The sequence below is a fragment of the Rattus norvegicus genome, chromosome 1, assembly GCF_021556685.1.
Source record: "Rattus norvegicus strain SHRSP/BbbUtx chromosome 1, alternate assembly SHRSP_T2T, whole genome shotgun sequence".
In the NCBI taxonomy this organism is placed as follows: Eukaryota; Metazoa; Chordata; class Mammalia; order Rodentia; family Muridae; genus Rattus; species Rattus norvegicus.
In genome coordinates this window covers 189143879-189414976 of record NC_141534.1, presented here as the reverse complement: position 1 = coordinate 189414976, position 271098 = coordinate 189143879, and the positions used below count along the sequence as shown (strand labels likewise).

The window sequence follows — 271098 nt, the reverse complement described above, 5'->3', positions numbered from 1 at the left end:
ATAGATAGATAGATAGATAGATAGATAGATAGATAGATAGATAGATAGGCGGCAGGCAGGGAGACAGACAGACAGACAGACAGACAGACAGGCACAGCAGCCTGGGTCTATAACTACAGCATAAGGTTGGCGACTGGCAGATTTCTGGAACTCATCGGCTGGTCATCCTAGCCAGTCTTTAAGGACCAGATTCAGTGAGATGTCTTGTCTCAAAACAAAAACAAAACTCTAAGGTGGAGTGCAATCTTGGGAGAGTCCTGCCAGTAGCCCCTGGCTTTTATATGTTTGTGCACTCACAAGACCATGAACATGTGTACGCCCCTTCCCCTGCCCCCACCCCCAATTCTACTATTAAAGTGATAAAATGCTCAGCGTGGGGTCTGGAGCACGGCGTTCGGCACTTGATGTACTGTAGCTGTTGTTTAGTAATGACAGTCGATGGGGACGGTGAGTGTGTTGAGGGCTGCTGATAATAGAAGCTGTAGTCATAGCAAGGATGGAAACCCACCAGGTGACTCCAGCCTGCAGCTGGGCCCAGTGTCCCCTATTCAGCCTCTAGCTGGACCCAGGTGGGACTGCCTCCCCCATCGGTGTGGCAGTGAGTCCTTGATGGCAGACCAATGAGCACAGCTGATCTCCACCCACCAGGCTAGACCCTCAGATAGCCCGGATCAGCCGCCAGCCTTCTCTATGGGGAGTTATCGGACTTGCCGGATTGGACAGCGAAAGGTCCAGGCCATCATTTGTCCTTTCCACTCTGCTCCCCGACCAGTAACAGTATGATGCCCAAGATTTCACTATGGCTTGAGAGGGGAATGTAGGTGGGGACCGCCGGGGGTGATGAGACCTCAAATAGTCTCTCCAGAGGCAGGCTTCAGTGAGACAGCTTGTTTAATGGGGGGAGGGGTCAAAGGCTATTTAAACCTTTGGGGAAGGGGACAGGATGCCTGGGGAGAGGGTGCATCCTTGGCATTGGCCAGCGCTGGAGATGCCTCGTTTGCCTGTGGGAGAATTACAAGTGCTGCTGGGCACGACCTTGTAAGAGGGAAGGGGGGGGTAAAGATGGAGGGGGAGACTCCATGCCCGAACATGCAGGCCCCAGTCAGGTCCCACGCCTACTGCTCTGAGACAAGATTTCCAGGGCTGGACAAGGCTCGATGACCCCGCTCTGAGCTGGACCCATAATTATTCACTTAAGTTTGAATGTGAGAGAAACGAGTGTGTGTGTGTGTGTGTGTGTGTGTGTGTGTGTGTGTGTATGTGTGTGTGTGTGTATGTATTATACATGTATATGTATACACACACACATATATTATATATATATCTCCCTATTGCATGGGTGAAATTATACTACAAAACCAATTTGTTGTCTCCCTGAAATTGGTTTACCTGAGTGACTTGAATTTTGTCTGACAACCCCAGGCACTAGTCCACACTCCCCTCAGACTCAGTGATTTGCTGGGTGCTATAGTGGCTTCAGGTCTGGGCAGGTAGACTTGGGTCTGCCAATCTGAGCAGTTTATCCAGTCTGTCACTGACCATACCGACTGACTCAGAGATAGGCACAGACCCAGTCAGGGACCAGTGCATGTCAGCCTGGAGCCTGGAGCAGGCCTGAAGAGGCCTCCAGAAGCATAGACTTAATTATTTGGGTGTGCTTGAGAACATTTATTTGCTTCGTGGGGTTTGGTTTCTTGAGACAGTCTCACTGTGTACTACCAGCTGGCCTTGAACTTGGGTCTTCCTGCCTGGGATTACAGGCATCTGCCCCCCATCCCCATGCCTGGTTTTGCTGAAGGCAGTTTAGGACCTTGGGCCAAGACGTTGAGAACAGCATGGAAGGAAGTGCGTGGTTTCCAAGATAGTCTAGGATTTCTGGCCTGCTTGAATGCACTTGGCTCTCAAGGCAGCATGCTTGCCCATCCTACACCCCAGACATGCTCCAGGGCACCCTAGCTACTTAGGGGAATAAAGAACAAACCTTCACCCAGTGTTTTCTCTCTTTATTTTCTAACAAAGCATGTGCTCCCCTGTCAAGCCTTCTTACCTGATGCTCCCTCCCTATGGTCTGCACACCCCCAAGTCTATTAACAGGGTTCAGCCAATGCCAACTAGGGCAAGGTCACTGATTCTGGGAGACTGAGGTTGTAACAAGACAGAGAAGTGGCCTATCACCAGGAGAGGGACTCTATGGGTCTCTGGAGCCTGTCTGCTAGGTCAACAGAGAGCAAAGACTGGGCTAGGGTGGGCAAGAGCTAGAAAAGGATACAAGTTCAATATTCTGGTACCAGCATCTTGACCCTATGAACCCCTCAGCCTGGGGCTGACCAGAGGGACATGGGCTCTGTGCCCTGGCTCTTTGGACAAGGGCTAATGAAATGAGGCACTGACAATGGTTGTGACTCCTCAGTTTCGAGTTCACTAGTTGCCGGGTGGGGATGCGGATCTAGATGGCCTCCACCTCGCTGTCAGACTCCATGGTGTCCAGCGGCTGCAGCCTCAGGGAGTCATAGTTGGGAGGTGGAGTGCCCGGAATGGGCAGAGTCTGTTGGTCAGGGTAGACCTCGGCATTGGGCCTGCAGCTGGTTGTGTCAGGCTGGAAGCCAAAGTTGGTGTGGGCCTCCACCAGCTCGGCCACAGTGGGCGGCGGGCCAGTGTAGGGTGCCTGTGGCCGCCTCCTGCGCAGGCCTTTACAGGAGGCCACTAGCTTGATGACAGTGATCCAAATGAAGTCGATAATGATCTCCCCAAACTCAATGAGGCACAGCACCGAGCCCCCCATCCAGAAGCCAAACTGGCCACCCAGGTTAGAGAGCAGCCACACGATCTGTAGGAAACGGGGAGATGAGTGCACAGTCCTGCCCAGCACTGGAACCATAACCCCCACCTAGGGTCTCAGGGATCCACAAGACAGGCACACCCACACTTACATTGTTGGCTGGCGATTCCTCGATGGTACGGTAGTTGAACTCTTGGAAGTAGATATTGAGCTTGACAATACCCTTCCTATAGGAGGCAGCAAGGCAGGCTGTCATCCTTCCCAGGATGGGTGCCATGCATGCACCCATGGGAAGGGCACTGCATGGCGCCCTGCTCATCTCCAGTCTGAGTTGCTCCCAGGAGTGGGGGAGATTCAAACCAGACCTGGAATTACTGCCCTTCCCATTTGTTTTGGGCCTCAGTCCCATAAAGGGCATCTATGCTCAGCACCTGTCCTGTGGGTCTCTTCTTTATCCCCCCGTGTCTGCCATTTTCCTAAAGGGCCTTCGGGCCTGAGATAGTCCCAGAGGTCACCCTGCAGCCACTCTCTGGGCCTAGGGCAGCCCGGTCCATACACTACACACCCAGAACGTGGCAGCTGAAAGGCTGCTTCGCATCTCAGCTTGAGGCCCCTGGTGGTATAGCCCTTGCCTTTCCTGCACTCAGAGCATTTGTACTGAATGGATGGAGGGGAGCTGGGTGGATGGGGAAAAACGGAAGGCCGGGAGTTGGGGAAGACGGCTCAGCATGTAAGGTGCTTGCCACATGAGCCTGGTGGCCGGAGTCAATCTCAGGGCCCCATATAAAGATGGAAGGAGAGAGCTGATTCCACAAAATTGTCACTGACCTTCACAAGCACAGCATGGTATGGTGTGCCTGCACATATTCATAACACACACACACAATAATGGTTTTTTTTAAGAATGGAGGACTGGGGTGACTGACAGGTGCAGACACACGGAGCAGGGAGCCTGTCTGTAAACGCTGAGCCCTCTGGTGCCTTTCTTTCCCTCTTCCTCCCTCTTCCTCCTCTAATCTTGCACTGGGTTTGAACAGCAAGAGCAGTTTGGACAGCCATGCCACGTGCAAAGCCTGCCCAGGGCACTGGCTCCTCCCTTTTCTACCTTCGCCAGCCCTGGCCACACTCCAGCCTCACCTGCTCAGGGTGATATTTGAGCTCTGGTCCCGCTCCTGAGACAGGACATGTAGGATCCAATCCTAGAACCCAAGAAGGCAGCTGAGAGAACAGGACAAGTGCAGGCATGCGCATGGTGTGTGGATACACACGCACACACATGCTTGCACACCCTCGCATACGTGCACATGCGCACACACACGACATAGCCCCCCACCCCCACTCTGCTGGGCCAGGACAGAAAGTGGCCTCTTACCTTCCAGAAACCTGAGCCTTGAGTTGAGAGCAGAGGACACTCACAGAAAGCCTGGCTGTGGTCAGAGGAAGGAGGGGCTCCACTCTCCAGCTGTCTTGTCCCCAGGCAGGTAATGTCTCGGGCTCATTCCCTTCTCTAGCCAGAGCACTTGCTGTTCCTTCTTCCCAGAATCCTCCCTGCCCTGCCAGCTCGCTTCTGGCTATGGCTCCTTAGAGAGGCCTTCCCTGACCTGCTCTCTAAAATGCTTTCCCTTACTGTTTGCTCCCATTGTTTCTGTCCCTACTGCCTCGACTTTGAAATGATCTTCTTTCCACGTATTTGTTGTCCCTCACTGACTGGGCTGTGGACTTGGTAAAGGGAAGGCTATGCCTAGCATGGAACCTGGGAGAGCATTGGTGGGGTGGAGGGAAGGGAGGGTGGGAAGGAGAGAGGAATCGAAGCGAATAGGAAAAGAAAGATGGAGGGAAGAGGGGGAGAAGACCCTCTTTCAAGTCCCAGACTAGTTCTCAACCCAAAGATCGGAGAACAGGGGCTAGGCCTTTCAACATCTCACCTCAGAGGCCTCGGATGGCCAGTCAGCCATGGAGATGGTCATCTTATACTGGGTGTCGCTGGAAGAGAAGACAGCTTTGTTGCTGCCCCATAGCCCAGTGCCCTCCTCGCTGGCACCCGCAGGCCCCCTGGGACACACTCACTTGCAGGACTCCTTGCACATGCTGAGGCAGGTCTCTCTCTGGACCACACTCATCTGTAGGCTTAGGTAGCAGTAGGCTTCATGGGAGAGAGGGGGGTGATCAGGTGCCAGAAGGGCTGCTTCCAGGGGTCTTCCCTCCCCCAGGGAAGGCTCCCATTGACTCAATCTAAGTTACTAAAATCATTGCTCCATACCCCTCCCTCCTCCTGGACATCTTGCCCCAGTCCAGCATTGGGTGCTATCCCTAAACATCCTAGATACAGCTCAGTAGGTTAGAGTGTCTTCTCCTTTGTCCCTCCTGATCCTAGCCCAGAAGATGGCTTCTGGGGTCATATACAGAAGAGTAAGTGACTAAAACCAACCAGACAAATAAACAAGCAAATAAATATGTTTTCTCATTTGTATATTATATTGGTGGTAGGACCTAAGTAAATCTCTGGACTCACTCCAACCCCCCAGGACTCAGTCCCAGGCTCTGTCTCTGGGGAAACCCATTGTGAATTTGTCCTGTGGTGAAGCCACCTCCACAGGGCCAGCTTCTTCAGTGTTTCCTTCCAGCCCAGTTCCCACCATGCACGGATGCACTTGCTGAGGATGGATCCATGGTTTTGTGTGCATGTGCACACGTGCACACACAGGAAGCAAGGTGCCTGCTTATGAGCACACACAGGTACTGCTGTGGCACCGTGTTCTGTGTGTGGAGACACAGCAATACCTTTCCTGTGTGCATCTGAAGATACATGCTGCACCCTCTCCCATTTCGTGGCTCGTGTGTGTGTGTGTGTGTGTGTGTGTGTGTGTGTGTGTGTGTGTGTGTGTGTTTGTGTACAGGGATGTACATGGCACACATATGCCTGGAGGGACAGGTCATCCCCATGCCCATATATGTGTCTCAAGCAGGTACTTCATGGAGTCAAGATGAGAAGGAAGGTTCTTTGGGAAGGAAGGGTAGGGGAGGGCTTGTGGACTGGGGAGAGGCCCCCTTGCCTAACGGCTTTCCCCTCACTGTTGTCTGACTTCCTGTGCTGTACTCACCCCAGTCTGGGAAGTCTCTGTTGTTGCAGTATTTCTCCCCAGCAGGCAAAGGGTACAAGTAGTGACCACAGCTGCAGTTATGGATCATGTGGTCTTGGAAACAGGAATGAAGGCAGGCCTGCGGATGCGGAACAGATCTCAGACATGGTGGAATGGTCCCTTGGAGCCCAGAGACTTTAAGCCAGGAGAGAGCTGGGGACTAGGAGGTGTGGCCTGCAGACAGCTGCAGCTAAAGTCTCTCCTGACAGGTCACAGTTGCTCTCACATGGGGACCCCATGGCAGCTTCTTGGCCCCTGAACAGGGACTCAGGCCAAATCCCAGAAGCCCCAGTCTCTCCATCCAAAGCTGGGTCCTGTAGATGGCATGGGCAGGGGTGGCCTGCCTCAAATGAGAGAGCTTACAGCTCATCCGGTGAGGTGTCAGCACCCTTCTGAGGTCTGTCACACAGAGACCTGAAGAGATGGCAAGCAAGCTGGCTCAGACGTGCTCTCCTATGGCTGGGGGGTGGGGATGGGGGTGAGATACCCAAAGGAGGCAGAGGGGGGACCTTTAATGGATCAGAGCTGAGGGGAGATGGAGTCGCGGGGACACAAGTGTCTCCAGCCCTGAGAACTGATATGTAATGAGGACACTTTCAAAGCCCCAATGTCTATGGGGTTCAGGCCATTCTGATCTGGTTCCAGCCCACTCATGGAGCAGCAATGTGTCCTGAAGCAAATGATTAACTTGTGAGCCTCGGTTTACTCATGGAGAAACAGGATACTAGTCAAACCTGCCTTCCAAGGTTGGAGGACTCAGGACAGTGTCAGGCGCTTGGTAAGCAGTTATTACGCCCGACCTTCCCTCCTGCGCATGTCCCAAGTGTTGACTACAATGGACTCCTAGTCCAGCCCATGCCTGCTCCTTTCCTTCTTCCCTGCGCTCTCTCCTCCAGGTCAATACATCTGACTTCTTCTCCCAGAGGGACCACTGTGGTCCCTACTGGCTAGCCCATTCAGAGGAGTGGTCAGGAGGAGACAGAGTGGGGGTCAGAGGAGGTATGGAGTTAGGATGGCTCTGGCTTGGGTGAGTGGTTCACACAGACCTCAGCCTCTCATCTGGAAAACAGATGTCACCCCGGACCCTGTGCCTGAAACACATTCAGTTCAGGGTCTGTGAAACCCAGTTTTCCTCCCTCCTACGCAAGAGGCATGTGTATAAATCTGTGTGTATCCCAGAGACATAGCACATGTAAATTACTTGCTAACGTATATGACCGACCAGCTGTAGTTAGTACATTTATAAATGCTGCTGTCGCTGGCATATTGCTATCACAGAGGAGGGACTGAAGAGATCAAATGAGGAAAGGCATGCAGACCATCAGCACTAAGTCTCACACATAATGACAGTCCCATCCTGGCCATTTCCCCTCTTCCCCCAGAGACACCAGCCAATGGGAAGTAAGAGTGGCTGGCCCTGGGCCCCAGGTGAGAACCCAGAGCCCTTGCCTCTGTAGCACCATGGTCCCATGCACTACTTCCGAAAATGCAGCCCTGTCTACCTGGTGCTGCATGCCTGTGATCCCCCTACCGAAAAGACTGAGGAAAGAGTATTTAGAATTTCAGGTCAGCCTGGGCTCCATGGGGAAACCTTGTCTCAAGTAAGTAGATAAATAAGAAAGACAAGATTTGGGCTGGAGAGATGGCTCAGTGGTTAAGAGCACTGACTGCTCTTCCAGAGGTCCTGAGTTCAAATCCCAGCAACCACATGGTGGCTCACAACCATCTGTAATGAGATCTGATGCCCTCTTCTGGTGTGTCTGAAAACAGCTACAAGTGTATTTATATAATAAATAAATATTTAAAAAAAAAAAAAGAAAGAAAGACAAGATTCGGCAGAGCCAGTCCGGCCCTCATAGGTAAGGGAATAGGGCCCCATGGTCACCAGGCCTGCACAACTTCCCACCTGGATGGAATAGGTCGTGTTGTAGTCACTGTAGAGGTTCTGAATGGCAACGTCGGAGCCGTTCATGGTGCAGGGACTGTATGGCTCCCCCTTGCGCTGCAGCTTGTCCTGTGGAGAGAGGCGGCTCATGGAGACCCCTGGCAGCCCCTTCTGTATGTATGTACCTCCCCATGGAGCCAACTGGATGCTACAAAGGGCTGGGGAGTCGCAAGTCCTGGAAGGCACAGGAGAGGTCAGCACCTTGCCAGGTACTGAGGTGTGTACAGAGCAAGGGTGGGCTGACATCATGAATGCTGTTTTCAGGGCATAGGAAGGCAGCCTGAACACAAGAGCTTCTCCCCTCAGACCTCCCCCTCAAGCTGCCCCGGGGGCCCTATCTTTACCACCAGCACCCCAATAGAAGTCTCAGTTCCTGCCATGGCATAGATGCCCTCTTCTCTAATGAAGGGGTATGTCCTCTGCTCGTGGAGCATCAGCCTAGCCCCTGCTGTGGACGCAAGGAAGGGGACATAGTCCTCCTGACCAATGTCCAGGATCAACTTGAGACCTGTCGAGGAAGGACAGCGAGGGTTATTTATTATATATACCGTAGATAGAAGGGAGGCCATCACCCAAGTGTCCAAGCCTTGTTCAGCCAAGGCATTCTCTGGGGCCCATAACCTCCTCCTGGGCTTGTGTGCCCCACCTGTAGTCTCTTGTCTGCACAGCAGGACCTGCCCACTCATGCTGCCCTTCCCTTCTCACACCACATGACGTGTGACCTCATCCTCCCCATCCAGTGACATTGCTCCTTCCTGCTGCACCTCTGAAGATGCTTTCCCCTTGCCCTGGAATGCTGTTCCCGCCCTCTCCTTTCTTCTGGAATGCCCCACTCGTTCTTCCTCCGCAGCTTTCCTGGTTGTTCAAAGCCTTTGGTGTGCCCTCTCCTAGCTCTGGAACATCCATTCTCTCCCAGTGCCTGCCTTACCTCAGTCTTATTCTCAGACACCACCCCCCCGCTAGACTGCCTGGTTTAGAAGCTAAGACTTGCCCCCTTACACCTAACCCTGAACCTGGGATCCTGGGGTGACAGCTCTGCCTGAGACAATCTGAGACATCACTCACTGGGCACTTGCTACATACTATGTACTAGTGAGGTGCTTATTTATTTAAGATGGGATCTGGCTAGGTAGCCCAGGCTGGCCTCAAACAAGTGATACTCCTGTCTCAGCCTCTCTTTTTTTTTTTTTTCTTTTCTTTTTTTCGCAGCTGGGGACCGAACCCAGAGCCTTGTGCTTGATAGGCAAGCGCTCTACCGCTGAGCTAAATCACCAACCCCTGTCTCAGCTTCTTGATTGCTGAGATCACAGGCTTATGGCTTTATATCTGGCTATAAAGTGCTTTATTATAAAATATAGTATTGGATGCTCACAAAAGCCCATGAGGTACTATATTTATCCCTATTTTACAGGTAAGCAAACTGATACACAAGGAGGTAAGGGACCTCTGTCAGGTCACACTGGATTTGCTGGGGTTCTAACCAGGCCCACTGTGTCTCTCAAGTGAATGGCCCAGCAGTTTGTTGACTGTTTTTCACTAACAAGGACTGGGTGAAGATGGTCAGCTCCGTGAGCCCCTCTTGGCCAGTGGCCCATTAGTCAATGAAGGCCATCCTGCCTTTTGATGGCTAGGAGTGTTATAGCCTGAGACTGTGTGCTACCCTCCTCCCCGATGTGGAAGTTTGGGTGTCTCTGTCTCTCCAAGGTCTCTCTTTGCAGCTGAGGCTGGTCTTAAACTTGTGATCATCTTACTTCAGCCACTCAAGTGTTGAGATTACAGGAGTATATACCATGGCAGCCAGCTTCTCACCAGCCTTCCTCTAGAGGATAGCACAGTGGAATGGGTATCTGTCTTGTCCTGTTGAACAGGGGACAGGCCACCGCTGCCGGTCATCCACTTCAGAGAGGAAGCAGGAGTGAGAGGCTAAGTCCTAGCTCTTACCTTTTGGTCCACCCCCTGTCGAAGAAGCTAGCCTCCACCCCAGGGTCCTTGGCTGAGAGAGCACCCACCAGGCTTCTCTTGGCACATAGATGAGGACCCATGAAGGCCTTGGCACCTCCAGGTTTACAGTGGAGGCTCAGCAGTGACCCAGAGTCTCAGTGCTGACCTTAGGTTAGCCCTCAGTCTCATACCTCAGAGGGTCTTTCCGCCCTGTGTGGTAGCCCCTCATAGAGCTCCTTGGCAAACCAAAACTCACCAAATTCAGTCCCAGGGTTGGCAGAAGGAAGTGCCTTCTCTGTCATGCCCCAGTTGAAGATGTAGCAGTTGCCATAATCAGGGTAGAAGATAGGTGTGAAGTTCCTAAAGAAATAGGGAAGGCAGGAGGCTGGGGATCTTCTGCTGGGAAGAAGGCTCCCCCAGGGCATTGTCCTGCTCTGCTGGAGAGGGGACTGGGCGGCCTTTCATACACTTCAGAGAGGAGGCAGGAGGGAGAGGCTAAGTCAGAGCTCAGCTCCTTCCTTCTTGTCGCTGACAAGGAGATCCCTGGAAGACTGAGAGGAAGAAGGGAGGGAGTTGCTCCTGGTTGGAGCTGGTTTAGCCTTTGTGGCTTGTGAAGAAATGTTCCCAGATGCTTGTCTCAGTCACTGAACCTTCAAAAGAATGTGGTCTCGTCTTGACCCTTCCTGCTTTTGGCTTTGAGGCTTCCTCACTGTGCAGCCCAGGCTGACCTGGGACTAGGGATCCTCTGGCTTCTGGCAATCCTGGGGTTCTAGATGTGTGCTACTCTGCCTGGATTTGAGAAGGCTTCCTAAATCTCTCTAAAGGTAAGAGCTCTCTAAAATGATGCTGTTGCCATGTTCAAACTATCAGAAAAACCTCTCAATGCTATTGATTAAATATGCAGTTCCAATGCCCATTGTCTCACAAATAGTAAATCTGTTTTATTCAATTTGCTTATTTAAATTAAGACCCAGATAATTTTAGTAGTTGTTTAATCATATTTGGTTAGCAAGTCCTCTGTGTCTCATTTGACTATGCTTCTCTGTTTAATAAGAAAAGCTCACACCACACAAGCCTGACAACCTGAGACTGATTCCCAGGACCCATGGTGGGAAGGAGAAAACCAAGTCCCAAAAGTTGTCTTCTGACCTCCAAGGATATACTACGGAAGTAATGCATGCCTGTGTATATGCACATACAAATAGTAATAAAATTAAATTAAAATACAGTTCCAATGTAGGCTAGGTAATAATTAAAGGCAAGGTAGCCTTATACAAACCCCATATCTCGGGGTTGGGGATTTAGCTCAGTGGTAGAGTGCTTGCCTAGGAAGCGCAAGGCCCTGGGTTCGGTCCCCAGCTCCGAAAAAAAGAACAACAACAACAAAAAAAAAAAAACCCATATCTCATAGGACAGATTCTTCACTGTTAACAAGAACCAGAGTCTGGAGGACATGTTAAACAACGCCACAGACAGTCATCAAAACTGTAGACAGTGGGGACCTTGGCAGTGTTAGTAACCCTGTTCCTTTGGAAAATACATTGTGGGAGAAACGGAAATCATCTATGGATGAACGGAAACTCAAAAGTCACAGTGCATAAGATCATTGCACGATCACTTCATGTGTGCAAGCTACAGAGTGGATTTCCTAGATGGGTGAAGGGCTGGAAAGGAGGAACAGCAGGGGCTGGGAGTGGGCACAGAGGGAGGGTGGGTGAGAGTCCCCAGAGGCTGGCAAGTGCCCTGTGGGATGAGTGATGGCAGAACCATCCCTCAGGGACAGAGAGGTCAGCTGCTGGGCAGCACAGCAGGGTGATGGCAGCTCCTGACAACTTATGACACATTCACATAAAGCTAGAAAACAGGGCTGGCTGGCGTGGTGGGGTATGCCCGTCATCCAGCCACTAGGGATGCCGAGGAAGGAGAGTCGTGAGTTTGAGACCAGCCTGGGTTATGTAGTGAGCCTTTGTTTCAAAACACAGAACAAAACAAAGTAAAAAACAAACAAAACAGTCCTACAACAAAAACTGGAAGTGAGGTTTCCAAACTTCAGGGTAAATATTTTGGAAGGCGGAGGGGCCTTGATTTGTTCACTGCATGTAGCAGCAGCAGGACATGGTCACATTGATCCCTCACAATCAGTACATGTGGGCACACGTAAGTACACACAGCATGCATGTATATACACTCCTATCCATTTTTTAAAAGATTATTGATTAAAAGGAAAGCCACAAGCTGGCTGTAGTGGCTCACGCCTGTCACCCTGGTGGGGGTGGGGGTTGAGCATTTCCGTCACCTCTGCTCTGTGGTGTGGACATTCTCATGTCCCTCAGAAGTAGCATTGAAAGTTTCAAGAGGTTTGGAGATGGCTTCTCCAGGAAGAGTGCTTGCTAACAAGACTGACCGCCTGAGTTCAGTCCCCAGGACCCACAATGTGGAGTGAGAACTGGCTCCCATAAGCTGCTTCCTGACCTTTACATGTAGGCTGTGGCTCAAACCATAAATAAATAAATAAATAAATAAATAAATAAATAAATAAATAAATGCAGTGTTTTTAAAGTTTTTTTTCAAAATAAAAACAAAAAGAACCCTCCCTCCCCAAGCAAAACCATCAACTGCCTATGATCTACACTGTTCTTTTATATTTATTGAAAACAAGAAGGAACAGGGTAAGTCCATCAAATGTGAGAAATTTAAATTTCAACTGATGTTCTGGTTTTAAACCTTCTGGTCCATGATGTTTACTGAGCAGTTTCCAGGCCCAGGCCTGGACTGTTTCTGAGGACATTGTCTCATTGGTCCTAGGTTAACCAAGTGTACTCTCCCGGTCTCTCATGAGAAGGTCCTCTCAGCCTCTGCCTCAGCCTCAGCCCTGAGCCGTAAGGAGACTGACATGGCCCAGAGTGGATACGGAAATCCTACCTAGGCGCTGTCCCCGACTTCCCCAGAAAACATCAGATGGGGCTGTGCTGCTCAGCCTCTGGGCTTTGGTTGTCCTAAACAGTAAGGAGGGTGAGTAATTGGCTTTTCTTGGCCCTACAAATATTTCTAGAGGTGGGCACTGAGCTGGAGCAGCGTGGAAAACGGGATAGGGCTGCTCACTGCAGCTTACGCCACAGCACAGGCAAGGGATAGCTCTATGTCCCATCTGTTCTCAAACATGGCTCCAGCCTATGCACTTTAAAAAGAAATTACACTTTTTTTTTTTTTTTTTGAGGAGAGGCAAACGTGGAGAGGCCACAGGACAACAAATAGACGTCATTTATCTTCCACCGTGTGGGTCTTAGGCTTGAACTCAGATTATCAGGCTTGGGGTAAGCATTTACCCATTGAGTCATCTCGCTGGCTTGTCCTAGTCTATTCTAAGGCTCAGTCTCTGGTCTAAGCTCCTCAGGACTCCTGTCCCACCTGTTCCCTGACAGCCATCTCACACTAGAATCCCTGCAGAAGCCCGTCTTCACCTTTGCTCTTCAACAGTCATCTTATGCCAAGGTCCTCACAGAAACCCTGTCCCCACCTTTGCTTCTCCTGTCCTGCTGTGCAGTGTCAGGGCCATTGTCCCCACCTGTGAATGAGGCAAGGCACACCCTTCTCATACCCTCAGGAGGGTCTGTGATGCTCACAGACTCCTTTATCTAGGCTCTGCCCCCTCATTCAGTACACTTGAGCTCTGCTGCAGATGGTTGCAAACACAGACCTCTGCACACCGCTGAGCCTTGTGTCTAGAACCTTATTTACCCAGCCCATCAAACAGCTGGTTTCTTCATGTCCTTCAGTTTCCTCAGTCTCCACCCCTGCACCAAGCAAAGCAATGGAGCTTAGTTGACTTGACTATAGCGAGGAGTTAGGAATGGACGCCCCCTCTCAGATTTCCACTTCTTTATTACCTTCAATTCTGCACAAGACTGGGACGTCACCCCACTTTATCTGCTTTCCCATCCGCTTCTCCTGTTGTGGACCATGACCCCAAGGAGAGCCATGACCTTGATCTGTGACAACCAGAGGTCGAGAACACTGGCTTGGAGTAGTCTGTCCTTACCTGACTTCTGGCTTTGTCCTTTCCAGCCCAGTGAGCTTGATGATATCCCCTGTGCCTCTGGGCATCACTTTCCCCAGATGTTAGTACACCCCAAGGACAATAGCAGCAGCTGCTTCCTTCCAGGACTTAGCTGAGGGCAAGACGCCTAGCATACTGTGGTATGAGATACCTAGCATACCCTGTGGTGTGTCCCCTTGGCTAGCAATGTCCACAGCTCTGTTTCCAGGGCCTGGCACAGAATGCAGCAGCATACAGACATTTGGTAAATATTTGTTGAATAAATAATGTGATAAGGACATTGAAGAGATAGACTGGGGCGGGGTGGGGATTAAGGTGGTCAAGGAAGGTGTCTGGGCCAAGGGGAGGCCTGAGAGGAGACTATGAAGGATGAGGAAGAGGTGGTGGTGTCTAGTAGATGGGAAAGGAAAGGGTATACCCTGCTGGGGGCACAGCACTGGCAAAGGCTTGAGCAGGCACCAAGCACCTGTATACTGTGTGGGTCACAGCTAAGACTACAGGCAGAGAGCAGAGCAAACAGGCTGCAGCCAGGCCCTGCTCTGAAGGGAGAGACCTCGCCCCAGATCATGAGGACATAGTGTTCCCAAGTGACTGTCTTGGGTAGATGCAGCCCAGAAGGGAGCAGGAGGCTGCCAGGGTGTGGCCAGTCCCCTTCTTCAGGCTGAGGGTTGTCACCTATGCCAACTCTTCATTTGTTGGTAATGCCTGTCACCCAGTGAGGCCGTGCCCATCTCCGATACTCTCTAGATATTAAGGAGGGTCCCCTCTATAAATATTTTCTGGGACATGAGCCTTGAATGCAAGTAAAGGCCAGCAAGCTTTCAGAAATGACTGGGGAGAGATCCAGGGACACCCTTGCTCACTTGTGGTGCCAGATACTCTGGAGACTTGAGCTTAGGAGTTCCACACCAGACTGTACAACATATCTAGGAGAGGAGGGGGAAGGGAAGTGGGGCAGAGGTGGGAAAAATGGCTCAGTAGGTAAAGTGTAGGACCCAAGTTTAGATTTCTAACATCTATGAATCTACTTCCCCACATCATGTGACCACTTGAGTAAGTGTGGAGCTCACTTCCAGCATAAGGGAAGGCAATGCCCAAGCAAGGAAGATGATGTCATGGGTGCTACAACCTGGCCACCACGGGCCACCAGCTCTGATTCCTTAAAGGTGTCAGCTGGCCTCTCAGCAGGCTTGCCTGAGGCCATCACTCCTGCTAAGATCAAACAGGCCCACCCACATCCAGGGCTTCCGCTGAGGCATCGAACCAGTGCTCTGAAACACTCAAGGTCACTCCCAACAAAGAAGCCTGAGAAAATGTCCTACCAAGGAAAATCCAGGGTCAATGCCACCTGTGCTCCTGGATAGAGTCCTTGACAGGAAAATGTCACGTGGGAACACGGATGCAATCAGAACAAATTGTCTGACTGACAATTGCATATGAATTGATGAAAGGACAGGAATGGGAGAGGAAGAGGGAGAGGGAGAGGGGGAGGGAGAGGGAGAGGGAGAGAGAGAGAAGCCAAGGAATTCTTGGTCTTCCTGTCTCTGCCTCCTGAGCGCTAGGACCACAGGCTTGAACCATCACATTTGGTTTGATTGACAACTCCTTGACACCATGTACGAAATGCCTGCCCAGCACACCTGTGCATAGGGAGGACAGAGTGCAGCCCTCAGCCTATTCTCCACAGAGCCTTTGGAAGGTTCAGGGTGTAGGCTACAGTCCCTACGAGATGAATCTGGAAGCATGTCCTATGTCCTTAGGAGGAGCCCCCGCTCAGCAGCGGAGTTGAGAATTGAAGTGTGGGAGTTCAGACCAGGAGATGCACAAGTCATCATGCCCAGACGACAGAGTTGGGACTCTGTGGACAAGCTGGAAGGTAACCCAGACTTTCTGGGTCCCCATCACCCTTGCTCTGCCACTCTCAACATGAAAAGGCATTGTGGGGAAGAAGACTTCAAGCCCCCATAAGCCTCACTCTACATGCTAGTGTAGACCTAACATATGCCCTTCACAGCAACTGGCAAAGGTGGGTAAATGCTTGTCTTGTTTTAGAAAATAAAAACCAGGCAATGCCAGGTGCCCACCCATATATGCCACCAGGTGGCTGTGCCTGTGTAACCAAGAATTTCTTGCTCTCCCTCTCTATCTCCCCCTCCCTCCCCCCTCCCTCCCTCCCTCCCTCCTTCTCTCTCTCTCTCTCTCTTTCACACACACACACACACACACACACACACACACACACACACACACACACCACCACCACCACCACCACCACCACCACCACCACCACCACAGCCAAGTCTGATTGATGGAGACATTATAAAAGGCCTGGCCCCTCTATTCATGCACCACAGCACGTCTTCCCACGAATCAGGTCCTGCCCAGGTTTCGCCCACAGTCATCGAATCCTTACAGATCCTTCCTTCCTCATCTGCCTTCCTTGCTGACTTCTCCCAAAGCAATTCCCTCCATGAGCTGTCTCAGACGTGCCTCCAGCAAGCTGCCACAAGACACTGAGGCATAGATCAGCCTGTGTGCTGTAGATAGCTACTCTAGATCCAGGTGGGTCTGCACCCTGGCGGGTCAGGCTGCTAACTCATCCCATCTTGTCAGGGCAGAGGACAGTAGTTGCTCTCACCGATGACTGCAGGGCTCCGTTCCAAACAGACAGGCTAGGATTATGCGATCAGGAGCATAGCCCATCCCCACCAGGTCCTGGGGGAGCACTTGTGAGAAGATGTTGGTGGCCTGCAGGATGTACCACTCAGTCACGGCCTGGGTGGCACTGGTGAAGTTTCGGAAGGTACACACGGTCCCATTGGCACTGCACTGTGAAATAGAAGAGGTTCCTGAAGACACGAAGGCCACTGCCCTGGGGAACCCAGGAAGGAATGGCAGCACCGTATTATCTACCCAGTGGCTTCACCCTGGTAGTGGGAAATGTGTTAGAATCCTAGCTCATGCATGCTCAGAGACATCATCTCAGACAACTCAAGGCTAGTCATACACAGCCCCCATTAGAACTCTTCAGCGTGAACACAGTACACATGTGCAGATACATAGCTCCTCTCTGACACATACACAAACACATTACACATGCAGAGATCACAGACATACAAACATATATATATATATATATACACACAAACACACATATATGACATGGGGAAACACACATGCACACACATGCATGTGCATATATATAAACATACATGGGCACAAACATGGGCACACAAGCACACATTCAGATGCACAGACACATACAGGCATAGATACAAACACACATGGGTACATATACACAGACACACACGGACACAGGGCTCACCCCGAGAGGTAGTGGACAGACAGGCTTGGGCTGAATTTTCAGGTAGGTAATCCATGGCCACACCCTAAGCGTGGCTCCTAGGCAGCAGGCTATTTGCTGGTTTGAGTGGGAGTGAGGCGGGTTTTGGAGGCTGGCACCATGTGCCAATGGAAGGCAGACATTTGCTGCTCTGGAGACTGCACATCCCATTCTCACCTTTGTCTGAAGCTGACCCTCAGGTAACCAGGGAAGCTGCTGACAATGGAGGCCTCTAGGACCAGCCCCTGAACTACATCCATGGGGTCTCCAGAGATGATGCTTGGTCTGGATAGTATTCATGATATGGATAGAGCTCTGGGAGACGGACTTTCTCCCATGGGACTATATGAGCCGACAGCACCTTGGCCTCAGTGTGGGTGTTGGTTTCTTGGCCTTTGACTGTGTCCCCCCCCCATCCCCTCTCAGGTCCTTGTGAAAATGACATCTCCGCCAGCTCTAGAACACGTGATCCAGGACTGGGCAATCACTGAGGCTGTCCTGTAGCCCACCATGACTATTTTAAGGGTGAGATAATCCAGGGCATTTATGACTGTGGTGAGAGATTGCTGAGATGAGATGGCGGGAGCGAAGTCCTCACAAAAGCACCCCAGCACCTGGATCGACCTGTGCCTGAACCTAGTGATTCCCGGACCGACGGACGGCTCCTTATTGTGCGCCAATGGCTCCCTGCTTTGCATAAGCTAGTTTAAGCTGGGTCCTGACTAAAACATCAGCTGTTTGCAAAGAGCATTTTAAAAAGCCTTTTTCTGAGGCTCAAGGATTGGTCCAGTTGGTTAAATGCCTGTAGCACAATCTGAGAATCTTGGATCCTCAGAACTCACATAAAAATTCCAAGTGAGGGCTTGAGAGACGGCTCAGTGCCTCAGAGCACTTGTTCTACCCTTATAGAAGGGGAGAAGGAGGGGTTAGGGGGATGTTGGCCTGGAAACCTGGAAAGGGAATAACATTTGAAATGTAAATAAGAAATACCCAACTTAATAAAGGTGGAATAAAAACACTATGAAGATAAAATCTGAAACGAAGTACATACAAACATAAATAACAAGAATAATTCAAAAAAAAAAAAGCACTTGTTCTTCCAGAGGACTCAGGTTTGAGTCTCAGCACCGTACGGCAGCTCACGACCACCCATACTTCCAGTTTGAGGGGATCCAGTGTCCTCTTCAGACCCTCATAAGGCACCAAGCACACACGTGGTGCACAGACACACATCCAAGTAAAATCACTCACACATAACATAAAGTAAATCTAAGAATGATTAACAATCCAGGGGAAGCTGTCATCTCAGAGCTGCGGAGGTAGAAACGGGCAGATCCCTTGGGCTTGCTGGTCAGCCAGCCTCGCATAAAGAGAAATGACATCTGAGATTGTTCTCTGACCCACCTCTGACAGGTATACATGCAAATACACCCACATCCCCCACAACCTTTGCAGATATATAAAACAGGCGCTGGGCCCTCAGCAAGTCTCAGGTTATTAACAAAAATCGATTGCTACCAGGCTGTCTGGATGGTCATGTCCTGGCATGTGCTTGGGGAACTTACCAGCCTCATGGCCACTTTGCACCCTTGGGCATTACAGGTGCTTCCTGGGGCTGGGTTGCTGCTGTTGTGGCTGTCCCCAAACAAGTTGAGGACCACTGGATGGTCAGGGTTCCGCTCATCAATAAGGACCAGGGGCGTGTGGTTCCAGATGGTAAAGTTCAGGGTACTGGTGGTGTTGGTGTGGCTGGACTCCGGAGCCAGAATCTTGTCCAGGACAGCCTCCATCAGCTTGTCCAAGTCCTTCAGCAAGTGCTTGACCTTGGAGTACCTAAGTGGGGAGAGGTTGGCTCAGGTGGGCAGGGAGCCACTACAGAAAGAGTGTGGAACGTGGGGTCTTCTTACACCCAGCGTATTAAGAACTTGCCACCAAAGCAGGGCCTGGCGATGTACCCCTTAATCCCAGTTATTCTGGAGGCTGAAGCAGGAGGAGCATAAATTCAAGCCCATGGGCAACTTAGAGACATCCTGCCTCATTCTTTCTTTAAGAGCTAAAGATGTATCCTAGCGAAAGAGTGCTTGCCAGCTGTGTGGTACCCTGGGCACCCCTGAGTTACCACCTCCTTCCCCTTGCATCCACATATGTCTCCACCGTCCATTCAGTTCATTTAGTCACCAAATACTCATTCAGTGTCTACCATATACCAGGCGACGGTGGCTGGGACAGCCATGAAAACCAGTTGTAGTGAGGAATTGGCGTTGATCATGTGCCATGAGTCCGATGTAAGGGGCTTTCTTTTGGTTTGCCCTTTGTCACAATTATGTCATCACCTCCTCATCCTGACAAAGCAACTGACTCTTGGGAGCCACTTGGACTTCTTGGATGAGCCCAGGGATAAGGGTCAGGGCTGATATTGGAGTTCAGGTTTGGTGGGGTCCAGTAGCAGCAGGGAAGTCATACTGAAAAATCCCCCAGGAAGCCCTCTCTCAGCAGAGATAAAGGGAAAAGAGAGAAAGGGCAGGTCTGTGACCTGTGGACCAGGACTAATTTTAGGATGGAGAGGGGGTGGAACTGGGAGGGTGGCTTCTCTGTTTTCTCTCTTCTCCAGGGACTCCATGTTGCAAGTGTGGCTAGTTCTTGTAAAAAGACTGAGAACTACCCATGCCAGGGATACATGTGTCAGGATCAGAGAGGCCAGCCTTTGTGAAAGGGCTTCCTGCACCACACACATGCAGCATACATATGCACTACACACATGCAGCATACATATGCACTACACACATGCAGCATACATATGCACCACACACATGTACCACACACACACGAATAAACTCGTTACACAAATACAAAAGCCAAAGGGACTTTTGGTGATCGTGAAAGAGACCACAAGGTGTGAACTGCCTTCTAGAACTTTCCTTCAGACAAGAGTATCTTCTGTCATGCAGGTCTTGAATTTGTCAGGCTGTTTTACCCCAGTCCCTTTGTGCACACTGTATTTACAACTGAAATCAGGCTAACTTTTGCTAGCGCCTTGAGACAGTTTTTACTGGGTCTACTTATCTTTACTCCCTGAAACCTTCCCATTGTGTGAGGAAGAGGCAGCATGGAAGGATGATTACGAAGTAGCTCTTTTGGAGTTAGGCCAGGCCTGGGGACAAATTCTAGGCTTCTTACCCTGTGTGGTTGAACAGGTGTGCTTATCCCTTGAACCTGTATTTCCTGTGTGTGGTGCATGTGTGTGGTGCATGTGTGTGGTGCATGTGTGTGGTACATGTGTGTGGTGCATGTGTGTGGTGCATGTGTGTGGTGAACTGGGGCTGTTATAAGAATGCTTGCCTCTGGGAGGGCTGTACATCTGAGAATTACACCTGTTCCCCAAAGCACAACCAGTACAAGCATGGTGTGTGTGTGTGTGTGTGTGTGTGTGTGTGTGTGTGTGTGTGTGTGAGAGAGAGAGAGAGAGAGAGGAAAGAGAGAGAGAGAGTTTTTAACCACCAAAGTAATAACTCAATATTTTTGAAAAATCTTTTAAAATGTAGGTCTTAAAATTTAAAGAAAATTATTATTTATGCATATGTATTATTTGCCTGTATATGTGTGTACACTGCACACTTGCTAGTGACTGCGGAAGTTAGAAGACCATTTCATGTTCTCTGGAACTGGGGTTATAGACTGTGAACTGCATGTGGTTGCTGAAAACCAAACCCGTGTCCTCTGGAAAACTGACAACTGCCCTTAACCACTGAGCCACCCCTCCAGCTTCCAACACCCTTTTTAAAAGAATAAATTGGTTTATGTCTATGGGCGTTCTGCCTGCATGTATGTCTGTTCACCATGTGCACACCTGGTGCCCGAAGAGGGTAGAAGAGGGAACAGAGTTCCCTGAGGCTGGAGTTACAGACCTCTGTGAGCTGTCATGTGGGTGCTGGGATTTGAACCTAGGTCCTCTGGAAGAGTAGCTGGTGCTCTTAACTGGAAAAAAAATCCTAATGGTTGTTTCCTCTGGCGGGTTATGTAGAGGGCAGGGACTCGGTTCTGTTCGTTGATAAAATTTCCACCATGGAAACAGTCTGGCAGAGAGTAGATGCTCCATGAACACCAATGCAATGTATAAATGCAGTAATGCCACACCAGGAGCTGCTGCGTGTATCTGGATGTACAACCCAGGCTGGCCTGGAACCATCCTGCCTCAGACTCTGAATGCTGGGGTTCTAGGTGTATGTCATGCATGCAGCTTATAGACATAGATATAGCTAAAATATGTGCAGGGCTGGAGAGATGGCTTGGTTGGAAAACTGCTTCATACACAGGCATGAGGACCTGAGTTTAGTCCTCAGCACCTATACAGAAAGGTGTGGTAGAGCAAATTTGTAACCCCAGGACTGGAGATCTGGAGAGAGATGGATCCCGGAAATTGGTAGCCAACAAGTCTATCCTAATTAGTGAGCCCAGATCAAAATTGATAAACCCTGTACCTCTTCCCACCGAGGCCCAGGGCACTAAGGCACAGAAGAGGGGGTGGAGAGATTATAAGAGCCAGAGGGAGTCAATGTCGGTAACCAAACAATATCTGCTATGATACGACATGCACAATTGCACTCATGGACTCCCAGCAAGAGATACATAAGATCAAACTGAGATCCCAGCCTGGGGTGGGGAGGGGCTTGTGCAGCCTCACTCCCAGCTGAGGAACTATCAGATACTAATGGCTACTCGGGGGGAAGGAGGTCGGTTTTCTTCAGGAATTTGGAACCTAAGAGTCTGCCGGTTGTCTGTGCTCCAGTTGATGCGTGCTCGTACATCTATGCACACAAGGCAGCACTAAGTGTACTCAGTGCACCAGAGGATGAGAGGGGAGTGGGGAGTGAGGGAGGGAGAGGGAGAGGGAGGTAAGAAGGGGAGGGGAAGGGGAGGGGGGAGAGAGGGAGAGAGAGGGGGAAAGGGAGAGAGAGAGTGGGGAGAGGGAGGGAGGGAGGGGGGAGAGAGAGAGAGAGAGAGAGAGAGAGAGAGAGAGAGAGAGAGAGAGAGAGAGAAGAGAGAGAGCCAGAGCGCCAGAGAGTACAGTGAAGTTGGGAGGGAAAAGAGGCGGGGTGGGGCGATAAGGAAGAGGGGAGGTAATGGGGAATGGATTTTATCCAAATGAATTTTATATTATCCAAATTATATAGGTATATATATATGGAAATCAAATACAATATTTTTAAAAAGAAGGTGAACAGTGCCGAGGCACAGAGCCGAGGCTGGCCTCTCTCCTCCGTTCCAAAACTATATAGATGTAGCTGTATTGTGGCTTTCTTTAAGTTCAGGAAGCTTAGGACTTTTAAATTCTTACATGTTGGAAAGGACGAGAGCAAAAAGGGAAAGAAACGAAAGGAAGAAAAAGGAAGAAAGGAACAGAATAGAAGGACTGTGGGGAGGGGGGGACGAGGACAAAGGGGAGACAGAAAAGAGGGGAGAGATGAGCCAGCTTTGTTCCGGGGACCACCTACTGGAAGGGGCTGGAATTGCAGACGGTGACTGCTGGGAAGTTCATGGTCTTGAAGCCCATGGAGAGCGAGACGCTGACCTCCCAGCTCAGGTAGGTCTGGATGAAGACGCCCCACTGCCAGCACACCAGGCAGGCGAAGAGCAGCGTGAGCAGGAACCACATGGCCTTCTTCTTGGGCCCCTCGCAGATGATGCGTTTGGGGCCGTGTGTGTTGGTGTTGTTGCAGTACCACACTAGCAGCTCCTTGTAGGTGTAGCCTGGGCCCTTCTGCAGCCTGTGCAGGCACTTCAGCAGGTACTTCTTCACTGGCATGGTGGCACCTGCTGGGACATGGGACACCATCACACAGGACCCTGTTGAGGAGGTCATGGGCCTGGAGACTAGTCACATAGACCAGCCCTCTCTCCCTCTGTCCTTTGCCCACCTCAGTCAACTTTCCACCTGTTTATCGTCTATCCACCCAACAGAAAAGCACTTAATGAGTGACCATAGTGTAATTGAACTAGTGTCTCTGGATTCAACAATGAGAAAATCAAACACACTCCCTCTCCTCTCCTCTCCTCTCCTCTCCTCTCCTCTCCTCTCCTCTCCTCTCCTCTCCTCTCCTCTCCTCTCCTCTCCTCTCCTCTCTCTTCTGCTCTGGGATTCCAGCCAAGCACCACCATACCCATCCTAGTGACTGAAGTTTTTGAATGCCCAGCATAATGGGCCAGTTACTAGATTTCTCAGCCCAGGTTTACCTCATATAAAATGTTGGCATACCTAATTCTCCCATTTCATTAAAAATTTGAAATCAACACTTAAAAATTTTATCTATCATCTATCTTATCTATCTATCTATCTATCATCTATCTTTTCTATCTGTCTATCTATCATCTATCTATCTATCATCTATCTATCTATCCATCTATCATCTATCTATCTATCTATCTATCTATCTATCTATCTATCATCTATCTATCCATCTATCATCTATCTATCTATCTATCATCTACCTATCATCTATCTATAATCTATCTATCATCTATCATCTATCTATCTATCTATCTATCTATCATCTATCTATCATCTACCTATCATCTATCTATCTATCTATCATCTATCTATCTATCATCTATCTATCTATCTATCTATCTATCTATCTATCTATCTATCTATCTATCATCGCTTGCCTGAGTGTGTCAGTGCATGCATGCATATGGACAACTTTCGGAATGTATTTTCTCCTTCCACCATGTGAGTCTGAGATTGAACTGAGGTCGTCAGGTTCAGGAGCAAGTGCCTTACCTGCTGAGCTGTTTTCCCAGCCCCCACACCCTCTTCTCCTTTCAGAGGAGCAGAATTTGGAGCCCTATGAATGCTAGACAAATACTCTGTCACAGACTTCCATATCAAGCCCTGTCACAGCTAATTTATGGAATTGCCTAGAAGGTTAAAAAATAATGTGCAAAGTCCACAGCTTGCCCTCCCAAAGTGAGGCAGGTGCTGGTGGCATTCTGACTCGCCGTGGACTAGTGCTGATAAAATAACCCAGCAGAAATGCTGACCTTCTGAATGGGAGCAGCACAAAGGCTGGGGCTCTGCACCCTGAGGTCCTAGAGGTATGAGAGGGCGATGGCTAAAAATGAGGTCTCTGAGTAGGCATGGTGGTGCCTGCTTGTAATCTCATCATTTGGGAAGCTGAGGCAGGTGGTTTGTCATGAATTCCAGGCCACCTTGGGCTACTGAGTGAGACCCTGTCTCATAAAATGCAAGGGTTCGGGGTCTAGGGCAGTAGGGGAGCACTTGTCTAACCTGTGGGAGGCTTTGGGCTCCATAATCAGAAAGAGAGGGGTGGGACAGAGAAGGAGGAGGAAGAGGAGGAGAAAGGGGAAGAGGAAGAGAAGAAGAGGAATGAAGAAGAGAATATGAGTATGAATATGAATTGATATCCTGAACTCTCATCCCCAACACTACAAAAAACATAAATAATAAAAGAAAAGAACTAGGCCAGGATGCAGTCAGCTGGCAGAGTGCTTACCCAGCTCACACAAAGCCCCGGGTTTGGGACCCAGCAGCACACAGACTGAGTGTGTGAGATGCTCATCTATAACCCCAGTAGAAGGATCAAGGTCATTCCCAGTTACGTAGTGAGTGCAAAGGTAAGGAAGCTTGTTCATTTTGCTAATCATTGGGTCCAGAGGGACAAACCCAATGCTGGCTGTACGCATGGAGTGTGTGTGTGTGTGTGTGTGTGTGTGTGTGTGTGTGTGTGTGTGTGTGTGGTATTACGTCTTGGATTTGGAAAGAATACTCCGGCAGCTCCATAGGTCAGGTTGGAATGGGGTGGGTGGGCTTAGAGCATCGGGTGGTAGCTGTAGGTCAGGAAAGACTCTCAGACCTTTCTGGATCTGTCTCCCAGAGACACAGGAGACAGGGCTCATGCCAAGCATGTGAGCACCACCTTACTACACCTGCCATAAGTCCTCCAGCCCTTGGCTCCTCCTGTCCTGCCTGCTTAGTCCACCTTAGGTCAGCAGCAGAGGCTCTCTCTTCCTCGAAGCTGTCCTGACTCTGAGCTGGAATGACACCACTCACTTCTCTGTGAGGGCTGCTTCCTCCTGGGGATGCTGTGGTGGGACATGCTGACCCCATACTGACCCAAACAAGGAGTTTGTCATTTACAACTGTTCTAAGACTAACAGAAGGAGTTCATCTCTCTTTACCCTGTGTTAGAGTTATTCACACGATGGCTCCTCCCTTAACAGGTCAAGCTCTATTGGGGAGGGGTGAAAGGCAGTAGCTTTAGAATCTTTAACAGCACCCAGCATTGCACCCAGCTCTCCACGGAACAGCCAAATGTAACAAGCCAGGCATCCCCACCTGCACTGTCCAAGTGTGTTCATGCCCAGTCTGCATACAGTAGCACTCTCGTCTTTCCTTCTGTAACAGGAAGGGACCAGAGCACTAGGGACCTTGCCACCTCTGTGGCCTTTCTTCTCTGTGGGAATCAAATCCCATGGCCTCCCAAACCATCATGGCTATAAGGTGAGTGTTCAAACATTCCCGCAACCCCAGTGTTCCTCAGCTGGCCAATTCTCTGCTCTTCTAACAGATACAATAGCGACTGTAGAACGCAGTGACCAAAAGCAAGCAGGGGAGGAAAGGGCGCAGGAGCCTGGAGCCGATGCAGAGGCCATGGAGGGTGCTGCTTACCAGCTTGCTCTCCATGGCTTGCTCAGCCTGCTCTATTATAGAACCCAGGATTACCAGATCAGGGATGGCCACATCCACAACGGGCTGTCCCTCCCATATCAATCACTAATTAAGAAACCCTATAGGCTTGCCTACAGCTACAGCCAGATCTATGAAGACTTTTTTTTTGAGACTCTGTCTTACTGTGTAGCTCTGGTTGTCTTAGAAATCACTATGTAGACAGGCTGGCTTAGAACTCACAGAGATCTGCCTGCCCCTGCCTCCTGAGTGCCAGGATTAAAGGCACACACCACCACTGTGTCTGGCTGGAGGCAGTTTCATAATTAGGGTTCCTTCTTCTTATGTTGTTTCAAGTTGACATAAAACTAGCTAGCAGAGAGACTTATACATTTGAATGGCTAGGGAGATGGTTTAGTGGGTAAAGGTGACTGTTGTGAAACCTGAAAACCTGAGTTTAGTCCCTGGAACCCATATGGTAAACCCCACATACACAACATGTTGCCCCAAAACAAAAAGATAGAAATTCAAATAAATAATTTCCTTAAGAAATAAAGTTGAATGACATCTCACATGACTCAGCAACTCTAATTTTATTTATCTCAGAGAGCCTACTGTGTGCGCATACACAAAGGCATCTGTGCCCCTTCGTAGCAGCCTTATTGATGATGGTCTCAAAGAGGAAACTACTTAGTTTTCCATCTATCCATAAAGGAAAATTTGCAATATCCACAGTGGAATACTATTCAGCAATAAACAGGAATCAATGATTAATGCACATTACAACATGGATGGTTATGCACAATCACCATGCTGAATAAAGGTCAGAAAAAAGAACACCCTGTAAAATTCCCTCTCAGAAAGCCCTGGCCAAACTGAGAGCAGACTGGAGACTACTGTGCCTTTGAGAGGAGAGGGCTGGCTAGAAAAGTTTCACTGAAGAATCTTCAGGAGATGATGGACCGGTTTAGATTGTCCCTGAGATGGTGACTAATTTGGATGCATTAATCTATATATTTATAAGGACTACTTTTTAAAAGTTATAAAATTACCTACATGTGTGCATGAATGTCTGCATGAATATAGATGTCAGATCCCCCAGAAGTGGAGTTGCTGATAGTTGTAAGCTGCCATGTGGGTTCTGGGAATCCAGTCTAGGTTGTCTGGAGGAGCAGCAAAGGCTCTTAGCCTCTGGGCCATCTCTCTAGCTTTTTTTATTGTATGTAAACTATAGTTCAGTAAACTTTGGACAAAATGCCATTGTCATTTCACTTGTGTGAGATTCTGCATTAAATAAAAATATAGTTTTTTTAACTTTGCAAAAGAAAACCCAGCAAGGCAGTAGCTGCTGTAAGTGTCCCCCATTTCCCCTAACTCATTCCATTTGCAGATGTTTTATACCCAGCCCACATTTGCTGATGTTTTATACCCAGCCCATAGTACTTAGCTTCCTTACTGGCTGCTTTCCTTACACTGGCTGACTTTGTGATTGCTGTAAATTTCAGAAATTTTTCCATGTAAGTCCCCTGTATTTATTTTTGTGTTGTCAGATAACTTGAGGAATTAAATATAAGAGGCTTGGGTTTGATACTTAATTGACAATTAACCTGAGCAGGTTTAACTCTGGTTATTGAGAAAGTTTCCATGGTTGTGTCTTTGCTGGGATGCCACAGAACATGACTGAGGCTTTGTTCTCAAGAACCAGGCAATCTCATTGTCAGGGGTGGGGTTGACTGTGCTAGACAAGAGAAGCTGAAGGTGAGGCTTTGTTTCTAACAGGTGAAGTCTCACTCTGCTCCCCAGGCCGGTCCGGGACTCCTGGGCTCATGGGATCTTCCCACCTCAGCCAGCTGAGCACTGTGATTATGGTGTGTAGCACCACACTTGGCTTAAAGGACAGTTTGAGGGAGCCATCAGAATCTTTGAGCATCACTCTGATTCCTCAAGTATTATGTGCATCCCAGCACCTGCCTCTTGGTGTCTGTGTACCACAACTGACTAAAGCAACCAGGTCTTCCTAGACAAACGATTGATACTGGCTTTGTTGTAGGAACTACAAAGTAATCATGAGTTACCATCACACTAGAAAGAAAGGGAAATATCAAAGTCTGTTGGTGTCTGTCAGAAGGTTGTCTGGGAAAAGTCGTCCATCACCAACAGTGGGGCACTTTTAGCGCCTCTACAAGGTGGGGGGAAAGATTTGCACTGAATGGAGATACATACATTGTGTATTAAAATTCTATGGGTTCATGAAGACATCAAAAATGGGAGGGGTGAGTAAATCAACAAAGCCATTAGTAAATAAATTCAATCGATTAATGGGGCCCTGGCATCTAGTACACGCTATAAATTCCCCACTTTTTGCGAATTACAGCTCAAAGTGTACTTCATGGCCTGTTTCACTGAGCGAATTCTCCATTCTTGTATGTGTGTTGTGTATGTTTGTGGGTACGAGCACCCATGTTTGTACCTGTGGTTGGTTGACATCTGGGATCTTCCTCGATTGCTCCACAATAATTTTTGAGACATGGTCTTTCACTGAACCTAGAGCTTGCTGGTTTTGGCTTAGGCTGGTCACCAGGGCCTTCCTACATATCTCTGTACCCCTAAGTCCTGGGGTTAAGCACTCCAGTTTGGATTCTGAGACCCGTGCAAATAAAAGCTGACCATGATGATGCACTTGAATCATTTATGGGGGGGGCAGGGTTTCACTATGTACTGCACCCGGAACTCACAGAGATCCACCTGCCTCTGTCTTTCAGTGCTGGAATTTAAAGGCAAAAACCACAACACCTGGCATGATGCTAATTTTACAGTCTTACAAGGAAAAGATTGAGATGTATATAGTTCACAAAACTCAAGATACTAACTATTTAACCCTTTACAGAAAAACGTTGCCATGACCTTACTTTGTGGTTTAGCTACTTGACAGCTGCATCTTAAGGGAGGAAAGGTTTGTTTGAGCTCAGTTTCAGAGGGCTCCAGTCCATCACAGTGGTCCTTTCTATCCGGTCCACAGCATCATGAGGCAGCTGGAGAGTGCAGCTCAGCTTCTTGCAGCACGGTGGACCAAAGAGCGGGGAGGGAAGCTGGGAGGGGGTAGCTGGCTGGAGCCCATTGAGAGCTGCTTGTACCAGTAGGCGCCACATCACCAGGGTTCCATCCTCCCCAGTAGCATTACCAGCAGCAGGGCAAGCATTCAGAGCTTCAGAGTGTGGGCCTGTGGGACCTCTCAGAGTCATGCCAGAACACCGTGTCATGTGTATACGCTCACAGCAAATAAAACAGAACCTCTAATAGGAGGGTTTTCTGTAAATGCTTTACATTTGATACTACAAGTAGCAGTCCAATGGTTTCTGAGTCACCTGTCACCCATAGGTCACCACCATGTCTACTGAGCCCCTGAAGCATTTCTGACTGATTTGTGTAACATGTAAGAATACACCAACTGGGGGCTGGGGATTTAGCTCAGTGGTAGAGCGCTTACCTAGGAAGCGCAAGGCCCTGGGTTCGGTCCCCAGCTCCGAAAAAAAAAAAAAAAAAAAAAAAAAAGAATACACCAACTGAACTGACTTTTGTCACTGAAATCAATGTAGCCTCAGCCTGAGAGGTGCTGTGGACACTAAGTGGGCATTGTATGTGTGAAATAACAAGTTTGAAGCACAACCATTCAAAAAATAGGTTATTTTGGGAGCCATTCAAAAATCCTCTTGGCAAGTATGGTTGTGTGTACTCTTAACCTCTGCACTTGGGAGGCACAGGCAGGCAGATTTCTGTGAGTCCAAGGTCTACACAGCAAATTTCAGAGCAGGCTCAGTGAGAACACGACTCAAAATAAAAATGTAAAAAGCCAGAGGCCACGCATGTGGCTCAGTGGTGGAATACTTGCCTAACATGTGGGATGCTCTGGGTTTAACTTCCAAGAGTTAAGATAAGCTTAAGGTAAGAGAAGCTCACCTTCCCGTTGCTTCTGATTGGCTGACGCGCCTGCTGTTCAAGGACACGAGACGTGTCCAGAGGCCTCCAAGGCATTTCTCTTCTGTGTTAGTGTGTGTTTGCATGCCATCCTTTTGAGCATCCTGGCCCAGATAATAATTAGGCCCATTTCTCAGAGAAGGTAATGAGAATGCAGAGGGGCGTGTGCAATGGTCTCGGTGAGTCAGAGCAGATCTGGAAATAGAAACCAGCCATTGCTCACTCACAGGCTCAAAGGACACCTGACACCTTGCACCTGTTCCCGTGGGTGTTGGGGAAGTAACAAATGTAGCAATGGGCGGCTGCCTTGGTGTGCACACATGTGCCTCCTTCACCCAAGCCTGCAGTGTGCCAATGTCTAGGTGTTCTCTCAGACAGCCAAGCTCAGCACTTACAGGTGGAGATGGTAGCAAAGGTGGCTTCTGGCATTGCCTTCTGGGAGGGGAGACTCACTGGCAGCAGTTGAGCTGATGTATAGTGTACAGGAGGGAGAGGGGGAGCTCTGGCATGTCAGCCAGTAGTAATCCCAGTGTTCCAGAAGCAGAGGCAGGAGGATTACTACTTGGAGGTGGATTACTAGTTTGAGGTCAGTTGTAGTGTACTTGTCTACCATGTATGAGGCTGTGGTTTTGATGCTTAGCAGGAAGAGGAGGGGGGAGCACTAGCATCTATTGGCTTGTGCTCATTTATTTATTTTTGTTTATATGTTTATCTTTATTTATTTACCTTTTTGCTCAGGATTTAACCCAACAAAAGAGGTACATTGCCTCTTTTGGTTCCCACTCTCACTTTCTCTCTCCCTGTCTCTCTGCCGTGGAGGGTATGGAGCCCTCAGCCTTGGGCATGCCAGGCAAGCCGTGTAGCCCTGAGCCCTGCCCCTACCCTTCCCTGTGTAGTTACTGTGGCTCGTGCTGCTGCTACTTCATTCTTTGTGTACTATGATGGGGAGAAACCATCAAGTGCTGTCATAGGAGCACTTTAACGGATACTCATCCCAGCTCTGGAATTCTAACATGTGTGGCAATGACATGCTGATGTCACCCTGTCCTCTGTGGCAGGTCACAGACAGACCCCTTTCCTCTCGGGACATACAGGAGCAATGGCAATGAGTAATATGGGATGTCCTTTGGGCCCAATGCTCTGGGTGGCATTGCTCCTGAGGAGCATGTCATTGGTGCTCTCTGGTCTCATCCAGTGATGGGGTGATAGTGGAGTCACCTTATCCTTCATGACAGGGGGCGCCGTCAGAGGGCATCACATATTTCCATTCATAGCATAGATACACTCACATTATGACCACTGTCTATATCTAGAGGCAGGTGGTACAATTGGAACCCAGTTATGGGTGATTTTGCTGCACCCTTAGAGAAGGGCTCAGTCCGTGATAAAAATGGGTTTAGATCTCGGATGCACCCTAAAAGTCACATATTGAAGGCCTGGTCTCCAGTCTGTGGCGTTATGGAGAAATGACAGCACCTTGAGGAGCTGGGGCTCAGTGGAAGGAAGTTAGGTCACTGGGGCCGCATTAAAGAGATACCAGGACTCTGGTCCCTCCCTTTTCCTCTCTTTGTTCCTGGACACTGAGCAGGCCTTCTCCATCATACCTTACTGTCAGACTGGACTATACCAGGCTGAAAGCCGAGGGGCCAAGCAGCCGTGGACTGAACGCTCTGAAGCAATGAGTCTAACAAATTCTTCCTTTGTTAATTGTCTCAGAGATTTTATCAGTGGCTGAGAGCTAACCCGGACTCTCTTGGTCTTAACTTCCTTTGCAAGTGGGGATAACAGTCTTTCTGCCTTTGGGGTTGTTGTCAGGGCCCAGTGAGCCACCCCATGGGAACTCTTGCACACAGTGTCTTTGACAGGCAGATGTCAGGGATGCTAGCTGATATGGTTCTTATCATTCACACCAGGAACTGAATTAGTCAGAGTGATGGTCCCTGATAACCCTGGGGTGTTGAGGAAGGCATTCATGTAAGGATGTTAGGCAAGAAGGAAGACTCCTGTGAACCACGGAGGAGACCCTCCCCAGACAGGATGCGCCGACCCATGGATCTTACATTCCCAAATTCCAGAACTGTAATAACCCCCTGCTGCTTGTATGCCACCAATACTGGCATTTTATTCCAGCAGCCTGGGTAGAACAGTGCAGTTGGCAAAGCAGTGTGTGTTTCCTGTAAAAGGCTGGTTACAATACGTTGAGGGTCAGAGAACCTTCACACTCTCCCCTCTCCAAACTCCAGAACATCCTGCACTTTCCCTTCCTCCCAGTCAAATCAAAACTGTCTTCCTTGGACTAGGGAGATGGCTCAGTGGTTAAGTGATGGCTGTGTAAACTGAGGATTGAGATTTGGATTTCCAGAACCTACAAAAATACCAACTGAGCAGGGCAGCCCCAGAAGGCAGAATCAGGAGATTCCTAGAGCAAGCTGTCTATGGAAAGTAGCCATATCCATGAGCTCTGGGCTTGACTAAGAGGCATCATTGAGTAAGGTGGAAGAGTGATTTGAGGATGATTCCTGATGTCAACCTCAGGCTTCTACATGCATGCGCCCACCCTGGCACCACACAGAGAGTAGACACCTCAGGATCCAGTGGTTTTACATCCTCTCTCCTTGCAAGGTTTGGTCAATACTGTATGTACCATGCAATACCTCTAGGGATGGGTGCTTCTACCTGTTTTCCTCCCTAACCATCTGAGTACCATAAGTGCCCACACAGAGTGCATGCTGAGCTACAAGGGGAGAGGGAGGTGATGGCAACTCAGCACCAGCACACGCTTTCCAGGCCCAGTTGTGAGCCCTCAGCTATGACTGAAGGTGACTTCCTCTTGCCTGCTCTATGACACTGTGTAGAACCTGAATGTTGTTGCTAAATACTGGCTTCTGGCAAGAGACACAGTCAGTACTCCTCGAATGAGAAGGGCCATATTTTCAAAAAAGAAAGAGTCCCATCCCTTAGTTCCAAGAAGAAGGAGGAGGAGGAGGGAGAGGAAGAGGAGGAGGAGGAGGAGGAGGAGGAGGAGGAAGAGGAGAAAGATAATACAACAAAGACAGAACTTTCAAGAAAGGCTTATCCAAAGTCTCTTCCTGGAGCCAAGCTTCAGGTGTGAATACAGGAAAGCTGTGCAACCCTGGGAAGCTACATGGTGTCTCTGTGCCTCTCCATCCCTTTATCTGAGCTATGGAGACAATAGTATGTCTTCATTCAAGGGTGTTTGGAACTGTATGTGGCTCACAACATCCTATGCATATCGGTTCCTGTTGGCTTTTATCCACTCAAGAATTTAGGTAAGTGAAAGGCCATACTGGCTTACAAACAAACAAACAAAAGGAGAAGGAGGAGGGGGAGGGGGAGGAGGGGGATGAGGTGGAAGGGGAAGAAGAGGAAGAGGAAGAGAAGAGGAGAAGGAAGAAGAGGAAGAGGAAGAGGAAGAGGAAGAGGAAGAGGAAGAAGAAGAAGAAGAAGAAGAAGAAGAAGAAGAAGAAGAAGAAGAAGAAGAAGAAGAAGAAGAAGAAGAAGAAGAAGAAGAAGAAGAAGACGACGACGATGACGACGGCATCTGTTTAAAGTGGACACGAGAGTCAGGTGTGGTGGTTTGTGCAAAATTCCACAACCAATCAGGAGTTGACGGTCACCCTCATCCATATGACAATTTAAAGACCATTCTGAGCTACTTGGGATCCTTTCTCAAAAAACCCAAACTAAATAGACAAATTTTACAAATGGACAATGGCTTTGTGGATTTGTCAATTGGCATCGTGCCAATGAGACAAATGGAATGCAAGTCTGTAGTTGCTGTAGGTAAATGATGTTGGATGAAGAGCAAGAGAGAATTTTGGTGTTTGACAGGATGTGGCGCCTGGCCTACAGGCACAAGCTCAGTCCAGCTCCAAGTGCAGCGAGGGGTTGTCCTCGGTGCAAAGGCCCCAGTCACTGCAGGAGCAGGGGATGAAGTCACTCATGTCTATTTCCTGATTTCAAAGTTTGACACAGTCTTTTAAAATACTTTTCATTCAAGGGCCAGATTGGCTCTAAATATTTTAAATGCATTAAGCTTTTATTGGGAAATCATTCCCAAGTCAACACCACACCCATGTCTGGCCCCCAAATCCAACCCTTTTGCCCTCTCCACATTCCTGTTTTCCTTTGCCCTCTTTCTCTCCCTTCGTCTTCCTTCCCTCCCCTTTAAAACAACTTCCTCCTGTCGTGTTATCTCACCGTGTCCTTCCTTAGTTATGGCTAAGAGTGCCAGCCGGCTGCCTTCCTAATTGCAGCATTACTAGAGAGTAGCATTAATTATAATGGGAGCTCGCTTTGCTCAACAGTGAAAGTCATGACAAGAGAAGTGACCAGGATTGACAAGCTGCACTTTCTGCAGATGAAGGACATTCTGGGCCCCAGATCTTGTGACCCTCCTTTCTGGTGGCCATGTACCATCTGTTTTCTGAGTTAGTTTTTACTAGTTCTAGCCAAGAGCTCAGAGTCCAAAGCTCAGGGGCATTAGAATATTATGAGACCAATGTCACCATCAACAGTGGGGAGCCAACATGACAGTCCAACTCTACATAAACTCTTAAATATATAGCTCCACCTGAGAAGTAATGACAGGCATGGAGGTATAGACTTGTGACTCCAGCACCTGGGAGGTGAAGATAGGAGGGCCAGCCTCAGCTACTTAGTGAGTTCCAACAAACCAAACAAATTCCCAACTTCGAATGGATGTGGTGCCAGCAGATGTATACAGTTCTAGCACTCGGGAGGCTGAGGCAGAAGAATTGTGTTTGACCTTATTTCAAAACAAAACAAACCCCCAACCCAACCAACCAACCAACCAACCAACCAACCAACCAACCAAACAAACAAACAAACGAAAAACAAAACTCTGCCAGAGCCAGAGTGTGTACAGGGAGAGCCCAGCTCCCAGCTCAGAGGCATTTGGCACAAGTTGTGAGGCAGGAGTTCTGCGTTCACAAAACTAGGCCCCTTTGAGCTGCACATCTGTGATGACTACTCATTTCTAGAATCTTCTGGCTTCTGGAGTTTAGCTCACAGAATGGTTAAAAAATTCCGTAAGGTTATCTCGCAGACAGAAGTGGTCCAGAGGGTCTTCAACAACAACCTCCTCTCTTCCTGTCCCTGGCTGCTTCGTGTACTAGGATGCCTTTGAGACCAGTCATCATGATATGACATGAGCTGCCTTTGGGAACCAATTATACTGTCATTTACTTAATATCTTTCTTTCAGTTGACTCACTCCTGGTTTTGCTTAAATACCCACTTTAGCTTCGTCCTAAGCAACAATATCCACTAAATCACAGGTTGGATGTTACTAATTATATATGTGTTCTAATCCACCTCAACATAAACAATTATGAAGGAGATGAGAAACAGTGCCATGTGTGCTACCTGAAAGCCACCAGTACCCTCTCCCAGGCAGACACATTCGTCAGGAGCCTTCTCCTCTCTTCACTCCCCAGATAAGAGGCCTTGCTGCCTGACAGCTTGATGTGCTGTTCCCGCCCCCTGAGTGGTCACGCCTGGTGGATCTGAGCCTGACCTGTTTTGTAGGTTTCTCTGCTACCCAGCCTAGGATTACATAGGCCTCCATTCCAGGAACAGCCTGACACGTGCCTAGCCAACCCAGACTGAAATTTCTAATCTCTAAGACCTCAGCTGGCCAGAGCTGTCAGAAAGACTAACTGGTTGCCCTGTCCAGACCAGGACTAGAGCTTGAACCCAGGGCCTTGTGTCATGCTAGACAAGTATTTTACCACTGGGCTACATCTTTATCTCTTTAATAACCTCCCCCCATCCCCAGGGACTGGCATGGGATATGCCATATTCCTGTGCCTCAGACTCTGAAGTACTAGGATTATGGTCATACATCACCATCTCAAACTTAGGAAACTTAGTTTTCTGGAGGCGCTGTGAGGCAACCCAGGGCCTTCAGCATGCTGTAGAAGCACTCCATCACCGTGCCATGTCCCAGCCCTTCCTTGAATGGCCATTCAAGGAAGCACCTGTCATTTCCTTGGGCACCTGGTGATTAAGTTCCACAACTGGCTCTAGAAAGGTAACCACACCCATGGCAGTCCCATCCTCTCTGTCAAGCCTTTCTATAGCAATGTAGATCCTCACAGAGAGGAAATCTAAATATGTGATAGGTAGGAATAAAGTTCCTGGCATGCTATGCACGGACCAGGCACCCAGGAATTCTGGAGGGCATTAGGAAGGGTGGTTATGTATTATGTAAAATAATCTGTGGGGTCTGGGGAGGTGGCTTAGTTGGGCAAGCACTTCCTTTGCAAGTGTGAGGACTGGGGTTTGATCCCTAAACTCAAATAAAAGCTAGATATGGAGGACAGTGCTTGTCACCCCCATTGAGATCTTGCAACAGGAGCTGGATCTCTAGAAACGCTACAGCCAGGTAGTCAAGTCTGCTTGGCAAAGTTCCATGTAACAAAAGGTAGAGGCACCTGAGGAGTGATAGCCAAGGTTGTCCTCTTATGAGCATGTCATGCATGCAAGCACACGCACGCACACACACACACACACATTTGCACACATACTCACACACACTCACTCACACTCATACTCACACACTCATATACAAACATACTCATACACACTCACATGCACACATGCACACACACTCATACACACATACTCACACACACGTGCACACGTACATGCATACATATCTGTAGAGTTGGTCCTGGTGACACACACTTGTAATTGTAGTTCTCTGGAGGCTGATGGAGAGTTTTAAGCCAGCCTGGGCTACATGGTGAGACCCAGTACCTCCCATCCCCGTATTAAAACAACCTGTAGGATTGCATACAGCTATGTACATAGGAGAAAGATCATCTGGGAATTACCCGGGGTGTTTATTGTGATTACGTCTTGGAAGCAAGAGCTTGGGTGACTAAGGATAATATTTTTAAACATTTTTATCTATGTTTTATATTTATCAATATTTATAGGTCAGGGAGGTCCTTCCCTAAAATATTGATAATATTTTAACATTTATCTGTGTTTTACAATGTTCTCATGGTGAACATATATTGTTTATATCCCAAAAATATAGTAAGCGCGTTTTAGTCTTACAGCAGTGTAGGAGAGGGCTCTAGGCAGCATTTCTACTTGGAAAATTGAGATTATGAGGTAGGGCTAGCAAGATGGGTCAGGAATAAGAACACTTGCCACACCAACCTGATGACTAGAACCCATGTCAAAAAGCCACAAGTAGTGGCTCATGCCCACAACTCTAGCACCCCCACCACAAAACGGATGGCTCAGAGACCAAAGAAAGCCTCTGGAAGCTTGGGCTGCTTAGCCTAGGATATACATGGACGCACAGCAGGGGGAACAAGAGGTGCCTTTCTCAGAGAAGGTAGAGGTGAGAACAGGCTCCCAGAGGTTGCCCTCTGACAGCCATGGGCATGTAATGGCTCTCTCTCCCTCCCCCCACCAACATAAATAAAAATACAATTGGCTTCTTGTATCATCTGTGGAGTCAAGCAAGCTCAGATCAGATTTGTTTTTAAAAGTAGTGTCTGTCTTGAACATGTACAGCGACCTCATCATCATTTCTTAAGCAATACAGTAGACACCTATAGCATAGTGGTCATGATAGGTAATCTAGAAATGACCAAGCCTGCAGGGGGATGTACAGAGGTAGTATGTGCCCCCTGAATCACTTTATAAGAGGGGTTGAACAGCAAGGATTTAGGTCCTGGATATAGTCTCTGTAGATTTGAAAGAATATGCAAAAAAATTGACTGTTAGTGGGAAATGGTGGGAGGACAGCAGGAAATATAGTTGGATTGTTGTTAATGGTGTTGTTTTTAAGAAAAAACATCTAACAATATAGCCCAGGTTGTTCTAGAACTCACTATGTAGCCCATGCTAGCCTCAATCTCATGGCAATCCTTCTGCCTCTTTGATGCTGGCTGGAATTCTAGCATGTATCATCAAGCTGAGAAAACTTATTTTATTATTATTATTTTTTTAACATTGTCTTCCTAGAATTGAGAGGCGGTCGGGAGTGGTTTAACGAGCGACTCAGTTGCTTGAGATCAAGTTTCTATTACTTGGCCAAACAGGTTTACAAAAGAACATACAATCAGGCATACACTTATGTTCTAATATCTGTCCCCGTTTACTTCAATTTTTGTTACTTTATAATTTTATTTTCAATTAAAGAGAAACCAAACAAACAAAAGAAGTGGTCATCCAACTTGCAGAGCCTACCCAGGACCTCCTGCCAGCTCACACACTTACTTACTCCTACAGTTTCTGGAGGTGACTCTGGCCATGCCTGAGGACAGGGAGAGCCAAAGATGGCTTTCAGAAGAGGTGGCTGTGGTGGCCCTCTCCACTCTGATGTCTTTCATCTCCTGTTGTTTATTCTCTTCTATCTCCAGAGCACCCTATCCTGGGCCTTTCCCAGTCTGTGGGAGAACACCTCTTTACCAGGACCAGGGCCAGGAGCCTTGTCATCTGGTTCCAATGGATGGATGACTTGGGGGCACCCATGGCAAGCAACCAACTCATTCAAGTGCCCTCACTCATTCAAGTGGCCACCTGTCCAGGTGGGAGGAGTGTCATGTGCTGGTGGCAGGCTGGGAGGGAAGAATGTGGCTGCTTTGATCTGCTGCTGCCTCCCTTCCTGTCCAGTCTGGAGGCAACTGCAGAGGATAAGATCAGCTAAGCCTGAAAGAGGTGTGTGTGTGTGTGTGTGTGTGTGTGTGTGTGTGTGTGTGTGTGGTGTGTGTGTGTGTGTGTGTGTGTGTGTGTAAGTCGAGGAAGGGGGTTGGCTAATCCATGGAATAGTGTCAGGAAAATCAAGCTCATTTGCTAATAGTTCAAGGCCCCATGGTGGTAGGTCCAACTTTTCAGCCTCTCTCTGCCCCAGACACTCATGGATGACTGTGTTATTAAAAGTGGAGGTGAAAATGTAGATTCATACTTATAATCTTGAACTGGACTGACTGAGGCAGAGGGATGGAAAGTCCAAAGCCAATCTGATCTCCATAGTGAGACCCTGTCTCAAATAACAATAAAAAGTCAGATGTACTTAGGTGGAACCTGTGTCCATCTGTCTTGAAAAAAAATTTGTGTGTGTGTGTGTGTGTGTGTGTGTGTGTGTGTGTGTGTGTGTGTGTGCGCGAGCGTCACAATGTGCTTGCAGATGTTACAGGACAACTTGCAAGAGTTGATTCTCTCCTCCTACCATGTGGGCCCCGGGGGATTGAACTCAGGTTGTCATGCTTAGCTGCAAGTGTCTTTAGCCACTGAGGCATCCTCCCAGTCCCAGTTGGTTTTTTTGAGCTATGGCCTCACTATGCAGACCCTGGATCACTATGTTACACAGACTGGATTTCAAACTCATGGCAATTTTTGTGCTTCTACCTTCCAAGTTCTGGTTTCATAGATGGGCATCGCCACTCCCAGCTACATTTTTGCCTTTAATTTCTTCTTACATTTAATTAATTGATTAATTAATTATTGTATGGAGTGAGGAGAGTATATGCATGCCACAGAAGGGTCATCAGCCTTGGCAGCAAGCACCACTGAGCCACCTGCCCTCTCCCATTTTGCCTTTAAACAAATAATGAGGAAGGATTCCTAAAGTAGATGGCTTTTTTTTCTTTTTTCTTTTTTTTGGAGCTGGGGACTGAACCCAGGGCCTTGCGCTTGCTAGGCAAGCGCTCTACCACTGAGCTAAATCCCCAACCCCTAAAGTAGATGGTTTAATATAGGAGTGCATCTGTAGAGAGTTTGGGAAACCTTTGTTTGGAATAAAATAATATATCAGCCCTAGCAGAAGTCATTCATTCCCATTGGGTGGGAAGAATAGGCCCCTGTTCCCCTCATCGCAATCCTGGAAGGGCTCTTCAGCTCTCTACCCATCTTCCCCACACTCCTCTGCCTGCTGGTCCCTTCTTCTTCATTTCCTTCAGTCAGGTAGCCAGGGCTGCCCTAACAAGGTGCCAAGCTTCATAGTTCAAATAGTGGAATGCATTTTCTCACTGGAGGCTAGAAGACCATGGGCAATGTTTCAGCATTGAGTTGGTTCTACTGAGGTTGCCCTTGGGCTGGCAAGTGGCTGCTGTGCTCTTCCTGCCTGTCCTTTGCCTGTGAGCAGGACACCCTGTTCTCTCTCCCTGCTTCCTCCTTTACAAGGACAGCTTTCATGGGGGAGGTAAGCTTTCTCACTTTTTAAGTTTCATCACCACTTTAAAAGCTCCATGGCAAATATAGACATACCGTGGGGGTTAGACGTTCAACCTAGGAATTTGAAAGGACTTAACTCACCCCATAACACAGCTGCAAGTGGCAGGTGGCTGGAGGGAAAGTAGGTAAGCTTCTCCCTTTCTCTTTTTCACACCCAGCTCCACACACAAGTGCTGGGAACTTGCAGAATGTTAAGAGAAAAGACACCATGCCGTGCATACTGTGAACCCAGCACTCGGGAAATAGAAACAGGAAGATTGGAAGTTCAAGGTCATTCTTGGGTACTCAGTGAGTTTAAGGCCATCTTGCACTACCTGAAAGCCTCTCTCAAGAAAACATAGGAGAGAGGGAAGGAGGAAGGAAAGGTTGGGAGTGGGGGTGGCTCAGAAGCTAAAGGCATTTGCCACCAAACCTGATGATTAGTATGGTCCTTGCGTCTCACATAATGGAAAGAGAGGAGAGAACCAACTCCCACAAGTTGTCCTCTGATATTCACATGTAGCACAGGCACAAATACACGCACACACACACACACACACACACACACACACACACACACACATAGAGAGAGAGAGAGAGAGAGAGAGAGAGAGAGAGAGAGAGAGAGAGAGAGAGAATACCTTCTATATTAAACCCAGCACCTCTCACCTCTCTCCCACTAGGATAGGGGCAGCCAGACAGTCATGCTATGGATGGAGAAAGTGACAAGAGGAGAGGCTGGTCCTCAGAAAGGTCATGGCACCAAGGAGGGAAGGTGACCAACCAGTTATTTGTGAGAGACTTCTTGGAAGGGCTGGCATAGAAAGCTGAATCTGGATGGATGTCAAGAATTCCTCAGAGGGAGACATTCAAGAAAAGAAGCAAGAAAGGGCAATCAGAATTCCCTAGAATGCTCTCCCTCACCCACCCCCACCTCTCTGTCTCTCTCCCACGTATGCCATGTTATGTACCTTCATACGCAGAAGCTGAAATTCCTACCAGCTCAACGGCATGGTTATTTCTTCCACCTCATTTTATGGGTGGGAAAGCAAACTACACAAAAGAAAGGATTAGCGAGCTGCACGAGGTGGCGACCAGCAAGTGGCAGAGCTGGGACTTGAACCCAAGTTCCTCACTGGCTCATTCTGAAAAGAAGTGAAGGGGACAGAAAATGCGTGTTTGGAGGAAAGCCTGTGAGAATTTGGCCTTCGCTCTGCAGCCAATGGGAGCTGTAGGAAGCTTTCTGAGGTGTTTGTGGAGGAAGGAGCACATTCCTTGGCAGTCAAGTCTCAGAAGAGTTATTCTGACACCCAACTACTCTGTTATAGAGCTGAGAAAATCCATTTGTAACAGTCTTCTTTTCTTTTTTCTTTTCTTTCCTTTCTTCCCTCCCTCTATCCCTCCCCCTCCCTCTCCCACCCCTCCTTCCTTCCTCCCTCCCTCCCTTCCTTCCTTCCTTCCTTCCTTTCTTTCTTTCTTTCTTTCTTTCTTTCATTCATTTTTCAGACATGGTTTCTCTTTGTAAACAGTCCTGTCCCATCCTGGAACTCGCTTTCCAAGGCAACCTTGTAGCTAAGAGTGCAAACTTAGCAGTTACTGCTTTTGCCTTCCTTTCCCTGCAGTAATTACAAAAGCCAACATTTGCTCAGCACAGTGCCAAGGGCTCTCTGCATGCATTACCTCATGAAAATAAAGGCAGTGAAACCGAGAGAGAGCCTACCGCTGCCCTATCTGGTGAAGAGTCTACTGATGTCAGAGAGATGGTGGGATTTTGCCAAAACCACCACAATACAAGATGGAGGGAAGGTCCACCTCCTTATAACATCTTCTTATAGTACCTCAGGGCTCTGTGCCAAGGCCTCCTCTCAGACAAGCCTTCCCTGACTCTGGTCTGCTCTCTTATTGCCTGTTTCTATTCACTCCCTAAGGTGGCCAGCAGGCAGGGCCCAGCTCCCTCTCAGTCTTGCTCCATGAGCAGGGGACTTACAAGTCATGTTGATAGTCCCTGTCACACAGCAGCTACTGGGAAGTAGAAACAGCCTCTGAAGAGCAGAATGATGCCATGGATATAAGACACAATCCAGTCTCCAAGGACACGAGGTGAAAATGAATGACAAGACACTGAGAGTTCTGGACTGCAGTGTGAACATACCTCACACTGCAGAACTGTGTGCTCAAAAGCGGGTTAAAGTGGCTGGCAAGGGCTCAGCAGGTGAGAGCACTCGATGCCAAACCTTGCAGCCTGTTGGATTCAGTGCGGTGGAAGGAGAGCGCCAACTCCCCTAAGGTGTCCTCTGACATAGGCTGGGGCACATGTGTGCCCGCTTCAAAACAAAGAATGCAATTTGGAAATTAATTTTTGAAAGCGGTCTGCTGGGGATGACAGAAATGCTTTCAATTCTAGCGTGTGGGAGACAGAGGCAGGTGGATTTCTGTGAGTTTAGGGCCAGCCAAGACTACATAGTGAAGTCCTGTCTCAAAAAGATTAAAAAAAAAAAAGGATATAATGAGTTGGGGTTAAATGGAGCCTGGCTCTGTATACCCGAGACCCTGGTTCCATTCTCAGCACTAAAAATAAAAGAGGTGACCATTTGTGTGTTACAGAACTTTTGTTTTTTTTTCTTTAAATCACAACCGAGAATAAAATACGTTTCTGGGTGTGGTAACATATACTTTTAACCCCAGCACTTGAAGGCTGAAGCAAGAGGATTTTGAGTTCACAGCTAACCTGGGTTCCTACAGTTAGACCCTGTTTCAAAAATCAAGTCCCAGCATTGCAAGTGCACCTTGTTAGTATGTCCAAGGTCTTGGACTCTATCCTCAGGGTCACATCACTGGGCGTTTAATTGTTCCTCTGTTTCATGGATCCTATTATATCAATATCAGACAACATTGAGCTTACCCAATGAATAAGTGCTTAAATATGGGTTGGTTACTACAGTGAACTCATGTTTGGGGCCAAATGGGTGCTTTTTGATTAGAAGCCAACTCTTGTGAGCAGAAGGCCACAGAGGCTTGAAGGAGGTGGGGTGGGGGTGTGAGGTCAGGGTGTAGGGAGGCGGTGTAGGGAAGTGGTGTTTAGGTTGTTTGCAGAGTGAAATCATAGTTCCTATCTGTCCTCCTGAGATGGTAACAGCAACATTTGCTGAGCACGGAGTATGCACAGGAACATGACACCGTCTCATTTAACCCCTGAGTCAAGCCTGTAAGGAATTGTCACCTCTCTAGCACAGAAGGCCATTCAGGGTCACCCAGCTGTGACCAGAGAAGTCGAGTGAAAGGTCCCCCTGCACCTGCCTTCTCAAGTGAACTGTGGTGCACTTCGACTGACAGCCTGACCCATGGACTGGTTGGTCCTTCTGCTTAACATAGCAACAGGACTCATCCCCACCCTCACACAAAGATAGTCCATTCCCTCATCTAGGAAGAAAAAAAATCGGCACTTCTACTCTCTGATCTCCAATAACTCACTCACTCGTTCAGACCTGCCTGTCAAGCTTCTCAAGTTCAAGGCCTCAGGGAACCAGTCGGGGGCTGGGTGGCCAATCTTGATCAAGGCAGTTGTGGAGTGTGGCACTGGGCCCAGGCCTCTCCCTCCATGGCTCTAGGCCTGAAGCTGAGGCCCCCGGAGGTGAGAATGAAGTGCCCTTTGACAGGCTCATCTGTGATTTTCTGCAAGACCCCCTCTGTGGTGAGCTGCACACAGCAGACGTCCTGGAATGGGGAAGAAGGTTGCATGACCACAAAAGGTCTGTCTTCTGAGTGGCAATTATGTCTTTAAATTGTGGGCTTGAGCTTGAAGAAACCGCTCAGGTCTGGTCAAAGACACAGCTTAGCCACAGAAGCAAACCAAGACCTGAAACTTCTGTAAGATCAGAGTGCCTTATACAGAATAAAGTTGTCTTCTGGGGGTCTCTGGGGAACCCATCTCAGTGACCGAGAGAGGTCGTTTTCAAAGTCTGGTTCTCCTCATGGCAGGAGCTGCAGCCCCTGGGAGCACTGTTGTTAAGGCCAATTTTCAGGTGCCGCCCACCCCTCCTGAATCAGAAACTCCAAGTTCAACCACCTTCTGGAGTTCTGGGTCACACTCAAGCTTAGGAACCACTGGCCCAACGTCTCTCTGCTTAAAGGATGGCACCAGAGTGGGCTGTAGTAGCACATGCCCATAAATTCCAGCCTCTCCAGAGTCTGAGGCAGGAGGATGGAGAGTTCAGCCTGAGGCTCAAGTAAGTTGGAAGTCATTCTTGTGAGACTCCCTGTCAGAAAACAAAACAAAACAAACAAAACAAGAAAAAAGGGAAAGCAGCCATAGTGCCTGGCAATGGGACAACTTCACACAGAGACAAAACCCAAGCCTGATGTTACCCAACAACATGGAGACTTTTTCTTCCAATTCTTTGCATGCTGGAAATACCCAGGCCCTTGAACATGCCAGGAAGTGTCCCACCACAGAGATGTACCCCAGCCAGAACATGCATTGCAACCAGATTCCAGGAGACTTGTGTGCTTGTTAGAATTAGAGCCACCGGGTGGGCTTTAGTTCCTTTCCCTTTCTCGTGGTTCTCAAGCTCTCACGGAAGTTGATGTCACAAAACAAAGCCACATCAGACTTAGGAGATTGGGACTATTGGAGTCTGGGAATTAGATGTTTAGAGAGAATCTGAAAGCCAGATGTGAGTGAAATTCAATGAAAACCAAAATGACTGTAGCTGAGGACACAGTTTGGTGGTAGGGTATATGCTTAGCATGCTCAGAGACCTTCAGCCCCTTCTCCAACATCCTCCATCCCAGGGACAAATGCTATGTGAATCACAGTCAGGCCTCTGGAAACATCAGTTTTTGATCCTGTCCACAAGGATGTGTCAAAGCCAGAGACAGTGATAGAGGCCTTAAGGGACAAGAACGCTGTGACTGCTCTGCTCTCTCTCTCTCTCTCTCTCTCTCTCTCTCACTCTCATTTTTCTCTCTCAATGCATGTGTGTATGTATCTATGTGTATGTGTGTGTGTATGTGTGTGTATGTGTATATGTGTATATATGTGTGTATGTGTATGTGTGTATATGTGTGTGTATGTGTGTATATGTGTGTATGTGTGTGTATGTATGTGTATGTGTATGTGTGTATGTATGTGTGTGTGGTGTGGTGTTGGAGTGTGCATTTTCTTGTGTGTGTAGGTACATGTGGATGTAGGTGTGTGCATGTGGAGGTCAACCTGGGTTGTCAGCCTTAGGGACATCAACCACCCGCTTTGAGACAGGCTCTATCATTGACCAGGAACTTAGTAGTTAAGCTAACTTTGGTAGCCAATCTGCTTCAGGAGATCCTCCTGTCTTTGCCTCCCCAGAGCTGGGACTGTAATCATGTGGCACTACGCCTGGGACTCTTTCATGGACTCTGGGGATCGAACTTAGATTCTCGCACTCGATCACTCAGCCAGTGCTTCACTGGCCACAATATCTCCCCAGCCCCTGGGGTGGCTTTCTGACTGTGGAAATGGATATTGCTTCTGGGCAGAAGAGCCAGGGACAGAACTTTCCAGTCACCTGCAGGTGTTTAAACAACACCGATGTCTGGCTCTGCCCTCAGAGCTCCCGATTTGCTTGTCTGGAGTGTGGTGTTAGCCTGCAGTTGACAAAATTCCCCAGACAATAAGAACCTGAAGCAGGGTTTGTGCAAACAGATAGAAACAAGGATGATGCACTTTTAGTAAAGGTCCAGGCAGCATATTATCATTATTATTATTAATTATGATCGTTATTGTTATTATTATATGTGTGTGAGATGCTAAGGACTGAACCTAGGAATTTGTGTTTTACTAGGTAAGCATTTTTTAAACTTTGAGACTGAGTCTCATTGAGACTGGCCTTGAGCTCTGTCTTTCCTGGATTAGCCTCCTGTGCTGGGATGACAGGCCTAGGCTACCGTGTAGGGCTCTTGATGTCATTTCTACCATGTACTGGCCATGCTTGGCTCACATGCTACACACAGTTAGAGGGGAGACCCAGCTGGGCTGGAGAGCCCTTGTTCACATACTGCTGGGCTCGGGTGCTGACCTGCATGCAGTCCAGGGAACTTTCGGCTCAGCCTGCTGGCTGGCTCCTCCTTCGGGCAGTCGCCTGCCCAGGCTCCCTCTGCTGCACCTCAGCTCTCCTGGAAGCTCCGAATTATGACCAAATCACATTGAAAAGACAATCTAATATTGGCTGACTCTGTTGGGTTCTGGGCCATAGGTACCAAGGCTGGGCCTGGTTCTTTTGTCTACTTTAAGACTTTCCTGCCTCCTCCACTAGTTGACTAAAGCCTTACCTCTCTCTCTGGGACATAGCCAAATCTTGAAGTAAATGTTCTGTGCAGCAAACATGGTCATTGGAGGTTCACTGTCAAACACGCTCCTTTCCTTTTTTAGCTCACCTCCATGAGAATTATTATAACAATATATCTATAATAATAATAACAACATAATATCTTAGATGAAAACAGGCACAGAGAGGTGAAGTGATTTGCCCTAAGTCATACAGAAAGCCTAGAAGGGTTTTCCTTTTGGCAGTGCTGGATATTCAACCCGGGGACTTGAACCCACACCTAACTGCAGAGCCTGTTTTGTGACCGCTCTGTTCAGTGCTTCCTCGATATCTATCTTAATGACCATCTGTATGTATCCTGCCAGCACCCCAGTCACCACAACGCCCACGCACCAACTTCTCAAGGTCAGCTGCAAACCTGCTTGGTCTGCTTGAGCAGCAAACCTGGGCTCTTTGGGTCTTGATTGGCATCTAGACCTTCCCCCAACCTTCCTCTGCTTCGAGCCTGTATTGGGAACTGATATGATCAATTCTATACAACTCAGAAGAAGGAGGCTGGCAGACCTGCCCTGCTCTGTTTGTTTGTGCAGGTTGTGTACCTAATAACTCCAGGGCCACCGTCCGTAATGGAGTTGATCCAATGACATCCTGAAGTTGTGCGGTGCAGCAGCCCCGGACGCTGGAGGTAAGATAGTCAGGATACACAGGTGTAGGAGCCGCCCTGGGTGTCTGTCTTTATTGCTGTTCAGAAATAAACCATCAAAAGGAGAACAGCCCAGAAGGAAATGCCTCCGTGTGTGATGGGGGATGGGGGATGTGCTCATGCTTTAGAGACCTGCTTGCATTGGGAGCAGGAAGTACTCGACTCTTCCTGGGATCTCTGCCTCCAGCTGGAGATGCGCCCTTCCCGCCCTACCCTGCTTGTCTCAAACTGAGCAGATTGCAACTTCAGTGTGAATCTCCGCCCCAGTCTGGGCAGGAGCTCTCTCCTCTCCCTCTTAGCCCTGAGTGGTCTCTGCTGGGCTGCCTTCAAGCCAACCTATTCCAGGCAAGTTTTTCCCTTGGGCTCCACCTGCCTCAGGAAATCCAGAGCTGATGGGAACTGACTCATGGCCGGAGCCTCGAGCTATGCCCTTAACTACTGTTCCCCTGGCCTGTGTGTTTTCCTGTATTTGTTTTACTTTTACAATCCAAGTCAGGCCCCGTGCCAGGGCTGCACCTGAATGGGCTTATGTGTCCCTTCCCCTGAGCCCAAGAGGCAGGAATTGCAATTATTCCGTCTTATAGATCAGATCTCTGAAGTTCAGAGAGACTGGGTCAATTCCCCGAAGCCACACCGTTAGAAAGTGAAAGAGCTAGGGATTGAACCAGTGTCATTTGTACCGCTGAGGCCCAAATTCTTCCTTATCTTTCCTGGGAACGAGAAGCATCACGCCCTCTGAGTAGGTCTGCTTGTAGTCTCTGCCCTCCTTGACCTTGGGTCTGAGAATCCATGTGGGTCATGCTGCTGTTGCTGAAGAGGGTGACGGTGGTGATGATGGGCATAATAAAGATGGTAATATGTAGGAGTGACGCTTAGGGGTGACGATGATGGGGGGTTGGAGGTGCTGAGGGGGGAGGTACTGGTGGTTTACATCTCCCTGAATGGTTATTGTGAGCAAACTCAACAGAGGAAATGCAGACAACCCATACTGTCTGTCAGCTCTGTGTGTGTTCCCTGACTCCTCTGGGAAGACCTCCAGAGCTGGTCCTGTTGCATCAGGGTTTACTAGATACCTCCACCCTCCAGCCTGAGATCAGAGACAAGAAGGAGAAAGAAGGAAGGGCTGGAAGTGTGGCTCAGTGTCAGAGCGCTTGCCTAGCATGTGCACAGTCCCAGGTTCTGGTCCTAGTGCTGCAGAAAACAACGACGACCCAGAAAAGACAGCACCATTGTCCCCTCTGTGGACTTTCGAGCATCCTACTAGAGTCTAGCTTCTCTTTCCCTGTGTTGAGTCTAGGCCATACATTCCCTACCTTGTGCCAGGGGCAGGCTGGCCCAGTGGCTGACTTCTTGGGAGGTCGGCCCAGCTGCTCGTCTTTTGCCTGCCTCTCTGTTGGAGCCATTATTTCAGAGGAAGTTGCTACGGTTGGGAAGTTTGGAGGCTGATGCTGGTGCCTCAGATTAGAGGGACTCTAGAATGGCGGTCACATGCTAATACTTGCCAGTCTCTTTGTTAGGTGATACCAAGATCTTAACCCACACAATGACACGGTTGATTCCTAGCTGAGCCGGAAGCTGAAACCTTTCATTTGGCTGTGGGTGGCCCAAAGGCATCAAGAGCCACATCCCAGGGGGAGACACTCCACTTTTCATCCACTCTGGTTGCTTAAGTGACACCCAGAGGGCAGGCCGGGCAAATAGTGCACCCTGCAGCCAAACTGCCCAGGTCACTGTCCCAACTTTGTCATGTTGCCATCAGTGACCTTCGGTAAGTGACTTAACCTCTCTGATTCCATTTATTATCTGCCAAAAAATGTACAACTCTGCCATCCCTTTCACAGGACTACCCTGAAGTGGCAATTCATTCTTGCAGGGAGAAAACTCACTTTCCCTGTGAGTAAATGGGGACAGTTACACTACCTACCTTTATGGTGGCTAAAAGAATTCAGTGAGATAAAGTAAGTGCTTGCAAATAGTAGATAGCACTGCCCTGGGGATGGGGGTGGGGCACATGCTTCAGTGAGTGCAAAATCCAGGGTCCTATTCCCGGTATTCAAAACAAGAAAGAGTAAAACCTCTTGCTGTTGCATTGATGGGAGAAAGTCACGGGGCTGCATTTGTATCATTGTTGAAAGTATCAGTGACAGTCAGTAGAACAACCCTTTCCAGAGCAGCAAGGTACGGGCTCTGGGAGGAACTGAGAAGCCTCTTGGAGGGGTCTTCAGAGAAGAGCTTTGGGCTATTACACTGCCAGCTCCACCAGGAGCAATACTGCCCACACCTCAGGCTAGCCCTACTGGAAGGCCCTATTTTTGGGAGTTATAGGATTGGGATGAGGATGGGTTGGGGATCTCCAGGTGAGGGCCGAGGAGGCTCCTGGGAGCTGAGCCATGGCTTACATCCCAGCTGTATTTTCAGTGTCTACTCTAACCTGGGCAGGTGCCCGTCTCCCTCCACACCTCCTTCCCTTCCTTCCATCATTCTTACTCCTCAGATGCTCGCTGAGTATCAGCTTGGAAGCTCGAACTCAGCTCCTCCAGTGAACCAAACACTACCACTTCACCCTGGTTTAAATTTCTACGAAGTAGGTTATAACGCCCAGCCTGTGAGGAATCCCTGCTTCCTGCTTGGGATGCCTCCAGCTTCTGAGTGCCTCTTCCCACAGAGACCCAGGTTCTGCCACTGGCTCCTGTGCAATCCTGTGAACCCCCAGCTGTCCTCTGTACCTGGTGGACCAGAGCCAGGGTGGGGTGGGGATGGGGTGGGGGTGGGGGTGGGGTGGGGAATTGGCACCCTCCCCAGCACACATAGCCCTAACTTGATCTTTCAGCATTCCAGGAAAAGGTGACATGTTTTGGTTTTGTCCCATCCTCATGCTCTCCCTGAGAAGCCAATGTCAGCCCCAGGACAATCTGGAAGGCGTGCTCTGCACAAACCTGTTCACATAGGCATCATGGTCCTGATCCCCAGGTGGGAAACCCCACGGTGCCTCTGGGCCTTACACAAACTGCCTGGCTCCAGAGGCAGGAGTAAGGAGCTGGGCAAGTTTTACTAGGCCTTAGCCTGTGTCTCACACTTCTGGCTTTCCCCTTTGCCTCCCTTCTTTTCTGTCTCCTCCTCTTCCTCCTCACTGATCCCCCTCCTGTCCTTTTCTCCTTTGCCCCCCTTGAATGAGCAGTCATTACCAGGTGCCAGGCATGCTCTTTCTGTGTGACACATGCCTCCCCCAGTCTCTAAACAGTTCTTCAAAGGCTGCCCCTAAATTTACAGTCTCAGACCTAACAGGTTTCTGTAGTTTCTTTTTCTAACACAATCCTCCAAGGCCAAGACCACAGGCTTCTCACTATGGTGTGAATAGAGGGTAGAGGTGTTCCCCACTGTGTGTGAGGACACACACACACACACACACACACACACACACACGAACACACACACATGCACAGACACACTCACCAGTCTAGAAATGGCAGCAATCCCAAGCAATATGAGACCGTTTGCACGAGGTGCATCTCTGCTGGAAGTGTTAAGAGGAACCAGATCAACACGAGTTCCAGAGAAAGTTCCAGAGAAGTTCCAGAGAAAGTGCCTTCACTTGGGAGTGAGCTCCCCCCCACACAGAGGGAAAGCAAACAAGCCTGCTTGGCTTTGTCCTTGAGGTCCGCATCCCAAGGTCAGCCAGGAAGGAAACATCCACTCTTGCCCAGGTATTTCCAACTCCCCACACCCACTACGACTAAGATTTTCCTAGTCCGGGGGTGCTGGGGTAAGGGAAGGAGAAGCTTGGACTCAGGTTGTTTTTTACTGTATGGCCTTGGGCAGTTTGGGGACCTCTCAGAGCCTCCAAGGTTCTGCAAACTGGTCGCAAATGACCTTCTAGAAAACTCAGTCATGGCTAGACAAGGATCTTTAGTGTCAAAATAAATAAAATAATCTCTCTGTGGTAGCTTTCGCCTTCGATCCCAGGGCTCAGGCTAGTCTGAATAGCACAGTGAGAGTTTGCTTCATAAACTCAAACAAAGAAGGGCCTGAGTCCGTACCCAGGACTCACACGGCAGGAGACAGCTGACTCCTGCAACTTGTCCTCTGACCTCTACACACCCGTGATGGCGTATTTGTACCTGTACACACACCGCCAAAGCAAATGCAGAGCTGCAATAAACGGAAACAAACAATAACACCTCTCAACACACAGCTTAGGCTTTCTGTTCATTCCAAATCTAGTTACATAACACCCGTGCATTCAGGGTTTACTGTGGGCCGAGCACTGCAGCAAACACTTCGTTCCTTAACTCCCAGAGTGTTCATCTGGAGGGGAGAATCATTATTTCTGAATTACCGACAGGAAAACTGAGGCCAAGACAGGTTAAAAGGGACTTGCTGGATTTGAATCTCCATTATCTGTGGGGATAACAAACCAGGCTTGAGAAGCACAGCATCTTTCTGTGTTTCTTACCAGCTGGCCAGAGTTTATCTGACTCCACGGATTGCATTTTGCATTATAAAATAATAATTTCTAATTTGTTCAGAGTCAGTAATGGAAAATACAGACTTGATCCCCACTACCACTGTATGTGCATGCATGTACATGCATGCATGTGTGCATGCGTGAGCGAGTGCGTGGTGCGTGTGTATGTGTGTGTGTGTGTGTGCAAATGTGTACTGCTGAGGATCAAATCTAGGGTCTTGCACATGCCAGGCAAGTGTTCTACCATGGAGCTACATATACCTAGTTCCCTAAGTGCGTTTCCTTCCTTCCTTCCTTCCTTCCTTCCTTCCTTCCTTCCTTCCTCCCTCCCTCCCTCCCTCCCTCCCTTCCTTCCTTCCTTCCTTCCCTTCTTCCTTCCTTTTTTCTTTCTTTTTCTTTTTTGTGGCAAAGATAAATTATAAGCCATTTTAAAGCGCACAGTTTAGTGTGACTTGGCCCGCTTTTGCCATCCCATAGCTGCCACTGCTGTCCATTCCCAGTCTTTCACCACTAACGCGATGACGGGACCATGAAACACAGCCCACACCCCTTTCCCGCCCTCCCGTTGATGACCTCATCTATGTGACCTCATACAGTTTTTGCTCTTTTGTCATCACGGCCCCTGCTTTGAAAACCAAATTCTCATTTAAAATTTAATCCATAGGACCAGAGAGGTAGCTCAGTGGGCTAAGTGCTTTCTGCACAAGCTCGAGGTTCTGATCTCAGATCCTCTGTGTCTGTAAAAGCTGGCCCGGAACTCACTAAATGGACCAGACTGGTCTCAAACTCACAGAGATTCTCCTGCCTCTGCTTCCAGAGTTCTGGGATTAAAGGCCTGAGCCACCATGCTGGGCTGCCTCCTGGCTTTTTAAAGGCCATTTCCTAAGTGTGGACTTCCTTTCTCATTGTGTCCCCAGAAGAACTGTACATCCTTCAGAATCGACCATAGAGCTTTCCCTCCTCTTTGAACCTTTTCTTGAAGTGTTGTAACAGGGTCTGGGCAGTTAACACTGCCATTACCAGAATACCGAGATCCTGTTTACGGTCATCCAGGCTGTAGTGGAACGCTTCAAGTGGATTGACTCATTTAATACCTGAAATAACCCTTCAAGGCAGGCACTGTGTATCACTTGTTTCCCCCACAAGGAAATCATCACAACAGAGCCAAAGTAGAGACCTGAAACATCACACCTGGGAGACAGAAATAGCTTTGGAGTCTGGCTGTTACTTTCCATGGTATTGTGCTTGGAGAATAAGGGTGGCCTCCGGGGAACTATGGGGTCTTAGAGGTTCCTGCCTGGTCTAAGGGGAAGCTACCACTGTTTAAAATCTCAGAACTAACCTACAATGTTGAAGATTTATATTTTAAAATTATGTGTGTCTGTGTCCATGTAGGGTATGTGCATGTGAATACAGATGCCCAAAGAGACCAGAGGTGTCAGATCAAAGTCAGGTACTCTGAAAGGACAACACATGCCTTTAGCAGCTGAGCCATATCCAGACCAGCTAACCCACACTTTTAAAACGAAGTGTAGGGCTGGGGAGATGATTAAGTGGATAAAGCACTTGCTGTGCAAGGGGGAGGCCGGAGGTTACAACGTCAGAGTCTTACATACAAAGTAGGAGGGTGTGGAGGCCATGGGTAATCCCCATGCTCAGGGAAGGAGCAGAATCCAGGGGCAAGTTCACGACCTAAACTAGCCAGATCAACGAGAGATCCAGGTTCAGTGAGAGATGCAAAGGCTGGTGGAAGATGTGTGATACCAGCCTCTGGCTTCACACACAAACATAAGCATACAAACCACACAGAAAAGCATGTTAACAGGCAGAGAGAGAGAGAGAGAGAGAGAGAGAGAGAGAGAGAGAGAGGGAGGGAGGGAGGGGGGGTGCATGCCTCATAAAGGCGCCCCAAAGCTTGTTCTATCTATCATCTATCTATCTATCTATCTATCTATCTATCTATCTATCTATCTATCTATCTATCTATCTATCTATCATCTATCTATAAGACACTGTGGAGCCCTGGCTGTCCTGGAACTCACTCTGTACACTAGCTCAGCCTCAAACTCACAGAGATCTCTCTGTCTCCTGAGTGCTGAAACTAAAGAATGTGCACCACCACTGCCTGGCTCTTTTTACATTAATTTCTTTCTATTTATTTAATTTTAGGTGCATGTACCAGATGTGTGCCTGGTGTTCACAGAGACCAGAAGAGGGCGTCGAATCCCCTGGAACTGGAGTTAGAGATGGGTGTGAGCCACCACGTAGGTGATGGAAATTGAGTCTTAACCGCTGGACCGTCCTTCCTCAGCCCTCTTACCCTGGGCTTCTGCCGTTTCAGCTGTCTCCTGTATTCCAGAGATATACACCAGAAACCATTTCTGCATCTTAGCTCAGGGCCTCTCTAACTACCACACTAGGTCCTTTTTAGTACCACGGCGTGCTTAGACTCTGATGTGAGCTGGCCTTGGCTCCTTCCACTGCTCGGGACTTTGGTTGTCCTGGAGGTGTGGAAGAGTTCCCAAGTGGTAGCTCGGCATTGCCTCCACCACAGGGCCATCTTAGTGTCTCCCCTCAGTTGTATTTGCATCATCCTAGTGGGCACTCAACAGTTTGGAAAGGCTATTGTCTTTAAGCCCATTCCACAACTGTGAAATTGTGGCTCAGAGACAGGACTCTGTCTGACCTGAGAAGGGACGAAGCCGGATTGAACTGGAATCTCTCTGACTTTGGCATTTTGCTAGCCTGGCTGTGATCAAGCATTCTAACACACTTATTTATTTGTTTCGGGCTTTTGAAACAAGGTCTCACTATGAAGCTCCGTGGCTTAGCATTTGCTATGCAGCCGTGACTGGCCTTGAACCTGCAGTCCACCTGTGCCTCTTGAGTACTGGGATTACTGGCATGTGCCACCCTGCCATGCTCCAGCTAACTCCGATGGTCCTATTAGACCTTTGAGGATGGTCATAATCTTCTTGAACTATTATCTGGACACAGAGGTGCAGGGCACACACGGAAACTTGGCACTCAGGTTTGTCTGCCCATGGTTCTTAAATTTATGTGTCTCTCTCTGTGTTTGCATCCTGTGTGGTGGTCTTCTCAGAGGTTGGAAGAGGGCGTCAGATCTCCTTAAACTAGAGTTATAGGTGGTCGTGAGCTGGTTGGCATGGGTGCTGGGAACCGGACTGGGGTCCTCTGGAAGAGCAGTAACCACTGCTAGCTCCCCAGTTCTCCACCCCAGCCCACAGTTCTTAATCATCCTGTCTCCTATTGGATGGTGAGAAGGACACTGCCTACTGTCACAGACAGCCCCTCAGTGAGGCTTTTGGTGTCATCTCCGCCCGCTGGGCACAGACAGGCTTGAGGACTGGCTCATTCCTGACCCTTGAGCGCAGTGGAAATTGGAGGTAGAGGGGAAATGAATTTGTCCTTGACCACAGATAGTTAGCACAGAGGTGGGCTTGCCTGTCCGTGTGGTTTGGAGCCTGTCTTTTGTCAGTGTGTACTTGTATTTACTGTCTATACATATATGCACATATATATCTTCTGTGTGTGCAATGAAAAAGAAGGGACCTTTGTTCCCAAAATTCATATCCTGTGAAGTTAATTTTCATCAAAGAACAAGAATCTGGAACCTGACCCTGAAATGGTAATTTATAAGTCAGTTCCATGACCATGCAGCAACATAGATGGTTCTAGAAGGAGTAAGTGGAGTTGAGGGTAAGCCACCATTGCCCAACGGTGTGGATGGATTAAACAAATAGCATTTGTATCTGCCCCAACTTTACATTTTTACATACTTCCTATGGATTTGTACATGTACAGGTGTTGGGAAAGGTCTAGAAGAAATATTTTATTTGAAGATGATGGTTACTTTTAGGGAACAGGGACATCAGATTCGGAAAGTTTGAGAGGACCCTTCTATTTGCTTGCTGGCAGATGGCCCATTATGGGACTTTCCAGGTGCTCATCCAGGGACCACGTCAGAGCAGGATGGACTGAGCTGTTCCAAGACCCTCCCTGATGGAGATTTCTGGTGTGTGGGGAAAACTCTGCAGCTTCCTTGCTGAATCCCATGTCTCTTCCCCTTTGTTCTGTTCTCTGTCCTTTATGTCCTGTGTTCAGCGCATCTATGCTATGTGACATTCTCTAGACATTAACTTTGTGCTAAAACTCCCGGAATGGTGGAGAAACAGCACAGGTTGGGGCTTGGATCTGGGCTCCTCCCCGTACTGCCTCTTACAATGGTGCTCCCCAGAGATGACTGGCTTGTGCGCATCCACCCCCCCCCTCACTGATCCTCAGTTTCTTTACTGTGAAAGGGGACCCCGAGACAACATTCGGCAGGCATTGCTTCGCGGCGACGCATGATACTCCCAAGTTTTGCTATTGTCACCTTTGAACTACAGCTTGCCCCGCCCACTCCGCATGAGGACTTGACCACAGCCCTTCCCTCTAGCAGCGACAAAAGTGCGACCCTCGCTGGATCTCTTGCTGAGCGAGTCTTTCCCCTGTCTTCCTGCGTTCTCCGCAGGTCCAGTCCCACTGTCCCCACAGTAGCGAGTTTGATGATGGCCAGGCACCCTACGTCCTCCTGTGGGAAACTGAGGCTGGGTAGCCGGCTCTCAGACGCTGTCAGGGACGGAACTGCGGTCATTGCCCGGGTGCGAGCGCGCGCGCGGAGGTCGCTGTCATACCTGTTTAGAAAGCTGCTCCAATGTGCAGTGATGGCAGCTAAGGTGGTGGCGTCCGTCCGAGTGGCTGTGGAGCTGGGTCACCTGTAGAGCCAGGGACGCTGTAGGCGGAGGGAGCGCGGGGGGCGGGGACCAACCGGGAGGGCCTGCGGGAGGAGCCTGCCTTCCTGGGTTAGTCGGGCTACCTGCACCGTCAGGCTCCCAGGCCACTTTGTTCCAGTTGACAGGCTCCAGGTCAGTATCCTCTGTAGTCCCCACAGGCCACTTCTCACCTCCCAGCCCCATTCTCTATACACAGGGTGGGGGTGGGGGTGGGGGTTGGGGGAAAGCAACGACAGGGGACTCCATGCCCTACATTGGTGCAGAAAAGCCTTCCTCCGTGTATCCTCACTCCATAACCAGCATAAGACACGCATGCTTCAGCGCATCACATACACGGTGACACATCACCTCACAGCCCCGTTCTATTTTTTTTTCTTTTTTTCGGAGCTGGGAACCGAACCCAGGGCCTTGCGCTTGCTAGGCAAGCGCTCTACCACTGAGCTAAATCCCCAACCCCGAGCCTCCGTTTTAAGAGGAGAAGAGGTGGCACTTGAAGGGGTGATTAGGAGACCCCTTAGGAGTGGGATAGCTCATCTACTCAGTTAACAGATTAACTCATCTATTTGGGTAATGGATCAATGGTAATCTCGTCTTTGCAGCCAACTTGACTAGATCTCCCAGGAGCACCCAACTTGACTCTGGGGCTCTGCCAACAAGAAGGGTATCACCAGGTGCAGGACCTAGTGACCTTGGTCCAGAGCTGGGAGCCCAAGCAAACTTTTCTTTTGAACGTATCCATATCGTGGTATTTACCACAGAATAGATTAAGGGCACCTGTACTCGTCACTCCCTCCCCTCCCCTCTGCTGTCTCCTCTCCTCAGATCAAAGCTACTCTCTGTCCATTCAGCTTTCTTTCCTGTAACCATGGTTCCATTTCCTGTGTATCTTTCCACAGATGCTTCTAATATATGAGTTCTTGAAGACTGCATCACAGGTACCTATAATACTTTTAAAAATCTTTGAAGACTCCAGAGTCTTCATGTGCATGGCTGTCCTAGTTTGTTTTCTATGCTGTGATAAATACCAGAAAGGGTGTCAAGGTAGGAACATAAGCAGCTCTGGAAGTCAGAGCTGAAGCAGAGGCCGTGGTACACTAGTGCTTACTGGCTTGTGCCCCATGATTTGCTCAGCCCGCTTTCTTATACAACCCAGGACCACCTGCCAGGGGGTGGCAGCTCCCACAGTGGGCTGGGTCCTCCCACATCAATAATTGATCAAGAATGCCCACAAAATTTGCTGACAGGCCAATTTGATGGAGACGTTTTCTCAATTGAGTTTTGCTCTTCCCAGAAGACCCAAGCTTGTGACATGTTGACAAAAACAAACAAACAAACAAACAAACAAACAACAACAAAAACCCAAAACCCAAAACCCAAAACCCAAAAAAACACAAAAAACAAAAACAAACAAACAAACAAACAAAAAATCAGGCAGCACCAAGAGTTATACCCCATTGCTATTTTCTAGGTGAGAAAAGTAACACACTGGTGCATGCCCTCAGTCTTAGCATTTAGGCAGAAAGGCAGAAGACCCAGAGTCTGAGGTTAGCCTGGGCTACATAGTAAAGATGAGGTAAGCCTGGTCTGCACAGTGAGACCTTGTCAAAATAAAATAAAATAAAATAAAATAAGTGAATAAATGATAAATGAATGACTAAAAGTTAAATCAACACTGATATTATAAAAGTATTTTCAAAGGTGATATGGCTCAGGGGGTAAAGTGCTTGGTATGTAATCATGGAAACTGTTTGTATCCCCAGCATCCATCTATGTGGAATGGTAGCATGTGTTTGTGGTCTCAGTAATGGAAAGCTTGACAGCTGGATCCTGGGGGCTTCCTGCCTAGCCAGTTTAGCTAAAATGGCAACTTCCAGATTCAGTAAGAGACCCTGTCTTAAAAAAGATGGTGGCAACTGATAGAAGAAATACCTGGAGCCCTGAAGTCTACCTCTGACCTCCAGATATGCATTCTAAGTCAAGTACACCAGCATGCTCATTCCTGCACACACACACACACACACACACACACACACACACACACACACACACCCTTTCTCCCCCACAAAATAAAATATTTTTCCATCACACAGTAGCAATAAATTACTTATGCCCTGACATAAATATAATGCTCTTACAAAATATATCTTTCTGGAATGGAGGCTTCTGGGAGGGCACTGTTAGCATTTCACTGACTCTCTTTTTTTTTTTTTTTTTTTGCCTGGCTCTCTAACAGGCCCTCAGACTGTCCTGTGTGCTTCTGCATCTGGTCTATTGCCCTGTGTTATTTCAGTGCAAAACGATGAGAGAATCCCAGCTTTGGCATGCCTTAAAGACAGCCTGTCCCTATATGAGATTCACGCTGGATTTGGATCCCCATTGTAAGGTGTGGACAGGATGCTGTTCCAACTTTTTAATCCAACCATTGCGTTTAGAGGTGGGGCCTTTGGGAGGTGACTGGCACTAAGTCATCAGGGTGGAGCACTATGATTGAGTACTGGTGGCTTTATGAGAAAGAGAAAGGGCTGGGCTTAGTGATCATACCTGTAATCCTGGCACCCAGATGCTGAGGCAAGAAGAGTATGAGTTTGAGGCCAGCCTGGGCTATTAGTGATATCCTGTCTCAAAAGCAAGCAAGCAGGCAGGCAGGCAGGCAGGCAGGCAGGCAGGCAGGCAGCCAGCCAGCCAGCCAGCCAGTCAGTCAGCCAGCCAGCCAGTCAGCCAGCCAGCCCACAGGAGAGAGACCATAGTATCTGGGTACACAGAGTCTGTCCTTCCTTTGCTGTGATACCCTGGATCACCTTGGGATTCTGTCAGCAAGAAGGCCAGTTGCAGCGCCTAGACCCTGGTCTAGAACTGTATCATAGCAACAGAAAACAAATTAAGGCACTGACTATTGCTTTTGCACTTTGTTTCTAAATTGTATTTATTCATTTGTGTATTTATGTATCCATTTATTTAGTGTGTGTGTGTGTGTGTGTGTGTGTGTGTGTGTATTGTGGGTACATACATGCATGCATGCACATGTAGAACAACTTGCAGGAGTCTGTTCTGTCCTTTCACCACCAGTGTCCTGGGGATGGAACGCTAGTCATCAGGTTTGGTGTCAAGCATGATCGCCAGCAGAATCAGCTCAACGGCTTTGCACTTTGAATGCAGCCATTTGCTTGGTTGAAAAGACACGTGATGTCCTGGTGTCATTATGAAAGTGAAGTTGGACTTTTTATTCTCTTTGGAAGGGTCTTTAAAAATGACTGCTCCAGCATCTTCAGGAGGGAAACCGTTATTAGTTGGCTGTCACATGCCTACAACAATGGCCATTTCATATGGTTCAACCCAACGTGTGCTATTGTGAAGACTTCTTTTGGCCGGGCTGTGTTATAGATGTTGTTATAGGTGTTAGAATGAGCTCCGTGGGTTAGAATGAGTGGGCCTGGGCTGTTGTGCACAGATCTGTACAGCTCACTTTCCTTTGCTGTCATGATTTCTCATGAGGGGGAATGGGAGATATCAAAAAACTCTGGATTGCCTGATGGCGGATTGACAAGTGTGTGTGTGTGTGTGTGTGTGTGTGTGTGTGTGTGTGTGTGTGTGATCGTGCAGATGTACATGTGAACGAATGTGTATGGAAGCCAGAGATTGGCACCAGGTGTCTGCCTCTCACTCTTGACCTTAGTTTTTGAAACAGGATCTCTCACTGAACCTGGAGTCCAGCGACTGAGCTTGCTGGCTAGCCAGTGGCCTCTAGGGATTCCTCACTGAGCTGCTTACTTTTTTTTTTCTTTTTTCTTTTTGACAACCTGATGCAAGCTAGGGTCATCCAGGAAGTGGGAACCTCAATTGCGAAAATGCCTCCATCAGATTAGCCTGTAGGCAAGCCTGTAGGGGCATTTTCTTGTTTAATGATTGATGTGACAGGACACAGCCCACTGTAGGCAGTGCACCCTTGGGCAGGTGGTCCTGGGTGATGTAAGAAAGCTGACTGAACGTGAGCCTGGAGAGCAAGCCGGCAGCATTTTTTTTCTCTGTGCTCTCTGTTTCAGTTCCTGCCTCCTGGTTCCTGCTTGAGCTCCTATCCTGGCTTCCTTTGATGAGGGACTCTAACTTGTAAGATGCAATAAATCCATTCCTTCCCAAATTTCATTTTGATGGTAGTGCTTATCATTAGTGACAGGAAGCAAACAAAAACACTCACTTGTCTCCATCTCCCCAGTTCCAGAATGAAGGATGGATGCTGTCAAGCATGCGCTTTTGCATAGGTGCATAAGGGCTAAGAATCCAAACTCAAGTCTTCATGATTGCATGACAGTCACTTTGCTGACTTAACCATTTCTCAGTCATCTGGGCTGACATTTTGTTGTTGTTGATGATGCTTTTTAAAATTTTCTTTTTGAGACAGGGTATCATGTAGCCCAGGCTGGCCTCAAAACCACTACACATCCAGGCTGACTTTGAACTACCGATCCTCCTGCCTTCCCATCTCTAGTGTGGGATTACAATAGCAGCAAGCCCAATAGAATTTAAGGCTGTGGTTTAAACCACTGAGAACAAAGAGCACTGTGTTCTCAAAGACAGCTTGACCAAACCTGCCTCCCTCCGCTTCTCTGATAGGGATGCTGCTCTGAGGACAGAGCACCGCCTACACTGTAAGATTGGAGTCAGGTATTTATGGATCTAGTGGCCAGTCTTTGTTTGTTTAGAATACCTTTTTTTTTCCTCTAGAGGAATGTCTGTGGGTTGAATTGTGGAGTGACTTCACTTCTGGATGGAACCATGACAGGTTCTGGAAGGTGGATTTCTGCCAGTAGAAGTTCAAGTGAACACTTGATACTATTGTAGAGGCTAGCCCTCCTGCTTTAAAAGGGTTAGCATAATTCACGGAGATGATTGTAATAGGAACGGAACCAAGATTAACTAAGTCGATCATGGTAATCACTGCAGTGTTCAGTACTGAATCCCTGGTTCCCTCATCAGACACAATTTGTTTTGCCTCGGAGACAAGGTAAATATTCTTTCTGTCGGGGGAGGTGGCTCTAGAATCCGCTCATTCAGCTTTAGATAACAGCACCTGATTTAGCTCAGCTGGGGCTCACAAGATGGATTAGTACGTAAAGGCACTTGCTACCAAGCCTGATGACCCAAGTTCATTCCCCGGAACCCACGTGACAGAAGGAGAGAACTGACGCACATTAGTTGTCCTCAGACCTCTAAGCACATGCTGGGATGTGGGTGCCTCACTCACAAATATATAAATCATATATATACATATATATATGAGATATAAGAATAAATGGGGGGTTGGAGTGTGACTCAGCCCTAGAACACTTGTCCAGCAAGCACAAAGCCTGGGGTTCAAATCCTCAAAACAAAACCCCAGACAAAAGGGAAATCCTAACCAGAAAGGAGCAAAGGGAAGCAAGGTTGCGGTATTAACGTTCGATTCATGGCCATATCACAAGTTAACTCTGCCCTCTGGGCATTTCAAACCCATGAAGCCATGTACCTTTGGGTCGGGATACCTTGGAAATTCTGTTGCTTGCAACCCAAAACCTCCTGATTATGATGTTAGATATTTTATTTATTTGTTTGTTTGCTTGTTTTTTTTTCAAACTACAGAAAAAGAAAGGCAGAAGTGCAGCTAAGATTTTATTTCATTTTTTAAAGACACAAATTTGTAGAATCGTGACAAACTTTAAGGTTTGGCCCCAAATAATGGTGCTGGTGATGGCCAGAGCATGGAGTTTCAAGACCTGACTTTGGAGAAGGGCCTCCCAGTGATACAGCGCCACCTGCAGGTCTGGAGGCTCCATCGCGGTGTCTGCAGCGGGGCACTCTCATACTACTGGCTGCAGGCGGGTCCCTGGGTAATGCCAGGACAATCTTTAGTTTCCCTTGCCTCTGACCTTATTACACAGCAGATGCTATGTGTTACCATGTGTTACCCACATTCCTTTATTATCCTTCTTCACCCTCTCTATCCCCTAGGCCCTCTGCTCATGAGCCCATTCCTACCAGCATTGGCATGCAGTGCCGTGTTCTAAGTCTCCTTTATCCAAAGAATCTTCTGAGGTTGCGTTATATTTTGGTTTTTATTTCCAGATGAAGAAGTGGACTCGAAAGTGTAAAGAACTCCACTTCATCCCCCACCCTACCCTCCACACAATGACAAAACCCCCAGAATAGAACTGAAGTCAAAGAGTTCGGTACTGAGTGGAGACGCAGCCTGAAGTCCTAAGGAGCATGGGGTTGAGAGAGGTCCAGGTTTCAGGTATTTTGTCAGATCGCCTGTCGTCATTGTTGCTTTAGAACCACTGTTTAAAACTCAAGAAATATGATACAAAAGCTTGGCATGCGCTCAGTGTCCTCTTAACCCAGGATAATCTCTTGTTAGTGCCCCGGGGGCGTTTGAATGCTCAGCTTCCTCTGATTTTTTTTCTTTCTCTTTCCTAGCAATGGCCTCGAAAGCCTCCAGTCCCTGCCAAGTCCAGCAGTCCTCCCCCGTCCCTGGTTCTCAGAAATGCAACCAGAAGCCCCAAGATCACACAGGCCATAGCCAGACTGGCGCTGGTGCTTACCTGACCACTCAGCACATAGCATCCCTTTTCTCTCTGGCCACTGGCGGGGCTCCCAGACCTTGGCCTAGGAAAGAGGACGCTCTGAGCACAAGGCTCAGCAATGTCACTCTGGAAGGCTTTGGTTGCTTCTGGGAACCTCGAGAAAGACCAGGCTGGGCTTTGGAGACCTTGAAAAGACTCTGGGACAGTACAGAGATGGTTTTACCTGAGGTCTTACGTCGAGGGTGGGGGTGGGGGTGGGGTATGGGGTATGGAGTGGGGGTGTGGGGTGTGGGGTGAGGGTGGGGATGAGACAAAAGGAACAATATATTCTTTGGTTTTCTTTTTACAATTTCTTGTGTATTTATTATTTATGGAGGACCACGTGTACCATAAGTCAGAAGACCACATAGGTAGAGGAACTTGTTCTCTCCTTCTGCCAGGTGAGATCTAATTCAGATAGGCAGGCTTGGTAGCAAGCACCTTTTCTAGCTGAGCCATCTTGCCTGCCTGGTTCTGTGGTTTCCAACCTAATGAACACCGTGTGTGGGATGAAAGGAGCTGGAGCCACAGTTCAGCTGTGTTGGAAACGCAGGTGACACGGGGCTGATTCAGTCAACAGTTGAGCACCCATTAGATACACACAAGAGAGTAAGATAAGGAAGCTTCCAGAAAGTAGAAACCGATAAGGAGAAAAATGAATACAGGCCAGAAGAGACAGTGGGAGGGCTGGCTTTAAATTCAGAGGAGATCCTGGGGTAAGGTGCTAATGGGTGGAAGGAAGCTGGTCCTGCAGAAGTCCGGGAGAAGAGTGGCCCGGGCTGAGAGGAGCAAGCACAATAACTTTGCAATGGGGCAGTGCTTGAGCCTGAACAGGAGGAGGAGACCAGTGTGCTTGGAGAGGGTCAGAGGAGAGGAGCTGTTTCATGTCTCAGTGGCTCGAGATCACCAGGCTGGGTATGCTGCAATAACAAAAAACCCCGGACAGCTAAAACTATCCTCAACAATAAAAGGACTTCAGGGGGAATCACTATCCCTGAACTCAAGCAGTATCACAGAGCAATAGTGATAAAAACTGCATGGTATTGGTACAGAGACAGACAGATAGACCAATGGAACAGAATTGAAGACCCAGAAATGAACCCACACACCTATGGTCACTTGATTTTTGACAAAGGAGCCAAAACCATCCAATGGAAAAAAGATAGCATTTTCAGCAAATGGTGCTGGTTCAACTGGAGGGCAACATGTAGAAGAATGCAGGTCGATCCATGCTTATCACCCTGTACAAAGCTTAAGTCCAAGTGGATCAAGGACCTCCACATCAAACCAGATACACTCAAACTAATAGAAGAAAAACTAGGGCAGCATCTGGAACACATGGGCACTGGAAAAAATTTCCTGAACAAAACACCAATGGCTTATGCTTTAAGATCAAGAATCGACAAATGGGATCTCATAAAACTGCAAAGCTCCTGTAAGGCAAAGGACACTGGTTAGGACAAAACGGCAACCAACAGTTTGGGAAAAGATCTTTACCAATCCTACAACAGATAGAGGCCTTATATCCAAAATATACAAAGGACTCAAGAAGTTAGACCACAGGGAGACAAATAACCCTATTAAAAAATGGGGTTCAGAGCTAAACAAAGAATTCACAGCTGAGGAATGCCGAATGGCTGAGAAACACCTAAAGAAATGTTCAACATCTTTAGTCATAAGGGAAATGCAAATCAAAACAACCCTGAGATTTCACCTCACACCAGTCAGAATGGCTAAGATCAAAAACTCAGGTGACAGCAGATGCTGTCGAGGATGTGGAGAAAGAGGAACACTCCTCCATTGTTGGTGGGATTGCAGACTGGTACAACCATTCTGGAAATCAGCCTGGAGGTTCCTCATAAAATTGGACATTGAACTGCCTGAGGATCCAGCTATACCTCTCTTGGGTATATACCCAAAAGATGCCTCAACATATAAAAAAGACACGTGCTCCACTATGTTCATTGCAGCCTTATTTATAATAGCCAGAAGCTGGAAAGAACCCAGATGCCCTTCAACAGAGGAATGGATACAGAAAATGTGGTACATCTACACAATGGAATATTACTCAGCTATCAAAAACAATAACTTTATGAAATTCGTAGGCAAATGGTTGGAACTGGAAAATATCATCCTGAGTGAGGTAACCCAATCACAGAAAAACACACATGGTATGCACTCATTGATAAGTGGCTATTAGCCCAAATGCTTGAATTACCCTAGATGCCTAGAACAAATGAAACTCAAGACAGATGATCAAAATGTGAATGCTTCACTCCTTCTTTAAAAGGGGAACAAGAATACCCTTGGCAGGGAATAGAGAGGCAAAGATTAAAACAGACACAGAAGGAACACCCATTCAGAGCCTGCCCCACATGTGGCCCATACATATACAGCCATCCAATTAGACAAGATGGATGAAGCAAAGAAGTGCAGGCTGACAGGAGCCGGATGTAGATCGCTCCTGAGAGACACAGCCAGAATACAGCAAACACAGAGGCGAATGCCAGCAGCAAACCACTGAACCGAGAATAGGACCCCCGTTGAAGGAATCAGAGAAAGAACTGGAAGAACTTGAAGGGGCTCGAGACCCCTTATGAACAACAATGCCAAGAAACCAGAGCTTCCAGGGACTAAGCCACTACCTAAAGACTATCCATGGACTGACCCTGGACTCTGACCTCATAGGTAGCAATGAATATCCTAGTAAGAGCACCAGTGGAAGGGGAAGACCTGGGTCCTGCTAAGACTGAACCCTTAGTGAACTAGATTGTTGGGGGGAGGGCGGCAATGGGGGGAGGATGGGGAGGGGAACACCGATAAGAAAGGGGAGGGGGAGGGGGATGTTTGCCCGGAAACTGGGAAAGGGAATAACACTCGAAATGTATATAAGAAATACTCAAGTTAATAAAAAGAGAGAGAGAGAGAGAGAGAGAGAGAGAGAGAGAGAGAGAGAGAGAGAGAGAGATTTTCTAGTGGGCTGAGGACTCAGAGCTCATGCTAGGCCACACAGCCTTGGAGAAGTCTGCATAGATGGGAGTCACAGAAGCATTACTGCCACTGGGTTTTGTTTTTTTTTTTTTTTTTTTTTTTTGGTTCTTTTTTTTTCCCCCGGAGGAGCTGGGGACCGAACCCAGGGCCTTGCGCTTCCTAGGCAAGTGCTCTACCACTGAGCTAAATCCCCAACCCCTGCCACTGGGTTTAAAGGGTAGCTTTGACTGCCTACAGGGAGAGAGAACAATGCTTCCTGTACCAGCTGCTACCGCTAGGCCTTCTGGATGTGCTGTGTGCGTGTCTCCTTAGCCCAGGGTGTAGATGGGAGCATTCTAATTTCAGTGGAGAGGGCATGGAGGGAAGAGTCCTGCTGGTGGCATTCTCTGGAGGGCCAGTGAATTGCCCTTTGTCGTTCAGACCTCTTCAAGGCTTTGTTTGTGAGATCTGGGTCAAGTTGAAATGTTCATTGTGGAATGACAGTTCAAACAGCTCAGCTGGTTTCACTTTTGCTCCCTGGCCTATAGGATATAGTCGATAGTAACAGTAAGGACAACTTAAAAACATGTTTTAATGTTTGCTTTCTCTCTCTCTCTCTCTCTCTCTCTCTCTCTCTCTCTCTCTCTCTCTGTGTGTGTGTGTGTGTGTGTTTGTGTACACGTATTCGTGTGTCATGGCTTGTATATGGCCATCAAAGGACAACTTTTGAGAATTGGTTTTCTCCTTTCATGATGCAGGGTCCTGGAGAATTGAACCCAGGCCATCAGGAGTTGGCCACAGGCATCTTTACCAGCTTAGCCATCCTACTGGTCCCAAGAACAACTTTTATTGTCCTAAGAAATAATAAAAAGATCTTCCGAAATAAGTCTCATTGGTCATCTTTGGAGGCACCAAATGGCTGCCTGGCACTCTACCTTCCATTGTTAGCAACCAAGTGAGGTCCTCCCCTCAGGTGGATGGCCTCAATGGTTTGCTCCTGGCCTTCTCTGGCTTTGAATGAACAAGTTGCCAAGTTGGGAGGGTCATCTAGCAAGGAACTGTGTAACTTTGGGCTTTTCTCAGTTCTCAAATAATGACTCAGAGGCTTATTATATATTTTTTAAATGCCTAGGCCATAAACTTTGGCTTGTTCTCTGACTAGCTTGTAACTTATATTAACCCATTTCTAGTATTCCATGTCTGTCACATGACTGGTTAGGTTACCTCTCCTCAGTTTCACACGTCCGTCTTCTTCCAACTCTGAATGTCAAATCTTCCCACCAGACTCTTTCCCAGAGTGTTTCTCTCTCTCTCTCTCTCTCTCTCTCTCTCTCTCTCTCTCTCTCTCTCTCTCTCTCTCCTGGATGTCACTCCTAATTTACCTTTTCCTGTAGACCATAGGCTTTTTATTGACAGATGATGCTCCCACACAGCACACAAGCGATTATCTCTACAGAACTGACAGTGGCTTCCAGGCAACAAGCATAGGAATTGAGATCCTCTAGTCAAACACTTTTTAACTGAAGCCTGACCACTGACCAGCACTACCCATTCCTGAACTCCTGGTCAGGACCTCAGGAAGCCTGATGCTGTGAAAATCTAGAGCCAAATCTGAGTGGGAACCTTTTTTTTTTTCTTTCCTGACTTGTGCTGGGATAAAATCCAGGGCTCTGTATACTCTACACATGGGTTCCGCCCCTAAGCCATATCCCAGCCCCCTTGCTGGGATTTATGACTCATAGAATCTATCATGTAACACACACTCATTTTGAGACACTAAGTATGACTCTTTGTCATGCATTAGTAGGTGACAGATACAATGCAGGGCCGAACTCAGAGGGCCCAACATGTAGACAAAGGGAAAGAGTCAAATGTCTGTACCACGGGAATCAGGGAGTTTCCTTTAGAGATAGAGCTCACCCAGTACAAGACCAACCTCACATCTCAATCCTGTGCAACCTCCAGTGACTTGACGGACCTGGGCAGTGATCAGGTCTGTTGATTCGTTCTAAAGAGCAAGCAGACACGGTGCTTGTGGAGCTCTCCTGTGGAGGTGCTCTCATCCTCTGAGGGTGTTCTTGGCAGAAAGGAAATCGTAATCCCAAGGAAAACTCCCAAATCAAAATCCTCAAGCAAAATGTCCACCTGAATCAGATGGGGTGTCTAGATGTAACCGAACATTCACAGTAAGTTCAGGACCTTTGTTTTTGTACGTGTATGTGTGCATGCTTGTGTGTGTGTGTGTGTGTGTGTGTGTGTGTGTCTGGAACTGGAGGTTGATATCAGGATTCCTCTTTTATGACTTTCCATCTAATTTTATGAGACAGGATCTCTCACTGAATTCAGCACTCACTGATTGACTAGACTGGCTGGTTCACAAGCTTCAGGGATCTTCCTGTCTCCTCCTAAGTGCTAAGGTTATAGACATGCTGATATTCCTGGCTTTAAAAAAATAATTTTTAAAAAATTTTTAAAAATGCTTTCATTGATTCTTTGTTTCACGTTGTGCACCCCAGTCTCACTTACCTTCCTGTCCCTACACATTTGTCCTTCATTCTTGCAACCTCCCCCTACAAATAACACACACACACACACACACACACACACACACACACACACACACATTCAGCGCTAAAAAAAATCTCATTGTGGAAGCTGTAGTCTGTCACAGTGTGTCCCACAGTGCATCCCTCTGTCCACACATCTTCACTTGCAAATGTTCATTGTAGTGATCACTGGTCTGGTTCTGGATCTCTGGCTTCTGTTACACTATCAATATTGGGTTCACTGGGCCTCCTTCAGCTTATCCTGTTGTTGCCCTGTGGATCAGCAGGACCAACCTGCTGCAGGATCGATCGCTCCAACAGTTCACAGATGGTGTAGATTTTTGGGGTGGGGCCAACTCAGAGCCCTGGATCTGGGCCTGGGTGGGTAGCTGAGCCAGCCAGTTGGTCGGCCGTCAGAGCAAGCTCTCCAGCACTGCTCTGGCTAGGCCACACAATGCACAAGGTAGGGCGAGCTCTCCTATTCTCATGGCCTTGGGCCAGCTCATCTGCACCCATGCCTCCAGACCCAGTCTCACTGTGCAGCCCAGTCGAGGTGCCAGGGCCCACTCTCCCAAGTACTGCAACTAGGGAGGCCAACACCCTCACAGAAGGCCAGTTCTCTCAATCTTATGACCCCTGGAGTCAACTCTCCCAACTGCGGCAGGTGGGGAGGAGAGAGGGGGAGGGGGAAGGAGGGCATCACCTCAGCTGTGCCACCTCCTGGCAGAGGAGTGGTGGTGCCAGCACTTCCACTTTCATGCCCTCAGGGCTGACTTACTTGTCCACCACATACTTGCACACTGTAGTAGCTCCTGCTGCAGGTGATCCTCAGCTGTGGGGCCTCCTGCGTCCTTCCTTCACCAGAGCTTGTGGCAAGTGTGCCTCTAGGTGTCTACAGCCCACCCGTGTGGATGAGAAGGGCAGGTCTCTGGGTGTCGCTCCATTATTTTCTATGCCTGGGTATAGTATTGAGTGCTAGAAGAAGCCAGAAGAGGGCATTGTATTTCCTGGGACTGGAGTTATAGGTGACTGTGAGCTGACATGTGAGGGCTGGGAACTGAACCCAGGTCTCCTAGAAGCACACAGCAAGTCATCTCTCCAGCACCCAGGCCTAGCTTTTCCCCAGTATTTTCTTGGTGTTTTCACAGTGTATATCTCAAAGAACTTATAACACACACACACATACACACACACACACACACACACACACACTCAGAGAGAGAGAGAGAGAGAGAGAGAGAGAGAGAGAGAGAGAGAGAGAGAATTTTAGTCAGGCTCTCACTATGTAGTGTAGCACTGGCCTAGAACTCACTATGTAGACTGGGCTGGCCTTGAACTCATGGAGAGATTCCTTTCTCTGCTTCCCAGTGCTGGGATTAAAGGGGAGTGCCATCACTCTCAGCTCAAATAATGTATTTTCAGCCTGGTCTCCCCATAGCTCCTCCCAGATCCTCCTCCCTTCCCTTCTTAGGGTTTACTGCTATGGACAGACACCATGACCACGGCAACTCTTTTTTTTTTTTTGGTTCTTTTTTTTCGGAGCTGGGGACTGAACCCAGGGCCTTGCGCTTCCTAGGTAAGCACTCTACCACTGAGCTAAATCCCCAGCCCCGACCACAGCAACTCTTATAAGGACAGCATTTAATTGGGGCTGGCTTACAGGTTCAGTCCACTATCATCAAAGTAAGAGTATGGCAGCATCCAGGCAGGCATGATGCTGGCAGAGCTGAGAGTTCTACATCTTTTTCTGGAGTCAGGTAGGAGAAGACTGACGTCCAGGCAGCTACGATGAGTGTCTTAAAGCCCACACCCACAGTTACACACCTACTCCAACAAGGCCATACCTCCAAATAGTGCTATTCCCTGGGCCAAGCATTTTCAAACCATGACACCTTCCTATACAACTTTATTCTCTCTCTCTCTCTCTCTCTCTCTCTCTCTCTCTCTCTCTCTCTCTCTCTCTCTCTCTCTGTGTGTGTGTGTGTGTGTGTGTGTGTGTATCTGTCTGTCTGTCATACACAGGCACAACAAACAAATAAACCCCAAGAAACACACATACAAAATCCACATAAAAATGACAATCAAAACACCCAAAAGATCAATAAGGAAAAAAAAAAAACCCCAAAAGAGAATAACCCAAAACCCCAACAAAACCAAAACAAGCACCACAAAACCCATGGAGTTCGTTTTGCATTGGGAAATGATTCCTAGGAACGGGGCCTACTGTTCAGTGAGGTTGACGTGCCCAGCGATATGTCATTAGAGAAACTGATTTTCCCTTTCCCAGTGAGACAGCTTCTCAATTAGGAGTGGGAGTCTGTGTCTAATTTCCACTATCAATGTGGTTTTTACAATTCACAATCTTTCTGCCCCCTCCTTTACTCAGATCCCTGAGCCTGGAGGGAAGATGTTTGATGAAGACCATCCCATTTAGGACGGAGTGTTCCAGAATCTCTCACTCTCTCAAGCTGGGCTTTTAAACACGGTTCTCATTCTCGCATGGCAAGCACGTACCACTTCCCCAGCTCCACCATCGGCTGTTACAAACCAATGCTCAGCTCAGTGTCTGGTCCATAGTAGGGACCTGTAAAATAGTCTTACAATAGGCGAGTGCTTGTTTGTCTACACAAATTCCATCTCCCTTGTGGATACTCCAAAGACGCAGAGAAGCAGAGTGACTTGTCTTACTGATATGTATGCTGCTAGCACCCATCTCCTCGTTTCTATAATCGACAAAATCAACTTAAAGAAAGGGTTTATTTTGCTTCTTGGCTTGAGGACACAGCACACCGGGGTGAGTGAGACATTGTGGCAGAAACAGGAGGTGGCTGGTCGCATTGTATCCAAAGCCGGGAAGCAGAGAGAGATGGATGCTGGTGTTCAGTTTGCCTTCTTCCACTTCCCGATTTATTCAGTCTGGGACCCTAGCCCTCGGGATGGAGCTGCCCACATTCAAGGTGTGTCTTTCCACCTCAGTGGAACTCTGAAAACACAGTCAGAGGTGCATGTCCTAGGGGCTTCCAAACGCAGTTATGGTGTCAGTAGAAGTTAACCATCACAGTCCCTACCTACCAACCACCGGCAGCCACTGGGACATTTTGCTATACTGGTTTCATTTACTTTGGCTTTGGCTCAATTACTTTATAGTACTTATAGTCACCAGTGTATCCTTAACCAAGAGAGACACTTTATTCAGTTACCATGTCACTGTAACCCCTAACATGCAGAACCCCAAATCTTTATTAATATCTAATACCTCCATTTTCATGTTTTCCCAACAGCTCCTAAAAGGTCTTTAAGGGTTGTTGGTTGCTTGATTAATTGGTTGGTCGTGTATGGCTATACTTGTAGAGGTCTGAAAGCTCCCAGGTCATTAAGTTGTTACAGCCACCAGGGACATTGTCTTGATGGTAGAATAAACTTTATTTTTCTTCTCTTCCGGGGTGGGGGTCTATTTCTTTTTCCATTTTCAAAATATATTTATTTACTCATTCATTCATCCATTCATTCATTTTATATCCCAATCAATGCTTCCGCTCCCATCCCTCCTCATACAGTTCCTCTCCCTCCCCTTCTCTGAGGTGGTGGGCCACCCACCCTGAGTATCTCCCCACCCTGGCTCATCAAGTCTTTTCAGGGTTAGGTGCATCCTTTCCCACTGAGGCCAGATGAGGCAGCTCGGTTAGGGGAATGGATTCCATAGACAGGCAACAGCTTTAGGGACAGCCCTGGTCTAGTTGTTGGGGGATCCACATGAAGGTTGAGCTGCACATCTGCTTCATGTGTGCTGAGGGCCTCCGTCCAGACCATGTATGCTCTTTGGTTGGTGGCTCTGGTCCCCCTCTTAGCTGTGCTTCCTGTAAGTGAGATTCATCCCATGGTTTGATCACATCTAACGAAATGCTGCTAGTCATAATTCTTCCCAGGGAGCATTGTGAATTGCATCCTACGCCAGGGTAGAGTAAGTGGCTGTTACACAAGGCAGCTGAGATTAATCTGTGAGTTCCTGTGGTGACAACCTGATCCCTCTGTTGTCAGGCCATTGCTTTTCTTATAACCAGTCAGTCCTCTGGGAGCCAATCATTTGGCAGTGGTGACTACCCAGCCAGCCTTTCCTGAACCTTTCACCTTGTGTCTCCACAGCCATCTGTGATCCTTGCCTGACTCAGTTGTTTCATTCCTGGTTGCAAAATCTTTATGCTTGTCTTCCTCCAACTTCATAGGTAATCATTTAGCAGAGAACCTTTCCCTTCGTTGACTGGAGTGGAATTCCGTTCAATTCCTACTATGTTCTGAGCCAGGACTGGATGCAATGGCTGCTAACATCGGTGAAAAGTTTATTCTTTATCTCTTACTGGTCTTTGTCATGATTATGCACTGATGTTTAAAAATAGTTCAGAGAAGTCTTTCAGTGCTTAGGAGTCCTGACTGTTTTCTCAGAGGATCAAAGTTTGAGCTCCTAGCACTCATATCAGGCTGCCCACAACCACCTGTAACTCTAGCTTCAAGGCAAGGGATCCATGCTGGACTCCATGGGCTCCCATGTACACACACACACACACACACACACACACACACACACACACACACACCCGAAAGAGAGCAATAAAAGTAAAAACAACTAAGCTTAAAACAAAACACAATCTCTTAAGAGGGACAAACAGAAAAAAAGAGTTTGCCTGCCTTTGTCAAATTACTGTCATGTTTACGTCTTGTAGTAACATGCATGTTTGACAAAACTGAGGGCATGGCATTGGTCTTACTATCAGCCTTCACTTTTTTCTGGGGTGCTTGGGATCAAACCCAGAGCCTGTTGCATGCTTGGAAAGCACCTGTACTACAGAGATATGCCCACAGCCTCTTCCTTTACTTTTGATACGCAAGTGAGGTCCGTCTTCTGCCAGTGGGACTGTCAGACCAGCTATGTGCTGTTGACACGGCCATGGACCCCAGTCAGCTCTGGTAAGTTTCTTTGCTCTCTAGCCCAATGAGATGTCCTACATCCCTCTGGATTTGACTTTCGAATGTTTCCAGTTAGACCCACCACTTCACCAACATTTAAAAGGTGGTGGAGGTCATCGGACAATCAAGGTTTTCTTTCTTGTGTGTATGTGACCTATGAACATGTCTGAGTGCCTGTGTGTGTACATGTATGTACATGTGTGTAAATGTATGTACAAGGGTGTGGAGGCCAGAGTTCCTCCCAATCATTCTCCACCTTATTTGTGTGTGTGTGTGTGTGTGTGTGTGTGTGTGTGTGTGTGTGTGTGTGTACACATGCCATAGTGCGTGCCACAGGAGAACTTGAGGAAGTCAGTTCTCTCCTTCCACCATGTTGATCCAGGGATAGAACTCATGTTATCAGGCTTCTTGACAGCAAGCCCCTTTATACTCTGAGCCATCTTGTAGGCCCTCCACCTTAGTGTTTGAGATAACAGGGTTCCTTGCTGAACCTGGAGCTTATCAGCTCAGCTAGACTGACCTGGCAAGTAAACCCCAGGGATCCTCCTGTTGCTACCATCACTGCTCCAGAATCCAGGATTGTGCTCCAGACTCTGATTCTTATGTGGTGCTGGGGATCCCAACTCAGGTCCTCACGTTTGCCTAGACAAGGGTTTTACTGACCAAACCATCTCCCAAACCCCTGTCAATCAAGCTTTTCCAGGTCTCCTGAGAAGTCAGGGCTCTTGACCGGCTTTATTTTATTTTATTTTATTTCATGTTATTTTTTTAGGCAAGGTCTCACAGTATAGACCAGGCTGGCCTTGAACTTGTATCCCTCCTGCTTGTGCCTCTCAAGTGCTGGGATTTCAAACAGCGTCCACCAGGACAACCAGATAGCTTTGAACTCTATGCCTTCTGGCTGACTCTCACTGCTGCTTTGCAAGGTTGCCCCAGTTGCACAGATGGGGTTCCTTGTTCCTCCTTATAACCAGTTTGCTCCAGGCATTAGTAGAAATGGTCTGGATTCTCAAGTCATCTGACCCTATTGTTTCTGGGCTAAGAACAGAGACCTCGGTGTGTGTGTGTGTGTGTGTGTGTGTGTGTGTGTGTGTGTGTGTGTGTGTGTGTGCCCTGTTCTTTCCTTTCCATCTTTCCCTCCCTGCCCCCACCTGCTGCCTTAGCTCCATTCTTTTCTCTTCCTCAGCAGACTATATTTCCCTGCGTTTCTGCAAGCTGGCCAAACTGAACTCCAAAGTACCAACAGGAGATTGGCTGGAAGGCCCAGGAAGAGACCAGGCTCCCTTCTACATCCTCACCATGGCCGCCATCCCCTCTCCGCATACACGCCCAACAGGCTGCATCTCCTCTGTCCTGCAGCTCCCTCCAGGACAGCCATATCCTAGTTCTAGCTCCTTCTGCATGGATATGCTCTGGGTACCCAGACACCCTACACCCTAGCAGCAGGAGTGGCTTCTGGCTGTGGCTAGCTCTGAGTTGCTTCTCTGTTTCTTATTGGCTCCCAAGCTGCTGTATTCTTTGCATAGTCAATCCTCCCCTTTTAAGTTGAATGCCTCCTGCTTAAAATGCCTAGAGCATTTTCATCTTCCTGGCCTAACAGTCAGGACTCTGACTGAATACAATATACCCCTGATCATTTGCCTCAGTTTCCTCTTCAGGGAAATAGCTCAGATAGGCTATTCTAGCTGCAAGGACAAACCGTCTCTGATACTACCAGGGGCAGAAGGGCTTTTGTTTAGGTTGCTCCGCAGAAACACAGCTACTTTCTGTCTATTGCCCATGGTGTGGCTCAGTCTTGTTTACTTTAATTTTGAGAAACATCTTTGATGAGTGTACTAATTCTTCTAGTTTTCAAATAAAATGTCAGAGCCCAGAGAGGTCAAATGATTTGTTCAAAATCACACAGCCAGTGGATAAGAGAAGGCGTGATTTGGAACCCCAGATTCCATGTATCTTAACCACTATTCTGGACATTTTTCAATGGTAAACTTCATTGTTAAAGTGTATTATGTAAATGTCTTCCCCTCTGTTAACTCATAGCAGGAGAGAAAGGCTGGCTGGTTACTAAGCATGATACCACGTGGTCTATGTGAAACGTCCCTTTGCGTGCTTTTTCATTCATTCAATTCTGCCCTTCAGCAAACTCTGGGCACCAATTATGTATCAATTACATACCAACCCCAGGAGTACGGACTGGTCAGGAAATGCCTGGCCATTTGAAGGGTCCTGGATCACAAGTTCTTTTTTTTTTCCTTTTTCTTTTTTTCTGGAGCTGGGGACCGAACCCAGGGCCTTGCGCTTCCTAGGCAAGCGCTCTACCACTGAGCTAAATCCCCAACCCCTTGGATCACAAGTTCTTAAGCTACAAAGTATAGAGTGACCTGAGGGGAAGTGTCTGTGTTTACTCCTCTAAAACAGAAGGCTTTCCATTAGGACCTATTTGAACCTGCTTCTTGCTTCATTATTTTCTTGCTGTGTGTCCTTTGGCAGATCACTTAACCCCTCTGTGCTTGTTCAGATGGGTTCATAGTGCCTACATAAAATCTTCACGTGAGAGCAGACTTGGATGTGGAATGTCAACGCCCTGGCAGGAGATCAGGGCTCATTAACTGTTATTTGTTGACGGAGGATATGGATTCTCCATGAACACCAGCAGCACAGGATTGTTCTAAATACCGAGGTCCTCTTTGGCAAGTTCTGCTCGCCAACTAGTTGTGGTGCTTCAAGCCAACAAGTCTCAGCAGATCAAATCGGCACTAAGGGACCCAGACAACAGATCTGTTAGAAGACCAAAGAGAGCTCAGAGCTCTGGCTTCCAGGGGCTTGGGTTTGGGCGGGGGGAGGCAGAGGGAGCCCTGGTTACCCTGCTCTTGTCAACCCTCTGGCCTTCTGATGTGCCCAGCCCTGCCTGGCTCCAGGTCTGTCATGCCTGGATAGTTTTAAAGAGCTGCAGCACTTTCTAATGTACAAAGTGTTATCTGTCAGTCCACAAATTCCGCCGAGCCTCACGTAAAACTGTTTGTTTCTCTCTAACGATGTCATTCTATTTCTGTCCATTTCCCCCAGGAAGTATAAAGATGAGCTTCTGAGGAGCCCTGATGTTTTCCTTGAAATCCCTGCGTATCCGTATGTGGCTGGCTGCTGGGATGCTTGCCCGCGGTCCTTGCTGATGACCTGGCACCTCTCCAGAATTTTCTCCCAAGCCTGCTGCTCTTTCCATCCTCCTTTCATCCTTCCCTCTGCACCACACTAGAGAATTAATTCCAGTCTTACTGTCCACACCAAAGTGTAAAAAAGAAGGCTGTGGTGCTACACAGCTGTAATCCCAGCACGAGGGAGCCTGAGGCAAGGAGATCTGAGTTCGAGACCAGACTGGGCTACGTAGAGAGAGACCCTGTTTCAAAAAAGCGAAAGTAAAGGAAGTGAAAGTCAGAACGTGAAACCAACAAATTTTTATGTGCGCCTGCCTGCACGTGTGTATGATGTGTATGTGTGCTTGCGTGTGCACAGTGTAAGCACGCATGTGTGTACGTAGGTTGGAAACTGACTTCAGGTCATTTCCTCAACCACTCTCCTCCTTTAAAAAACATTTTCAAAGTTATTTTGTTTTACTATTCTGTGTTCATGAGTGTTTTTCCTGCGTGTATGTCTGCATACCATGCGTGTGTTTTGTGCTTGAGGAAACCAGAAGAGCCTATCAGATCCCCTGGGACTGGAGTTATAAACTGTTTTGAGCTGTCATGTGGGTGCTGGGAATTGAACACAGATCTTCTGCAAGAGCATCCAGTGCTCTTAATCATGGAGCTAATGCTTCAGCCTGTACACCCTCCTCACCCCCCCCTCCTCCTCTTCATCTTCCTCTTCCTCTTCCTCTTCTTCTTTCTTCTTCTTCTTCTTCTTCTTCTTCTTCTTCTTCTTCTTCTTCTTCTTCTTCTTCTTCTTCTTCTTCTTCTTCTTCTTCTTCTTCTTCTTCTTCTTCTTCTTCTTCTTCTTCTTCTTCTTCTTCTTCTTCTTCTTCTTCTTCTTCTTCTTCTTCTTCGAGACAGGGTCTCTTGTTGAACTCGAAGTTAGCTGGTTCAGCCTGGCTGGCCACACAAGTCTAGGGATTTACCTGTGCCTGCCCTGCTTTGTCCCTAGCGCTGGGTTACAGATGTTCACCACGCCCGGCTTTTACATGGGTGCTGTGGATCCCAGTTCAGGTCTTCCCGCTTACACAACAAGTAAGCACTTCGCCCAGTGAGCCATCTCCTCAGCACTCAACCACTTCAAAGGCGACAGTTCAGTGGCACTGCATGCGGCCACCATCTTGCATAAACATGACCTCTAGCATTTTCCTGTCACCTGATGCATTTGCCCTCTGTGTAGCTCATAGGCTCCTGGTGACCCATAACTGTGCAATCTGTCTCTGTCTGAGTGTTTCACTGAGGAGAGGCTCTTCTGTGTGGCCTTCTGCATCTGACTTCTACTTGGCAAGATGTTTTGAGGTGCGAGCGTGCTGTGGCACGTCCAGCGCTTTGTTCTATGTTAGTTGAATCACTCTGGAGGCAAGCCGGATGCCTGTCTTTTATATCTCACAGCCAACAGCCAGCTATTCCAGCTGGCTCTGTCTTCAAGGTATTTTCACAATGGAGTCACTTCCCTCCCTCTCTGCTGCTGATACCTGGTCGTTATTTATCCACTCTCATCTGGATTATTACATTTGTGTACGTGTGCATTTGTGTGTGCCCTTGCATGTGATCTGTGTACACACGTGTGGGAGTACATGTCTCTGTGCCCCAGCGCTGGGGTGACAGGTGTGTGTTGTTGCACGCAGCTTGTGACACGGGTGCTGAGGATGGAATGCAGGTCCCCGTGCTCCCACAGCAATGCTCCATGTTCAGAGTTCTCCCTCAGACAGTGTGCCTTGCACCTTCTGTCCCTCATCTGCCTCCAAGACTTTCTGCATTAATTCTGCCTCCACCCAGAATCCAGACGGAGGAACCCAAGCCACGCCCTCGCCTTCCCTGCTGGAACTGCTCCAGTGCCCACAAACATCTCACCCACCATCAAACATACCCCATGGTGTCTCCAGGACTCCAGCCCTGTCCTTTCATGGTCCCTTTATCCTGTGTCATCTGGCTACTTAGGCTGGCATCTTTAATATCAAAATCCATGAATATTTTAACAATTTATTTTATGTGTATGAGTGTTTTGCTTGCATGAATAGATGTATAACATGTGGGTTCCAGGTGCCAGCGTAGGTCACAAGAATTCTCCGAAATCCCCTGGAACTGGAGTTATGGATGGTGTGAACACTGTGTTCCTCCTGTAAATAGAACCTGGGTCCTTTGAAAGAGTAATGGGTGCTCTTAACTGCTGAGCCATCTCTCCAGTCCACACCTCCTTTAAATTTTTGTTCTCATGTTCTTTCTGGAACATTTTTGCACAGAGATAGCTAAGTGGTTTGCTTAGCTTCATTCAAGTCTTTGACTAAATGCCCCCTAACCAGGTGAACCTTTTCAGTTGCACCTCCCTCCCCCCATATGCTTCTTTGTCTGCTTCTCCAATAGCTTTTCACTGTTATCCCTATTCAACATGCTTCCAGTGCACTTCCCTGCCACCTCCCCTCCTAGAATTTAAGTCACTATGTGAGGACTTCCTGATATCTGGAGGCACTACTGTGTCCTCACTTGCCTTAGCCAGGGTAGGTGTTTGCCTGCTGTGTAGGGAGTGATTGATAAGCATTTGATAAAGTCTTGGATTTGGATCTCCCATTCTTTAGCTTAGTGGTGGTGCAGGTCTGTAAATTCCAGCATTTGAGAGGCTAAGACAGGAGGAACATGAGTTTGAGGCTGGTTTGGGTTACGCAGAAAGAACCTGTCTCAAAACCTCAAATCAGGAACTGCGGAGATGGTTCAGTTGGTAAGGCGAATGTTGTGTAATCCCGAGAACCCGAGTTTGAATCTCTAGCACCCACACAAAAAACTGGGTGGGGTGACGTGCACCTGGAACCCCAGTGCTGGTGAAGTGGAGACAGGGGGATCCCTAGGGTTTGCTGGCCAACTAACTTGCTGAAACAGTGAGCTAAGGTCCAGTGAGACACCCTGTCTCAAAAAAAAAAATGGGGAAGGCGACTGAGGAAGAATTCAGACATTGACCTCTGGTCTCCACACATGTATGTATATGCCTGCCCATAGATGCACACCTACATGGACACACATGCACGTGCTCATGCATGCGTGTGCACACACACACACACACACACACACACACACACACACACACACACACATGAATATTTCCTCTTACACACATCAAAGCAAACTGGAGAAGCTCCTCAGATCCCAACCGTCCTTTGACATCCTCCATGCCCAGCGACTGTCCTGAATGGCGCCACATGTCATAGAGCCACACTTTCAATTAGGCTGCTCGTGCTTCTGTCCTCGCCTCCCCTTTCTGTCCTGACTTTGAGGTCAGCTCTTGACTTCCTTGATACCAAAAGTGACAGGTAATTTACAGTCCTGCGTTTTCTTTGCCTCTCTGTTTTACACAGTTGAACTTCCGTGATGCTGTGTGGTCAGAATGTTCATCCCTCAGAGCTCATGAATTAGAAATGGAACCCCCAGATCATATGTCAATGGTATTTAGAGGTGGGGCTTTGGGGAGGTAATTAGGATTAGATGAGGTCATGAAGGTGGGGCTGTGGTGGCGTGGACAAAGAGGAAGGGAGGCCCAAGTTACAGTTCTTGTCCTGTCTGTCACCAAACAATACTTCTGCCAGGTTCTGATGCAGCAAAGAGTCCTTCCCCAGATGTTGGCAGATGCCAGAGCCATGACTTTGACTTCCGAGCCTCCAGTCACGCACGAAACAGATAAACTTCTGGTCTTTACAAATTACCCAGTGTCTGGCATTTTGCTGTAACACCAGAAAGTGAGTTGACACGTGTTTCTATGACGTCACAGCCCCATTTGCTTCTGTCCTTAAGTGCTGGCACTGTGTGTTAGGTACCTGCCGCCTACCCTCTTTCCCTACCTCAATGACCACCACACGGGCATTCCATGGTGATCTGTTCTTGACCCTCTTCTATCCTTCCTCCTCTCCCTGCAGTGAGCTCATGGGCTCTCACGACTGTCACCAGGCTAAACCTTCATTTGATTCCAGACCCGTTCGTAACTGTGTGCTTTCTCCAACTGTTCAGGAGGTTGTACAAACTCATCCAGCGCAAAGGGAAACTCTATGTGCCCGTAAGTAGCGAATGATCAAGGACTCAGGTGACTCCTTCAGGATATCTCCATGTTACTGGGCATCCAATTCAGCTGGGATTCTACATATTCTATTTCCTGGTGTCTGCCACTCTTGTGGTTCAGACTATAATTTTTCTCAACAGCCAGTTGCCTGACATCTTCTCCAGCTCCCCTTATTTCTTTTCAATACAGCAGATTGGATTCCCCCTCCCCCTCTTTTCCTCCAAGATATGGTCTCTCTACTGAGCCCTTGTTGTCTATGAACTTACAGAGATCTGCCTCTGCCTCCCTAGTGCTGGGATTAAAGGCCTGTGCCAATCACCTCATGCTACCCGGCCTCAGAATTCTATTGAAAAGACAAATTTGGTCCTAATTTTGAAGTTTCTGTGGCTTTGGATCTATCTATCTATCTATCTATCTATCTATCTATCTATCTATCTATCTATCTATCTATCTATCTTGAGACAAAATCACATTGTATAGCTCAGACTGGCCTGGAACTCACTTATGTAGCTCATACTGAACTTGAAATCATGGCAATTCTCCTGCCTCAGCCTCCCAATGGCTGGTATTACATTCTGCTGAGATAAATCCTTTAGCCCAGTTGACTGTTGCCTTCCAGAGGCAGCCCTGGGGTTGTACTGGTATCCTGGTTTGCTTCTGCCCTCTAGAAAAAGGTAGAACTCCCCTTCTTTTCAGCACCCCAAGATTGTGGATGGTTGTGTCCTTCCTGTAGCTGTCCAGTCTGCCAGCTCTTCCTCTCCCACCCTGCAACTACCTCCCACATGACCTCCAGTGAAGTCTCTCTCCTACAAAAGGCATTTCCCTTCTTCCCAGGTCTCATGCAACCCAGGCTACTGTGAATTTACCAATGCTTGCTTCTTTGACTTTTGGGTGCACAGCAGGACTCTCCTTTCTCACACATGGTGCATGAAGCTGAGTTCTGGCTGATGGGAAGCCAGCAAACTCTGACTCCAGGTCCCTCATCTATGCGACCCTCTCCTGCCATCCTTCACAGTTACCCTTGAGAAGGACACTGCAGCCAATGGACACATAGGATAAGCCTGGGTCCCTGTGTGATGATATGAAGCCAAATCCCATCTGCCTGTTTCCCAACCAGCAGCATGAGATTAATGTCTTTTTCTTTAGATAGAAGGCATGTCATAGCCCATGGGTACAGGTCAGAAGACAACTTATAGGAGTTTTTTCTTCCACCATTCGAGTTCTGGGGATCGAAGACAGGTGGTCAAGCTTGGTAGCAACTGCCTTCACCTACTGAGCCCAGAAGATGAGGGTGAATCCTCCTCTTCCCTTCTTCCTCCTCCTCTTTCGTTCGTTTGTTCCTTCCTTCCTTCCCTTCTCATCCCCTCACCCTCCTCTCTTTAAGACAGGGACTTATGTATCTCTGGCTAGCCCCAAACTCACCATAGTCCTCCTAACTCAGCCTCTTGAGCACTGAGATTACATGAATGTGCCACCATGCCCAGTCTGGCACGAGATTTTAATGTAAGAAACTTTGTGGTATTAAATATTGTGAGATTTGAAGGTTGTCCCAGCAATCAGCCTACCTTGAAAAATACATCTAGATTCATTCCCACTCTTTCTTACCTCTTTTCCTTTCCTGTGTTTACTCAGTTTTATGTATGTATGTATGTATGTATGTATGTATGTATGTATGTATGTATGCATGTATGTATGTATGTATGACTATATATATATGTATGTATGAATGTATGTTGTTTGTTTTTGTTTTTTCTTAAAGAGAGGGTATCTCTATGTTGTCTTGACTGGTCTGGAACTTGCTATGCACATCAGGTAGTCTTCAAACTCACAGAAAGACCCCTGCCTTTGCCTCCTGAGTATTGGCATTAAAGGCATGTGCAACACTTGGCACCATCACCCTATTCTTGTAATGAAGCCCTTCCTCCCCACCACGGTGGGGACTGTATAGCAAGAGCCTCTCCAGTTGACGACTCACCTGACTGAGCTGTGGAAGGCTAAGGCTCAGGGCTGCTTCACCTCAACAGCATTCACTCACACCTGGCCTGTAGCAGCCGCTGAGCAAATATTTGTGGAATTGTTTTTGTGGTTGCTGTACTCTCTGGTTCTGAGTGCCTGTTTTGGTAACCTGCCCAGGACTGAATTCCTCTTACCGCTCAGCAATGGTCCCTTTCTCTCTGAACACCCAGTCCCGCCTGTGAAGCCCGGGAGCTGATGACACAGTTCCTGCAGTCAGCCGATCCACCTGCTGGAATTCCCAGTGTTGCCGGTGTTCCCAGTCTGGGCCTCCACCCACCTGCCAGGATCCCAGTTGCTTCCCAGTGGCTGGGTGGGCTGTCTGCTGTTTGTAAGTCACATCTCTACCTGTAGATCAGGGTGCTGGGGTAACGGATGCATGAGTCTGACTTTATGTGGGTTCTGGGAATCCAGACTCAAGTCCACATGCTTGCACAAGTGCTGTGGACTGAGCCTCTCTCTGCTCTTAAAAACCAGCTTTAGACGAACACGTGAGAGACAGGAAGTGAGAGTGTGGCATAGAGTTCTGGGAGTAGTCAGTGTGAGGGATGTATTTCTTACACCTTTGAACGGTATCGCCAACAAATAATGTTCCTCTCCCCAAGGTATCCGTTTTCTAGCTCCTCTAAAGGGACGAGGCAGACGTAACTAAACCAAGGAGCCAGGAACGAGATCAGCCTGGATTATCTAGATGACACGTGGTGTGGAGAGTCCGAGAAGCGAAGAGGCAGAGGACCAGAGGAGGGAGGCGGATGCTGCATTGGAAGCAGGATGCAGGGACTGAAGCGTCACTAAGGATGGATGGATGTGTGCTGGAGGCTAAGGACCTCAGGCAGCTAGAGGAGTTTCAAATGGAAGGAAACAGAGGTTCCCCGAGGAGAGACTCCAGAAGACACAGAGTGGTTCTCACACCTCACTTGCAGGACTTGTGATTTACAAAACCATAATGGAAAAAGCTTGTGCTGATTCAAACCACCAAGGCCTAGAGGGCTCGTCCTGATTTGTCCCAGCAGGGGTAAGAAGCTAAAATTTGGAACGGAGATATTGATACTTATGCTTGGATCTCTTTTCCATAGCCACATTTCAAAAGCACCAATTAAAGCCCATATGAGTCGAGACACTCCAGTCTTTAGACTCTGCCGCATAGGTAACTATGCACTAGTTGGTAACCAGGGGTGTGTTGGTGTCTAAGGTAGTCCTTGTCACCTGAGCATGACAACTGAGATGGCAACTGCCCACCAGTGCAGGATGGCAGAGTCTCCACAAATAGTAAGCTAAAGTCACGGAAGATGAGACAATTGATTTTCAAAGGTTTCATTGACTGACGCAAGGAAACGTTCTGGACCGGGTATGCGGCTGAGCTGTAGACAGAACATGCCCAACTGTGTGCGGCCTCGGCTCTGAGCCCTGCCCTAAAGCAGAAGATGATGATAGAGACAAAGTGGGGTTGCAGAGATGGTTCAGCAGTTAAGAGTGCTTCCTACGCTCCCAGAGGAGCTGGGTTCAGTTCCTTGCACCCACATGGGATGGCTTACAACTGCCTGCCTGCATATCCAGCTCCAGGGCATCTGACGCCCTCTTCTGTCCACTGGAGACACTGCACTCACACACATGCAAATGCTCACATGCAAACACTCGTGCCCCCACCTACACATAATTTTAAATTAAGAATATTTAAAAATGAAAAGACAAAGTTACAAATAACTTGCATATGTGTAAGTAATGAGAGAGGGGATTTTGGGGGAATGGGTAATAATATGATTATATTAAAATGGAGGAAAATATTCAAAGGCCACTCATCAGATTTGTGCCGTAGGTTCCAGGGAGAGACACAGGAAAGAGAAAAGAGGCAGAGGGCAGCAGGCCAAGTCACCGAGAAGTCATCTCTCTAGAGCACACAGGCGACTCCACTTGTATGTACAATTCCTCACGAATGTCTACACAGCAGGGAGAAAGTTTCCACGCCAGAGGGCCTACAAAACAAGGCGGGAGCCCAGCCTTCATCGAAGTGTTTACCTTGGGTGGTGGATGAGGAAAAACACAAGCAAACCATAGCAATTTGGAAAGCCAGGCTCCAGAAGGCTGGCCAGATGGTTATCTCCCCACTGTGGGATAACCCCTTGCCCTAACTTCTTCCTCTTCTGTGCAAGGTGGACAGCAATGCCTTCCTCAGAGCTTGCCATGGGGGCATAAAGAGGAGCGAGGCTGAGTCTGCAAAGAGTTTAGCTCCACACTGGGAGCCAGGAGTACTCGTGGAACATGAGACGGCTGAGGCTTGCAGCTCACAAACTCCATGGGCTTGGTTTTATTCTTTTTCTGACTTCCACTTCTGTACCGACCTGGAAGTTCCTCATCTACATTTACGTTTTACGAGTCTACATCCACATTACTAGTCTACATCTACATTACTAGTCTACATCCACATTACTAGTCTACATCTACATTACTAGTCTACATCCACATTACTAGTCTACATCCACATTACTAGTCTACATCTACATTACGAGTCTACATCTACATTACTAGTCTACATCTACATTACTAGTCTACATCTACATTACTAGTCTACATCATCTACATTACTAGTCTACATCTACATTACTAGTCTACATCTACATTACGAGTCTACATCTACATTACTAGTCTACATCCACATTACTAGTCTACATCCACATTACGAGTCTACATCTACATTACTAGTCTACATCTACATTACTAGTCTACATCCACATTACTAGTCTACATCTACATTACGAGTCTACATCTACATTACTAGTCTACATCTACATTACTAGTCTACATCTACATTACTAGTCTACATCATCTACATTACTAGTCTACATCTACATTACTAGTCTACATCTACATTACTAGTCTACATCCACATTACGAGTCTACATCTACATTACGAGTCTACATCTACATTACTAGTCTACATCTACATTACTAGTCTACATCTACATTACTAGTCTACATCTACATTACGAGTCTACATCTACATTACTAGTCTACTAGTCTACATCTACATTACTAGTCTACATCTACATTACTAGTCTACATCTACATTACTAGTCTACATCTACATTACTAGTCTACATCTACATTACGAGTCTACATCTACATTACGAGTCTACATCTACATTACTAGTCTACATCTACATTACGAGTCTACATCTACATTACTAGTCTACATCTACATTACTAGTCTACATCTACATTACTAGTCTACATCTACATTACTAGTTTACATCCACATTTAATTTTTACTCTAATGGCTATAGATAATAACAGTAACTGCTTTATTTGTTTGCTTGTTTGTTTGTTTAGAAAGTTTGGGGATTGAACCCAGGTCCTTACACTATGCAAGTGCTCTACCACTAGGCCACATCTGCAGCCCTTTTTAATTTCTATTTTGAGACAGGGTCTCACTAGGTGGCCAGGTTGGCACTAGACTTACTAAGAAGCCAAGGCAAGCTTTGAGAATACGGTATGATCCTCCTGCCTCAGCTCCTCAAATAGGACTGCAGGCTTGTGCCACCAGGCCTAGCTGACCTTAAAGTTGTAATGCATCTTGGGGAAAATGATATGGCTTAGTAAGTCAAGGTGCTTGCAACCAAGCCTGATGACCTGAGTTCAATCCTCAACATCCATACCATGGAAGGAGAGAACTGACTTTCAAAAGTTGTCCTCTGGCCTCCACAAGATGCATGTGCCCAAACACCCCCACACCAAAAATGTAAATACAATTTTTAACAATCTTTTTATTTCAATGTTAAGGAGAAAACCTGGTCTATATACATGTAGGTGGGAACTCTACTACTGAGTGTCAGCATTCAACAAACTATCTGAACTCAGACCAACTGGGCAATTGTTATTTATCAGACACTTTCCATTACTTTCCATAATGCGTTTATTTTCTCCAGTGATCCAAGGAAGTAGATGCTATTTTTGTTCCCATTTTATAGATGAGAAAACTGAGGCTCAGAAAGACAAGTTAATGGCATGGAAGGTTCATCACGGGATAGATGTGAAGCCACACTCTAAATCCTGTCAGTTTGATTCTAGAGTCTACAAACGTAGCTGTGTTGAGTAACATTTTTTCCCTCAATGTTACCAAATACCCATTAAGAAGCAATTCTGAGAGCAGGGATTTATTCTGGGCCACAGTTCAGGGGATTCAGGCTGGCATGGCCCAGTGTGAGGGGCTGGTCCATCACATCTGTAGTCAGGGAGAGATGTATGTGGCGCTCTGTTCATTTTCTCCCCCTTCTCCCAAGGGCTCCAGCCTAAGGACTGCACCACTCACACTCAGGACAGCTCTTCACACCCTCATAGTCGTGCCCACAGGGGAGTTTCCACGGTGGCTATAAATCCATTCAAGTTGATGATGAAAACCCACCACCACAGAGCCACTCTACCATGCCATCATCTCTGTTTCTCTACTGATGACAATTCTCTACACACAGTGATCTCTCTCTCTCTCTCTCTCTCTCTCTCTCTCTCTCTCTCTCTCTCTCTCTCTCTTTCTGTCTCTCTCTCTCTTTTTTTGTCACAACCCAAGTCTGGGACTTCCAGAGTCAGGATCTCTCCACATGAACCCACCCCACCTCTCTCTCAGCTGAAGGTCTCACCTCTCCGCCTACCCCTCTCTCCACTCTGGCTTGACTTGGCTCACACATATAGACGTCCATCTTAATCTCTACTGGTTCTTTAGTTCTTTGTGGCCCTGGCTGGCCCCCAGTGAAAGCCTTTCCGAGGACCCCTGCAGTAGGAAATCTGGCCAAGTGCGCAGAGATCTTAGATCCACCCAGCATGTCAGAAGTGCTATACCACCGATCGCTAGCTGTGGGGATGTGGGAGGCGCCCTACACCTCTCTGGGTCTCAGATTCTTCAGTTATACAAACAGATAATCAAGCTCACGACCTCACACGAGAGTTGGGCGCATGTAGCACTTAGCACAAAGCCCAATAATTACTAACGACTACTACTTCATATTGTTACAGCAGGTGCTGTGTGGATCCCTGGATCAGGTTTGTTCTTTTGTCAGGGTCCGTTGTCATGGAAACGATCCACTCCGGGAGTCCAGCCGTCTGGTTATCGTGGACAGTTTATCTGTGCCTTGGTTTCTCCTCTGCGTTGGTGGACTCACCCCAGCTACAGATCTAGGGACTAAGGCAGTGCAGGACGCTCAGTATATCCCATGCTCAGACACCCATGATCACATAGGCTTCCTCGGATTCTCCAGGGTTCTAAACTGGAAGGAGTTTAGATTGGCCAAAACCCACATGCAAGTTGCCACATCCTGATGCCAGCCCAGAAGTTCCGTCTGTGTTTAAGTGGCATTTGCATTTTCTGACAGTGATAGACAAATATTGTTGCACAAACTACAGCCTCTGAAAACATTTGAAAGTAGATAATCACAGAAAATCATGACACTCACTGTCTAGTATATTTCTAGTCCCCGTTTGTACTATTAGACCCTTAAAAAAATAAGGCTTTTTACGGCAAACCCATGTTTCTTGTAGACAACTGCAGATACAGAAAACGGCACAGAAGAAATGAAAACCACCTGCCTCGCCCTTTCCAGAGGCAACTGTGAATGTTTTGGTGCGCGTACCAAACTTTTCTTTTTCCGTGTTTATAGTTTTCTTTACAAATGTCTATTGACTCTCTGTGAGCCAAAAACTTAGTGACAGTATTTTATGAGTGTTCCTTGAGTTGATGCATTTCTAAAACCCAGTTCATTGGGCGTTCTGTCATCTTTGTCTCGGTCTGTAGCCTAGACTGTCCTCAAATTCATGATCAGCCTACCCCCTGATGTCTAAAACCTACGTGAAAAAGGATTTAGATTTTGTTCATTGTTTCTTTAGAATTCTTCACGCCCTTATAGAATGTTTGCTAATGTGTAGCCTATAGTTCCCATCTATGATAATTATATATCAATATGATGCCTAAGTTGTAAAAATACAAGTACTATGATAGAATGTCTTGGTACAAAAACATTAAATAAAAATTTGCTTAATTTTTCCAAATATTTGCCAGAAAGATGGAAATGTGTACTACCACTATATGAGGATTTTGTGGCTCGTGGGGCTCAGTAAATGTTAACTACTTTTTTTACTAATTTGCTCCCCTGAAGTTGTGCCAATGTTTGCTATTCAAGTTGAAAATACTTTATTTTTTTAATTTGTATTTCTTGTGGTTGAACATTTTGTAATTAAGTTAATACTCCTTTTCATCTTGTGTGCTTGATGCTTCCTTTAAATTTCTAATAGATTATTTTTCTTTTCCTTATTGGTGTTTATATTTTTATATTTGTGTGTTTATTTATCTGTTCATTTGTTTGTGTTCATGTGTGTGCCATGTTACAAGTCCTACCTACCTGCTCCCAAAGCAGCATAAGAGTTTTTAAAACATGCATTTATCTCGGTGGGCACATTCATGACAAGAGACACATGTGAAGGTCAGGGGACCATTTGCAAGAGTTGGATCTCTTTTTCCATCATGTGATGGAAATCACAGAAATCACGTTCCGGTGGCAAGTGATCTTTTTGTTTTTTTCGCCCACTGAACCATCTTGCTGACCCCCTTATTAGCTTTTTATTAGCCTTTATAGAACAAATATGAAAACCCCTTGCTCTCATATACCCGGAAAACATCTGCCATGTATTTATGTATCAGTACATTTCTGTGTTATTACAAAACGTCCCAGGCCAGGTACTTTACAAAGAAAGAGGTTTACTTAGCTCACACCTCTGCCAGTCCAAGAGCATGGTGCTGACCTCTACTCTGTCCACCATGGTGAAAGTCTCCTGGTGGATGGTGTCAAGATGGTGGGAACACAAAAAGAAGAATCCAAATGGCAAGCCAGAGAGATGGCTAAGTCAGGCCGGCTCTTTTGCCTTGATCCATTCTCATGACAATGACTCACCTCAGATGACAGTGTTAGTCCTGCCCTAGGATACTGTTCCCAAGGACCTATCACCTCACACTAAGCACCACCTCTGCAAGAACCAAAAAAAACAAAACAAAACAAAACAAAACAAAACAAAACAAAACAAAACTTGATTTTGTTTTGTTTTGTTTTGTTTTTTCCTTTTCTTTTTTTCGGAGCTGGGGACTGAACCCAGGGTCTTGCACTTGCTAGGCAAGTGCTCTACCACTGAGCTAAATCCCCAACCCCTTGATTTTGTTTTGAAGTTACATGCACATATATGTCTGTGTGTAGCTATGTGCATGTGAGAACAGGTGCCTTCAGAAGGCAGAAGAAGGCGTTCCCTTGGAACTGGAGTTTGAATGACAGGTGGTTTTGAGCCTCCAGCCATGGGCGCTGGAAGCCAAACACTGGTCCTCTGCAAGAGCAGTATGCTGTCTTAACATTGAGCCATCTCTCCAGCATAAGCCCCACCCCTTAAAGGTTCCAGCATGTTACATTGAGCTGTCTGGGAGACATGTTCAAATCACATGCCAGTCAGAACAGCTCGTGATGTGTTTTGCTTGCACTTTTTTTTTAGGTTACTTGAGTATAGATGTGTGTGTGTGTATGCATGCATGTGCATGTAGTATGTATATGTATGTGTGTTTGTTTGTCTGTGTGTATATATGTGTTTGTGTATGTATGTGTGTGCCTGTATATTTGCATGTCTGTGTATATGTATGTATGCACGTGCTTGTATGCATGTGTGTGTATGTGTGTACGTGTATGTGTGTGCCTGTGTATTTGTGTATTTGTGTGTGTGTCTGTATCTCTCTCTGTGTGTGTGTGTCTGTGTCTGTGTGTGTGTGTGTGTGTGTGTGTGTGTGTGCTGTCATGCATATACACCATGTGGAAATCAAAGGGCAATACTAGGCATTGTTCTTCAGGTTCTATCCACCTTCTGTCTTTGTTCTATCTTGTGGACTCACTGTGATGCAGGACTCACTGACTAGGCTAGGGTCACCGTTTTGTCTGCACCTCCCCAGTGCTAGGCTTGCAAGGCTAAGCTACCATGCCTCGCTATTGTTTGACATGGGTTTGAGCTCAGGTAGTCAAGGCAAGCATGTCAGTGACTGAGCTATTTCTCCAGTCCCCATCCTTACAGCAGAATCCACCAATCTCCCCTTTGCTGATATTTTTAGAAAGATTTCCCTCAGTTTAAGATGAAATATATTTCCCTATACTTTTTGGAAGTTGTTTTGTGGTTTTATTTACTCAGTCTGGGACTTATTTTATAAAAGGTACTGTTTTCTTTTGAATGACCAGCTTATCCAATATAACATATTAAGTGAGTCCTACTTTCCTCTGGTCATTAATGCCAGCTTTATAAAAAGTATGATGAGTTTTCGGGAGGATTGTGTCTATTTCTGAGATGTCTTTACACAGCATTTATTCACTGTCTGCCAATGTCACATTACTTAACTGCTACAGCTAATAACATCTGGCAAAGAAAAGCCCTGTAAATAACTTTCTAAACTAAGTAACAGCAACAAAAAACCATTTAATTATTTTGTTTGTATGTTCCTGAAGACCCGAGTTCAATTCCGAACACCCCATGTGGTGGAAAGAATCAACCCAAAAATAGTGGTGCATGTGTGCTCGTGTGTAAAAATTTTGGGGCTTGAGATCATTGGTAGAGTACTCACATCATGCACAAAGCCCTAGGTTAGAGCCCTAGCAAGGCATGACAATAGGCACGGAGGCATCTGCATGTAACTCTAGCAGGCAGGGGATCCAGAATTCTAGGTTGTCCTTGGTTACCAACTGAGTTGGAGGTTAGCCTTGAGACAGTCTCAAAAAGGAAAGGAAAGGAAAGGAAAGGAAAGGAAAGGAAAGGAAAGGAAAGGAAAGGAAAGGAAAGGAAAGGAAAGGAAAACCTATGGGAAATCCTTACCTCATACAGAACAGAGTGAACCTCCTTTACTGAGTCTTTGAAAGCACTCTTAGAGGAAAAAAGCCCACACTGTTAGAAAGTTGGGAATGTTATATAAATTCACCGAGAAGTAAATACAAGTAGCCAATTCACACATGGGGAAAAAAACCTCTCTCAAAAATGTAAACCAAAGCATGAAAGAGAAAAATTCATCCACAAAACTGGCATAGACATTCGGCATGATGCTGGCTTCCAGTATCCTGTGTTGGGGAAACAATACACAGGAACTGCTGGGATTGCCCAACCTTCTCCAGTGCCAGCTTGGCACGATAGATTGAGAACCTCAAACATATTCATGCTCTAATAAAGGATATAATGATAGATGTGTCCAAACATTAATCTTGAAGTATATTTATTTATAACTGCAGTACACTGAAAACAACTTGTCAAATAGTAGGGCATTGTTTAAATGGATCCTGGCGCACTCAAATGCTGAAATGTGACACTGCCACTGAAAACCGTGGGGCAGAATTATTTGACCTGGGAAAATATTGATCATGTGTTGCTTAGTCAGTGATTCTCAGTACATGAGAATCCCGTGGGGGAACCTTTTGCAATGCTGATTCCCAAGGCCCAGGGCTAAAGATTCTAATTATATTGGTCTGATCTGGGACCCAGGCGCTTGAATCCTTTCAAGTTAAATTAAAATTTGACTTGGAGACAATTATAGATCCACATGCAGTTGTATAAAATGATACAGACTTGGTTACTTTTCTCATAGCCATGATAAAAGGCTCACAGATCCAGGATGCCGTCTATCAGGGTGAGAATCAGGGCAGATGAGCTTGAGGTGACTGGCCACATTGTATCCACAGTCAGGTAGCAGGGTGAGATGAAGGCTGTGCTCACCCAGATTCTTCCTTCCTTTTTACTCAGTCCAACATCTGGTCCACAGAATGATGCCACCCACATTTAGGGAGGGTCTTCCCACCTCAGTTAACTAATAAGACCACCTCTCACAGCTGTGTCTGAAGACTCATCTCCTAGGTGATTCCAGGTCCTGTCAAACTGACAGTTAACACTAAGCATCACAAAAATTCCAGTATTCCCCCCCAGTAGTAACATCTTGAAAAACTGCAATGCAATGTCTTCAACAGGATAATGACCTGGGTTCAGTCACGATGAGAAGCACTAGCACCAGGAAGAAGATTCCTTGTGTTATCTTTACGGTGTCTGTTCCATCTCAAGTCAATGCCCCAACTCCTGTCATTTACCCTTGGGGGGGGACCACTAATTTGTTCTCACTAATTATGTACATGTTGAAGTGAACTGACCTATTTTCTTATGACCTCTGTAGGGCTTTTCCTCTGTTTTATGGCGTTGAAGATGGAACACAGGTCCTCATATATACTAGACAGGTTCTCTGCTTCTGAGCTCCCCTCTCATCTCTCAGAGGGGATAATTTTCATGCTGTCTTCCACTTAGGTGACCCTGTCCTCTGACCGCCAGCTGCTGAGCCCATCATTTCAGTTGCTGTATATTTTTTAGTTGTAATACAGTATCAGTCAGGGTTACTGTTCCTGTGATGAAACACTGTAACCAAAAACAAGTTGGGGAGGAGAGGGTTTGTTTGTTTGTTTGTTTTACATAACCAATCACAGTGCATTGAGGAAAGCTACAACAGGAACTCAAACTGGGTGGGAACATGGAGGCAGGAGCTGAGGCAAAGGCCTTGGAGGGGCTCTGCTAACTGGCTCTCTCCCTGTGGCTTCCTCAGTCTGCTTTCTTAGAGAATGCTCGACCACCAGCCCAGGGGTGGCCCCGCCCACCATGGGCTAGGTATTCCCCCATCCATCACTATTAAGGAAATACCTCACAGGCTCGCCTACAGCCAGACCTTACAGAGGTATTTTCTCAGTTGAGGTTCCTTCCCCTCAGTTGACTTTAGCTTGTGCCAAGTTGACATAAAACTAGCTAGCGCAAACATGACCCTGAAGGTACCCTTCGTGTCTTTTAATTCCTTGGCAAGAATTTTTATTCCTTTGTTTCAACTATGCACATAATAATTATTCAAACACCTTTTTATTATAGCTGCTTTAAAATATCAGAAGATTTTGACATCTTGTCAAAATTGATAATCCTTGTCAATCATCTTGTCAATTGATTTTCCTTTTAGATATCCTCTTGATTATGGATGAAGGGCAAGTTTGACTATATGCATATTTTCACATATTATATTATGAGGCTTTGAGCCTCTAGTGTGGTCGAATGAGGCAAAAGCAAAGCCAGGTGTGCTGTACTGGGATTCTGTGCGTCCGATGGCTCCAGCCTGCCTGCTCTTCTCTCGACAGAGATTTCCAACCTTCACATTTGCCTGGTTACTTTTTGTCACCTTGACTTAAACTAGAACCACCTGGAAAAAGCAAACCTCAATTGAGGAATCACCTTTATCGGGCTGGACTGTGGGTCCATTTTCTTGACTGATGATTGCGTTGGAAGGGCCTAGCCCTGGGCAAGTGGGCCTACATTATATAAGAAAGCAAGCTGGGCTAGCCATGGAACATGCCTGTAAGGAACACTCCATGATGTTTGCTTCAATCCTGCCTTGGCTTCCCTTGATGATGAACTGTAGCCTGTAAGCCAAATAAACTCCCAAGTTACTTTGGGTCATGGTGTTTAGCACAGCAACAGAAAGCGAACTAGAATGGTGTTATACACAGTGTCTTAGATTGTGAACTGTGCTTAGGAACAGAAAGAATTTCTACTCCACTTTTCTGGAAGTAAATGTTACCAGTGTATGTTTTTAAAGGCTCGCCAAGTGGAATATATATATATATATATATGATTATATATTATATATTATATGTTACACATGTGTATGTTAGCTTATATATAAATCGATATATAATATGAAAATATAGTACAAGTATATATTTATATATAAACATATTGCATTTAATATAGATAATGTATTATATATTATGTTTCATATATATAATATGTACTGAGTTAAGAATCACTGGGATGTAGGCTTATATGTTTGTTAACCTTTACTGACAACTTGTTGGGATTTAGAATCACAATGGAAACAAATCTCTGGGTGAGACTGTGAGATTAGGTTAACAGATAGGCGATCATCCTAAGTATGTATGGTAGCATTTCATGGATTGGTGTCTTAGACTAAATAAAAGGGGGGAAAGAAGCTGAGCCCAAGAATTCCTTGCTTTCTGCCTCATGACTGGATGCAATGGGACCAGCAGGAGTAGTGCATGTCCCATCACGATGGGCTGTGTTCCTTGGAACTGTGAGCCACAGTAAAGCCTCCCTTCAAAGCTTAAGTCGTTCCGGTTAGTTATTTTGCCACAGCAAGGATACAAACAGCTAATATAGCATATAACCATCTTTATTATAAGTTATTACTGTGGAATAGTTAGGGCTCAGGGGAAGTTAGTGGAAAATTCCCCATGCCACCTCCCCAGAATCCCCCTGTGACATCTCACAGCCTGTTTTAGCACTGTTAATTCTAATGCACTAGTTTGACTCCTACTTTAATTGTGCCCATGAATTCTATCTTTTTTTTCTTATTTTTGCTTCACAGCTCCACTCACATTATAAGTACCCTCTACAGGACAGCCACTAAAACGCAGGAACATTGAGAAGTCTTTTACTGTCCCTGAAAACCATTAGTGTGACACCTTCATTGTATGCTCCCATGGAGGCCGAATCCTTGTGCAGCATTGCATGGGATGTGTGTTCTTATGTGTTCTGATGTTTTGGCCTCTTGGACACCTGGCTCAGGAGTTCCTCTCTGGGGCTTCAGGTGCATGAGCATCTTTGACTTGCAAACCATCTAACCTAGAACCACACTCTTCCCTCTGGACTAACCCTAGGATGCAAAATTCCTTTGCCGTAAGCATCTCAGGGCCAAGCACCTGGCATGTAGAGCCCGCTATTTTGAAACTGCTGAAACCATCCAACCCAACATACCCTACTACAGAATGGCAACATTTGTGGCACTTTGGAGACCCCGAAGGTCCTTAGAGTGAGTTCTTCAGAGGCAGACCCTGAAAAGGTCTTTACTGTTATGGGAGTTAACCAGTAGGAGGTAGGAAATTATACAGGGAAGAGAAAGGAGTGGATAAATGATGCCATCTTGTAAGTGAGAAACAGAATCTGAAGGATACAGTGTATACAGTCACCCGTGATTTCACAATGCTCAGTCACTGGACTTTAAGATGTTATTGCTTAGCAATATTGTAGCATCTCCATTGTGTAGGTGCTTTCTGCAAAGCTCAAAACATAAGGCTGGCTACTGATATAAGCCATCTCTATGGCTTAGTTAGTTTTTACCCATCTTTACCTTTGCATGCTTGAAAGAATCTATTATCTATAATTATTGGCCCTTGTATGAAAAGAGATGGGCATAGTCATATTTATGTATATTAGAGAGTTAGCCCATATGAGATGATTCAGGTGACTGGCAAGCCCACTATGTATGGAGCAGCCTAGCAAGATTATAAACTGGGGCAGGAGAGCAGGCAATCCCAATCAGCTATTCTTCTTAAGGGGACCTCAGGTTTTGCCTTTAACGGGCTGAAGCTCCCAAGCTGAAGAGAGCAGTTTCCTTTCACTAAGTCAGTGGTTTGTAGATGTGATCTGCATCCATCCCATACCTTCACGGTCACACCCAGCGTTTGATTGAACAACTGGGTGCTACAGCCTAACCCAGCAGACACATAAAATTAACTGTCACAGCTGTCAAAACAGTGACCACTGTGGGCTACTGGGTTTCAATGCCGTGGGAGCCTTGGACACACATTGGGATGATCCACCCATGGGAGGTTATGGAGCCAGCATATAATACATCTACCCTTCTTAGCCTTTGTTTCCAGAGTAGGGAAAAGAGGAGGGCTAGATAAGCAGCTTAAAATGCTAGAGGAATCTCCACAACTAAATAAAGCAAGTGCTGGTGGTTAGGAGTTGGCAGACAAGTGTCCAGAGCAGTTGGGGTGAGAGACGGGCAGATATTTTGCTGTAGGATACCTCTGTGGATGAAGTGCAGAGAAAGGAGCAGAAAGAGGCCAAGATATAAAGGGTCATGTGAGGGTTTGAGTCTCTGCACTGAATGTAGTAGAAAGGTCTACAGTCATTTTTCATTACACAAATGGGATGGATATTAGTAACCCAGTCCGGATACCAAACTCCCAGGGTTGTTTAATTCCTTTATATAAAATGGTGTGACATTTGCATATAACCTACAGACATTCTTTTGTACACTTAAACCATTCCATGGTGCTTATAATACTACAGTGTAAATGGTTGTTTAGGGACCAGTGACAAGAAAAAGAAGTTGTCATGGATTCAGATGCTATCTTAACTTTCCATTCAATGTTGTACAGGTTTCCAGATTCAGAGACTGAGGGTCCAGAGGCCATGATGATCAGCTCTGTGTGCCTAAAAGTGTTGGGCCAAGCCAGAGGAGTATGGGGCCACTTATAAGAGGATGATTAATTCAAGTTGCAGATGGCACTGTTAAGGAGTACAGAAGCAAAACAGACACTGGGGATGTTCAGGTCCCTAAAGCAGGAGATCTTGGTGTTGACCTGGGGTGGTGGTTTGAATGTGCTTGGCCCAGGAAGTGGCACTATTAGATGTGGCCTTGTTGGAGTAGGTGTGGCCTTGTTGGAGTAGGTGTGGCCTTGTTGGAACTGCCTTGGTGGGGTGGGGGGTGGGCTTTGAGACTCTCCTCCTAGCTGCCTGGACCAGTCTCTCTTCAAGATGCAGAACTCTAGGCTCCTCTAGCATCCTGTCTGTCTGCACGCTGCCATGTTTCCTTCCAGGAAGATAATGGACTCAACCTCTGAACCTGTGAGCCAGCCCCAATTAAATGTCTTTTGTAAGAGTTGCCTTGGTCAGGTTATCTCTTCACAGCAATGGAAACCCTAGCTGAGACACAGGCATACTGTGGAGCACCGAGCCTGGTATGGTGGGGCATATAACCCAAGTACTGAGGTGTGGAGACAAGTGGATCCAGGGTATTTCCTAGGCAGACAGTCTGGCCAAAGGTTCAGAGAGATGCCGTCTGAAAAAAACAAGGTAGAGAGTAATCGAGAGAGATAACAAGCATTGAGTTCAAGTCTCTGCATACATACATATGAGCTTTTTTCTACACACACTATACACATACACACACACAATATACACACATACTACATACACACATACCACACACACACACACAATACACATACTATACACATACACACACACTATACATATACTATATACAAACACACTATACACATACTATACACACACATACACACACACCACACCACACACCACACACCACATACCACACACACATACACAAGTAAAATAATAAAATAAATTCTTTAAAGAGACTCAACTGTTAAGAAGATGTATTGTTCTTACAGAGGACCCAAGTTCAATTCTCAGCACCCAAATCAGGTGGCTCACAACCTCCTGAAATTCCATTTCCAGAGGATCTGACACTTCTGGTCTCCATAGGTACCCCATCCTCTAATGACATACATACATACATACATACATACATACATACATACATACACATGATTAAAAATAAGTCTTTTAAGCACCCTCATTTTTAAATTTCTGGTGCTCCAGTGTGGACCAGACAGCTCGGGAAGTCGCCTACAACCTGTCTGACCGTGAAGATGACCTCACGATGACTTTGGCTGATGCCTGATCTGTTTCCACATCCTGGGATGCTTATTGCATAACCAGAAACCTCCTATTGAAAATACAGCTGGAAGATGTAGTCAGTGGAGGGTAACGGTGGAAAACACTCAGACCTCTCAGTACCACAGTGAGACCTGGAGAGCAAGGGACTGAGACGTCATTCTCCTGAAGCCTGTCACCTTGAAACCGATGCTTTTAACCCTCAGGATTTCGTTGTCCCCAACATAGGATGTTTCTTAAGCTTCCACCTGCTTTTTGTGTTATATGTTGTTTTGTCCACTGTGGGAGACAAAGGATAGATTTGCCCGGTAGGGGAGGGAAGAGGTGGTGTTGGGAAGAGGAAGGTCACACTAGGACTTTGGTCACCATCCTTGCTTTTAGGAAGGCAGGTGTGGTGGGAAAGTACCAGGTGGGTTCCATGACATTTTATGAAACCAGAACTTTTGCACCTCTTCCTCCTCCCCAACCCTAACTCCATGAGTATCTGCCTCCGGCCCAGGTGCAGAACCAGAAGATGGGAGTAGATCATTGCGACCAGACCTGCTAGGCTCCCTTTGCTATTGATATGCCAGAGCCCAGGCTGCATGCTGGGCATCCCTCGGGATGTACAGCCTTTTTCTCAACCTAAAAGCTTAGGATAGAGAAGGAGAATTTGTACTTGACTCTTGATGATGAACACCATGTGGTATTCATGTCCCACTCTGTACAACAATTGGTTTGTGTGGTAGGCAGAATGACAGTGCCCCAAAACATCTAGATGCCAATCCTTGGGGTTTAGAAACTTGTCGTATTACATGTAAGAATGAAGGCTGTAGCGGGGACTCAATCAATTATCCTTGAGATAGAGAATTATCCAGGTGGAGCCAATCCAGTCACAGGTGTTCTCAGTGAGGAAGAGGGAGGAAGAAGAGTTAGAATCCAATAGAATCAAGGGGCTGGCATCATTAGAAAGAGCAACCAGGGGCTGGGGGGGGTGGCTCAGTTGTTAAGAGCAGACCAAAGTTCAATTCATAGCAGCCATGTTAGACATCTCTCCATCCTCTCCGGAGCATCTGTGATGATTTTTATATGCTTGGCCCAGGGAGTGGCACTATTAGGAAGTGTAGTCATGTTGGAGTAGGTGTGTCACTGTGGGTGTGAGCTTTAAGACCCTTGTCCTAGCTTCCTGGAATTAGCTTCTCCTAGCTGCCTTCAGAATAAGAGGTGGGACTTTCAGCCTCTCCAGCTCCAAGCCGGCCTGGATGCTGCCATGCTATATCACCTTGATAATAGTGGACTGAACCTCTGAACTTGTAAGCGAGCCCCAGTTAAATGCTCTCTAAGAGTCTCCCTGGTCATGGTGTCTATTCACAGCAGTAAAACCCTAACAAAGACAGCTTCCAATGCCTCTAGCCTCTGTGGCACCCGGATTCATGAGCAAAGACCCATGCTTATGCAGACACATGTCATCCTTTCCCAAACCCTGGGCTTTTAATCAACTCCCCTGGGCTAGGTGATTCATTGTTTCAAAACCCTCACAACTATCAGATCAGCCCTGCAGTCTTACGTGCACCTACTCAGAGAGGAGTCAATTGGACACCCCCTTCCCCCCCGCTGACTATGTCCTTCAGGTGGGTGTCTTCCTATGAGTGTTCTCTTACCGGACTCTCCGGTTCCCCATCTAGTGAATTATGAGATTCAGCTCTGTTGTCCCCGTGGCACACTTTCTTGAGGTCTCAGGTCAGAAAGGTGCCTACTGTAGTTGTCAATAGAAACCTAAATCCTGACATATATACACAGGCATGCACATACACATGTACTCAAATGCGTGGGCAAGCACAAACACACACATTTGCATGCATGAGTTATATTAACTAGTCCTTTCAATACATAGATTGCATTTAAGATTTTTCTATTTCTCACTTTCCCTTTCTTGGTGTCTATTTGTACTTTTATGTTTTTCTCTTTTTGCTTACTGTGTGTGTGTGTATGTGTGTGTGTGTGTGTGTGTGTGTGTGTGTGTGTGTGTGTGAGATATGGCCTTATATGCACATGTATGTGTGGGTATGAATGCCAGTGCATACCTAGGCCTTGGAGCAGAACAGACTTCCAGTGTCCTGCTCTATCTCTCTCCACTTCTTTTTTTTAAAATTATTTTTGTTTTATGTGCATTGGTGTTTTGCCTGTATGTATGTCTGTGTGAAGATGTCCAGTCCCCTGGAAATGAGTTACAGACCATTGTGAGCCACCATGGAGATGCTGGGAATTGAACCTGGATCCTTTGGCAGAGCAGTCAGTGCTCTCTTAACTACAGAGTCATCTCGAAGTGCTCATCTTGTCCTCTTAAGAAGGCCTCTCACTGAGCCTGGAGCTTGAATGTTTGGTTAGGGCTGCTGGCCAGCAAGCCCCATGCATCTTCCAACCTCCTGCCTCTCACCCCAACTGGGGATCTAAATTCAGGACCCCCTGCTTATACAGGAAGCTCCCTTCCCATGGGGCATCTGCTTCCCTTTGATTTGCTTTTGTGTCCCCTTTTCCTTGAGTTGAATGAACAGTCTGTTTCCTTCAGAACTTGCTTGCTTAACACGGTTGCTTAAGGGTTAGCATTTTTCTCTGACACATGGCTGGTAAGGTCTTCTTTCCCAGACAACCTGCTGTGTCCAGGGCCAACTCTGACTTTGCAGGCTTTACTGACTCATGTTCCCAAAGCCCCTGGGGTTCCAGACACCGTGTCTTAATGGAGGTACATGGAGTTCAGAATAGCTTTTCTGGGACCTTCTCTTCTCCAAACATTCTTGATAGACTTCAGTGAGAGAGAGCACCAAAGCTCCCCTTCTTTCCCCAAAGCTTAGCTGTGCTCCAGCTCCTGATCCAGAGAGGGGAATGGTCCTCCCTGTACAGGGTGATTTACATGGAGCAGAGAAAGGGGTATATGTGGTAACAGACATTGTTTTTCCACTTGCTGTGAATTGCCGATGTTCTTCAGAACTTTGTGTTGCTGGTGTGTGCTATTGAGATCTTTTAACCATAGATGTAATTTACCCTCTACTGTGAAGTGCTGTACTTGCATATCTGGAAGGCTCCTTTTGCATTTGGGTTGAAAACATTTGTCAGCTTGTTGTTGTTTTGGTTTGGTTTTTGAGACAGCATCATACCATGTAGCCCAGGCTGGCCCTAGGGATCCTCCACCACCTTCTGGATGCTGGGACTATAACCTTAAGTCGCCACACTAAGCAAGACTTGCACTCAGCCATACTGCAGGACTCGCTCTCTTTAAAATAATAGGATGTGAGTTAAAGCGACGGTGCATAACTAGGTATGCTACTAGAATTAACTCATTCAGAGTCACATAAGGAACACGGATGCTGCTGTGTCCCGATGGACTCAGTACTGAACTCGGGTCCCAAGAGGCTACACTTCATGCCTCCATATTCTCAGCCTCTGTCTGTCTGTCTCTGTCTTTCTATCTCTGTCTCTCTCTTTCTGTGTCTCTGTGTCTCTCTGTCTCCTCCTTCTCCTCTCTCTCTCTCTCCCTTCCTCTCCCTCCCTCCCTCTCCTCCTCCTCCTTCTCCTTTCCCTTTCCCCCTCCCCTCCCCCCTCTCTCTGTTTCGCATAGCCCAGACAATGTGTTATAAAGCCTATGCTGACTTTAGATTTCTGAGCCTCCCCTTCCTGAGTGCCGTGCTAACAGTACCATGCCACTACATCTGGTTTTATGCAGTGCTGGGGATGGAACCCAGGGCTTGCACACTAGGCAAGCGCGCTACCATTTGAGTCTTATCCCCATCCCTCACACATTAAAAAAAAAAATTGTTTCAGGCTTCTCCACTGAATGTGTGCATTTATCAGACTTCTCCTGAAGTCCAACAGGCCAAACCCAATTTTCCTTCCTCTATCTTGGTAACCTGCTTATCTGGGAACCAATCATGGGTGCTGGGCTTTCAGAACACCTGGTACCCAGTACACGATTTATATGGTCACCCCATTCCTAAAATAGTCCTTTAATCATAGCTAGACTCCTTTCGAAGTGTTGCTATCTCTTCGCAGGTGTCAAAGGCTCTTCCCCATCCCAGACTGAGTTTATGACCTCAGTCCCAGTTCACCTCCTCTCTCCCACACCCTGTGTTCTGTTTACAGCAAGCTACTCCCCAACTCCAAACAAATGTGTACTTCTGTCTCTCTGCCCACGTACATGCTGTTCTTTAGCTAGGAATTCCCTCTTCCCCTTACTCATCCTTTAAAAGCCCACGTCACACTCAGGAGGCACGTGGTGCAGTTGATTCTAGTCTTCTCTGGGCTCCCACCCATCACTGCTGCTGGACCTCTCACCATGGATAGGACATAATCCTATGCAGTTGTCTCTTTCAAGACATCAGGACTGGATCCTGGAAGGCTAAGCTATATCAGCAAGTTCCATGGTGTGTCTGCAGTGTAAGACACTGAGTTAATGTTACTGAAATGAGATGGACTGGTTGGATCCACTCCATCTATTCTCTTGAATTTTGCCTTTTTGTTAGTGTGGGCTTTTGTATCCTAAATGTAGTATGCCCTTCCCTTCCCTGAAGGGTTGTCCTCAGGCTGCTAGGACCTGCTTTTTCTGCTTGTCCCAGAAATACAATACCTAGAGGCTCCTGTGTTCTTAGGGACATCCTTCAGTCAGTGACTGATTCTCAGTGGCTATGAAACTCCTGGTCCTAGTGGGACAACACTAGGGTCTGATCTATGCTGTTTCTACAATTCACCTGGAGGGTTGGGTCCCCAGTGTCCTCTAAGGATGGATATTTGTGTATCAATGTATAGTTCCAAGTGGGTGTAGTTCATGGTAGAAATATGCCTAGGATACAGAAGGCACTGGGTTCCATACCCAGCACAAGATCGCACACCAGTTGCTCCCTGTAATTTATGCTGCCTTCGTGACCACATCCAGTTTCATCTTCTTGCCTTCCACACCCTCTTGCCACTCTTCCATCAATTTTCCTTAGGGGTGCTCTCATATCCCTTCACACAAATCTATCTCTCTAGATATGTATCTGAGGAACCAAGCCCAAGACAGAGTTTAATAGATGATTCCTGAACAGAAGGGAAAGGATATTGAAATTAGAAATCAATACATATTTATGGATTACCAGTTACAAAGAAATGAGCTGAAGCTGGGCTCTCATACGCAGCACTCACGCACATCCATGTACAAAAATTCATTGGCTTTGTTTTTTGTTCATTTATTTGCTTTTTAAGAAAAAGAACTAAAGGGGTTGGGGATTTAGCTCAGTGGTAGAGCGCTTGCCTAGCAAGCCCAAGGCCCTGGGTTCGGTCCCCAGCTCCGAAAAAAAGAAAAGAAAAAAAAAAGAAAGAAAAAAAAGAAAAGAAAAAGAACTAAAGTATAAAATGAGATGGGGTAAAGAGTGAGCAGGGAGAAGGCCCAGAGGAGAAGCCAGTGTCATCTCAGGCAGGCCAGAGACTGGTTCCTCTCACTGGTGAAAAGGGGAAAGAAGAGATGGTGAATTCAAAGACCCAGAGAGTATATCAGCTTGACTAGCGGGAATGATGGCTTTAACACTAGACACAGAGACTTGGAGTCCATTCAAATGCTCTGGGACTTTATCTCCTACGGTGATGGGGGAACAACATTAATTTATTCATTCTACAAACATTTAATGAGTGCCTATAACATGTGGCACACCCAGAAAGGAACAAGATGTACTCCAGGATGGGTGTTCCTTCCTTGGCTTGCTTGTTCTGAGCACCAGAGCTCAGACTGTTAGTTGGATCCACCTAACATTATTGGACAGATCCCCCTCCAATAGCTTTAGCATGTGTATATGTCACTTTTCTGATCACAAGGCAGGACATCATCATCATAAAGATACAGACATTGGACTGTGCACTCTGGCAAGACGTGTCCTCTACACAGGTCAATATCTGCGAGTCTTTAGTGTTCTGGGCTTTCACCACCCTGTGAGACTTGTTGGGAGGCAGAAGGTCCCTGAGTTTGGAGTTCAGCTTGTTCCCCAGGCACAAGAGGAACATTGCCAACCAACTTCTGTGCTGGATTTCTTTCCCTCAAGTGTTCAGATGTCTTGATAGTCACCATCAAGTTCGATATGTCTTGATAGTCAAGGTCAAGTTCACTATGTCTTGATAGTCAAGGTCAAGGTCAGACTTAGGCTGGGGTCTGGGGTTAGCATATTGAGAAGACTTCAGGAGAGTGCTGAGTGTAGCAGTTCTGAACAAGATATGCCCCTGGCACTGGCTGGTGACATCTTTTGGAGAGCCAGAGGGGCACAGGGAAGACTGGTCTGCCAGTTCCCTGAGAAAGTTCCAGACTGTTGTTCTTATACGTTGAGTATTTTCAGAAATAACTTTAAGCTGGATGTGGTGGGCTCATACTTATAACCTCAGCCTGTAGGAAGCCTTGACAGGAGGATTTTGAGTTCACGGCCATTCCGAACCCCATCCTGTCCCCCCAAAAGCACAGTCTGGGGATGACACCTGGAAAGCCTCTTGTTGGGTATATCATACTTTAAAATAAAGGCAGTGTGGATCACAGCACACAGGTTGAACCCTTTTATAGACACACCAACAGCCCATTAGAGAGCTTCCCCTTCATTCTCTCCACACCAGATATTATTAGGTTGTCTTCTGTACTCCAATGGATGAATAACCCTGCCGTCAATATGTATGTATATATTATTTGTATATTATATATTATTGGTATAATAAATTATTGGTTAGTTAAATACGTATGCTAAGTAAATGCGTTTCTTGGAGTGGCTGTTCATGGCTTTGCAGGTTTTTTTACATGTGTCTGCCCATCTCGGTGATCACTGGCTGCTGGGATGTAGGTGATTTGCCTATTTTGTTAAATCCTCTCTTACTTGGTGTTCCAGAAGGAAGCGGCAGTCAGTATTATGAGGATTTTTTTCGGTATTTGTTATAATTTATTCCCTTTATTGTATAAGTAATTCTTGGGGGGGATGTTTCTATGCCCCCGTGTTCTCAAACAACTGCCAGCATGTCTACATTGGCTCTAGCCCCTTTTAACTCCTGAGTGGAGCTAAAGTTAAGCTGGACAAGCTCTGAGCTATTCTAACCCTCTATGGCTGCCTATTTCCCAGCCACATGGTCTTTTCCTTCAGTCCGAGTCTTGCCCTGGCTCACTCTGGCTCATGTGTGTTCTCATGGAGACTCCCTTGGCAACCTGCTCGGGAGACTCCTCACGGTCTCGCCACACCTTCCTCTCCTCGTGGTCTCCCCAGTCTCTTTATCTTTCTTTTGGCCTCTGTAGTTATCAAGCACATCCTTCCTTTGCTGGGGCACAGAAGTCCTGTCGTGTCAGGTCTTCTCTGTTCACTGTCTCTCCACGTGCGTTCACTTACCAGATGGCTATGTTATGTCCGAAAGCGGATTTTCCCAGAATGCGTGGCAGCACTCTGGTAAATGAGTCCTTCCATGTTCGAGAATGTCTTTCAGTTCTCTTTATGTGTGAATCATATTATATCCCATGTAGAATCCAGTAACACACGGACACGCCTCCTGGCATTCCTGGCAGGGAGGTAAGCAGGCTAAGGAGGAGTAGAGGGACGAATGACGTGACTCAGAAGTAAATGGAATTTTAAATGTTCAGAATGTGAGAACGGAGTTTCAAAGTTCTTACAACAGAGAAATGGTTAAATGTTTGGGGTGATGGATGTGTTAGGCACATCCACTTCCTGGCAATGCCACTGACAGCTCATGCCAAATAAAATAGAACTGTTGTTTATGTCCAACAGCTGATGGGCCGTGGTTAGAACACTTGCCAGTGTAAGCACAAGGACCAGAGTTCACATCCCCAGAACCCACTAAATGCTGGATGGGTGTGGAGGCCTACCTGTGATTCCAACCACAGAAGGCAGGGAGAAGGGATCCTCAGAGCAAGCTAGCTATCTAGACTAGCCGTGTCGGTGAGCCCTGGGTTGGGTTGAGTGCATTATTCAATAAGGTGGTAGAGCAATCACACACACACACACACACACACACACACACACACACACACACACACGCACGCACGCACACACACACACACACACACACACACACACACACACACACACCACAAAGGGAAAAACAACTTATATGCAAACATTACACAATGCATATATATGTATGTATATATATATATTGCATCTCACTGTACTTGAAACATATTACATACAATAAATATGTGGCTAATATGTATCAGTGCAAATTTTAAAGAAATGAATGGAGACAGAAGCTCTGCTCACATTTTGGAGGCTCTAAAAACTAGGAGAGAAGGGCTGGAGAGATGGCTCATTGGCCAAGCACTGCTATCCTTGCAGAAAACCCAGGTTCAGCTCCCAGCACCCACATGGTAGCTCACGACCATCTGTAACTCCAAGTCCCGAGGCTCTGATGGCCTTTTCTGACCTCTGTGGGTGTCAGGCATGCATGCAGTGCATAGACAGATATGCAAGCAAACACCACATACCCAAGATAGAACATATAAATCTAAGAAAGAAATGCTCTGTTAAAAAGCCAGGACAGAAGGTGTCATTAAGCATCCAGTAGGGGGGCCCGTGTGTCTACTTAGGTCACAGGAAGATGAACCCAGCAAATGTAATGAGGAGAATTATAGGAGGGAAGAAGAAAATGACTCCAAGTCATAGAAAGTCACACGCAGGAAGTCATTATTGTCACACAGCAACAAGTCGAGAACTAGTGGGCACTGGTATGGAGGAGCTGCTCGCTGTTGCTTAAGACATTGTGTCGGTCTTGGACTGTGCCTCATGGTTGCTGCAGCTCCATACAGCCAACTTGCATAGACACAAAGAGAGGAAAGACAAGGACCAGTTGCAAGCCAATCATTTTAGCTGGAAATTAAAATTACCCCGGCAGATCAAAACACAAGCATGGGACGCATTGGAATATCTTAAAGTGAAGAACTTCTGGCTGTCCACCAAGCAGCATCACAGAGAGGGAGACAGCCTCGCCAGGTCTGGGCGGCTCCCCTCGCCGCCATAGGCTCACACTGCCCTCTGTACCAGCTCACAAATGCTCTCTTCAGATGCATTGCTGTGTGCAGGAAGGCCACAGCACCATCCAGCGCTGCTCCTCCGCTCACCAGATGGGCTCACAACTTAGAGAAAAGAGCAGCCACACACGACAGTCACCCCATCCTTATTCATCCAGTGATCTCACAGTGGAATGCCACAGAGGCAGCAAGGGTGATGGGTAGACAGCAGGTCTTCCAGAAGATGGGAAAGTGGTTTCCACTAAAGGCAGCCACGTGCTGGTTTTGGCTGGTGACTGCCCAAGAGGGATGAAGGCCAGTGAAGTCAGATTTAATAATTTTTTAAAAGGCTATGGGGCTAGGAAGTCTGTTAGTTTTTTGTTTTGGGCATTTTATTCAAACGAGCTGGCTGCGGCCTTGAGAGATGACCCAGCGGTTGCAACCTCTGTTTAGTTGGTTGTGGCTGCTCATTCTTGAGTCTCGACTGTGACTTATCTAATGTTCTTTCCTCAGCTCCAAGATACCATGCACACCACCATGTGCTTCCCAGAAAAAGAAGAAAAAAACTGGAAAAACCCAAAAAACAAAACCCAGTAATTACCATGGTTGATACACTCATCAGTTAAATACTGAATTTCAAAAATGGTAAAACGTAAAAACAAACCAGGGCCCGGGGCTGGGAGGTGGCTCAGTCTTTAGAATGTATGTCGTAAGGAGCAGGAGACCCGAATCTGACCCCCTGAAATCCATGCAAAGATAGCAATCACAGTGGTGTACCTGGAGCCCCATTACTGGGGAGGAGACAGGCAGACTCCTTGCCTGCCCTGGCCAGTCTTCCTTTCCAAACTGGCAAGCTCCAAGCCAATGAGAAACTTTATCTCAAGCAACAAAGAACAGAAAACCAGGATGGCACCTGAGGAGGAACACCTGAGGTTATCCTTTAATTTCTATATGAGGCACACATATATGAACCTACACACACACACATGCATGCACCTGTACACATACACATGTAAACACACACACATGCACACATATGCACCTGCACACACATGCATACACATGCACACATGCATTGCACACACCTAACATGCATACACACAGTTACACACTCACACACGAGCATGTACACACCTGCACACACTAACATGCACATTTAACACTCACAGTATCGTGAACTAAACCAAGACAGTACAAATCCTTGCCTGAGCCATGAGTTAAATATGTAGCACGTTTCTCATCGAACTTTCACACCGTCTGTTTGAGTGCATGGGGGTGAGGCCCACTGTAGCAAGGCTCAGAAAGGGTCATCAATCACCCCACGTTTATACTTACAGCAGTTGGCAAAGCCGGGGCTTGCAGCCAGATCTCTTGACTCTGGATCCCTGCTATTATTATAAACCCTGCAAGCAGAACTGAGTATCACTGGGAGAAAAGTATGTTACAGCAGGTTGAGCAGTTGTAACAAATGCAGGCCCAGGCATGCAATGGTGAAATGAAAGTGCATTCGTGGTTAATCTCCTTAGCTGTTTGGGGGTGGGGGCAGCTGTCCATGCTGTTCATCAGCACGTGGGCTATTCTACTTCGCCAGCATGTGAATTTCAAGAGGACCTGTTTTTTTTTAAGTTAAATTATTTTATTTATTCATATTCCGAAAGTTGCTCCCTTCCTGGTCCTCCCTCCCTGAGTTCTTCACCTCCTACCCACTTCTTCCCCACCTCTGAGAGGGTGCTCCTCCACCTGACCACCCATCCCCACCTCACCCTCACCAGCATTCCCCTTCCCTGGGGCATCAATTTTCCACAGGATTAAGTTCATCCTCTCTCACTGAGGCCGGACAAGGCAGTCCTCTGCTACACATGTGCCAGAGGCCACAAACCAGCCCATTTATTCTCCTGGGTTTTTGACTTAGTCACTGGTAGCTCTGAGGGGTCCGCATTAGTTGACACTGTTGTTCTTCCTATGGGGTTGCCATCCTCTTCAGATCCTTCAGTCCTTCCTCTAACTCCTCCATATTGATCCCTGACCTCAATCCAATGGTTGGCTGTAAGCATCTGCATTTGTCTCAGCCAGTTGCTGGCAGAGCGTCTCTGAGGACAGCCGTGCCAGGCTCCTGTCTGCACACACAATATGGCCTCAGCAATAGTGTCAGGATTTGGTGTGCACGCATGGGATGGATCCCAAGTTGGGGCCAGTCACTGGTGGCCTTTCTTCCAGTCTCTGCTCCATTTTTGTCCCTGCACTTCCTGTGTCCCTGGTTACAGCAGATCTCCTGGAGACCTGCAGACTGTGGGGTGGGAGAGGTGCAAACCTGCCACAAATCTGCCCTGGCAGAGACAGGAAGCAGGGCCTGGTGTTTTGGAGCTCTAGCTACAAAGTAACAGGCATTCACATTCTTTTCAGAACAACCTCAGTCATGCTAACCCACCATGGGGGCTGAGAATGAGGTCCCACTCACGGTACAGCTGTTACTGTGGCTATGAAAAATGAGAATAGATTTTGGAGAAAAGCTACTGACTTCATTCATGCAGGAGCTATCATCACAGAACAATATTGGACCAGAGAGAAACTGGGTTAGGTGCTGAAGAGGCCTCTGACACATCTACACTCTGGCTGCTGTTCCTCCTCCTTCCACGGAAAGATGGCGGCATTGAACATCGCTTACTAACGCTGTTCATTTTTATCCTAATCTACGTCTCTTTTTGTTTTTTTGACAACTGATGCTGGGTGGTGATGAAATAGTTTTGTTTTTATAAATTTGCAATTGTGTTGAAAATGAGAAATATCTTTCAGTAGATGTTTACAGCATTAAGGAATTCTGTCCAAGCCTGTGGATATGACAGAATCGGGTGAAGGGGCTTTGCTCATTAAAAAAACACTGATAAACACTGTACCACACAAGTCTGAGGCCCTATCCCCAAGAGTGTTTGCCTTGTGGAACTGTGACAAGACAGCTAGGAAGATCAGCTTAAAAGAGGAAAAATGCATTTGGCTCAAGGCGTCCACGGTCTCCGCAGTCAGCTGTTCTGGTGCTCTTAGACCTGTGGTCAGGCAGAACGTTATGGTGGAAACCTGCTTAGCTTGTGACAACCAGGAAGAAGAAAGAGAAAGGGTCAGATCAGGTTATGACTCTTAGGGAAATTCCCCTCCTCCCCCACCTACTTTTTCTAATCAGGCCCCACACTCTAGGAACCCATTCATCAATGGAGTCCCCATTGATGAGTTAAATGTCCTTCTGATCCAGTCACCTCTGACCACTGCTGCAGGAGAGAGTCTTCAACACTCGAGCCTTTGGGAACCGTTGGCTTCCAGCCCATAATGCTGCATGATGGCACAGCGCTGTGTAGTTTAGGCTGACAGCAGATATTTCCTGCTTAGGCCTCAGCTGAGCCCAGGGCCTTTGAGGGAAGCCCAGCTCTGAGGGAAACCCAGGCTAGTCCCTGTCCCTCTGTTTCTACTGGCTGTGAACAGGGTGTGTGGGTCCTGCCCAGGGCCTGAAGCTGGTCCAAGGCTGAGTCTATCTCTTCTGCCTTGTTCCCCTTTGTCCCATTGGGCCTTTCTCCAAAGGGCTGGATTCTTAGATGCCCTTAGTGGAAGGTTCTGTACTCTGGCTAAGCTCCCTATTGGCTGTCTGTCACACTTCCTGAAGGCAGGGGGAGAGAGAGGGAAGGTGAGGGCAGCATGCTCTCTGGAGCCCACATTCTTCCAGGAAGCAGCTGGTTGACAGAGGCCTTTCTAGGTATTCCATCTGGCGAGTGACGGAAAATTGAATTTGCTTAGGGGGGAAGGTCATGGGAAACCCCTTGGGAGAGGAAAGACCTGGGTGGTGAGCCAAGGTGTTTGTGCTCAGAGTCGCTGAGGGCCCTGGATGTCTGGTGACAGAAAAATACTCATGACATGTCACAAATAAAGTTCACATGAAGTACCCTCCATGCTTCAGAAGTCCGGGATGAAAGTCTGACAGTGTGGATGCTTTCAGAGATGTGGGAGACCCTGCCAAGCAGGGCTCATGGGCTGTCTTTCAGTGTTTGACCTAAGGGACAAGGTATCACTATCCGGAAAAACGTTAGTGTGTACTGCATACATCTCATATGCACATAGGGACATGTACATGCTACACGCTTGCTCATTTCAGCACAGCCTCGTAATCAAAGCAGAGTTGGAGTGCTACCATTTGGATATGAAGTGTTCCCAGAGAAGGCTTATGTTTGGAAGGCTTGGTCTCTAGATTGGTGACATTACTGAAAGACTTCAGATCAGAGGGCTCTGACTTAATCAATGGATGTATCCATTGATGGGTTCTTAATTTACTGGCATTATTGGGATGTGGTGGAAATTGGTAGTGTGGTCTGGCTCTAGGAAGCAGGTGACTCAGGACATGATTTTGAAACCTTCACCTTCCATTGTCTCAATCAAGCACTTTGTAATAACATCAGAAACCCACATAGGGAGACAGCCTAGTTATCTAGCAATAAGGGTAAATTGATAGGCTGATTGTGGAAGGCAGAGTAAATGACCTCACTTACCCGGTCAATATGAGAGAGTTAAGATCCATAACACTGAAAGGGAGAAGCATGATACAAAACACAGGCCTGCGGGATGCATAACAAAGGACCCTCAAAGTTAGTGGCAGCAATAAGTGTTTATCTTCTTCAGAGTCTGTGTGAGTTGGGAGACAGCTGGGAGGTTCAGGCTCATGAAGTAACAATGTGGTCATTGAAGATGAGCCTGAGGCTGGAGGAACCATTTCCAAAGGGTCCTGTTCATGTGCAGCCATGTTGGAGCTCTGAGTTCATTCCTTTATCAAAGTCCTCAGGGCCAGTTGAGAGTCCTCAGGATCCTGGCCCAGCACCCTCAGAGTGAGCACTCCCCGAGAGTGCAAAACAGAGGTGAGAATGTCTTTTATGATATAAATGTAGACTTAGAAGCTGCACCCCTGACACTTCTTCCACATCTGATTGGTTATGAATGAGTTTTTAAGCTTGGTCCATGGCTAGGAAAGAGGAAGACATACCCAGCTTTCAAAGGAAGGAGGATCAAAGAACTGGCGGACTGTTTTAAAATATGTATATACATTGGTGATACCAGGTGATACCATTTCTATAGTTAAAATGTTCACACAGAGACGTCGGAAATCGGGTGGAGCTTCCTACCTCCCTGCTGTGGGAATGGTTTTAGAGCTGAATGAATGCTTAGCTGTGGAGGAGTCAGTTTTCAGGCTTTCTGAACTATGAGAGAGAGAGAGAGAGTCAGCCCCTGGATCAAGATGTACCTGGACCTCTTTCTCTGGCCTTTTCAGGTACATAAAATGCACCCCACATATACACCCCAACACAATATACCACATACATACCACACATACCACATATACACACCATATATACCATCACACAATGCACATATCAACACATGTACATTACATACCACATGTAACACATGAACATCACACATACCACATACACCATACTCCTACCAACATATACCATACACTAACACACCACACATACCACCATGTACTACAAGCACACTAAAACACACCACACACATATACTAACAGTCACACCACACAGATTCAAACACACAAACACGTTCATACACTTCTTTTCTTCATTAGATAGATGTAGCCCTAGGGGTAGGGTTAAGGCTAGGTTTGGGTCTGTTACAATTAGCCTCAAAAATGGCCCCTGTAGAGTCTTGTCTTCCTATGTTCATGCTCTGGTGTAATTCTACTGCGTTCTTTCATGTGGATAGGTTCAATCTACAGCCCCAATCAGCCACTGAAAATGAGGGCACGTGTGCCATGTTTTATTCATGCATCAGCTTCCTGGGCCATGGGATGCCCAGATATTGGTGAAATATTATTTTTGGATATGTTTATGTGGATGGGAGAGATTCCAGATGAGGTTAACATTTAGATGGTGGGCCCCAGAGAGCACAGTGCCCACCCTCACACGTGTTTGTTGCTGCAAGCTACTCCACTAAGGACCCTGGTACAGAAAGCTGAGAGGAGAGAAAAGGGAGACTTTGGCCTCTCTGCCTTTTTGAGATGAGCTGTTGCTCTTCCCTTGTCCTTGGACCAGATTCACAGGGTGAATGTGCTGGTTCTGAGTCTTCAGACGTAGAGTAGAACCTATAGTATCGGTTCTTCATGGGCTTGGACTGAAACTGTAGCCCCGGCTGTCCCCCAGCGCAGACGGACGATCAGGGTTTCCCAGCGTGCAGTCATGTGGAATCACGTAAGCCATTACTAAGCTCCTGCTCTGGTCTTTTAGGGACAAATGATGCACATTTCCTCCTCCAATCTGTTTCTATTTTTCTCTCCTTTATCTTTTTCATCTAGACTTTAGGAAAAATTTAAATCTATCCATTAAGCTTGCCAACTTGCCTGTATTGTATAGTTAATATTCTACTAACGATCCCTGTGGCTTCTGGGGCTTCTCAAGCTACATTTCCAGAATGTTCTCATGCTCTGTGGACTGTTTTTGAGACAGGGTCTCACCGTGTAGCTCTGTCTGGTCTGAAACCTGCTTTGTAGACTATGTTGACCTCATATTCACAGAGACCCATCTGCTGCTGTCTCCTGAGTGCTGGGGTTGAAGGCATACACCACAACTAGCTGGGTCTTTTCTTGTTAAGAATGGCTTTAGGGATTCAGTGGCCTCCAATCTGTGAAGACTACAATTTAGATAACCTCCCTTAAATGCTGTCTCCTGGGCAGTGGGATGATGTTCCAAGTACATTTGCTCTAATTCTTTTGTCCTGTGTCCTTTGGCCTGCTCTATAAATTATCTGATCCTCCTTTTCTGTTTGCTCGTCTTTACAGAAGGAGGCCCGTGTTTGTTCAATGCTGGCTGTTAAGATGGGTTAAACTCTGTTTAAATATTTTTTTGCCCTGCAAAGGAATGAGGGAAAGGTTCATACTCTACACTTTCGCTCTGCCCTATTAAAGAGTCAGCAAGCTGTGAAGGGAGGGAGCTCCGGGTAGACACGGTGAGGCCTTTCCCTTTGTGACAAATGTTCTTTTTTTTTATCTTCGTTATTGTTGAAGGACTCAGATTTAGCTGGAACAAGGACACCCTCCTTAACACACCCAGCTGTCCTTATTGGAACCATGCTTCTGCTGGTCTTACTTGCCTCCCTTGACTCCTGGCTTGAAAAGGCCTAAGCTTTATTTTCCCCATAGGCTGCACCAGCAATCTGTTCCCCCGGGAGAGGAGATCTCATCGATTGCTCCTCCTCCTCCTCCTCCTCCTCCTCCTCCTCCTCCTCCTCCTCCTCCTCCTCTTCCTCCTCTTCCTCCCTCTCCTCCTCCTCCTCCCTCTCCTCCTCCTCTTCTCCCTCTCTCTTCTCTCTCTCTCTCTCTCTCTCTCTCTCTCTCTCTCTGTATGTTTGTGTGTGTGTTTGTGCACATGCGTGCACACTCTCATGCCTGTGTAGTGTAGTGATCAACCTTGGTGTCTTCCTCTGTGGCTTTTCATGACACTCTGTATGTAGATGTATAGTATATTTTCACAGTTGTGTGCAAATGTATGCACGCATATACTGGAGAAGGAAATAGAATCTATTCTTCCACCACTCTCTGTCTTATTGTTTGAGAGGGGACACTTGCTGGGTCAGCAGGCCATCAAGCCCCAGGGATCCTTCTGCCTTCCTCCCATGTTACAAGTGTTCACACCACACCCAGCTTTTTATGTGGGTGCTGGGGATTTGAACTCATGAACTCAGAGCCTGACTGAACCATATTCCCAGGCTCTCATAGTCCTTCCCTTCTCCTTTACTTTCTTCTTTGCCTCCCTTCTTTTTATTTATTTCTTTTTTGTAACTATATAAACCAGGCTGGCCTTGACCTCACATCTCCTGCCCCCATTCCCTCAGCACTGGGATTACAAGCATGAACTCCTATGCCCAGCCTTTACTTCTGATACTGGATTTATTTGCTACAGTAAATCATGGCTTGACAGCCTCTGCTCCCAGTCTGAGCTAAGTTTGTGTGCCTTGTAGGGACTCCTGTGTTTTCTAGACTGTTGTAAGCCCTGTTAACCCCATTGCAATGTGGAGGCCTTCCTCTCTTCAGAATCCTGCTGTTGCTGTGTCCTCATTTTTCCTTTCTTAGCCTCAGGCTCCAGCTCTAGCCTTCTTCCTCCAGGAAATGTTCCAGGAAGATTCCCCTTATTATAAAACCCAATGATGTCCTCTTAGAGGTATGCATTGGCTGATGCTGGAGTTCATCATCTGGATTTCTCCTGACTTGTCTTCTAGACTGTAAACTACAGAGCACATGCAGTATCCACCCACCCATCCATCATCCATCCATCTATCTATCCATCCATCCATCCATCCATCATCCATCCATCTATCATCTATCATCTATCCAACCATCATCCATCCATCCATCCATCCATCCATCCATCCATCCATCCATTCATCCATCCATTTATTCATCTACTCATTCACAATATAGGTATGGAGAGTCAAGCACAGTGCTGAGTGTTTTTACTTCCTGCCCAGGGCTGGCCTTGAACTCACTATGTAGTGAAGGATGACCTTGAGCTTCTGACACTCTTGTTTCCACCTCCCCAGTGCTGGGATTATAAGCATGTACCACCCTGGTTTATGAGGTGCCAACAACTGAACTCAGGGCTTCATGCATGCTAGGTAAGTACTCTATAACTAAGCTACCTCTCCAGTCCTGTCATAGACTATTAGTGAATACATACAGCCAACTTCAGGACACCACCCTTGCAGAGGTAGCTGATGAAGAGAAAAGGATATTGGGACCCCAGGGGAATGGGACATTGCCACAGGCCCAGGGAATGATACAGTAACATGAATTTCCTATGCTTTCTTCTTCTTTTTTTTTTTAAATCTTTATTAACTTGGGTATTTCTTATTTACATTTCGATTGTTATTTCCTTTCCCGGTTTCTGGGCCAACGTCCCCCTAACCCCTCTTCCCCCCTTCTATATGGGTGTGCCCCTCCCCGCCCTCCCCCCATCACCGCCCTCCCCCCAACAATCGAGTTCACTGGGGGTTCAGTCTTGGCAGGACCAAGGGCTTCCCCTTCCACTGGTGCTCTTACTAGGCTATTCATTGCTACCCATGAGGTTGGAGCCCAGGGTCAGTCCATGTACAGTCTTTGGGTAGTGGCTTAGTCCCTGGAAGCTCTGGTTGGTTGGCATTGTTGTTCATATGGGTCTCGAGCCCCTTCAAGCTCTTCCAGTTCTTTCTCTGATTCCTTCAACGGGGGTCCGTTCTCAGTTCAGTGGTTTGCTGCTGGCATTCGCCTATGTATTTGCTGTTTTCTGGCTGTGTCTCTCAGGAGAGATCCACATCCAGTTCCTATGCTTTCTTAATTAGAGCTGGTGTCCTGGAGCTGGCCACTGGGAGCCACCAGGAGTCACTGGGAGTCACCAGGGAGTCACTCCTGCATACAAGGCCAAGGGCAAGGAGTGAGCCAGAGATAGGTAATGGCCAAACTATTGGTTTTTGTCTTTATTTGTTTTTGTTTTTCTGAAACAAGATTTCTCTGTGTAACAACCCTGGCTGTCCTAGAACTTTCTTGGTAGGCAAGGCTGGCCTTGAACTCATGGAGGTCCACCTGGCTGTGCCTCCTGAGTGTTGGGATTAAACCCAGCAGACTCTCTGATTTTTGTTTTTGTTGTTTCTGAGATATGATCTTGCCATGCAACTCTGGAGGGCCTGGAGTTCTCTGTGTAGACCAAGCTCATCTAGAATGAATGGACATGCCTATCTCTGGGTCCTGAGTGCCACCATGCCTGGTGTGATTTTTGCTTATGCTGAGAAATCTCAGTTGGGCACTGGAAAGCACTTTGTCTATGGCTGGATTCTCTATGCCTGGAGCTTTGCACAGATGAGTCACTGCCAAGTGTACTGGAGTGATAAGTCTCCATATTTTGTAGTTGGTCTGCAGCACATAAAGGTACTGAAGTCGTTAGAGACCCTTCCTTCCTTCCTCCCTCCCTCCCTTCCTTCCTTCTTTCCTTCCTCCTTTCCTTCCTTCCTTTCTTTTTTTCCAGTACAATGGTATTAAGATCAGTACCTACATGACAGAACCAAGGTGAGGACTGAGTGTGGTACTGAGTATAGCTGACATGTCCTGCACTACAGTCAAGTTTTTTTTTTTTTTTCGGAGCTGGGGACCGAACCCAGGGCCTTGCGCTTGCTAGGCAAGCGCTCTACCGCTGAGCTAAATCCCCAACCCCTACAGTCAAGTTTTAATGAATGCTGACACTAACTCATCTCAGAACTGAGAAGAGCAAAACTTCTGCTCTACTTTGGAGGTACATACACAGTCATTCTCCCAGCCCCTGGCATGTACCAGCCAATAACAGCACATTGCAAGCTTCTTCCAATTCTTTCCCAGATATCCCTGTGCCTCATTGCAGCTGTATCTTCTCCAGCATGTCATGACTGGAGATGAGGCTCAAGGGTGCTATTCCAGTGAAAAATGAAAGAAACTTAAGTGGCAATGAGTCTTTTCTAATTGCAAAAATTACCCCAAAGTAACAGGTGGTTCCTGGATAGTTTTGCTCGTTCACAAATGCTTTTATTAAATGCACCATAAGACTGAATATACACATGCCTATTGTGAATCTAAGGCCAGCTTGTATTACCTTGTGGGAAACACCGTTCCAAAACAACACCCCAAGACCAACAAACCTACCATCATCAAACCTGCAACACATGACAAGTAATTTCACTGCTGTTTGTCTTCAAAAACAATAACTACTTACAAATTATTTTGGTTTGAGTTCTTTGTTGTTTGTTCCTGTTGTTTTTCCAAAGCAATCGATCTCATTCTCCAGACCTGAATGTCATGGGAAACAGACAGGGAATTGGTTCCTGTCTGACAACAAAAAAAAAGGACTTGATTTACTCAAAGACTAAGGCTTGGTTTACTCGTAAAATCCAAGTCACTTTTCTTTCTTACGATCTGCAGAAGACATCTTTTGGATATCCTTCTAAACATAAACCTAGGCTTAGCTAATAAGTAGCTATCCTTGGGGACCAAGTTGAGCAGACTCTAACGCAAAAGAGGGGCTAGAGTTCTTTCAAATCACTTACAAGCAATTTGAGGCATCTTTCTCTAGACCTGGTGTTTAGCTAGGGCCTTTGTTCAATTGATCAGGGTCTAGCTAGGGCCTTTGTTCAATTGATCAGAGTCTAGCTAGGGCCTTTGTCCAATTGACTGGGCCAACTCTTTTAGAAGCTGTTCGGTTTTCAGGGGTTGGCAACTATGTTGCCCAACTTTCTATTACTATATTGAAACACCTGGAGCAATCAACTTATAAAGAAAAAAAAGAATTATTTCGGCTCATGGTTTTGGAGGCAAAACTACACGATCTGATGGTCTCACTGTTTTTGGTTTGCAGTGAGACAGCCCATCGCAGCAGGAGCTCATGGCCGAGGAACGCCATTCACTTTAGGGCCAGGAGAAAAAAAAGAATGAAGTGGGGTCCCACAATCCCCTTCAATGATATACCATCAAAGATCTTCCCAAAGCCTCACTTCCAAAGGCTCTGTCACCAACTAGGAACATCCTTGTGGGGATCAAGCTTTTAGCATGTTGATCTTTTGTGGGGAACAGAGAAATCTAAATTATAACAACGAGGCTAGAATGACTCACAGGTTTTCTGCTTTACTCACTGGGAGAATGGGGGGTGGCAACCGGCTGATAGGGAGGCTGTCAGATAGCAGTGGTGAGCAGTAGGAGATATCAAGTCAAGCGTAGAGAGTAGTTTAAGACATCTGCAGAAGAGATGTGGAGCTGAGGCTCCCTAAGAGTTACTTAAAGATGCAGAATGAGAATTGAGTCAGGAATGCCGAGTGCAGGGCACTGAAGATCAAACCACAGAATTATTGCCTTTGGGGGCAGGCATAGAGGGGAAAGCAGGAAAGACGTGGAGAAGGAAACATAACCAGAAAAAGATGAGCGAGATCAGGAAGCTGCCCCAAGGAAGCTCTCAATGCACTGGAAATTCCACTGCATTTTAAATACTGAAACTGTGCCCAGCCTCATCCATAACAGACAAAATAAAGAGATCAATAAAGAGGTACTTCCTCTGGGTTTTAGGGGGAATGTGTTCAAAATACATGATACACGTGGGTAAAAATGTCCCGATGCAGACCAGCAGAGTGAGTTTTTAAGATAAGTTTGTAAAATAAGCTTTAAGTGAATGGAAAGATGGGGCTGTTTTCAATATTTCCCTTTTAATAATTTTAGTGGAGAAAAATAAAACAAACAGTAAAAAAACAAATATTCAGAGAACAGCAGCAAACAAATCAAAGAAGTACCAGTATCTTGCTTTGGTTCTTTTGTTTGTGTTTTGTTTTGCTTGTTTGTGGGGTTTTTTTTTTTTTTTTTTTTTTTTTTTTTTTTTTTTTTTTTGCTTGTTAGTTTTGTTGTTTCTGTGACACGGTTTCTCTTGGTAGCTGTGGCTTCCCTGGAATTCAATCAATAAACCAGGCTAGCCTTGAATTTAGAGATTCAGACTCTGCCTCCTGAGACTGGGAATAAAGATGTGTGCCACCACCTCCTGGCCTAAGAGGTACCACTTTTTGAAAATAATTTTTAGCTTTGAGTTCGCAAAGAAGTGGAGGGGACATGGATTTGTCACACGCATCCTGTCCCCCACACATGTACTGACCCCCTCACTCCATTGCCTCATCCACTGGCACGGTTGCTGCGGTTGGTGAAGTACGCTGGTCATCATTACCACCCAAAGCCTACAGTCAGCCTTGGACTCTCGCCTGTCTGTTTCCACTGGCAGAACAACAGTTGTCTTCTCACTACTGTTAAAGCCTCTGTGCTCCGGTATCCCTCCCATCCCCTTCCCCAAGGCTCCCTGGCAACATCTATCTCTTCCTGTTGACATAGTTTTGCCATTTCCAGCAAGCACAGTTGCAGTGTTGAGTGGCTGCCTCTTTCACTTAGCTGTAGGCAACCGAGTTTCCTCTATGTCTTTCCGTGGCTCGAAAGTGCATTCCTTTCCAGCTCCGAACACTGCTCCATTGTGTGGCTTATTTATCCTCTCAACTAGGGAAGGGTATCTTGATTGTTTTCAATTTTGCTTCCAGCTTGGCAATTATGAATAAAGCTATTATAAATATCCTTGTGTTGCTTTTTTGTGCAGATGTAAGCTCTCAACACACTCAGGCCACTTTTCCAAAAGACCTACCAAGTTGGCAAGAGTGGAAAAGTTTAGCACAGTGTAGGAGAAGATATGGGGAAGTGGGTTTTCTACAAGGGTAAAGGCATACACCCCTTGGCCCCAGAACTCCCCTTCTAGGAATCTACTGAGCAGAAATGCTTACACATGTGTATAAAGAGTTTGTTCTGGGCTGGAGAGATGGCTCAGAGATTAAGGGTACTGACTGCTCTTCCAGAGGTCCTGAGTTCAATTCCCAGCAACCACATGGTGGCTCACAACTATCTGTATCTGGATGCCTTCTCCTGATGTGTCTAAAGACAGCTACAGTGTATTCATTAAAAAAGAAAAAGAAAAAAAAAGAGTTTGTTCAAGGATACTGTCAGGACCAGAGACTGGAAACAAATGTCCTCCACTAGGGGACTGGAATGGTGGCACAGGCCTCTCATCTCAGCTACCTGGGAGGCAGAAGCAGGAGGATTGCAAGCTGAGACTGCCTGGGTTGCAGAGTGAATTCAAGTCCAGCCTGTACAACTCATGGAGACCCTTCAATATATCATACTAGGTTAAAGAAAAAAGCCATTGATTTAAAAATTGCCCACATTATTTCATTTATAAATAGTTTAGGAAGGGCAGAATTGCAGGCTTAAAATAAATTAATGCTTTCCCAGGATAGAAGGCAGGAAGAAGACTCCTGAGGCTGCAGAGCGGAAGAGACCACCAACACTGCCCACCCCTGCCCACATCCCTGGCCCAAGAGGAAACTGTATACGGCCTCTGGGTTCCCGTAGAGGAGGGCCCAGGAGCAGCAGGACTGCTGCGTCTGAGACACCGCCAGAACCTGAAGGGACCTACCGGATAAACAGTTCTCTGCACCCAAATCCCATGGGAGGGAGAGCTAAACCTTTAGAGAGGCAGACACGCCTGGGAAACCAGAAGAGACTGCACTCTGCACACATCTCTGACGCCATCTGGAACCCTGGTGCACGGAAGCTCCCGGAAAGGGCGGCACAGATCTTCCTGGTTGCTGCCGCCATGGAGAGCTCATAGGCAGCACCCCACGAGCAAACTTGAGCCTCGGAACCACAGGTAAGACCAACTTTTCTGCTGCAAGTGACCTGCCTGGTGAACTCAAGACACAGGCCCACAGGAACAGCTGAAGACCTGTAGATAGGAAAAACTACACGCCCGAAAGCAGAACACTCTGTCCCCATAACTGGCTGAAAGAAAACAGGAAAACAGGTCTACAGCACTCCTGACACACAGGTTTATAGGACAGTCTAGCCACTGTCAGAAATAGCAGAACAAAGTAACACAAGAGATAATCTGATGGCGAGAGGCAAGCGCAGGTACCCAAGCAACAGAAACCAAGACTACATGGCATCATCGGAGCCCAATTCTCCCACCAAAACAAACATGGAATATCCAAACACACCGGAAAAGCAAGATCTAGTTTCAAAATCATATTTGATCATGATGCTGGAGGACTTCAAGAAAGACGTGAAGAACTCCCTTAGGGAAACACAGGAAAACATTAATAAACAAGTAGAAGCCTACAGAGAGGAATTGCAAAAATCCCTGAAAGAATTCCAGGAAAACACAATCAAACAGTTGAAGGAATTAAAAATAGAAATAGAAGCAATCAAGAAAGAACACATGGAAACAACCCTGGATATAGAAAACCAAAAGAAGAGACAAGGAGCTGTAGATACAAGCTTCACCAACAGAATACAAGAGATGGAAGAGAGAATCTCAGGAGCAGAAGATTCCATAGAAGTCATTGACTCAACTGTCAAAGATAATGTAAAGTGGAAAAAGCTACTGGTCCAAAACATACAGGAAATCCAGAACTCAATGAGAAGATCAAACCTAAGGATAATAGGTATAGAAGAGAGTGAAGACTCCCAGCTCAAAGGACCAGTAAATATCTTCAACAAAATCATAGAAGAAAACTTCCCTAACCTAAAAAAAGAGATACCCATAGGCATATAAGAAGCCTACAGAACTCCAAATAGATTGGACCAGAAAAGAAACACCTCCCGTCACATAATAGTCAAAACACCAAACGCACAAAATAAAGAAAGAATATTAAAAGCAGTAAGGGAAAATGGTCAAGTAACATATAAAGGCAGACCTATCAGAATCACACCAGACTTTTCGCCAGAAACTATGAAAGCCAGAAGATCCTGGACAGATGTCATACAGACCCTAAGAGAACAGAAATGCCAGCCCAGGTTACTGTATCCTGCACAACTCTCAATTAACATAGATGGAGAAACCAAGATATTCCATGACAAAACCAAATTTACACAATATCTTTCTACAAATCCAGCACTACAAAGGATAATAAATGGTAAAGCCCAACATAAGGAGGCAAGCTATACCCTAGAAGAAGCAAGAAACTAATCGTCTTGGCAACAAAACAGAAGAAAAGCACACAAACATAACCTCATATCCAAATATGAATATAACAGGAAGCAATAATCACTATTCCTTAATATCTCTCAACATCAATGGCCTCAACTCCCCAATAAAAAGACATAAATTAACAAACTGGATACGCAACGAGGACGCTGCATTCTGCTGCCTACAGGAAACACCTCAGAGACAAAGACAGACACTACCTCAGAGTGAAAGGCTAGAAAACAACTTTCTAAGCAAATGGTCGGAAGAAGCAAGCTGGAGTAGCCATTCTAATATCAAATAAAATCAATTTTCAACTAAAATTCATCAAAAAAGATAAGGAAGGACACTTCATATTCATCAAAGGAAAAATCCACCAAAATGAACTCTCAATCCTAAATATCTATGCCCCAAATACAAGGGCACCTACATATGTAAAAGAAACCTTACTAAAGCTCAAAACACACATTGCACCTCACACAATAATAGTAGGAGATTTCAACACCCCACTCTCATCAATGGACAGATCATGGAAACAGAAATTAAATAGAGACGTAGACAGACTAAGAGAAGTCATGAGCCAAATGGACTTAACAGATATTTATAGAACATTCTATCCTAAAGCAAAAGGATATACCTTCTTCTCAGCTCCTCATGGTACTTTCTCCAAAATTGACCATATAATTGGTCAAAAACTGGGCCTCAACAGGTACAGAAAGATAGAAATAATCCCATGCCTGCTATCAGACCACCACGGCCTAAAACTGGTCTTCAATAACAATAAGGGAAGAATGCCCACATATACGTGGAAATTGAACAATGCTCTATTCAATGATAACCTGGTCAAGGAAGAAATAAAGAAAGAAATTAAAGACTTTTTAGAATTTAATGAAAATGAAGGTACAACATACCCAAACTTATGGGACACAATGAAAGCTGTGCTAAGAAGAAAACTCATAGCGCTGAGTGCCTGCAGAAAGAAACAAGAAAGAGCATATGTCAGCAGCTTGACAGCACACCTAAAAGCTCTAGAACAAAAAGAAGCAAATACACCGAGGAGGAGTAGAAGGCAGGAAATAATCAAACTCAGAGCTGAAATCAACCAAGTAGAAACAAAAAGGACCATAGAAAGAATCAACAGAACCAAAAGTTGGTTCTTTGAGAAAATCAACAAGATAGATAAACCCTTAGCCAGACTAACGAGAGGACACAGAGAGTGTGTCCAAATTAACAAAATCAGAAATGAAAAGGGAGACATAACTACAGATTCAGAGGAAATTCAAAAAATCATCAGATCTTACTATAAAAGCCTATATTCAACAAAACTTAAAAATCTGCAGGAAATGGACAATTCCTAGACAGATACCAGGTACCGAAGTTAAATCAGGAACAGATAAACCAGTTAAACAACCCCATAACTCCTAAGGAAATCGAAGCAGTCATTAAAGGTCTCCCAACCAAAAAGAGCCCAGGTCCAGACGGGTTTAGTGCAGAATTCTATCAGACCTTCATAGAAGACCTCATACCAATATTATCCAAACTATTCCACAAAATTGAAACAGATGGATCACTACCGAATTCCTTCTATGAAGCCACAATAACTCTTATACCCAAACCACACAAAGACCCAACAAAGAAAGAGAACTTCAGACCAATTTCCCTTATGAATATCGACGCAAAAATACTCAATAAAATTCTGGCAAACCGAATCCAAGAGCACATCAAAACAATCATCCACCATGATCAAGTAGGCTTCATCCCAGGCATGCAGGGATGGTTTAATATACGGAAAACCATCAACGTGATCCATTATATAAACAAACTGAAAGAACAAAACCACATGATCATTTCAGTAGATGCTGAGAAAGCATTTGACAAAATTCAACACCCCTCCATGATAAAAGTCCTGGAAAGAATAGGAATTCAAGGCCCATACCTAAACATAGTAAAAGCCATATACAGCAAACCAGTTGCTAACATTAAACTAAATGGAGAGAAACTTGAAGCAATCCCAATAAAATCAGGGACTAGACAAGGCTGCCCACTCTCTCCCTACTTATTCAATATAGTTCTTGAAGTTCTAGCCAGAGCAATCAGACAACAAAAGGAGGTCAAGGGGATACAGATCGGAAAAGAAGAAGTCAAAATATCACTATTTGCAGATGATATGATAGTATATTTAAGTGATCCCAAAAGTTCCACCAGAGAACTACTAAAGCTGATAAACAACTTCATCAAAGTGGTTTGGTATAAAATTAACTCAAATAAATCAGTAGCCTTCCTCTACACAAAAGAGAAACAAGCCGAGAAAGAAATTAGGGAAATGACACCCTTCATAAGAGACCCAAATAATATAAAGTACCTCGGTGTGACTTTAACCAAGCAAGTAAAAGATTTGTACAATAAGAACTTCAAGACTCTGAAGAAAGAAATTGAAGAAGACCTCAGAAGATGGAAAGATCTCCCATGCTCATGGACTGGCAGGATTAATACAGTAAAAATGGCCATTTTACCAAAAGCGATCTACAGATTCAATGCAATCCCCATCAAAATACCAATCCAATTCTTCAAAGAGTTAGACAGAACAATTTGCAAATTCATCTGGAATAACAAAAAACCCAGGATAGCTAAAACTATCCTCAACAATAAAAGGACTTCAGGGGGAATCACTATCCCTGAACTCAAGCAGTATTACAGAGCAATAGTGATAAAAACTGCGTGGTATTGGTACAGAGACAGACAGATAGACCAATGGAACAGAATTGAAGACCCAGAAATGAACCCACACACCTATGGTCACTTGATTTTTGACAAAGGAGCCAAAACCATCAAATGGAAAAAAGACAGCATTTTCAGCAAATGGTGCTGGTTCAACTGGAGGTCAACATGTAGAAGAATGCAGATCGATCCATGCTTATCGCCCTGTACAAAACTTAAGTCCAAGTGAATCAAGGACCTCCACATCAAACCAGATACACTCAAACTAATAGAAGAAAAACTAGGGAAGCATCTGGAACACATGGGCACTGGAAAAAATTTCCTGAACAAAACACCAATGGCTTATGCTCTAAGATCAAGAATCGACAGATGGGATCTCATAAAACTGCAAAGCTTCTGTAAGGCAAAGGACACTGTGGTTAGGACAAAACGGCAACCAACAGTTTGGGAAAAGATCTTTACCAATCCTACAGCAGATAGAGGCCTTATTTCCAAAATATACAAAGAACTCAAGAAGTTAGACCGCAGGGAGACGAATAACCCTATTAAAAAATGGGGTTCAGAGCTAAACAAAGAATTCACAGCTGAGAAATGCCGAATGGCTGAGAAACACCTAAAGAAATGTTCAACATCTTTAGTCATAAGGGAAATGCAAATCAAATAACCCTGAGATTTCACCTCACACCAGTGAGAATGGCTAAGATCAAAAACTCAGGTGACAGCAGATGCTGGTGAGGATGTGGAGAAAGAGGAACACTCCTCCATTGTTGGTGGGATTGCAGACTGGTACAACCATTCTGGAAATCAGTCTGGAGGTTTCTCAGAAAATTGGACATTGAACTGCCTAAGGATCCAGCTATACCTCTCTTGGGCATATACCCAAAAGATGCCCCAACATATAAAAAAGACACGTGCTCTACTATGTTCATCGCAGCCTTATTTATAATAGCCAGAAGCTGGAAAGAACCCAGATGCCCTTCAACAGAGGAATGGATACAGAAAATGTGGTACATCTACACAATGGAATATTACTCAGCTATCAAAAACAATGATTTTATGAAATTCGTAGGCAAATGGTTGGAACTGGAAAATATCATCCTGAGTGAGGTAACCCAATCACAGAAAAACACACATGGTATGCACTCATTGATAAGTGGCTATTAGCCCAAATGCTTGAATTACCCTAGATGCCTAGAACACATGAAACTCAAGACGGATGATCAAAATGTGAATGCTTCACTCCTTCTTTAAAAGGGGAACAAGAGGGGCTGGGGATTTAGCTCAGTGGTAGAGCGCTTACCTAGGAAGTGCAAGGCCCTGGGTTCGGTCCCCAGCTCTGAAAAAAAGAACCAAAAAAAAAGGGGGGGGGAACAAGAATACCCTTGGCAGGGAATAGAGAGGCAAAGATTAAAACAGACACAGAAGGAACACCCATTCAGAGCCTGCCCCACATGTGCCCCATACATATACAGCCATCCAATTAGACAAGATGGATGAAGCAAAGAAGTGCAGGCCGACAGGAGCCGGATGTAGATCGCTCCTGAGAGACACAGCCAGAATACAGCAAACACAGAGGCGAATGCCAGCAGCAAACCACTGAACTGAGAGTAGGACCCCCGTTGAAGGAATCAGAGAAAGAACTGGAAGAGCTTGAAGGGGCTCGAGACCCCATATGAACAACAATGCCAACCAACCAGAGCTTCCAGGGACTAAGCCACTACCTAAAGACTATACATGGACTGACCCTGGACTCTGACCACATAGGTAGCAATGAATATCCTAGTAAGAGCACCAGTGGAAGGGGAAGCCCTGGGTCCTGCTAAGACTGAACCCCCAGTGAACTAGATTGTTGGGGGGAGGGCAGCAATGGGGGGAGGATCGGGAGGGGAACACCCATAAAGAAGGGGAGGGGGATGTTTGCCGGGAAAACCGGCAAAGGGAATAACACTCGAAATGTATATAAGAAATACTCAAGTTAATAAAAAAAAAAAAAAGGCAGGAAGAACTGCCACAGAGACAGGGAGCTCTGGGGAGAAGAAGCTTCTTCCATTAAGAGGAAGAGATTGGTGACTGTTTCTTCTTGCTACTTTTTAGTTATCATTCAAAATGATGGGCCTCATGACATCTTCATACATTCAGGTCATTGCACCCTGGTAATAGCCTCCCCAATTACTTTGTCTTGTGTCTTTACACCCTCCTTCTTGTCCCCTCCCTCCACCAAATAATCTTTCAATTTCAACATGATTTATAAAGTATAAATTATACATGGTGGTTTGAATAGGAATGGCCTCCATAGGCTCATATATTTGAATGCTTGGTCCTTAGGGAAAGGGCACTACTTGACAGGGATTAGGAGGTGTGGCCTTGAGGAGGAAGTGGACCACTGGGGCTGGGTTTTGAGGTTTCAAATGTTCAAGCCCAGCCCATCTCTCTCTCTTCCTGCTGCCTGAGGATCCAGATGTAGAGCTCTCAGCTACTTTTCCAGCATTATGTCTGCCCCTGTGCCACCATGTCTACTGCCATGACAATAATGGGCTAAACCTCCAAAACTCTCAGCTAGCCCCAATTAAATGTTTTCCTTCATCAGAGTTGCCATGGTCATGGCGTCTATTCACATCAATAGAACAAACACTAAGACATATGTGGATAACGTATTCATATAATTTAAGTTTATACATTTTTAGTTTGTGTGTGTGTGTGTGTGTGTGTGTGTGTGTGTTATATTGAAGTACATGTACAGGTATGGGTGCCTTTTGCATGTCTTTGTGTCCATTCATGTATGTGGAGGCCAAATGTCAACTGTGGGAGTCTTCCTCTATCTCCCTCCACCTTGCTTTTTGAGGCAGGGTCTCCTACTCAAACTTGGGCTAACCTTTCAGCTAGACTGGCTGGCCAGCAAGCCCTGGGGACTCACCTGTCTCCACCCTCCAGCACTGAGGTTACCATCTGTGACTGCTGAGGAGCCAAACTTAAGCTCCCTTAAATGTAAGTGTAGATTCCGAATATGAGAGAGGATATGCTACAGTACCCTCCCTTGCTCCCATCACTCCTTCTTTTCTGCCCCTCTACTCTCCTCCATGACCATGTTTGTCAGATGACCACCTTCCAGAAGAAGATCAAACTTTCAGGAATATTTGAGTAGCTTGTTTTGAAGAATTATTTTTAAAAAAAAAAAGACAGAAAATTGGGTGGATAAAGAAGGAGAGGACTAATAAAGACAATTCCATTTGCTTTATAAGAAATTTTAAATTTTGACCCGAGCATGGTGGTACACATCTTTAATGTCAGCAACTGGCAGGCAGAGGCAGGTGGATCTCTGTGAACTGGAAGCCAAGCTAGTCTATATTGTGAGTTCTAGGCCAGTCGGGGCTACAGTGAGAACCTGGTCTTGTCTTCTTGTTGCTGTTGTTTGATTTTTTAAAAAGCAGAGCTAGATTTAACAGAAACAGATTCAATCTAACAGCCATAAAAAGTCTTTAAGCAGGCCGGTCTGGTCTGCCATGCTCGGGAGACGGCCACAGTGTGGTTAATGATGCTCAGAGGCAGGGAATTCAATAAGGTGTGACTGGCAGGAGCCCAGCTGCCTGTGAGCTTCTGTGGCAGTTCTTGCTGTGGAGTCCTGGTGTGAGATCAACTGGGTGAAGACTACATTATGAGGAGTTGAAAAGCCAGTGGGGGCGAAAAAGAGAAGGAGGGGTATATGGTCATTTCCCATGGAAATTGTCTATAAGACATATGGAATAAACTTACCTCAACCTCTCTGGTTACCAAAGCAATACAGATTGAAATGATAATCCCATGTTTTATGTGCCTGCTAAAATCTGATAACCCGAGCGGTATGAGTGCATGGAAGGAATGTGCAGTCTCTATGGAGAGAAGTTTGAAATCAAAGGTCCTCAGTGCTGGAAGTCTGCACTCTTCGACAGACTCCGAGGCACTTACTCTAAGAAAATAATCAGCGAAGGACGAGAGAGGACGCATACTGCGCACTAAACCAGTCCCATTTAACAGCTCAACAGTTCAGAAACCAAGGACCAGCAGATCAGAATTAATACTTTATTCCCAAATTTGCCAATTGCTTTTAACATTTTGTTTTGTTTAGTTGTTTGTTTGAGGAATTATCTTACTACATACTTAGGGTGCTTTTGAACTTGGAATCCTTAGTATTGGGGATTATAGAGAGGTGCCAGCATTAACAATTTCTAGTCTTTGTAATAGTATAGGAGAGGATTAAGTGAGCAGAAAATAGGTGTAGGAGAGAGATTTTTGCTAAGTTCCCTTGTCTACCTTTTAAATATTGAATCCTAAAACTAACTCTATTATCTATTTGAAGGTTACATTTTTTAAAAGATTTAATTATTTTTATGTGTGTGCATATGTGTGTATGTGTGTCTGTGCTAGTGTTCCTGTGTGTTTGTATGTGTCTGTGTGTCACTGTGTGTCTGAGTGTGTGTGTGCATGTGTGCATATGTGTGAGAGTGTTAGTATATCTGCATGTTTATGAATGTGTGTGTGCATGTGTGTATGTGTTAGTGTGCCTGTGTGTTTGTGAGTGTGTGTGTGTGTGTGTGTGTGTGTGTGTGTGTGTGTCCTCAGAGGCTACAGGAAACCCTCTAGATCTGGAGTTAGAGGTGGCTGTGAGTGTCCAGGAATGTTGGAAACCAAACTCAGGCACGCACACCTCCCATGCCATGTATGTATATGGAGGTCAAAGGACAACTTGGGAGAGTCAATTCCCTCTTTCTATCATATAGATCCAGAGGAAGAACTCAATCTTGTTGGCCAAAAGGTTCATCAGCTAATGCATCTTGCAGCCTTAGGCAATGTTCTTTGGTTCCCGTGACTTTTATCTCTTTTTACATTTCCACTTTCTAATTGTTGAATGGTTGAATACAATCATGGTAGAATTAAAGACATATCCCTTTAAGACATTAGTGGAGAAAACAGTAAAATGTTCAGTGTCTAGTAGTCCGTCAATGTTCATTTCTGTAGTTCAGTCTACAGTGTTTTTATCAGTGTTCATTTATTAGTTTGAATTAACATATTATACGTTTCAGGAGATAGTAACAATTAGTATAAACTGACTATAGTAAGTATAAGAATCCTCTATACTGTTTTCATTTATAATCTTAAATGATTTCAGAACAGAAATGCTTGTGTGTGTGTGTGTGTGTGTGTGAGAGAGAGAGAGAGAGAGAGAGAGAGAGAGAGAGAGAGAGAGAGTGAGGGTGTGTGAGCTTGTAGCTTTGTCTGGCTTTTTACATTGGTGCTAGGAATTTGAACTTAGATCCTCATTTATAGGAGGGCTGAAGACCCCAAAAGAAACAGAGCTGTCACAGAGCAAGGGGACAGAGAGAAGCAGACAGGATGAATCCAGGTAGACAAGAAGTCTCTTTCTCCAGTCCAGGAAGGACACGAAAAAAGACGAGAAGGCTTATCAGCAATGTTACAGGCAGGCTTATCTCTTTCATGCAAACCACTTTGAGTTTGCCCCACAGGGTGGAGTCAACTTACCTTCTGAGAGTTAAAGAGACTAGGAGAGGTTAGAGAGGTGGACACCTGAGAATTCTGAATGCTGGTGAGTTTCATAAACCAAATGACACAAGAAAGCATTATTTTCCAACCATCCCAAAAGGTAAGAATCATTTCAAACTTGTTAAAATTACACATCATCCTGTTAGCCTCCAATACATCAACTGAAAAAGAAAGCCCCTGGACGAACACTGATAGTCTTTGCAGAGAGCCATACCTCTGGTGGTTTGTACTTTGAGGATTGCTCAAAGAGCACTGAGCTGAAGGAATGCCAAGCCCCAATTGCTCCAAGCATCTGTAAGGACAGCAGCCTAGACTGCACTCAGAAGTTGGCTAGAACCAAACATGTCTCTTCTCATCTAATAGATTAGAACCTGCGTTTCAGGTTTTAACCATATCAAAGTTTAAAAAGCCTTATGCTAAGTCACTGCTCTTGCCAGAATAAGTACTTGGTTGATTAGTACCGTTATATGACTGTCCCCAGTAGCTGATGAAAACATTAGTGGAAGGTAAAGTCTGGCTTACAGTGATCTGGGTTGTAGGGAAAGGCAAGGAAGTATTGAGAGAAGAGCCTAAGTCTTTCGACTCTGGGTCTGGAGCAGGAAGAAGCCAAGGAAGAGAGCTGGTGAACAGGAAGGCTAACAGCTGAGATTCAGAGTGGGTCAAGCACAAGGATAGAGGGGAGAAAAGAGTGCAAGAGATGAGATGGGAGGCGTCTCACATTCCAGGGAATGCCTTGGAGGTAGATACTGACTGAGGAATGAGGGTGAAAGTCACAGAAAGCTGAGGAATGCAAAGACTTGTGAGGTCTCCTGGTTGAGTGGGTCATTGAAAGTTCAAGTACAGTTTGCTCAAAATGAGAACTTGGACTTGTTTGCTCAGCCACTATTCTTTGGGGGATCCATGTGACTTGGGTGAAACTCACCCACAACAAGAAAGGGAATATAACAGGGACATGGCCAATCACACTATCCCATCCTCTGACCACTGTGATGGGTTCACAGCAAGGCACATGACCCAGCTGGACCAGTTAGAATCTCTTGGTGAGTCTGATAAACACATGCTGGGAGGAAGGATCACACTTTCTTTGAAATGTATGAATTATGAAAGCACCATAGGCTGGGTTGTGGGCAGGCTTTTCCACCCTGTGGAGAGATGTGGTGTGAGACAGACTAAAAGGCAAAAAAGTCAGAGAAACTGGGAAATCACCCCATTCTCACCAAACACCTGGTCCTTATGACTCTTAGAGCTAGACATGTCTGCAGATTTAAGTTAACTGACCACAGCTTCCTCTGTGTTTATTTACCAAAGCCAGTATAAACTGGGGTCTCTTGCCCCCTGAGAAGCTTAATACTAAGGGGAAAGGTGGCGGTAAGGGCTAGAGTCCTCAGGGAGCCTGGGTCCTGGTTGATGGGGGATGGGTGTGTGTGTGTGGATGTGGTTGGAGAGGGTGTGGGCAAGAATCAAAGGCCAAGAGGTTCAAATAGCAGAATTGGGGGTGTGTGTGTGAGAGAGAGGTTCTGAGAGAGTGTCAAAAGCTACCAAGAGGAAGGCTTACAGGTAGAGAACCTTCATCAGAAGCCAGCTGAACCAGGCACCCAGACACCAGTAAGGCCTGGGCTGAGCTCTGGTACTGTCTGGGCTAGGTACTCCTCCATCACAGATGATCCTGGACTCAAGCCCCTGGTCTATCTCTGATCCTGTCCCTCTCTTCAGACCTAGGGTCATGTCAAAGCCATGTCTGAGTATCTGCTATCTTCTCTGACCTGAAAATCTGTAGGCATCACTCTCAAAGACCAAGACTTCAGGTCATGGTCCAGAAAGCCAAATTGTATTTTCCTTCTGGAGATCAACTATCAACCAACCATTAAATGCTCCTGTGTCCCTAGTTTCTCCTCATGAGGAGGGAGGTAAGGCAGACACTGTCTTTGCTCCTGAGAGGCTCTGTAAGATCATAAGTTTCCACAAACTTCCCATCAGTGAGGAAGGACATTTCCTGCCCATTCCTTAGATTTTTAACTAATGTGATGTGCAGATATTCAGAGATTTAGTTTAGTAATAACAAATCAACACTAGAACTATCAAGCTAACAACAGGACATAATCACCAGCAGAAATGCCTTTAGTATTTTGTTTTAAGTTAAAAATAATTAAATATTGTTTCCTTCTTCTTCCTCTCCTCCATCCACCCAATTCTCAAATCAGAAAGTCTCAGAATATACTGTGATCCCAACAGTTCTTGTGCCTGAAATCTGCCTGAAGCAATACAGAAAGAAAATAGTGGTCTGCCTAAAACAACCTGTAAGTTGCTTTACCAACATCTGGTGTGTGTTAAGGTGTCTGTTAACAACAGAAACTCAACACTAAAAAGTTCTGCCAAGGGCTGGGAGATGATTCAATTGGTCGAGTGCTTGTCACTGAGCATGAGGACCCAAGTTCAGTCTGCAGCTCCAGACAGACACCCAGGCATGGAGCTGGGGAGATGACTGCCTGTCAGCGTTTGCTGCACAAGCGGGAAGACCTATGTTCAGATCTCTATCATCTATGTAGTGAGCTGGGTGTGGTGGTATGGCTCTGTAACCCTGGGATTTGAGGGGAGAGTTGAGGCAGGAAGATCTTGGAACTCACTGGTCAACAAGACTGCCAATAGGTGAGTCAAAGGTCATTGAGAAACATTGTCTGAAAGGTTATGTAGAAAACCATAGAGGAAAATATCTAATATTCACTTCTGGCTTTCACACTCAAGCACAGGCAGGTGAGCCCGAACACTATTGCACACATACATATGCATATTACACACACACACACACACACACACACACACACACACACACACAAAAATAGAACTAAAAATTCAAGCATGGTGGTACATAATCCCAGTAATGGGAGGCAGAGGAAGGTGGATCTCTAGGGCTCTCTGACCAGACAACCGAGGCTAATCAGTGAGCCCCAGGTCAATGAGACACAACTGTATCAAAAAAAATAGGGTGGGTGACCCCTGAGGAACAATACTGAAGGCTGACCTCTGACTTTTTTGTGAACATGTGTACACATGTACCTTTACTCGAGCATGCACCAACCTGCAAACACACCCAGACCTACTCCTCTCCCATACACACAAAGAAAACTCAGCCAGTGATCTTTCATGAGCCCTGCCCTCAGCAAAGAACTTAGTAACTGGCTTCTTTCTTTTATTGTATATAAGTATGTGTTTTTATTCATTATTGTGCTTTGAGATGCTGGGAGTGGACCTTATGTTTCATGCTTGCTGGGCAAGTACTCTATCACTATGATGTATTTCTAACCTCTTTTATTTTCTTCCCTCCCTCCCTCCCTTCATCCCTTACTCTCTTCTTCTCTTTTCTAAATACAGGACATTGATGTTAGCTAAATTGACCTTAAACCTCACTTTGTAGTGCAGGCAATTCCCGAAATTGCACTTCTCTGCTTAGCCTCTTGTTCAGGGAGCATTAGAGGCCTGAGCCACTAGACCTGGCTCAAAGTAATCTTATGTACCACAGTTGGAGCCACGTACTTATCAAATAGCTTGCCCAAGTCACATAGTTATAAGCGTTACAACTTGGATTTGAACCAGATAGCACAACTTCAGGACTTAAAAGATAATTATTGGATAGGTAGATAGTTGGATAAGTGTATAAGTTGTATTAATGTGTATGTGTGTGTGTATATGTATGTATGTATGTATGTATGTATGTATGTATGTATGTATGGATGTATGGATGGATGGATGGATGTAAGGATGGATATATAGATGGTTGAGTGGATGGATAGTTGAATGGGTGAGTGGATGGATGGATGGATGGATGAATGCATTGATAGATAGATGGGTAGGAGGAGGGATGATGGGTATATAGATTATAGATGAGTAGCCGCAGGTTAAAAACCTTAGAAGTTTGCTCTGAGGTTGATGGAGACCTAGTGGTCTTACGAGGCTGGTATTTTCTCAGGCCAATGTCCCTGCTCTATGTTCTCAGGTCTGCACCTCGATTGCTTTCATGTTCTTGGATTGAGAGCTCCTCCAAGCTAGAGTGGTATGAAAAGATGACCGACATGACTTATTATAGGGACCTGTGGAGTACCATGGAGTAACAGTGGCCTGCATTTTCTCCTTCTGGCTTTGTTCCTTTTCCCACTCTCTATCTGTCCCGTGTATCTGTTACCTGTGCCAAACACTGGAGGCTCTTAGAAAATCACTCCTTAACCTACCCTCTTCCTATGTTTCCTTTAAAGCTCAGGGTCTCCCCTCTTCCTATTCAGAGTAAGTGCAGAAACCAGGCCTGACCTATCATGGTTTCATCCCTGAGCTGTTCTGTTTGACTCAGGAAAGGGCCAGTGACACAAATGCACGGATACAGCTCACTCAGTAAGTCTGAGTTTTGAAACTGTTTAAGGGGAGAATCTGCTTTTCTTTGGGGGTGCTAAGGTGGCCGCATGCTAGTACTATGACATCGTCTGGACACACTGTGTGGGAGAATATGCCTGAGGATGGAGCCAAGGTGTAGAAAGGAAAGCACAGGCAAGAAGAGAGAAGTGGAAGTTCTGAGCTCACGTCTGAGGCTCTGCATCCAGCAGTACCTGATGCTAGACATCGTTGGGCTTTCCAGTGATGAAAGCCAAAAATTATAGCATTGATTGCCTTGTTAATTCAAGCTAAATTAGGTTCTTATAATTTTTTCAGAACAGGTATCTACTATAACATTTATTATTTTTGTGTAGATACAAGTAAAATATTTTTAATAATGTTATTAAGACAAACAAAAGGCACAGGGGGACTGAATTACCAACCAGAGAACATGCATGGGATGGACCTAGGCCCCCTACATGTAAGAGTTGTGCAGCTGGGTCTTCACGTAGGATTCCTAAGTGGAAGCAGGGCTGTCTGACTATGGTGCCCGCCTTTGCATCCCTTTTCCCTAACTGGGTTGTCTTGTCTAGCCCCCATAGAAGAAGATGCACCCCGTCTTCCTGCAACTTGATACACCAAGCCTGGTTGATATCCATGGAAGACTTATTGGGATTTAAGGCAGATAAACAAGGTAATTAATAATGATGTTTTTAAAAACTGGAAAAAAATCCACCCTGGAAAAAAAAAGAACAAAAGACCGCTGTCCATCCTTGAGTCGGGGCAGGCAGTCAGCAAGCAGAGCTGCGGGATTACAGAGTTTGCCAAACGCTTAGCAGGTTTGGCTGGAGATATTAGGAGAGGAGGTTGGAATTATCCCCTGGGAATTTTCCAGAAGCAAGGAGAAGGTAAAGGAGGAAAGGAACAATCGGGTCGGTTTCATTTGCTCTTCCTGCTCGATTCCAGCTAGACACAATGAGGTTCCTTTAGCTGGTAGCCTGCAATTACAGCACGTGTCTCAGGAATCCTGCTGGTCCAGGCCACTCTCCACCCTGGGCTGGCCTTGCCTTGGGACAGAAGGGGCTGGAACAGTTTTTTAGTTTGCTGGGATATAATGGAGGCTGTATGAGCCAGAACTCCGACAGGCAGAAGATGCTCCCAGGGCCCAGAGAACGGATATACAGCTATTTCTCAGGACTGCTTTTCTGGAGGAGGAGGGGACAAAGCAGAGGGTGGGAGTCTTGTCTTTAGCGTTCTTCATTGACTGCCAGCTGCTTTTAGGGCCTACATAATGCCTGCCTGCATATCCATCCACAAAATTTTCTTTCTTTTCTGAGATGAATATGTGGGTTGTTCTCCCTCCCTCTCTCTGTGCCCCGTGTGTGTGTGTGTGTGTGTGTGTGTGTGTGTGTGTGTGTGTGTGTGTGTGTGTACATGTATATGTGGTCATGCACACCTGAGGCCAGAGGACCAACCTTAGGTGTCATTCTGTTAGAGTCATCTACCTTGTTTGTTTGTTGAGACAGGATGTCTCACTAGCCTAGAGCTCTCCAAGTACATTAGCCTAACCAGCAGTGAGTCCCAGGGATCTGCCTGTCATCTCTGCCTCCCTAGGTTACAAGCGGAGGTTACAAGCATGAGCCACCATGTTCGGCTTTTTGACATGAGTTCTGGGAATTAAACTCCATCCTCATGGCTGTAAGGCACGCACTCTATAGACTGAGCTGTATCTACAGCCCCTGAGACCTCTGAAGTTGTGCAAATCCATGCTCTGTAACAGAATGCATAGAAGATTTCTGTGGCATCTAAGGAGAGCATACACCTACATGTGATGCCATTCAGGATGAGAAACAGCCACTCACCCACCAGTATCCACATGCCCTCTGTGTCTCTGAACACTTCTGCACCCCTCAGTCACCCAGAAGATTTTACTCTCTAGGCTTCTGTAATCAGGGCATATTGTTCTGTTTGCTCTCTCATTTGTAGTATTTGTTTAAGTCAGCTCACTTTTAAAATATACAGTTACATACATGTATACATACCTGCGTGCATACATAAATGCATACATACACATATACATACATGCATACACATGCTTAATGAATGCATGCATGTACACACACATGCATGCATACGAGGCAGAGCTTTGCTATATGGCCCAACCTTCTCTCCAACTTTGTGATCCTCCTGCCTCCCAAGAGCTAAGATTATAGATGTGTCTTCATGTCTCTTCTTAAATTTCCTTTGAGTATTTGACTAGGGTTAAAGTCATGTTCTATAAAGTCAACCCTTTTGAAGTTCAGAGGCATCCCTCACAACCACGATGCTCTACAAACACTGCCTGTGTGTAGTTTCAAAATGTTTTACATCCCCTTGTGGGAACCCCAAGTCCACTAAGCCATAAGCACCCATTTCTTCTGGGTAGCTGTCAATTTGTTCTGACTCTCTTGAATTTGCCCGTTTTTGAGTCTGTTTTTAAGTGGCTACAAGCAGTTATGTCTGCTGACTTTTACAGCTGTGATGATAGTTTTGAAATTCATCCATATGTAAGTACTTTCTTACAAATAACATTTATGTGAGGAACGGCCATCCGCATGGAAGTCAGAGGACAGCTTGCTGGAGACAGTTCTCTCCTTCTCTTAGTGCTGGGGATTGAACACGGGTCTTTAGGCTTGTTGTCAAGTTCTTTACCTGCTGACCCAATTTGCTGGCCCCTCTTCATTCCTTTTTAGTGAATGGATGATATTCTCTTATTTTAAAAAAAAGTAATTTTGCTGGTGCTGGTGTTTTGTTCTGCCCAGGACATTCCTCTCCTGGATAAATCTATCTGCATGAATGACTCCTTGGCTGCTCTACTCTGAAGATAAATTGTCCTCCATAGGCTCATGTGTTGAGTGAGAGCTTGGTATCCAGCTGGTGACAGGACACGGGTAAAAGGTGAAAATTCTAGGAGGTGGGGCCTGATTGGCATAAGTAGGTTATAGGAGTAAGCGTTTGGAAAGTCTCTTGTCCCAAGCCCTTCCTTTTCTCCGTTTCTTGTCTGTCTTGCAGGCTTCTATGTTCTGCCTCACCTCAGGCCCAAAGCAACGGATCCAGTCAACCTTGGAAGGAACCCTCTGAAACTGTGAGTGAAAATAAACTGTTTCCCTTAGCCAACACCTTCTCCTGGTTGTGGCAGCACCTGGGCCTGCCCCTCCCACACAGCACCCGGGGGTGGTCTCTCTTCCCACAGCTCTGCTGCTCACTGTCCCTTACCCTGATGGCTCCTCTTTGTTTCCGTTCTTTGAGGCAGAGTCTGGATAGGCAGCCCTCAATCCCAGCCCTGGGATTATAGGCATTCACCACACCTCATGAACCAAAGTGGGTTCTTACTTCTGGGATGAAGCTTGTGAGCTTGTGAAGTCCCAGGTTTCCACGTGATCTCTCCGCCCCCTTTCATCCCCTTTTTACTTTGTTGGTTTGCCTTCCCGACTCCTCCTTTTAGCCCCTTTCTCTCCAGTCCCAAGGAGCATTTGTCCACCTACCCACCTAAAGGTGATGATCTAACAGTTAGAAGTGAGGTCCCCACATGAGATGAACACACTGTATTGGTCTTTCTAAGCCCAAATTACCACACTCAATCTGATTTTTTTTTTTTTAGGTCCATCCATTTTCCTACAGATTTCATTTTTTCTTGTGACTGAGTAAAATCCCATCGTGTGTGTGTGTGTGTGTGTGTGTGTGTGTGTGTGTGTGTATCACATTTCCTTTATCCGTTTATCCTTTCTGGATCCTTTCTCAAAAATTAGGTAGAAAGCAACTGAGGAATTCACTTGACCATCAAACTCTGGGCCTCCTACATGTGCACCCCACTTCCCTACCCTATCACACACACACACACACACACACACACACACACACACACACACACACACACACACACACACGTTCGCATGAAGTAAGTGATCAACAGCATAAAGTTGAAGACCACTTTCCCAGAACGGGATTCCCAGAACACAGTTGCAAATGGAATGGTTTATTCTGCTAGTCAATACCATGTGAGAGTCCAGATTGCTAGGTCAAGGGTAGGTACATCTGTAGCTAGTCTTGATGGATGGATAGGTGAGTGGAGAACAGTGTGTGGCAGGCATGGCGGTGAAGCCGTCCTGCCACTTAACGTTCTTGTCCTAGATGCAGTACAGAAAAGTAGCCAGGGTGGTGGGGGAGATATCTGAGTGGGAAGCACCATGTGCTGCCTTTGTCTCTTGGAGACACCCTTCTGCATGTCCTGGAGTAGGCATGGAAAGGAGAGATTTGGTGGGTAGGGAGCCCTACGCTGCTTTGCTGTTTGTTCTTGAAACTTCGCCTGCTGCAGCTGTTGCTTCTCTTCCTCTTCTGACTGAGGAAGTTGACTATTTCCCTCCATGGTGAACCAGTCCACACTCTTAACTCTCACATCAGTCAAGCCTTCTGTGTCTGACTCCTACCTCTCTTCTGACTTTTTATCTGACAAACCTGGGTCTTAAATTTTCTTTCTTTGAGACAAGGTCTCATATATCCCAGGCTGGCCTTGAATTTACTCTGTGGCTGAGTGTGGCTGGGGCTGTATGTGCCTCCATGCCTGGCTTCATTGGTGTTTGAACCCAGAGGCTCTTACGTGCTAGGCAAGCTGTCTAACAACTGAGCTATATTTCCAGTCTGGAAAAACCTGAGTCTTTATTTAATATCCACTTTTGGGGTGCAGCTTCCCAGGGAATCTCTGAATCACTTGGAGATGCTCTATGGGTCATGGACTTGTCCTCCCACCATGATCTGGCAAAAGAAAGCCCCTGGACCTAAAACCAGAGATCAGTGATGGTTTCTTCAGAGGCAGCTTCTGAGTGAAAGGTGGTTGACAGGGTGGCTGGTGGCTAAGGTTCGGGCACCCTTGTGTGGGGCTCATGAATTCCTAGCTGTGTGGTTGGGAGAGAAATCTCTGGGCATCAGTTTATTTGCAAGGGCATCTGTTGGCCAGCACGACAGAGGCTGGTGTGTGTGAGGCACTGTGCAGAGTCTCCAGCAAATAAAACCATGTCATTCTTATTGTTTTTTAAATTACATGTATTTGTTTTGTATGGACACACATGCTGAGGTGAACATGTGGAGGTCAGATGAAATTTGAGCAATTCCTTTCTCTCCCTCCACATGTGTTTTCTGGAGGTCAAGTTCAGGTCATTGAGCCTGGCAGCAAGCTCCCTTAACAACACCGAGCCACCTTGCCAGCCCAATTGTCATTTTTCTCATGAGCTTCATACAATTAAATGTCAACACCATGTTGAGTCCGGGTATGCAGACGATATTCCTGTCTTCATAGAGTTCATGATCTAATGACAGACATGAGTGGATGAAAGCTTCTATCAGGGGGTGAATGGTGTGTGATGTTAAAAGCTTCCACCTCTTGGGACAAGGGAAAGCTTGGCAGAGGCGGTGACATTTGCACCTGTCCTGGAAGGGTGAATGCAAAAGGAGAAAAGGCAACATTGTGGGAGTTAAGCAGGCGTGGAGATGGCTGCAGCCAAGAAGTGTGCGTGTCCATCTACTAGAGGACAATTAAGCCAGATGCTGTCGGCCTTACCTTTGACACACCCAGCAGTAACTCCAGCCTTGCTGGAAATGTTCCTGCTGGTGACATCATGCCAGATGGAGCCGGCCAGCTCCACAAATCTCAGGACACAGTCCTCAGCTCTCCTTTGAGCAATGCCCCAGGGAGCGTCTGCTGCATGTTCCCTGTCAGCACCAGTTGTGGCCACCAGGACAGGCTTATGCCCTGGATGCTTGGCTGCATCAGCTCACTTCCCCACGGGAGTGCCATGTCACCTAGCCTCATCACGACCTCTCTCCTGCTAGTTGACCCTGAGAACCAGTGGTAGAGGTGGTGACTATAGGCACAGGCATGGGGAGGAGTGGAACCCGTGTCTTGTAGAGTCCCCACAGACTCTCTTTCATGAGGACTCTGGAATCTACCAGTCTCTGTCCCTGTGTGACACTGAGTCTCCAAGTCTTTCTCATCTGTGCATGAAGGAACTCCTTCTAGTCTAGGTCCTTGGTGCTAAGCCTCCTCCTTTTTCCACCCCAAGTGACATCAGCTGCACACTTAATGCATGCAGGGACTGCATTCAGGATGGGGATGAGGGTGCTCATCACAACATGGCAGGCTTCTTGGGTTCAAACCCCATATCTGCAACTTCCTGGCTAAGTCGTCTTGAGCAAATAACCTGCCCTAGTTGCTATACACCCTTATTGGACTAGCCTGGGAGCTGGCCAATGTTTTAATTACCCAACTATGCTAATTCAGCTTTCATAGCAGCCAAAGTATAAATAAATTGGCACGATTGCCTATCCACAAAACTTTATTTATAAACAGTAACATTTGAATCTCATATAATTTTCACAAGTCACAAAATATTATCTTTTTGATAAATGTATATATTAGCTATATAAAAATTATAAACACATACAGACATATACACACATTCATACACACACTCTCACGCATACGCATACTCTCAGTTCAAAGACAAAATAAAGGATTGGGCCTATAGGCTGGTGTTTGTTATGCCCTAGAGTAACTTATGTAAGTGCTTGGTACAACTCAAAGTATACCACTTGAGCTGAGATTGTGGGAATACCATTTGGCAGGAGTGTCCAGCTATGCCCTTTAACTGGCTCTTCTCTACTGCCCCACCCTGCTCTCAGAGTGGGGACATCCTACCACACCCCTTGGCTTCTCTCTACTGTGCCCTCTCCAAACATGATCCCCAGGCTCTGGGCCAACTGTCTGTCTGAGGCCACAGAGAACACCTTGTCCCAATGTCAATGGTTGAGGTCAGCAACCAACTGTTAGGATCCAAGGATGGTGCTAATTTCTTCTATCACACATGTCAGGCAATAGCTGGCTGGCCTTGCTACCCAAGATCATGTGCTTGAGCCACAGGCTAAGTCAGGGTTAGCGTGGGTAAACTCCTGAGTTTGGGGCTCTGAAGCATGATTCTCTCTCAGGATCCTGTGAAGAGCCCACTGTTGGCCCAGGCCATTACTGCTAGCTCTTTAGCTCATAAGTGCCAAGTCCAGGTTGTAGCATATAGCTTATTCTGGAAGTTATGAGTGTTGGGGCAGGTCCCATCAGGTTCTTCTGTGGATTCTCATGCCCTATCCGGTTCACAGCAGGCTGTTAGTCATGTATTGAAAGACAGAGCAAGGATAGGAGGGCCATCTGTGTCAGGAAGAGAGCCTCCTCAAACCATGATTGTTTCCCAATCCTGTCTTACAACTCATTGGTCAACTGAGTGTCTGTGAGCTGGGATGAAAAGGCTCTATCCAAGCGCAAGGTATTGTATCTGGGAGGTGGTGTGCCAGGCACCGTGGACCCCGGGGCTGGAGGCAGGCGCATAGCAGAGGTAAAAGTGGGCAGGTCATCGTCCGTATCCAGAGCTGGATTATCCTGGCCTTGCCGGCTGGAGGGAGTCTCAGTGGAGGGCGGTGTCTGCCTACGGGCCCACCAATCCTTGGCTTTGTGCCACTGACGGCGGGCGATGATAGAGAAGAAGTCAATGAAGAAGACTTCAATGATTTCAATGACACAGACGACTGAGCAGCTCATCCACAGGCCGAGCTGTCCACCAAAGTTGGACAGGAGCATCTCAATCTGCAAGGGAAACCATGCTGTGCACCAAGATGGACTTTCCCAGGTATGGTACATATGATAAATCCTGCACTCAGGGAGCAAGGGCAGAAGGGTGATTGCCAGTTCAAGGACAGTCTCTACCTAGTGAGACCCTGTCTTGGAAAACAGGAGAGGGTTTTCACAATTGGTCTCAGCTACAGGCCTGTCTCCTTTCACTTGGGGTTTCCTCTCTGAGGCCTGATTGCCCTCTGGCAGCAAAACTACATCAGGTCAGATCCTGACAAATTGACTGTACCCTTAGACCAGGTAGACAGGCATATTGGTGGACCTGTGACTGGATAAACAGACTACTCACACTGTTGGCTGGGCTCTCCATGATGGATCTTTGGTTCAGGTCTTTGTAGAATATCAAGAGCTTGGCCAGGTCAGTCCTGCAGAAATTCCAACAGGTGGGGCTCAGGCGGGTGGGAAGGCTTGGCTTCCTGCCAGGTGGCTAGCTCCCAGCGTGGCTGTCATTCCCCTCCTGCCCAAGCCTCTATCATGACCTGTGCTCTTAACTTCCTCAGACTATTAGAACCTGGTCCCCAGGTCTCTTTCTATATCCCAGGGTGCGTGTCCTACTTGGTCCTTGTACTGACTGGTTTAATGCGTCAACTTGACACAAGCTAGAGTCATCAGGGAAGGAGGAACCTCCATTGAGGAAATGTCTCCATGAGGTCCAACTGTAAGATATTTTTTCAATTAATGATCAAGCGGGGAGGACCTAGCCCATGGTGGGTGGTACCATCCCTGGACTGGTAGTTCTGGATTGAATAAGAAAGCAGGCAAAGCAAACCAGCAAGCATCACCCCTCCGTGGCCCCTGCATAAGCTCCTGCCTCCAGGTTCCTGCCCTGTTGAAGTTCCTGTCCTGACTTCCTTCAGGGATGAATAGCAGTATGGAATTATAAGTCAAATAAACCCTTTCCTCCTCAACTTGATTTTGGGTCATTGTGTTTTTCAAAGCAATAGAAAACACTAGGACAGACCTGGATCTCAAGGCATCTATTCACTAAAAAACAAACAAACAAACAAAAAAAAACTGTTTCTCAACCCCTAGAGGAAGCCAGTTCACACAGCCACCCTTGCATCAGATTTTGACACTGGTAATTGTTTGGTTATAATTGCAGAATCATATAGGAGACTAGTAGGTGGTGCAAGTGAGAGATGTAGGCGGACTCCAGTGATGGTAAGTGCAATAGCATCTAACGCCTATTAGCATTTGCAGTGTCACCAAGCACTGGTGAAAAACCCATGAGTGAATGAATGCAGTTCTCATAATGTCGCTCTGAGGTACAGAGCTGTGCTTTAATCATCTCCCTGCTACACCGATGAGGATAAAGAGACCCAGATTGGGTTCATTCTCTGCTTAGCTATTGAATGAGCAGGTTCAAAGCCAGACCCGCTTGGCTTCAAGGCCATGCCCTAAACGACCATTTTAAACTCTCTCCCAATAGGGCAGTGGAGAACTGGAAAGTTCATGCCCATTCACAGCCCTTCCTCTTACGTGGCCATCTGATGTGATGAGAGAATGAACGCTACATGTTCATTGCACATTTCATCTCTCAGGGAAAGCTGAAAATAAAGTATGGCTTTTATGGAGCTAGATTTGGCTAGGGCTCACCCATCTGCACTGGTTGCAAATGCTCAGTCTTGTTCTAGGTTGTTGTTTCTTTAGTTATGTTTATTTGAGACAGCTTCCCAAGGAATAGCCTAAGCTCGCCATGAACTCTCTCAACCCTCCTGCCTTAGCTCCAAAGTTCTGGGATTACTGATGGGCTAATTCTATCTTCACCTTTACACTGCAAGCCCCATGGGGGACCAAGTGCTTGGTCACCTGGATGGCCACACACTCTCCCAACAACTCACACACCACCTGGCTTTAAGGGGATGCTCTGGGTTGGAGACCAGATTGGCTTTTACTGGGTAAAAACCCTAAGGGGGGACATAGTAATGGCCACAGTGTGGATTTATATGGCGTGGGTTACAGAGGTGAACCCAGTCTTTCCCATCGTTGTCCCCATCTGCTGAGATTCCTGATCTCTGGCCTAGATAATTTTCGCTAAGAGTATCTCAGAAATGAATTTCTTTGTGAAAAAGGTCCAAGTAGGATTAGAAGATAGAAAGGTAAAAGGATTATTTATGTAAGGTGGGACACACTAGCAGGTCACAAAGCAAGTTTTAATGGGCTGTGGTGGTAACTGCTACATAACTGAGTAGACTAGGCGAAGCTGGGCATGATCATGATTGCTCATGGTAGGTAGAGGCAGGAGGATTAGAAGTTCAAGGTCATTCACTGAAACCAACTTGGGCTACATAAGACCTTCTCAAAAACAAAACAGAATAGAACAAAAACAAAAAGGTAAAGAAAAAAGACAAAGAAAGAGCAGAATATATGGAAAGGCATATCCAACATGTTTGCCAGTTGAGATGGTATGGGCACAAACCCATCAGATTGGTGTATGGTGATCAAAAAGGATGGAAACCCACCCTCCCTCTGTGTCTGTTGGTTCTGCACACATATGTTCAACCAACCATGGAGGGGAATTTTTTGGAGAGGAGAAATAATTACACCTAGATTGAGCAGGTGCAGACTTGTTTCTTCAGGTTCCCTGAACAACCTAATCTAATAGCTATATTTCCATCGTGTTTACATCTCACTGGGCATCACGTGTACTCTAGAGATGACTTAAGCAGATGAGAGGATGTGGTGGGTCATATGCAAACATGTACCATTTCACATGCAGGACTTGGGCATTCAGGGATGTTGGTACTCATGGGGAGATGTGGAGCAGATCCCTGGAGGAAATGGGAAGAGAACTATGAACAGTAGCTTTGGCCACAGCATTGTGTGCCATCTGAAAATCAGCCCAAGTGCTTTGTACATCAAGGAAATACTGTTGCCTTATTCCAGTTATGGGCCCAATGGGCCACAATGCAAGACGTATTTCGTATGGTGGATCATGGTCAAACAAAAGTCAGAGCAGGGCCTGGTTCACGATAGGAGCTTAGTAAATATTTGTTGATTAAATGATCGAATGAACGAAAAGGTGAAGGCTCGGCAATGAGGAAGCAAGCTTAGGGCCCAGAGTCTGTGGCAGACAGAGGCAGAGGGAACTGGGTGGAGGTAAACTTACTTGTTGAGCTTTTTGTTTATTTGCTGGCTTTGGTCCCAGGTGAGAACATTCAGCAACCATTTCTGCGATGGAGAAAGAAAGACTGGGCTTAAGGCTACCCAGTGCCCTCTTCTTCAGCCACATACACAACCTGTCTCTGGCTTTGGCTGTGTTGCTGTATCCACCCAGGAACTATGCCCCCCCCCATTGTAGAATGGATGAGGACACCAAGGGCTCCAGGGGGTGTCAGGGAATGGAAATAGAGCTTACCTCGGAAGCCTCAGACGGCCATTGTGCCAAGCTGGTGGTCAGTGTCCATTCCTTAAAGCTGCGGGGAGAAAGGCACAGAGTGAAGACAAGCCACTGGCCTAGCAAAGTCCTACCTGCCCCAGTGCTCCAGGTCTACTCACCTACAGGATTGCTTGCACACTGATTGGCAGCCCAGTTCTTCCCGGACAAAGGCCTGGTACAACTGGTAGTAGCAATACACTGAGGGACAGAGTAGAAGGTGGTATGAACTTTGGGGACAAAGCGCCCTTCTTAGGGTCACCTGTGGAACCTCCACCATCTTGTGCTGGTTATTTATGTTTACACCTATTTTTTTTTCAGCAAGTGGGAGCGGGGGATGGGGTGGTTGGGAAGGGACTAGTGCTGGTTTGTGATGTCAGGAAATGGTATCATTTCCTGGTGAAAAATATGAGTTGGGAGCTGGGTGTGGAGGCCTTTAATCCCAGCACTCAGGAAGTAAAAGCAGACTGATCTCTGAGTTCAAGGCCAGCCTGGTCTACAGAGTTCTAGGATAGTGAGTTCTACACAGACAAACCCTGTCTCAAAAAACCAAAACCAAAACCAAAACCAACCAATCAACCAACCACACAAAGAAACACCATGAGGGGTGGGGAGGTTAGGCAGCTCTTAGATTCAGTTCTGTGACTTCCTGTCTGTGTGTCCTCAGGTAAGTGACTTAATCATTCTGAACCTTGGCTCTCTGTTCTGTGAAAGAGCACTATCAATAGTGCCTTTTAGAGTTGACTATGTGGGCAAGCTATTAGCACAGGCTGGGATGTAGCACTCAGTACAGAATTGAAAAGTACAATCCAAGCCAGGCTTGGTGATGTAAAGGGCCTTTAACACCTTTTCAGGCAAAAGGCAATAGAGACGGGGACTCAAGAGCATCATAGGGAAAGCCATTCATTGACAGGGCAAGCCATTGCGTGGCCAAGCTGATTCCCATCCTGGGGTGTGCAAGGCTGGAGGAGAGATCACTTACTCCAGTTGGGGTGTTGCTGGTAGTTGCAGTAATTGGCTGCTGGAGGCAGAGGCTGGCTGTACTGGGCACAGCCACATTTTTCCACCATCTTTGTTTGGAAGCATGAATAAAGGCAGATCTGAAAGAGAATACCAAGGAATGAGTTTAACCTCCTTGCAGGTAGAGACCGGGAACTCCCTGCTTCCTCATCCCTCATTCCAAAACCCTTTCTGACCACACTGTCCACAACACATACATACAAAATTAAAGAAAAGTTTTAAAAAAAAACGTAAAGACCACTTTTTTTCCAGCGTGGAACCTTTTACCCTCCATCAGAACTGTGCCAAGAGGTAATGCTCACAAGTGTGAGTGTGAAAGGGTTTGTTGACAAGGATCCCTGCTGTAATCAGGTGGACTTTACCCTGTCCCCTCATAATGAGTTCATAAGAAAGATGCCCTGGGTAAAGCTGAGTGACAAGGACACACATTTTAATGTGTTCATGTCTTTCATGCACAATCTCATGCAGTAAGTAATATTGTACTTATCCAAAAAAAGGGGAAAAGGCAGAGATTTAAGTAATTTGCCTGAGGTTACACCGAATATAGATATAAATTGACATTTGGGCCAGGTGTGGTAGTGACACCTATAATCCCAGCACTCAGAAAGCAGAGGCAGGAGCATAGGAACTTGGTGGGCCAGCCTGAACTACATAGTATGTTCAAAGATATATTGAGCTACAATATAAGGAGCTACAATAAGATCCTGTCTCAGGGAAGAAAAACAAAATGAAACGAAACAAAACAAAACAAAAAACAAAAAAACAAAAACAAAAAGAACAAAACCCCAAAACACTGAGATTTAAATCTGAACACCTTGGCTTTGAAGCCCCTACCCTATACTAGAAGCTTCCTGGGCATCGTGGTCATAATCCTGAGAGTCCAGTGTGGAGGACTTGGAACGTGAGTGCTGACTGGATTGTTCGGACTGTGTGGATTAAGAGTTGCTCCGCTTTCCCCATTTACCTCCATGCAGCACTCTCATGGGAGAAAATGGTCTGGAACTTCATTTGCTACATAGACCAAGTGAGCTTCTAGGGACCCACCTGTCTCCATGTCCCATCTTGTCACTGGTAGGACTACAAGCACTAATCTGCCTTTTTGGGTGGGTTCTGAGACTCTGAATCCAGGTCTGAGACTTTCTGAGGCAAGTGCCTTACTACCTAAGTCATCTTTCTAGCCTCCTCTCCCACTCACCCCCCATCCCTGCTTTGGTCCTTTTATTCTGCCAGGATGCTATCTATGGGCATTCTAGTATCCTAATAGGAGGCCAGCCTCAGAGTTCCAGCCTCTAAGAGTAGCTGTAAGTGTCCACCACTCATTGGACTTAAGGGTTGAAAACTGCAATGCTATTAGAGCCAGTGATGTCTTATGCTAGATGGGGGTGGGGCAGATCTGTGTCTATCAGCCAGTCTACAGCTTGTTCAATGTGATGGCTCCTCCTGTGGTCTGTCCTGCTGGGATATGAACTCCCAGATCCCAGATCACTACTACTACTACTACTACCACTACTACTACTACTACTACTACTACTACTACTACTACTACTACTTCTCTTCCTTCTCCTCCTCCTCCTCCTCCTCTTCCTCCTTCTTTAGAGAAGCTAGAAATATGGAGTTTTGTTATGGCATTTCCTAGTTTTTTTTTTAATGTCATTCTGACTAGAACAATCAGCATGCAACCTGGAGGAGTCCAGGAGCTGCCATTCGGCTCACACTGATCCCAGCATTGACTGTCAAGGGGTACGACTTCCCCAAGTCATAGGGCACAAATGTACCTGGAAGCCAATCTTTTGACCCCTCGCCCAGTGTCTCCTGCTGAAGGTTTCCCTTCCGCCTGTCCTTTGCCAACACCCATTTAGCATCAGACCTGTCTGCCTCGTACATTGTGTTCCACACAAACCTCAGTGAATCAATTAAGCTCTGGTTACAGAGGACCGAAGAAGACTGGAATCAGCTGGCGTCGTTTGTCCCTGAGGTCTTTGGACCAACCCCAGATATCTTCATCCTAGTTCCTGGTCCCAGGCACACCTTGGCCTAGATATAGCTTCATCTTTTGGATCCAGGCCACAAGTCAGAGATGAGGGCCCCCGTCATGCCATACCTGGAGGGAGTAGGCAGCGTTGTAGATGTTTGTGACGGGCACATCACTGCCATCCTCTGTGCACTGGCTGTAAGGTTCGCTCAGCTTGAAGGATTCTGTCTGCAATGGTAAGAGCACACAGTCATCTGTGTCATCCTAGGGACCCAGATAGGAGGATTCCCCTGAAGTTAAGTAATCGTTTAGTTCCTCACCTAAGTTTATCAATTACCTAGTAGGTGTCTGGTGCAATTGTAGACCCTGGGGAATCCACAATGGGAAACGTTGACAAGTGCCCTGCTCTCACTGAGCATATATGCAGGAAGGGTAGACAGCTAGAGCACCAGTGAGACACCTTGTCTTACTAGCTTACTCATCGATGAAATGGGGTGGAGATATGAGGCTTAGTGGGTAAAGTGTTTGGCTCATATGTGTGAAGACCTGAGCTTAAATCCCTGAGTTGAGAATCTACAGAAAGCTGGACACAGTAGAGCCTGTGTCTGTAATCCTAGCACCCTGACCAGGAAATGGGAGGCAGACAGAAGACTCTCTAGAAGCTTGTGGTGCATCTAGCCTGGGAGATGACAAATCTCTGAGGTTGTCTTTGACCTCTACTTGTGTCCTGAGGCATGTTCATCAATACACGCGCACACGTGCATGCAAACACACACACACACACACACACACACACACACACACACACACACTCTTGCACACACATGCACTCCAATTCTTAAAATGAGATAATTTTGGATAATGCTCAAGGACACTGGGTAGAGAGACTTAGGAGGGTGAGACATTCAACCTTTTAGACTGATTAGTAAGGTCTCTAAGAAAGAGTCCTTTGGCAACTTATGGTGTAAATGAAATAACTTCCCACTTGTCTGCTATAAAAGCCCCTACCTCTTCTGAGTGATGTGGGCCCTCTCTGGGACCTTACTCACTGTACTTTTGCAAAGTATTTCAGAGAAAGAGTTCTCTTTCTCTGCTTTTATGCCTTGGTAAATTCTTTTATGGCCTGTGATGGTTGGCTTTAAATATCAACTTGCCACAACTTCACAGCAGCAGGGGAGAGAATCTCAAGCGAGTAATTGTCTTTATCCGGTGGGTCTGTGGCTATGAGTGTGGGGAGGTGGAGTCTTGATCATTGCTGAAGTAGGAAGACTAACCCTCAATGTACGTGGCACCATTCCTGACTGGGGCCGCAGGACAGCGGGAGAGGGAGACTGAGCGGCGAGCAGGCAGTAGGGTGCGTGCCCTCCTCACCGCTCCTGACTGGAGTCAGGTGACTCACACTCGGGTTCCTCCATTTCTTTGAAATAATAGACTACAGCTTGGAGTTAGGAGTCAAATAAGCCTTTCCTTCCACCAGCTGCTTCTGCTCAGGGTAGGTTTGTTTTGTTTTGTTTTGTTTTCGAAGCAACAGACTGACACTGGAAACATGGACCATGTCACCAGCTTTCCCTACAGAGCTCCCCAAGGCACCTTTGTTAGGTTAACTCAATATAAAATGGTAGAAGGGAGCTAGCCCTGTGCAGAACTGGGGGCTGAGTGCCAGGCGGGGGAGCAGCAAAGACTGAGGTAGGAAGGGCCATGGTGCCTAGAACACAGCAAGCAAGAGAAATCTCTGGGTCTGAGAATGTAGCTCAGTAGTAGAGCTCTTGTCTAGCCTGTGTGAGTTCAATTCCCAGCACAGGCGTCAGGGATAGAGATCTCTGGCAACAAATCAGAGAAGGAGTTAAGGCAAAACCACCACCCTGCTAAGAAACCTGGATCCAGCTTTCTGAATGGTAAGGAGCCATCTGTTTATCTGTTGGACGGGGGACTGGGAGGTCAGGCAGAAGTGTGGAGGGTATGAGATGCCCAAGGTTCCTGTCCCCGTGGCAGGGCCCATTTCCCTGCCTTCTGGTTCTGGATGTTGACTTTCTTAGAAGAATTAAGGAAAACGGAATGCCAGCCTGATCATAACGGTAGTGGCAGCACTCCCACTCAAAGGCCAAAGACCTTATCCAACCAAGTTTGCCTCCAGCTAAATTGTCCCAAGGCAAATAAACAACCCAGACACAACAAAAAAGGGAAAAAAACCCCACAAAACAAAACAAACATATAAAAAACCCACCAAATGAACAAAAACATAAGGATGGGGAGAGAGAACATCTCTGAAGGGGAACAAGAACTAAACAGAAATTGTAGCCAGCCTAGAGCGAGGGTCTACAGTCTGTGAGAAAGAGTGTGTGCACCACACAGCCATGCACGTTGTTGTAGATCAGGGATAAAGAGGCACAGGATGGCTCATAGACAGAAACAGGCCGGAGGCCCCGTCCACAGGGTGCTCTTCCCCTGTGGTTGTTTTGTAATTCATCTGCTGACCTGTTAGTCTCCCTCAATTAACTGTGAGTTCCTGAAAGGCAATTGGCCATGCTCACTCTGAAACTATGGAACAGCAGAAGCAAGCAAAGGAAAAAGTGACTGCTTTACCCCGATAGACAGACAGACAGACAGACGGACGGACGGACATGCAGGTTCTGCGACCTGCTCTTTTCACTAATACACTAGTAACAAATGAGCTTGTTTCCAGTCAGTGCAGAATCCATGGGCTTAAAACCGAATGGCAAATCCATGCAGAGATTCTAGTGTTTGGCCAGGCTGGGCTGGGAAATAAGAGAATCCAAACAGTAGCTTTGTCCAAAGACTGCTTTAGTCCCTGTCACCCTGCGGGGTGTTCCAAGCTGCAAGTTCCTTAGAATCTTGGAGGGCAGTGTCCACAGAGCCAGTCTGCTATAGGCTCTATTTGCGTGCTACAGCAAGAACACCATCTCACATCCAGGTAAGGAGGTCTGTGCTTAGGTGAACTGAGTGAGGTCAGCAAAGGTGGCTGGAACTCGGGCAATCCACGAGTCCTCAGAAAGCATAGACGTTGTAGAATCCAAATGATGTCTCAGGACTCAGTGGTCTTAATTTGTAATGCTGCTTATTCCCTGGGGAGCCTTGGGTGGTTCAGGGCTTTCTCCTCCCTCATTTCTAATAGGTGGAGGTCTTTCTTGCAGAGACTCACCTGAAGAGCTTTGCCAGGTGTGCCCTGCCACACCTCCAAATCTGATTCATACCAACTGGTCCTGAGATCCTGCTCTGTGTTGAAAGTCAAGCTCCTGGCTTCACCCAGGCAAAGGTCTGTGAAAAGAACCCAGGCTGCACAAGGTGGAGCTGTGTCTCCTGCTGCCTGTCTCAAAACTGTGCAACGCCTATGTCTGTCACAGAGCCCTACAGAAGGTTGAGCTGTAAGCAAACTGGTCTCCCAGCCCACCCAAAGCAAGACTACGATCTGTTTCTACCATGTACATTTTAGAATGGGACTTTTTTGGGACAAAAGATGTTCTCTTTTATAGAAGGAATGCCCACAGCCCACCTCTATCCCAGGAGGATGTGTCTGGAATGGCGTTCAGAGAAGCAGCATCCAAGACTCAACCCTGCCTCTGGCATCTTCTATGAAGGTGTAGGACTCTAAGCCCTCCTGGGGACTCTGCAGCAATCACATGATGACCAATGGCCAATCACCCCTAAGCAAGCTGCAGGGACAGGCTCACTAGCTATACAGTTAGAAATAGGGGGCCACGGGGTTGGAGTAAATCTGAATTCAGATCTCAACCATGCTACCTCAGACTGAATTATTTGGTTTCCCTAGTTTTTGTTTTTTTTTTTTAGAATAATTTACAATTTGCTTATGGTAATCTCTTACCTGTGCTGCATAGTTAATTTTAATGGTCATCCTGACAGTATGTAGAATCCTCTAGAAAACACATCTCTGGGTACGTCTGTGAGAATATTTCCAGGGGTGTTTAACTGAGGAGGAAAGACCATCTGAATATAGCCACACCATTCGCTCTGTTCATCTCTGTGTCTCCTGACAGAGGACAGAATGGGACCAGCCATTCCTGCCTCTGTAATAGGCTGTATCTTCAAACTGGGAGCCCAAAGAAACTGTTTCATTCTTACATTGCCTTCTTTGGTTGTGGGATGTAAAACCATGCCAGGAAGTTTGGTACGGTAGAGCAGAGACTCAGTGGTCACACATCTGATGCTTAGGTGACTCCTCACTCCTGCAGGACTCTTGGCTTGGAACACCTGTCATGCTCCCACAAAAGAAATGTGTCCTATGGTCACATAGGCTCAAAACAGTTCTCCAAGCTAATGAGGTACCTAGAGGCCCAGAGGGCTTAGCCAATAAGCTTCCCTTTCCAGACATTCCTCCCTGCAAAAGGTATTTAATCTCAAGCTACCCTGACAAATGGGTGTGGTACATTATGCATCCATTTTCTACCATGAACAACCAATAAACTGTTTAGAACCATAGACTGTCATTTTCATCGAGATCCTCCGTGGGGAGCCATGAAAAAGGTATTCACCTACAGAGCCTCAGCTTAATTCTCTGTGGAGGGCCTCTGTGCTCCTAGCCACAAAAGCCACCAAGCCTGGCTCTGCCAAGCTAAGGACAATCACCGCTAGGAAAGCCCGAGCTTCCCATCCCCCACAGCTCGTGGCTAGACACTATCCCTCACCAGTGGGCCCAACTCCGTTCTCTGCTTTTTCTGAGACTCCCAGTGGTGCCTGGAGTCCAAGAGTCTGAGAACCCTACGTTCCTCCTGGCCCGTCCCAGCCTTGGGGATGCCCAAACCAGCTCTGTCTTTCCTACATATCAGACTGTGCTTTTCCACCCCCAAACAGTGTCTTGGTGCTTCCCCACAGCCAAGCTCCCGCCCCTGTGTGGTGTAAGTGCAGTCAAACTCCCCATGTTCTGCCTCCCCAAGAGGCAGTGCCCGGAGGTGGAGCAGATGAGGTCAGTATTTTGCCACAGCAAGGAGAAAAGTAAGGAAGATATCATGCCAAATCATTGAACATCTAATAAAATTGACTTTCTAATAAAACAAAGTACGATAAGATGTTGCTTAGTCCCCTCTTCTCTAAGGAGGAAGAAAACACCTTCCTCATAGTGCATTGCACAGGCTGCTGGAGAGGAAGAACAGCCTGTCTCAGGTAGCACATGACATCACAGTGGGTTCCAAATTCTTAACTGGAGAGATGGGGATTGTGAATAGCAAACTCCTGCCTTCCTGTCCCCTACTCACCATTTCCTTTCTTTTTAGTTTGGAGACAAGGTCTCACTATGCAGCCTGGGAATGCCTAAAACCTGTAATCCTACTGCTTTGGCCCCCTGAGTGCCAGAATTGCAGATGTGTGTCCCCTACCTGGTGACTCAGGGTATAGCTTTCCTAGCTCTCAGGACTTTTTGTGAGCCAAATTGTTTATTTACTTAATTTTACTCTGAAGAAAGGTTTTGGTACCGGTGCCAAGCCCTGTTCTGTGATGGGAAATGTATTTGACCTGAGATTTTTTTTTTCCCTTTAGAAATAAAACACGTGAGATTTTGCCAGGGAAAAACTCAATATCACAATCTCAGAGAGCTTCACATATGGCTGCTAAGAGAGGGCTGTGGTTCCAGTCAAGGGTCCTTCCTCTTTGTTCTCTGCCCCTGCTTACTGGTAGTGCTAAGAAAGTGCTTAGTCCAGAGCTTCGACACAAAGGTCAGTTTTAATTATTAGAGTATGAGTGCAGTCCCTTCATGACTCATTCTCTCCCAGCACAGCAGCACAAGTGACTGGTGTCCCCAAAGCTGACCTCCAGCCAAAATAAACCCATTTATCCTTAAGTTACCTTCGCCAGATATATTGTCTGCTGAGACCTAATTGACCACTGGTAATCTTTGCCCCAGTGGTCCACAAATACATTTTTCCCACAATGAGCAAACTGCAACAACTTTAGGTTTTCTCTCACAGCTTATATATGCTAACAAGATCTCCTTTTTATAGGTTTCCCCCCTATTACATTTATTTATTTATTTGTTTATTCACTTTACAATCCAATCATAGCCTCCTCCCCCCAATATCTTAAACATACCATGTCTGTGGGAGCTTGCGACAAATTAGCCAAGTCTTGCCATCTCGTAAAGAGATAGTTTGCTCTCCACAGGCTGAATCTGAGTAGGTCACATGACTCACACTTTGGCTGATGGTTATGAACAAGCCTGACACAAGCAGATACTTGAAAAGTGCATGCACATCAGAATTAGCCTTCTCTTGCTGACCTTGAAGACTGTGCCACCCATGTGAACATGTCAAAGCCAGTCATCTGGTAAGGAGAGGCCACAGGGAGGAGACACAAGGTGACCCAGCAGACCTAGCACTGGACCCTACATGCTATGAACATCACAGGTTGAGGTCAACACAGTCTGGTCTGGATCAAAGAAACTTCCCAGCGGGGCTGGGGATTTAGCTCAGTGGTAGAGCGCTTACCTAAGAAGCGCAAGGCCCTGGGTTTGGTCCCCAGCTCCGAAAAAAAAAGAACCAAAAAAAAAAGAAACTTCCCAGATGAACCCAGTGCACTGTCCACCCCACAGACTGACCTAATACTGGGTGGTTGCTTGGAGCCACTGGCTCTGTAGATGGACCGTAAGGAGCAAAAGTTAAGTGATACTAAGTCTGAGCTCAGAATCTTCCCACCCCCGAAAACCTCATCTTAGCTAATGGCATTCTAGTCTGTCCAGTCGTTCAAGCTAGAAACCTAAGTTCCATTCTAAAACCTTCTCCTTCATTGCTTTCTGTCATCAGGAGATACAGAGAGGCATCTTCAAGTCATCTGAGTCTTCATCGTTCTTATTCCTATCTGACCTGACATCTTCCTACCTCATTGGGAGTATTAAGAACCACCCATTTGTTCTCCTGACCCCACTTTCTCTTCCTCCTCCACCACCCTGCATTCACCCATCTAAATTACAGATCTTGTCCCATCGGTGTCCTTACTGCCTGGTGACTCAAGCATTCCTTCCCTGGCCTCAGTTAACCTTTCAAATTCGACCTGCCTCTTGATTCACTTCAATCCACAGTTGGGCCTTACTGCAACAGCAGGGGGCCTTCCATTACAGAGAATGCAGCCTTTGAACTTGTTACCGTAAAGTGCACAGTGGGCCTGGGTATGGGTTACCCGTGATGGTACTTAGGCTGAGGCAGGGATTGGTGGGTTCAAGACTGAACTGGGCTACACAGTGAGAGCTTGTCTCAAAATAAATATAAGGGTGATGATGGTAATAAAGACATGGGGATGTGGCTTTACTGGTAGGGAATTTGCCTAGAACACCAATACAATAGATAGATAGATAGATAGATAGATAGATAGATAGATAGATAGATAGAGGCAGACAGACAGAACAAAACAGTAACATATATAGTCAGTTGAAAATGTGATTTAAAACTTTATCTTAGGACTGGAGAGACGGCTCAGTTATTAAGAGCTCATACTGTCTTAGGACCTTAGCTCACATCCAAGCACTTACACTGAACAGTTCATAGATGCCTGAAACACCAGCTCTAAGGGATATAACACTTTCTGGCCTCCATAGACACCTGTATATGCGTGCACGCGCACACACACACACACACACACACACACACATGCACACACATATATGCACACAAGTAAACAAATCTTTAAAAATAAATAAAACCGTATCTCTATTGCATATGCTGATCCTTTGTCATTATTCTTTAAATAATACAGCACAACCATGAATATAATATTTACATAGTATTCATATTTAGAGGGTGTAGGCCCTATGCAAATGTGACCTCATTCTATATAGGGACCAGATTGATCACCAAAGGATTGAGTCAATTATGAGTACGAAATGTTTGGAGAAATGCATTGCTGGCTGGTTTTTATATTAACTGACAGAGCTAGAGACATATCTGGGAAGAGGGAATTTTAATTGAGAATGTGCCCCATAAGTTTGGCCTAAATACGAGTCTGTGGTGCATTTTATTAATTGCTGATTGATGTGGGAGGGCCCAGGCTTCGTGTGTGTTGCCACCATGGGGAGGTAGTCTTGGGTGCTAAAGAAAGCAGGTTGAGTAAGCCATGAGAAGAAAAGACAGGAAGTAGCATTCCTCCATGACCTCTGCATTAGCTTTTACTTTCCACTTCCTGCCCTGACTTCCCTGTGTGAAGCTAAAAAGATGAGGTAAACCCTTTTCCCCAAATTATCTCTCGTCATGTTATTTTATAGCAGCAGTAGAAACCCCAAGTAAGACTATGCATTTATAACAAAAATCTATAGGTTTTTCAATGATTTACATAGTGTTTATATGATATTGAATATTATAAGTAATCTAGACATGATTTAAAGCATATAGGGAAATGTATGCAAATACTGTGCCATGGATTTTGGTATCAGTAAAGAGCCTTAGAAGCAATTTCCTTCCAATGCTACAGGCCAACTAAATACCATAGAAACTTATAATACCATGATGTCAACATTTATACAACAAAATTTAATGTTGTCATTAAAAGTGGAGGACTATCTAGTGCCACGGAAGATGCTGATGATGTATTTTGAGTTTTGGGGAAATAAAAACAGGTTACAGGAGAGTATTCTCAGGAAAAAATATTCATTTTAATAACATAAATCAACAAATTTAAAAATTGGAAAAGACAATTGCAGGGCTTTTCTCTACTTGCAACTATGGGTGGCAAGATGGAGAATATTGACTGTCGACTTGAGTGCCTTTAGAATCACCTAGAAGACACACCTCTGTGGGTATCTGTGAAAATGTTTCTAAAGAGCTTTAGCTGAAATGGGGAAACCCATCTCGAATGTGGGCAGCACCATCCCCTAGGCTGGGGTCCCAGACTGGATAAAGGAGACAGATAAAAAGTGAGCTAAGCACTAGCATTCATCTCTCTGCTTCCTGGCTGTGTAACCAACTACTTCCTGCTCTGCTCTGCACCACAGATTGGATCTTCAAACCGTGAGGCCCAGTTACATCCATCCTTCTTTATATTGCTTTTGTCTTTATGTTGTGCTTTTTGTCTCAATGAGAAAGGTAATTGAAGCAGGTTAAAGAAAGGAAACTCTTTGTATTTTGTTACATGTTATAAATGTTTCTTTGTGTTGCAAAACAATTTGTACTCCCAGTTAATGGTGGAAACAAATTGCTCAAAATATGAAGTTAAGACATTAAAAAAATTTTTTAGAGAAAGAAATATACTCAGTTTCTACTTTACATCCTGCAGAAAAGAAACCAAAGCAGGTAAAGTATTAAATGAAGTGGTAAAGTAACCGGAAGAACATTCACTTCAGTATCTGATATCGAAGTGGGAAAATCCTCAACAAACATACTGACAAAGGAAAGGAAACAGAGGCCGCGCCTGTGTAACACTCAGTGGTTTTCATTCAAAAATCCTGTAAGAAACTCAATGGAAACACAAACTAGGAAATATGTTTTCAACATATACAACTAATTTTATATATGCAAAATTAATATTCTTCATATATGATACAATGATATATTGTTTATAGTAATACAGACATATATCATCTTGTGTATTTATCTCATAAAAGAAGGGGTTGTTATAAAGATAAGCCTTCCTTAAGATCGCTGCAGCCCCTCAAACAAGTCTCCACATGTATCCCAGAATGGTACCAAATCTGTTACTGCTTCCACCTCCTGAGTGCTGGGATTGCAAGCACTCATTACCATGTCTGGCCACACCTTTTCTCTTAAAACATGCACAGTAATGCTAGTGTGTTTTTCTGAGCATTTGTTATTTGCCAAGCATGTAGTGCACATAACTCAAGTGCCTAGCAGACATGAACTCACTGAACTCTCACCAGTCCCAAAGCAGCAGCTTTCTCACATCCCGTTACAGATGAAGTCACTGAGGTACACAGATTAGATAACAAAAGTGTAAAGCCAGACCCTGTGAATCCTAAGTCCCTGAGACACATAGCCTTGTGAAAAGAATTTATGGGCAACTTGAAGATGAAGTTGAAATTATGGTTGGGTTTGCAACACAGTGAAGTTATCTCTCTGCTTCATGATTCAACCCTACAGCTCTATGGTGTGAATAATCCACCCTCGTTCACTTCCTCAACTCCCATTCACCAGCTAACCTATTGTACTCCAGTTTCTGTTCTGCTTCTTCCACTGCAGGCTCTCCTGGCAAAGAGCACCAAGCCCTCTTGGTCTCCAAACTCAGAGAATGCCTCTCAGGTGCACTTGGCAGACCTTCCTGGTGCTCCCTCCTATTTACCTGACAGATTCTTCCTGGCGTCTGCCTCTCTATTCTTCTTTTCTGTTCAGCTACTGAATAGTTCATGTTCAGGGTTCTGTTTCAGGTCTTGGATGATGGCATTTATTTCTGAATCTAGGATTATCCCCTAAATTTTCTTCTGAGCTCCAGGTTCAAAGAAAGCATCTATTTACTGGATATTTTTTAATAATTTATTTATTTTTATCTTATGGGCATTGGTGTTTTGCTTGCATGGATGTGGGTGTGAGGATGCCGGATGTCCTGGAACTGTTACAGACAGTTGTGAGCTGCCATGTGGGTTGCTGGGAAATAAACCCGAGTCCTCTGGAAGAGCAGCTGGTGCTTCTAACCACTGAGCCATCTCTCCAGCCTCCTTACTGGGCATTTTATTTTCATCTGTTTTTGCCCTTGAGACACAGACAGCTGAGCAAGTCTTGCATCTTCTCCACACTTCCTATTTTATTCCTCAATTCTGAGTCTGACATTAACCCGCCCCACAGACCACCCAGGACCCCAAATATCCATGAAGTCTCCCCCAGCTTTTCTGGCATCCATCAATTGTCAAACACTGCTGGTTTAACAGTGCCTGTACACCTCAGTCCCCTCACCTTCACAGCCATGGTCCTGCTGAGCGAAGGTCCTTAGAGTTTTCTCTCTGGGACTGCTGTGAATGTGCTGTCTCCAGCATACTGATTGCACTTTAACCAAAGTGATCTTTTTAAAAAACAAAGTCTCACTATGGAGGCCAGGCTGGCCTCAAACTCCTGCTCTTTCTGTTGCAGCTTCCTGGATGCTAGACATGTGCCACTTGAGACACAGACAGCTGAGCAAGTCTTGCATCTTCTCCACACTTCCTATTTTATTCCTCAATTCCGAGTCTGACATTAACCCGCCCCACAGACCACCCAGGACCCCAAATATCCATGAAGTCTCCCCCAGCTCCTACAGGCATGTGCCACTGTGTCCAGCTTTCAAGGTTAAAAATGTAAATACATAAACTATCCAATAAAAAAAAGAAAAAAAACCCAAAGCTTTACTGTGTGACTTAACATCCTACCCCTGACCCTGTTGTAACTGCCCTGCTCTCTATCTGGATCAGCCCTTCCTGACATCATTTGCCATCATTTCTCTTCAAAGATTCATTGTTTGGGAAGCTTTTCCAATAGCCTCTGTTTGGCTATCCACTCCTCCAGTTGCCCACCCATCCATCCATCCATCCATCCATCCACCCACCCACTGTTTCTTCCTTCCTTCCTTCCTTCCATCCACTCATCTACCCAGAAATTACTGTGGATATGTTATGTTCCAAGATCTGAGACTGAGTATGAGACAGACAGGGTCCAGGTTTCCCCAAACATAAGCACTATGTAGCAGATGCATGTTGATTGATCAATCATTTGTGTGTGTGTGTGTGTGTGTGTGTGTGTGTGTGTGTCTGTGTGTCTGTGTCTGTGTCTGTGTCTGTGTCTGTGTCTGTGTCTGTGTGCTGTGTGTCTGTGTGTTGCTAGAACCCAGAACATTGTGCACACCAGGCAAACGCTCCAGGTGTGTTGATTTTTGTCTTCCTGTCTTAAAGATTGGGTTCATCTTTTGATATTCAGAGTCTTAGACATGTTAAGTCCTATAGGCCTTTAAAAAACAAGAAAAAGTTTGTTGCCCAATTCCCTAAGTCTGTCTATCAGCTTAGCACACCCAGTCGTAACAAATAATAAGTAAACAAACAAACGTGAAAAATGGAAAAGGAAGTCTAGTTCGTTTGGATTTATTCTTAGTGACTCCCTGCTGACCTCTCAGTAATCCTTGTCTTTGTTGTCGTTGTTGTTGTTGTTGTTGTTGTTGTTGCTGTTGTTGTTGCGCATGGTCATCAATCATACTCTGGCTGACTGGCCCTGCTGTATGGCTTTGATTTTCTACAGGTGTAGCGGAAAACTCGACCAGATCCTTGTTTATCCACCATCGGTATAGAGCGTGTTTGCTTAACAATATGGTGGGTGTTTCCAAGCTCAAAACAGAGATCCAGAGGGTGGGTGAAATCCACTTGTTTTTTAACTTATGCAAGCTTGCTTAACATAACTGTTTGCAGACACTATGAGAGAGAGAGAGAGAGAGAGAGAGAGAGAGAGAGAGAGAGAGAAGAGGCAAAGAGCAGGTGGAAGAAGGAGTTGGACTTTTCAGGGTGTACAGAAAACAGCATGGGGAAGGTTGGGTGGAAGTGGTCACTGTTGTCATCTGGGAGCTTTCAGCTTATTGGTGAACGAATTAGTGGTACACCAGGTCTTTCAGTTCCTCACTTGAGCTTGCTGAACAGTCAAGTATGTTTGTGTCTCCTTGGGAAATCAGCATTCACGTAACCTAAGCTGTACACACTACATTGGAACAAAGGTCCTAAGCGATGTGTATCTGAGAGCATCGGTATCCCTAGACGTCTCTCAGAATGGTTTTCTTATCATCACATTGAAGCAACGGATGTCCTGGGTACCACTGCCATCCTACTTCCTCATGAATCTTAGATCCCATTTCCTCAGAGTAGCATACCCTGAACTTCACCTTCCCTGAGTCAGTGCCCCAATCCTAAAGTTCCAATATATATCTTCAAATATATGTGTTAGAAGTGTAATTCCAAAACCCACATGTTATTAATATTTGGGGCTTGGATCTTTGGAGATCACTAGGATATAAGAACATGAAGGTGGGTCCCTATGACGACATTAGTAGTTTTATAAGAAAAGGAAGAACAACTTGAGCGAGAGAGCTCACTCTGTGAGGCCTCTGCTCTATTACAGTGCAGCATGAAGACTCTTTACCAGTGGCCGTGTTGGACTTTCCAGCTTCAAATTACAAGTCAGACAAAAGTCTCTATTTAGAAACAATCCAGTTTTAGGCATTTGAAAAGAACACTGACCACGACACCCTGGATATGCTCTTCCAAAACTCTCCTACTACCTGCCTTTTGTTTTGTTTTTGGAGGTAATGCCTTTCCATGAAGCCTAGGCAGGCCTGGAACTTCTCAGCCTTGGCTTCCAATCGATGTTCTAAGGTTGAGACCCAGACTGCTATGCCCATCCTCTGTCCGCCTTAATAGCACATAGTGATTATAGTCTGTCTCTGCATAGTTACTCACTGTTGATTCTCTCCTCTGGATTCCCCTGTATGTAGCACTTGTGAGGTACTCAGAAAATAACTGTTAGATGAATTAATGACAGGTATCAATCAAATCTCGGATGGCGACCACATCACCCCTAACCCCTGGCTGAGAATCATGTACATTTCTAAGCCACGTTTCCTAATAGCACTGACTCATGACCATCCTAACATCCTAGTTTAGAAAATCTGGCCCTGACAGCCAAATGGATTGGGGAACCATTGTTCTGGAGACTAAGTTTATGAGGCACAAGGGCTGGGAGCTTACAGTGAGCCATTAGGCATAGATACAAATAAAGACACTAATAGATTGTCTGGGTTTTCCAGCACACACACAGGCTTAAAAAAAAAAAAAACAAAACTCCACCAAGGAAAAATGTAAGAAAAACTAGAGTGGATATAATGTCTTCTTGTCAGAATGGCCAAGATTAAGAGTGAAATAATAAGCTATGTTGGTTGCTGTCTGGGGTCCATGTATGCTTCTTTTGATGGGTGCATGGGTTCCAGGACGAGCCTGGTTCCAGGTTACAGAAGATCAAAGGCTTGAGGGTAGAAGGGGTTCTTGGTAGATGAGGTGAAATTGATGGGAGTGTCATAGGCTGCAGACCCTTGAAAACCCCATGACTTTCTATCGGCCTGTAAGCAGTTGCTGCTGTGCGCTTCGTGTGTCTGTCTGTATCCTAGAAGGATGTGATCTGCTCTCTTTACATGACTGACAAATCTGTAGCGAGTGCCTAATACTTTGGTTCCATAATGGCTGCTGCTTTGTTTGGTTTTTAATAAGAGAATCTCCCTAGGTTCTTCCCCTAGGTGTCATCCTTTGCTTGCTAACGTGCATAGAAGATGGAAACAAGAACTTGAACGTGACTCCTGGAATGCCCAGTGGGGTAGCCACTGGAAAGCACAGATTCCTGCTCTTGTGGAAGGCAGTATCCTTTTCCATTAGCAGCACCTCCTTAGCCATCATTCAAAACAGGAAGTGGTCCTCCTCTCTGAACACAGGCTTACCAGGTGCATTCCTATGGAAGTGGACATTGCTGTCTCGATCTCCATCCCCACGTCTTCGATGAAGGGGTATTCATTCTGCTGATGGATAAGCACCTTGGCTCCAGTGGAGGACACCAGGAAGGGGTTGTATTCATCTTCGTTTATGTATAAGATGACTTGCAGCCCTGGGAGATAGAGCATTTTGTTGTGGCAAAGGCTAGGGAAAAAAAGCAGTCCCCAGGGGATGGGAGGCGGGGGTTCCAATCCAGGATCCAGGGACTTTCAGAGCATACTAGATAGGTGAATACCAGGCTGGAATCTCCAGGACAGTAGAACTTGTGTTCAATCTGCTTATCGCAAGTTCGAAGCGATGGTTCAAACACAAATCACAGTCACAGTGCCGGCTAAGAGTAAGTTCCTATTCAATCCCTATTCAGGAACTGGCTGAGACATGTAAGTGTGTGGTTGTTGGCAGAGGAAGTTCTGCTGCGCATCCAAAGGTACCTGCAGTGCTGTGGTTGCTCATAGAGTGGAGCTGGGGAAGAGCTAAGATGTGATGGTATATCTGGTTGCTGGTTTAACCCCTCTCCTTCCCCTACTCTTGCTGTCTATGCAAGACATCAGATCACTGCTTGAAGCCCTTTAGCTTCATCTCTCTGGATAAGGGAGATGCCATTGACTGCCCTGCCTGTCACTCTCAAGGCTATGAAGTTGTAGCCCAATCCGAGCCTCTACCCTCAACTTATCCCACTCCCTCCCTTTCTGCATCAGCTCCAAACACACTGCTTTTCTGTGGTAGCTTGCATAATAACGTTCCATAGACTCATGTGTTTGAATCCATTGCCTCACCTGGTGGAACTGTTTGGGAAGGATTAGGGTTTGTGGTCTTGTTGAAGGAGGTGGTGCAGGGTTAAGCTTTCAAATACCTCCTGCCGTCTCCAGTGAACTCTCTCCCTCTGGCTTACAGTTCAAGATAGGAGCTCTCAGCTGTTGCCTCCACAATGCCTTACCATGGACTCCAACCTACTGGAACTGTAAGCACCCAATTAAATGCTTTCTTTCGTAAGTTGTCTTGGCCATGTTGCTTTATCACAGCAGCAGAAAAGTAACTTACACACCTTACTTAACTTTCTAGAACACCGTGGATTCATTTTCTTCTCCAGGTCCCAGACTGCTTCTGTGAGTATTTCTGAGCCCCTCTTTCCCAACTTACACCCCTCTCCTGAGCCCAGCCACTCTCTGCCTTTGCTGCTTCCTCCCCCTCCTACCTCTCATTGGTATTATAATTAGATCGTGTCCCTGCATGCTTAATCATTTCCCAGTTTCTCTTTCCACAGAAACCCAAGCTCCCTGAAAGCAGGAATGACAACTCTCTTGTTCCCCACTCTATCTCTAACTCCTCAAACTGGAGCCAGCAAATAGCAAACAATACATGTTTGGTTAATGACCCAGTGGATGAGTGGTTTGTGTGGATTGAAAGATGAGAGTGTCAGAGCAGTTCCAACCTCTTCTATTTGTAAATAAGGGAACTGAGCCCAGAGAGGGATGTGGTGAACTGGAAGCCACACAGCAGAGCCAAGACTCTGCCCCCTCTTTACTCAGTTCCCAGCCAGCCTCTTGCCACCGCAGTATGCTCTCTGGGTCATAGCTTCTTATGGTCTTGGAAAGGGGACAGGCTTCACGGTTATTAAATCAGCATTCTGAGTGCAGATTTCCCCTAACAGAGCTTGGCTATTCCTAAGGAAAGCATATCTGTGTAACAAATCAAGTGCTATTTGCATTAAACTTTTCAAGAATTCCCTTTGGCCTGGCATGGTGTTGCACGCATGCCTGAACTGTCAGTACTCAGGAGGCCAAGGTAGGAAGCTCACAAGTTTGAGGCCATCCTGGGCTCTCCAGTGAGACTCTATCTCTGAACTGGGAGCATAGCGTGGCAGCAGAGTGCTTTGCTCACCACGTGCAAGGCTCTTGGTTGGATGCTCAGCAGCATGGAAAAGGCATGGAGGATATCTTTTCCTGAGGAAACCAAGCCACATTCTTACCTTCCTTACCAAAAAAATAGAAGTGTCATAAAGCGATCATGGTGATGGCAACAACAATGTCAGTGACGGCTGTATGCACAGTGTGCATGTGGCTGGCGTGTGTACCCTTCCTAGACCAGATTCACAGGGTGAAGTGCCAGCCTCCCATGTAAATGCACTTGGAGATAGGACATTAACTAAGGTTCAATGAGGTCCTAAGGTCCTAGCTCTAATCTGATAGAGTTGGTGTCCTTATGAAAAGGAAAGACATCACAGCACCCTCTTGAGACAGAGGAAGGGCCATGTGAGGATACACGCAGAAGACAGCCATCTGTGACCAAGAAGAGAAAGAAGTCTTATCTGGACCCACAAGCGCCAGGACCTTGACCTTGAACATCCAACCTTTAGCATTATGAGAAATTACTGTCTATTGATGATGCCACCCAAACGATAGCATTTCGTTATGGTAGTGTGAGTGTATCCCAGATCTTATTCTAGGGGCTCTGAACAGCGTGTAGGGGAGTTATTGCTATTGTTCTCAGTTTATAGTCTAAGGACAGCAACCAAGGTCACACAGTGAGAGGCAGAGCTGGGGTTTGGCTCCAGAATCTGTCATCTTAGCTAAGCTAAAGGTGTGTCTGCCCGCCTAATCTCCTCTCAGCCCATCTGGGTTTAGCCCTGGTTAGACGCCACCTGCCCAGAATTAGTCACCCCAGCAAGAGTGGTTTGTCAGTTGAAGGAAGCCCAGCAGTGTCCCTGTAGCTCTCCCAAAGATAAAGAAGTCAGAAAAGAAAACGCCCATCACAAAGAAAAGAATGGACACAGATGTTCGGGTGTGCACTGGGAGAAGGAAAGAATGCCTTTGCTTTAGGGCTAGGTGGAGAGGGTGGGAGGCGCAAGCATCCCCACTTGCACTGCTGCTGTCAAGATAGCTACTCATGTTTCATGGTTCCCTCCTTGCAGGCCTCCTTACCGTACTCACTGCCTCCCATGGAGGTGCTGAGGATGGTGGCATTTTCTTTGTTGTTAAATGTGTAGCAGTTCCCATACATTGGATGGTGGAAAAGCGTGAAGTTCCTGTGGAGGGAGAGGAAGGTTCAGAAAGAGCTGGGCTGGGGCTTGCCCTTGTGTATCTCAGTTGAAGTCAGGAAGCATTGCGTTGATAGGGAAAGCTTCCCTTTGGGATAATGGATGAGCATGTGGCTCACTGGTCCCATTTTCCCTCAGATGAAAAGAACAGGCCCTTAATCGGGTTGGCAAGCCTTGGTGTAGAATTAAGACTATGCTTTTGTTCTCCCTCTTAATCCTTTCTCCACTGTCTCTATTTTGATTTGATATTATTTTGTCTTTGAAATGGGGTCTCATGTGTCTCAGGCTCACTTCAAATTCCTCGTGTAGCCAAGAATAACACTGAACATCCAATACTCCTGCTTCACCTCCTGAGTGCTGGGAGTAGAGATGTGCACCACCATACCAGGAGTGGAACCTGGGGCTTTGTGCATGGTAAGCAAACTCTCAATCAGTGGAACTCTATCCTCAACCCCGACATGACATTCTTTATGTCACATGCCCATACGGAAATCCCTCTACCCTTGAACTTCTAAGCCAACACTTAGAGCTTTTCAAACGCTCAACCCTATGAAAATGATTATCAGAGAAGGAGTCCCATCCTATGGCCATCATGTAATTTCAGAACCTTTATCCCCAGGGTGAGATGATCCTAATCACTCAACATTTGCACAGAATAATATGCATATTAACATATAGAAGGGCCAGAAGGGCTTAGAATTTTAAAAAAAGAAGATAGTTAAACCCTTCATGCTGGAGGGATCACCTCGTAATGTCCCATCGACTTCATAGTCACTACCAGGAGTCTGATTATTATATTTAAAGCAGAATGAGCACAATATGAACACTTGGCTATCTTCCTTCCCCCATCTCTCTGTCCCTCCCTCCCTTCTTTCCTTTTTCTTCTGTATCAGAGTGATGGACCTCAGACATAGGTATGTATCACAGTAATATACAAAGCTACATGCATGCTATTGCCTACCCTGTATTGTGGACAGGAGATTTAATGGGTTTAAAAATATTATGATTCCATGTCAGGTACATTTTTCAAGTGTTCCTGAAACCTAGCTCCCTTGTAAGTGATTTTACAAAGGGTAGAGTGAGTGTTCTCAAGGCCTACAGGTGAGCTCCAGAGGCATGGAAAGGTCCTGAGCTTGGAGCCTCTGGTTCTCAGAGAGTGTCCCCTCCTGACCTGGCATCACAGGACATCCCATCGAAGAAGCAGGTCACCAGCAGTTCTTCGGCAGAATAGCTCATGTTGATTTTCTTCTCTAGAGGCACCTGTGCCATGATATTCATGTAGTGAAGCTTGTACCACTCCTGGATGGCATTGATTCCTGAGCTGAAGGTGTAGGTGGCGCAGTCAGAGGTATCATTTGAGCACTGCGAAGAAGAGGGAACACCAGCCTGTCAGTCTTGGCGCTATCAGAAGGGCTGACGTGAGTTACAGATGCCAGGGTAGGTCCTTGGGAACAAGATTGGTTTCCTCTCACTTCTGGGAGCTTGAGGAGGTCAACTCCAAGCTCAAGGATAAAAGAGAGAGCAAAGCAGGACACTGAGGTCAGTTCCTATGATTCCCTACTACTGTCTGCATTGGACAAGAAGCACAATCAGTTTTTAGGGTTCTCATATATTTAGGGTTTAGCCGATTCGTGCCATTGTCTTCCTATTGAACACTCTCATTTCTTATCATCAACATAGTCTAGAAATCTGGGTTCGAGCCCAGACTCTGATGTTACTTCTTTGCAGAATCTCAGACAAGGCACTAATGTATGGCCTATATCACTGAAGGAATGTTAGCTGGAATACCAACCTACCCAGCCACACATAGCAAGAAGTTGGAAGGGCTCATGCTTGGAATACTTAATTCTGAGGGCTCTAGAGAGAAGCCACGGAACATTCCAGGCATTTTCATCACCCTGGGCTTGGAAAGTCACCTGACTATCCTTTGAATGGAACCTGGAGGATGTTGAAGTCCTAGTAGTTTTGATAAGGCTCCTTTTCTTTGTTGAAAATTTGTTTAGATTGATAGAAAACATTGCTAGATTCAAAAGTCTCATCATTGAGGCTATTAAGGTGAAGACAAGTCCTACTCTGTGCTCTAGTGGTGGCATGGAGAGACAGAGTGAGACAGACTTTGGCCAGGAGGGAAATGGAGTTCATTTTCAGTGAATAGCTGCTTTCTATTGTTGCTTGAATGGGATGGGGGTTGGAGAGAGAGTAGAAGTCTAGCCATGGCATCTCATGGAGGCAAGTACTCCTGGGAGCCCTAGTGTATTTGCTATCGATTATTTTCCCCTTCCTGATATCTGTGCATCGTTTTTTTTCTTTGGAGCTCCCCACCCTTCCCTAATCTCTCAGGTACTCCCCAAGCTTGTCTAAGTAGAATCCCAAGATTGAATCTGCATCTTAGGGATTAACAGAAAGAGTAAAAATGGCATCAGTATCTGAATGAATCCATTTCTTGGTCCTCTGATCACTAGGTCTCCCCAAATTTCTGTCCTTTAAAAAGCCCTTGTGAGTCACTGGCTCTTTCCTAAGACCTTTCCCATGCTGAAGCCTGCTGGAGCTGGTTTCAGTTACTTGCCACCAGCCTACCCCATCAAGGTATAAATCTTACAGTTGGCCTATTGACTGTAATGATCAAGAAGAGACTGTGAGCCCACCAGCTCCCCGATCTCCCCTACACCCATGAAGTGTGAGGAAGTGAGTCTTACCAATTGAAATCCCACCAGTTTCTTCGACTCATGAACGTGCATGACATTAGAAGCTTTGTGAATGATTTTCCCGCTGATTTTCCGCTTCCGGCCAGTGAAGAAGTCCCTGGCCTTTCCCTTCTCATTCTCATTGAAGACCAGCAGTGGGATCAGTTTGAAGAATCTGGGTGGTGTGCCTTCCAAGGTGGACGGCATGGATCCTGCTTCCCGGCGTTTCCGAGATTCTTTGACCCCATACAAGGACAGCAAGGCCTGTTTTGTCTCACTGTCCAAGTCAGTCAGAAGGTCACTCACAGCACTGTACCTACCAAAGTGGGAACAAAATGTCATGGAGGAGAAAGACCCTAGCGCAGTGCTGTAGCTTCTTCATGTTGCCTTCCCTCTTGCCGTGTCACCCCTATGTCTCCTGACCAGTCCCTTGGCCAAGGGGAGGAGGGCTTTCATCACTTGCCCCGCTTAAAATGACCACTGGCTCTCCACCTTTGCCATGTCTATCTATTCATTCTTGGCTGATGCCCCAATCAGGATCTCTGGAATGTTGACTCTTGGGTGCCTCCCATAATGTAGCAACAGTGAGGATACATTAATAACGGCTAACCATACAGAGGAGGATCCATTTCCATTTGCCACACTGTGCCTCTGTCTACTGGACATCCTCCAACCAGTGCTGAGATGCAAGAGATTGGACTGTCACCTTGGCAACACCCAAGCTCACAAAAAACAAACAAACAAAAACCATGAAGTATAATGATTTTTTTTAATGTGTCACTATACTACATGGTCCCAGCCTCTCTCGTGACTCTCTCTTCCCTCCCCCTCTTGCTTTCTGTAGAGGTCATGATGGCATAGAAGCTAAGGATATCAGTTTCAGAGTCCAACTTCCTGCCTTGTTCAAGCTTTCCCTCCCAATGCCCACTGTGACCTCAGATAAGTTTCTTAGCTTTTCTGTGTCTCAATTTCCCAGCCTGCTTATTTGTAAGATGAAGCTTTTTGCAAATTTTAAATTGTTAAAAAAAGGGGGGGGGCTTGTTTAATACAAGCGTAAGAAATAAATCTGGGAATGGCGGCACATAGCTACAGTGCAAGCACTTGGGAGGCTGAAGCAGGAAGATCAAAATTTGAGGCCAGTGTGAGCTACATAGCCTGGCTCTGTCTCCAAGTATACAAATAATGTTAAAATTTTCAAAGAAATATATATGTGCAGAGGCAATTAAAGGGCCACTATTATTATTTGTAGTAGCATAAATATATTTGTTAATACTTTACTCCCTCATAGTATATGTTCCCCTGGGGCAAAGAATGTGTTAGGATTATTCTGTGCTGTGCCCCAGAAGCCAGAAAAACGTCTGACAAGTTGCAAAAGCTGAGTAAATGATTATGCTTTGAATATCGGTGGGAGAAGGCGAAGGAAAAGCTGGGAATGGGGAGAGGAAAGAAGGAAGACTGAGGAGACTTTCGAGGTAGAGCATGAGTCTGAGGCCTGATTTTGGCTTTGACCTTTGCCTTCAAATACTTGCCTCTGAACAAATCAAGCTTCCGGCCAATCTCGCTCCTTCTGCTCTTCCCACTCTGCACCCCACTCTCTGCACCCAGCTCTGAAGAAGTCTGCTGCATTTCTGACTGCTCTCTTAGATCAGTTTCCCATAATTCTGAGGACTCTGATGACCCATTTAGAACAGGTCCTGCCACTGACAACAGGGCAGCACCAAGGGTTGATCCTGTCCAGAGCCCAGGGAGCTCAATTACTGGGCTGGGCTCAGCTCACTGAGATGAGGGGTCAGGGCAGCAAGGATGCTTCCGGAAGTCACCTGGGTGTCACTTCTGAGTCAGCCTGGCTTTGGGGGAGAGTAAGAGAGTGAACTTGGGAAGACTCAGTTGTGTTACCTGAGTGTGGGGGGGAGTCGCGGGGGGGTGCAGAGTGCTAACCTCATTTCAGGCCCAGTCACCAAACAGAATTGGTGAGGCAGCCTCCCCTGCCTACTTGCCACAGACATAGACATTGAACTGAAAACATGCAGGTCTGAAATCGATCTTGGCGATCAAATCGAGTCGCTAAAGCCTGTGTCAGCAGGTTGGTGTGGCGCTCGTACCGCCACACTGGGGGAGGGGCTTTGACATCCATGAGAGGCCGGACTTCCCTCTCCCGTATACCGGGGCAGTCTCTTACTTGTAAGGGTTGATATTGCAGATAGTGACGGCAGGGAAATCCAGTTTCTGGAAGTGGACTTTGATGGAGACAGAGACGGTGTAGAAAGAGAAGACGAGGAGGGCGCACTGCCAGATAATGAGGGCCACTGCAGTTAGCGTGAACGCGATCCACAGCAGGCGCCGAAGGCGGCCTCGGGACACCACGATGCGGCGGCAGCCGTGGGTGTTGGTGTTCATGCAGTACCAATGCATCAGGTCCTTAATGGTTGGTGCCTGGGGGCCTCGAACCGGCAGATTCTTTTTGATTTTGGCTTTGATCTTCTCTCCAGGCGCCATGGTAAGGACAGGACTTTGCTGCCTGCAGAGTTCTGAAGGGACAGAGGGGTTAGTGAGTTTGCAAGCACAGACCTGTCAGCCCATCTCTGGAGCCTGCGACTGGGAAACACCAAACCCATGTGTTCTTAGAGGCCTTTTTCTTCTATGGGCTGGACAGGCTACATTCTGAGCCCTTGGCCCCTTCTCCAGGATATTTGCTTTGGGCCACCACAACTGCCTCCTCCTCTTAGGGCCCCCAGGCCTAGCCTTGTGGGTGCAGGGCAAGGTGTAACCTGTACATACTGGCTGGACTGGCTGAAGGACCTTTCCCTGGAGTTCCTGGGGCAGGTGCCCTCAAAGCAACCCAGCCAGACTTCTCTTATCAGGCAGAGAGGCACTATAACCCGTGCCTTATCGCTTCCATTGGCCACTTGTTGAGAGCAGCCCTCCTGTTTTACAATGTCTCCTGGTGCCTAGTGAAATGTCCCTCCTGCACAGAGCACATGTCAGGCAATGTGTTCACTGTCTGATGAAATCTCCCACAATTTCCCAGCAGCTTGTAGATTCTGTCCTGACCATGTTTCCCCTGCCCCTCTTCCATGTTGCTTTCTTCTAAGTGAAATGATTTCTGTTTCATTTCTTCTCCTTACCGAGGTCAATAGCAGCTGGTGTCACATCAGCCCCATGACTGCTGGCCTCTCCATATTTACGAGCCCCAGGTCATTTGACCTGATTTTACCTAATTTAGAGACAGCCTCTGGGGTAAGTATTGGGAAACGAATGAACACATTCACATGTGTATGTTGCATCTCAGCGGCAGAAATAGCACGCCATGAGTTCATTTTGGCAATGTACAGTACATTGTACATCAGATCATTGTACCATGGATACAATTACCAAGCCTCATGATTATGTAATCTCTGTATATAAATATACAGTAGTTTATATATTTTATATTATATATTATCTACATTAGGCAGATATACCGCTGTTATCTCCATATCAGAGAGGTGGAGTCACTTGCTCAAGATACATGGCATGGCTCCTGTGTCTACGCGGGGTCTGCAACCAAGTTGGGGACTTTGATGGCCCCATCATGTTCTTTTCTTTGTCTTTTTCAAGATGGTGCATAAAATAATGGGGGTGGGGGTGGGGGTGGGGGTGTGGGTAGGGGAAAGGGGGTAACATTTGAAATGTAAATAAAAAAATACCCAATTAAAATAGTGGGGATGATTTTTTGTGGCACTTTCATACATATGTGTCATTATACTTTGTTGCAATCTGTCCTCTCCCTCATTGCACCTGCTGGGCCCTTTCCTCCTCCCAAACAATCCCCCATTCTGCTCTTGTGCCACATGTATTCTGTTCCTCGACCACCTCTTCACTCCCCTCACAATCTCTGTCTACTCGCTCACAGTCCCCCTTCCAATCCATCTCACCCTTCCACTTAAATCTAGGTTCTACATACGAGAGAAAACATCTTCCTGAGAATGACTTAGTTAGATTAACATAATGATGTCCACTGTCACGTTCTCTAGACAGGATTCTGGGCCACCAGAATAAGTTTTCTCCCATCCTGAATAACTGGAATGTGGTCCAAGATTGGGGGGAAAGTTGGGGGACAAGGCTCTCAAGTTTACAATGCTTGTGGCTTGGGGATTATAGTACGAAAGAAAGATATTGGAGGCCAGGGGTAAGACGTTCAGAGGCAGCCAGACTGACCCCAATAACCTGCCCCACCCACGGACCTATGGGATTTTTCTAGGTTGAGAAAAACTATCTCTTATTGACAAAAATCTTTAGTCCCTTGGCAAGCAGTGTGATTTGCCTTGCTTTAAATATTGTCATCCTTAAAAAAAAAAATGCTGTGAATCATCGTGGCACATGCCTTAAATCCCAGCACTCAGAAGGCAGAAAAAGGTAAGAGAATCTCTGTGAGTTTAAGTCACCTTGGTCTATATATTAAGCTATCAAGTTCTGACCATCCAGGGCTATGTAATAAGACTCTGTCAAAAAGCAAAAGGAAAAAGAAAAGGAGAGGAGGGAGGAGGGGAGATGTTTCCCTCTGCTGGATGTTTGTCAAAAGCTGAATTCTGGATTCTTGGGGTTCCCATTCATCTTTTCTGCAGGGGATCAGCCAGTCATGCTAGGGGGAACTCCAGATTGTTCACATAAATATTTCAACTCTAAGACAAAGCAAGGCTGTCGCTCTAGTAGACTGTGGGACTTGATTCAACTGGTTCTTTGGTAGAGGACTTTGAAGCTAATACACTCAGAACTCATCTCAAGAGTTAACTCACAGAATACTCTCAATGGTCTTCTCCGGTAGATATCGTAATTTCCCCACTACACAAATGAAATGGAGGCACACAGATAGACTAAGTAGTGTGCCCAAGGTCATAATAGAAAGTGTCCGGGCTAGGATTTGAACCCAAGACCACATACTAGTTATGTCATTGCTTAATGATAGTGGTCGCAGGTGACAACTGCTGCAGCAGCAATAATGGCAGATATCAGTTACAGATACAGCCGTGCCCAGGATTCCTATTCCAATGTTTCCACCTAATTTAACTCTCACTACAGACAAGACGATGTGTCATTTCTATCCCCATCCCACAGAGATGCAAACACAGGTGTAAAAAGGTTAGGTAATCTGCCCAAGGCCACACAGTATGAAAGAACGAAAGAATTCTTTGAAATTCCAAGTCTCCATTTTCCTTACCACACTTGCTCCCTTCCCTCTCACCCGCCCCCCCATCCTTGCCTCTGTCCCCGTCAGGAAACTGAAGCTTGACGAGGGGTGACATGTTTGCGAGGCTCTGTTCATTCTAGAGTTTGGGCACAAAAGCCTGGGATCAGGCAATGTTTTGATTCCCGCCATGCCACGGTGCTATTCAGAAATAACTTGAGCCTCAGAACCTCAAGCCCTGGGACAGAGCTACCCACTGACTCGCTGCATTTTGGGAAGCGACCTGGCGCAGTTTTGCGGCAAAAGCCATCTGCTTCGCGCCAGCTTTCGCGCCGCTGCAGTCTCGGGCTCCTCTTTCAACTAGCCCACTTCAAGTGCTTGTTTCTTTCTGCAGCAGGCACCTCTAAAGAAAAGCTTTCCCGCGGCGGAAAGAACAGTCGCGGTCAATGCATGCTCTTCAAGGCTGGGAAGCCGGTTGAGCTGGGCAGAGAAGATCCGAGATGCGCTCCTCCCACTCACACCGGCTCAGAAAACGCGACAGCTCAGCTTCTGTATCCCGAGCCAAGCTCTTGGTAATGTTTCAGCATCCCGCCACCCGTGGACAGAATAATCTTTTTTCTTGGAAGTCACCACGCCCTGTGGCTGCTCAAGTACCTGGAACCCCGGGATCGAACTGACCCGACGCGGCTGAGCTTACCTCTCAGATCCGAAGGGTCACGGCTGGCGTGTGTACAGTCTGGAGACGCTCCTCTTCTTCTGGCCTCATAAAGCCAAGCATCTCCAAGTGGCACGGCCAGAAGCGCCCGTGGGTCAGGCTCAAGCCCCGCCCCTAGAGTTTCCTCCTCACTCAGACTCCGCCCACACCTGCCCAGGTGTTTTCCCCTGGCCACCCCCGATTCGTCTCAGCCCCGAGTAAGCCGCGACCCCGCAGTGCCACCTGCCGTCCTGAGTCAGCTCCGCGCCTCAACCCGGGCTGCGCAGTCTTGCGGTGGCACCGTGCGTGCTTGCTGCCTCCCAGAGGCCACTCTGCAAGCTGCATTACAGCTCCAAGATACTTTGCAGCGTCCACATCGCACTCTCGCTCAGATCACAGGAGCTCTCTTACTGCTGCTTCTGCATCTTCTAGAGTTCCACTGTGGGCAACAGGAGCTATTTAACCAGACCACTCATTCTTTGAGCCTGTCAGCTGTCTTTCTCTAAGGACTCGCACATATTAACTATTAGAAGCAAGTTTAGAACGCTGAAACCGTGAGGGATCCAAGACAAGTGTCCAAGTTACAATCCCTTTGATCTGGGAAGAAACATGGCCCCACAAAAGAAAGGGTGTTAATAAGTATTAAAACATCTTAGACTCAAATGTGTTTAGATCCACCTACAGACCTTGTTAAAATGCAGATTCTTGAGTTGAGGATGTAGATCAGTTGGTAGAGAGCTTGTTTAATATAACTGAAGCCCCGGGGCTCATCCCCACTATTACATAAACCGAATGTGGTGGTACTTATGGTGCTAGATCTGGAGTTTAGGGTAAGACAAGAGACTCAGAGGCTCAAGGTCATCCTCAGCTACTAGAGAATTTGAGACCAGCTGCCCTCTGAGTCAACAGGGTGGCATGAACCTCTGGCTTCCCAAGAGATGCTTCTTTTGCCCAACCAAAGATCACACTTTTGGTGGGTAGAAACATGTCAAGCATTATTGAAGAACAATGTAAAGAAAAATCCCCTAAAATCCCTATAATTTTTTGCAACAAATGCTCATGGTGAAGAATTGACATAATAACTCATGTGAAGAATTAACATAATAACCCATGTCCCTCCCTAAATAAACATTAGTAGAATCATTGTACTGGCTAATTTGTTGTTAACATGTTAACTCATTTGGAAAGAGAGACTCTCCCAAGGGCCTCCGTAAGATTTGCCTGTGGGCAAGCTTGTGCAGTATTTTCTTGGTTGATGACTGATGGGAGGGTCCCGCTCACTGTGGGTGGTGCCACCCTGGATTGGTGGTCCTGGGTGCTATAAGAAAACAAGGGAGCAAGCTGTGAGGAGTAAGCCAATAAAAAGCACTCCTCCATGGCCTCTGCTTCAGTTCTTGACTCCACGTTCCTTCCCTGCTTAAGTTTCTGCCCTGATAACCCTTAGTGATAAACTGTTATCTGGTAGTGTAAGCTTAAATAAACCCTTTTCTCTCCAAGTTGCTTTTGGTCATGGTGTTTTGTCATACTAGAAACCTTAGGACAATTATAATTTGGAATATATACATACACACACGTGTGTGTGACGGTTTATATATGCTTGGTCCAGGGAGAGGCATTATTTGGAGATGTAGTCTTGTCAGAGTAGGTATGGCCTTGTTGGAGTAGGTGTGGTCTTGTAGATGTGTCACTGTAGGTATGGGCTTTAAGACCCTCATCTTAACAGCCTGGAAACAAGTATTCTGCTAACAGCCTTCAGATGAAGATGTAGAACTCTCAGCTTCTCCTGCGTCATGCCTGCCTGGATTCTGCTATGCTCCCACCTTGATGCTACTGGACTGAAACTCTGAACCTGTAAGCCAGCCCCAATTAAATGCTGTCCTTATAAGACTTGCCTTGGTCATGATGTCTGTTCACAACAGTAAAACCCTAAGACAGAAGTTGGTACCAGGGACTGGGGTATTGCTATGATAGGCCCGACCATGCTTTTGTTTGGAAGAATGTGGATTTTGGGACTTTGGATTTGGAAAGTCATGGAATGCTTTAAGTGGGGTTTAATAGGCCAGCCTAGTAGGAATATGGGAGACAACTGTGCTGAGGGTCATTTGAATTGTGTAGGCCTGCTGGCCCAAGAGGTTTTCAGTGGGGAAGAACTTTAATACCATTTATATCTTGCATAAGATGAGGGTTTTTTATTTAGATTTTTTAATTGTGTGTCTGCATGTGTGTGTGAGAGAGAGAGATGGGGAGGGGGAGGAGAGAGAGAGAGAGAGAGAGAGAGAGAGAGAGAGAGAGAGAGAGAGAGGCATGTTCACATGAGTTCAGGTGCCTACAGAAGCCTGGAAAGGCACTGAATCCCTTGGAGTTACAAGCAGTTGGAAACTACCTGATGTAGATGCTGGGAATCAAGCTTAGGTCTTCTACATGAGCAGTGCATGCCCTTAAATACTGAGCCATCTCTTCAGTCTGAATGTTATGTGTATATATATATATACTGCTTCTAAATGCATTGAGATTTTTTTAAAAATGACATCACATGATCTGTTCTCATATCATAGCGGAGCCGTGGGTCTCATCTCCTGAGGTGTAGCTTTCCTAGCCACTGTGCACATGTGGCTTCATCGAATGACTCACTTGCTCAGTTTATTATGCTAGGTATATTATCTCTAACTATTTATTAATATAAATTATTCTTTGTATAAAATCGTGCATATATCTCTAATTATGTCCTCAGAATAAACTCCTGCCAATGGGATTTTCCCCATGTTAATGTACTCAATCAGTGTAATTCACATACCAAAAGGGATAGTTAAAAGAGTAGAGGTGTAAAATAGGATATACACCATAATAATAGTAGTAGATGGTGTTTAACTGTCATGTAAGTATGTGTTAAAACATACATGTATTAAAGAATATATATGTTCAAAAGAGGTTATTTCTCAACATAGGTTTACAAGTGTTTCAATCCATCTGTGTTATTTTGTTTTGTTAAAAGGAATATGTGTTGACACGGCAGAGAGGGTCACACCTGTAACCAGTATTTGGGAGGCTAAGGCAAGAAAATAGCCATGAATCTAGGGCCGCCTGGAACTACAGAGCAAGTTCCAGGTCAGAAACAAAACAAAGGAATAAATTAATTTTAAAAATTAAAGGCTGCAATGAAAGGATGTCTAAGCTACTTTCTTATTGCTGGAATAAAATACCATGGTCAAGGCAACTTACAGAAAAAAAGTAGCTTATTGGGCATACACTTTCCGAGGTGAGTTCATGACCATCACAGTAGGGAGAGCCGACACAGGCAGGAAAGCATGGCAGTGGAGCAGTAGCCAAGAGCTCACATCTTCAGACAACCACCACCAGGAGGCACAGAGAGCTAACTGGGAATGGATGGGCCTTTGAAACCTCAAAGCCCACCCCATGACACACCTCTACCAAGAAGGCCACGCCCCTAACCCTTTCCAAATTCTGGCGACCAAGTATTCAAATACATAAGTCTGTGCACATGCACAGGCAGTCAGGCAGGCATATGCTAGCCACCGTGCACAAATGGGAGTCAGAGGACAGCTTTCAGAAATAGGTTCTCTCCCTCCACTATTTGGAATTGAACTCAGATCATCAATTTTGGCAGCAAATGCCCTTAACTGCTGAGCCCCATTTTCTTTGGTACTCGCAAAAATCAACAGTCTCACTGAGATCCTCCATTCCTCTGGCTTCTCTGATCTCATGGGTCTCCTTCCCTAAAGTCAATACTACCTGAAACTTTTTTCTACAAAAGATAGAGGTTTGAGGTAAGTATAGGAGTTCAGGGTCTCTAGAGATTACAAGAGCTATCGGGAAATCAAAGCTTCTGGAGAATCAGAAGCAACTTAAAAGTGTGTGAGGTAGTTTAGAAGACATCGACCTAGACACAAGTGTGGGAACCCTGCTGGATAAAGAAGCTTGCTCCCAAGCTGGCTTCTTCCTTGCTCTAGAACAGTGGCCTTTGGTTCTTGCGGACATCATCTTGTGCCGGTAGGACGACAGCAAGTTTATCTGTCCAATCTTGTTCTTTAACTAAGTCTCTTTAAGACACTGATTACTGGGGAGTCAGAATCAGGGTCTTTGATTTTTTAATATGTTTTTCTTTATTCTTTATTTTATTTTATGTATATGAGTGTATTACCTGCAAGTATGCCTGTAACCATGTGTGTAGCTGGTACTGTGGAAGTCAGATGAGGAGGGCATCAGATCCCCTGGAACTAAAGTTACAGACAGTTGTAAGCCACCACATGAATGCTGGGACTCAAATCCAGGTCCTCTGGAAGAGTGACAAGTTCTCTTAGCCACCGAGATATCTCTCTAACCCCTTATTTATTTTTGTCTGTGGGGACACTTAAGTGCTATGTGGTACATTTGAGGAGGTCAGATTACAATTTTCAGAATAGATTCTCTCCTTTCACCATGTGGACCCCAGGGACTAGACTCAGGTCGTCAGGTTTGGCCATAGGGACCTTTGAGCTGTCTCACCTGCTCTGGACTGGGGTCTTTAAATTCACTTATGTGGACGCGGCTTCACTGGCAGGAAACAGGCTTTAGGGAATCAGCACCGTGGACAGCAACCAAGGCGCTTCCCAGCTTCTGGGACTTTTATGCAGGAGGTCTCTCTCTAAAGGGTTGCTGGTCACCACAAAACACCATTCACAATCTGAACATGGATTCGATGAGAAGGATGAAGGGGCTGAGCTGACATCCTCCAGCCAACCTATCAAGTCAATATAGACAAAGTCAGCCACAATTAAGCTGTCTTTATAACTAGAAATGTGCAATCAGTTCTTTCGCTTGGTCGGTCTGTCTGTTTGTTTTGAGGCAGGGTTTCTTTGTGTAGCCCTTGATGTCCAGGAACTCACCCCATAGACCAGGCTGTCCTCAAACTCAGAGATCCGTCTGCCTTTGCCTGCTGAATGCTAGGGTTAAAGGTGTGCACCAGCACCACCTGGCTATGTGATCAGCTCTTGACTCTCTGTGCTATTTAATGACCTATAGAGTTGCCAATACTGAATGATCTCCACAAGGTGAACTGTAGAGAGCTCTGTTGCTGAAAGCCTCTGCTGCAACATTCTCATCAACTAATCCATACCTGACTATAAACAGTTGATTTGTTCACACTGAACTCAAAACAAACAGAAACATAACTCACCCCTGAGTAGAGTTTGCATAAGATATTTTCTTGCTAAGCAACATCTTCTAGATGCACTTCAACTTCAATGCCGCCTTTTCACAGGGGTAGGGATTGCAAGCAGCGAGTGTGTGGAAGAAAATCAGAAAACAGTGGTCTTAGTGGGACTATAAAATTAGCATTTGCATATAGTATGAGAGTCGATGACAAGATGTCCTCACTTTTGACCCCTGTCAGGGGAATGCACGCCTCTCTGTGCATCTCCCTATGAGTACCTCAGAACTGAGTTTAGAGCTACATTTCAGTGATTCAAAGAATTTGCAAATATGGAAGTTGTGGATAATGAGTATTGATTTTACCATCTAGTTTCTTTCAAAATACTTTTTATTTTGTGTCTGTGTTTGTGCTAATATGTCGATACCAGAGTGGCGGTCATACGTGGTGTTGTGCATTCGTAGAGGTCAGAGAGCAACTTGCAGGGGGTAGGTTCTCTCTTTTTCCACCATGTGAGTTCCAGGGATCAAATTCAGTTCCCTAGGCTCACCTTTCTGGTTCTCATTTAGTTTCCTTTAAACCAGTTGTTCTCAGCCTTCCTAATGCTGTGGCCCTTCAGTGTGGTTCCCCATGGTGGTCCTCTACCATAAATTAGTTCACTGTTACTTCACTATTGTAACTTTGCTACTGTTCTGAATCATCACGTAAATATCTGATATGCAACCCATGTGAAAGGGTCGTTTAAACCCCCTACAGGGGTAGAGACCCACAGGTTGAGAACCACTGCCTTAAACCAGCTGGACCTGTTCCTCTTCTCAGACTTTTTCCCTTCCAGGTTTGAGGAGAGAGAAGATAGTCAGGGTTTACAATAGCCTACACATCTTGTTGGGTCTTCCTTTCTTCTTGTGTCTTAGGGTAGATGGTTACATTATTCGTTTCCAGTCTTTTCTTTAATGTAGGCTCTCACAGTGTTAAGTCTTCTTCTAATAACTGAGCACATCTCATTACGTTCGCTGTTTTGTGGGCTCATTTTCACCACTCTCAAAGAATTTTCCCATGTGGTTTGTCTTTTGATCTACATTGTTTGGGGGAAAGCATCTTTATTCTATATTTGTGGCATTCCCGGATTCCCTTCTTTGAATTTCTGCTTTCATTCCCTTGTGATTAGAGAACGACTCCTGTGGTTTGGGTCGATGCCAACAAAGACCTGAGTGTTAAAGACATGGTCTGGCCAGGTAGTAAATCTGAGGCCATACTGCACTGCATTAGACTGTAGCTACAGTTTGGAAAGAAAAGGTACAGCTGAATAGAAAGAAGTGGGGTGCTGTTGAAAGGAGGATGAAACAGGGAGCAAGTAGGAGCAGCAGAAAGCGGGACAGGAAGATGGAGAAAATGGAGGTTAAGGGAAAGGTTGTGGTTGGGAGAGAGGTGGGAGGATAGAGGATGTGGGGAGATGCTGGCATACAGGAGGCTGGGGCTGGGAGATGCATTTTAGTGGAAAGAAAAGTGGCTAATTGCTCTAAGGATTAGAGTGAGAATATAGCCTAGAAAGTTCTGGCTCTGAAGGGAAAACAATGTCGGCTAACACTCATTCAATTGCAAGTGATTTGGTTGGTTGGTACTGGGGGGTGTTGACTAGTTGGCCATATATGTGTCATATTATACATAGTATGTGCATGCATAACATAAATGACATCATATATGCAATCCCTGGCCTGCTATTTGTCTCCCGATGAAGCTGGTGGGTCTCTATGGTTTCACAAGCAACTGAGCTTTGTCATGTTCTGAGGTGATCTCTTAGAGAGCTATTAATCCATATTATCAAAAGACAGTTTTGCTATTCTAATCAGTATTAATGATTTTTTTCAACCATCTCTCTTTTAGGCTTCGGTTTTTTCATTTTAATTTGTGTGGAGGGGCACACGCCATAGGATATGTGTAGATGTCAACCTTGTGGAGTCAATTTTTTCTTTCTACCTTTATGTGGGTTCTAGAGACCAAGGATCTCAGGCTGTCAGGCCTGTGCAGCAGACATTTTAAACCACTAAACCATATTGCTGGCTTCCATCTTTAAAAAAAATTGAAATGCACTCGAATGTTTAAAATGTATCCCCCAAGTCTACTTTCCTGCATACTTCATTTATTTATATGTATGTGGGTGCTTTACTTAAATGTGTCTGTGTGTCTCAGGCATGCAGTATCCACGGAGCCCAGAAGAGGGCGTCAGAACTGGAGTTTCAAGTGGTTGAGCTGTCATGTGAGTGCTGAGAATCAAACCCAGGTCCTCTGCAAGAACAGCAAGTGTTAATGACTTTAAGCCATCTATCTTTCCATCTCCTGTACTTGAATTTTTAATAATATTAACCATAAAATGCTAAACAATTCAGACAAAATCAAAGTATTGCTTAATTAGTATATGCACCAATACGAATTACCTTATTACTAACAATTTTATCCATTGTTCCAGACTTAAAAGTTGTTATATAAATAAGACTTTTATTACTTAAGCAAGCTCATATTTTTCTGAAATTTTATTTTTCATTCATTTTCAAACAATGTGGTTTTTCTATTGAAATCTGCAAAGATATACTTTATAGGGATGTGTGTGTGTGTGTGTGTGTGTGTGTGTGTGTGTGTGTAATATGCCTGTATGTATGAGCACATGTGGGTGAATATGTGTGCACATGCATGTGGAGACAAGAGGTCGATTTCTTCCTCGGTCACCCCTGCCTTAATGTTGAAGCAAGGCCTCTTACTAAACCAGAACATTGAGCCTCAGGGACCCATCTCTCTCTTCCTACTCCTCCGGGCTGGGTAACATTTATTTATACATTTTTTTTGATCTGGGTGTGGTGGTGCATACCTTCTATACCAACACTTGAGAGACAGGCAGGTGGAGTTCAGCCTGCTTTATAGAATGAGTTCCAGAAAAGTCAGGGCTACACAGAGAAACCCTGTCTTGCAAAATTGTTTTTGAGATTATGTCTCCTGGAAATGTCAGAGATGCTACCTGGAAGTCCTACATCATCGATGGACATGCTAACCTGGAAGGAGGAAAGCTCAGGACTGGAGAGATAGCTCAGTGGTTAAGAGTACTGGCTGCTCCTCCAGAGGACCCAGTACCCACACAGCAGCTCACACCTAGCTGTAACTCCAGTTCTAGGGGACCTGACACCCATGACACCCAGGGGTCTGACACTCAGACATGTATGCAGCAAAACACCAATGCATATAAAATAAAACTAAACAGGCCTCAATCCCAGAGAATGATGTAAGACCCCGAAGTGCCCTTACCTCAGGAGCACCACCCACAGAGCACAGATTGATAAAGTGACGGCTGCAATAGCATGAGGGTATAAGGTTTTTAATCCACGTATGTACTCATCCATGCAGGCAGAGGCAACCCCGAACTCAAAAAGCATACAACTTTTATTCCTTACAGAGGGCAGACTTCAGCAACAGGGTTTGCTGGCTTATTCTCATTGGTGGTGCACAGGACAAAGGATCTGGTCAGGTATTGGCTGGCCTGCTCAAGGGGCTGTTCTTGGCTTAGTCACTTTCCTCATCCAGTCCTACACCTGGCCTTGGAGAATCACTGGGAAAGGGCTAAGTTGGCACATCCCTTAGATGAACTGGGTGATCAGACAGGGTCAGGATGACATCTTGAGGTTGTTCTTGGAATTTACCACAGGGAGGTGTCTTTCCGAGAACAGTTGTTTTTGTTTTATCTTAATTAGCTTAGTCAGAATTGCCTCAATATCTTGATCACCAAAACTTTATCACATCGCTGGGCATCCTGACATCAGATGTGTCTCTCAGAAAGGACACAAGTTTGTCATAGGCATCCTGACCACCAGATGTATTTGTCAAAACCTTGATTTTACAACTTTGTTTCTCATATCTATGAAACTATGAAACTTTATTTCTTCAAGAACAAACTACAGGCAGCAAAGGATGAAATAATTTTGTTAAAGTGAAACTTTCCAGGTTTCCTTAAGCTTGTGCCTGTTAAGTTCCTTTCCCCTGTAACTAAATCCAGATAGTTAATAGGGGCTCTCGGGTTCTCTCTTAAGTCCTAGATCACAATGTCCTAGATCAATGTCTAAATCACAGTGTCCTTCCATGTTGCACAGGATACACTTAAGACCACATTTAAGCCTTGTGTGGAAGTGCACACTTTTAATCCCAGAACTTGAGAGACAGAGGCGGGCTCTGGGCTCAAGGCCAGCCTGGTTTTCAAAGCTAGTTCCAGGACGGCCAGGAATACATAGAGAAACCTTCTCTTGGAAAACAAAACAAAACAACAAAAGGCTTTGTTTGTCTCTGGTTAGTTGTGGCTAAATCAAAAATACACCTGGGAGAGCCACTAAGGCTATGCATAGTGGAAATTTATAGCACTGATGGACATATTTTAAAAGACTATTTCCAGGCAAAGATGTAGAGAGACTGGATCTGCTATACATTGCTGATTGCAGTGCAGCGTCATACAACCACCCTGGAAAAGAGTTTAACATTTCCTTATGAAACTACACATTGCTTAACACAAAATCCAGCATTCACATCCTCGGGCAGAAAAATGTACACTTATATTCAGGCAAATTTCTGAATGTCAATGTTAGCAGCATCTTTAATAGCAGTAAGCCATGGATGTTTCAGGCATCTTTCAACAGGTAAGTAAATAATTAACCAAACTTCAACACGATATGAAATGTGGAAGTAAAGCATGTAATGACTTGGATAGACTTCAAGAATAGATGCTTAGTGGGGGTAGGGCACAACACAGTGTTATTTAATCATGTGTCTTCAATTACGTAGCATTCATTTTTGGTGTGTATATATGTGGTGTGTCTGGAGGGGTGGGCACATGTGAGTTTACATGCCCATGTACATATATGACAGACAGAGGTTGGTCTCGGGTGTCTTCATTAATTGAGCTCCGTCTTATTTACTGAGGCAGCATCTCACTTGAACTCAGAACTCTTCAATTAAGCAAGCTTAGCTAGACACTACAATGTGGGGATTACCTATCTCTGCCTCTAGGGTTCTGGGACTTCAGGCATCCACCATGTCTGCCCTCCTGGCACTTATGTGGGTGCTGGAGATCCCAATTCTGGTCAAAGCTCTGATAAAACTACAGAGATGGAGAACAGATTGGTGGTTATAAGGTCCAAGAATGGAGTCCGGAAGGGAATGGGTGAGGTCAGAGAGAACTTTCTTTGTAGAGGCAAGCCTGTTTTGTGTCTTGGTTGTGGAACGATTATAGAAATCAACAGTATTGACCAATATAGGTTTCCTAGTTTAGATATTTTGCTTTAATTGTTTAAGGTGTTGGTTGCTGTGGCTGGAAGACGAGGGAAAGTTCAAGAAGCTCTACGTGCTAGTTCTATAATAGTGTATGTTCTAACCATGAACATGGTATGTCCTTCTACTTACTTGGGTTTCTGAATTTCTCTCAGCAATGTTCTGAGTGTTCAGTGCAGACCTCATATGTGTCTTTTCATACCTATTTCTAGTTATTTGACAGATCTGGGATAATGACTGGCCTGGGGAAATATAGCCTCTAGTGCAAGATGTTATGGTAGTGACCAACCACTCTCTGGTTGTATTTTAAAGTGTTCATTTTTGTTTTACTGCTGCCTAAAAGTCAATTCGATTGTCCAAAAGTGTTACAAAGAACCTGTCTCCTGTTTTCATTAAAGCTGCTACTCTTAGCATGTGGTCCTGACCCTCAGGATCACAAGATGGCTATTGTTTACCAGGCCTCACAAAGGAAAGGAAGAGGAAGAAGAAAAGGAGGAAGAGGAAGAAGAAGAGAAGGGGGAAGAAGAAGGAGAGGAGGAAGGAGGAGAGGAGGAAGGAGAGAAGGAGGAGAAGGAAGAGGAGGAGGGAGAGAAGGAGGAAATAAGGAAGAGGAGGAAGAAGGAAAAAAGGAGGAGGGTGAGGAGAAGAGGAAAGAGGGTAGAGGAAAAGGTAGTTATAGTTCATGTTCCAAACTCAGAAGGAAAAAAAGCCCCCAGGTGGATGAAGTGTCGAATGCCTGTAATCCCAGCTCCTGGGAGGCAGAGGCAAGTCTTTTTCTGTGACTCTGAGGCCAGCCTGGTTTATATAGAGTTCCAAGACAGCTAGGGTTACACAGACAGACTGTGTCTCAAAACAAGAACACTTTCCTAGAATCCCAGAATTTTTTGTGTTCTTTCATTCCGTGTCAGTCACCAGTACTGGGGCTGGCTATTCCTGTAAGTGAGGAATATGAAAAAAGCCTTTCCGCTGGGAACATTGCTCTTTCAAGCACAATCAATACTCTCTTGGCAAGCCAGGAAGAGAAAATGGCACCAAGGAGAACTGGGTAACAGCAGGCTGGTGTAGCACTCAGTGCACCTCTTTCAGTGCCAGGGTAACAGGAGGCTGGTGTAGAAAGTGGTGTGTTTCTCTCACAGTGCCATTTCAGGTGGTGTCTGACGTAACTGACCATGCAAAACTTCTACCACGCTGATCTGCACCATACGCTGTAGTCACATTCTTTTCCCTCTTGTTCAGCTTCTGCGTTTCCCTTAGGGTTATGATGGATTGCTTTTGCCTGCACTGTTTTCTGTCACTGCATTCGATTCTCTCCAAGCTATTCAGTAGTACTTACAAATTCTGCTAATTTCTTTTTCTTGTAGCTAGACACACTGTTTCCCCCCTTCCCTACTTGAACCATCCCTCTTAGAGTCTTTTGTAAACATACACAAGATTTTTTTTAACTGTTCTGTCATTTCCTTTAGCCACTCTGTTAGATATCCTGTATCCTGGCTTTCTGGTTAGACTTTAAAATTAAACCTTTCAGCTCAGTCAACTGTGTTTTTCAATAAAGTTTCAATCAAGAGGTCATGTAAAAACACGTGTGTTATATGCATGTAAGTGCACCTGTGTGTATGGATTTGTGAGGAGTCAGAGATAAGCATCGAGTGTCCTCCCACCCCCGTACTTCACTTTCTGGAACAGTCTCTGACTGATTGAATCTAGAGCTCATTGTTTTAGTGAGACTAGACAAGCAGCAAGATCCCAGGCCCCAAATGTCCCTGGTACCTAAAACTTGAGTTCCTTCCTTCCTTCCTTCCTTCCTTTTCTTTTCTTTTCTTTTCTTTTTTTTTTTTAGTATAGAATAGTTTATTCAGGGTGTGGGGAGGGGAGTCAAGAGTGTATTTGAGGCAGAAAAAGGCAGAGAGAGAGAGAAAGAGAGAGAGAGAGAGAGAGAGAGAGAGAGAAAGAGAGAGAGAGAAACAGAGGAGTTAGAGACCAGCCATGAGCATGTAAAGAAAGAGGGGGAAGGGAATGGGGAGAGAGTGGGGGCAGGAAGGCAAGAGCAAGAGAGCAAGAGTGAACTTGAGTTTCAAATGTGTGTAGCAACACCTGACTGTCATGTGGTCCCTGTGGGGACACAAGCTCATGTCCCCATACAAGGACTTTCTCCACTGGATCATCTGGGCAGCCCAGGAACTACATCTTCTGAGTCATTGCATGCAATTGACTTTATTTCTACCTTATGCTGAGTTGCTAGCTTGGAAATAGTTTTTCCTGTTGTTGTTGTCTTGTTTTTGTTTTTTAAACAGAGTTTCTCTGTGTAGCTCTGGCTGTCCTGGAAGTTATGCCAGGCTGGCCTTAAACTCAGAGATCTGCCTGTCTCTGCCTCCTGAGTGCTGGGATTAAAGGTTTGTGCCACCACCACCCAGCAGGAAATAGTATTCCTTTTTATTTTGAGGGCATGGCTTTACTATATTTAAGCCTCTGTTTTGTTTTTGAATGTCTGATAAAATTCTGCTTTTTCATTTGTATGTGACTCTTTGGCCTCTTTTTAATTATAGAGGTGTGTGTGTGTGTGTGTGTGTGTGTGTGTGTGTGTGTACTGGTGTGTCTGTACTGATGTGCATGTACTCATGTACGTGAGCATGTGGAGGCCACAGGACAGCCTTTGGTGTCATAAATGCCATCACTTCCTTTGAGACAGTCTCTCACTTGTTTGGAGCTCAACAATTAAGCAAAACTGGCTGGTGTGTGAGCTACAGGGACCCCCCCACGTCTGTGCCACCCTAGCACTGGGACTTCATGAGCATGACCACCCTCCAGTATGGGCATGGATCCTGGGGTGGAACTCAGTTCCTCACGCCTTTGAGGTAAGCACTTCTCTGACTAAACCGTCTACCCAACCTACTTTCTGCTTTGGATGAACTCTGTAGAATCTCTTAAGCCACTGGTTTCATTTATTTTTCTGATCCTTTCTTTGTGGCTTTCTATCTTCTTTTTAGTCTTTCCCTCTCACCCCAGTAAAATTGTGGAGGAGAGGAAAAGGAGTATGTTTAGGTTTTACTCCTAGAACTCTCTCTATCCTCCATTCTCATTTCTTAATCAGTTACCCGTGGCTTTTTGGTGTCTGAATGGTGACAGATAGTCCCTTCTCTGTGTCTGCTGGCCTTTTGGTTTTCTGCACTTCTTATAAATCTGCTGTATCTGACAGCCCGGGTGCCTCCTGTTCCATGTTTTGGGCTATCTTCTGCTTTGACCAACTCACAGCATTTACACTGACTAGATGGCTTCACTGGAAGACGCCAAACTCATTCCTAACATAGTCCTTTTGAATTTCCTCTTGCCACCGTGTGTACTGGTGGTTTAGATACTCACAGCAGTTTCTGGTCCAAGTGTGCCCCTCACAGAGATCTTTTCAATGCTTGATGTTACTATTTATTTTTAGTAAATTTAAAAGAAATTACTGACTTTGCTCAAGACCTATTTATTTGCTTGCATGTGTCTATGTGAGTGTATATGCAGGTGCATTTGCAAGTATGCAGGCACAGAAACCAGAAAAGGCACCAGATATCTTCCTCAATCACTCTCCCACCTCGCCTATTCTTCTGAGGTAGAGTCTCTCCTTGAGCATGGAGCTGATGTTTTCTTGGCTAGGCTGGAAGCCAGCAAGCCCTAATGATTCATCTGTCTCCACTCCCCCCACCCCAGAACTGATGTTATAAATATGCTCAGGGTATCTGGCTTGTTATGTGGGTGCTGGGATCTGTACTCCAGTCCTTATGATGGGGTAGCAAGCAATGTTAACTGGTAAACCATCTCTCCAGCCCTTGATTTATTTTTTTCCTCAAAACAGTTATCAGCAGCTAAAACACTACCTATTTATCTATTTGCTTATGTTCTGCTGTTTATCATTAAAATGGAAAACACTTTGTATTTTCATGGCTGCTTACTGGAATCTTGAGCAGGTACTGAGGTGAATACTTCAGTGTTTGCTGAGTGTTTACACTTAAATGAGTCTCACGATTTTATTTTTTGCAAAAAAAAGCAGAGCCTTTATGTTTTCTCCTCATGTGAAGTTTCAGTGTCTCTCAGGCACATGGAATTCTGTCTGATCGTTGGAAGACTCTAGAACAGCAGTTCTCAACCTACTGGTCACAACTCTTTGGGGATGGAATGACCCTTTCACAGGGGTCACCTAAAACCATTGGAAAACACAGATATTTACCTTATGATTCTTAACAGTAGCAAAAGCACAGCTGTGAAGTAGCAATGAAAATAATTTCATACTCAAGGGTCATCACAACAAGAGACTTGAGAACTGCTGCTCTAGAAATTTCAGGCGTGTATCATGTTATTCCTGACTCCTCAGTAACAGTAACGCCTCAAAAGTAACAGGAAGAATTCACCCTCTATGATGTCTTACCACACTTCTCTTCCCTCCTGACCTATGTGCTCTCAGAGACCTGGGTATCCTCATACCCAATAAACATATCAGTTATCTCTGCAAGTGCTAAGCTGTGATGCTGCCCTCCCTCAGGAATAAATGCTCCCTGAGTCTTTCTCACAGTGTTTGGCTTATTACGTTACTGAACAGTATTTTGGAATCTACCATTCTTTTGATCATTAAATGTTATCTTATAATACTTTGTTTCATTTACTTATTTTTGTTGTTGTTTAAAACAGGGCCTCATGTAGCCAAGACTGAACTCAAATCTACTTTATAGCTAAGGCTACCCTGGAATTTCTGATCCTCCCACCTATAACTCTCAAGTACTGGGATGAACAGGTAGTGCTTCAATGCCCGGCAGCTAAATGTATCTCTTTCCTAGGCAAACATTCTGCCACTAAGTTGCATCCTTGACCCTCTTTTTACTTTTACTTTTGAATCAGAGTATCAATAAGATACCCATGCTGGCTTCAACTCCATCTGCTGCAGTGGCTGGCCTTGAATTTGTGATCCTCCTCCCTCAGCCTCCTGAGTATTTGAGATTACAGGCAAGGAACATCAGGCCAACTTAAGTGCATCATAATGGACTTTTTATGTTGCAGTAATTTTATATTTGCAAAAAAGGACACAGTAAATTCTAGCCTTCTCATTTCATCTCCTAATATTAATATCATATAACTATATGTCCTAGTGGCTTTAACTGTCGATGCAAGAGCATAAAAATCACTTGAGAAAAGCCTCAATGGGGAATTTCCTAGATCAGACTGGTCTGTGGGCATGTCTGTGGGGAATTCTCTCTACTGATGATTAATGAATGAGGTCTCGGCACACTGTGGGTGGCACCATTTCCTTGGTAGGTGGGCTTGGTCTCTATATGAACTATAGCTAAACATTAGCCTATGAGCCAGCCAAGAAGAAGGGTTTCTTTATGGTTTCTGCTTTAAGGTCCTGCTTGAGTTCTCGTCCTGACTTCTCTCAACAATAGACTGAAACAAACCTCTTTCCTCCTTGTACTAGTCAGGGTTCTCCAGAGGAATAGAACTTATAGAATTAATATATACATATACAGGACAGGAATTTATTTGAGTGACTTATAGGCTGTGGCTGTTTACAGACAGAAGTTTCAAGAACGCAGGAGCTGTTCAGTCCACAAGGTTGGATGTCTCAGCTGGTCTTCAGTATACACTGGAATCCTGAAGAAGTAGGTTCTAATGCCAGTGAAGGAATGGACTTGCTATCGAGGGCCAGAGCAGGGAGAGAGAGGGAGAGAGAGGGAGAGAGAGGGAGAGAGAGAGAGAGACAGAGAGACAGAGAGACAGAGAGACAGAGAGACAGAGACAGACAGAGAGAGAGAGAGAAAGAGAGAGAGAGAGAGAGAGTCCTTTTTCTGTCTTCTTTATAGAGCCTGCCAGCAGAATGTGTTATCTAGATTAAATGCGGATCTTCTCACCTCAAAAGGATGAGAAGTGGGTCTTCCAGCTTCCAATGATTTAATTTGAAATCTCTCACTGGTGGGCCAACCATTGGGGCTTTAGTGAATCCCAAATGTAGCCAAGCTGACAAACAAGAATAGCCACCACTCCCGTAAAGTTGCTTTTGGTGAGTGTTTAATTGCAGCCTCAGGAATGTGACTAAAATACCATTGTACCATGGTCCACTTATTAAACTATGAAATTCACACTGGTGTAACATTTATAATTTGTTTTGTGTTTCCATAAGAGAACACATGATGCTGGGCAATGACTATGTATATAGAAAAGGGGTTTAATGAGCCCACACTCCTGGTGGCAGGAAAGTTCTAGCAGCACAATGCCCAGCTGGTGGCAGCCTGTATCACTACACAGCAGGAAGGCAAGAAGGGAAGCATGCCATGTGTGGAACCTGCTTTTGTGAGAACTAGTCTAATCACACAAGCTGCAACTCAGTCTCTCCAGAAAGGCATTGATTCATTAATGACCTCCATAAGGATTTTCCTCCTAAGGGCTAAACCACCTTAACACTGCCACACTGGGAACCCAAACAAGAACCTTTAAGGGATAAATCAGACTCAAACCATCACAACACCAATAGCCACATTCTAGATTTTATTTATATTTTATTCAGTTTTCACTAATAGCCCTTTTCTGTTCCAGAATATAATTCTGGAAAATGTGGTGCACTGAGTTCTTCTGTTTCCTGGTCTTCGCAGCCCTGTGATGGTTTTCAGGCTTTCTTCGATTTTTCCTAACCTCAGTAGGTATTTTAAACAATGTCCCCAGATAAAGATTTTCCTCTAACAGACTGGGCTTATGGTTTGGGGAAGAGAACATCAATGAGGTGAAGCAGCATCTCTATCATTTCCTTCAGGGGACTCTTGATATGGTGCCTTTGGCTACTCATGTAAACCTTGTTCTCTTGGCCCAGGCTCTGCCCGGGCTCTGTTGTCAAGCTATTCTGTCTCCCTTTTCGCTGTTAGTTCTTTGGTCGTGAGTCATCAACTCTAGCCCACATCTCAGGAATAAATATATTTTAAGAGAAAGCTTCCCGAGATGACAGCAAGCGGAAAACTGTTATTACTATAAATAGAGGGCAAATGTGAAAATGGATAGAGGAATGCAACAGAATACAATTAAAATCTCTGACAACTCCTCTCTCAGATGCATAAGGCCCTGGGTTCAACCCATGGCAGAGCAAAACAACAACAAAGTGTTGGAGAGATGGCTCAGTAGTTGAGAACACCCACTGTGGGCTGGAGAGGTGGCTTAGTGGTTAAGGGCACTGGCTGCTCTTCTAGAAGACTCCTGTACCTGGCATCCACATAGTGGTTTACATCTCCAGTCCCAGGGGATCCATCGCCCTCTACTGGCTTCCAAGAGTACTGAATGAAAATGGTTCACAGACATACATGCAGGCAAAATAAAATGAAAATTAACAATAGCTACAGAGATACCTGTGGTGTTTTGAATAAGCACGCTCCCCATAGACTCGTGTGTTTGAATGCTTGGTTCCTGGGGAGTTGCACTATTAGGAAGTCTAGCCTTGTTGGAGTAGGTGTGGCCTTGTTGGAGGAAGTGTGTCACTATTGGGGCGGGTTTTGAGGTCTCCTATGCTCAAACTCCACCCAGTGTGGAATATAATCTCCTTTTGGTGCCTTCAGATTAAGATGTAGAGCTCTCAGCTCCTTCTCCAGCACCATGCCTGCCTGGATGCTGTCATGCCCATGATGATAATGGACTGAACCTCTGAAACTGTAAGCCAGCTCTAATACAATGTTTTCCTTTGTAAGAGTTACAGTGGTTCTGGTGTCTATTCTCAGCAATAAAAATCCTCAGGCGAGGGGATTAGAGCAAGGTCCTGGGAAGAGTTCCTGCCTCCTAACCATGTAGAGAGCTCTGGAATCTGAGCCACCCATCTGAACTTGCCTCGACTGGAGAAAATGAAGATGGCTTCCACACTCCAGCATCCAACATCCAGGGGCTGGGACCAGGAGACAAGCATGTTTTTTTTTTTCTCCCTGTGCATCCCTTTCGTAGCTTGCCAGTAGCCTACAGGCAGCACTCAGAAGAGGGAGACACATCTGGCTGTCAAAAGGAAGCAAAGTATGCAGGAGCTGCAGGATGGATATGAGGAGAAGTGAGAAGGTTCTTAGAGGACAGTGGGCACGGCCATCACGTCAGATGCAATGGGAGGTGCAGGACATGACTTGGAAGGAAAGACGCATGGATTGAAGACTTCAATGAGAGTTCCAACTGAGGAATGTGTTTTGGCCTTGAGCTAAAAGAGATGACAAAAAAATAATGATAATAATTCATTGCATGATTTCACTAATGAATTGGAAAATCTGGGACATTTTCTAGAAAAAAAAATTGGAAGGACTAAAATTAACCTAGGAGAAGGAGAAGGCAGAAATTTAGATATGGTAATATCAGTGGCTTAAAATTTAGAAAACATTTCAGAGAACTGCCAAATTGATCAAATAAGTTGGATGGATTCTCAGAATCTTTGAATGTACACCAATTTCAGTGATTCCCAGCCAAAGAAAATAGGGATGCTTCACGGTTGGGTTTTAAAGAACTAGCAAAATTGAGTGAAACTTGCCAAGCATAGTAGACAGACGGGCAGACACCCCACCATAGACTCACACAGACACAAGATAGGCTACCCTTCCCACTGTGTGCACATGCATTTGTCTGTGTCTGTGTGTGTGTGTGTGTGTGTGTGTGTGTGTGTGTGTGTGTGTGTGAATGTTTTACCAACTAATCTGGAGAGATATTTCAAGCTTAAGCTGACTTTTTAAAATATGGACATAAAATTATGATTAAAAAGATAAATATATTTAATGTTATCAATAAAGCACCCTACACAAAATTTGCCAATTTTTGCTTTCCAGCAATGAGTAATCTGCCTTTGGAGAGCTACACTGGAGGTGGGAGGCACTTTTTCCTCTATTGTGATGGCTGGAGGGAGGTGATGCTCCCTTCTCCAAGTCCCAGCTGCTAGGCGCCAGACCTAAGCTCTCCTGTCCAAAGCGATGCTTCCTCTTTGGGCTATCCTGAAGAGGCTGCAAGAGCTCAGAGACAATAATAGATCCTTCACGGGTATTCATAGAGGCTGCAGAATCCACAGCGTGACTACACTCTATGACAGTGCATCTTGGTGGCATCAATTTCCTTTATGGCCCAGCCATGACATTGTAAGCAGCATTTTCTGTAGCTGGGTCCTGTCTGTGTTTTCTTCTTTGGATTTTCAAGTCTGATTCTCAAGCTATTCTAACGGCTCCATACATTCTTCCAGTGACCTCCCAAACCCAAATTAGTAAAAGGAACTTAAAATGTTTCTATGGTAGCTACTTATTTTGTTGTTTGTAACACCTGGCAGGAGAAAGGTAAAGGAGAAGGGGTTTGTTTCACTTTGTGGGATGTAGTTTGTCATGGGGGGGAGGCATGGTGCCTGGGCTGTGGCTCCAACTGTTGCATCTGGAGCTTGTGGCTTGGTTTCTTCTCAATCTGGCAAATGAAGGAGTGGAAAACTGGATTAGAAGTGGGGCTAAGGTGTCAAGGTGAGGCCTCAGAGCCCTACAGCATCAGGTAGGCCCCCTGTCCACAGGTTCTATAATGTCCCAAAACAATGTCACCAGTGGGGGACCAGGTATTCGAACACACACAGGAGCCTATGGGAGACCTTTCATGCTAATCATACCTGCTGTTTGCACCTCCGATGGCTACATAAGGTCAAAGGAAAAGGGAGTGCACGCTTGCTTTTTTATGGTCACACAGAAGGCGTTTGATAAATTCTAAGATCATTTCTGATAATGACCCTTTCTGAGTAGAAATAAATGGATACCACTTTAAGGTGATAAATAATATATATCAGTCCCAAACCAATAGGAGCTTAATGGTGAAGTCCTGGGAGCGTGGCCGTTAATGCAGGCTCTTCTATTTTTTTTTTTTTTTAATGTTACAAACAGAACCCTGGAAGTCAAGAGAAAGGGACGGATGGGCTTTAAGAAGAGCTAAGATTATTAGCTCATGCATTCCTATGAATTCCTGAAAAACTCATAAGTCAACTGAAAATTATGAAAAAGAACTCACGTTCACCAAAGGTGGCTGTTTAAATGTTGATAAACTTCACAAAAATGCCCAGTTTATGACAGCGACAAACAGCTATCATATTGTGTGGGAGCTATACAGACGCTGTGCCTCTAGGAGAAAAGCCCCTGCAATGGCTTCCTTTTTTATTTTTAGTGTTGTTTTTACTAATTGTTTTGGCAGTGCTGGGGCTGGAACTCAGGGCCGGGCAGAGGAGATGGTTCAGAATGCAAAGCACTGCTGTGCACACTTGAAGATCAGAACCAAGATCTTCAGAACCCACATAAATGCTGGGTGGACACAGCAGCCTGCTTCCAGTTCCCATGCGTGGAGGGTGGAGATGAGGAGCCTCAGGTGCAAGCTGGCTAGGTAGGCTAGTCGTAGCATAAGCTCCAGTTCGATTTAGAGATGCTACCTCAGCGAACCTGGTGGAGAGTGACTGAAGAGAATACCCAACATCAGCCTCCACATGCACGTGCAACTGCACACACATGTCCACGTTCATGCAAAAATGTATATACACATGTATATCGCATGCATACATATAATGCTGGGCAATGCTCTACCATTGAGCCACATCCTCCCCTCCTTCCTCTATGGTTTTAAAAAGACATACCCCTTTCTCAGATATGTTAGAAACTGTGGTGACGTGTCTTCTTCCTAAATTGATCTATATTACTTAGGCCCCAAAGGATCAAATTGATCTGAGAGGCTGAGTAGACTGATAACTAAGGGAGGATGGCCTAGCAAGTATTTCAATATATTCTAAATCAACATTACTCTGGAATATAGAGACACATTGATAGCATATAGCATTTTCCCCAAAACAACAAAAACAGTTTAGGTGAGATGAAAGTGGAATTTTAAAGCAATTGGGGGAGTTGTGTTATCTTTTTTTTTTAAATTATGCTAAGCCATGTGGAATAAAGCAAAAGTAAGATTCTGTCTTAGAATTTTTTTCTTGTTATAATAACAGAATATTGGAGTCTGGGTAAATTACAACGAAAAGACATTTATTTAGTTTTGAAATAGGGGCTGTCTTAGTCTGCCCTTAAACTTACTATGTAGTGGAGGATGATCTTGAACTTTTGACACTTGCACCTCCACCTCTCCAGTTCTTGGATTACATGTGTGTACTGCTTCATATCCCTAGGCATTGGGATGGAATCCAGGGCTTCATGGATGCTAGGTGTGTACCATGTAAACTGAGCTGTTCATGGATGCTAGGTGTGTACCATGTAAACTGAGCTGTTCATGGATGCTAGGTGTGTACCATGTAAACTGGGCTGTTCATGGATGCTAGGTGTGTACCATGTAAACTGAGCTGTTCATGGATGCTAGGTGTGTACCATGTAAACTGAGCTGCGTCCTCAGGCTCTCCTGGGACCTGGAAAGCCTGAGACCACGTTGTCAGTCTCTGGTGGGGCTCCCATGTTGCTTCAACTTGATACAAAAAGTAGGAGGATGAGTGGGTTGTGGAAGAAAAGCACAGGAAGCTGCAGAGTCCAAGCTTGGTTCAGGGTACCCTGCTCTCATGGTAAGTAATCCAGTCTTACAAGAACAAGCAGGAGCTCACCTGAGAAAGTCCTAGTCCCTGTGTGGGCTCCATGTTTATGATCCACACCCTTCCCACTGTCTTCCCAGCACAGCTATGCTGACACCAAACTTCAATACCAGTTTTGGGAAGTCAAAGGTAATTTGAACCACAGTAGGTCCCTACCTCAGTTTTTCACAACACACACACACACACACACACACACACACACAGAGAGAGAGAGAGAGAGAGAGAGAGAGAGAGAGAGAGAGACAGAGACAGACAGAGACAGAGAGAGACAGAGACAGAAATTCCAGAAATTCTGACATTAAAGTGAAGGGGAAACTCCTCGTAAGAATATGAAAGAAAAACACTGATCTCAGGGCAGGGAAAGCTGTTTGTCTAAGCATGGTAAATAATCATCTTACTAGAAGAGATGGATCAATTTAAATACATAAAATATTATATGTGATATGGTAACACCGTAAACATGGTTGTAAGGTGACTAAATGATTCAGAATGGACAAAGCAGGACACATGTCTATAATTCCAGTACACAGGTAGTTGAGGCAGGAGGATCACCATGAAGACCAGGCTACTCTCAAAAAATGAAACATCAACAACAGTTCATATGCAAATTACTATTGTCAACCAGCACATATAGAAGGAAAGGGAAATGCAAACACCTGTAGGTAACTCACACCTGTATAAAATTTAAAAATAGCTAATTAAAAGGCACTGCTAGTTGTTTTCTTGATTACAGACAAAAGAAACTGACACCAGTTAGTTTCAGCAATAAAGGAATTTATAGGAAGCCTATCAGGTTAGCTCACAATGAAAACAAAGCTGGAGAAACAGGCTTGGGCAGAAACTCAGGGAAGCAGACACCAGTAAGAACTTGCCAGAAATGTGGCCAGCAGGACACTGGCTGCAGCCATGCCTGGCGTTATCCTCACTGATGCTACACTGCTGAAACCAATCAGGTTTGTGATCTAAAGCATTGCCTCCAACTCACCTGGTTTCTACAATTTTCAAGTCTGAGACTGGGGAGGCACACCTGGTTGGTCTTTATTAGGTACTTCCCTGGGTTCTAGCTAACAGGGGTGGGAAGGAGAACACATTCTCCCCAATCCCTGCTCTGGTCTTTTTTCCACAGAGGAAGCTTGAGATCTTGTCCCTAATTTGTATCCGTTCCAAGCTGGAAGTTGGTTTAAATGGTGAAGACCTCAAAGCCCAGCTTGTATTTGAACTCATTCATCTCAAAGCACAGCAGTGTGCCAGCTAAAATCACTACACTTCTCCTCGTGTGTTAAAATATGTTGCTGTCTGCCTGGCTACTCAGTGGAGTATGAGGCGCTTTAATGCACTACCAAATACATGACTATCCACCCAAATGTGAAGATGGGCATCGGCAGTCCTTTCCAGAGGTGAAAAGCTGATTCTCAAAGGAACAGAGTGTCCCCAAATCTCTCCAGTGTTAAATTGTGTTAACTTGCTCCAGCCTGGCCTTGCGATTCCTAAGAATGGTGATGCCACCTAGCTCTTTCTTTCTTCTTTCTTCTCTCTCTCTCCCTCTCTCCCTCCCTCTTTCCTTCCCTTCCTTCCGGTCTGTCTTTTCTTTCTTTCGTCAAGTCAGCACCATCTCCTCGGTGGGGACTGTGTTCTCCATTCATTGTTTGCCAGATAAGTCTTCCCCGAGATAAACTTGACAGTGTGTTAAATGCACAAGCTCCCTGACCTGAGTTTCGGCCCAAGGAGAGTTGCATGAATAACTAAAGCATAGGCAAGGCTACTCCTCACTGTGCTCTTATTTCTCATTTGTGTTTTCCTTGGTAAGTGCAAGGGAGGGGCAGTGAGATATCTACTATGGAATATTGTTTCAGATAAGTCTTAACAATGAACACATTGGGCTGAGATTGGAGTCATAGGCATTGGCTGCCCTGTGGGTGCTGGGAATTGAATCAAGGTCCTCTCAATGACCCAGTGTTCATTAAGACTTCCAGTACACTGCACATATGTGATGCACAGACAAATATTCAGGCAAAACATTTATACACATAAAAACAAATAAAATCGTAGTAACAGTAGTAGTAGTAGTAGTAGTAGAACAACAACAACAACAACAACAACAACAACAACAACAACATAATAGTGTTCCCACAAGGGACTCTTCAAAGCCTATTCTGGAGAAGCCAGGACTGGTGGCTTTGATATTCTTAGAGACCAATAAGCATAGACTAGGAAGAGGAGCTTGGAAAGGCAGCTCTCAGATATTCCTCCAGGAATTCAGATGTAATTTAGATGTTTCTTGTAGAATAAGTAATCTTAACTGAGTATCCCGAGTGAGTAAAATTAGGTGAGGGTCTTGTGGATTGAGCCTCCAGTTTACTGAAGACTGTGGTGGTCCCCATAAGCTCATATATTTGAATGCTTAGTCCCTAATGAGTGCGACTGGTTTGGGTTTTGGGAAGAATTAGGAGGTGTTGCCTTGTTTGGGGAGGTGTGTCACCGAGGGTGAGCTTCGAGTTTTTTTTTAAAAGCAAACACTAAGCCCAGCCGGTCTCTGACTTTGTTTCTATCTCTGTCTTTGTTTCAGACTCATGTCTCTTTGTCTCTTTCTCTCCTCACCCTCTCTCTCATATGCACGCACGCACACATTTTTGTTCTTGCTTTCATTCTCTCTGCCTCCAACCTTTGGATGAGATGAAAACTCTCAGCTACAGTCTCAGCATCATCTCTGCTTGCTTGTTTCCATAACGATGATGGTGGACTAACTCTGAAACTGTGAGCAAGCCCCTAAGTAAGTACTTTCTCTTACCAGTTGCTTTAGTCGTGGTAACTTCACAGCAATAGAAAACAACTATGACAGAGGCTCATTGGATGTTGAATTCCAACAGGGTCAAGTTAATGGTATGGCTGAAAGGTACTAAGAGGGTCTGCAGAAATGATGCAATTGACGAAGGCAAGCTTTTAGAGATGAAGAGAGGTGAGCTAAATGAGGAAGTTCAAGATACCTGGAGCAGATGGATCAGCTTGGGTAAAGGTTCTCAATCAGGATCGAATCACTAGGGGCAGCAAGCACGTGTACAAAGGTGGAGGGCCACAGGCTTCAGCTTCTATTGTGATCAAGTGGATTTCTTTCTGATGCTGCAAGGAGCCTGAGGTACAGCTAGGACAGATGTTTTGATTAGGAGGTAGGAGCAGAGTTGGTTTGAGCCTGTTCAGAGGAAACCAAGAACACCATTATAGGATTCTTAATATTGGGTAGAAATCTAGAGGCCAAAACTATTTACTTTGAGATGGGTGTAGGGTGGCCTTTCTATCTTTAAAATATTATGGGTTTTCTTTCCCAGTATCTTTGTTTTTGCAGGACTCAGGCTCATCTCTCAGCAAAGAGAACATACAAAGAAAGGTCAGAAACCAGTGGTTTTTGAGTAGAAGGCAGCCTTAATGCACACAGTTCTCCCATGCACTGTTTTTTTTTTTTTTAAAGTTGAACCAACATTTAAAAATAGAATTTCCACCTTCTCTCTAAAAATCAGATGATCTGGCAACACTAAGCCCTCATTCTCACACGGGAACAACTGACTGGAGGTGAGTGAAAGCCATCTCTTTAGAAGAATATTAATTAGCAGGTTGCCACTGTCCGCAACATTTCTGGTATTTCCAAGTCATGTGAAGTATGATCAGCAGATGACCGACCCTTCACCTGGATTCTTTGTTCATTGTTAATTACCTAGCTAGCCTCTGTGATAGCAGTGCGTCTGGGACCCTTGGTTTAAAGGTTAAGTCTTTGAGCTAAACTTGGGTTTAAATGACACATCAAAGGCACTGAACTGAAGATTAAGGAAGATATTCCATGCTTGGCATATCGTGTTGGAATACTGAGCTTATCATGAATGAGTACCTACTGAAAATGTAAATTGTAGAAAGGCAAGTGGGAACACAGTTTTATTCTTTTAGTATGCTTAGAGTTTCGTACAGTATTTGGCAAACAGCAAGTGTTCAGTTGCTATTTATTGAATGAATGAATGAATGAATGAATGATTGAATGATTGAGTAAATGCTCAGTGTATCGGGTGATTCAAGGGAGAGCTCAGTGGACTTAAAGGTTGTATTTTACAAAACTTCTCAGTAAGGCAATTCTAGTTTGCTGGGACCCGAAGGTACATCAGCAATTCTAGTTTGCTGGGACCCCAACGTACATCCTGAAAGAAAAGCACACCAGAATGTGCCAGCATCGTGACAACGTTCGGATGGTAGGCGGCAGAACCTCCGGAGCCAGGCTGAGTTAACTCGCCTGGGACAAGACAAAGCTACATCTATCAACTCCTCGGTTACCTGGTACGTGGCAGCTTGATTTCCGTACTTTCTTTAGATCTTTTCCCTTTGACAAGCAAAGACTGAGACCCACCCCTAAAATCCACCATCCAGCGCTTGCACCACCAGGCAGGACCGTGCCCATACTAAACATGGCCTGCCTTGAGCCTCACCACGCAGAACCACGCCCTGAACCGGGAGTCCTAGCGTCAAGGTTCAGGGACAGCACTATTCCCACAGTCAATATGGCGGCTTCGCGGCTTCAGTGTGGGGCGGGGCAGCGAGTCCAGGGAGTCACGTGAGCTGCCCACTTGGGCGGCCGCGCGACGCACGCGCGCCCCTCGGTCTTCTCTCTCTTGCTCTTTCCCGGAGCTCTGAGGTGGTGTAGGGCGCAAAGACCCCCTGGCCCGGGTGAGGCGCAGGCGGCGGGATGCGGCGGCGGCCGTGGCGGAGTCGCGGTCCGGGCGGACTGGCGCGGTGATGAGCATCGGCAGCCGCCGCCATGTCCAAGGTAACGGCGCCCGCGCCCGGGCCCGGGCCGCCGGTGGCGGCGGGCGGGAAGGAGAAGCGCTCGTTCAGCAAGCGGCTGTTCCGGAGCGGCCGCGCGGGGGGCAGCGGCGGCGCTGGGGGCCCGGGGCCGGCCGCGCCCTCGTCGCCGTCGTCGGCACGCTCGGTGGGCAGCTTCATGAGCCGTGTCCTCAAGACGCTGTCCACGCTCTCGCACCTCAGCTCCGAGGGTGCCGCCCCGGACCGCGGCGGCCTCCGCAGCTGCTTCCCGCCCGGGCCGGCCTCCGCGCCCACGCCGCCGCCGTGCCCGCCGCCGCCTGCCTCGCCCGCGCCTCCCGCCTGCGCCTCGGAGCCGGTGCCCGGCGTGGCGGGGCTCCGCAACCACGGCAACACGTGCTTCATGAACGCCACGCTGCAATGCCTCAGTAACACCGAGCTCTTCGCCGAGTACCTGGCACTCGGCCAGTACCGGGCGGGCCGGCCGGAACCGGAGCCGGAGCCGGAGCAGCCGGCGGGCCGAGGCCCGCACGGCCAGGGCGAGGTCACCGAGCAGCTAGCGCACCTGGTGCGGGCGCTCTGGACGCTGGAGTACACCCCGCAGCACAGTCGAGACTTCAAGGTGAGCCCGGGGGTCCTTGGAGCTTGGGCGCTTCTTGGGCTCCTCCTCTTCGGGCCGGGAGGATTTCTGCGTGCGCTGGATGCTCAGCGAGTTCTGGAAGATAACCCAGATGACAAAGGAACACATTCCTCCCACCAGCCGTGTATCCAGCATGTCTTCCGAGCCCCAGAACATAGGCGTCAGGTTCTTTGATCCGCCTTGGGGATGAATGTTGCCAGGAGCAAGACCCTGCCTTCATGGAACTTCAGTCTTTGGAGCGGGTATTGGTGGGAGAGTATCCATCTGGGTTCGAATCCTTCTTCTGCTTCTTAAGTATCAAATTACTGAGCCTTTTTATGCTCCTGGTTAGCCAGTACTTACTCATAACAAGTTGACAGGTCATGTTGGACAGCGAGATTACCAGTTTGGGCACTTTTAGGGGCTTCAATGTACTACATAAAGTGCTTCAGCTATGCCTAGTACCATACATGCATAGCACTTTTTTTTTTTATCCTTAAGTAAAACGAACCAGGTGTTATCAGATGGTCCTTTGAAGAAGATAGAACCTGGTGATGTAATAGCTGGAGGAGGTGATCCTGGCTTGCAGCTGCTGGTGAAGCTGCCCATGTACTGAGATGATGAGATTGAGGAGCAAAGGAGTTTGCTGGGTCCAGATGGCGGGGGTCATTTAGGTTAGCTAAGGAGTTGGGTTCTTACTGCAAGCTGAGCAGGGAGGTGACTGGAGATTGTATAAGGGGTACTTTGAGGTGGGATATGGGTATGATATTAACGAGAATGGAGCGGGACAATGAAAAATAAATCTTTCCATTCCTTCCCTCATTTCCTCATGCTTAGAACTCCCCAGTTTGATAGTTACCCCATCTTTTTTTTTTTTTTTTTTTTTGGACAGCTGTCTCACCGTGAGACAGTGTCCTACTATGTAACCCAAAGCTGACTTTCAACCTGAGATGTTCCTGATAGCCTCCTGTGTTCTGAGATCAACCTACCCCTCTCCACTCCTCTTTTAAAGTAAGAAAACAAGTTCCAAGTTTAGAGTCTTTGGCGGACAACATTAAAAGATGTTTACATGTGCGTGGTGTGTGTGTCTGTGTGTGGCACTTGTGTAGAGGTCATAGGACAATTTGAGGAGTCAGTTCTCTTCTACTTAATGTGGGTTCTGGGGAATTGAGCTCAGGTTGTCATGTTTACCTGATGGGCCATCTCGTCAGCCCAACAGTAGCTAAATTTAATAAGGCTGTTATGCTCTTATTGAATTTTGTTCATTTGTCTCTATTTATGGCAAGTGGTGCTGGTTTTCCATTGTGCTATCAAGTTTCTCTCTCAGTACATTTCTCTAAGTACTGATTGGATCGCAGGACTGAGTGATGGTACAGCGGAGAGGTCTGCTTTGGGTAGGGCCTGCCTCGCTGAGGAGCAGCACCGCCATTGCCTACCACTGCCTGTGTAATTGCTTTTGCTTATACTGCATTTGTATTGCTTAAAAAGAAAAAGTGTTAGCGTTTGATCTTGAAATTTTGATTGGAAATATTAGTCTGAAATAAGGACTGGAGAAACAAAAGATTCATGTTACAGGTCTCAAAGTAAGAAACCAGGAGAACGGCATTTTTTTTGTAGGATCCCTCTCCTTTGCTTATAGTCGCCCACAGGTAGCCACAGTGGAGAGGAAGTTTTCAAGGCAGGATCCTAGGGTGAAGTTTGCCGTTTCTTGGTATGTCAGCTCCTTAGCATGTGAACACTGCAGTGGCTTTTACCAGGTGCTGCTCCCTTCTGTAACCTTATACACTTTAGGAGAGCGAGCAGAAGTAGGTTAGTAATTCTAGGTGTGCAGGATGATTAATAGGCATACTTTGGCAAAGTCAAATACATTCTTCGATGTCGTTCCCATTGCTTTTTATGAGGTTGTGCTCACTTTTACATCTATTAAGCTTCCAACAGTCAATACTTTTAGAAGAATAGAGACTCAAGAGGCATATTTAGCAATGCTGAGCTGGTTCTTGGGAGTCCTCATGTTTGAAACACTGTAATCTTCTGAAACTTCAGTGCAGTTCAGTGTGTATTCATTAATTCACCTCCCTTTTAGTAACAGTTTAATTGGATAGGAATGCATTCAGTATCAGGAGGAAGATTCCCTAGTAGGAGTGCTGTGAAGTAGAAATGTTGAGCAGGCTGACACAGTAGTCTGGTGGTTCTATGGTGTCCCAGAGAGTTCATGGACCCACTGCTGATGCAGACCATTCTGTTTCCACTCTGTTGTCTTTAGCTGTTATTGGGATTTTTGTCTGTATTTGTTACCTCGTGGAACACCCTGTGTTCCAGTAGGAAGACAGGAAGTCATGAGAGAAATAAATGTTCTCTTAGGAGCCCCCAGCAGGTTTGTGCTAACGTCACAAGTGACATTCCTGTCAGTTGGCTGCCATGAGGGCTAGAAGCAGGTGTTTGGTTTCCTGCTTTAATAGAGCAGATGAGTAGGTTTGTCTCTTAGGCAGCCCACCCAAATGACCTCATCTGTGATGGAGCAGACACTTGCTATGAGGGGTAGATTTCAGTGGGACTTAGCTTCCCTGAGAGCTCGTCTTGCACTTGAACTTGCACTAGCCTCATAGTTATAAAGTACAATTTGATTAGCTGTAGTGGGGCCTCTCAGGCTGCTTTTCCAACAAGCTCCCATGTGATACTGCTGCTGCCTACTTAAGGATTATACTCTGAGTAATAGTGGGCTCCAAGGAGCAGATGACAGGACATCACTGAATAGGAGGCACAGAAGTTTCCTGGGCTAGGAAGTGAAAATGGGGTAATGTGAAATTGCCTATGTTTTGAGGAAACAGTAAGGCATTAGGTAGTTGATCGCTGACCAGCTATAGTAGTGCAGACTGCCTTTGGGGACCATGTTGTGAAGAAATTGTGAAGGCCTTTGTGGGCTGCTTTGGAATGGGAAGCAACTGGGAAGCTGGGAGCCTGAGTTGATAAAGTAGGAGAGTGTAGGATTTCTCTCTTTCTGTCCTCCCTTTCCTCCTTTTGCCTCTCTCTTTCTCCCTTTCTTTTTGTCTCTTGCTCTCTGTTGAGGATTGGTTGGAGATGGATGTGAGGCTTGTCTGTCCCTGATCCTCTCTGTTTGTGGCCATCATGGATACTTATTTAGTGTGTTTTCCATAGTCTAGGTTAGCTCACTGGATCTCAGAGTCCTCTGTTCTCCAGGCAGCCATCATCTGATTGGAGCTGGCAGAGGAGATAGAACCAATCGGCCTTGGTTTGCCATGAGGTTTAGAAGAGCACTCAGTGGATTTGAGTGCGATCTTATCATGTTAGACCTTCCAGGCTACTCTCGTTTCTCTGTGTAAGTTTTCAGTTACAATTCTTCCTTCTAACCACACTGATTTGAGTTTAAGGAACTTGCCAGGTAAATGTGGTTTTTGTTTCTTTTGTTTTATTTAGTTTTATTATTTTATTTTATGTTTTTGCCTCTGGATGCACTATGGTTGCAGAAATTGACAAATTGGCCCTACTTTGTTATGCTTCAAGAAAGTTCTCTAGCTGCAGCCTTTATCTTTTTTTTTAAACATGTATCTTTTCATGCTCTGATACTATTTCATGTACTGGTTTCTGATGAGAGCATTTTTACCTTTTCCTATGCATCCCCTGGGACATTTGGGAGATATACTTGCCCGTTACACATGGAATGACAGTGCTATTGCATCTAGTGGGTGTATTTCAGGGAATCTGTATGCTACAATGTGAACTCTCCTCCCCCATCATTAGCCCAAGATATCAGGACAACTGAGATGGAGAAACATTTTATCTCTCCTCAGCACAGACTTCCCTAACTGTCCCAGCCTCTAGCCTGGTTTACCTTGTAGATTTGGTACGTGTGTGTGTGCACAAGCATGCTCACTAGGGTAGAACTTGGATGTAACTCTTGTGTCAGCCACTTTATTTACAAGACAGTAAGGTAAATAAATGATTTTGAAATTTGAATACTTATTCTGGGGCTTTAAGGGGGGGATCAATGCATTGCTTTGATTTTGCCAGGAGCATGAGTGCTCAGGTTCTTAGGAGTGCCTTTTAGTTAGTCTTCAGTCCTCTTTGTAACAAGTGTGAAAAAGACAGATGGACTACTTCCATCCAAGATGATAGGTAAGTTTTATAGGCTCAGTTTTCAAACCGTGGTCCCAAAGAGCAACTGCAGCAGAGTGATCTACTGATAGAAGTAATCTGCAGACTCCTTCCAAGTTTTCAGTAATCAAAAACACTTGGCCTGGAGTGGCCTTATCTGCACAGCCACTGACATGACAGGGCTCAGTGGAGTGCTTGAGCAGGCCTAGCGGACATGCCGAGACGAGCAGCATTTTTTTCCTCTGAGACTGGTGCTGAATTGTAGTGAAAATAAGGTCATCTGCAGCCAGCTTTGAATGTATGCCATTGCTCCTGAGGATCGGGTACTTTCAGAAACTTAAAAACAACCCTTTCAGACTCTTTAAATGCACGAGCTGATGTATATCACTTCTTATCAGGCACAGGAGGCAGGAAAGAAATTGCCTAAGAAGGCTACTTGGGGAATGAAATACACAGACAATTATAGAACTCAATGTTCTGGTTCTCTTTGCTGGTGTAATACATAGACTGGGTGACTTCTAAAGAAACAGATTTCTTACAATTCTGGAGGTGGGGAATACCAATGTTGAGGGGCCTACGTCTGTCAAAGAGGATTCTTTATCCATCATCCTATGTCAGATGATTGGTCAGGAGACTAAGAGCTTGTGAGTTTGCAGGGGGTAAGGAAGGAGGGTATAATGGGGTGTAAACTTGTTCTTTTATCAGGAATCTACACCTGTGTGATAATGACATTTATCCATTCTTGAGGGCAGGGCCCTTATGCCTAATAGCTTTTTAAAGGTCTCAGTGTTTGTATTGGGGATTACATTTCAAGAACAGGAGCTTTGGGAGTCATGTTTAAAGCATGGCATCTGCTTAAACCACACCAATTATTGTTCAATTATTGTGTTTAAAGGAGCTAGTTTAGGTGAGAGGTTGGGCATAGAGGATTTAATGTGAAGATTACAGAACAAAGTTCTTGCTGTCAGAGGACCTATCTGTTATAAGGAAGCAATTTTGAACTATTAATTGTAGGTTCAGTAGGAGTTCAGAAAAGGACCAGCTTGTAAGCTGGAATATAAGCAGAAGACTGATTCATCTTTTAATTCACTGTCAGAATGAGTTAAAACTTCTACAAACGGGAGTTCCTGGCACTGTGCTAGCTAGTCTTTGGGTACATAGTATTTAAATAAAATGATACAGCAATGGTAAAGAAGGCAGTAGGCAACATGGTCCCCTCTCAGAACTTGTCACAGAGGAGGCACATGTTAGTCAACACTGACAAATGAGAAATTTTAAATCCTAAGCGCTAAACTAAGATAAAGATATGGTATATGTGCGAGAATAATAAATTTGCCAGAAGGGTTTGGGAACAAAATGGACTCAAAGAGGCTATATTGTTGGAAAGACCTGGAGGTGTATTTAGAAGTCTGACAGTCCTTGTTTGCAGTGCAAGAAGGCACAAGAGTGGGATGGATGAGGCTGGAAAGGGATGGGTCTCTCTGGGCTTTATAGGCCAAGATGAAATATTTAGGTTTCATTTTGGGGAAAAGCTGGTTTTTACTGGTTTCAAGCAGTGTTCTGGTATGATTATATTCAAACATAAAATGTTCATTCTAGTGCTGAATAGTGAGCAGAAAATAAGCGTGGAGACCAGGCAGTGGGCTCTTATGATGGACCTGGCGCGAGCACTGGAGGAGGAGATACATTTGAGGCACATGTAGAGGTAGACTGTCTTTCCTCATCATTGCCAACAATTTGACTACTTATGTACATGTGCAGTACATGCTCTGTATGTTTGTCTTAGTGTCAGTGCCATGCTGTTTTGATTACTATGATTGTGTAGTAAGTTAGAAAATCTGGTGTGGTACCTTCATCTTTATCCTTTTCAAGATCCTTTTATCTTCAGAGTCCCTTGATATTCTGTATGAACTTAAGGACTTTGATTTCTGAAGAAAAAGCGCTGTTAAAATTTTGGTAGGAACTATATTCATCCCGTAGACTGCTTTGGGTAGCAATATCATAATGACACTGAATTTCACAGTTTATAAAAATGAGACTACTCCAATTATGTCATTTCTTATTTCTTTCTGTGTTTTGTATTTTTAGTATAGTTTTTTCTACCTCGATTAAAACTGATATTTTATTCTCAGTGATGCTATTGTAAAAAGAATCTCTTTTTTTGGTTTGGGAATGGGATCCAGGGCCTGCACATATCAAACAGGTTTTCTGCTGCTGAATTGAGAGCTACACTCTCAACTGTGTAAGTAGACTGGCTGATTTCTTTTTCGGATTGTTTATTAATAGTGTATAAAAGTATGTCATTGACATACTTTGGTCATGTTATGTTGATTCTGTATTCTGCGACTGCTATTTAGTTTATTCTAGCAGATTTTCCTACTGTCTCTAATTTTCTACATAAAAGGTGATATCATTCGTGAATAAAGAGAGATAGACTTCTTTCCAATTTTGATATTTTTAGATTGTTTCCCCCCCACTTTATTGCAAAGTGGGTATCCTTGCCTCATTTCTTGGTCTTAGAGGTGATGCGTTCATGCTTCCACCACTGAGAGTGCTTGCCCCTGTCCTGAGGAAGTATCCTTTTCTTCCTGGTTTGTTGACAGCTCCCTCCCACCCCCCAATTCATTGAAAGAGTTTTGGTTTTGTTAAATGTTTCTTTTCTGTATCAGTTACACATTTTGTTAGTGTGTGGTATTTTACATTAGTTGATGTTCCTATGTTGAAACTTCATTTCACAGCAGGAATAAATTCTACTTGGTTATGCTATCTACTCTGATTTTGATACTTTTTCCTTTTCTGTTCTGTTCCAAAGCATTTCTCTCTTTAGTAATTTGGAGTTGACTGTGCTCGTGTGACGTGGATTTATACTGAGGCTTGTGTAATTTGGTAAGCTGTAAGTTAGTGACCTTTCCTCTAGTCCCACTCTACTTACAGTGAGACTTTGAGGCGTACATCTCTGGGCTTCACTTCCTCATCTGCAGAGGAGATGACAGTATATCTACTTCCTAAGTCTGTTTTGGAATAAGTGAGAAGAACCTGGCAGAGGGCCTGCACACAGTGCTCAGCAAGTGCTAATGGATGCTATTGTTCTCATCCAATCTTAGGACCACCCTGTTCTGTGCAGAAGGCTTCGTTAGCATTTGATGATGTATTTATGAATTCTGCATTGTTTTATCAGTTCTATTACTGTCAAATATTGCTTACTCTCTTTCATGCTCTTCTTTAGACGTTCTCATTTTGTCAAGTTAAAAAAGTTATTCTGTGTGAATTTTAACATTAAATAACTATTGACATACTGAATGCCATTGACAAAAACCAGTAGCCTTTAATAAAATGTCAAATAATTAAGATATAGTGAGACAGTCTGGGTCAGCTAATAACTGAGAAGAAATTGAGATAGTAAAGAGCCATCTATCTGTTCCTCAAAGGATAACAGGATTGGGTGCACTTATTCCTACATTCCTCCTACGACCAGATAATCCCTAGATTGTATGAACTGTTGAAAAACAGAGAGCAAGGGGATTCAGATTTCTGACCCCAAATTGTGCTTTACCTGGTTCCCTGTATGCAGTGGGCAGGGATTACGTCTTATTCAGTATCACGTTCCTGCTCCTGGTTTGTGGAATGTGCTCACTACTGGTTGGTCTGAACTGAGGAAGCCACAGCTAAGGACAGCTTGCACACTAGACTGTTGGCAGTGTGGATATGCTGCTGACAGCCAAGTCTGTTGTAGACTTGGGGCATAACTCAGTTAAAGCTTTAACTTTTCCAAGAGCAGGAAAGAAATCAGAAGATGGAGTGGCAGGTCTCAGTACTCAGGACTTTATGAGCAAATGAAGCCAGAGAATGAGTTACTGTGTGGAAGAGTGCACTTCCAGTCTCCAGGCTCCCTTAAGCAGTCTGGTGATAAGGGGCTGCATGTCCTGTCCTGTCTCTTGCTTCTTTCCTTTTTTAAATGTGTGCAGTGTGCACTGCGAGGTGTGTTGACAGGATTTGACAGCTGTATAGGAAAGAGTGAGGTAGGAAGAGTTGAAAATAATATGGAGGGTTCTTGAGACAGGGTATCTTGGGGTGGCATTTTTCAAGATTGGTAAAGTGGAAAATGGTTTTGGAGGTGAGGGATGAATTTAGTTGTATTTGAACTTTAAAAACCATTTTTAATGCTGTCTTTGTTGATTGCTGCATTTTCAGGAGCTGTACAAAGTGAATCATTTACGTCAGCAGTTCTCAACCTATGAATTGAGACCCTCTTGGAGGGGGTTTTAAAGGACTCTTTCAACAGGTGTTGCCAACAAACATCAGAAAACATGACTCATAACAGTAGCAAAATTACAGTTGTGAAGTAGCAACAAAATAGCTTATGGTTGGGGTCACCACAACATGAGGAATTGTATTAAAGGGCTGCAGCTTTAGGAAAGCTGAGAACTGGCCTGTCTAGTCTGCCCATAGAATGAACACCTTAACCCAAATGTAGTTGACATAACATAGATGCTGTTCCCAGTGAAGTGTTTTACATCCTCCTTTGTGTGCTTCAGGCTTTTGCTTTGACTTGGCTACATCTGTTTTGATATGTGTGGTTTGATGGATTTTTCCTGTCCTTTTATACTCTTGTCACAATGAGGGGCAACTAAATGGGGCAGTGTTTTCTGTTTGTATAGTTCCCTGCAGCTGTTTCCTATAGTAAAAACTCTGGAAAACAATGACCTCATAGTTTCCACATACTCAAAACAAAACAAAAAAATCCAAGCCTTTCTTTTTTTACAGTAATAGGAGAGAAGTCATTAAAAACTTGAGTAAAACCTGTCATCTGTTGCCTCTTCTTTCAAAAATTATTTGCTCTGATATTGTTCATTCTCTGTTCTTCAAATGATTTTTTTTTCTTTTCTGTATAACAAACATTTTTGCAGGGAGAACATGGGGTTTACAGGAGTCTTTTGTTGTGTTATGATTGTTCCTTGTCTGTGTAGAATCCATTGTTCTGTGCCTGCACTGAGGCAGCGCTAGAGGAACTGGCCAGTTACTGAACATCTGTTGCTTTTTCCCCTCCAGTTGTCAAACTCAGATGGAGCAAACAGTACCGCCATAAACAAGTAATTCATGCTTTAAGATCCATGGGGCTGCTCAGACAATGACCTCGTTGGTATCTGCTCCTACTAGAAGAATGCTGATGCTTAGCATCAGTTCAGCACTTTTTTTTTTTCTTTTTTCTTTTTTTCGGAGCTGGGGACCGAACCCAGGGCCTTGTGCTCGCTAGGCAAGCGCTCTACCGCTGAGCTAAATCCCCAACCCCATGTTCAGCACATTTTAACTCTTGACATCTTCTAATCTTCAAGAAAGGCATAGATGTCTGATTTTTCGGGAGCATTAAGAAACACAATCACACGATGCCTCACACTGTTTGTAACTCCAGTCCCAGGGGATCTGATGCCCCCCTCTGGCTTTGTGGAAATCAGGCATGCATGTGGGGAAGACACCTGTACACATAAGGACGAATTAAAAACAGAAACAGAATCATGAGCCTACTCTGTGTGTGTGCGTGCGTGTGTGCATGTGTGTACGTGTGTGTGCTCTAAGCCAGAATATTTACAAAGTGAGTTCATGCTTGATTTAAAATTTTTACAGCAGCTCTGAAAAAGAGGGGTTATTGTTATTTTTGCCTTAAATTTTGTTTTGGATATTGGGATTCTGTGCTAGTGAGCAGCTGAGCTGGACTTTAGTTCTATATGTATTTTATTTTGAGCATTAAAGGAGAAAGTATAAGAAGGGTTTAGTGAAGAACACTAGTTCTCAACCTGTGGGTTGCAACTCCTTTGGCAAACCTCTATCTCCAAAATAAATATTTACATTATGATTAATAACAGTAGCAAAATTACACTTATGAAGTAGCAATGAAAATAATTTTATGGTTAGAGGTCACCACCACACAGAAACTGCTGTGTTAATTCACTTTAGTATAGAAAGCGTACTAAAGGGTTGCGGCATTAGGAAGGTTGAAAACAGTAGGTGTAGAAACTAGTACCCTGTATATGTCCCACAAATGATGGCTGGGAAAACACAGGTTCTTGCTGTCAACTAAAGCCACTTGAGTGCCTTCCTTCAACCCAAATACCCAGCGTGCAGAGATCTAACAGGCTGTTGGAGCCATTCCTCATATCCTGTGTGATTTGAGAATTCTTGGCCATCAGATGTGCTGCCCTTCACTGCGCTGCTTTTTCAGGTTCAGATCTCAAGTGTGACCTTGTAGGTTTCCAAGTGTCATCCTAGTCACAGTGTTTATGTTGGTGGATCAGATAAGGGTCCAGCAGGGATACTGGTCAAATTTGCAAAATTCTGAAATATATTCCTTCAAGTTATTTAAGGTATAGCTATCTTTAAAGTTACAGTAGAAGTGGAGTAGAATGCTGTATTTTGTATTTGGGTCTTCTGTGAGCTGCCTATAGTTCATGCGTAGGGCCCTGATTTATTGTGTGTCATTGGCATGAAGCTTAGGCTGATCCAGCTGCCAGGTAGGTGTACAGTGCTCTGCTGTCAAATGAGTATCATAATATGGAGAAGTAATGCTTCTATTCTAGGCAGACCATACCTAGGGGTTGGTGTCTCATTGTGGGATTCTTGGGCTAGGACATTGTGTGACCGAAAAACTTGCATTTCCGCAGTTGATGAAGAGGCAGAGAAAAGAGATGAGGCCTAGGAGGAGTGACTTCCAATGAGGTAAGGGAGTTATTTTGAGGAAAGGCATTTGGTAGCTCTTTTGCATACAATTCAAGTTCCTAGTTCTGGCCATCTTATGTCTCATCCTACCTTCCTCATTTGTAAACTCTGCCACTTCCAATTTCAAGTTTGCAATGTTGCCAGATTAGATTTCGTGGAGTTTACTTTCAATTACATCTCAACAATCACTATTGCCTTTCCTGTTACACACCAGAATGCAGTATGTATTTCTTAGCATTTAAGCTTCTTCATGATGTCGTCCCCTTGAGGCAAAGAGCTGAATAAAGGCTAAGAGAATTTGGTTCAGATCCTGAGATCTGTGGTAAGGACTTTCCCCTCTTAGTTGAGTTTTATTTTATGATACTGGTATAATAGTAATACTTCTTGCTTGGCATGATGGCTTAGCCTATAATTCCAGGCTTTGAGAGGTTGTGATAGGAGGATCACTAAGGTTGAGGCCAGCCTGGGTAACAGAGGGCTATCCATCCAAGTCAGCCTGGGATATAGTTAGATCCTGCCTCAAAGGAGGGACAAAAGCTTTCTTCATAGAGTTGATACCATGAATAAGTGAGAAATATCTGTAAAGTGCTTAATATAGTGCCTGATAAGAGCTCTGGTAGCATTGCTCTCCTCAGTCACTTGCCCCGCTGGCCTGCCCTACTTTCTCTTCTTTGTGGGTCCAGGAAACATAATTCCTCAAAGCCCAGTTTAGAACCAAGTCCTCTATTAAAGGATCCCCACCTGCTATGGTTGGTAGTAGTGGCTCCTTCATGGAAAGCATTTTTCATGGAACTCAACAGCGCTTATGTCCTCTTAGTTTTGTTGAACTAACAAATCTAGCTTGCGAGGTGAGTACGTTGAGCACACTTTTGCCTGACTCTCTGCTTTGCTAGTTAGCACTCGGTGACTGCTCTTATTTAATAGCCATTGTCTTTTGTTGGCTGGCTTTTGAAGTGAATTCCGAGAGTGCTTGCGTCATTACCAGTTCAGTGTCTGTCCTGTGTTTTAAAATCACTGTTCCATCATCCACCTAAGAAAACTCATGTGGATTTTTGTAATATCATCATTCTATACTATGTGAGTATGTGTTACTTTTCACACACACACACACACACACACACACACACACACTCACACACATACACACATGAACACACATACACACATACATACACACACATGGACATACACACATACATACACACACATACACACATGAACACACACACATGCACACGGTGAATTGAAATTTCAATTGTTTTGAGCTGATGTGTAATGCAGTACTAGAAAAATGAATCTAAAACAGCTTGTCAGACATTATAGGCTGGTGAGATGGCTGAGTGGGTAAAGGCATTAACTGTCAGTTTGTTTTATTCCTGGAAACTACATGGTCGGAGATAATTGACTCTGTAGCACATGTGTGTACACATATACAATACAATAAATAAATAATTGTAAAATAAAAACTTGTAAAATTGCTTCTATCTTAAAAGAACAGTTCCAATATAACAGTATTAAACTTAGCACAGTTATTGTTCACCTGTGCATGTTTCTTGTAAGTGCTTAAGGCTGGTTTCTGTATCTCTTGGCCATAATTTGAAGAGTTCTATTCTGGAGGTTTCTATAGTCTTTTTTGATATATTCATGGAGCTTCAGTTTGAATGTTTCTCTGTCCATATTTCTTGTAAAATGTTGTTAGTCTACAGTTTAAGAAGAATAAAGTGCCCCTTCATGGTGATCCCTCGTGTCAGTGGTGCTATTAGCCTCCCTCAGGGAATCTGTCCTCTGTCTCTGTGTCTTTTGTAATATTGGCAGTCGTTGGTAATTATTTCCTGTTTCATTAATTCATTAAGGACTGAAGAATGGGGACACTAATTCTGGCATGCATTTTATGTTTCAGTTGTGAATACTTCTACAGAGACACTTGTCCTCTTTGGTTATCTTTATGTATAGTTTGTAAAATAAAGACTACATGCTTAATGCCTTCTCTTTATTTTTCAGTTTTAAAAATAATTGATTTCCTAATCCCTTTTTTTTTGGTAACTTTTTGAGTTCATAGTCTTAATATTATTTTCTCTCAGTCATAATGTCATAATTACTCATCCCATCCCCTGCCATTCTAGTTTCCCCTTATTCATTGGCTTAAGAGGTCTCTCTGACTTGTCTTCCCAGGTGCTGGGACACTACAGTTGGCTACTGGTAGCCTTATTGATACACAAATTTTTGGTTATTTTTGGCCAATAGGATAAGTCCTTTTGATACAATACTTGTAGTTGGTGATATTGAACCAGAGTGTAAAGTTAGGATGTTCCTGGCCTATTTTATATATTTCTTGTACCAGACTTGGACTCATTCAATTTGTTTAAGGAGTCCTGGCTCTTCAGTTCAAATGGTACTAAGATACTACACTCTAGGAATGTCTGGTTTTAAAGCTAGATCATGAATTTAAGTTCTAGTTGAGGGTTTTAGGGCTTTTGTCTCTGTTGGACTTAACCTTTGTGTTTCCTACTCCTTTGATGGAGATCCTCTTTACAGCATGTGGATTTTGGTTGCTTCATCACACTGTGTACTTGTTACAGTAACAATCCAGTGCTGTGCTAACAAGGGCATTTGAATCACTTTCTGATGTCTACAGCATAGATCCTTTGAGTTCTGGGTCCCTTACTGTGATTGGAAGTCACTTGGAGTAATTCCCTTTGTGGTTTTGTTGTCAACTGGCTACAAAGTTAAATCTTGTTTTGCATTTGATTTTGAAGTATTGCTGCCTAAAGTTTACTTTTGCATTATGTGAAAAGTGTAGTTTATAACTTGAAGTCAACTCTGCAAAGTAGATTTGTTTTAAAAGTTTTTATCTGATCCTTACATCCTGTCCTTTATCTCTAAATTCTGTGATTTATTCGTCCGTTGTTCAAATACAAGTAGATATATGTGTGCTGTTTGCATTGATCTCTCTGTGGCTTGGGTAAGTAGTAGTCGCATGTGTGCATGTTTGTCCTTGTCTTTCTTATGTGAGGAGCACACAAGTGCCTACAGTATTCCCTGCACAGGGGATTATGCTATTATATTCCTAACAATATTGTAAGGCAGATTTGTATAGTATTATTTGCTTTATAGATTATGCAAAGAGCATTTTTTGTACAGATTTCTCATTCCATGACTCTGCTGCCTCTTAGTAACCAGTTCTGCTCTCTGCTCCGAGTATCACTGAGACAGAGAAAGATCCTTTTTAAACTACAAGGAAGGACATTCATCCTTTCCACGAGGGCCATCACTCTAGCAGGAGAATGGTAATGGCAAGACCATATTTCCTAAATATTTGTTCTTAGTAGTTATAAAGACACATTAAGTTGCACTACCCTTTAATCTGCCCTTAAGTGAGAGTCCTTTTTCAAAGGGGGCTTTTAAAAAGTTCAGTGACAATTTGGTAAATTTCCCTGTGTTAGTCTTTATTTACTGGAAGTTAATAGTAAACTTCTGTAATTAAAAGACAAATTCCTGGGCTGGAGAGATGGCTCAGTGGTTAAGAGCACCAACTGCTTTTCCAGAGGTCCTGAGTTCAGTTCCCAGCAACCACATGGTGGCTCACAACCATCTGTAGTGGGATCTGATGCCCTCTTCTGGTGTGTCTGAAGACAGTGACAGCATACTTATATATAATAAATAAATAAATCTTTAAAAAAAATAAATAAATTAAAAAAAAAAGACAGATTTCTGTAAAGGCAGCTACTAATCATGGGAGATACCTATGAGTAGATGATTTGGGAATTTTAATAGCACAGGAACGAATGGAAAGAGGCTTCATTTTCTGGTTGATAGAACACTGAGCATTGAGTGCTCTTTATCTTCATGTGAGAGACTCAGCTGCCCTTTCACAGTTGTGAAGTTAGGAGTGATTGGGGCATTAGCTGCGACTTCTTCCTGGATCCTTCTTGATTATGGTCACTATACTCCCCAGCTTTATAGCCCTACTTGTCTGCTTTCTGTCCCCATAGCCATGCTTGTTCTGAATAGTCCACATAAACTCGTGATATGTGGTCTTTGTTTTCTGGCTTCTTTCATTTAGCATGTTGCTTTAAAAGCTCACTGCTTTGTAGCATGCATCTTATTTTTTTGCACAGCAAAAATAATTATATATGAATGGTTCATTTTGTTTGTTTGTTTGGTTGGTTTGGCTTCTTGTGATAGTTTGTGTAACCTAGTCTGGCCTGGAACTCATTAGGCAGCCTGGATCAGAACTTGTCTTTTCTACCTCAGCCTCCCAAATGCTAGTATTTAAGGTGTGCGCCTTCCCTCCTCACCTGTATTATGTTGTCTTTTCTTTTTGGTCCTTTAAAAGACAAATCTGTGTACATAGTGCTACTAGGAACATTATATACAGGTTTTTGAGCGGATGTGTGTTTTTATTTCTTCTGGATATATACTAGGAATAGAATTGCTGGGTTGTATGGTAACTGCATAACTGGCCAACGAGCATGAAACTCCTTTCGAACATGTCTACATTACAATTGATATTAATCCATTCATGTATGCATTTGTTTGTTTTTATAATTTTGCATTATGCAATTTCTGTTTCATATTGTATTTTGAGTAGTTTTGTCATGAACATTCTTTTTTTTTTTTTCTTTTTTTCGGAGCTGGGGACCGAACCCAGGGCCTTGTGCTTGCTAGGCAAGCGCTCTACCACTGAGCTAAATCCCCAACCCTGTCATGAACATTCTTTAGCTCATTTCATCAGCATGTAGTATCTATTTGGGGACATTTAAATGACTTCTAGTCATGATGAACTTTTTTTTTTCTTTTCTTTTTTTTTTCCGGAGCTGGGGACCGAACCCAGGGCCTTGTGCTTGCTAAGCAAGCGCTCTACCACTGAGCTAAAACCCCAACCCACGATGAACTTTTTTACATATATCTTTTATTCATTTCCTCTGGCTATTAATAGTGACATTCCTGTCAGAAGTTACCTTAAGTCTTGTTGTTATTCAGTTTTACAGGAAAGAATGCTCTGTTGAAATTTAAAAGGAACCTTTTATGTTGCTAAGTGGAAAACATTTCACAGGTATAATGCAGGGCTGGGGATCAGTGTCAGAATGTCACACATAGGAGGCAGGTGTCCTGCCGCCAACCTGGTCTAGAAAGGGGAAATGTATCTGCGTGATAGTAACATTTTGCCATTAGGTATCATTCTATTCTGACTTAACAGGCTTCCCTTTGTAAGTATCCATAGATTTCCATTTAGTCTCCTCATACTTTAGGGAGATGACCAGGACTTAATCAAAATAAAATTGGTCAAGATTGGGCCAGATCATACTTAGGCCGTGGGAAGATTCTAAATTGTCTTTTGATAGAAAAATAACTTTGGGGGTCTTTATCTGGTCTGGTTTTAATGAAATCGCATTGTAAATTTCAACAAGCAGAGAGACTTTGTCTCCTGAGCCTGAGGAAGTTGGCCTGGTTTGACTGTCAAGCATGCAGTGTGAGGTATGGAGAGAGATGAGTAACCTGTGACTTAAAAGCCATTTAAGATTTATTGGGTTTACCTTGGGTTTATGGCATTATAAATGTGTGATGTATAGTGAAACTTTATGGATTTGCTTAGCAATAACATCTCTTGGTTACTCCTAATAGATGTTTCAGCTGTAAAGATGCAGTAGAAGGAAAAGAATTCAAAGCAAGAATCTTTTTACAATAGCTTGGATTCCTTGTTTAAAAAGGTTAGTTGGAAACACAGGTCAGGTATCAAATATCAGGGTCTCCAAAATGTGTGTGTGTGCGTGTGCGTGTGCGTGTGTGTGTGTTTGTGTGCGCGCGCACGTCTGTCTATATTTCTTCCACCTTGTGTGAAATATAGTGCATTGTCTGATAGTCTGAGCGTTTTCCAGAAAGGAGAAAAATACATCTGTATCCAATGTATTCGAAACCCCTACCCCCAATTATTGTTCCCTAGACAATACAGTAATATACCAATGATTTACATTGTATTATGTCTCCTGGTTTAATGTATATTAGGATGTCCATAGGCTAAATGGAAATACTGGGCCATTAGTTTTATAAGGTACTTGAACATTCGTAGTTTAAGTGTTACAGATGCTGTGGAACCAGTCTCCAGAGGGATAATTATATGTGCGTGTTTGGGCCTATGGGTAGTTTAGCAAGGTTAGCCTTGCCTATTTTTTCTCCCACTCTTTGCCTTTCCCACTTATTCAGCCTCCTAAGAGGAATAGGTTGCTTCTGCCTCAAGAAGCACTGACGGGGTTATGCTTCTCTCTGGCTTCCTTCTAGCTGACCAGGAAGCTGACACTGCTGTGCTTTTCTCTTTCTAGGACACTTAGCTGTATTCCTACCCCCTGGAAGCCAGTGAGTAGATGGAGTTCTCTTTCTCTTTTCCTCCTCAGTTGTTCTATACTGGCAGCTGTCACTTTGCCCCAGAAAATTTTAGTTTTAAGCTTTGTAAGTCTTTTTTTTTTTTAATTAAATGCTTTATTAAGGTACCAGTTTTTTAAAATTGTGTAAACTTACATTGTACATTTTGATGACTTTAAAATGAAACATTTTTATGTTCTGTGGCAGCAATATGTACTAGCTCCTTAGATGTTTAGATGACTTTTCCAGTTCCTTCTTTGATGCTTAACTGTTTATGACTGTTACACTTCCCTTATGATGACCTTTTTGTTGTGTCAGGTTTAGGTGTTTGCTTTTAAATTCCAAGCCAAAATTTCTCACCTTTCATTAAAAAAAAGAAAAGAAAAAAAGGCCTTGTTTTGTTATAGTTGGGAAGAATTGTATATTGTATTGGGAAATACGGAGGAGGAGAAAAGAGGACACTTTTGAATTACTTGTTACTTGAGTGGATATATAAATGTACTGTGGTGAGCTGAGCTGACTAGACCCCGAGTCCGCTCCCTCTGTATGCAGAGGACAGGGAGCATGAGTTTAGGCAGAGCAGCTTTGAGGTGAGGTCAGAGCACTTACCTTTACTTGGCCTGATGAAAGAAGGGGGGTGGGGGGGTCTCTGGTTGCTCTCTAGAATCGTAGGATACTTGGGCAGAGAAGTAGTCACATGCTGCCACTTGGTTCTCCTAAATATTCTTAATGCCCCCATACTTTTAAAATACTATCCATTACATAAGGTGCATTTTTGTTTCAGGTTATATTTTGTTTGTTTTGGGTTATATTTTACTTGTTTGTTTGTGTGTGTGTGTGTGTGTGTGTGTGTGTGTGTGTGTGTGTGTATGTGTTCTCATGTGCATAAGTGCCTATTTTTTGTTAAGTTCTTTTCTTCCACCTTTAGTGGGTTCCAGGGTTGAGCTCAGGTTATCAGTCTTGTTCAGCAGTTGTCTCTACCTGCTGAGCCTTCTCACTGACCCCTTAGGCTACATTTATTACAGGAAGAATGCACTTGAGAGTAAAATAGAAACAGATGAACAAAGGTTTATTTAAAATAAGCAAATAAACTTCCAGGTGAGTATAGCTGTTGTTCAGTCTCTAAACACATTTTTGTCAGCATAGACAATTGACATTCATTGTGAGAAAATTTAAGCCCTGTGTGAGCCTCAGTTGAAACATTGGATTACAGTCATTGTAAGATGGTTTATTTGTTAATGAAAAGTCATGGACAGAAATGTCTTAAGGCTCAGTGTTGTTTGCTGGGATTAAAGTTGTGAACCATCACACCGTTTGTGACTACTGGTACTCTAGCATGGAATTTTCCTCAGGATGGACTTTGCAGGAAATAACACCTATAAATTACTCTGAGCCCAATACAGTATATGGACTCAGTATTAACAGTTAATATTAACCATTAATATTGTCTTAAGTGACATAATAAGAGTTATGAAGGGGCCTCTTGAGCTTCTCATAAGATTTGGTGATTTTAAAAAGTGAAATCAGAGCTTTTACAGCCTGGTCCTGTTTGGTCTCAGTCTCCCTTCACTTTAGAAGTAGAGTCACTAAAAAACAAACAAACAAACAAACAAACAAACAAAAAGATCCATATGATAAAAACTTGGAGTGCTCAGTTGTGCTATAGACGAATAATGTTGCATTTCTGCTGTTGTCAGGATATCAACCCTGTCTGTCTGGTTTGGTTTGGCTGTTTCCCAGATGACTGATGTGTAGCCAGGGTTGGTAAGCTGTGCTTTAGATATTTTCCCTTTCCTCGTTTCCAGGGTGATGTAGCACCACAGGATAAATCTACTCTTCATGGTTTTGAAAACACACATAAGAGAATATGCATAGTTTTCTCCGCCCTCACCAGAGTCTCTGTATGTCCCTAAAGGAGTAGGTCAGAGGTTGCGGTGGAGGCTTTTTAGTATGTCAGAAGGTCAAGACTTCAGGGTTTGTCTTCCAGGGTCTGTCGACAGATTCGTATTGGTAGGCTAAAGGGCCTCCGCAGAGGAGGTGAAGGTGAGAGAATAGATGAAGGGCACAGTTTGATCATGGCTGCATTCTAGACCCTGTGTGAGATGCTGCTATGTAAGTACTTTGCCTTTCTCACTGTTTCCTTGCCCTTCTAATGTGTTTTATAGAACTCACCCATTGTCACAAGATCAACCCCTAAGGCTTAGTTAGTCATTAACTTAGTAGGTATCCCAAAAGTCAGATTAAAAGATGGATTGTTTTCAAGACAAATGCTTATTTATTTCTTGTACTAGTTTAGAAATCAAATTTTATTTTAAGTACCATCTGTGAATTTAGCTGCTCATACTTAATATATTTCTTGTAGATACAAGTTGACTATCTTTTATCTGAAATGCCTAGAATGAGATGTGTTTGGGGTTTCAGATTTGGTTTTGGATTCAGGAATATTTGTATATGTACAAATGAGATATCTTGGAGTTGTATGCTGTGTGGGGTAGACACATAAGGGTCTCTGGGTTCAGTGGCTTGCTGGCTTCTAGCCTAACTCTAGGTTCAGTGAGAAACCCTATCTCAAAAGAATAAGGAGGATGCCAAAAGGATGGTGGTGAGTGTCTTTAGTCCCAGCACTGGAGAAGCAGAGGCCCTGGGCCTGAGTTTGAGGCCCAGTACAGACTACATAGTTCAGGACCAGGCAGAGCTATCATTAGGCCCTGTCACGGCAGGACCTTTGACATCCTGTTGCCTCTTCACTTGGCACAGGCATGCACATTGCACATATATGCATACTACATACATACATACCAAACACCCTCCCCCCCCACACACACACCAATTTGTATTTTGGAACATTTTGGACTAGCAATCCTCAACTTATATAGTTGTCCTTCTGAATTGTGTGACTGTTTTTAACATTCTATTCATCAATTTTATGTGTATATGGATGTCAGAGGACATCCAGTGAGAGTCAGTTCTCTCCTTCTATCATGTGGATCCCAGGGATCAGGCTTGGTGGCAAGTGCCTTTACCTGCTGAGCCATTTTACTGGCTAGCTCCCCACACCCTTTTCTGGCAAAGAAAGTAGATAGTGATTGGTTTGATGAATCTTACAAAATACTTTATCTCCAGAAGAATAGTCTAACTCCTGATCAGTCAGTCATATCAGATCAAGATTGTGATATCCATTTCCAGGGATATCACAAGGTAATCAAAATTATTACTGTGTTGTCTTTGTCTTGGGGTCAGGTAATGAATGTTTGTGACCAGTCTGTTTTCCCTAGGGCATGAGATGTTGCTGCCTGTTCATGCGGCTCTATGATGATTTCTGCTCATAGAACCTCATGTCTGGAGATTACATTCCAACTGTGTAGACTTTATTTTGAGCTATGTTCCTAATTCATTTTGTTCTGAGGGGGAAACAATGTTACTTAGTTAAAAGATGTTATGAAACTTAAGAGTCTTGCAAATGTTTTGACTTTTATTTGGTGCCTGCAAGGATCATCAACTTAGGAGACAATTGGTCTAATTATTGTAGGAAGTATAGGCCTTACACCAATAGACTCTGTTTAATATTTTCCAAGCAGAAATACCCAGGTTCTATAAAACATACACAAGTGTATGAAGTTAAGTTTAGGAAGGTCCATGCTTTACTTTTCACAGAAGCAATGCATTACATAATTTTAGTGCTTCGGTATATGCTGTTATTGAGGAAGCTACTAAAAACTTCAAGGGCTGGAGAGATGGCTCAGTGGTTAAGAGCACTGACTGCTTTTTCAGAGGTCATGAGTTCAATTCCCAGCAACCACATGGTGGCTCACAACCATCTGTAATGGGATCCAGTGCCCTCTTCTGGTGTGACTGAAGACAGCTACAGTGTACTTATATGCATATTATAAATAAATAAATCTTTTTAAAAAACCTTACAAAATAGTTACTAAATTTAGGACATTAAATTAAATTGAGACTTAATGGAGCAAAAAAGAATCTTAAAAGGCAAATCAAGGTAGGATTAGATATGACTTAGATCCATGATAAAATCTCTTGGCAGGGCTGTAGGGTTGAGACAGTTCAAGACTTTGACTACCAGGTTCTCTTCTACTTGCTTATTCAATAAATCAGACATACCTGGTAGCTAGTGCCACTTAGGGGACTTGCTTTTTTTCTGAAGCACACACTAAATAATTAACCATTTTTCTCTATTTTGTTTTGTCTAGGAAAGAGTTATGATAAATAGTCCCTTGTGTCTTTGGTGAGATGTCACCATGTTAAGGGGCTAAAAGTGGCAGAAAGAGGAGCTTTTGTGTTTGTTCATCGGGATTTTCTTTTCCTTGAGTTTTTCGAAGTTTCTGATGTGACTGAGGATGGGATTGGTCCAGGATAGATTTCTGTCCCAGTTAGGTTTGATTTAGTCCAGTTGCCTGTTGAGTCTTGCCTGATGGCTGTCCTGCTAAACAACCTAGTGCAGTATCCTGTCCATAGGAGTTGCGGGGAGCCCAGGTGACTTGAAGTGCTAGTGGGGAGAGCTTAAGTACACTTAATGCAATCTTGGTAAGTGTTGACCTGGTTCTGAAATTTTAGAGGCTGCTGTGTATAAAGTTTCATTGATAGATAATGAAGACTGTGATTTTGGTTAATTTATTTCGGCGATACACAACCTGAAGAAATTACCAGTGTGTTTAGAACAGAGGGTTGCTGTGCCTCTGACAGTTGCTACAACTAGCTACATGCTGTAAGAATTGTTACCTCTCCCATGATACATAAGACCTCCTACTTCTCTGTTTACTTTGTAAAGCAAACTATGCAAACTGGTGGAGCCGGTATCTTCTCCTGTCTGTCGTTTATCTGTGTAGGACTGTCTTTGCTTGCTCCTGTTGTCTGAGCCCCTGACCTATTTAATGAGAATTCCCCTATTTTTTGAATCTCCCCACTTTGAGCTGAAAAATGTTCTTCAGATCTCTCCTTTCCATTAGCTGCCTCCTCGTAGACAGTCACAGAGTCTTCCTTGCTCGCACAGCTCAGCGTCTGGGATATGGAGAATGGTCAGTGGGAGCTGCTCACTTTCCTTATTTGTCTTCTCCTTTACTTCTTTGTGATAGGGATTTGCTTCACTGAGATCAAATGGGCAAGTGAAGCCAGAGGATGACCACCCTGGTTCCTGCTTTGCGTTGTTGCTTTCATCTCCTTGAGATTCCGTTTGCGGAGCTCCCTTGACCTTTTATCTTTATTAGGCTTATGTTGTCAAGATTCTGGCCTGGTGGCTGCTCTTCTCACTAGATACTGCTTGAGCTGTTCTCTTTGCTCATTTGATAGTCATATGCCTTTCTGATTGAAATCACTCCCCTGGATCTCTTTCCTGAGCCATGTGCAGCTGTATTTGGGGTGATACATAGGTGCCTCAAACTCAGCTTGTTCAGAACTCTGTGGTCTCTTATTTTTAGGTTTGTTCCTGATCATCACCCAAGTCAGAAATTAAAAAACCTTAATGACATTCCTGGTATTCTCTTTAGCTCCGCTGACTTAGTATCACCAGCTACCTATTCATCTCTATTCTTCTCCTGTACAGCCAATGGCTTTGTTTCCATGCTCCTAAGTGAAGGAACAGAGGGCCACAAGGCAACATATTCTACAGTGCTGCAGATGTTAAGTGTGTAAATGCTCCAGAGGCACTGAAGAGGCAACGACCAGGAGGGCTGAATCCTAATCATTAGACCTCCAGGGAAGAGACCAATTTATTAATGAAGATAGATAAATAAGTAGAATTAGATCAAGAAAGAAGTCTGACCTCTGCTGGGAGGAGTTGGGTCGTGTAGTAAAGGCATGTTGTTTCTGGATGACGTCCATGTTGTATTCTTCTAGCTCTGTTTGTTATCAGGCCCTTCCTCCACTCTTTATTTCTTGACACAGGTCAGTCTCTGTAGTTCAGGCTGGCCTTGAACACACAGCTCTTGTCCCAGACTCCCAGCTTATGAGATATGAGAAATATAGCAGGCAGTTTGTGATTCTCATTCTCTCTCTCTCTCTCTCTCTCTCTCTCTCTCTCTCTCTCTCTCTCTCTCTCTCTCTCTCTCTGCATGTGTGCCTGTGTAATGTGTGTGGGGCTGTGCACACACTTCCACATCTGTGTGGAGGTCAGAGTACCACTCTGTGGAGTTGGTCTTGTTCTCTCCACCAACCTTCACATGGGTTTTGGGACTCACCTCAGGTTGCCAGGCTTACGTGGCAAGTGCCTGCTGAGCCATCTCTCTGGATCCAGTTTGTAGTTGGTTGGTTTGCTTTGTCATTCTTTACCTTTGACAGTACTGGTAGGTCATTTCCCTCATGAGTCTCTTCATTTGGCTCTTTAGACAGTGTGTCTTGATTTTCTTTGTCATAGCGCTAATGACTTTTTTTCTCAGTCTCCTTTGATGTCCTCCCATATCTGAATATATGTGTCTTCTGAATTTTCTCCTCTGGCTTGATGTCTCCTGATATCATTGGGTAATCTCAGTGGTGTTTATGATTACAGTCACTCACCTGTTGGCTTTTGTATTCTTGTTTTTAGTGTAGACTTTTGCACTGAGCCCACATGAGTACTTTCTTAGTTGTCTGCCCTGTCCTCCTTAGAGGAACCACAGGGGTTCAGGCATTGAAATATTTGAAAGAGAACTTATCTCTTTCCCTTTTCCCCTTCTGTCTTAAAGTGTGTAAAAACGTCTGTCTGAGCAGATATGGGTGGTATGGAGGCCTACTTCCTAAGTCTCTAATCTGCCTCAGATTCTGTTGATTATGCCATATTTCTAAATCTCTTGCAAATTTGCCTCCTCGTGTGTGTCTTCACAGTGTTGTCTTAGACTCATGTTTTCCTTCCTCATTTTGTTTTCCAGCTGCTTTACCACTGTGTACCACCCACACTCCAACTTAAACACTTACAGCTAAAGTTGGAGGTATTCGTCTCCTTTATATGTAAAATATTCTGCATGCATTATTCTAACAGTCCTACAAGTCATCACTTCCTTTCACTTCAGAGTAGTCCATCTTCTCCCCTTAGAGCACATGGTCTTAGCCAGTTCACTTAGTTAAAATCATTTCCTGGTTTCCTGTATCGTCTTTGATTTGCTTTTAAAGTTCTTCCTGAGCTAGTCTTGTCTTTACTCATTCTTTTTGCTCTTCTTGCAGCCCTGCATTTTCTGGTCTCTTGAACTTCTTGCTCTTTCATAAAGGTGTCATACTTTCTTACTACTTGTGTGTGTTGGGTGTTTAAATATGTTGCTTCATCCCTGCCTCTATCCTTTAAGACTTAAGTGACATGTCTTAAAATAACATTGTCCTCCAACTCTTTGTTTGTCATTATCCTCTATCTCGTGTTCTATTTCTATGGCACCTTCTCTGTACAACCACTATATTTATTTAAAAAATATATTCCTAAACTTCTAATTCTTAGAATAACTTTAGATTTACAGAAAAGTAACAAAAGTAGTGTAAGAGTCCTTTAAAAGTCTGTATTGGTTTCCTTGTCATTAGTATCTTATACCAGTATCGCAGCCAAGAAGTGAACATTAGTACCTTGCTGTTGATTGAATTTAATTTATCAGAATATTCCTCTGGTGAAGTGAACATTAGTACCTTGCTGTTGAATGAATTTAGTTTATCAGAATATTCCTTTGGTTTTGTTTTACTGGAATTTTTTCCTTTTTTTTTTTTTCTTTTTTCTTTTTTTTTTTTTTTCAGAGCTGGGGACTGAACCCAGGGCCTTGCGCTTGCTAGGCAAGCGCTCTACCACTGAGCTAAATCCCCAACCCCACCCTTAAGATTTTTTACCCCTCTTTGAGAATTATGATAGTTTTTAGAGCCAGGAATTCACAACTGTTCATACTGCTGATTTACTTGCAGAGTATTGTATCAAAGAACGCGTTGCAGTATCGAGGAAATTCCCAACATGATGCTCAGGAGTTCCTGCTATGGCTTTTGGATCGAGTTCATGAAGATCTCAATCATGCTGTAAAGCAGAGTGGCCAGCCTCCTCTCAAGGTGAGTACATGTAGTCTTTGGACAATCAGGGAGCAGGAAGAGGGTAAAGAGAGAAGGAAGTCTTCTTACAAACATCTGTTGGGCTTGTTGCCTTAACTAGTGACTAGCTGTGGTGTGTATAAAATTAAGTGGGCACTTTATGGGATATTTTACCTGCTTATTATTGTGCTGGCAATGTAAGGTAAAAGACAGCTGTTCCTAAGGACCTTACAGTATAATGGAGGGGGTAGGGAGGATGGGACCGGTTACTTTCTATTCTAATAAGACACATACTTTGTAATCAGTAGGACAAATAACACAGCCAGAAAAGAAATGTATGAATACCTCTGCTGTTAGCTTGGATTTGAGCATAGGAACTCAGTCCAGAATGGTCCTGCTGAGAAATACAGCATTTCTTACTGAACTTCTCTACATGTATCCTCAATATGATAGATAAAGTGGTTCATATCATGGAAGAATTCTTCCCCAGGGAGTTTTTGAAGTTTGTGACAAGTCTGTTCTGTATTTCAAATTTTCTAGTTTTAGAAACTTGGTGGATTACTCTGATTTAAGATCCCTTTGTTCCTGAACACTGTACTGTCATATAACTGTAGGTATGGCTGACTTACTATATGGGAACAGTCTGAAGGCCAGGCACTGTATTACTTACTAGTCCTTGTATCCTAATGTCCCATACAATGTTTTCTACATGTGGTAGCAGATGTTTAGTAGTTAGGGACATGAAGAGGTTGAATAAAATATGAAGCAAACTGTGGATTAAGTATCAAGATAATGATTGAGGGCTGGGGATTTAGCTCAGTGGTAGAGCGCTTACCTAGGAAGCGCAAGGCCCTGGGTTCGGTCCCCAGCTCCAAAAAAAAAAAAAAAAAAAAAAAAAGATAATGATTGAAACAATCTAGGGAAGAGCTGGCCAGGTTAGAGAGCGATAAGCATGGCGTGCAGTAGTCGGTCTGAGGGAGTGAGTCCATGTGGACTGTGTTTACTTTAGCATAGCAAGTTATGTTATAGAGCATCTGGGTTCCATCTTCAGCTTATAAAGGCTGTTGAGTATTTGTGACACTTTAGACTCCGTTCCACTCAAGAATCGTACATTGGTTTTTGTTGTTTTTTTTAAGCCACCGTCAGAGACAGATATGATGCCTGAGGGACCATCTTTTCCGGTGTGTAGCACTTTTGTACAGGAGCTTTTTCAAGCCCAGTACAGGTAAGAGCAAATGATGTGTTCCCTCTTGTTTTGTCTGCTTGACATAGTTCTATGTGATCTTCATGTGAATGCTTTACTTTTGTTTTCAAAGATCTTCTTTGACATGTCCTCATTGTCAGAAACAGAGCAACACTTTTGACCCTTTCCTGTGCATTTCTTTGCCAATTCCTCTACCCCATACAAGGTAAGAAAGTATGGTAAATTAACAGTCTGCTGTGATAGGCACTTCTTCCTCTGTCCTGCAGTCAGGGCCTTTCACGTATTTAGTTAAGAGATAGTTAAGTAATAGTAATGGACACAGCCTCGTTAAGTTCTTGAGTGTGCTAGCTGAGCAGGCCCATAATAGAGGCAAGCAGTGCCATAGTCTTTTTAAAAACTGGTTGTCTTAGATCCTCTGGAGACCCTGCTTGTACTTATTTCAGATTTTAAAGAGTTTGCAGAAGCTCTAGACTGTTTTGAAGGAACAGACAGGACCAATTATGAATGTTATTTTTGAAAAATATTTTTATAATGATAGGTTTTTCAGTGTTCTTTCAACTTGTTTAGTAGTTTTTAGTTAGGTCTAAATGAACTATTCCCATTTGGCTTCCAGATAAAGGGGAGCCCCCCACCCTTTAGATAGAGTCTTGTGTATCACAGGCTAACCTCAAACGTATGTAGTTGAGAGTGACCTTGAACTCTCCCTCTCCTGCCTTTAGGTTCCAGGTGCTGCAGGGGTAGGCATATCCGCCATTCTGGTTTATGTCACACTGGGGGAAGGCAGGCTGTACATGTAGAGAACTGAGCTGTGTGTCAGACCTTGCTTTAGTTTTTGTGTTGATTTCAGGTCATGTTTGTTTCACTTCTTCTATATTTGAGCTAAAATAAGTAACTAATGGGAAGACCTGACTTTGATCTGTACAGGCCTCTCTATGTCACTGTAGTGTATCAAGGGAAATGTTCCCACTGCATGAGGATCGGTGTGGCTGTGCCTCTGTCTGGGACTGTTGCCAGACTTCGGGAAGCTGTGTCTATGGAGACAAAGATCCCCACTGATCAGGTAATAACCTGCTAAGACCAAACTACACATGAGTCATTAAAGTGTTGCATTCTGCTTATCTGCATTTTTTTCTTACTTCAGTTTCTGCTAAACATGTTTGAAATTTAAAACCAGTTGCATTTAGTGTTGAGGGACAGATGGGTGGAGGGAATCCAGACTCAAAGAATACAGTGTATAGAAAACTGTTTCCTGCTTCCATGAATTGCATATTATAAAAGGAAAACCTGCTTTATGTAAGACCCCGTGACTTTGTTTGTAGAGTGTAATCACTTAGCCTTTCACACTACTCCTGTCGCATTTAACAGAGAAGCTTAGGAATCCCTCCTGCCCATTTTGTGGTGAGAATGGGCATTTCTCCAGTATGTCGTTCAGTATATAGGATATGCTCTGGCCTCTGTTGTGGGGTTTGGACCCAGGGCCTTATTCCTGTGAGCAAGTGCATTGTACCTGAGGTATATCTGTTTTGTCTCCTTACTTAGGACCAGAGTCTTTTGTTTAGATAGGGAAAAGTTGGGTTTGCCCTTTTGGGAGAGGGAAAGGGGACACATCTTTGATGAGTAGTTATGCTTAAATTGACCAAAAAATACTTTTGGCTTGTGGTGACTTAACATATTTTACATACAGTTTTTACTGGAAAACCATCATGGGAAACATCTCTTAGGATTTATAAGGAAGGATGACTTAACAGTAAGATAGCTTCTCCCTGGGTAGCTTTTGGAAACTTCTGTGTAATTAATAACTTGATAATAAGGGTCCTTTGTTCTTTGGCCTCATTTGGCTCCATTTGGACAATTACACTTAAAGCAGTGTTGCTTTAATATAGCAGATCTCTTCTGTTTTCATAGGCTGAGTTCTGGCACAATGATAAACTATTGATACTTTATTTACTTTAAAATGCTGCTTGATTCTTTTTTTGTTCAAAATGAAGGGAGGGCAGAGAGAGGAGAGGTCCTGGCATCCAAGGCACACACAGCTGTGTCTTTAAAGCCTCGGTGTTGTTTCACTATTTCCCGTGTGGTATAAACTGGTGACATAATTACTAGTTTGCTTTAGCTCTGAGGCTTCTGAAGAGGTGACTGGTACTTCCATGCTCACCAGGAGAAAAGCAGCGTAAACATTAAATTCCTTAGCAGGAAGTGTGGGAGCACCCCCGCCCCAGGGCAGTTTGTGAAATGGACCACAGGCCTTTCCACCTCATGGACTGTCTAATGTTGGTACTAGTGGGGGGGGGCAGGCAGGCAGTTGGTACCCAGTGGTACCTCTTTACCCCTTGGAGAAGGCCCTGTTCAAGGTCACAAGACTGGTTGATGGCAGGCGGTACCTGGAACCTTCTCTTGTTCTGCCCAGTCTAGTACTTTTGCCCTGGGCAGCACTGCTGAACGTGCAGCTGAAGTTCTAAATGTAGCTGTGTTTTCCTTCTCTGCCTTTTGATTTTCTGTTTCATCATAAAAATACTACTTAGAAATTAAAAGTATCTTAAGCATCAATGCAAGTGAGTAAGAAGGTCGCTAACTTTAGTGCTGTGTAGTATTTAGACACTTTTCCCTTAGAGTATTCTACAATTTTTTTCTAAAACCAGAATTATTTGCACATATTATTCTTAGCTTTGGTTTTTGTTTACTTAGGATTTGGCTTCATAGTGCAGGTGATACGCAGGTCATCCTCTTGTAGCTTTTCAAGTCAGTGGGGCTGCAGTTAACTGTTTTCTAGCATTGGGCATTTGAGTTAATTTGATGTGTTCCAGTACAGATAGTCATGATCATTTGACTTCTTTTTTAATCTGAAAAGAGAAGAATGTAATGATATGAAAGGATGTCTTAGATTCAGATGTAGACTGTCCTCTCCTAGACTGAAATCATGCATCGTGTGGAACCTTAGGCAGGTCTCTGTTGCCTTCTTCCTCCAGTGAAACAGAAGAATGAGTAATTCTGTTATTATTACCTATCCCCAAACTCGGAGGAACTCTGGATTTAGTGTTGTAAGTGGTCTGGATTTAGAGTGTATTGTTAAGACAGTTGCAGAGGTCACTATACTTCTAAGGTATCTTTCATTACCAGCAAATAATATGGTCCTAGAAGCTATCTAATAGCCCTCACTGAACATTTGCAACATGATGGTCTTCTGAAGGTCAGTTTAGGATTAGAAGATCATTTTATATTGAATTTCCAGTTACACAGCTGTTCGCATTTTCCTCATTTTCTAGATTGTGTTAACAGAAATGTACTATGATGGGTTCCATCGTTCCTTTAGTGACACAGATGACCTGGAGACAGTCCATGAAAGTGATTGCATTTTTGCCTTTGAGACTCCAGAAATATTTAGGCCTGAAGGAATTCTCAGTCAAAGAGGTAAATGGTCATGTTCTATAATGTACCTGAGTTTTCAGATTAGACCACTGTGGGCATTGATATGATAGTATACAATTTTAAAAATTGTGATTATGTGCACATACTGTTGTGTTTTTTAGATTTTTATTATCTTTAGTTTGTTTTCAAAAATCTTTTACTGCTACCAGTGATCTTTCTGAACCCCAAATCTGATTTCTTATATATTGAGCATGTGACTCTTCTCCTGCCTGTGTACACAGTTCTTTACATGCCTTCCCATTATGTAGAGGCCCATCTCACCAGCTTTTCTTCCTATTTTACAAGTTTGCTTTATGCTACTTGAAAACTCTAGTTGTGTGTGTGTGTGTGTGTGTGTGTGTGTGTGTGTGTGTGTGTGTGTGTGTGTGTGTTTGGGTTTTAATATCTCTGTTCCATTCCTTTTCTGAACATATTGTAAAGACATCCTTCCTCACATTACTCAGAGAGCAAGGCTAATTTCTTCTTTTGTTAAGTGTTAATAAGAACTTTTTTATTTGAGCTTTCCTATTTTGGACATGATTTTCACTTGCAGCCTTAGATCCCCTTCTTCCCATTCAGTCAAGTGGATTTTTTTCTTTTTATACCATTACCTCTAAATCACTGTTCTATAGTTTATTCTTTTTGTTGTTTTTTTGTATCCATTTTATTGCCACAGGAATATGTGTTCCTGGGCTCAATAATAAATAATATAAATAAATTTGAGATAAAAACAGAAGAGAAAAATCTCAAAACTTATTATTAAAAATAATAAATTCATAACTGAAAGAATAGTCCCAACTTCTTTTGTAACTAAATAAAAAATACATTTGGACATGTACAAACAAAGACAGACACCAACAAAGACAGACAGACAAGCATGTCTCCAGCGACTGCTCCCTCTAGTAAAGGCTTATTTCCTTGAGTGTGCATTGTTTCTTAGTATTTTTAGCTGGGGACCATGGCTGTAAGTATATGGACCTTTACAGGGCTTGTTGGCTAGCAGAGCTCCAGTCATTGCTTCTATTCATCTACATGTGTACATGAAAATGACCTGCTTTCTGTCTTTCCCACTATACTGACAATTTTTGGAGCACTGGCTCTTGTGCTTCTATCTTTTTATAACTTGCCATTTCTAATGTGCAGCAAGAGTCTATTAGTGATTTTTTTTCAACAGTAAAATTCCTCAGTTCTGTCTCAGCTCCTTGATTGCTTAAGGATTATTTTATACATTGAATTCCTATGCATTAATGAATCTCATGTCCTAACATCATACTCTATCTAGAGCATGTCTCTGTTGAAAGGTACATCACTTACAAGCATGTGTTAGTCTAAGATCTAAAGACCCTGTGAGTACTCTGTTGAGTAGCACATGTGAGAGCACCATAGTCCTCACTCTGGCAATGACCGCTGTGAAATAGAGGGGTTGGCTCCCTGACCCTAGCTCTCATTGGATAGGAGACACAGGGCTGTGATTTGAAGAGTAGACCTATATAGCAGGTGAACAGACCCTCTTATCTCACTAGGAGTAGTGTTCACTTCCTACAGTTACTTTGCCAAGAACCTCAGGAATGAGGTAGTTTGTTGTTTCAGATTTGGTTTCTGTTATCTTTTATTTTTTTCACATCACAGTTTAAAATGGTTATAGAGTGATACCTACTCTTGTTCCTTTGGAATTTCTTTGTTGTGTTTATGCTATAATATGTTCCCTCTAGCAGCTCAATTAAAGTTTAGGTTTTTATATGTCTAATGATTGCTTTTTTAAACTCTCTGAAATTTATTTTGATATTAGCTATGTATTCAAATTGTTGTAATGCTACTGCATCTTAACAGCAAGCCTTACGTTGCTGGCTGCTTGGGTATTGCCTGAACTCTGCTGTGAATGCCTGTCTGTAAGCTGTCCTATTTTTTTCTTCTAGTGTTACTATTATTCGTGGTGTTGGCAGAAAGGCCTTGTCTCCTTATGGGGGTGCATTTCATTAAGTGACATACTTTTGAAAGAGTAAAGAAATGAACAGATATTGTCATTGATTAGCTGCAGAGCCTTATGATAGCATGGAAGAGATGGATGGCCCTAAATGACAGGAAGTTCTGCTAGCAGACACTGAAGATTTGTGCTATCTGTCAGACATTTTTGTTCTTGCTAATATGAGTTGATCTGTTCTAGTTATGTTCTCACAACAGCTCTGATTAGTAAGTACAGTTTTAGCCCTTGTTACAATAATCAGATAAGAAACTGCTAGTGAAACCTTGTAGATAGTTCTACATATTGTCTATATTACTTTTGGAATGTGTTTGGTTACTGGTTATTGGGTCTAATTTTAAATTGTATTTGTGGGGCATTCTGGTTAACTTGTTCTTAAAAACCATGTCTGACAGACTCATGGAGAGTTCTAATTTCCAGTTTTAAAAGATAGGTAAGCCTACTTTAAAGGAAACAATGAATGCTGATACCTAGCCTATTGGCTAGATGAATGATTTTATAGAGTGTCCCTATTTTAAATTATAGTTTAAATTAGACCTGACAGTTTTTTAAAAAAAATTCTATTTCTATTCTTTGTAGTAAATGAATAAGAAGAATCTTGAAGAGCTAAGTTTTTATTTTGTTTCAGGCATTCACTTAAACAACAATCTAAACCACTTGAAATTTGGCCTGGATCATCATAGGCTGTCTTCCTCCACACCAACAGCAGCCAAACAAGGGAGAGTAGACTTGCCCAGCAGAGTGGCAAGCGACAAGATTGTTCTGCTTGTATGTAACAGGGCCTGCACTGGGCAGCAAGGGAAAAGGTAAGGACCAGCTATTTCCCAGGAAGTACTGACATTTTTGAGGCTAAATGCTTTAAAATAGTTTTTGAAAGTAGTGATGAAAAAAAATCTACTTTTAATGGGAATTTTGTTTTGTTTTTGAGGTAGGGACTCCCTGTGTATTCCAGGCTACCCATGAACTCCTGATCCTCTAACCTCATTTTCCAAATGCTGGCAGTACAGGCATGTGCCATCATGCCCAGTTGCAGTTAGGTTTTGGTTCTGATATTCAGAAGGAATCCTATAAGTTGATTTGATATATTGGATTGGGAAGGGAATGACTACAAAATTACAGTTAAGATATGAATAAGAGATGCATATTTTAAGACTTAGATAGCTTTTGAGAGCTTATATTCCTTGTGTAAATAGCTGTTCTTAGAATTCTGAACCTGTATCTTAAAACTTATCTTACTGTGTCTATTTAGATGGTACATGCTCCTCAGATTTAATGTCCCAAACCAAAATCACTCACTATCTTTCTCTTCCAATATTTCCTGTCTTGGCAAGTGGCGCCATCATTCATTCAGCATTGTAAGTCAGAAATTTGGGAGTCAAAAGTCTCAGATTTCTCTGCTGCCCTCTTTAAGAATTTATAGGAACTATAGAATGTCTTTCAAAGTAGCTTTATCACAGAAGTGTCACCTGAGTGATAACAGAGGGATGTGTTTTAGGAGAAGGACTCGGGTTTTGTTTTTCTGTGTGTGTTTTTTTAAACTAGTCAAGATATCCATTAATTTTACTTTGAAATAAGTTCCTTGGGTGGTTAACATAAACATAAAAAATGTCATATGTATTAATAATATCAACAAAAATGTTGATGCTTATAGTCCCTGGGGATATAGACAGGTTCCCTGTTTTCATGAAGCTGCCATCCTACTTAGGACAGGCTAACCCCAAATAAGTAAATGCATTTAACCTCAAGTAGTTGTCACCGTGTTGAAGACATTGACACCGACTAAAATGATAGGGTGTGGATGAGTAAAGGCTCTGGGTCTGCATGTGAACCAGAGTACAGGATGGTGCCCCAAGGAGAAGAAGGTGAGCTATGGTAGCATCTGGGGATAGGTCATGTGTAGAGGAGGCCCCAATGCAGATTAGAAGTGTGATGTGTTTAAGGTACAGAATGGAAGGGAGCTTATGGTATTTTCATTGCATTGATACTTATGAACACCCCTTGTGGCACCCAGCTTTTTTTTTTTTTTTTTTTTTTTTGGATAGTTTATGTATTTACATTTCAAATGTTATCCCTTTTCCTGGTTCTCCCAACTCCCATTCCCCCTCCCCCTGTTTCTGTGAGGTTACACTTCCCTAAACTTAGAAAAGGAGCCTTCACAGGATGCAGGACTTCTCCTCCTATTGATGCTAGACAATGACATCCTCTGCTACATATGTGGCTGGATCCATGGGTCACTCTTTGGTTGACGGTTTAGTCCCTGGGAGCTCTGGGGGGGGGGGGTCTGGTTGTTTGATATTGGGGTTGCAAACCCCTTCAGCTGAGAATGGATCAGTTTTTCTTTTTTTTTTTTTCCCGGAGCTGGGGACCGAACCCAGGGCCTTGCGCTTGCTAGGCAAGCGCTCTACCACTGAGCTAAATCCCCAACCCATGGATCAGTTTTAAATTGATATTTTATCAAAAAACTATTTTCTATAGTCTATAGGTAAATAAATAAATACAAATTTACAACATAAACTGGAAATAACTAGTTTGTTACAGGCAATAGATAGAATAAGTATTTTATTATACAGTATATCAATACAAAAGCTAAAAGCATGAAGAAGCCATAAACATCATATTAGTAATACAGGAAACAGTGTTTACTGAAAAGTGAATACGTAAAGAGAGCATTTTTTTCCTTTTTTATTGGATATTTTTATTTACATTTCAAATGTTATTCCCTTTCCCAGTTTCCCCCATGTCATCCTCCTCGCCTTCTATAAGGATGTTCCCCCTCCCCAAACACCCCCTTTCCACCTCCCCTGACATTTCCCTGAACTGGGAGCTACAGCCTTGGCAGGACCAAGGGCTTCTCCTCCCATTGGTACCCAACAAGGCCATCCTCTGCTACATATGCAGCCGGAGCCATGGGTCTGTCCATGTGTACTCTTTGGATGGTGGTTTAGTCCCTGGGAGCTCTGGTTGCTTGGTATTGTTGTTCTTATGGGGTTGCAAACCCCTTCAGCTCCTTCAATCCTTTCTCTAATTCCTCCAGTGGGGACCCTATTCTCAGTTCAGTGGTTTGCTGCTAGCATTTGCCTCCGTATTTGTCATACTCTGGCTGAGCCTCTCAGGCTCCTGCCAGCATGCATTTCTAGGCTTCATCAATATTATCTAGTTTTGGTGGCTGTATATAAATGGACTGTACACTCAGATGGGGAAGGCTCTGAATGGCCCTTCCTTCAGTCTCTGCTGCAAACTTTGTCTCCATATCCCCTCCTATGAATATTTTTGTTCCTCCTTTTAAGAAGGACTGAAGCATCCACACTTTGGCCGTCCTTCTTCTTGAGCTTCATGTGGTCTGTGGATTTTATTTGGGTAATTCGAGCTTTGGGGTTAATATCCACTTATCAGCGAGTGCATACCATGTGTGTTTTTTTGTGATTGGGTTACCTCACTCAGGATGATATTTTCTAGTTCCATCCATTTGCCTATGAATTTCATGAAGTCATTGTTTTTGATGGCTGAGTAGTACTCCATTGTGTAGATGTACCACATTTTCTGTATCCATTCCTCTGTTGAAGGGCATCTGGGTTCTTTCCAGCTTCTGGCTATTATAAATAAGGCTGCTATGGACATAGTGGAGCATGTGTCCTTGTTGTATGTTAGAGCATCATTTGGGTATATGTCCAGGAGTGGTATAGCTGAGTCCTCAGGTAGTGCAATGTCCTATTTTCTGAGGAACCTCCAGACTGATTTCCAGAGTGGTTGTACCAGTCTGCAATCCCACCAACAGTGGAGGAGTGTTCCTCTTTCTCCACATCCTCGCCAGCATCTGCTGTCACCTGAGTTTTTATCTTAGCCATTCTCACTAGTGTGAGGTGGAATCTCAGGGTTGTTTTGATTTGCATTTCCCTGATGACTAAGGATGTTGAACATTTCTTTAGGTGCTTCTCAGCCATTCGATATTCCTCAGCTGATAATTCTTTGTTTAGCTCTGACCCCATTTTTTAATAGGGTTATTTGGCTCTCTGGAGTTTAACTTCTTGAGTTCTTTGTATGTTTTGGATATTAGTCCACTATCAGAGGTAGGATTGGTAAAGATCTTTTCCCAATCTGTTGGTTGCTGTTTTCTCATAATGTCAGTGTCCTTTGCCTTACAGAAGCTTTACAGTTTTATGAGTTCCCATTTGTTGATTCTTGATCTTAGAGCATAATAAGCCTTTGGTATTTTGTTCAGGAAATTTTCCCCAGTGCCTATGTGTTTGAGGCTCTTCCCCACTTTTTCTTCTGTCAGTTTGAGTGTATCTGGTTTTATGTGGAGGACTTTGATCCACTTGGTCTTGAGCTTAGTACAGGGCAATAAGAATGGGTCAATTTGCATTCTTCTACATGCTGACCTCCAGTTGAACCAGCACCATTTGTTGAAAATGCTATCTTTTTTCCACTGGATGGCACCTGGCTCTTAAGAGTGGAGGAGTCATTACCTTGTGATTGGAAACTATTTGATCCATGGGGGCTTTCAGGCAAATAGCTTCAGTGTTACTGCAGTGAGTAAACCACTAGATGGTCATTAGGAATGATTGTCTTGGTATTTTTACCACTCTGCGTCAGCCTGAGTCTTCTTCAGAGTCTATCTTTTAGCTAGATTTGTCGTTGTCGCATTAACTGATTCAGCAGCTTCTGCTTCTACTTATTGGCTGTTTCGGCCGGGAAGGTAAGTAAATTTCTTTCTTGCCTTCAGTCTATTGTTGTCGTAGTTAGGGTTTCTATTGCTCTGGTAAACCACCATGACCATGAGCAACCTGGGGAGTGAAGGGTTTGTTTCATTATACAACTCTCAAGTTATATTTCATCACTGAGAGAAGCCAAGGCAGGATCATGGTTTGCTGCAGAAGCCATGTAGGAATGCTGCTTACTCACCTGCTCACTATGGCTTGCTGAACCTGCTTTCTTATGGCTCCTATCTAGGACCAGCAGCTCAGGATCATAATGGCTGGGCCTTCCCACATTATGGGAATCAAGAAAATGTTCCTCAGGCCAATGCGATGGGGGCATTTTTTCAATTGAATTTCCTTCATCCAAAAACGACTCTAGCTTGTATCAAGTTGACATAAACCTAGCCAGCATGTGGAGGCAGATGGAAAGTCAGGCAGTGTTTATAACCAGTGGCTAGTGCTGTGGTTCATGGGAATGAAGGTATCAGGCAGATGAGCAGGAGAGAGTATAGAATGGCGGGGAGGGAATTCCATGCTGAGGGAGTGTGGTCTGCAACTGATCTGGATGTGTAAAGGAGATATTCAGGAATCAGTAAATAGGTTTGAACAACTAGAGCATGAATGAAGCTGAAGCCAGAACAGGCTTCAACTTTTAACTGCATATTAGAACTACCTGGGGCCTCCTCAGAAGAGCCTCGGTGCTGGATCACATTGCAGACGTACTTCACCAGAATCTCTGGGCAACAATCATTTTTGATGTTTCCTCTGTGGTTTCAGATGTAGCTGAGGCTGAGAACTATAAAACTGTCTCTGGTTTTATATGCTGGCTTCTACCCTAGCTAGGAGCTGTCTTCAAGTATCACTTGCTTGCCAATGTGTCTCTTGTCAGTACCAGAGTGTGGCTGCCTGCTTCTCGGATCCTCTGGCCTTACCTGTTCCTGACACTTTATGCCCTGACATACACAGCTGGTCATGCTCCTGTCCACTTTGATGCCTCTTATTCACTGTTTCTGCCTCCTTGTTGCTCCACAGAAGCCATTTGTTCACCTGAGAGATCTAAGCAGTTCTTTTGACTCCATATGAGAATTACCATTGTTAGTTTGTTTTTTTCCTCTGTTTGAGAACTGTCCTAAAACCAGTTAGATTGTGATTTAATCTAAAAAGACCAAAAGTAGGGGATTGCAACTTGAAGGGGCTTGCCGTATTTTAAGGTGACCCCATTGTGTTGTAGATTTGGACTGCCCTTCGTCCTACACCTAGAGAAGACAGTGGCATGGGATCTTCTGCAGAAGGAGATCCTGGAGAAGATGAAGTATTTCTTGAGGCCTACTGTCAGCGTCCAGGTTAGTAAGCATTTTGATATCCCAGTAGAGCATGACGTTTACTCAGAAGCAGCACTTAGTACAGTGAAACTGCTTTTGTTGGGATTTTCAAAACTGAGAATTTACCTCCAGTTTCTGAATGGAGTTGCCACTGCAGAAGTTCCCCTTGAATTGCTCTGTGTTCTCTTATGGTGCCAATCTAGTTCATATGACCAGTGTGAAGGCACTGTAGAACTTTTGTAATTTTAAGAATTACTATTGCTGTGTTAAGGTACTCATAGAAAACCATTAAGTCAGTGTCCAGTGAAAAGCAATGGAATGCTTAAGTACTTGATAAATAAGTTGCATTTGAGTGCCTTGTATTCAAAGGGGAAAAGCATTTTGCAAGGTGAGCTGTTTGCTGCCCCTCTGATCTGTTTTGAAAATGCCGCTTGGAAACATGCCCTTGACTAAGTCCAGCCTAACTCTCATTTGACACTTGATACAGGTGTGCCCATTCAGTTTGCGTGTGGTCAGTGTTGTGGGAATAACTTACTTGCTGCCTCAGGAAGAACAGCCCTTGTGCCACCCGACAGTAGAAAGGTAATAGACAAACACAAAGCCACCTTCAAGAATCTTGCATGTGCCACTTAAAATAATGTCTAATGTCTGCCATGATTTCCATGCAAGCGTCTCTAATTCTTTAAGCTCATGTAGAAATTAAGTACTTGTTTTACTTTTGATTCATAGTAGGTACAAAGTTGTCCTAGTCAGGGTTACTATTATTGTGACGAAACACCATGACCAAAAGTAAGTTGGGAGGGCTTCCGCTTCTACATTATGTCATCATTTAAGGAATTCAGGACAGGAACTAATAGGCCAGGAACCTGGAGGCAGGAACTGTTGCAGAGGCCATGAGGAGTGCTGCTTACTGGCTTGCTCCTCATGGCTTGCTCAGCCTGCTTTCTTACACAACCCAGGAACACCAGTCCAGGATGGCCCCACACACAGTGGCCTCAGCCCTCCTGCATCAATCACTAATTAAGAAAATGCCCTACAAGCTTGCCTACAGCCCCATCTTATAGAGGCATTTTCTCAGTTGAGGTTCCCTTCTCCTCAGTGATTCTAGCTTATGTCAAGTTGACATAAAACTAGCCAGCACAGAAGTATTCTTTGCTCTTTCTTGAAATTAGAGTAGCTCATGTTGTGCGCACCCCCCCCACACGCAGAGTCACATATATGTATATATAAATATAAAGAAATTACACTCTTAATTGACCAAGATTGAAGGGTTCCAGGCTAATGTTCTGGGCATGCCATAATCATAGTCATTACTTTTACCTGGTAACTTGTGGTCTAGAAGGTAAAGCCGATGCCCCATAGTTTGAACTCTACTCTTTGGTCAGGTTTCTTGCTATTCCTTTCCGCACTGCAACAAACCTGCCTTTATCTTCATTGTACTGAGTGCGTGAACACGTAACATTGTCTTGTATAGGCTTTGCGTGGACGGTTTCTGCTGTCCATAATTTCTTACTAAGAAAACATTTATTGGTCCTACTCCTCTGATGAAATTAATTGTTCTATTTTGCTACTCCTGTGCTTTTATAAATAATATTATTCTATTACCTTTATACTATCTATTGTACTAGCAGATCTATGTCTATAGAGTATCCATATGTATCTACATAAATATGGAAAAATTGTACTGTTTTTATTGTGAATTCTTTTCAGCACATACTGTTGAAAAGCACACAGCTCTGCATGATGATGCATGCCTATAATTCCAGCACAGGAAGGTCAGAATTTGAAGGCTGCTCTTGGCAACATAATGATTTGAACCTGGGGTGTATGGGATCTTGTCTCACCCTACCCCCTCATTTTTTTTTTTTTTTTCGGAGCTGGGGACCGAACCCAGGGCCTTGCGCTTCCTAGGCAAGTCATTTTTTTTTTAAAAACAATATAGTCTTGTTTGGTGTTAGACATGAAAGTAGGTGAGATAATCTAAAATATTATACCGTATGCAAAAGATAAAAGTTGAATTATATTAGCCATTAGTGATGAATGTCTCAAACAAAGGTGCTAACCAATGAATTTCTAGTGTGCATTTATGGAGAAGGAAGGCACAGGGGAGTTGACATGGACATGAGTTAGGCACAGTGGGTTGAGGTTGAGCAAGTGTTAGAGCACACTGTTGATAATAACTGCATCTAGTTTGTGTGGATCAAACTCTGCACAGGAGTTGGAAAGATAATACATAGCATCTGAGAGTGTACTAGCAAACCTATAGGGTGATACTAAATCTCTTATACTCTTATTTCTGTACTGCATGTTTATGGTTTTTCATTCTACTTGTAAACTAGTTAGAAAATCAGGCTACATTGGTCTAATTAAAAACTTTCTGACGGGGAACTATAAACATTTTATAACATTCTAGATAGAATGCAATCATATTTAAGTAACTCTTTCGTTTAGAAGTAATATGTGGCTCCACTCTCATCCTTTAGGGCATTAAAGTCCTGTGGACCAGGCGGCACAGCTCATGTGAAACTGGTAGTAGAGTGGGACAAGGAGACCAAAGATTTGTAAGTTACTTCTCTCTGTGTGTCTGTTTGTCTCTCTCTCTGTGTCTCTGTCTCTCTTTCTAACTTTATTGCCATTTTAGCAGCACACAGATATTTCTCTTTAGCTGGAGTATACAAGTCTTATTAGCTGGGTATCTTAAGTGTGTTTTAACACTCTTTTGTAGCAGTTTATTATTATTTCCCCAACTTCTTTCCAAGGCAATAACTTTAGAAAACTTACTGCTGTTGAGGGGAAAGCCATATGTTCACTAATTGCTGTGAAGGTTAGTCTACTTTGATTTTGCTTGTTACAGGACCATCAGCTCTTGTAGGCTTATATCAGACAGGATCAGGTATGTTCAGGATTGTATGGCTGTAAACTAGTAAGCCTGTGTCAAATACATGTCCTTAGATACTTTGGACAAGAATGAATGATTTAGGCGGAACTGACAAAGAGGTAGTTCTAGTTAAGAGCACAACTCTTGCAGAGGAACCAAGTTCAATTCCCAGCACCTGCTAGGTGGCTAACAACAGCCTGTAACTCCAACTTCAGGAGCTCTGACACCTGACCTTCATGTGAACATACACTCCCATGTGCATACCCTTGCAGATACATGCACATACACTCAATTTAAGACAATGAGCATAACCATAAACAATTGAAAAAATCTAACTCCAAGTCAACTCCTGAAATAACTTTGTAGATGGAGACATTTCCAAGAACATTTTTGGAATGTAGAAGAGTTAATTGACCACATTCTTTGAATATCTATTGGGTTATGAATTTATAAAAAGCCGCTGTTGTGTCTGTGAATGTTTTTATAAGACATTCTCTGAAGGCTGCTTTCCCTTGAATTGCAGCTTGTTTGTAAACACAGAAGATGAGTATATCCCTGATGCAGAGAGTGTCCGTCTGCAGAAGGAGCAGCATCATCAACCACAGACCTGCACTTTATCACAGTGTTTCCAACTCTACACCAAAGAGGAACGGGTAAGATGCAGGGCCTGCAAGATGACAGTGAGGAGATTCATCCTGCCCCAGGAATTTTCATTCCCACAGACCCTACACATTTAAGTGAGAATTTTAATGTTAGTCCTTAAGAGCTTTTTTAAGGAGTGACTTAAATTTTTGAGTATTTGACGTGTGTCCTAGTTAGGGTTTTATTGCTATGAACAGATATATGACCAAGGCAACTCTTCTAAGGGTTCAGAGGTTTAGTCTATTATCATCAAGGAAGGAGCATGGCAGCATCCAGGCAGACATGGGGCAGGAGGAGCTGAGAGCTCTCCATCTTCATCTGAAGGCTGCTAGCAGAATACTCTCTTCCAATAAAGCCCACACCCACAGTGACACACCTACTCCAACAAGGCCACACCTCCTAATAGTGCCACTGCCTGGCCCAAGGGTATATAGTTAGTGCTCTAGAAATGAACCTTTGTAATTATTTGTTTTCTTTTTAATGACTTGTTTTTTCATTTCAATTTGGAATCTTAAATTATTTTTCCTTAGTAATGAAAACTTTTCTCAAATTTTTTTTTTTTTTGAGACAGGGTCTCACGATGTAGTCCTAGCTGCTTTAAAACTTGCTCTGTAGACTAGGATGGTCTCAAACTCAAGGCAGTCCTCTCCTTCTCCCTCCTGGGTGCTGACTGGGATTACAGCCGTGGCGCCAATACAACCCAGCTTTTCTTAATTTAGTACACATGTACCGTAAGCACAGGTGTCAGTATCTAAATCAAATTTAGATTGAGTAATTAAGATAAAGAATTAAGTTTCTTAGTTGTGTAAGCTCCGTCTCAAATGCTTCGGTGACTGTGGCTCCAGTACAGAGCAGCGCAGTATCATGTTCTGTTGGATCGTGGTGTGCTGGACCACTTGGCACAAATGGTTTACATAGAGTAGGGATTCAGTAAGTGTTTAAATGTTGAATGGATGGGTAGATAGATAGATAAATCTCTGGGGCCTCCGCCTATGGGAAATCTTGGCCAGATGTCTGTAGAATTCATCTAATCTTCTGTTGCTGTTCGTGGTCTGTGTTAGTCTGACTTTGTATAGCTGTGACAGAACACCTCCTATACTCGAGATAAAAAACTTAAGAGGGAAAGATCTATTTTAGCTTCTGGTTTCAGGCCATAGTCCTTTGTTCTGTTGATTCTGGGTCTGTCATGAGACAGAATTCATGGAGATGGGGAGTATGTGGAGGAGAAGGCTACTTGCCTCATGGTTGGTGGGAAACAAAAAGATAGGAAGGGGCCAGGAAAAAGAAAGTTCTATGGTGGGTGACCTACTACCTCCAGCCAGATCCTTCCTAGGTCTCCAGAACCTACAAAACAGTGTTACTGGGTAGGGACCAAATACTGAGTGCATAAGCCTTTGGGAAGCACTTCTGTTAAACCATAGCAGGATCTTAATTTTGACCATTTTAGTGCACCCTTTGCTCTTATACATATGTAATTAGGCACCTTAGGATTAGAAGGGACTTTAAAACTTCTTTTTTCTATTCTTCTACCTTATTTAAAATGAATGATTGTTCCAGCTGCCAGAATGCTTTCTGTTATGAGGACTTCACCCACATAAGAACCGACACCCATTTAGGTCTGATAGGGACTGAAATTAGCCTGAAATAGGGCCTCTGGTCACACTAAAACAAATAGTAATTTTCTTCAAATATTGGGAAAAATTTTTTTAGAATCTGAGTTCTCTCCTCAAAAGACATATGTTTATCAATTTTCAACTTAATTATAAAGCAGCCATTTGGCTTTGGAACTAGGTGATTGAAGACTCTTGGTTCATCCTGTGTTTTCACTATTTGTGTTTAAAAATTGACTTGAGAGATGTTTGAAACCAATACAAAGCTTAGGGGTTAGCAGATGTGCCAGTGGCAGCATTGGATCTACAAAACAGCTCTCTGCTCTGGATTGAGGAGTTTGTGATGACGAGAGCGGTAGCTCTAGAGCTCACTCATGTAAAGGTTTCTGAAGTACCTGTAGTGTGCTGGGTCCTGCACAGGGCAGTCTGACACTTAGGGATCAAGACAGTGGTTCTGCCTTCAGGCTGTTCACACCCTACAGCAAGAAAGTAAGTATATAAAGTTCTAAGCTAGGAAGGAGCTTGACATGGTTGAAAACACGTGTAACCAGTGTGGCAGGAGCACAAGAGCTAAGGGAGAGAGTTAGATAGTTTGAACCCCAGCTAGAGCTGTGACTCATCTGTCTCTCACTAAATGTTCTTGTATCCAAGAGAGGTGTTTGGCCCCTAGGATGTGCTCAATAAATACGCACTGGAATTTGTATGGGGTACTTGGGAAGTTTAGTGTGGGGCCAAAAATAACAGTAGAGATATAGCGGAGGAGGTGGGACTTAGCATTTGGTTGTGTGACAATAGTTTGGGGTCCAGCAGTTTTCAGGCTCAATACTGATGAGCAGCATCATATGGGTGTGAGTCATTATTCTGTGCATGGAGGCTTTAGAAACAGTGCTAGAACTGTGATGGTGCTGGTGCTGCTCTTGCCATGTGTGCTGTTGATGAGGACAGCTCATTAGGATGCAGGTGAAAGAGAGGGTGGGGATGGTGCATCTGAAGTCATGAGACACCCAAGAAGATTTTGATGAAGGAGGCATTGAGGGGGTGGGGATCTGACAGTTAATTGGGGACACGAACTGTGAATGAGGTGTTGGTTAATTTCATATATAAGGAATGTATGTAGTGGCTATTCCTGGTTGCCAACTTGACTATATCTGGAATGAACTACAATCCAGAATTGGAGGGCTCCCCTGTGATCTAGCTCTTGAGGCTGGAAGACACAAGTTTCTGACCTGGATCTTGGCATGGAGTTCTTGAGGCATAGTGGCCATGAAAAGCTTAGGTCTAGGCAAGGTAGTACACACCTTTAATCCCAGGAGACTGAGGGAAGAAGATCTCCGAGTTCAAGGTCAGCCTGGGACAAAGAAAGTTCCAAATCCAGGCATGGTGGTACACACCTTTAACTTGGGCCACACCTTCTGCTGGAGGTCTATATAGGGACATTGGAACAAGGGAGACTCAGTCTTCTTCACCTGCTTGCCCTTACTTGCCAGCACATTCGTTAGAACCTACTTCTACAGAAGAGCAGCTGAAACACCCAGCCTCATGGGACTGAGCAGCTACTAGACTCTTGGACTTCCCATTCACAGCTGCCCATTGTTGGGTTAGTTGGACTACAGACTATAAGTCATCACAATAAATCCCCTTATATAGAGAGATATTCTATAAGTACTGTGACTCTAGAGAACTCTGACTAATAAAAGGAACATAATCTAAAGGTTGGAAATGCAGAAGAGAGGGATCTTGTCTTGCCATGAGGAAGACCTGTGTAGAAGATTGACTGGAAGTCTGTATTCCTCTACAGAAGTACCCCCATTGCCAGGAAGACTTCATAGGCCAAGAATTCTCAGAGTGCAATCACAAGGTCTAGGAGTTTTCCAGTAGTTTATAGACAGTACAGAAACTAGAGAAATGTCTTAGGAACTATCAGTGATTAGATATTATGACATTAATACTATATTTCATGAAAGTATCTGTTTATAATCTGTTAGGATTAAACGGAAAGAAACTTACTTTTGACAGTGTGAGACTGTGTAGCCACACAAGGGGAGGACTGATATATGCCACGTGAGATGTGGGCTTACTACTAGATGATAGATTAGTTCCCCTTCATCTGGCTTTCTGATCACTCCTATTTACCTAAATATAAATATCTCCCCTTCTGTCTCCCAATCTTTTCTGTGAACATGATTGAGTTGCATCATCATGAAAACAGATCTCATCAATTGTGCTTTTTAAGTTGCCAGACTGGTCTTTCTCCTCTGTTTGACCCAAATTTACTGTTGTTAGCCCTTTTGCCCCTCAAAGGCTCTCCTGGTTTATTTGATGTGTAGAGTGCATACTGGTCTCTGAGGTTCTCAGTGGCCTTTCGGGCTTCATTTGAGCACCTTACAGTGCATGGCACTAATGACTATATTTCTCATCACTTTTTATTTTTTGCTTTACCTAAAGGGAATGCTTCTGGTTTCCAGTTTTTTGGCTCTATCTTTAGAACCTGGTGGCTTCTAAGGTTGAGTATTTCTCTTAAAACAGACATTTTCTGCAAGCTTCTGACTTTGACTTTTCTCTTCCACTCTGAAGGGAATTGTCTTCCATTTCCAGGGTTTCCTTACTTCATCCCATGTGTGATCCCAGGTTGGATGTTGTCTCTCTATGCTGGACTTCTCATGTATTTGACACCTCTAAGTTGACATATCCCCCGCTTTCCCATTTAGAGGTGCATATTTGGCTGTAGAGTTTTGGACTGATGTTTGGAAGAGCTTATTGAGAGCATGTGGGGAAGACTGCATGGAGCAGTTCAGTGCTGCCACAGGAGAGAAGGGTTAGGACACAGCAAGTATGGCTGAGAGTGAGCAAGAACTTGGAGTGCAGTGGTGTTCATGGAGGTTAGTGTGTAGAAGAGACAGGCTCAGAAATGGAGGGACATGGAGTGAAAGGAAGAAGAAAATAGGAGGGACTGGGTCTTGGGATGGTCCCCTATGCTCCACCTTGGTGGGCAATAGTATGATTTGCTGAGGTAAGATGGTCTAGACCAAGAAAGTGCATAGGTGATAAGTTACGATTTGGGGCAATGCTGGGTTTGGAGTTCATCTGTAACAAGGGCGTTTAGTCATTCTTTGAGGGAGGTTTGTTTAGCACTCATCCAGTGTCCACACCAGCCTGGTGCTACTTGTGATTGTGTTATCCAATTGGCTGTTTTCCTGTGCAGTTTTCAGAGAGATGCTGAGGTGATACCAGACCCTGGCAAGAAAGTAGTCCAGCTGTCTGCCATGACAAAGGCTTTCATTATGTGATGCCTAATGGAAGTCCCGCTCCTTGTTTCCAGCTTGCTCCAGATGATGCCTGGCGGTGCCCACACTGCAAGCAGCTGCAGCAGGGGAGCATCACATTAAGCCTGTGGACTCTGCCTGATGTGCTTATCATACACCTTAAGAGATTCCGCCAGGTGAGAAAATCCTGTCACTGGAAAAAGCTAGTGTGACCTGTTTCTCTTGACTCCTCTTAGTGGCTTGTGTGGGTTCTCGGTTGGCCCTGTTGGATTCACCCATTGATGTTGTCTGAATGTGTCCATACATGTTTGACCGACCTTATCTGTGGTCATATTTTCTAAAGAAAAATTTGAGTATCCCATGATCCTTTAAGTCTTGAACATTGTACTTCATGAACATGTTTTACTTCATTCTTGAGGGTTTGCTTTAGACTTGTAAGTGTTTTGCTTACATTTTAGTGTGCTTACTTTAGGATTGAGAATTGATCCTTTGTGAGAGAGGTAGAACTGTATTTCTACCTAATGTAATAAGCAGTATTGCCCTATTCCAGGGAGTTGTTATATAGTTGGGGAGGTGAGTCATACGTAGATACAAACGTGAGCTTTTTGGTACACCGCTTTATGAGTCACTTTCCCCAAAAGTCTATCACCTAAGGTGAAGAATGTCTTACACAGCCTCATCGTAAGAGAGACTGATGAGAGGTGAGCCTTAGTGAACCTTCGTGGCTCAGATTTAAGAGGGTTTGTGCCTGAAAAATGAGCAGATGTTTGCTAGATGAGGAGAAGCAGGACTGTATCTTCATGTGACAGAGGAAGCAGTTATGCTGAGCCTGGGCCTGAAGAGGCTGAAGCAGGGCAGTGGGATAACAGAGTCCAGAAGAGGGGGTAGTGGTGGGAGCTGAGGTGGGCAGAGAGCAGCTGTTCAAGCAAGCCCTTGAAGGTAGAGTTAGGTCTTAGTGAAGTGCTTTGAATAGAAGTACAATTGCCAAATACATGTTTTGAAGTGATCGTGTCAGCTGCTGAGTGTTTAGCAGCTGAACAGTTACAAGTTTCGTGAGCATCATAGAGGTGGCTTAGGACAGAGTTATAGCAGTAGGTTGGCGAGATGTGAAAACCTAAGAAGGAGCAAGGGTGGCAAGGTGACACACACCTAGTCCCCAGTCTTGGGTTTCCCTAAGCATTAAAGTGGAACGTAGGGGACTAGCCCAAATTCTGAAACCTTTCTAGATTCAGAGCTGGGCTTCTGTGGTGATGAAACATGACATTTGCCTGGGCATCCCCCTTGGGCTCTGCAGGTGGAAATTGACTGAGGTTTCTAGTCCAGTCTTTTCCGTTTTCTCCTAATGCTAACTGACTTCCTTCACCTTTTCCTTCCAGAATCCCAGACTCAAAACGTCAGTGTCATCTTGGGCATCCCTTCTTGTCACTCTAATCTAGGTAGCCACTTGCTCAGGTTGACTTGGTGTTTTCATGGATTCCTTGTATGTTTCTTCTGCTTGCTGTTACCCTGCCACTAAATGGTTTTCTCTTATTGCTGATGCAGTTGCTGTCTTTTAATTGATTTCTGAGTCTCTATAACTCTGTCCTTCCTATGTGTTTTACACACTGCTCACAGTTCTTCACTTACAGTTCTGGAGATACCACTTCCTCCCTACAGACTTCAGTGCTTCTCTCTACACTACAAAATAAGGTCCCTGCTCTTCAGCCTGGCCCTCAGTCAGAAGCATTTCTCCTATGAATGTGTATTTTCCTTTAATAGATCCATAAATCCTAAGGATTGTCACATCTGTGTCTGATTAGTTTTTAAATGTTCTCCTGGACATAGAAAATAGGAACAGTATCCATTCAATAGATTTTTATGTTTCAAGGATATTCCTCAGGGTTTAATGGAAAATACAGATTATTCAGATTGTTGGCTAAATAGCTAAGTTCAGCCAAGTAAATGTGCATGTTGGAAAAGTAGAGATGAAAGGGTCACTGTCAGATTCCTCTCCTTGCTAGGTATTGGGGTTTGTCCTTTACATAGTTAACTTTCTCTTCAGACATCCAACAGGGCTGGGGTGTTAGGATGAACTACCTGAAATTGTCACTTTGCTTCTAAGTTGCCCCCCCCCCCCCCGCCGCCCCAAGCCTTGACAGATAAAGAAATGAAAATCTAGAGGTTCCTCCCCCTTATGTTGCTCCTCATTGGTTCTACTTTAAGTTGTACTAGAGCTTGTTCCTGTAGTTAACACTACTAATCTGTTTCTTTATTATTTGTCTTGAGAAATAGCAGATAGGTGATTCAAAGTGATTTAACTGACAGGGCTCACATTTCATGCTAAACTGATCTTTCTATCTGTTTGCATTAAAATGTCATCAGAACTTGTTTTTCTTCTTGCAACAGGAAGGAGACAGGCGTATGAAACTTCAGAACATGGTCAAGTTCCCCTTGACTGGCCTGGACATGACACCTCATGTAGTTAAGAGAAGCCAGAGCAGCTGGAGCTTGCCATCTCATTGGTCCCCATGGAGACGGCCCTATGGACTCGGGAGGGACCCTGAGGACTACATCTATGACCTGTATGCTGTGTGCAATCATCATGGCACCATGCAAGGGGGGCACTACACAGGTCTGCAGTGTGAGAGGCTGCGTGTCTGTACTGACGCTTCTTTCAAGCTGTTTTCTTGTAGCTTTTGAACCCCCCTTTCTCTTCCAGTGTGCCTTTGACCAGCTCTGAGAACAGCTTCATCCTTCAGATCTCTGTCTAAGATCAAATGCATGAACTTTATTCTTTTTCTGAGTTCATTCATCTAGTAGTAAGCAGACCTGATAGGAGAATGTTTGTACAAGACAGCTGAGGAGCCACTCTTGTTTACCCGGCTGCCTCCCCATTATAGCCATGCAATGCTTTTGCGGTTCTAGCATTTCCCTAACTTAGAAAGATCATGAGCCACTTTCATGGCATCTGTTCTTTTAAGGGTAAATTTACTTTGTATTATAAAAGCACCTCTGTTCAGCATGCGAAGTGTAGAAAAAGGTGGAAAGAATGCCATTGTGAAATAGGCTTATCAGACATACCAAGATAAAAGTTACTAACATTTAAAAAAATCATGGTTAAAATACACATGATTAAGCTTAGCATTTTAGTCAATGTTAAGTGTCCAGTTTGGTGGCATTGAGACCACATTGTTGGCCTTCACCATCCATCTCCAGAACTCTTTCATTTCTCAAACAGAAACTTGTTAAATAGTAATTTCCTTGCTTCTGTCTTCCAGCCTCTGACAGCCATCACAATCTGTCTCAGTGAACTTATTAATGCTCTAAGTGCCTTTTGTATGTGGAACCACACAGTATTATTAGTTCTGCAATATTTTATTGAGCATAGTGTCTTTAAAGTTCAGCCATAGTAATGCTTTGATATATGAGATATATGTTCAGTGTTTTTCATAGTTTTGTGCTATTTTACACTGATGTAACTATACTGGTGTATTTTACTCATGAATATTGAACACTTTGTAGTTAGCTTGCCATGGACTCACATCAGTGTCTAAAATCCCACCATGTATCTTCTAGGAGTAGAAACAAGTAGACAGAGATGTAGATACAAATAAAATTTAAGGGCAGTGTAGTGTGTGTAGTAATTGGTAGTGGAGATAAACCAGGGTGGCGTGAGGGTGTGGCGGAAGCTACCTGAGATTGGAAACCTGTTTGTGCTCTCAGAGTGAGAGCCACACCTTTATGGTGGTGAAGATGATGTTGCTTAGTGATTGGTAACGGCTTAGCTCGTGTCATTACACTGATATTCTAATGACACATTATCTAACATTGCATTTCTCAGAACGGGTTTCTCTTAAGTGACATGACTAGTAATCATTGCCGTTAATAAACAGATATTGTTTCTGTTTTTAAACTTTTAATCTAATATTGATGACTCTTCGTGTACATATATTTTTCTGAATTTTCATTCTTTATTTTTTTGAGATAGAGTCTTGAATTATGAACCATGAGCATGTATGAACCATGTAAAGGCAGGTTTTAGGGTTTCTCACTTAGATATCTGTTTACATAAAGATTGATGCAAAAGAACTACCATTAATTGGTTAGCTGTATATTTCTCTAAACTCATTGTTGTATCCTTTATCGTCAATATATTTGATGAACGTGCCTCACAAGCTCAATTTATCAGTGCAGTGGTTTTTCTGACAAGACCTTGGCACTCTAATACTGGCTATTGACGTAACAATGGTAGATGAAGATGAGGTGGGGTTGGGGGTACCTGCCAGATGGTATTTTGAAATCCTTGAGGTTCTCATAGCAGTTAGCCACCGACTCCCTTACATATTGGCAAGGTAGTGGTGACTGTTGGCTTTCCCATCCTTGCATGCTCTCCCAACCCACTCTCTTCCAGTCAGAAGGGCAGGGAGGTGACGAGCTGTAACCCCTCATTCCTCAAACCCTTTTAGCTTAACCCTGCTGGCAGCAGTTATTCATGAGAGGAGCAGCACAGCCTCTGGGTGTGTTCATGACAAAACAGCTTGGTTTTCGCTTGTCTGGGAAGCAATTGCTAGGGAAAAAGAGGCTCCCACAGTTCTTTCACATCACAGAAGACATTAATAACTTAAATATCTTTAACCTTGTACTTTTGTTTAAACACTATTTAGATGGCAATGCAGTGTTTATCTAATTTTATTGCAACCACTTGTGTGTTGATTTATTTCTAGTTGGATTTATTTGATTTTCTGACATTGCTAGTAATGTCTATTTTCTTAGATACTTAGATATGACATAGTCATGGGATTTTGTATTCTTTACTCTTAAAGTGGAAGGACTTAGAAGTAATTGAAATTTGCTAATTACTTGCTGTATTAAGACCATCACCAGCATTTCTGGTTTATACTTACTCTGCTTCAGCTTTGGTAAAGAAGTCATTTTACAAAATAGTCCCTATTATTACATACTGTGTAGGCAAAATATTGTTAGGGGAAAATAGGACAATGCAAGATTTCAGAATATTGTGTTGTTTGTTATTTAGAACAGACTTTGGAAACCTTGTAAAAGCCCTTGGGAGCAGTGAAAGGAGCTTGGGGAAGATTATAGAGCTTTCTTCCCAGTCTGAGAACTTGGCTGAATAACTTTACTTAGGCCTGTGAAGCATATTAGTGAGTCTATCTGCTCATTGCCGCTTACCTAGGAGGTGCTCACACAGTCTGTGTCAGCGCTTCTCAGCCTTCCTAATGCTGCCACCCGTTCATACAGTTCCTCACGTTGTGGTCACCCCCACCCAGTTATTTTCGTTGCTACTTCATGACTGTAATTTTGCCCCTGATATGAATCGTAATGTAAGTATCTGTGTTTTCCAAAAGTTTGAGGTGACCCCTATGACCTTCAAAGGGGTCATGACCCGGTGGTTGAGAACTGCTGGACTTTATCATTTCCTTTTTTCTGTTCTATGTGTGTATTTGGGTGTGTGTTTGAAGGCTAGAGGACAACCTTAGGTGTCCTTCCTCAAGCTTTGTCTACCTTGTTTTGGGACAGCCTCTCACTGACCTGAAGCTCGCCAGTTAGTCTAGGATGGCATTGAGCCTTCGGTATCTGCCTGACTTTGCCTCCCCAGCAACAGGGGTACCACCATTTGCCACATGGACTGGTCTCCCCAAGCTCCTCCTTTTTTTGTTCTTAAAGTAAACCATTGCTTGTCTCATCTCTAAAGGTTTACAGTTCCACTTTAGAGAAAACAGTCCTTGGCATTACTCTTTTTTTAAAGTTGCATTTATTTATTTGTATTGAGGGACGGCAGTTCATGTGATTATCAGAAGACAGCTTGTGTGAGGCAGCTGGTTCTTTTTCCATCATGTGGGGCTCAGAGATCAACTAGGCTGTAAATACCTTTACCTGCTGAGCCACCTCCCAGCATTTTTTAAACTGAAGATACTGTTTTTTAAATCTTTACTAGAATGTCTTTGATGTATTCTTGCTGTAACTGCATGGTACACATATGGCTAACCTGTGCAAGGATTTCAGAACAGAGCTTATCTAGCTTTTCTAGATAAAGGTCTTATTATTTTGTATTTTAGCATTTCAATCCTTCATAAGCCAATTTTGCAAAATATAACGCAAATGTTACAGCCGTATCATATTGCTAGATGCTTTTGAATATTTATCCTTGTTTTGTTGCCTCCTTTTGTGGACAAATGCCAGTGTCTAAGTGTTTGAGTAGCTCTGCCCTTAAAAACACTTTAGGCAGTGTTAGTTAGAAAAGCAAGTAGAATTATAAAATAGTTTGCTTATTAGTTACTGTGTGGCCTTTCCATGCCACAATCAAGAATAGACCATCCTGAAAGGAAGCAGACTGAACTAGAGCAGTAGAGCAGGGTTACTCTGTCTCCTGGTGGGTGTCGCTGTGCAGTTCTGCTCCCACTCTCCTCTCCAGAATAGCAGCCTCCTCCCAGATGGGCCATTTGTGTATATCAGCCTGGCCTGACACCATTGGCCCAGCCAGTGCTGTGTTGCTATGATGTCTCCACTTCATCCTCTCGGGTTCTGAGAGCTGTGCATGATCTTCCTCCTACATTTGGAGCCTTTGCTTCTCTTTTGGGACCTGTCTAGCTAGAAGCAATTCCTCACCTGGATCCCTTTCATCTTTGTGGTTCCATACTTGCAAAAGTGAAGTGGCCTAATGAGGGTGTCACTCACTGTGTCTCTCAGAATTGTATGCACCTTGTCCTTGAAGGCCACCCTAAGTCTGTGTGAGCATTTACTGAATATTTCAGCTATCATCTGTGTTCAGTAAATGGATATTTTTAGAAATGTGATAATAATGTGCTTTTTCAGAGCAAGCTTCATAAGATTCCCTGATCTAGCCTAATAGTATGACTTGGTTTCATGGCCTCATGGTTTTGGGCTAGTTATGGTGTTATGGTGCTTGTGATTGAACCCAGGTTCTTGGGCTTGCTAAGCACATATTCTGTTATTGAGCTAGACTCTCAGCCCCAGACTCTTAGGTTTTTTTATTGGCTCTTGTTGGTTCTTTTTGTTTTTCTCAATGGTACTTGAATTGTCTTTATTTTTATCTCAGGCTTAGAGTTGCAACTATAGAGAAGACTCCACGTGTGTATTCCTAATTTCTGTGTTCTTAAGTTTACCAGGGAACTTACGTAGATTGTTTAGGCTTTGTCTGAAGGAAAATGGTGGGGCATGGTAGGGCTTTAAGTACAAGCCAAAGGATTAGATGCTGTATACTCACATGCCGTGTACAAAATGCCATATGTTCATCCTCCTTCAACTGCATGACCATGTGCTAGGCAGTCTTTGTATGTAGGGTAGTATGGGTGTATTTGTGGAGTTTGTGTGTGGAGGTCAGGGGTTCTTCTTGGGTGCACCTACTGTGTATCTTTTTATTGTTGTTGTTTGTTTCTGTTTTGCTAATTTGACTAGGCTAGGTGCTAGGGATTAAACTCAGAGCCTCATCTTTGATCAGTACTTTACCAGCTCAGCTACATCTCCAGCCCCATAAGCAGTCTTTCTGAGCCTGTGTAATAATGTACAAATTACTGTGGAGTGATTTGTAGTAATGATAAATCTCAGGATTAAATGAAATGTTTAGATTATGTTAGGTATTAGATGTCAGTCGGTGGACCTTTCATATTATTTTATGTCCCTAATAAACACTAAAGTAATACAACAACAAAAATCAAAGTTCTTTACCCTGCCTTTTGACCCTGAGACTAGATAATTCTATGTTATATAATGCTTCGTATGCATTGTGAACATACCTGGTCTCTCCTCACTAGATGCTGTTGGCCCCACCCCACCATTTGTGACAATCAAAGTGTTTTCATTCATTGTTAAGTATCTCTAACAGGAAAAAACAATGTCCCTGGCAAGACCTACTTATACTTAGAAGTATAATGATTTTTTTTTTTTTGAGATGAAACTGTTATGTAATTGGAGAACTTAGGAATTTCTTAGAACATTCTGCCTGAGTATAAATTGAAATCTGGATTTGTTTTTTCTTACTATCTTTCTGTTACTGTGAGCAATTTAAAATGCTGTTGAATTAATTATATAAATAAAATATAAAGGATGGTATCTGTGGATAGAGTACCTGGTACAGCCTTGCTGGTGCTGACAGTGGACTCTTTTTGGCAGCATACTGTAAGAACTCCGTGGATGGTCTCTGGTATTGCTTCGATGACAGTGATGTGCAGCAGCTGTCAGAAGATGAGGTGTGCACGCAGACAGCTTACATCCTTTTCTACCAGAGGCGGACAGCTATCCCATCATGGTCAGCCAACAGCTCCGTGGCAGGTAACCTGGTTCTTGGATGTTTTTTCACAGAGCAGGAGGTTGTAATTCATGGTCTAGAAGATACCTCAGAAAGCTTCGTTACTGAAAGCTTAACAAGATTAATTTTCACAATCCCACTTAATCTGGGTTCTGATATGATTTCAGTCAAGGAAGTTTGGGTAGACTCTGAACTACCATGGACCAGCAGTTCAGAGTTCATAAAAAGATAGGGCTGAGCCCAGTCAAACTATGCACAGTGTTTATTTGTTGGGTGTAGGCTGATGTCATTATGCAGGTGAGGGCTGGCACAACTTAGGTCAAGGCCATGATTGGACAGTAAAAGAATAAGACAGGGACAAAGTTTTTGTAGGGAGGGAGAGAAGGTTAAGGGGAGAGAATCAAAATGGAGACTGAGAAGGATTACCCAGATCCCTGTGGTCCCGAATTGCCAAAGTAGCTGGGATGGATTTCTATAGACAAATGTATCTTATCTTGGTGGGCAGTTTATATCCTTATCAATTGGTTATAAGTTAATTGTGTGGATGTATTATACATTGAGTATTTAACATATAAATCTGGTTGTTGGGTTACAGTTTGTTGAGTCTTGATATTACCATGTAGCTGGGTTCCCGGCTGGCCAGGGTGACTAGCAATGGGAGTGGAGAGACCTCTGGGGCCAGAAGATAGCTAGGCTAATGTGGCGTGGTTCCTAACTGAAGCCAGCCACTGCCGCCGCTGAGATAAATTAAGGTTAGTTCTATATGGCCCTATGGTGCCAGAACTAATTCCAGGGGGCGGCTGTCCGGGTCTGAGAGTACCAGGGGCCCAGCACGGAACGGTGATGCTTGGGAACCAGTCATGCCCCTTTTTTAATTATACTGCAACAGTTGGGTAAGTGCCTGGAGGAATAGTGTTAGCAGCCTGAGGTGCTGTTCTGACATCTGCTTAGTGTATCTTAGAACATGGCTCATCTGAGCCCCACGATCATCTCAGTGGGGCTGCTGTTTGTTGTAACACTGAAGGTTCGTGAAAGCATTCTGTAAACAATAAAGGACCATTAGAAAGAGAGTCCTTTCTCTACAGTAAGAGTAATCTCTTCTGTTAAGGGTACACATTGATGGCAGTTAACTGAGGATTTAGCTTTACTGATGAGATGGAATTTATTATGTTAATAAATGTAGAAATGAACCCCATACAACATGGATGCACCCTTCCTACTGCAGAGTATGGAGAAAAATAGGTAACTTGAAATGTGCTAATATATATCAATAGGGAAGGCAGGAAATGGTGACCTATGTCCCTTTCCAAGGCTCTACAGTGGTGTGCTTAAAGCAGCTGAAGGAAGCATCACTCTAGCAGAGTCACCCCTTCAGGAGACAAGCTCTACCCAATGTGTAGTCTGTTCACTTGACTGGCTGAGGGAATTCTGGTATTCTTGGGCCTTTCCAGTATCTCAGATGTACTCGAAAATGACAGTCTCTTGAGGTCTGGTTGACACAGGTTGCTACATATAGTCAATTTCAAGAGCATTCTCTATTGCTCTACTATAAGGCATACTCCTGGAATTGACTGGACAGACTGACATTCAGCATACCACTGTGCTACCGTGTGTGTGTGTGTGTGTGTGTGTGTGTGTGTGTGTGTGTGTGTGTGTGTGTGTATGATAATGACTTCAAAATGTCCAAAGGACATTGAAGCTACCAATAACAATGTCTATATTATCATTCTTCCCCTGGGTGGTTCAGTAGACTGCCAGTGTACATAGTGAGTCCTTGTAGAGTGAGTGGATGTGTGTCCCTGTTCTATTATTCCCTTGCCTGGATTAGGTGTTGCTTTTGGAAACATTTATTCTATATTTGCATTTTGTTTCCATAACCTTCCTCTATGCAGGAATTGCCTGAAGTTTCTTCATCTTTGTTAGGGATACTCATCTCTGGGGGTGTGTTTAGCTCTGGGGTGAGGAGACAAGTCTCTGGCTTGACTGGCAGCACCTTGACAGGATGTGTGTAGTGCAGGACCCTGGCTGACCTAAGGATTGTCTCCTCTTCTGCAGGTTCCACAAGTTCTTCTCTGTGTGAGCACTGGGTGAGCCGGCTCCCAGGAAGCAAGCAAGCCAGTGTGACTTCTGCAGCTTCCTCCAGACGCACATCCTTGGCCTCACTGTCTGAGTCTGTGGAGATGACAGGGGAGAGGAGTGAAGACGATGGTGGGTGTGGGTCCTGGTTTCCAGTTTCCAAAGTGGCAATGCACGGACAAAGCACAGGTCTTCTCAAGGATAGTATAAACTCAAAGGAGTTGGTGTGCAGAGCTGGACTGTGGCTTCTCTGTGACTCCGGGCTTTTTTTCTTCCACTTCATTATTTCCCCCTTTTATATTCTGGCATACAGATTAGAGCTTTAACACTTTTTTGTTAAACTTGGGTATAAGGACTCATGTTCTAATGTGCCTGGGACTGTCTCGTGTAGAGTTGCTATTCTCTGCTTAATGAGGACACCGTTGGCTCAGATTGACCTCTACTCTAAACATAGTCACAGTATCAATTCTGGACAAAATCTAATTAAATATTGAAGTGGGGTTTGTTTTTGTTTTTGTTTTTCTTGGTACCTTTCACTTACTGCTTGAGTATTGACAGAATAGTCCTTAGTGCTCTAAGGAACCCCAGGTGGCATGGGATGGATTGCATAGCCAAAGTACTAAGAGCTGGAAGTGGGAGAGGGTGAGCTCAGCCTCTGTAATGTAGACAGTGACTCACCTTCCAATGAGGCTCACTTGGCTGCCAATCTTTCAGTTGCTTTAGTCTGCTTCTAGGGGTGATGGATAATTCTGAGAGAATGAAGTGGAGCCAAAACTAAGCCAAACGAGGAGGGCTGTGGCATGGCTCTGGCTCTATCTGCTTTGATACTTTACTTCCTTTCTTGTGAAGCAAGAAGATAATTGGACTATTGGTGCTAAGCCCTATCTCATTCTAAAAACTGACTAGTGAACCTAGGCCTGTTTAGATGGACAGACACCGTTTGCGTCACAGCTTTGTAAACTTGGAATTTATTGTTGTTTTAACAATAAACCCAGAAATGGTTTGCCTTAATCTATTTTTAAACAGTCTAGTTGGTAAAATCAGTATCTTCTTAAGCATCATCATCATTTAGTCATGCTCAGTGGTCACAGAGGACAGACCCTGACTCTTAGGAGTCACAAAGACCACAGTAACAAGTACATGCAGAATTCAGCTCGGAATTGTCTTGGGAAGGTTTAAGTCATTGGAAATAGTACTTGCCAGGCACTGAAAGTACCATGTATTATATCCAAGGCTCTAGCTCTTTCCACTGATATCCTTTCACTGTTACCTGTTACAGACTTACTTCCATAGGGAATGCAATGAGTGTCCTGGGTTCTTGTGTCATTTTGTCCAAGGAGTTTGTTTTGTGAGCCCCAGGTGTCCTTCAGGAAGATGAAGAAACCGGATTCGCGGCCCATGTTTAGTGAACACCTGGGAGTGCCAGGATCTTTGCTGGATACAAACTTCTAAGATTTTATTTAATTCTCTGATTAGACCAGCAGTCTGCAGGTCATATGTGGATGGCTGGTTTTCCCATAGTTTTTAGAACATAACTATTCATGCTTGGTTGTGTGCTACCTGTGACTATTTTTGTGTTAACATGGTAGAGCTGAGCAATTGCCTGACATTCTGACAAAGTTTGTTGACTAATGTAGAATGACATAGATGGAGAACCTTTTGCTGACTTCAGAGTTAGCATGACCCTGTTTTGTGGCTCTTCAAAAGGTTGAAAACACTCAGTTGTCCTTGACTCTAGCACACAGGCTGGCTTTGAAGGTTGTCATATTTCCAGGCTTGCCCTTGCTTTGTCTTCAGTGTCTTACTAAATGTTTTTATTGGTTTAGCCTGACAGACTTTTCTCTGCCATGCAGGAGGCTTTTCTACTCGACCATTCGTGAGAAGTGTGCAGCGTCAAAGCTTGTCATCCAGATCTTCTGTCACCAGCCCCTTAGCTGTCAATGAAAACTGCATGCGGCCTTCTTGGTCCCTGTCTGCCAAGCTGCAGATGCGCTCCAATTCTCCCTCCCGCTTCTCAGGGGACTCCCCAATCCATGGGTCTGCCTCCACTCTTGAAAGGATTGGAGAGGCAGGTGATGACAAAGTGTCCATCTCTTGCTTTGGTAGTCTGCGGAACCTTTCTGGTAGCCACCAGGAACCAAGTGATAGTCACAGTAGACGAGAGCACAAGGCTGCGGGCCGGGCCCCACTGGCTGTCATGGAAGGTGTGTTCAAAGATGACTCAGACTCTGGAAAATTGAACTCCAGTGTTGTAGACACACCAAGCAAAAACCGAGCACAAGGGGATCATTTGCCCCCAGTCTCTGATCCTTTTGATAATAATAACCAGATTGCTTATGTGGACCAGAGTGATTCTGTTGACAGCTCTCCAGTCAAAGAGGTGAAATCTCCAAGCCACTCAGATTCCCTCACAAAGAAGCCAGAGAGCACAACCAAGAGATCCCCTAGTTCCAAAGGCGCTTCTGAACCAGAGAAGAGCATGCGGAAGGGAAGGCCGGCCTTGGCTAGCCAAGAATCGTCTCTTTCAAGTCCATCCCCTTCTTCTCCTGTTCCTGTGAAGGTTTCCATGAAACCTGCCCGCTGTCGGAGCAAAGCAGATTCTTCCAGGACAAGTGGAAGGCATTCGTCCTCTGCCTCTACCCAACCCAAAAAAGAATCATCCCCCAGGTCCCAGGAATCCATGTCATCTCCTTCACCACAGAAGCAAAAGTCTGCTTCTGCCTTTACTTACTCCTCCTCTTCCATATCTGCCAAAACAGCCCCAGGCCCTGCCACCAGGGGCCCCCTCCCTTCTGGGAAGAGCAGGACTTCCGACCGGAGCTTGAGTAGACAGGGTTCCAGACAAAGCTTAGGCTCTGACAGAGCCAGTGTCACCTCCACCTCCACCTCCAAACCCAGCTCCCCTCGGGTGAATCAGGCCAGAGCAGGGGATAGCAGAGTTGATGGCAAACATGTCCGGAGCTCCTCCATGGCCAGCCTGCGCTCACCTAGCACAAGTGTACGCTCTGGGTTGAAGAGGGACAGCAAGTCTGAGGATAAGGGACTGTCCTTCTTTAAGTCAGCCTTGAGACAGAAAGAAACCCGGCGGTCAACTGATCTTGGCAAGACAACCTTGCTATCCAAAAAGGCTGGTGGGAGCTCTGTCAAGTCAGTCAGTAAGAACACTGCAGATGACAAGGCAGAGAAAGGCCATCAACCCCCGGGCTCACAGCAGCCAAACACAAATACAACTGGAAAGGAACAGCTTGTCTCTAAGGACCCTGCTTCTGCTAAACATTCCTTGCTATCTGCTCGCAGATCCAAGTCTTCCCAGGTAGATTCCGGAGCTCCCTTGTCTCCCAGTAGCAGGTCGACCACTGAGAAAGGCTCCAAAAAGCTGTCTTCTAGCATGCAAACCTCTGCACGGCCTTCTCACAAACCTCAGTGATCTTCTGCAGTCGGGTGTTTTATCTGTACAGATGTTTATTTATTTAGAACCCCCTCCCACACCAAAGCCCTCTATGCTTTTATTTTGTATTTTTGGGGTCATGTGCCTGACTATGAGAGTATGAATGTGTGTGTGTAACTCAAATTGTTAAAAGTGTCGCCTTATTCTGCCATTGACCAAATAACAGCCATAGGCAAAGCATTGATACCAAGCTAACTGGAATAATTGTAGAAAATAATCTGGATAGTCCCTTTAGCAATCGTACCTATTTCTTTCTAGTGAACTCTAATGACTTCATTGGACACTAGGATTTGGAAACCTATTAACCAATTAAGCTATCAGTGTATAGACAGGTGAACTATTAGACTTGGGTTTCATCTGAGCAGAATTTATTTTCTTGTGGATTGTTGAGTGGCATCAGGATCTTAAAGAAACAAACAAAAACTGATGCTAACAACAAAATAAACTGAGGGAAAACTTGCTTTCTGCACTTTGGCCCCATCTCCCAGTCTTTGTAAGGGCAATATCTTAACTAATGTTTCTCAGGTATATATACTCAGCTAGTCTAGGGTGGGTGCACATTACTAATAAATGGGTTCAGGAGGAAGGTGACATGGGGGTGCTGACTGTGTCCTGCTGCCACAGGTAGAAGCTTTACAGGTAGGCACAAACCTTTGCTACTTTCATATCTGAAGTGATAGCCTGTCTTGACTCCTTGTATATGTTCTAAGAGCTGACAAATTCTGAATTGTCAGAAAGCCAGTCATTAATTTTTTTTCATTCTCATTTTGCTAACCATTGGAATTCGAAGTGTAGCAGAATAGTTAATGCTGTTGAAAGATTCCCAGAGAAAAACATTTTATTCCAAACTGAAGCCCGAGTTGATACCATTTTCCTTTCTTGATGCTGCTTATTTCTGTTAGAAATTGATGCTCTCATACTGCCCCTTGTGTGTGTGTTCACTGCCTTGTCTTATTGCTTAGAAAAGAAAGACATTGCCTCTTGCCGAGAGCCACTGATGGTATGTTGATGTGAGGTAAGGCGGAGCCCTGTGCATGCACTGAGGATCCTGGTGTCAGTCTTCCTTTCGACTTCTCTTGAGTAGCGTATTTATGTCTACTCTGTTCTGAAGAGGTAATCTCTGACCCAGAATTCAGAAGCAGAGTCTGGCATATGCTCGCCCTGGCATGTAGTTGCAAATCGCATTCTTATATATGAAAAGGGGAACCTCACTGAATTCTCACAGATAAAGAAAATAGCTTTCCAAGACTTGTAGAAATCTCTTAGAAATACTTTGCAGCTCAGTTTTTTAGTATCCTCTTTGTTTATTTATTTTTTTAATATCAAGAAAATCATGATTGTGATTCTCAGAATAGCATTTGTCATTTTGTCATTAGATATAACTCATTGAGTTTATAGTTATTAAATTCTAAAGCTCATGGTTTCCAGGCTTCCCTCTTCAGTAATTCTGTGAAGTGACTGCAGTGTGTATGTGCATGCAGTTTTGATTTCTACACTGTCCTTCTGTCCTTCTTTTTTTTTTTAGGAATACCTCTTGGGAAATATTTCCAGTAGGTTTAAGTTTATTTTGCTGCTAATGGGACATTAGCTGGTAGCTTGCAGGTTGAGGGTGGAATTTTCAGCTCTTGTGGTATTTGAGGCTTAGTTGTTTAGCCTTATGCACATTACCACAATGCTCTCTACCCAATCCAGTGTCTGTGAGCCAGTACCCACGACACTCAGTCCTGTACTGGCTGCTTTTATACTCCCCCACCCCACAACCCCCAAGCCCCATTGTGGCTTCCCAAAGCATCAAAGCTCTCTCTCTGTCTTGCCTTGGTGTAACTGAGATGACAGCTACCTTGGAGTCATGATGTATTCAGTGGCACAAGGTGAGCCCCATCAGAGTTTAGCCACCAATCTTGTTTTATTTTATTTTATTTTTTCCTGAAAAAGCACCAAGTGTTGAGACCATCAGTATCAGGAATTGAGCATTTATGTGATTTGAGCCTCTGAAACAGTCTTAGAATTACAGTGTGATAAGACAAAGGATTTTAATAACAAGCTGTTTTGCCATAATTAAGATGAATAGAAACTAGCTTAATTTTCACAGCACTACATCGTTTTATTCTTGAATGCAGTAGGAATGGATCCTTCCTTCCCTGCATATCCTGTTTTTTAAAACAAAACAAAACAAAAATCCTCTACTGGTCTTTACTTTTCCATGGGATATAGAAATACATTTTCTATAATATAATAAATCTAAAAGCTACATGCATATGGAGTTTAGTGCTTCATATTTAATTCAGTAGAAAAAATCAGGAAGTGTCATTGCATTGTCTAGGCTGTGAAGCTTGTGTGAGGTTGGAAAATGGTAAAATCTAATTCCTGACTGCTGGGATATATATTTAAGACACAGAAAATACTACTTTGAAGTGCAGCCTGCAGTGAAATAACGTATGAGAATATTATCACTTGGTTCATTCAGTTCTGTGGCAGGATTAGGGACTTGGTTATTAAAATCTTTCTCTCAGTGATTTGGGCAGTGAACATGTGTACTTTGGGGGCAAACTCAGATGGTAGGCCTGAGTTTCTGCTTAGCCTGTTAGGGCAATCATTCCCAGGAGGCACACAGCACCAACCAACAGTGTGATACATTGGTAATGTTTTGCTGTTAAATAAAAATCCTTTGTTCTTGCTCTCTTTTCCTGTAAACATTGTGTGCACGAAGCTGCACCATTCCTTAAGTCACCCTTCCACCCAGCCTTCACAACTCCTCAGATGATGTGGAAGCATGAAGCTCATACGCTCCTGTCACTTAGGACCCTGGCCAACCTCATTTGTGTTTTCTCATGCTGCAATGAAAGTCCGCTTAAGAGTCAGTAGTGCTGTGCAGATCTGTGGAGCAGTGTGGGATAGCTGTGTGGTGCCACAGTTGTGCAGCGATAAGGTCGCCCTGAACGCATGGAATCCTTCTTTAGTCATTCGTTCATTTGGGCCTGCTTTGCATGTAGAGTCAAGCAGGAAGCTTCAGCAGTAGCTGTGGCTGTAGCTTGTTCATCACTGGTTCAGACCAAACTGTCTGCTTCCCAGCAGAACTGACCCGCTATGTATGAGATGGATGTGGAGTTATTGAGGGCTGGGAGGCATTGTCAATCCCTCTAAATTAACTATCATAAAACTAACAGGATTGGTATGAAAAGGGAACAGTAGTGGCAGCTTAAGGGAATACGTATTAAAGAGTTATGAAGAAAGCTCATTTCAAGTATCCTCTTGGAGTAGATGGACATGCGATACCACGTTTCATTTTGACAGATCACTAAGTAGCTGAAGTTAGTTTCCTCTGGAGATTGCCATTGAATACAAAGACAGTGTTCTGGGTCGGATTTTGAGCTAGGTTGGAAATCATAAGCACAGTTTCCTTAAAACACATTTTGGAGGTGCATTGATGCTTGTATTTTGGGGTTGAAAAGGGCAAAATTTACTGACAAACCAGTGCGTACTATAAAAACAATTTAGCTGCTAGTGTGCAGGCTGCTTTTGCTGTGGTTTTCAAAAGGGTTCAGTGCTGTTTAACCTGACTGCACCTTTCAGGTGGGACATGATGCTTTTATTTCACTGACTGCTCAGCGTCCCATGCTGCCTTTTGATCAGACCCCACGCTGTTTTTGCAGCTGCCTTTTGAGCATGACCAATCATTTTTACCCCTGAGTAAGGAAAACGATTGTGCATGCCCACCGTCCAGCTCAGAAAGCATGCTCATACTACCCGTGCAAGCAGCTGGTCAAAAAGACACAGAGAACTACACTCAACGTTGGGTCAACTCTTAGGTTCCGGAGTTGTATTTTTGAGTTTTAAAATGTGGCTTCATCATCAGCGTGGATGTGAGTTCAGGTTGCATCTGTTTCTTTGCTAATCTCCTTGGTCCTTGCTGAGACTGTGTATAAAAGAGTATTTTGCAAGCGGGAGTGGATTGGACATGTTGAACATACACTGGTGTATATACTGTATTTAGCCTGAAGACTTTCCTAAAGTATTTTGTTCTAAGAAATAACCTGCCATTTTCTATAGATTTTACTTTTTTATATCTTCTAATCTTCTTTCATCATCACATGGAGAGATGTGGCTTTACCCAGTGCTAACCATTTGTAAGTGCTTTTGTAGAGACTTGGAGCTGCTAAGGAAGATTTTGGAGCTTCCTACCTACTGGTGTCAGTAAGATGAAGCATGTGGAATGTATGATAGTGTTGTACAGTGGACTCGGGTTTAGATCCATTTCATGTTTATTTAAAATCATTGTTTGCCATGGGGCACAAGTAGGGGCAGGGACAGGAGCTTCACAGCATATGTAAGAGGTGTCTTCAAATCTCAATAGACTCTTCCCGGGCCTATTCTGGAGGGTTCACCTGAGGTCACTAGTATCACCAAGGGACTTGGAATGCCTGGGCAGCTCCCAGGCTTTTGATGCCAATTAGCACTGCCTGGATTCTGTGACTTTCCTTTCTTGTTTGCAGTCAGAAGTGAAGGATTTGGTACACCATCTTTTTGCCAACAGTTTATGGCGAGAATCATCACTGCCATGGAGGGTACTCAGGAAGAACTCCAATTGTTCTGGACAAGAAAATTAAAAGGTGTCCATCCTTGGCTTGGAATCGTGTGTGTGTGTGTGTGTGTGTGTGTGTGTGTGTGTGTGTGTGTGTGTGTGTGTGTGTGTGTGTGTTAGGGGGCTTTCTGACTTCAAGGCTTGATTTAGAAATGTGAAGTGTTTTATGCTTGGTGTGTCTAGGGATTGTTCTTATTTGCTGGTGGCAGGCAGAGTGCCCTGAGGGGTCTGAATTATTTCCCAGAGCCTCTCTCCAGATTCTACTGTGGGGCAGAGACCGACCTGTGCAGGAGAGGGAAGTCACTCCAGGTTAAAAAATGTGGTAGAGGGGTTGGGGATTTAGCTCAGTGGTAGAGTGCTTGCCTAGCAAGCGCAAGGCCCTGGGTTTGGTCCCCAGCTCCGAAAAAAAGAAAAAAGGAAAAAAAAAAATGTGGTAGAAGACAGTAGAAAGTTTCCTGCCTAGCCTCGCAAACCCTGCCCTGCTTCTGACAGCGCGGCTGTAAACCACAGGTAGCACTGGGCCTCCCGCTCAGGTTCACTCCCCTCTAGGTCTTTCCTACTTGGAACATAGTTTTTGGAATCCTTTATAGTTTGAAAACAAATGTGAAACATTTTATTCAAATTATTTTGGAGCCCTTGTTGATGTTTTTTCATGTAAAAAAAAAAATCATGTAATACCAGGAATTTGGTAGTGTATGTTACTTACAGAGGCACATGAGGTTTGGTTTCGATCTGTGGTGAGCCAGGTGCGCTGTACATCTTCGAGTGCTCCACTGCTGTGTGCCCTCATCATTGAGCATCAGGCTGCCGACAGAGTTCATCTGACATGGCCCATATGTTAAGGCTATCAGGAAAACATCAGAGCTGGGACAGCTTTGGCACAGCCTCCCAGAGTCGAGCTCTCTGCTGCTATGAACTCTGCAGCGTGAACTTTGCTAGGTGCTATTCCAGACTGGGGGACTGTGTTTCTGTGCTTGTAGTTCTGTTGGTTTTTCCTGTAGGCATTTATGTTCTGTGTAGGTCTGCTCACCAACTGTGCCTCTCACCACTGGTTAAAATTGAGTTCAGGCCCCATTACCAAAATGTGTTGTGTTTTGTTTTTTGTTTTGTCTTGTTTTGATTCTCTTGTGTTTTTGCACCAGCGTGTATTTCTCTCATCTTAAAAGCTGCATGTCATATCACTGTACACAAAATGCTTTGGTGTCTGTCATTCATGAGCCATCATTAGTGAGCTCTGTATAAATTTAATTTTGCAGTAAAAGGACGGCAGAGTATCCTTCCTGCAGGCTGGAAGAAAGTGTATCCTGCATTTTAAATTATGTTAGGCCAAGTGCATGAGGTGTGTCACTGCCTTCTGTTTATTTATTTGTATATTTTATTATTCAAGGTGTACGCACTTTTAAGAAGCAGAATTTATATTTTTATGTTGAAAACGTTTTATTTCTGAGACAGCAGTTGGTTGTATAGTATACAGTTGGAATTAAGAGAAAACTGGAAAATGTAACAAAACATAATAAATTTATTACATGATGCCTTCTTCAAGACATATTCCTCTTTTCTCCCCCTTGCCAAACCAGTGTTTTAAATGTCGACTAGTGTTTGTACTACATAGATTTCTCTAACAAAATGCTTTAAAATCGCAGTGTTTCAGGTAAAACATCAAGTTACAGGATACTACCATGCAGTTTGGCCAACTCCCCATGCAGTGTAAAAAAATCACATCCATTCTTGTTCAGTGTTCCCAGTCAGCCGGTGGTTATATGAGAGTTAAGAGACTAATTTTCCTGAGCCATAGAACTGGGCATGAAAGAGCTCACATTCTGCCCCATTTCCAGCAGATTCTCGTTGCTCCTCTTTGGTCGTAAGAGGGAGCTGTAGCATAAAAATACTCTTTCCTTAGCCTTCTCTGTCCTCTTCTACACAGTACCTGCTTTATTGTTTTGTGTGTATGAATGTTTGCTTGTGTGTACATAAGTGCACCACTCATGTGATAGTGCATAGGGCCTGTGGGGGGGACTAGAAGTGACTCTTTGAATCCCCTGGAACTGGAGTCACTGATGGCTGTGCTCCACTATGTGGGTGCTGGGAGCTGGACTGAGGCTCTCTGAAAGAGTAGCCAGTGCTCTTAACCACTAAACCATCTCTCCGGCATCAGTAACTGACTTCTGCGGTGTCTTTGTTTTTGTTTTGTTTTTTTTTTATCTTCCCCTAGCTGCCTTGCCAACAGAGAACTCTAGTGGGGCTGTCATATCACTTATGACCACTTGGGGGCAATAGAGTTCAGCATTCTCTGCGATGTATTTTAAGTCCAGTTTACAGATTTTAAGCTTCTCATCTGAGGGTAGAAATGCCTGAGGTGAATTGAGAATAACATCTCTGAGCAGGGATTCCTCATCTGGTAACTACTCCTGCCAGCCATCGCTCCTGGTGAATGCCATAGGGCAGGTATTTTTCCTCTCTGAAGCACAGCATCATGGAAGGGTTGGGGTAGGCCACATGCCTGGTCATCCAGAACAGCACTTGCCTTCCCCTCTCATTGGAGTGGTGGTAAAAATTTTTCCTTTAGCTTAACCACAGCACACTGTTTACTAAAGAGGTTTCATCATGGTTATAAATGTTCACACATAATATATAGATGTAATATTTGCACAAATACTAAAGGACCACTTTGTGTCCACTGTATTTGGAGAATTATTTTCAAATACTTGAATGCTTAGTGTCTCCAAACATGTTTTAGCCTCTTAAGTCTTCCTGAAGAAACCAAAGGCCGGGCGAAACCCCTTGGCCTGGTCCTCTTGTCCTCTGTGTTAAAGGTCCCTGAGAGGTTTGAAGCCTGCGCCCATAGAAAGTTGTTGAAGACCTGTCACCCCAAGTCAGCGCCCTCCCCAGTGGGCTCCAGACTTGAGCAGATGTCTGGTTTGCCTGTGGCTCTCACCTTTTCTTGGCATCTCCGTGTGATCTGGTGGGCAGGGTCTTTCTCCTGCGGAGCCCTTTGAGATTCCGTCTTCACTAAATCGTGACACACCATCACGTTTTTCTTTCCCTGTCAACATCTACTGTACAGGAAGAACAAGTCTCCTCTCTTGGAGACAAATGCTGCATATTTAGTCCAATGAACACCATCCTGTTCTTTAAAGTTCTCAGCCCTACATCATTAAGTGGACGTGCTCTTTTGGTTTAAACAGCTCCATTCTTTTTAAAATTTGTTATTTATTTATTTATTTATTTATTTATTTATGTGTATGGGTGTTTGGTCTACACATATGTTAGTACTTCATGCACATGCCTGGTGCCCATTGAGGTCTGGAGATCCTCTGTACTGGAGTTGCAGGTGGTTGTGAGCCACCCCATGGGGCCTGGGAATTGAACCTGGTCCTCTGCAAGAGCAACAAGTCAATTCTCCAGCTCCCCCATTTTCCCCTGAGATGATGGTTATATGAAACTTCAATATTTAGTTAAGACCAGACATATCGTATTTCCTAGGCCTTCCCTGTGTTTAAGGGGGAAGAAAAATAGAGACTCAGATCCAATTCCAAGGACCTGGTCTGTCTCCTGGAATAGAAAGGCCTGAAGAGATTGTGTATGGGCCTCGTCAGCCTCTGGCTCACACAGCGTCATGAGGGGGAGATGGCAGTT

The 271098-nt window shown here is 45.0% G+C and overlaps 3 protein-coding genes and 3 long non-coding RNA genes across 14 annotated transcripts; 2 read left to right on the top strand and 4 right to left on the bottom strand.

Moving 5' to 3' along the window:
- Positions 1-1986: 1986 nt before the first annotated feature.
- On the bottom strand, positions 1987-56363 carry Scnn1b (sodium channel epithelial 1 subunit beta). 6 transcript variants are annotated; one of them, XM_087620176.1, is made up of 14 exons: positions 56251-56356; positions 29846-30058; positions 22698-23016; positions 18771-19038; positions 16501-16691; positions 10062-10165; positions 8209-8372; positions 7826-7933; positions 5881-5998; positions 4847-4922; positions 4705-4762; positions 3917-3997; positions 2931-3006; positions 1987-2827 (listed from the first exon to the last, which is right to left on the bottom strand). In XM_087620176.1, exons 3-14 carry the CDS (start codon positions 23006-23008, stop codon positions 2808-2810), a joined length of 1575 nt encoding a protein of 524 aa, XP_087476302.1. In that variant the 5' UTR covers positions 23009-23016; positions 29846-30058; positions 56251-56356; the 3' UTR covers positions 1987-2807.
- On the top strand, positions 47009-63250 carry LOC147996957 (uncharacterized). 4 transcript variants are annotated; one of them, XR_015652474.1, is made up of 7 exons: positions 47009-47070; positions 53723-53817; positions 54358-54584; positions 57246-57284; positions 61069-61348; positions 62446-62614; positions 62797-63250. It is a non-coding gene; the product is annotated as an uncharacterized LOC147996957 (long non-coding RNA). The 4 variants fall into 4 exon arrangements; XR_015652473.1 differs by lacking the exons at positions 47009-47070; positions 53723-53817; positions 54358-54584 and adding exons at positions 56426-56481; positions 58583-58732; XR_015652476.1 differs by lacking the exons at positions 47009-47070; positions 53723-53817; positions 54358-54584 and adding an exon at positions 56378-56481.
- A 43099-nt stretch (positions 63251-106349) lies between these two features.
- Positions 106350-118047, bottom strand: LOC147996956 (uncharacterized). The gene is made up of 3 exons (XR_015652472.1): positions 117974-118047; positions 108555-108622; positions 106350-108132 (listed from the first exon to the last, which is right to left on the bottom strand). It is a non-coding gene; the product is annotated as an uncharacterized LOC147996956 (long non-coding RNA).
- A 23706-nt stretch (positions 118048-141753) lies between these two features.
- Positions 141754-175556, bottom strand: Scnn1g (sodium channel epithelial 1 subunit gamma). Its single transcript, NM_017046.2, is given in 13 exon segments — positions 141754-143066; positions 143401-143476; positions 146221-146282; positions 146470-146527; positions 146610-146688; positions 147470-147587; positions 149609-149707; positions 163874-164037; positions 166847-166950; positions 168134-168324; positions 169659-169962; positions 171826-172174; positions 175508-175556. Coding segments are annotated over 12 exon segments (1953 nt in total). The 5' UTR covers positions 172143-172174; positions 175508-175556; the 3' UTR covers positions 141754-142685.
- A 16891-nt stretch (positions 175557-192447) lies between these two features.
- LOC147996955 (uncharacterized) lies at positions 192448-201992 on the bottom strand. Its single transcript, XR_015652471.1, has 3 exons — positions 201823-201992; positions 200496-200698; positions 192448-194133 (listed from the first exon to the last, which is right to left on the bottom strand). It is a non-coding gene; the product is annotated as an uncharacterized LOC147996955 (long non-coding RNA).
- Positions 201993-202150: 158 nt separating this feature from the next.
- On the top strand, positions 202151-269004 carry Usp31 (ubiquitin specific peptidase 31). Its single transcript, NM_001107548.3, is given in 16 exon segments — positions 202151-202927; positions 227972-228109; positions 229225-229313; positions 229405-229497; positions 230217-230352; positions 232556-232700; positions 235307-235484; positions 240607-240718; positions 241185-241279; positions 243181-243258; positions 244099-244228; positions 249147-249266; positions 251476-251701; positions 257221-257379; positions 259412-259564; positions 261286-269004. Coding segments are annotated over 16 exon segments (4050 nt in total). The 5' UTR covers positions 202151-202303; the 3' UTR covers positions 262860-269004.
- The last annotated feature ends 2094 nt before the right edge of the window (positions 269005-271098 follow it).

Coding starts and splice junctions, on each gene's coding strand:
- Scnn1b (XM_087620018.1), bottom strand. CDS start 23,008: ATGCCAGTGAAGAAGTACCTGCTGAAGTGCCTGCACAGGCTGCAGAAG. Junction 16,692..18,770: donor GCAAAGTGGCCATGAGGCTG/GTAAGTTCCCCA, acceptor TCTATTTCACAG/TGCAGTGCCAATGGGACCGT. Junction 2,828..2,930: donor AGGAATCGCCAGCCAACAAT/GTAAGTGTGGGT, acceptor CGTTTCCTACAG/ATCGTGTGGCTGCTCTCTAA.